The sequence below is a fragment of the Pongo abelii genome, chromosome 5, assembly GCF_028885655.2.
Source record: "Pongo abelii isolate AG06213 chromosome 5, NHGRI_mPonAbe1-v2.0_pri, whole genome shotgun sequence".
NCBI classification, from domain to species: domain Eukaryota; kingdom Metazoa; phylum Chordata; class Mammalia; order Primates; family Hominidae; genus Pongo; species Pongo abelii.
This window is the reverse complement of record NC_071990.2, coordinates 79,869,310-80,157,667: the sequence shown is the minus strand read 5'-3', so window position 1 is coordinate 80,157,667 and position 288,358 is coordinate 79,869,310. Positions and strand designations below refer to the sequence as shown.

At 38.9% G+C, this 288,358-nt stretch overlaps 1 protein-coding gene, 1 long non-coding RNA gene and 3 pseudogenes across 6 annotated transcripts; 4 read left to right on the top strand and 1 right to left on the bottom strand.

Annotated features, from left to right (window-relative positions):
* Positions 1-4,444: 4,444 nt before the first annotated feature.
* On the top strand, positions 4,445-18,594 carry LOC129059982 (uncharacterized). 2 transcript variants are annotated; one of them, XR_008526254.2, is made up of 4 exons: positions 4,445-5,423; positions 5,686-7,391; positions 9,703-12,033; positions 13,019-18,594. It is a non-coding gene; the product is annotated as an uncharacterized LOC129059982 (long non-coding RNA). The 2 variants fall into 2 exon arrangements; XR_010140248.1 differs by having other exon boundaries at positions 5,686-12,033.
* Positions 18,595-21,256: 2,662 nt separating this feature from the next.
* On the top strand, positions 21,257-24,040 carry LOC100438729 (acyl-CoA-binding protein-like; annotated as a pseudogene).
* A 74,757-nt stretch (positions 24,041-98,797) lies between these two features.
* On the bottom strand, positions 98,798-218,456 carry LOC129059981 (ADP/ATP translocase 2-like; annotated as a pseudogene).
* On the top strand, positions 128,274-129,000 carry LOC112133815 (non-histone chromosomal protein HMG-17-like; annotated as a pseudogene).
* Positions 218,457-251,526: 33,070 nt separating the features above from the next.
* HMGN3 (high mobility group nucleosomal binding domain 3) lies at positions 251,527-288,070 on the top strand. 4 transcript variants are annotated; one of them, XM_009242017.3, is made up of 7 exons: positions 251,527-253,790; positions 273,225-273,275; positions 280,729-280,758; positions 285,663-285,713; positions 286,906-287,019; positions 287,140-287,239; positions 287,590-288,070. In XM_009242017.3, exons 1-7 carry the CDS (start codon positions 253,776-253,778, stop codon positions 287,601-287,603), a joined length of 375 nt encoding a protein of 124 aa, XP_009240292.1. In that variant the 5' UTR covers positions 251,527-253,775; the 3' UTR covers positions 287,604-288,070.
* Positions 288,071-288,358: the final 288 nt, after the last annotated feature.

Below are 288,358 nucleotides of genomic sequence, written 5' to 3'. Positions count from 1 at the left end.
AATGTAGGCATAAGCCCAAAGCTGGACCCAGTCTGATGTTTCCAAAGAATAAAAAAAAAAAAAAAATTAAGGCAGGCTACTCTTATAGAAATCTCTAAAGATAATTAAGGAAGACCAAAGACTCAAGGTGGCAAAATCTCCTCGTTTTCTGAGAAGGCTTTCCCTGGCTAAGCATTCACTGAAAGAAACAGGGTGGCAAAGAAAGGAATCTCAAATAAAACAAAAAGACACCTGGGAGAGCTTTAAAAGGACCTATTCCAAGGTTGTGAGGCAGCCTTACCTGAATCACATAGTCAATTTATTTAGGGTAATTTAATATTCTTAAGAATTCTCATTATTTGAGACTATATGACCCAGAGTAAATCTTCAGCATGCTCTACCCCTAGTGGAAAGGGGCAATCCCTATGTTGCCATGGGAATCAGACTTTTAGTACTTGGCTTCTGAGGTGACTTGTATTTGTTTGTGTATTTTTTCAACTTGAGGAGGAAACTGTCTTGCAAATAACATTCTCCAGGGTCCTGGCACCAGGAGATTTTCCCAGCATACTCTACAGCATTTGTCAAACTCAGAATGAAGAGATGCCACGACCCTGTTCTCAGTACATAGAACCCAGTCACTATGACAGTCACTGGACAGCAGCAGAGGAGAGGGTCTTCTGGGCATAGACTGTTTGGGCATAGATTTATACTTGAAAAATTTTGGAAAAGGAGGAAAGGACAGAAATGAGAAGAAGAAAAAGAAAAAGGCGACAAAATGAAGAACAAACTATGTTACCTTAGGATATAGTAATAAATTGCCCATACCCAAAGAGAAGCCTGGCTTTTTCCTTGGGCCCTTGGAGGTACTCTCTAACCCCTTAGAATGTCATGTCTTTGTCTACCTGAGGGACTTGGGCCACACCAACAGTCTAATAATGTGCTTTTGGTGGGGCTGGAGACTGAGGTCGGACACATGGGTGATCAACGAGGTCTGTGTGACTGAGCCCCAATAAAAACTCTGGGCACCAAGACGTGGATGAGCTTCCCTGGTTGGCAGTACTTTGTGCATATTGCCTCACAATGTTACTGGGAAAGCTAGTGCTGTCCACAATATGCTGGAAGAGAACAATCAGTTCTTTGTTGGGGACTTTTCTGGACACTGCCATATGTATCACTTTCCTTGACTGATTTGATTCTGTAACCTTTCGTAGTGATAGATCAAAACCATGAATATAACAGCTTTCAGTGAGTTCTGTGAGTCCTTCTAGTGAACTATGGAAACTGAGGGTGGTCTCCAGGAACCCTGGAATTGCATTTGGTGTCAGAAGTGAGGGTGGTTTTGTGTACTGCTTCCTGCCTTTGCACTCAGGATAGCAACTCAGTTCTCTCCACAGTGGAGAGACCCACCTGTGATCTTTGCCACCTTCTTCTCCTCCACATCTCTTTGGCACCCACCCACCACTCTACAACCGAGCACACCCACTATTCTATAAGATTGTGCCACCAGAAGATTCCTCCTTAACCTCCCACCATCCCCCTCTAGGAGAAATTGTCTGCTGTAGCCTGGCTACTCTCCTTATTACTTCTCTCATACATGAATATATTGCCATTACTCAGGCTGTTCCCTTGATTTAAGTGTCCCCTCCTCCCTCATCCCATCTAAATCCCACCTGTATATACACTTAAGAAAGGGGAAAACGGCAATATCTTGGAAATTTTATTTGAAATAAATCCGAGGTCAATTATAGGTCAATCCAAAAATATGGTTGGATCCAAGGAGAGGCACGATAGTCTACAGTGGGAGGTAATATCATAGAAACAACACTGGGTATCACCAGCCAAAAAGTCTTCTGTCTTTTTCAGAATAAATCTAAAGTGTTATCTTATTCCACTAAGGGTCTCATTACCCAAATGATGAGTTTTGTGATTAGTCCTCTGTGCTCACAACCAGCGTTATCCTCACACATAGACAAGTGGATGACAGTAGAAGAATGTTTGGAACTTCGCCTGTTGTATGTTAATATTTCAGGATTTGAGGTCTCTTTATTACAAAAGTACAAATTGATTGAAACATAATTTGTTCTACTGTTTTCTGAATGTATTCTTTGCTTTTTTCCCCTTTTCATTAAGTACTCATTAAGTAATACAATGAAAATACAGATTTATACAGTTGAAACTCAATAATGCCAAAACACAGAAATATGCAAACTACCTAGAACCATCACAGTTTTGGGGTTGCTGATGGGACCATCATGATACTTCCTTGGCCGCTTGCCATAATATGCACAGCTCTGTCCCTAGGGCTCAAGTGGGGCCAGTAACATCAGAGAGATGGGTCATTTTCAGTCCAGAGGATATACTGTCACTCCCAGCTGCACACTGCTGTAAACCATCCTGTAATGGTTTTGTATTATAATTTGGATATATAGTGTATATTAAAATTATAGTTATAATGGTAGTTACAAAATGGATAATAACTTCAAGGGTATTTTTTTGTAAACAATTCCACGTCTGGAAAGTGTTTCAGTTCCTTAATAAATGATCTGTACTTACTTGTTCACTAGCAAAGGATCTTTATGATGTTTTTGAAAGTCTTTTTTCACCTCTGTGGTGAAATGAAAGTTCTTAAAATGTCCTGTTCTGGCTTTAATAGGATGTTTACGGATTTTCTTGCTGTCCTTTCATCTCAATATAGACAAGGCAGAGAGACACCTAAAAGAAGGTTACTCTGCCTTGGATATACTGGAAGTTCTGATTGGCAGCTATCCCCTTGTACTTAGGCAAGACCCAGTTCCTCAGCCTGGAGAAGAAGCTGTAACACAGCACACAGCTCTTTCACCTCCTTGCACTTCAGAGCTGCTCCTGAGTTCACATGTCCTTAGGCAACTGTCAGGTTTATCAGATAATACATGAACAGCTGTCAGGTTTTTGCTTAGCTCACCATAGCCTCAAACACAGTTCAGTCCTACTCTCTCTCCAGGGGCTCTTTCTATCATATTGCTTTCCCCCACCAGCATCAACTGCCCTCTTCCTTCTCCTGCACCTGACCAGCCTCTTCCACACATTTGACATCATGTTTTTCCCACCCAAAATGATGCCTTTTACTCAACCCTTCTAAAAAACCTAGCAGCCCTTCAAAGCAAGCCCTAATGACCTCCTCCATTAAGAAGACCCCTCTGCTAAAACTCCTTCTAATTTTAGTTTCTTGCCTCCCTGACCTCCTGGTGAACTTACATTCATATGCTCATAAAGTGTTTAGTTGGAAGGACTTTGAAGGACTTTCAATTCAACATCCCTCTGAATGCAGTGCATCATCCCAGCTCATGTCTGAATTGGAAAAGGAAACACATTGCCCTCCTAGACTACCAGTCTGACTTTGGGCAGCTCTCCTATTAGGAGTTCTCCTTTACATTGAGCAACAGTCTGCTACTCTGCAACCCTTGTTTTTTTTTCTCTACAGCAAAATCAAATACAATAAAGTCACTTTTTTTGGCGTTTGTTTTTAAAGTAAGCAGATAAGATGGATTCAAAATTACTCTTGAAAATACCAGTCATGGGCCGGGCGTGGTGGCTCACACCTGTAATCCCAGCACTTCGGGAGGCCAAGGCTGGCAGAATACGAGGTCAGGAGATCGAGACCATCCTGGCTAACATGGTGAAATGCCGTCTCTACTAAAAATACAAAAAATTAGCTAGGCATAGTGGCGGGCACCTGTAATCCCAGTTACTCAGGAGGCTGAGGCAGGAGAATCACTTGAACCCGGGAGGTGGAGGTTGCAGTGAGCTGAGATCTCACCACTGCACTCCAGCCTGGGTGACAGAGCGAGACTCTATCTCAAAAAAGAAAAAGAAAATAAAATACCAGTCATGTCTATGGCCATACCACACTGAACATGCCTGATCTATGGGATGCACAAAATATGTCACTACCCAGAAATTGTAATAAACACTGTTTTTTATATATAGTACCTTCTTTTAGAGTGTCCATCATGGTTAGTTTTTTCTCCATTTTTAGGACAGATTTCTATTTATTTGGCTGCATTATAGATATAGTTATTGACTTGTAATTTAAAGGCTATTTATATATAAAAACTTGTTTTTAAATACTATAATCATATTAACATAGAGATGCTGACAAGATGAAAGGCAGGGAACTAAGGTCGTTGAGGTAATAGCAGGTATATGTTCACTCCAGGAGACATCTACTCCCTCTCATACATTACAGCCTTCAAATAATTAACAGTAGCTCTTAGCAATCCCCAATTATTTTTGTTACTTTTGTCACTTTGATGATCTCCACTGTTTATTACTGCTCCTCCATGTTTTTACTCCTTTACCAGACAACTCTGATGTGGATGTTACAAACGTCTTGATTTCCTGACAAAGGACATAGTTTCAGGTTTAGAGAAGTCAAATTGAGGCGAAGAGTAGGATAATCAAGCAGAGATTGTCCAGGAGGCCAACAGGCAGCTAAAGTTCAAGCAAAAGATCAAAACTGAAAATCTAGAATGTTGGAGTCACTCTCAGGAAGATGACAGTCTTGGCCTCACTATTAAATTATGCAATTTCTTGGGCAGGGACTCCTTCATATATTTCTCAATCCTCACAGTATGAAAGCAGCTCAGCAAGCCCTAAACAAATAGTTGTTGGATGGCATTTCAATCTAAGTTCTAGGGAACCCAGAATATAAAAGCAAGTAATTTAGAAAGAAAGGGGGCGTATACTTGAGCAAGTTACATTTTTATGAACAATACAATCACCTTTTTCTCCATACCATCTGCAAACAGGCATGCATGCCTGAACATGCACACTCTGCCCACACAGCCCTTGGAAACTGGTCTCTGCAGAATTCTTCAGGTGCAAGGAGGGGGGATGTGGTGAGATGCAGATGAAGAAGTCTTCAGGCTCCCCACCCCACCTCCAGCAGAGCGGCTCTGTTTTTAATCTCTAGTTCACATTGAACCTCCTGGTAAGACTTTCTTGGATGAAAAGGTCTGACAAGAAGGAAAGGAAGGGTAAGAGGGAGGAGGAAGAAGTGGAGGAGCTAGAGGAGAAGGAGGAAAAGATTAAAACCAGCGCTCTAGCCTACAGCAGAAGACCAATACAAAAGAGCCATCTGGGCATAAGAGGTCTCTAGGCTGGGATTATCCAAGCCATCCTTTTTAGGGTTAACAGCTAAAGGACTCAACCTGCTTCTTGCTTCCATTCTACTCATCACAATCCTCATTTTTTTTACATTTTATTATTTATATATACATTGTTGAACTGACAGCATTACCATAGGGCACCACTGCATGAGAGAGTGCAAGAAGATAGCTCTGTCAAGCCTATTTTCCCACTTTGGAAAAACTAAATGATTTTTCTCTTTCCAGGGTCTGTGTAATGGCAGAGAAGTCTTCAGAATATACCTAATCTATGGTTGCTGTTTAGTGAAAATTCCAAAGGTACCTTTTCAATATATGCACAGAATACATACACAACAACTGGGATGCGTGGTGAGAAATGAAAATGTACTTATGAGTACAGGCAGAACCTGAGGGCATGGCTGAGTGCAGGCCAGGTGACCTACCCAGCTGGAGTGACAAGTGGCAGATAAAGCTGGAAAGTGAGCAGACATGGGGAGCCCCTGAATGCCCAAACAATTTGAACTTTATTCCTTAGGCAATGAAGGACATCATTTTTTCTTTTTCTTTTTTCTTATTTAAGGAATAATCAGATGGGTGCACTTAGAGGATTAATCTGATGGAGGCAGGTGGGTAAGTAGGCCGACTAAACTCATGAGGTGTTTCTGTTCTTAACCTGCTTGAGCCTTGGTTTCCAAATCTCTAAAATACGGATAATGCTACTTTCACAGGATTGTAGTGAAAATTAAAGAGTAGCTGTTGTTGCCATTACTGATCTAGAGACTATGTGGCAGGAAATTATGCATACAATCTCTGACATTAGACTGCCTGGGTTCAAATCCTAGCTCTGCTTGTAAACTCTATGACTTTGGGCAAGTTACCTAAAATAGAGATGATAAGAAGAGTACCTACATCTTAGGACTATTGTGAAAGTTAAGGTTAATAAATGTGAGGTGTTTGGTAAGTATAATGCCATTGTCCAAGTGAGAGGTATAATTAGGATATTGCCAGTGGGAATGTAAAGGAGCAATTAAATTCAAGCAACATTGTTGAGATAAAATATGATGACAATTGTTCATATGTGAAAGATAAAGGAGGGTTAAAATAACAGTGTGATTATCTTCGTAATGACCGAGCGAGTGGTGTCATTAACAAGAACAGAGTCAGCAGGAGCACAAGCAGGTCTCAGAGGACAATTCATGAGTTTGTTTGGGGGTTAATATTGAGTATACTTACAAGATATCCATGTAGAGCTACTTGGCAAGTGGTCTGTATTACAGGACTAGAACTGAAGGACAAGGCAAAGTCTGGATACCTAGGACCAAGGTGTTTATGTGGTAACATCAGTGGTTGAAATTATGACCTTAACTAAGACCATCAGGAAGAGAATAAAGAAAAAAAAGTTATGGCAGAAGATAGAAGTTTTGGGAAGTTTAGAAAAGTCTCTTTTATATCTTGTTTTTAGTGTATGCAATGTTATTTTTCCAGCTTATTTCAACAACACCTGGGTGGCTGGGAACAATGGCTCATGCCTGTAATCCCTGCCCTTTGGGAGGCTGAGGCCAGAGGATTGCTTGAGGCCAGGAGTTCAAGACCAGCCTGGACAACACAGTGAGATCCCATCTCTACAAAAATGTTTTAAAAAATTAGCCAGGTTTTGTAGTGCACACCTATAGTCCCAGCTGTCTGGGAGACTGAGGAGAGATGATCGCTTGAGCCCAGGAAGTTAGGACTAGAGTAAGCTGTGATATTGCCACTGCACTCCAACCTGGGTGACAGAACAAGAATGGGGAGCTAATTTTTAGGAACTTTTCAAGTTATAAAAGTAACTATCATTTACTGTAAACAGTTCATAAATATAGGATAATGCAAGAGGATGAATAATAATGATTCCAAGCCCCACTATTAACATTTAGATGTATTTCCTTCCAAATAACTGTATTTTTTCTTGCTCAATAGGAATTATACTATTTAAATAGCTTGTATTCTATTTTTTTCCACTTAGAAATAGTATGATTCTCCTATGAGAATTTTCTCCTGTCATTAAAGAGTTTAAAGGAGTGAGGAAGCAGGATATTTCCTTGACCCCATTGTGGGACTCGGGACAGGGGTGCCTTGTTTACTCAGCCCGCTGCTCTCAACTCCTCGCAGGAGGAAGCATGCAAGCAAACAAGGTGGGAACTGGAGTGCACGAGTGCTGGAACCAGCTGACCAATTCAGTGCCAGCAGGATCAAACTTCACTCGCTCTGACCTGCCTCATTGCACCCCTTGCGGAAGGGAGTACACAGGTGAGTGGGTGCAGAAGCCACAGCTAGCCCTTTCGGGCACCGGCACAAGCGAACTCCATGCAGGCCCTGCAGCATCTAGTTGGGGGTGCCTGAGACCCCTGAAGCCCCAGAGGGTGTGTTACTGTGCTCTTTTAGCTCTATCATGTGGATGGCTTAAGTGTTAACAGTTCAGTGGGCCCTCTGCCTTTTCACCTGAGGCAGCTGCCTTCCACCAGTGAGGGCAAAGGACCAGTGTGGTAGCCTTTTGTATCCACACTCATGGCTCCCGAGCTCTTGTCCAGTGTCCAGGAAAAATGAGGTTGCATGAGCAAACTGAAGGATGGTAAATACAGGGAATTTTATTGCTGATGGAAGTGACCCTCAGTGGGAAAGGGAGCTGAAAAGGGGATGGGATGGGTAGGTAATCTTCCCCTCAGGTCCAGAAGTCCAGCCATCTCTGGCTGGACTCTTCTCTGGAATTACACTGTCAAGCTGTCCCTCTGAAGTCGAGCCACTTCTCTCTGATGTCCAGCCATAGTCCCTGACATCCAGCTGCTTCTCCTCTCTGCCGGCTGAGTCTGGGGTCCTTATAGGCACATGATGGGGCAGGGCAGGGCCAGGGGTGGCTTAGGAAAAGGCAATATTCAAGCAGGAAAACAGGGATATAAATTCTCACTTTGGGCTGCAGTCTCAGGCTTTTTGTCTTGAGAGTGGGGCTTCACCAGGGACCTGCCCTTTTCTTCCTAGAATTTCTCTCACCCCTGTCCCTATCGGTATCATGATGAATGGTTGCATAGTGCCCACACACACATTTCTTAAGACTGAGAATCAAACATGTGATCAAAGGTACATAATCATTTTTAGTTGAACTTCAGAGGGCAGAGTAGTAGCTAGGACTTCCTGTGATATTACACCTTCCATTTTGGGGCTAGGCTAAAGCTCCCTCACTCTAAGGAAATATAATCACAATGTAAAACATTTAAACTGCAATTAAAAAGAATGGTTGGGAGGCCAGATGCAATGGCTCATGCCTGTAATCCCAGCCCTTTGGGAGGCTGAGGCTGAGGCCAGAGGATTGCTTGAGGCCAGGAGCTCAAGACGAGCCTAGGCAACATAATGAGGTCCCATCTCTTCAAAAATTTTTTTAAAAATTAGCCAGGCGTGGTAGTGCACACCTGTAGTCCCAGCTATTTGGGAGGCTGAGGAGGAGAGATGCTTACTTGAGCCCAGGAGGTTGAGGCTACAGTGAGCTGTGATCTCACCACTGCACTCCAACCTGGGTGACAGAACAAGACCCTGTCTGAGACCAAAAATAAAATAAAATAACAGCTGTCAACAAAATCAAGTGTATTATTCACACTCAATCTTTGCCGTTTAGAATTGCAACCCAGAAAAAAGTATTAGTGTTTGGAAGCTACCTTATGTGCTTGTAACAAAGGTGCTTTCTTGCTTTTTGGCCAAAAGGACTCTACCATCTACACATTAGTAGTATAGTAAAGACTTGATCTCAAGGTGTTTTCATCCTGGCCAGGCACATGTGATCACTTTTCATGAAATTTACAGCAGTACTATGTGGGAAGAAAGTGTTGATTTTCTTTACTTTATTATCAGAATCTCACAAGCTAAACGGTCTATTCAGGTGGGAGGAATTGATAAATGTATTTCCTTAGGCTTATAAATTTGCATTATCTGCAAAGGTATAATACATCAGCTTCTCCCATTAAGTCTCTTTATCAAAACGTCTTCCTTTGTTTACTCATCAGAAAACAGAAGAAGGTGGAATTAAAACTTTGTTGGTTTCTGATAATAAAACACACAGGCCAAACTATGGGAGGAGATGCAAATTCCCCTTGAATTCTGCTTCACCTGCCTGACAAGATAAATCTCTCAGCTAGCACATGTGATGTGTTTTCCAAATTATTTCTCTTTAGTAGATGCTACAAAATTGCTCTGACAGCACGTAAGACTGGCTTGTCAAAAGAAGAGGAGAGAAAATTATAATCAAAATGAATTCAGAATCCAAAGAAATTATATTTCTCCATCTCTCTTTATCTATGTTGTATGGGATTCATGTAGCTCATTCGGTGCAGAAGGGAAGATGACTGTTTCAAAGAATGGGACACACCAGTGTTTTTGACTGAAGCATGAATTTGCTTCACAACCAAGGAATGTTTAATGGATAGTAATGTTTTCTCTATTGAAATTCCAATAAAAATACAAGAATTTAGAAGAACATACAAAACAAAAGGAAATAAAAAACTTAAGAAGAAAAAGCCTTACTTCAAAAGCGACGTTAACATTTCCTTGTATTCCTGCCTTTTGCCATGAGAAGAATGTTCCTTGATTAACTGCTGGTCCAAGGAAGATGAGTGACTCATGTAGCAGACCTGGTCCCAACCTGCAGCCTGAGGCAAGTCTAACCAATCCACAGGTGCAGAGTGGGAGATAAATGCTTATTGTTGTATAACATTGAGACTTTGTGCTTGTTTGTTATGCAGTGTTATTGTGGCAGTGGCCTGCTAATGCAGCATGTATTTACCAGTATTGTTTTAAACTCTTTTTACACATTAGGTCATTTAATCCTCAGAACAACCCTATGTGGTAAGTACTAGTATCATCTCTACAATGCAGAAAGCTGAGACGCTAAGGGTAATGAACTTGTCTGACGCTCCATAGCAGTAAGTGGTGGAGCATTGGAAGGCAAGCTGCAGGCCCAGGGTCGGGGTGCTTGTGTGCTGCCCCCCCATCACACGCTGCTCATGCTTCCATTCCCTCTCAAAATTCTTACTCACCTGGAGCTCACTTCTCCCAAGTTAACAAGTGCTAAGTTTACCTTCTTTCTCTAATCCTTTTCATAGTGATCTACTTATTTGTTCATATACCTTCTAGAAAATTTGAAGAACAATAGAATCATATGAAATGTCATTTTATAGGTTAAAACAGTCAAATATCACCAGCCTCATTTGATTCAATCTACCCTGCCACACATTTTTTAAGTAATATCTAAATTTTTTCATTCTAGATTAAATTGTTATAAAGATGGTAACTTCAAGAATATTGAAAATTCTGAGTTTTCAAATAAAAATCCATCATACTGTTAAGGTATCCAATGGAACCTAATACCACAGTTTTTTAAATTGAGTTACAATTCACATTACATAAAATTCACCATTTTAAAGTGTATGGTTCAGTGGCTTTTAGTACATTTACAACATTGTGGAACCATCACCTCTATCTAGCTCCAAAACATTTTAATCATCATCCCAAAAGAAACCCCGTATCTATTAAGCAGTCATTCTCCATTCCCTTCATCTCCCATCCCTTGGCAACTACTAATCTGCTTTCCGTCTCTGTGGATTTGCCTATTCTAGACATTTCATATAAATGGAATCATATAACATGTGGGTTTTTGTGACTGGTTTCTTTCACTTAGCATAATGTTTTTGAGGTTCATTCATGCTATAGTACCTATCAATACTTCATTTCCTTTAATGGCTGAATAATATTCATTGTATAGTTATAGCAAATTTTGTTTATCCATTCATCAGTTGAGGGATTGTTTCCACTTTTATTTATTATTAATAATGCTGCTATGAATGTTCATGTACAAATTTTTATGTGAACATATGTTTTCAGTTCTCTTGGGTGTATACCCAGGAGTGGAATTGCTAGGACATATGCTGAGATTTGGCTGCTTTTCTTGATTAAGTGTTCCCCTGGTTGTTGTAAGCTTTTGATTACATTCTAGGTTCTGAAAAAGTTGGTTCTGACAGTTGTGCCACTTTATGCATTGCTTTTGTGGAGGGACAGACTTTTGGAATTCATACTCTGCCATTTTCGCTGATACCTCACCTACCAGAGTAACCTGATGCCTGTCTTCATCCATTTACAAAAATACACTTGTGGAAAAAAACTCAGAAAAGTCAGAAATTTTACATCGTTTCTTTTTTTTGTCTTGAACTTACATATTCATTCTTTATTCTCTGTAGAATTTCATCCTAATAAAATATATCTTTATGCTTAAAAGTCTTTTATTAATTACTGTATAATCTCTCTCTGGATATATATAAATTAAATTTTAAAATTCTTCGACTATATGCCCTTGCTATTGAAAAATTTCCCCTGGATTAAATTGTAATTATATTATTATAACTCACCATTAATTTAAATATATTAAACATTTGATCATTCTTATCATATTTTTTGGAAACATCTGAAATTAATGGAGCATTCCCTTCCTTTCAGTTTATGTACCTTTGGATGAATCACTTATTGCTAAAATGAGGCAGGGCTCAGAGTATGGAAATCTCATTTACATAAATAAGTTAACAAAATAGAAAAAGTCTAATTATAACGATGTCACTCATTTCTGTAAACATCAGCTGTATTGGATCAGCCAAAAACACATTATAATACATAATAATTTTATTTTAATTTTCTATGTGTTGGATATCTTCTATTTATCATTCTAGATCTATACCATCCTCTTCTACCTTACTTCTTCCCTGGAGGCTGACCTATATGGACTATATCAGCATGCTTGCCTTCTTGCATCCAGCTGGATTTTACCAATGAGTACCTCTTGGCAGGAGATTAGAGGAAGAGAAGAGATGGCTATTTATTCTCCCAGCTCCTTCCCTGAAAAATTACATCCCCTTTCAAGGTAACCCAATCTATACTATCTCCTTCTGGGTCCTAGTAAACGCTCCCTTGTATCCCTTTAGGCCCAAAGATATTGACAACCTTCTTGTTACTATTCTCAGGGTATTACACTATCTTTGGTTTCTTTACATCCTGCTCACATTTGTAAATAGTTTATTTATTACACATATCTTGACCTTTTACCTAATGCATGCCATGTGTTTCTTGCCATGTGGCCATGTGTGGTTGCCATGACTAATTCAGTCCGTCAGTGGGCAATACAATTATGTTCCTCTTAAATTCTGTTACAAGAAAAAAAGTATATACCACCTAACTTGTAAAAGGATTTGTTGGACCAACACTTGTCCAATATGGTAGCCACTAGTCACATTTGTCTAAATTTAAATTAACTGAATGAAATAAAATTTGAAATTTAACTCTCAGTCACATAAACCATATTTCAAGTTCTCAATATTCACGTGTGTCTAGTGGCTACAACATGGGACAGGGAAGACATCGGACATTTCCATCATTGCAGAAAGCAATGCTTTAGACAGTTATTTGTATAGTAAGTATGCAATTTAAAATCTACACTGGGACAACATTTATAGTTTGAAAACTATTTATAAAATGAAAATTATTTTTCTTATATTCATTATCCTATAAAATCATTCCATTCAAAAATTATTTTCAAAAATAAATTTTTTCTTAAAAATTATTAATAAATACTATGTATCTGATTTATGTAGACTGAAGCAAAATTTTTGTAAAGCTTATTTATGATGAGTATCTGAACATTAAAAATAGTATAAGCATAATGTATTAGATTGATTTCAAACATACCTGCTATATTAGTTTCCTGTGACCGCCATAACCAAATACCACAAACGTGGTGACTTAAAACAACACAAATTGATTTTCTCACAGTTCAAGGCCAGAAGTCCAAAATCAAGATATCAGTGCTTCCTTCTCAGGCTCTAAGAGAATCTGTTCCTTGTCTCTTTCAGCATCTGACAGATGCCAGCATTCCTTGGCTTGTGACTGCATACGCCTCAATCTTCACATGGTTTTTCTTCCGCCTGTGTGGCTCTCCTTTGTGTGTCCCTTACAGGAACACTTGTCATTGGATGAGTGTCCCCCTAGATAAGACAGGTTGATATCCTCATCTCAAGATCTTTAACTTAGCTACATCTGCAAAGACCCCTTTTCCAAGTAAGGTAACATTCACAGGTTCTGGGAATTAGGACATAAGCATTTATTTGGGGGCCACTATTCAACCCACTGTAAGGACCAAGAGTTTTTTGCATATCATATTTGCTTGTGGCTTCTCTAATCAAGAGATGAGGGTAAACTGTATCTGGTCTGACCTTGGGACTTGTTTTGACCAATAGAATACAGCAGACATGACATTCTAGGACTTTTGGGTCCAGGCCTGCAATGGTCACATAGCCTCTGCTTTTGATCAGAGGGAAAAACAGCTGCTATGTGAGGAAGTTCACTTATTGTCCTTGAGAGAGTGGCCATATGGAGAGAAAAAACCTCTGATGCATGAGACACTATGGAAGGATGTAGAAAGAAGCCCAGCCAGCCCCTGAACTACAGGTAAAAACTGGAAGAACAATGGGACTATTTATGGAAGTTAGAAGACCAGTAAGCAAATTACTATTGGAGGCTGGAGAAGAATGCCCAATATTAAGTAGTGAGGAAACATTTGAAAAAACTATTATGTGCAGAAATATAAAGATAGAAAATATACCTAAGGATTTTGTGGATCTGGCTAAGCAGGTTTCCAGGCAATTTTTTTTTTTTTTTTTTTTTTTTTTGAGACAGAGTCTCGCTGTGTCGCCCAGGCCGGAGTGCAGAGGCGCGATCTCAGCTCACTGCAACCTCCACCTCCCGGGTTCACGTCATTCTCCTGCCTCAGCCTCTCTAGTAGCTGGGACTACAGGTGCCTGCCACCACGCCTGGCTAATTTTTTTGTATTTTTAGTAGAGATGTGGTTTCACCGTGTTAGCCAGGATGGTCTCAATCTCCTGACCTCGTGATCCACCCGCCTCGGCCTCCCAAAGTGCTGGGATTACAGGCATGAGCCACCGCGCCTGGCCTCCAGGCAAAATTTTGCATGTGCAACTGGCTTCTGATGTGGTTTGTCTGTGTCCCCACCCAAGATGTCCCCTCATCTTGAATTGTAACTCCCACAATTCCCACGTGTTGTGGGAGGAACCTGGTGGGAGGTAGTTGAATTATGGGGCAGATCTTTCCTGTGCTGTTCTCGTGACAGTGAATAAGCCTCATGAGATCTGATGGTTTTAAAAACAGGAGTTTTCTTGCACAAGCTCTCTTCTCTTGTCTGCTGCCATGTGAGATGTGCCTTTCACCTTCTACCAGGATTGTGAGGCCACCCCAGCAACGTGGAACTGTAAGTCCATTAAACTTCTTTCTTTCGTTGCAAATTTCCAAGTCTTGGGTATGTCTTTATCAGCAGCATGAAAATGGACTAATTGGTACCAGTAGAGTGGGGTGCTGCTGAAAAGATACCCAAAAATGTGGAAGTGACTTTGGAACTGGGTAACAGGCAGAGGTTGGAACAGTTTGGAGGGCTCAGAAGACAGGAAAATGTGAGAAAGTTTGGAATTTCCTAGAGACTTGTTGAATGGCTTTGCCAAAAATGCTGATAGCAATATGGACAGGCTGAAGTGGTCTCAGATGGAAATGAGGAACTTGTTAGGGATGAGAGCAAAGGTGACTCTTGTTATGTTTTAGCAAAGAGACTGGTGGCACTTTGCCCCTGCCCTAGAGAGTTGTGAAACTTTGAACTTGAGAGAGATGATTTAGGGTATCTGGCAGAAGAAATTTCTAAGCAACAAAGCATTTAAAAGGTGACCTGTGTGCTGTTGAAGGCATTCAGTTTTATAAGGGAAGCAGAGCATAAAAGTTCAGAAAATTTGTAGCCTGACAATTCGATAGAAAAGAAAACCCTATTTTCTGAGGAGAAATTCAAGCTGGCTGCAGAAATTTGCATAACTAACTAGGAGCCAAATGTTAATCCCCAACACAATGAGGAAAATGTCTCCAATGTGTCAGAGGTCTTCATGGCAGCCCCTCCCATCACAGGCCTGGAGGCCTAGGAGGAATAAGTGGTTTCGTGGGCAGGTCCCAAGGTACCTGTGCTGTGTCCAGCCTAGGCTGTGGCTCAGGCTGTGGCTTCAGAGGGTGCAAGCCTCAAGCCCTGGCAGCTTCCATGTGGTGTTGAGCCTGCCAGTGCAAAGAAGTCAAGAATTGGGCTTTGGGAACCTCCGCCTGGATTCCGGAGGGTGTATGGAAACACCTGGATGTCCAGGCAGAAGTTTGCTGCAGGGGCAGGGATCTCTTGGGGAACCTCTTCTAGGGCAGTGCAGGAGGGAAATGTGTGGTTGGAGCTCCCACAGAGAGTTCCTACTGGGGCAACACCTAGTTGGGCTGTGAGAAGAAGGCCACCATCCTCCAGACCCCAGAATGATAGATCCATCGACAGCTTGTACCATGCACCTGGAAAAGCCACAGACACTCAATGCCTGCCACGACAGCAGCCAGGAGAGGGATTATACCCTGCAAAGCCACAGAGGCAGAGCTGACTGAGACCATGGGAACCTACTTCTTTCATCAGCATAACCTGGATGTGAGACTTGGAGTCAAAGAAGATCATTTTGGAGCTTTAAGATTTGACTGACCCACTGGATTTTGGACATGCATGGGGCCTATAGCCCCTTTGTTTTGACCAATTTCTCTCATTTGGAATGACAGTATTTACCCAATGCCTATACCCCCATTGTATCTAGGAAGTAACTAACTTGCTTTTGATTTTACAGGCTCATAGGTGGAAGGGACTTGCTTTATCTTAGATGAAACTTTGGACTGCGGACTTTTGAGTTAATGCTGAAATGAGTTAAGACTTTAGCGGACTGTTGGGAAGGCATGATTGGTTTTGAAATGTGAAGACATGAGATTTGGGAGGGGCCGGGGCAGAATGGTGTGGTTTGGCTGTGTCCCTACCAAAATCTCATCTTGAATTGTAACTCCCATAATTCCTATGTGTCATGGGAGGAACCTGGTGGGAGGTAATTGAGTTATGAGGGCGGGCCTTTCTTGTGCTGTTCTCGTGATAGTGAATAAGTCTTGTGAGATCTTATGGTTTTAAAAATGGGAGTTTCCCTGCACAAGCTCTCTTCTCTTGTCTGCCACCATGTGAGTCATGCCTTTCACCTTCCACCATGATTGTGAGGCCTCCCCAGCCACATGGAAACGTAAGTCCATTAAACCTCTTTTTTTTTTGTTACAAATTGCCCAGTCTTGAGTATGTCTTTATAGCAGCATGAAAATGGACTAATACAGCCTCTTATACCTACATATTATAAGGTATTGCAAAAATGATATTGACTAAACAGGAATGATTCCATTTTCAAGTCAAATGTAGAGAAAATATTTCCAACTGAGGACTTGCTGAGTTGGAAAATAAAACATTTTCTCATTCCTACATTCTTGAGTTAGAAAAATGTTCTAAAAGTGAGAAAGGGCCCAGGAAAAAGGTAGAATTCAAGACATTGTCAATAAAATGTGGCCTTAGTGTAAAGATCAAATCAACAGTGTAGTTACAAGATCCCTAATTTAACTCAGTGCCTCATCAACCTTCTCAGCTAGACAAAACAGCTTGTAAGAATTTTAAGAATATTGTTCCACAATGCTCTGACTCAAAGCCTGCATTAGAGAGGGGCTTGTCTTGAAGAGATTTGTATGTGTGACTTTTTCACTTATAATAACATTTATTTTGGATTTCAAATTTAGAATTTGATACACAGGAAGCACATTAAATTTCTTAAGGTATTATATCAGCTTGTACTAAAGGACATGGAAGGTGAAAAATGAAAAAAGGTCTTTTTTTTTCATTTCATTTTTCTCTGGGCCCTCAACTTGCTTTGTGAAAGGTAGACTGGGACAGCTACATGATGGCAAACATGGAAAATTTCCTATGAACAAAGGAAATATGATTCAGAAGGTAGAGCCCAGAGCCCTGCAAACAAAAGTATAAGCTATTAGAAGCAATGGATTAGGTAATCACTTCCGTATAGCAAAACTGGACCTGAATCAAGAAACATTCCTTGCCTCCAGATTAGGGGACACTGATAAGATGAGCCTGGTTGTATTTCAGAATTTCTATTGACTAGTGACTGCTTTGTGCCTTCATTTCTCCCTTTTATAAATGAATGTCTAATGTGGTTATTCTAGTCTGTCTTAACATTATATTGTTGGGCATGGAGGTACAGATAACTTGCATTTTTGCTTCACAGTTCATATCGAAAGGAGCTGCACTTATGAAATTTCATGCACATCTGTATGATCCCAATGTAGATCAAGAGATACTGGGCATAGGATGTGATATTATAATTTGTTGAGACTTTGGGAGTCTTTGAAACAGTTGACTATAGTTTGCATATGGAAGTAATGTGAGTTTTTGTGGCCAGAGGGCAGACTGTGGGAGACTGTATGTAACTACAGCCAGTAAGAATTATTCATGCACTTGCCAGTTCTCTGACCGAGAGAGCACATCTGTTTACTCATACCTTGAATCTGTACTGAACTTGTAATTTTTTTTGACAAATTTAATGCAGCAGAAGTCATATTCTTGGATTTTTGAGCCCAGACATTCAAATGTCATATAGCTTCTGTTTTCGCTCAGAGAGGAAACAAGCAGCTATATAAAGAATCCATGTAAAGAGAGAGCGTGTGCAGAAAAAGAAGCCCCAGAGTATGAGAGCCTATGAAGGGAGAGATAGAGAGGATCAGCCAGGTCCCAGCCACTTCAGTCAAACATTTGAGAAACGTGACATGTGAGCAAAGCTATCATGGATTCTCCAGTCAATGCATATGTTGCAGAAATGAGCTTTCCCTTTTGAGCCCTGCTTAAATCCCTGAACAGCAGAATTGTGAAAGTTAAATGATTGTTTTAAGCCAATAATGTGACTTAGGTTCACTGTGAACTGGTTACCTCACTGAATCTAGTGAGATAGAACAGTCACATACAAGTTCCATGAAGCAGGCTTATTACTTACAGATAGGGAGCAAGGGACAATAGAAGCCTAGGATTCACTACGAGCCAGTCCCCTCTCTACAGGGGACAGAGGGGTATCATACACCCATACCTAAGTAAATGTTTTATTTTAAAGAGTGCAGTTTACTCTGCTGGGAATTACCAGCAAAGAAAAGAGAAGGTATTGAGTCCCTAGTAATTGTAGAGTTTACAAAAAGTAAATTGATGATTGCTATTAAATAAATTCTGTATCACAAAACAACATCAAATAGTGGAATAAACACAATGACTGAGGAGTGACAGTGGGCAGGAGATTCGTGTTTCTGTTAAATAAAATAAAGATGATTTTTCTTGTAAATGGTCTTTTTGGAAAAACTTGATGCAAGTAAACATGGACATTTTTGTCGCTTCTTCCTTGAAACCATGCACATATGCAACTGAGACCCAGGCCATGATGCAGGTTAATAATGCAAATTATCAAGCTCATTCGCACTACTGAGAATCATAAAGATGCAGAGAGAACACACATCTTAACCGACTGGAACTTCCTAGCATGGTTTCCAGTTAAATATTCTAGTTAAATAGATAAAAACCTTTGATAAAAAATTTCATAAGTTTGTCACTTGTATAAAATAACACACCTATGCCTTCAATATTTCTTACTGATAATCTCTTTTCTTTTCCTCTGCCAATATGTCATATTTCAATTTTGACATTTTAAACCCTTTGGTTTGATGAGGGGTTTTTCCACCCTGGAAAAATGTATGTAGTTGGATTCAAGAAGAGTAAGAGGTTTGTTTTTGAGTACATTGGGAGGAAGGTGATAGTGGTGAGAGATAAGAGGAGAACTACCAGAGGGATATCCTGTAGGCAGGTGTGTTTTAGGAAAGAGAACATATGGAGGGTAAGGACCTGGATTCTTTAAAGAAATTATTTAATAATTTCAACTTTTATTTTAGGTTCAGGGGGTACATTGTATGATGCTGAGGTTTAGGGTATGAATGATCCCATCACTCAAGCAGTGAGCATAGTACCCAATAGGTAGATTACTAGTGGTCTCCAGTGTCTATTGTTCCCATGTTTATGTCCATGAGTATCCAATGCTTAGCTCCCACAATGCTTAGTTCTCACTTATAAGTAAGAACATGCTGTATTTGGTTTTCTGTTCTTGCCTTAATTCACTTAAGAACCTGGATTCTTTAAAGCCACCCCCCACCCCACCCAACATGGTCTCTTAGGGCAAGTCGGCATGTACTCTGATATACCCAGACTCATTTGAAGAGTGCTACTTTACATTATCTTACATTTGGTAATCCAGCTTTTTAATTGTTTATCCACAATGGGTTAATAGCTACTACACTGTCATAGCCTGCAGTGTATTCATTTCTGCCCAGGAAAGCGAGAGTATTTTGTGTGATTCTCATTTTTGTGACTTTAAATTAGATGAGACTTCAAATTTACACATTTTCTTCCATCGCTCTGTGCTTCATTACATGGTTAAGTGCTTTAAGATTTATTAAATCCAAGTGTTTTATTTCTCAGTAATCACCAGAACTCACCTGATTTGATTATGCCAATCTGTTATTTTTAAGAATTGTTTTTTTTTAAATATCCTTTCCCAGTTAATATTGTATATGTGGCTTTCTTGATTTAAAAATATATTAAGAAATGTTGTAATTTTATGAAAGATCATTTGAAAAAGTTTACTGAAGCATTTTTTTTTCCTTATGCTATAACAAAGCTTAATAACAAAGAATGTATTCTAGAGTAATATTTGGGGCAATTTCTAAAACGCATTTCTTGCAGTGATGTCTACACTTTCCTCATGAATACAAAGCAATGTGTTTCTGTTTTTCTGGGCATAGAAGTGGATAGCACAGTGATGTAACTCCTTATTCACAACATCATTGCAGCTCCATATTAAAAACATTTTTGCTTAAATAATGAGCATTTTTGCTTATCCATAAAGAACCCACATGAGACACAAAAAAATGTTTTTCCCAGATGGTCCTTTTTGCATGAAAATTACTAACCCAGACATCAAAAGCAAACAATAAAGTGTTGAAATATGTAATTTGGGCCAAAACAACAGAGTCTTGAACTTCCACGGGCTTTGCGATTTTAAGAGAACAGCTGGGTGTGTGCAGGCAGTCAGCCCAGCTATGACTCTGAAGCTCTGTTGTGTTTCTTTTTCTATACAGTCACTATGGGTACAGTTTCCTTCTTTTGGAAATGGAAGCATGGTTATAATAATTCTTGAACTTGAGAAAGGCATAGGCATTTGCTTACCTTTTATAAAAGGGGGAAATCATTTTTAGTATTTATGGTGTAATCAGTTGTTTTTGTTTGCCTGCTATTCATTTGCATTTTTGCTGGTAAAATAACCAGTGTGTTCCTTGGGGAACTACCCCTTTCTCCACAGACTCAGCCATGGGTGTCCCACAAGACATATAGCCTCGATTTCAAGTTGTCTAGGAATCAGCCATACGTAATCTAATCACAACCTCAGTCATTTCCTCAGGATACACCCACAGCGCTGGAGGTACTGGTCCAAGGAAGTTTTGGTGTCAGCTGTGCACTAAGTCCAGAATGAGTGCTTCCTCCATCTGATTAAGGCCCTGACACTGAATCAGGGTCACCAATGCAGACCTCTTCTCCCTTATCACAAATTCTATCTTTGGACTTAATTACCTTTGCTGGTCATCTTCACCAGGGCTTTGGAGGCCCATCAGGCCATTTTGACAACTCTGAACTTGAGAGTGGGAGTCTGAGTTGGATACTCACTTGAGGAGGGCTATGAGACACCATCTACTCAAAGGGCCAGAGCCCTGGTCTAGATCCCACAAAGATCCAATTATCTCCCCTTATCAGCTCATGGATGGATATTTCCTTTACATTTATATCACACAAGGAACTATTTGGGGATTCTCCCACCCACCCCAAAAAAGAAGCCAGCTCCAAAGGTAAGCTGACATCTCCATTATCAGAGACAGAAAACTATCAACAATTTTTAAAGAACCTGTTACCAGTTTAAAAGAAAATAGTACTATATATACATATATATAGTGCATCTTTAAAAGAATTAGGCAGAGTATACATATTTAATTTTAAAACTATAATGATTGCTTCCTGCTCCTCTCCTCCTCCACGGGCTCCCTGGAGTCCTTGCAAGCTGGCCAGGATGTCTCAGGCTGAGTTTGAGAAAGCTGTGGAAGACGTTAAACACCTTAAGACCAAGCAAGGGGATGATGAGATGTGTTCCTCTATGGCCACTACAAACAAGCAACTGTGGGCGACATCAATACATAATGGCCTGGGATATTGGATTTCAAAGGCAAGACCAAATAGGATGCCTGGAATGAGCTGAAAGGGACTACCAAGGAAGATGCCATGAAAGCTTACATCAACAAAGTAGAAGAGCTAAGGAAAAAACACGGAAAGTAAGAGACTGGATTTGGTTGCCAGCCATGTGTTTATCCTAAACTGAGACAGTGCCTTGTTTTTTCTAATACTGCAGATGATGGAAACTAGGGAAAATAACCAGTTAACCCAGCTCCTCAAGGCTGCTCACCACAGGGCTCTAACAAATTAGGGGCTAACACGATTACTGACCTTCTTTGAGTAGTTTTTATCTGAGATCAATTAAAAGTATATTTGTGTTAAAAAACAAAAACTATAATGAACACAGGTTTTGGATAATTAAGAAGCAACCTCAACAAGTTTCTGAGATCCATTGTTATAGAAACATGGAGTACCAATTAACAGGGCATTCTAGTTAACAGAAGCCTGAACACAAGATCATTTCTTGTATTTATTATGTATTTGCATGCACATTGCAAGATCTTAAGAAATTCACTAAGTAGTCATAACCTTTGCTTTCTAGGAATCTCAAATATGACATTAAAAGAAGGCATTTTCATGATCACCCCAGTGTAAACCTGACACTTCCCATCATTACTAACATTCTTTCAGATAATGTCCGAATTTCCTCCCACTTTCATTGTGGGTACTGGGAGGGCAAAGAGTAGAAAACAACAACTTAGGGAATGCACAAACATGGAATTGGGATTTGCAAACCATATTCAGGAAGAGACAGGTTTGGCTAGAGCAATAGTTTTAATGATTTAATGGTTTTTAATGTTTTTTTTTAAGGGCTCTGTTTAGATGTTTCAGGATTCTTTGAACTTCCCATGGCACATAGGGAGTAGGCATCAAGTGGATGGGGCTGTGATGTTTTTAGACACTACAATAAACTGAATGTTTGTATTTCCCCCCAGACTCATATGTTCAAATCCTAACTCCAAATGTGATGGTATTAGGAGGTGAGGCCTTTGGAAAGTGATTAGATCATGAGGATGGAACCCTTATGAATGGGACTAGTGCCCTAAAGTAATCCCAATTACCTCTCTGGCTTTCTGCCATGTGAGGATACAATGAGAAGTCAGCTGTCTGCAACCTAGAAGAGGCCCCTCACCAGAACCCAACCTTGCTGGTACCCTGTGTTTGTCTATTTTTGCATTTCTACAAAGAAATACCTGAGGCTAGGTGATTTAAAAAGAAAAGAAGTTTAATTGGCTCACAGTTCTGCAGGCTGTACAGGATGCATGGTGCTGGCATCTGCTTCTGGTAAGGAACTCAGGAAGCTTACAATCATGGCAGAAGGCAAAGAGGGAGCCAGTGTTATCACGTGTGAGAATGAGAGCAAGAGAGAGAGAAGGGAGAGGTCCCAGATTCTTTTAAACAACCAGATCTCACATGAACTAAGGGAGAACTCATTTACTACCAAGGGGATGGTGGTAAACCATTCCTGAGGGCTTTGCCTCCATGATCCAATCACCTCCCACCAGGCCCCACTTCCAACATTGGGAATCACAGTTCAGCATAGATTTGGAGGGGACAAACTTTCAAACCATCTCATACCCTTTCCTTGGACTTCCAGCCTCCAGACTATAAGAAATAGATATCTGTTGTTTATAAGCCACCAATCTATGGTGCCCTATTATAGCAGCCTGAACTGGCTAAGACAGATGCTATTTTTTCCATGTTCCAGGTTTCTTGCTCACCATCCTCATAATTTGGCACCTTCTTTTTTAGTTACGGATATATTAACAGCATATACTAGGAGGCTGTCAACTTAGGGCTTATCTTTTTAAAGTGACCTTGAATATGTTTTCCCTTATCTAGAAGGATCTCTATAGTGAGTTGTTTCAGATATGTGGGCTCTAGAACTAGACTGATGGATTCAAATACTGCCCTGCCACTTACTCGCTCTTTTACTTTGAGTAAGTTAAATAACCTTTCTGTGCCTTAGTTTTCTCATCAGCAAAATGAAGTTAATATTAGAATCTCTCTCATAAGCTTGTTATGAGAATTAATGCACTAATACAGGAATTGGCGAATTTTTTCTGTGAAGAACCAGATACTAAATAGTTTAGGCTTTGTGGACTATGTAGTCTCTGTCGCAACTACTCAAGTATGCCCTTGTATTAAATAGAATGGAAGCAGCCATGGATAATACCTGAATGACTTGGTGTGGCTATGTTCCAATAAAATCTTACTTACAAAAACAGGCAGTGGGCTGAATTTGGCCTGCAGGATGTAGTTTGCCAATCCCTGGAATACTTGTGCACCAATACTTAGGCCCATTGTAAGAACTCCAAAAATATTAGTTTTTTTTTTTTAAATCATCGTGGTCATTGTCATCATCAGCAGCAGCATCATCATATACTCATATACTCATTCAACAAAGGATAATAAATCCTATGTGCTAATTTTACTGTGTAGTTCTCAGTGTTGTTCAGACTTTGCTACTTCCATGCATTTCCTACACTCAGGGCTCATGTTCTCAAACCTTCCACTAAACTTCCTCTACCGGCAGAAGGAGTAAAACTTCATCCCATGGTTCTGGGGCTGGCAATAGCCCTAAATGCAGAACATGCCTTTCAAGTGTCAGATTTTATCTTAAAAATCCATGTAGTGTTTGCATTTTACTCCATAGTATATTTATGTTTCCTTTAATACAAAAAAATGACTGAAACCGTTCATCATTGAGTAAAACTGATCATGTTTACCAAGCATCTTCTGGTTTCCTATCACGTGTACATTTATACAAATTTGAGAAATGAGGCCTATGATAACAGGAACTTAAGCTTTGAGGTAGGTAATCTGCTTAGAGTTTAATAGCCTTGGTATTCTATGTGGGTATTAGATCTTTCTTAAACACAAAGTAAGGGAATAAAATTAGACGACATAGACACGAAAAAGTTCACTGAAAAATTTAGGCAACTCCATTCATTGTCTTTCGCTTGGCAGGTGACAAAGTACGTGTCTGGACTCCTGCAGCTCTGATCTTACCCTCATGGCTCACGAGTGTTGATGACATACAGGAAATCAGCATGTGCCCATTAAGTCATATAAAAAATAAAATTATAAAAAAAAGAAAGAGAATGTGTGTGAAAGAGACTATGAGATGAAGCATATAAAATTTTCAATATTTGACCATTTGTGGCAGTTTCTATGGTTCAACCTAATACCTCTCCAAAGCTTGTTAACCAGCAATGGGCATAGCACTGACTTTTAAGTGATATATTACCACTGTAGGTCATAATAAGAATAGCACTTTCGGGCTGGGCACGTTGGCTCACACCTGTAATCCCAGCACTTTGGGAGGCTGAGGCGGATGCATCAGGAGGTCAGGAGGTCAAGAGATCAAGACCATCCTGGCCAACATGGTGAAACCCTGTCTCTACTAAAAACAAAAATTAGCCGGGTGTGGTGGTGCACGGCTGTAATCCTAGCTACTCGGGAGGCTGAATCAGGAGAGTTGCTTGAACCAGAGGCAGAGGTTGCAGTGAGCCGAGATCCTGCCATTGCACTGCAGCCTGGCAACAGAGAGAGACTCCGTCTCCGGAAAAAAAAAAATAGCACTTTCAGACTTTATTTAAAAAGTGCCCCCAGAATACAGAATATGGAAACAGAAAGCAAAAGTTAGTGGGTAATGCTGAAAACAATCAGAGCAGTAGCCTAAGGGTTTGAATTGTGATCAAAGTTCATAGTCAGAATAGATATAGTTTCAGACATTTTTGAGAAATGATCCTTGTGGGTGCTTCTTGATCCAGCAGCTGCTAAGAAATAAAACATCAGGACCAAAAGAATTAGCCTTGAGCATTGTATGAAAACACTTGGAAAGATGAAGTCCCCTGTGTTCTTCATGGCCATAAGCAAAGTGCATTTATTCAACCATTTTATCAGTGTGAGGTGGAGAGAAGCAGATGTTGTTTCACTCTTTCTCTGTTTTAATCAGTTGCCAGACAATACTCTGAAGACATATGACAAATTTGTGTTAGCATTTCCCTTAGTAGCCAGCTTAGCACCCACAGCAGACTTTTCAGACTCTTATATTCTAACCAAGATACATTCTTTCCTAACGGTCATTTAAATTCCAGTTCTTATCTCGAATCTAAAGTTTTATATAGGGGTGAATAAACTGGTGATGAAACCACACAGGTAGAGAAAGTAACCAAACTCAATAGCACCATTGACATATGAAGAGTGTAAGTATGAAATATGCATGAAATTTTGCAAGTTAGGGTAGATCAGCCCTATATGAGTCTTTAGATATTAAATTCCTGAGTCTAGATCTGGAGAAATAGAAGCTCAGGGCGAGAATTTGGGTAATCAAGGAGGAAAGCAGTGCGTTTCTAAGCACACGTGAGTGTTTCTACCTGTGGAATGGCACACTTTATGTAGCTTTGGAGTTTAGATTTGCTGCCTTCATTCTGTCTTAGATTGTATGACTTGAAGCTTCAACTGACAAGGCAGGGGGAGAAAAACAAAACAGTTAAACCAATTTCAGAAGAATATGTGAAAAACTAGTCAACATTTTCTGATGGAAATAACTGTCAAGTTGACAAGAAACTTGGCCTCCCACTATATCAAAAATTTGATCCAAATGGAAGACATTTTCTAATTAAAATTCCTAAACATACACAGAAGTTAAAAAGGATAGTTTTAAAAACCCACCTATATTCAACTTTCAAAATGTTTCCCTTCTTGCTTTATCTACCCCTTTGGTTGTTGAGGTGTTTTAAAGCAAATTGCAGTTGCACATCATTTCACTCCCATCCATACTTGGGTCTGCATTTCTTAAAAATTAAGGATATTTTCTTTTATAACTATATTGCCACTTGGGAAAAATTTAAAATGATAATTTATCCCTAAAAAATGTGTACTGACTGTTTATCTTCCTCCTCATTGCAAAAATGCATATAATAGGAGAAAAAGAAAAATAAGGGTAAGAAGGCAAAGTGAAGCCAGGAATAAAAGTATTGAATATCAGTGTATACAGAAGGTCCCATTCTAATCTTAAACCAGTCGCTTGCTTCACCGGGACCAAGGCAGGAGGGAAACTCTGGCAGTCACAAGATTTAGTGTTTATGAAGGGGAACAGCATCATTTCTCTGGAGAACATAGCTTTTCCTGTCTGTAAGGTGTATGGGGAATTTCTCCCCGATGTCTTCATGAAGAAGGCGGTATGAGATTTATTGGACAATATACTTTACAAAATCCCCACAATAAATACAAAAGAGGTTTTGTGCCACTCCTTGTTAGAGTGTCCTCGTTGCATACCAAGGTCTAACGCTGAATCCAGCTGAGTAAAAGTTGTCTGACAAGGGGCCAGAGCCGTGTGTCATGTCCGCCTGGTGGCTGCCATCCCAAGGTACAACAGAAGGCCCGTTCATTTAAAATAAGCTTTTAAATCTCCCTCTCAGACTCCCAGTGTCCCAATTCCCCCATTAATAATACAGCCTTAATTTTAAAAACTTGAATCCAGCTGTTACTACTTTTAAATGCTGTTATCCATTGCAAGTCAGTGTGACACCAAATGTGTCTTCCATGTTCGTTCATCATTTGTGAGTTTGGCCCAGCCACTGGGTTTTTCCCCCTGTTGTTCAGGAGGGTTGCAAATGCCAAAAGCAATCAATCTATGAAGCAAATCAATGTGAACAGCTATTGCGGGGAGAGCTAACCCTGCAGCTATCTGCTATTTTTTTTTGAAATAGAAGCTGAGCTTGTCTTTGGATCTAATGACTGGAATACCATGGACTAAAGGGACTGTCTCCCTTCAGCTTTTAGAAAATTCTCATACTCTGGGCCAGCTTAGCCGATAGTTTCCAAGCTGCAGGAACAGCTTGAGGCTGAGGGCGGTGGTCCTGCTCCATCAGTCGTGGGAACCAGGTGGCTCCCGGCATCCTTGGCTCTCTCACCTCCACGCTGCTGCTGCCGCATTGATCCTTGACTAGCGCTCTGACTCCTCAACACTCTACCACCTACCAGCGATATCTCTGAGGATGGTGCAAAATGGAATTTATTTGTGCCCTTGGTGTGCACAACACAGCTCATCATGCTTTTAAAGATCTCCTCCTGGTTTCTGCTAACAGCCTTTGCTTGCTTCCTGCAGTTCTGTTCATCACACAGCTAAATAAACCTGCTTGACGTTGCCATCTCTCAGGAGTCCAACCAGAAAACACACTGAAATCATATACTTAGGTGAGATGACATCAAGGAACAATGAGAAAAAAACAACTCAATAACTAGGAAAAAAATTTTGAATGCACAAATATTTTCTTGTCAAACTTTAAAAAGAGAAAGAAAACAAAAATATTTTTAGAAATTTGAACATACCCACAGTGGTAAAATATGTCCTGCTCCCACATTGCATATTTTCCTGGGTATAACATTCCTATTTTAAAATCATAGCAACAGATTCAAGAAACAAATGTCTTTGAAAATTCCATTTCATGGAAGTGTCACTGTACGCATTTAAACTTTTTTCCTACTGAAAATTATTGCAAACAGCATGAAAAATGTCAACATAGGAAACAGAATAAAAGTAATGGATGATCTTAAAAAAACAGGGATAAAAATGTCCATGAAATACTATGCTCAAATGACTAATGTTAATATTTAGGTTAAATTATTCCCTGTAGGCAAGAAAATAAGTAAGATGCCCACAGAGTAATACATAAAATAATAGTAACAGGGGAAATAAAGTTAGAAAAGTCAGTAATACATCTAGATCATTTTAGAAAGCTGACAGAGAGAATATCCAACAATAAAACAAAATTTGTTCATATTGCAAAAGAACAGAAAATTTCAGATTATTGTTGATTTTTCCACTATACCAAAAACATTATTAGATGTTTTATGTTGCTTTTGGCCTATAATATCCAGATTATCTGTTCTATATCCTCTATCACTTTGCAGATGTCTTACTTTTAATTCTGTCACTCTCTCCAATGTATATACTCATTCACTTATTTTTAGATTTCTATGTATAATTAAACAGTATTCATTCATTTTCCTAAATACAGCCTTTTCTTTGGAATCTTTACCATTAAAAAGTCTAGATGTTGAATCCTACTTTCCTGTTTTCCCGTCGACATTTGCTTTCCTGGATTCCAAAATAGCAAGTATCTCAAACGTACCTCACCATTACTCCATTTTAATTGAAGGCTTCTTGTTAGAATTATGTTCAGTACCCTGAGAGTTACAGTACAATGAAGAAAGTCACAATTAAATAAACAAAATAAAAAATAAACTGGAGGGTAATAGGTAGATATTTGTCTGCAGGAGATGAAGTCCAAGCTCCCTGTTAAAGAACAGGAAGGATTTAAGTGTAGAGAAGAGGGGAGGCTGCTCTATGTACCAGGCTATGTCACTGCTTATAGTTGCTTACAGCCAATTCCCATATTAATCTCCTTATATCTTTGTATGTATATCCTAATAGTCCTGTTTCTCTGGAGAACCCTAACTAATACAGAGAGTGAGCTGTTTATCATTATCAGAAGGGCCTTACAGTGACATAGCCTGGCACATAGAAAGAGTGTGATGTATACCACTTAGCCACAGAGGGGAAACCTAGACACTAGAGGGATGCCTGGCAGAGAGAGGGATAGAAACAGTTTTTCTTTGCTTATGATCGATGATCATAAAAGCCATACTGCTGACAAAGTCCAGCGTCAGCTCTAGAAGCTGTTGTATCCAACCTGCCCTCTTTAGTTCCACTGGGAGAAAGCATGGTCATTTACTCACTAAATACACCCCAAACCACACCAGAAGAAATAGGACCCTGAGGTCAGGGCCCATGATGAGCCACTCCAGGGGAGCCCTGAGCATGATTACAGTGTTTGGTAATGAAATGTTCCACACTACTCTAGATGTTACATTGCATATTGACTACCCAACTCTCAACACACAGAGAGCCCTTCTGGAACTCATCAGCATCTCCATCTACCATCGCTGAGTCTTTTTCATTCTAATTAAGGGTTTCCAATTCTTAATTGCCTAAATATCTCTGGGGGAGTCTCAATACACAAATCACAGATTGATTTGTTTGTAGTGGGACAGAATTACTGTTTTTCCCATAGTTTTAAATTCTCCTCCAAAGATATACAAGAATCTGTGATTGGGGTCATTCTTTATATAAAGTAGTAGTGTATTACAGGAGTGAAGATTCTGAACAACCCAATCCATCTGCAGACTCACCATAGCACAGGATACCAAGGTTTACAACCAGGCTCCGAGAGTGGAATAAAGAGAGGAATGAAGATTAGAGAAAAGCCTTTGATTTTCTACTCAATATTCTAAGAAGTGAGGGTGAACATTCACTCTTTCTTTAAAATCAAGCCCAGAATCCTTCATATTTTTGTCAGTGGCCATAGAGTATATTAACATCCTGGAAAGTCAGTTGTTCCAAGGGCACTTTCTAGATCCTCTTGGCCAGAAAACTGTCTTCCTTAAACCCAGAACCACGGCTTCCACTGCTTAATCAACAGTAAATGATTGCCTCCATTCTGGCAGAGCTAGATGTCTGTAGAACTGATTGTCATGAAGAAAAACCTTTATCATTTTTTCTCCAATTTTTCCAGCTATCCAAGGACATTTACATTCTCAGTTACAATGAGTAGCAAGGCATGGGGCTATTATTTTAAATTCTGGGCATCGTTCTAGAAATATAGGAATTAGGCATAATCTTCTGTGGAAGGATGTCTAAGTATTGCAGGGGTTATTTGGACATCAGTGACAGCCTGGTACATACTTCTAGTTGAAACAGTTAAGAAATCATATACTAGCTTCCATTGAGTTGATCTAGCTAGGGCCTCATTTTCATGTCCTACCATTTTGAGAGGCAGCAGTTCTTTAGAAAAAGATTGGTTCTAAGTGTCAGAAATGACAACTCATGTCAATCTGTGTGCTAACTTCCATCAGAATACCTCTTGTTTTAGTATTAGGTATGGTTGAGTTGCACACAATTGTCATATGACTCAGTCATCCTAATGATTTTTCATTCACTTTTTCTTTTCTCTCTTTTAATGGTCAACTGATTAAAATAAGATGAACACAGAGCCTCCCAGCAATGAGTATCTCTGGGTGCACTCAGCTCCCTGGCTTCTGCTTTGGCTTATCATCTAACAATGCGTCTCCCACCAAGGCTGGATTTTGGTTGCCTGTTTCTACTGTGTGATCAAGACATTGGATGTGCCCAGATCCCAAGGGCCTTTCGCTGCCCTAGACACTCCTATCTAATCAGTATGAAAAATGTCCAATGTAGTAAATGCCACTTTAATTATAAGCTTGCTTCAACTGGATTAGAATCAAAATAAGCATGCTTAAGACAAAAATTAGATCTGAGAAAGCAAAATTAGCAAAAGAGCTTCAGGGACAGGAATCCATTTCTATTTCATGATTAAGTGATTTTCTTCTGTAATTCTCATTTTAATATTCTCATTTCCACCATAAACTACACCATCATCCAGTACCATGTATTTTTACTCAAGTAATTGTATTCTTTTTACTTGCCTTTCTGGTATGACTTCAGGTATACTGCCTTTCTCCACGTCAGGGCACCCCTAGTTTTGGATGCAGATGCTAAGCGTTAAACCTGTAACAGTAGAGGTTAGTAAGCAGTGGGAGCAGTGGCTTTAGAGTTAGACTTGGTTTAAAATTCTGGCTCCAACACTTGTTAGCAGTGTAATCTTTCACACCATATTTACCCCTCTAAGCTTCAATTTCCTAGCTATAGAATAGTAAGAAATAATAGTTACTTTGCAGGGTGATTTTAAAGACAAATCAACCTATGTTGATCATGCCTTTGGCAAGAGGCCTGGCAAATGCAGTATACCACCTGACAAATGCTACTTGTTGATATGAGTAGGAAGATGCTCACCAGATCCATGTGTAAATCTGGAATCAGGAAGACTCAAGCTCAGACGCCATCTCTAGCACTAAAGAGTTGTGAGGCTCTGGGCAAGTCGCTTAACCTCTCTTTGTTTTGCTAGCTGTTTTGCAAAATGGAGATAAAAACACCTGTCTCACAGGTGTCATTTCTGGGTGCTGTGTGGATTAATACAAGCTTCCTCCAAAAGTTAAGACTCAGTGGTATTTGTTTATAATGAATAAAGTGACCACCACCCGCCTTTGAAATACCCTGCTAATGAGAAAGAAAACATGATCATCATCTAAAGCTTTCCAGTGGCAGGTATTCTTGTTCTGTCCTCATGGCCATAAATAACACCTTCTATTCAATTTGTCCAAATTGTTCCCTACCAGACTTCCGACTACAGGCCAGGATCTCTGGCACTAAAACAGGCAGAGTAATGAACAAAGTGTTCTCTGCTTTTTATGCATTCTACAGATTCGGAGTACAGTAGGAGGGTAACCAGTGCAGCTGAGCCTAGGTCAAGGATGATAAGAGACTCCAAGAAGCCACAGCGGTCTATTGCTGAAAATGTTGAAGAACCAGATACCTCAGTTGTTCTAAAAATAGGGGTCCTTTTTCTAAGCAGATATAAAAATACCATCTAGAAACCAGCTATATCATAACAAGATATATAGAAGACAGAGTGTGATGGTTAATTTTACGTGTCAATTTGACTGACACATTAAGGGATGCTCAGATAGCTGGTAAAACATTTCTGGGTGTGCCTGTGAGGGTGTTTCTGAAAGAGAATGGCATTTGAATCAGTGGACTGAGGTAAAGAAGAGCTGCCCTCATCAATGTGGGCAGCATCATCTAATCTGTTGAAGACCTAAACAGCACAAAAAGGCAGAGGAAGAGAGAATTCTCTCTCTCCACCCCCGCCCCCCCGGCTCTCTCTCTCTCCATGAGCTGGGACACCCGTCTTCTGCTCTGAAATACTGGAGTTCCTGGCCTTCTGACTCTGGGACTTATGCCAGCAGCTCTTATTGTTTCTCAGGCCTTTGGACCCAACCTGATTTACAGTCTGAATTTGGAGTTCTCCATCTTGCAGATGGCATATGACGGGACTTCTTTGCTTTCATAATCATGTGAGCCAATTCCCATATTAATCTCCTTATATATGTATATCCTACTTGTCCTGTTTCTCTCGAGAACCCTAACTAATACAGAGAGTGAGATGTTTATCATTAGCAAAAGGGCCTTGTGACAGGTATACTATTGTCCCTAATTATTTGCTGCTACTCTCTGTAAGAAGAGTATACTTCTCCACCCCATTGATGGCAGGTTTGGTCACATGACTTGTTTTGGCAAGTGAAATATGAGCAGTACGCCACTTGCAAACAGAATCTTTGAGAGCCACTGGTAATTCTTTGCTCTTAGACATTTCTTCAAAACATCTTCTCTAATGATTTCCTTATGCAGACCAGAAGTCCCTGTTGGACTCAACTGGACTCTTCTTGAAAAGGTTGCAAAGATAAGCTAGTAGTATGTTTAGCATTTCACTTTACAATGTGGGAGCACGTCGTCCTCAACTTTGGTTTTCAGTCAACACAAACTTACACACACACACACACACACACACACACACACACCCCTCACATATATTTATATTTATATATTCTAGACTGTTGAGTAAATTATCTGTCTTTTGTTATTTTCTGTGAGATCATGTAACTTCTTAATGCAGTTGGAAAATGTGGTGCAAATGATACTGTCGTAAATGAAAGAACTTCATCAACCTCTAATTAGAAATTGAATAACTATGTGAACAGCATAATAAAATAGCCCATTTTAGTAATCTACAACAGAAATTAGTTCAGGGAAGACTTTATTGAAAGGATAAGACTAACAAGCCCTAATTAAATGCATTTTAAAAATATTTCCTTAACTTCTGGACCAACACTGTCCAATAGAACTTCCCGCAATGTTGGAAGGATTCCACCTCTGTGCTATCTGATATGGTAGCTACTAGCCATATGTGGAGTACTTGAAATGTGGCTAGTGCAGCTCTGAAGATGAATTTTTAATTAATTTACATTTAAATTTATATAGCCCCACATATGGCTAGTAGCTACTGAATTAGACAGTGCACCCTAGAGCCTGCATTGAAAGAGTATCTTTTCCTAATAATTTAAGTATTCTTTATGTTACTATATTTGGAACTAAGAGGCTTATATGTATGTATATCTATAAGCTTATATCCACATACATATAGGCTTCTTAATTGTATGCACACACATACACATACACACATACACACCCATGCATGCCCATGTCTATGTCTTTCTAGTTATCTATTTATGCAAGTACCAGACAACCTTGCCCTTTTTTGTTTAGGCAACCATTGTATACCATTGCAGAGCCAAGAAAGTATTGCCTGTTTTGTTCCAGACTTCCAGGGAGTATGGGTACTCCCACTGGAGATCTAATCTAGCTTTAGGGAGAAAATCTTACAGAAAAGTATTTCCTTAAGATGAAATTTGCAAAAATATAGTACCACATTTTAGAATCATAAGTCAAAGATGTTCTTATTCAATCCATCCATTGATCTAAAAAGAACTATTCCCATATTATCCTGACAATTTCCAATACTATATTAACAAATCTCTATACTTTAGTTCCTCATCTTTTTACCAGAAATTAGTTATTCAAATGACCAGATTTTAGTTGCCCCTAGTCCTTAAATTGAAAATGAACTATATTTTTATTTCACTATATAATTAAAGGAATTTATGTACCTCATTTTTAAGGAACACCACTGCAAAGGTGTAATGTTCTGAAATCTGCTGTAATTATAAGAACACGGGATTTGGAAAATAATTTGGGTTGTGAAGACCTAATTATTTGGGAAGCCTGGAAAGCTGGAGGTAGGTCTACTATCAGGGACATTTAGACACTGATGGTCTTTACTATCTGTGGATATGACCTTCCTGGCGGACTTTCTCAGGGAGCAGAGACCAGGGAAATCCTTGTTAGTCAGGCCATATTAGTCCTGCCTTGGAGAGGTTTCTTTTTCCTTGGCTAATTAACTAAGACATTTAACCTGTTCTTAATGTGGGTGTGGTGTGTTCTTTTTCACTTCATTATAGAGCATCAGAAAGACCTGATTCTACTTCCTAGTGTCAGTGTGAGAATTAATTCATCTATAGGATTTAGTATAGCAACTAATATCCTGCCATCAATAAATAACTACTAATTTTTAAATTGAGTTTTAAAAGTAAAATGTAATTTTAACTAAAGAACAAAAATGCTTCTAAGAAGCATACGATCTTTTGGAATAAAGTAAAGGGCTATTCATTAGAAAAAGACAAAGCTATACCAAGCATACTGACAACAAAGCCATCCCCAAATGTAAGATTTTAGTTTTCTATTAAAAAATAGAATATAATGGAATGACTCAGTTCAAGATCAAGCTCCCTTCTATGGATAAGGTAGGCACTAACAGCATTGACCTTTATTAATATGAGAAAAGGAAATTAATGAATATAAAGCAGGAAAGCTGAGACACTCTGAGGTTTCCATGAACTGCTTATGATTGCTCACATGCCAGACTCTGGAATATTTCCTAGATTTCATCTCTAGTTTCCCTCGGCCCAGCTGAGTGTAATTGATAAAGCTCTAAGCACCTGCAAGAAGCTCCCAGTATTGTTTTAGGGAATGTTCTCTGCAGGCTAGTGGGAGAGAATGCTAGTTATCAAGTCTTACCTCCATAAAGGAAGTAATGCCATCAGTAGGATTAGTCTCAAATAGTCATTGTGACATCTTTCAGTTGGATTTTTCTCAACTTAGAAATCAGGTTTTGAAAACGTTAATACACTTTCAAAAACAAACCTGAAGAAGATAGTGACATTTTCCAAAGTAGCCGGCCAGCATCATAACCTCACTTAAGTAACGAAGAATTCAGACTTGTAGCAGAAGAATATTAAATGTGGGAGCAGCTATTTTTACAATGTTTAATGTAAAATGTCTATCAATCTTATATTGATTATGTCTAATGTTAAAGACAATACATCAAGATTATTTCTCAAAATGTAAATAGATCAGCAATCAGAAAGAGTGGATTTATCAGGCATATGTTTTATATTTGTTGTGCCTTTATTCCCCAGGAAAAATATAAAACTATGTGCAGCTAAAGTGTCTACTTGACTGCTTGATGATGATTAACATTTAAGAATTTGCTCTGGGGAAAATAAGGTGGAAATTTAAATAGTGTTGCAATTTGCCATTAGTGCTGTTTTTCACTGTCTATTTCCAAATGAGGACACAAGTAAAAGATAGTGGGGAAATTGCATGGACTATATAATATTCAGTCCAACCCTCTTCCTCTCATTGATTCTGTAGGTATATGCTGGTTTAACTGCATAGATGACTTTGTTTTTAAGCTGTTAGTCTTTAAAGAAACTTTAAATATTCCTTATTTAGCAAATATTCCTATAGTCTTTGGAAGCAAAGTGTCTACATGTACATATAGACACAGAGATATATTTTATATTCATCAAACAGAATATCAATTCATTCCAAGTTGCAGAGTCACATCCTCTAAGAAAACATTGACTCTCCTCATTGCTGATAATATACATCCCTCCTCCCTTGACGGATTATACCATCTAGTCCCTTTACTTTTGAACCCCAGCGAAGGGTCTACTATCCTAAGAGATGAATCTAATTAAATTTTAGAGCACACTCAAGTGCTAGAAATAAACAAAAGTAAGACAAGAGCTCACGTATAATAACAATAGTAATCCCCACAGCAGTCATTTAAATTAATGCTTGTAATCAAGCAACGTAAACACCATAATGCAAAAGCAGAACTAAAATCAACATTCCACCCTATAAAACAGAGGGTGAGGGAGAGTGCTGGTAATATTGACAAAGATACTTTTACTTTACCCATGTAAACATCAGACTGTCTTGTTCTCCCTAGGCTTGCTTTTCATTCTTTGGTATGACAGTTCTGATTCTTCAGCCTCCCCATGAAGAAAAGAAAAATTCTCTTGAAGCTGAACTAAATTCATCAGCAAATGAAATTATATTCATTTGATAAAATGCTAAATGGAAAAGGCAGGTTTATTTTAAGCCGTCAACAGGCTGTTTTAGTTAATCATGCACAGTGCAGAAGACAGGAGTTTGGTTGCTAAGAAAATGTTTGGCATGTTTCCATGAGATCCATGTGACGTGAAATGCATCTGTTCATTTCAATAGTGAAATAGAAAAAAATGAAATAAGCAGTGCAGGGTATATTTGGTGAGTCACCGTGGAACACAGGGCCAAAATAACTTCTGTGTTGTCAGTTTATCCTATACAACCTTATTGTTATGACGTTAGCCTTTTCTTATAATTCAAAAATATTTATTTTAATAGTGATGTTTTGTTAGAAAATTAATACAAATTCATTGTAGATAAATCAGAAAATACAAAATAAGAAAATTAAAATCTGCTGTAACACACACACCCACACAAATACCAATATCTATATTGGCATGTGCATAGTGGGGGCTTAATATTTATCTGCTAAATGAATTAATATATATTCTACTTATAAACATAAGATCATACTGTAATACTTTTATAACCTGCTTTTGAAATTAAAAGACGTCATAAACATTTTTACTGTGTTATTAAGTATACTTCTTTAGCATAATTGTAATAGTTTTCATTATTATGGGACAAATAAGTTATCTGGAACTCCTGCAAAATTTCTTCAGTAGCCAGGAACTGAATGCAAGCATCTTCCCAGTAAGACTGATACTGTGGTGCTGATACGATGAAATCTGAACATGTTCAACATTTTTTGCTGGAATGTCATACATATTCTCTGATTACTGAGCTAGTAAATGGAATCTCAGCTGTGCTGATTGTGTGTAATTCCGTCATTTCTACTACCAGATAGAGACCATCACTGCTTACAGAGATAACGTGCCATTCACATCCAGGTGTACTAATGTGAGAGAGAATGGCCAAAGATAGCAATGTGCTTGGCACACACTTGCATGCCATCATGGTCCTCAGAGTGAAGTAAGAATGGCTATTGTCTTCCACAACATCTTCAAGGTTGCTGCTGTGAACAAAGAGGCCAAACAGAAGAGTATTAATTCACAATGTGGAAGAATATATTGATTAATGAAGCTCTTAATTACATAGTCCAAAAGGCTGAGAAGTTCAACACCCACAAAAAAAGGAGAAGCAGAGAAATGTAGTTGGTATCTCCTAAGAACTCACTTAAATCTACAGTATTCACTAAGGACAAGGTGGAAAATAAGAAAATTTAAGGCCAAAACAATGATGGAGGGCAAACACAAGATTCTTAAAGATTCAATAAAATCATTAGCTAGCTGAACAAGAACCAGCCTGCTGAGAAGAAGAATCTCAGTATCAGCAGAAAAGCTGGAGAAGTCTGCAAGATCATCATTACAAGCTGTTACCAAGGAGCTGAAGACATATCAAGAGAAATGGCTTACCAGGGGCAGAGCTCCTCTGTCACAAGGTACCTCATCTGAAGCCACTATTAAAGCAGGTGACCATGCTGACCAGAAACAAAGCACATTTCACAGATCTGCTGCAAAGTTTAAATATGTGACTAAGTCAGTTCAGTGACAGTTTAAAACATATTTAAACATAAATTAAGCTGTAGATAAATAGATCAGAAAATGTGTAATAGCTCAAACAAAACAGAAGTTTATTTCTTGCTCACTTAACAGTTGGAGGCAGGTGTTTCCTGGCTGGTGGACGTTTCTTCTCCACTTAGCAACTCAGGGACACAAACTCATTTTGCCTTCTCTTTGTCAAGGCTTCAAATTCATCATCTGCCTCCAGTCAGTGAAAGAAAAATGAGAGCTTGGGGGTGGAACACCTCCTTCTTTAAAGCTTTGTCCCAGAAATGGTACTCATTACTAGAACTCAGTCATGTGATCTAACTGCAAGAAGGCTGGGATATGTAGTCCAATTGTGTACCCAAGAACAGAAAATGGTTTGGTAGGGAGGGGAGAAACAGCAACCATTATCTGAGGTTGCTTAAATTTGGTCATATTTTGAATACTTTAGTACACGCTGGCAGTGCTGTAAATAAGCAAAAACTAAAATCCGGCACCCAGATTCTGATTGCCACTAACTTCGTGTAATTTTTTTAAGGTATATAAAATTCATGTGTCAATGAATAAAGATCCATTTTAAATTGATACCATAAAAAACAAGTGGAATTTCTGGGTCAAATATTCATACAGAGTTCTGTGACTTTTCATTAAGTCATATCTAATTGACCTTGAGAAATTGTTCAATTTACATTCTTACCTGCAGTAGGTGAGAGTAGCTGCCTTCTGTGCTATCATCCACATCATTGTTAACATTGCATACAGCATTCACATTTTAAAGTTTTTTAAGAGACACATTATGATATGGTAATTGAGAGCCCAGACCCTAAAGCCATACTGCCTGGATCCGAATTCTACCTTGTCTTTTTTCTTGCTGAGACCTTTCTGTGTCTCAGTTTTCTTATCTGCAAAATAGGGTAATAATACTACCTACTTCATTAGGTAATACTCATCTTTGTGAGGATTAAATGCATTAATATGTAAAATGTCTTGAATACCACCTGATGCATAATGTCTTGAATAGCACCCATAATGTCTCATGTCTTATGTTTTGCTGTTATCATTTTTAATGTATCATATATGTTATAAGCATCTGATGCATAATAAGTCTTATGTTTTTGCTATTATCATTTTTAATCTGTCTTATATGTTACAAACATTTTCTTCTGCATATTGCTTTTGTCTTTATTTATAAAGCATTGCTTTCCATACAGACTTTAAAATGCTTTTATGCAGTAAACAATATCTAGACTTTCCTTTATAGCTTTTGTACTTCCAATTGTATCTTATAAAGGTCTCTCTCTTTTTTTTTAAGTCATTCATGTCCCATATATATTTTTTAAATTTTTTCTGACTGTCTTAGTCTGTTGGTATCGCTATAAAGGAATATGGGAGGCTGGGTATTTTATAACAAAAAGAGGTTTATTTGGCTCATGGTTCTGGAGGTTGTACAAGAAGCAGGGCACCAGCATCTGCTTCTGGTGAGGGCCTCAAGGAACTTCTACTCATGGTGAAAGACAGACAGGAGCAGGCATCACATGGCAAGTGAAAGGAACAGCTGGGGGAGAGAAAGGTCCCAGGCTCTTTTTAACAATCAATTCTTGTGTGAACTGGTCGACTGAGAACTCACTCACTACCACTAGGATGGCATCAAACCATTCATGAGGTATCTGCCCCATGACCCAAACACCTCCCACTAGACCTCACATCCAACATTGGGGATCAAATTTCAACATTAGATTTGGAGGAGACAAATATCCACACTATTTCACTTGTTTTCAAGTATAACTGAGAGCACAATTTTTGTTGATTGTTTTGAAAAAGTCCTATCATTTTTTTTCCTTAAAGTTTCTACATTAGGGGTTTGCTTAAAAAACCCCTTGCCACCCACTTACAGTTTAATTAATTTACCAACAATTGATATAAGTAGAGATATAACATTGCTTTCTAAATTGTTTTCTAATTATCCCATCATCATTTATTATTCTATGCTCTGATTAAAGGGGCTCGTTGAAGGTTGGTACCTCCCTCATTAACTTGACTGAAGCCACATTCCTTGTTTTGTTTGAGTCAGTTAAGAGATAGTTCTGTATGTACAGGCAACCCTCAACTACCAGCCCATAGATAACCCACTTTGGAGATCAATGAAATAAAAAACCAGACTGAAAAAATCATCTCAGCCTGGGCTCTTCACACTGCTTTCTACTGGGCTCTGCTCAGAAATGCCAGCTAACTTTAACTTTACATATGTCAGCTCGGAAGAACGATTTTTTAAAGGTATATAAATGTTTTACAGAGCTAATTACAAGTGAGTTTGGAAATTTCTGCCATCTAGCTATCTGTGCATTATGCTCTTCAATGATTACAAGTAATGGAAAGCTGAATGTTGTTTTTGAAAAAATGAAAACCACATGTCATTCCCGGAATCAGACACTGCTATGATTTTATAGAATAGAAATCAGAAGACAGAAGGGACTCAAGGAAATTTAGCAGAAACAAGTCACCCAAAGTAGACATAGATTTTTGACTCTGAAATGTAGAATTAGTCAATCAACAGCTCATAAAACTTTTTCTGTAAGACCCCTCCTTTTCATGGAGGGCTCAAGTATTCATGAGTATTCTATGAAAAAGGAGTTCAAAGAATCTCAGATGTCATCACAGCTTTTCTTTAATCAAAAATATCTTAACAGAGGTATGGACCTTGGACTTTGAAACCTAGTCTTGGCTTGGCACGGGGGCTCACGCCTATAATCCCAGCACTTTGGGAGGCCGAGGCGGGTGGATCACTCGAGGCCAGGAGTTCAAGGCCAGCCTGGCCAACATGGCAAAACCCCATCTCTACTAAAAATACAAAAATTAGCCAGGCATGGTGGCACGCCTGTAATCCCAGCTATTCAGGAAGCTGAGGCATGAGAATTGCTTGAACCCGGAAGGGGGATGTTGCAGTGAGCCAAGACTTTGCCACTGCACTCCAGCCTGGGCGACAGAGCAAGAATGTGTCTCAAAAAAATAAAACAAAACCCAAAAACAAAAAATCTGGTCTTAAAATAATTATCACTCAGTTATGGTCTACATCAACGCTTCTCAAACTATCTAAGGTGAAGAACCAGAGTTTTTTCCCATCCGAAAGAGAATAGTTCTGTGAAATATAATATAAATTGCTAGAAAGGTGAAATGAAAATATAAACAAATATAAATAGAAGCCCATTTGTTTATTATTAGATTTAGCCAACATAAAATTACTATGTCAAATGGCTGTAACAGTTTGTAAATCTAACTTTTAATTTCTGCTTTTATTTCATTGACAACCTAGTAACAGTTAGCAGGCTGATATGGATCCATGTGTCACACTTTGAGCAGCACTGTTCCATGCCATTTCTGGCCCCAAGCCAATGCATTTTTCAAAGCTAAAAGCTCCTATGACATTAGAGAATGGTGAAGAGAGAACCAATTTAACTGTTGTATATGTAACTAGAACAAATGTTACAACTTCCTTATTCCTGCGATCTGGTTATAGAGTTTCCAAAACATGTCTTTTGACCTGATATTTTGTTCTGAATTGAAAAAATTATGATACACTTGGAATCCCTCACTCTGTAAGTAATGTCTAAATCCTAAAGTGCTGCTTGTATAGCATATTCCCTTTTCCAACTGTAATTTATTCAATATTTGTTTTCTATGCCTAATAACTTTTTTAAAAAATATTCAATGCCCATGAATTTAGTGCCATGTGGAATGGTACATAAAAGGAAGCTTTACATTCTGGTTTTACTCCAGGTAAGAATTTTCCAGATTCCCTTTGTTCTATGGTTTCCTAAATGAGGAGCTCTTGGCCTCTTAGGCACTGGCTCAGCCTTTCTCTTAAACACTGAAAGGACTCCTTGGACCCAAATAAGAGCATTCATGGAGATCATTTTACTGACTTCCTTTCCTCTACCCTTACTCCTGCCCTTAAGCTTTCAGCATCTTTTGTTTTGCTTCTGATATATACCGTTCAGTATGATTAGACTGGGGAGGATATTAATAACCAGTTATGTTATCAAACTGTAGGGAACTGCATTTCTTCACTCTCCTTGAAAAATATGGACTTAATCTTCCTGAGTAAAGAAGCATCCATTGTTATGTAGCTTATTTTATGTTATGACAATGGCATTTTACTGTTTGGACTTCAAATAGAAATTTTCTTCAGCAGTATTGCTTAATGTAACAAAATATTGGCCTTTAGAATATCTTTAAACATTTGTAGAGATGGAAAAAAATTAAACCATTTATTCACCTTAGGGTATAGTTCTTTCAACCACCTTTAATTAAAGCATGTTTAGAAAAAGTCAGTTTAAGGTTAATATAGTAGGTAAAAGAATTAAGCAAAATTTTAGTGTTAAGTGTTCAGTAAAATGTCATTGCACACTGTTGATTTTATCACAATCTATCCTAGCTCGTTGACCTTACTGACAGCTCTATCTTAGCATTAACCTAGTAGCTGACCTTGGTTTTCTGTTAATTGCCATCCTCTTTCACTCCTTAAATTTGTTATATTATTATTTTAAAAAAGAAAAAGTCTGCTAATGTAAAGGTTCACATTTACCCAATAGATACCACTCTGAAAGCATTTATATGCTAATCAAAATATATACTATGCATGGTTATACGTATTAATTAACAACAACTATAAACAGATAATTTCTAAGCCCTACCCTAGATAAGTTTTAATTACTCACCAGAAGGACAAATTCCATTAAAAGTCTTAAGAGTTTCTCTGATTGGGTGCGGTAGCTCACCCCTGTAATCCCAGCACTTTGGGTGGCCGAGGCAGGTGGATCACATGAGGTCAGGAGTTCGAGACCAGCCTGGCCAACATGGTAAAACCCTGTCTCTACTAAAAGTACAAGAATAGACAGGTGCAGTGGTGCATGCCTGTAATCCCAGCTACTCGGGAGGCTGAGGCAGGAGAATCACTTGAGCCTGGGAGGCGGAGGTTACAGCGAGCCGAGATTGTGCCATTGCACTCTAGTGTGGGCGACAAGAGTGAAACTCTGTCTAAAAAAAAAAAAAAAAAAAAAAAAGTCTCTATTGGTCTGCTTCAGAGAAAAGGTTGTAACACCTGGAAGAAAGAAAAGCTTTCCCCTGGGATGGGGAGAGAGGATGAGAAGACCATGGTGGAGTAAACCACACATGCCTTGGAGCTATTAATTAGTAAAACTTGGCTCCAATGTCAACAAGGTTATGACCTAAAAGGCTTCAGTGAAATGATAGAGTTTATGTCCAGTCCCAAGGCATCCTCCTGTTGTCCAGGACCTGTTCTACCACCTCCATGAAGTATCCCATCTCTTCCAGCCTCCTTCCTCCTCTGGGACCTTATTCCTTTCAATATCCTGGACACATGGCTGCACAGAAATCAAGCCTAGGGAGCATCACCATATTCTTTTATCTTGTTCATGAAAAAGTGAGAACACCTCTAAAGCATTTCTAACCCATTCACACTCTTCAATACCTGGAATTTCACAAATGAAAACCTACTTCTCACATTCTTTTCACTAATTATCAAAACCTCTTGTGTTCGAGATAAAAACCAAGGCACCTATAGCTGCCTCTGAAATTTAGCGTTTCGATTAAATGCTACCAAAAACCATTGCTGGAGTATATATTTTCAATTCGAATAACTACCTGCCCTAGGGTCTGGATTAAAATGAAATAGAATAAGTATTTACACATAGATTGTTTGTTGAAGTATTTTAAAGTAAATTACAGACCACATGGCACATTCCTTTTAAAAAGTCAAGCCTTGTGAAACAGGATTACATTTAGGATGTTCTCTTGCTCATTTCCTATTCATTTTTAACCCACAGCTTTCCAGCTCCCATCCCTACTATCACCTTGAAGGCTCCTGACAAGGCCCTTTATAACTTAGATGCTAAATCCAGTGTCAAGGTCCCAGCACAGTTCCTGAGATATACTTTTAAAGTATTAATGTTCTTTTCTGTAATTTTAGGCAAAGTCAAACATGTCTCAATACTATTTTTCCCTTGCCACATACTCTCAATGTTTTAATTATAATTTTGAAAAACCTTGATTCTGGTATAAGACAGAAGAGTCTGGAAAAGTAATTAAGTGGAATACACCATGCTCATTATACGGCAAATGAATTTCAACCCCTGTGAAATGACCAAAAAAAAAAATCCATTTATTTCATTAAATCCCCAAGCTCTTCTGAAAGTGCTGAGACTGACAACCCAAACATATAAAAGCACATGAAGATAATGATTAATAAATGCCTCTGGAAAATCACAGCCAGTAAAGATTCTTTTATGGGCAAGTTAGGGTCCACATTTTTCTAGCAAAATTTGTAGAACAGAGTCTACTAATTGTTAACAACAAGATTCTTTCCTGTATTAAATATATAATATTTTCCTGTACATATCAGTTTTAACTTCTCTTCAAATACTCTAGACCGAATGAAAGAATTAGAAGTAGGTGATACGTTCATAGAGGCATTTCTAGGCAGGCAGTGATTATGTTATAATACATACCGTTCTGAAGCTGTCTGAGTTTTAACTGAATACAAACAGGAAATGCACGTTTTTCCACTCAACACGTTTGAGTGCTTTCCCTCCCATAGAATGGAATGTTGGGAGTGCCTTTATTTTCATTCAAATGGGTAGTATATATGTGCATGAGATGTGGGAAATGCCACTAGTAATAACTGAAAATTTAACTTGAGAGAAGCTTCAGTTGCAAGGAAATAAGAACAGATTCAGAGTGGTTTTGGGAAGCTGCCAAATCATGAGTAGAAACATGTTAAAAAATCCTTCTCCTATTTTTTCTGACACTCAGAATTTTGAAATCTCATTTGATAATCTTTGAAGCAGCCCCACCATTCCCAGAAAAAACTGCAAGGAGCAGAAAGGATAGCTGTGTGAGTGAAAGTCATCCTTTAGGAGGCAGAGAGATTCAGGTTCTGATTCAACTAACATTTAGGGTGTTCCTGATAAGTTTCAGACAGCATGTTTGGTGATTTCTCAAATAGTAATATGTTATTGTGTACTATTGTGTACTTGTATTCAAATATCCCAGCTCAGGGAGAGAATAAAGAGAAAGTGAATAAGTGCATATATATTTATCTTTTTCTTTTAGATTATGTGTATATATGATATGAGCAGGAGGCAGAGAAATACTGAGTAGAGGCGGGTAGTTTCCCGGCAAAGGCCCCATTCTCTGGAAACCCGCAGCCCTAAATGAGAACAGGTTTTCCTGTTTTCGTGCCCAAATTTTGCCTTTTGTCCCACCACACACCTCTATTCTATACCCATATAAACCCCAAACTCCAGGCTCCATGAGAAGACAAACAGAACACAAGAGTAGGGAGAAGGAGAGAAGAGAAGGAGCATCTGAACTTCCAGAAGAGTTCGGCTGGGGATGGTTGGAGAGCAGATCGGCCACAGGACAGCCAAATTTCAGGGGAAAATCATCTTCCCCCCCATCCCCTATTTAGCAACCCATCCATCCCATTGAGCCACCTCCAGCACTCAATAAAAGCCCCACATTCACCATCCTTCAAGTCCATGTGGGACCTTGTTCTTCCTGGACACTGGACAAGAACCCGGATACCAAGAGGGTACTGAACTGGTTAACACTTAAGTCCTCTGTGGATGGCAGAGCTAAAGGAGCATTGTAACATGCCCACTGGGGCTTTGGGAGTTGCAGGCACCCATTCCTAGATGCTACCATGGAACCGGAGCCAAAAAGCACTTGCCCCGGCTCCTGCACCTGCCCATCTGAGTGCTCCCCCTCCTGTAAGGGGTTTGAGCACGCACGGTGGCTGAACAGAAAAGCCACACCCCTGTTGCACATCCTGTGAAGGAGGTCAGGGAACTCTCCCATTTCATATGTATATATATACAGATATGTATATATGTATGTATATATTCATTTAACAATTCCGATGATTCACCTATTGTTTTAATAATGAGTAAACACTACTGTGGAGTTTATACCTGGAATAGGTTTAGTAAAATGTGGAGGAGTCCACTCTCCTTTGGCTAATCTCAGTTCCTAATTACTTCTCATATTGTGAGCATCTCTCTGTGTACACAGTGACGTGGGTGTTTAAAGAGAAATATTTTTTCATATAACATGACCCTTAAACATCAGCCAAATTTCCCTCATATTCTCTACTGAAGAATTAGTAACTTATTATAATGCTGGAATTAAAACTGGTTGTGTTCAGTAGCCTGGCCTCTAAGTAGGAGGGTTTTTTTCCCCTAACATTTTGAGTTTAGAGCCTAATTCTGATAAAAAAAAATATTTCTTCACTGAATATCTGTTAGTTGAATTCTCACAAAAACCTCGTGAGGATTAAGAGGTCTGTTAACAGTTAATAAGCATGTCACTCCATCTGTGGCACTGGCCTTCCCCTTTCTTCAGGGAACTGCATCATCCGGACTCCAGCCTCCTGGTTAAGGTAAGGACCGGTCACTATGGGTTCCTGCTCTCTGGCCATAAGGAAGGTCGTGTGACTCCAGATGACCCAGTGAGAGTGACCTTTTAACCTGGTCCCTGTGACTGGTCCAGGGAAACACACGTGCGACTAGGTCCCTCAGTGTCCTCTCCTAGAGATTTTCTGATTGAATTGACAGGAAAGTTTTTCTTACATCTCTGATGAGGTTCTGTGAATATGTTATCTTCAAGCATCTGCATGCCATGTCCCCACCTGATAAAGATATCTGCATATATAAAACCAACACTCAAGAGAGGAACAGAGATGTGAGAGGGTCCTGTCAGCATCCTGTGTGCAGTCAGCCTAGAGACCAGATCCTGCCCTGCTCCTGCCCAAGGCTTATCTTGTTTTGTTTTTCATTCTTTATTTCAGAATCCTAATTATTGCCCCTTTGGCCTTAAGCTAGTTTCCTCCATGGATGATTCAGTATTGCCTGAGCTTCACTGGAGAGAAGAGCTTAGTCCATAGGTAATATAACTTGCTCCATTCCCAAAGCTAGTAAATGACAGAACCAGTCAGCTACTAGAACAAAACCCATGTGAGGTACAACATCAAAGTTTACAAGGCTGAGATTCCCCGGTTATTAGTGGTTTTGTAGATTGGGACAAATTTTATTTATTTATTTTAAGGGAGAGAAACTCCTTTTCCATTTAGGCACTGGCAGAAAGTCGTCTTAGAGGAGATCTTTTTCTGGGAAAAGTCAGTAAAGTGAGGCCCCTTCTGTTATGTAAATGACAACAATAAACACTATTTCTGGGGGAACATATGACAGAAACTTTGGGACTCCATGAAGGCTTGATTTTGTAGACTCTTGTGAACCCATTTACAAAATCCTAATGCTTCTGAAAAGAAAAAAATCGAGACCCAACACTTGCTCCCAGAGATTCAAATTTAGGAAAACTTGTTGGGGTAGATTGGAATGACCCTGACCAAAATCCCAGTCAGGAAAGAACAACAGGGCCTTTATGTTGCTGAACAACAAGCAATTTCAGCTCTTCCAGATGTGACTAATTAGATGTATTCACTCAGCAGTTTTTCACTGAGATGAGGGGACAACTCAGGACCGGCTCTAAGCAGTGCAGATCACCACCTAAGGGGAGGGTCATTTGAATTGACTGACATGCTGACCTCCCTTAGGATCTTAAATGCCACCCACTGAAATCATTTTTCCTGGGATCTTCCATGTTTAGGGGGCTGCCCAAACCCCCGGGTCAGTATAGGGAACCTAATGACAACAATAGACAACAGTTAGTGAGTCCTTCCACGTGTCAGGCCCTATGATAAGAGCTTAATGTTCACTACAACAATATCTATGGTATTATCCCTTTCACCCCCATCATTCTCACTCCCTTAACTGTGCTTTATGTTTTTCATAGCATGTACCCTTGCTAAAATTATATATTTATTTGTTTTATTTTTTGTTACCTGACTCAAACTAAAATGTGAGCTCTATGAAGAAAGAACTCTGTGTTGTTAACCCTCATAGGCAGGTTGCTGGCAGACGGTGGATTTTCAATGAAAATTTATTGAATGAATGATGGTATTATGTGATTTTATTATAAAAACCTTATGGGACAAGTTTTTGATGGGTTAAGTAAATTGTACAAGATAACATTGCTGGCAAGTAACAGAATCAAGACTCAAATTCAAGTGTGTATGACTCCAAAGCCTTTGCTTTGAGCCACCAAGTTATTCCGGCTCCCAATATACAGAAGTGGTGGCTGGAGTACCCAGAGCATTTAGTAAGTAATGGAAGGAAACAATGAGAGAGGAAGATTAACTTTGCTCATGTTGGGGAGATAATATATTTTCTCCTCATTGCTCATAAATTTGTACTTTGGACAGACCCCTGTAACAAAAGACAGATTAACAAGAGAAAAATAAGCAAACTTACTAATTCATGAAGTGCACATCACATGAGAGAAATCCCAGTGAATAGTAACTCAAAGCAGTGGCTTGGAACTCTGGCTTATATAGCATCTTCAACAAAGAATGATAAAATTAGAGAGAAATGCCAGAATGAAGGAAAGCAGTTCCGGGCTTCCGAAGGCCAGAAACTGTGGAAGATAAATATATGAGAAGAAACTAACGAAGTAACATTTGATTTCAGATTCCCCTGGCACTGTATCTAGGCTAAGAGTTGTCTCCTGTAAGGGAGAATATCTATACTGTTTTTAGGCAGAAAAGGGGGAAGATAGAGAGAGCTCTTCATTTGCTGCTTCATAGTTACCTTTCGTTCAAAAATAATTTTTATATCCACGAGGCATATTTGGGGGTGATATATTCTGGTTTCCTTCACCTACTTCACACCTCTGCCCAGGGACTGGTCTTGCCACCAATATTTACTAAAGCATAGGCTTTGAGGTTAAACCCGAGTTCCAGGAGGCCGAGGCAGGTGGATCATAAGGTCAGGAGATCGAGACCATCCTGGCTAACACGGTGAAACCCCGTCTCTATTAAAAATACCAAAAATTAGCCGGGCATGGTGGCGGCGGGCACCTGTAGTCCCAGCTACTCGGGAGGCTGAGGCAGGAGAATGGCATGAACCCGGGAGGCGGAGCTTGCAGTGCGCCGAGATCGCGCCACTGCACTCCAGCCTGGGCAACAGAGCGAAACTCCATCTCAAAAAAAAAAAAAAAAAAATCCGAGTTCCGTGCCTGAGTCTCCCTACCTAGGGGAACTTAAGACCATCTAACGTCTCCGAATCTCTTTCTTCATCTGCTGTCTCCTAAGGGTTGTAACAAGATTCAAACATAATAATGATGGCAATGAATTTAGAACAGTTGCTGACTCAATAAATTCCAAATAAATAGTAGCAGTGATCCCAAGGACAGAGATTGGTTGTCACACAAGGAAATGGCCCAGCTGTCTTCTGCCTCCAGCCTGCACTTCGCTGGGTACTGTTGACGGTCATTTGCTAACTGATCAGCTACACCATCCACTTATATTAGATCCTTTTTAAAAATTCTTCATGTTTCCTGACGATGCCCCTAGATATGCAATAAGATCCCAAATATGAATACTTGAAAGGGCCTTGCTTACAATGAATATAATTCTGTCACAACTGCCCAGTGGAAGAACTATTCCTTCTATGAAGGCGTGTCAGCCCTCTGCTCTGCAAACTGAAAAAAGTTTTAATATGTACTTTCAAGTGTCTATGGAAAACATCTGGGGCTTGAACTATTTGGAGTTATTTACTCAGGACTATCACAAGGAGCCAGGAGAAGTACATGGTCTTCTGACAATTAGTTGAGGAGGCGTTTACTGCTGTTCTTACATACTGTAACAGAAGAGGTCACCATTCATGTGTGTATTTCCCTTGCTATGTATCTTCTCTAATTTTCAGTCATGAGGACCTCTTCTTGATGTCAAGAAATATTACGTAATACAATCCCTCCCCAAAAGCAGTGGTCCATTGACGGAGGAAATACATTATGAAAATCTGCTACAGTGAATTAACGAAGAATGGAAATTTTATGAATCACATTAACATCTATGTATATTTGGAAAATGGCAGTGCATTTCTGCATGTAACATTTTAGTTATCCAGTAAACAGCCATCCAGGAAGCTAAGAATCCCTTGCATTAACATCCTGGCGCCACAGAGACCTACATCCTGCAGGCTGGGAACCAATGTCTAAAGGTATTTAACTGAGAGTTTGGAGAAGAAAGTACCACAAAGTTAAGTTGAACATTATCTTTCTGAGTGGTCTATAATTCTACTAATGACTGCTGAATTTAAAAATTAAAATAATGATAGGCTGACTGTAAATAGATTTTTGTTTTTGAAACAGGAAAAACATGAATTTCTAGTTGCTTTGGAGTCTAATATTTGACTACGGTAGACTGATCCAAGTCTTGGCAGGATACGAGACATAATTTGAAACCATGAAGGTATAAGCCCAAGGGAACAATGTGTATAATGCTTGAATTATGTTCAAACTGATCGGGGGGATGGCCAGGGGGATTTCTTTATTAAAATTATTGAACAGGAAAGTGCCTTCAACCACAATATAAAAGGCAATTTGCAATTACTGTTCTACTTTTCCTCGACTTTCCATTTTATTTTAGTACACAAGCAGTTTGTGGTAAAATCAGCTTTTGCTTCTCTTGGACTTATATTTTTACAGAAAAAGATTTACTTTAGTTTTCATTTTAATGCTACCATGTAACAAATTGCTCTAAACTTTAAAAAAATCTGCTTTCTGGTCTGTTTACTTCCTTTTTGTCATTAAATGATTAGGAAGATAACATTGTTGAGATCCTAAAGATTCTGAGGATGAAACATATATTTATGCTACATTAGGGAAGTGAAGCATTTCTTGAATCAGTATTTTAAAAGTGGAGTCAAATAAAATTTATTTATTTTAATCTCTGAGTTGATTTAGCTCTGGGCTATCCAAAAATGAATTTCTCAATATGAGAAATAGTCAGCTGTTTAAAATAAAATTATGACTTTGAAAATTACATACTACAAATCCTAGAATATAGTGGCACTCAAAAAATGATTATTTTTCATGGGCTTGGGGATAAAAATGCTACTATTTGTTCATTTAGTATTTTTTTCTTTACTTCAAGACTTTTGTTTCAGAATTAAAAGTTAAGTTCTAGAAAAAATGTTTCACGAATGAACAAGAAGCAAAACAGTGTATGAAAGTACTTTGTAAATTGAAAGGTAATATTGAGCCCATACCCATCAATATTTTAATGAAAGCCTATATCACAAATAGGTGCTGACATTCATTTATTCCTTCATTCATCCATTCAACAAGCATTTGTTGAATAATAGGAATTCTGCTGTGTGCTTAGGATTCAGTTCTACACAAGGTAATAGAGAAGCCATGCATTTTAGGCTCTGGAGCCTGCATTTGAATCCTAGCTTTGTCCTTTACTTATTGTGTGACTTTGGGCAAATTATGTGACCTTTCCATGCCTTGATTTTGCCTTCAGTTAAATGAAGATATTAATGACATTTAACTCGTAGAGATGTCCTAGAATGGTGGTTTATAACCTACCTTGGCTGTGTGTTAGAATTACCCAGAGAGCTTTTTGAAAATACCAATACATTCCTCAGCCACTACAGTTCTGGTGAAGTGATAACAGAGACTTGAACTCTGACAGCCAAACTATAGTGTCACCTTGAGGACACCTAGTTATGGTTTTTCCTGACTCCCTCAAGAGGAGCCCACTATAGGCTTGCAGGTGGAGTTTTGACCAATCATAACTTTCTCCATATTATCCTAAAAGAATATGAAAGGGCCGTAATCTTTAGATCAGGCCACATCATATAATGAGGAGCCAAAGAATCTGGTTTGTTTGTTATCCTGCCATGAATGATAGCTTGATCCAAGTAGACATGAGAATTATTTCATTAGATATTCCACCAGAGGAGAAACTTACCAAGGATTCAGTGACAATTCGTGTGGAAGATTTATGTCATCAAATTCAGAATGCCACCATGGCAAATATCACCAATGCTGATTCAAAACCCATATTTTGGAACCAAGAACTTTCTCAGGTCCGCTCTGACTCAGAAATTGCATACAACATGTCAGGTTCTCTAGACAATGGTACTGATGTCTGAAGGATAGAAGTAGAGAGTGAGGAAATTAGGTATGCAAACTCACCTGTGCAACCCCCTTGACTCACAGGTTCAGAAGCAAAAGCATCCCATGAAGTCTAAGCCAAGCTCATTGCAGCTGGGGGAGAAAATGGCTCCATCCTGAGCTCTGAATGAAGCCTCAGTGGTGAGTAACTGATTCCCTAACACCCTTAAATCTGGAATGACCAGGCTCAAAATGACCAGAGTTGCTGAGAATTCTGTGAATGTCTTCCTCTGCTCATGGATATATGGTGAGGCATTGAATTTGTTTCCTATGGTTGCTGAAACAAATTACCGCAAACCTAGTGGCTTAAAACAAAACAAATCTATTATTTTATATTTCTAGAAGTCAGAATTTAGGAAATGGGTCTTATGAGGCTAAAATCAAAGTATTGGCATGGCCACATTCCTTTCAGAAGCTCTAGGGGAAAACCCACTTCTTTGCCTTTTATAGCTTTACGGGCTGCCCATATTCCTTGGCTTGTGGCTCCTTTACATCTTCCAAGAAGCAATCACATCGTAACCTGTGCTTCCATGGTGATGTATCTTTTGATGACTCTCCTGCCTCCCTCTATCCCTTATAAGAGCTCCTGTAATTGCATTGGGACCACCTGAGTAATCCAGAATAATCTCCCCATTACAAATTCTAAATCGTATCTGCAAAGTCTCTTTTGCCATGTAAGGTAACACATTTACAAGCTCTAGGGATTAGGATGTGGACACAGGCATCATGGGACAAAACATGGAATTACAGAGGTCAAGGCAGAGTTAACCTTCAACGCTCAGGGAAGAGTAGGGCAGGGTGCCTTGAACTTCTCCCTCCCCCTCCTTTGCTAGATGTTGAGTTTTGTATATTTAGAATGCATAGCAGATAAAAGAATTGTTAGTCTGTAAATGCCAAGAGACATACAGCTGGATGATTTATAGAAAAAAATCTCTTAGCTTTTATAATATTTAATAGTTCTTCATTTTTATCGTTGAGAAGCAGGTTAAATTCCTCTTTCTTCTGGCTCCTATAGAGGCACACTTTGCCCTAGAAACAAAGTGCAGTGTGTAGGTTATAACCAACACAGGCCTTCTCTTATCACTCTGCTTACTCCTGCAGAAACTTATTGAAGAAAGTGTTCCCCAAACCTGTTTGGTCTGAAAAACAGTTGAACCCAAACTGTATTTGAAAATAATCCTTACCTGAGGAGGCATGTCCTTGCCTGTGCCTGCCAGTGATGCAGGGTATTTTCTCAACCCCTTCATAGGACTTGCGGCAAGGGTGCCTCATTTACTCAGCCTGCCCTGCTCAACCCCTCTCGGGAGGGAGTGTGCAAGCAAATGAGTGTGGAATCAGAGTGAGCAAGTGCAGGAGCTGTCAGCGGCCCAGCGGGAGCAAACTCCATTCACTTGGGTTCACCAGGCTCCACCTGTTGTGAGAGGGAGCGTGCGAGCAAACAAGTGCAGGAACCAGCTGGCTGCTTCAGTGCTGACAGGAGCAAACTCCACTGGCAGGAGCAAACTCTGTGCAGGCGCTTGTGACCCCAAGGCCCCAGAGGGTGTGTCACAATGCTTTCTTAGCTCCGCCGCCTGCAGACAGCAGTGTGTTATCAGCTCAGTGGGCCTTTTGCTTTGTCACATGACGTGGCTGCCCTCTGCCAGCAAGGGCAAAGGGCCAGTGTGACAGCCTTTTTGGGTACTCATATGTGGTGCATCCCAAATTCTTGTCCAGTGCCCAAGAGGAATGAGGACAAACTGAAGAATGGTGAATGTGGAGAATTTTATTGAGTGATGAAAGTGGCTCTCAGCAGAGAGGGAAGCTGGGAAGGGGGTGGGAAGGGCAGGTCCCTCTCCCCTGAAGCCAAGCTTCCTCTCTGCCTCTCTCTTCCAAAGTCAAGTTGCCTCAACCCGCCACTGTCTCTGAAGTTAAGTCGCCTCACCTGGATGTCCAGCCACTTCTTCCCTCTGCTGGCTGAGTCTGGGATCTTTATAGGCACAGGATGGGGGGCAGGGCAGGCCATAGGTAGTTTTAGAAAAGGCAACATTTGATTGATAAAAAGACATTATTCAGAAAGAACCAATCAGGAGAGAGCAGGCACACACAGGGGTGGAAATTCTTCCTTTGGGCCATGGTGGCTTCAGCTTTTCAACGTGAAGGTGGAGTTTTGCCAGGGACCTGCCCCGTCTGCCCAGAGTTCTCTGCCTCGGTCACAATTACCAGCACCAGGGAAGTAGGCAAAACAAATGGCAAAGCTTTTCCAACTGTTCCATGACTTTTAAATCTGCTGTTTTAGATATTCTTAATACAAAAGTACTGATTTGTTTTAATTGTTTCGAGCCTTCCTTATGAGAATTATACTGTGGATTGTCTTTTGAACCAGGTAAATACTGCCCCAAAATAGCCTAGTTTCAAATATCAGGCTTTAGATCGTTTTGTTTTGCTTTTTAAATGAATCTTTCTCTGCTGAGCCATAGAGGTCAGGAGAAAATAGCTATTTGAACCAGCTATTCTGAATAGCTATTTGAATAGCTTCAGAACTAATGTGCTTTTTCTAACATCTTTAGGGAAGCAGTGTATTTTACTCCCTGCATGTGGTATGCTATTGTGCACTGTGAAGGCCTGGATTACAATTCCTGGTTCTCACAGTGCACAATAATATTTGCATACCAGAATTCATCACATGTGGGGCACAAAACAGCCAAAGAACTTGGCAGATACCATCCAACTTGTGAAATAAAAAGAAAAATCAATGTAAAACACTCCAGACTGTTTGTTTTCTCCCATCCCCCAACATGTGATTGATCCTGATCCTGATTGATTCTTACTCTATAACATTGGGCAGCACCTTCCAGATCTCAACAGCCTGTGAATCCGTGTACATGACCCTCCTCCTCCTGGGTCTAGGAAACCAACCTTGACATTCATATTATTTCTTCTTTGAGATTCTGAGTTGACCTTGAAAAGCCCAGAACTTGGGCAGTCCTCTCCCAGAGCCACCCTGGGCATCTGTTCTTTGCTAGACAAGCCTTGTCAGTCCAATCTGCAGAGAAGGCTTTCAATCCATCCCTGAGTTTGAACCACACTCTGGCTTCCCACACCCAGGATCTTGGCCAAGATTATCTGAAGACATCTAGAGTTTTGTTTTGTTTTTACTTGGAACTCAAGTTGCATGTTTTTCTTATTGAAGTTTAATGTTTGGTTTTATCTGCATTCTCAGAAACAACGTCATCCTCTTCTGGTTGAAAATCCCTGATTTGACTTAAAATAATGTGTGCATTAAAACATAATAATAATGGAAGCCAATGGAACAAAAAATGTGTTTGTCCTATCCAACCATTTTTCTTACAAACCTAGCTGGGACTATGATTTTCTTAGCAAATTCCTAAGCTCGGAGAAGTTAAGCATGTGCATGACAGCACAAAGCCAAGGGCCTAGCCCAGCAAGATAGAGGGGGTGTTTTATGGGATAGTATTTCAATGAATGACTGAAGCCTGGATATCTGGCTCCATGGGGTGCAGTTACCACACAAGACAACGTGTCTGAGTGGAAGAAGGAAGGCTGGATCCAGGCCTCTGTGTGATGCTCAATGTGGTGTTATTCAGCCGCTATTAAGGTTTACCCACCTGCCTCCTGGGTGACAGACCTCCAGGGCTTTGCCAAATCACAGCTGCAGAAAGGGCAGTGCTTGGAGAGTTGACAGCATTTTAAAAAATTTTAATAGATGCCTATATCTAATACCAAGCATTAAATAAGACAGAAATATCACCCAATGTGTTTATAAACCTTTGTTTTTTGAAAGATTTACAAAGTATATTTTTTAGTCATAACTTTTAAAAAGGTTTTGAAGATGAGACCTGCTTAGTTAAAAATCCCAGGGCAAAAGTGCATTGCTGGCCAGCTGGTAATGGTTGAAGAAAGACCAGAGTATAAGTAGGTGTAGCAAATTTACAGCCCAGGTGATGTAATAAAACTTAAAGGACTGCTATTAAAGCTACTCAACTTCAACTTGAACTTGTCTTTAATTCTTGACATAACTTTATGAAATACTTACATTTTTGGTCTAATTATTCCTTCTTTCCCTTTCTTCCTCTTCTCCCAATGAAGTAATCAGTTCGATTGTTTGACCAAAATTTATATTTTGAAGTATTGTATGTAAATAATGAATTAAAGGTTACCCATAAATCCAGACAATGCAGTGACCTACCCTTTAAAGAAATCACTGCATATGATTTTGAAACAAAATGCAGGTTCTTCAGGGCAACTGACACCATCATTAAACGATATCATTGTAACAAGTAAATAAAATGCTATCTCGTTAAAGAAAATTCATCTGTGTTGATATAATTTTCCCAATTATAAAGGCTCAAGTTGATATTAGGGCAGAAAATTGGAGCAAAAGAAAAACATTTCTGTAATGTTTGCATTCTGACCACCTGGAAGAAAACTAGATTCAAAACAATGATTTCCAGGGAAATAAAATTAATTGAAAGTTCTCAGGAAAAACTATTTAATAGTTGTTCTGTGAGAAAGCCATTATTAAATCTTTAAATAAAATGATATTTTTATTTGAAGGTCATTATAACAAACTAAAAAAAAAAAAAGGATTTTACCAAAGAGAAAGGTAAAAACATTGATAAGGTTTGGGCATGGTGGCTCACGCCGGTAATGCCAACACTTTTGGAGGCTGAGGTGGGCAAATCACTTGAGGTCAGGAGTTCGAGACCAGCCTGGCCAACATGGCAAAACCCAGTCTCTACTAAAAATACAGAAAGAATTAGCCAGGTGTCATGGTGCGCACCTGTAATCCCAGCTACTCTGGAGGCTGAGGCACAAAAATCACTTGAACCCAGGAAGTGGAGGTTGCGGTGAGCTGATATTGCACCACTGCACTCCAGCCTGGGCGACAGTCTCAAGAAAATTTGTTAAGATAGTAATAAGAAATAATCACATATCAGATGATGGAATTCTTTTTCTGGTTTTAAGTTGGGCTTCACATTCATTAACTTCTCTGTTCAGCTGCTGTTTTATGCCACTCTCTTCTCAACTTGATTATTTTTTCATTTAGAATGAATGGCACTGTCTGATTATTTAGCACCAAAAGGCATTTTTATCTATTCATCTGTAGATAAAAAGTATTCTAAGTGCAGACCACTAAAAGTTTGTGTGCATACATATATTGGGATTATGCATTCAGGTAATTTTGTTAAAATTGTTTTTCTGGATTCAGAGTTGTGTCGGGAAAGGCGAAGAAAAATCACATAAGCATTTAAATAATTCTCAAGGATTTCAAAAGAGAAATCATGAGGTTCCCTAACTGCTATGATGGAATTCTGTGGGCATGAAAGATGTCACGAAAATACTGGGTAGATGTGGTACCATACAAAGAGTACTACACTAAATAGTGTAAATATAGTTTACACTATTATACAGTTCTTCAAAAAACAATCATGCTCCAATTTCCTTATTTTCTTCAAAGAGTTTTTTCTCTATTATTATCAATGTATAAAAATTCACATTTCCATTTTATAAGGTTTGATAAGTTGCCTTGTGTCAAACATATTTTTCTGGCTTCCAGATAACCAGTGCAAGGCCAGCATTCCTTTTACATGGCCTCAGCCACAGGTGATCACACTTTATGAGGTCAGACCTTGGGCCTCACACTGCACAGTGCCAAGTGGTTATAATAGGTCCTCAATCCAAATTGTGCTCCCTGTCCCATACTACAACTTCCTTCAAAATTCTTCCATCACCCTTTCACCTTCTCACAAAGTCAGGGATTTTATTGGAAACCCATACTTCAAGCAAACCATGCAAAGGCCGAATCATCGGTGGTTCTGAAAGTAGTGGTAGAGAAAACAGCTGGGACTCTTTAATGGCATAAAAAGCCGTCCCTCTCAGGTGCTGGAGCCTCTTCTTCAAGCTAGGTCATTGTGAATGGAGAGCTCACTGCCTATCTGGGTCTTGTTGCCTGGAATTAAGATGTAATTACTATCCTGGCAGACTACCCTTTACCAAGGATAAACAGGTGGGTGCAGTTGGCAGTAATTATCCCTTTTTCTGACTCACAAATAACCTGGCACCTTCCCCACCATGGTTAGCAAATCCCAGAAGCCCTAATCATCAAGTATTGTTTGATTGGGACTGGATTAGACCTCAGAGCTAGAAGTGCCTGATAAGAAAAGGGATATACAACTCGGAACTAATTATTTTCCTGTTATAGTTGGCATTTCAGCAGAAAGAAACCCAGGGTTTCATTAGAATGTTAATGATGAGACTTTTTCACCTGAGTCTTAATGAGACTAACAGGTTCTACTCTCCCACTATGCCTTTCTTTTGCCACACAGGTCTTACCTAGAAATTGGTGGGTATTCACTGTATGGTGAGGGCAATACAGGTTCCAAAAAGAAAGCCTGAGAGTTAAACCTGCTAGACTAGGAAAACAAGCAATTATCTGAAAAATTCTGACCCTTAATCTTTTGTTTCCTCAAATAACTCAGGTAAAAAATGGGGCTTCTCCTAAATTGTCTAAAAATTGCCTCAATTTCCTTCTTTGCTAGTGGAAATTTCCTTTCATTTTGCTTTTTCAGCTGAAAGGCGTTTCAAACAGCAACGAGGCTAGACATTGTCCTTGCATCAATAGGGTGGGCGTGGGTTTTCTGAGAGATTAGTGTGATTGCATGTGTTTCTCTTCTCACTGATCCTTGCTCTCAAACAGCCCCAGAATGCTGATACTGGTACTGTGGCCTTATCTCAGCTTGGCCCTAGACAAAACTGTTATGGAAGAAGAGAGCCTGGTGAGAAGAAACAGAATTTGTGGTCAGATAGACCCAGGTTCCTATCCTGGCTCTTGTACCAGTTTCCTGAGTGGTCTATAAATTCATTCATCCCTAATTCAGTTGCTGGTCTGAGAGGACAAGCTAGATAGGTTATGGTGACTGTCTGATAAAATAGCATAGACGTAAGCAGCCAAGAGTATCTAGGAAATGCAAGCAATTAATACCTGATTTCCCTTCTTTACCACTGGGGAAGGATGGCCAAACGTCCTTGTTCTCCTGTTGTGTTGGAGTAATTATTAACAGCACCCCAATTGTCCCAGTTAGGATGATAAATTCCGTGGTTACGCTACACCCAGGTAAAGTTGGGTTTTGATCATGTTCTTTGTTTGTTTGTTTGTTTGTTTGTTTGTTTTTATTATTATTATACTTAAAGTTTTAGGGTACATGTGCACAATGTGCAGGTTTGTTACATATGTATACACGTGCCATGTTGGTGTGCTGCACCCATTTACTCGTCATTTAGCATTAGTTATATCTCCTAATGCTATTGCTCCCCCCTCCCCCAACCCCACAACAGTCCCCGGAGTGTGATGTTCCCTTTCCTGTGTCCATGTGTTCTCATTGTTCAATTCCCACCTATGACTGAGAACATGCAGTGTGTGGTTTTTTGTCCTTGCGATAGTTTGCTGAGAATGATGGTTTCCAGTTTCATCCATGTCCCTACAAAGGACATGAACTCATCCTTTTTTATGGCTGCATAGTATTCCATGGTGTATATGTGCCACATTTTCTTATGTTCTAACCCTCTTTGTGATAACACCCTCTACCTTTGTCAGAGAACTTTAGTGGGAAGGAATGAAACTCCTCCATGCAGCTTAAGCAACCAATGGAATTCACTGGAAAGGTGCAGAAGTGTTCAGAAAACAGTCAGGCTTCATGAGAGGCCAGAACTCAGAAACTAAAGTTATGTTTTTATCTCCCCAGAACTGCACGTTCTCCTGATTGCTTCTCTCTGCACATCTGGTTTTGTCTTTTCAAAAACTACTGACTTTCACTGCTTTAGCATGCATGTGGCCACCATGATCTCCAGCTTTATACCATTCACAAGTCCATCAGACACTGACTAACGTCACTTTATAACTCCAACTTTCATACTCCTAAATTAAAGAATGCCTGGGTTTTTCATGTACACAAATGCATTCCAAACACACTGCCTTGAGTGTGGTATCCGCCTATGGTTAAGTCAGCTGTGACTGGAGAGGAGATGAGGTCTCACGTGGTTTGCTACCCCTTTCGTAGATCTCTGAGCATTTTCTCTGAAAAGGGAGCATGAGAGAGTTCTTGAAGGTTTGCAGGGTGAGTACATGGATAATGAAGAAAAAGATGGCCTTTTAGTAACCCTACCCCACACATACAATATTCTGATGTCCCACTGAAGCACTTTCCCACTGTTGCTCAACAAGTATGATTTGTACATACCCAGAATTCAAACTTCTGCTTCTGGGGTCTCATAACTTCAAGTATTTTCTCTCTGCTGGGTGATGTCTAAGCTGTTATCTATCCTCAACAGCTCACATTTTGCAGTGATTGTAAATGTTCCCTCACCACTAATAGTCAACATGTGTTCATTTTACCAGAGGCTTCCAGAGGACAGGGTGCTGGAAACTAGCACTTCTCAAATTTTTCTAACAAAGTGGCCCTTATAGTAGAAAGAATTCCTTTGCTTAGGGTTCTGAGATTGCAGTGCAAGGTAAATGTGAAATTTCTCACATTTTAGCTTTTAACCTTAGGTCAATTTGCATCTTATAAAACATTTGCATTTCTTTTGATATAACTTCTCTCAAATTTTGGAGTGAAGCCACTGTTCTCAAACAATGTACCATGATTCTCCTGTAGTATCCCAGGCATACTGCCACGTACCTACTGGTCTGTGCAGGCCCTGGTTTGAGACACATGGATCTAACCCAATGAAAGGGAAATAACAACACTGGAAATTTAGGCATCAGAATAAGTCAGTCAGTTGGGGATCCATTCTGGAGTTGATTATTATTATTATTATTATTTTTTGGCATCTCAGGTCACCTAACATTTGAACATCTGGATATAGGGTTGGGTCTGAATGGCACTCATATTTTCTTCCACTTTCCAGAAATAGATGTGAATTCTAATCCTAGTTCTACCTGTGTTCTCCCAGTCCTCCAATTAACTAGCCGTGAGATATTGAGCAAGTTGCTGGAGTTCTCTTTACCTCAATTTTCTTATTTCTATATTAGAGAGGTTAGTAAAGGACTCCTGTGAGAATTGACTAAGGTACCGTATGGTGTCTAGCACATGTTTTTTCTCCTTTTATCTTGCATTCCTTTCTTCCATATGCACATAGATTGCTTTCTTCCCTCCTTTCCCAGTAACTTACACCCTTCTTTAGTCATGTAAGTGCACTCTTGTCTCTTCAGTTAAAGTCTCTACTCTGGGCCTCAGGAAAAAAGAGGGACAGGCAGGGCCTAAAGTCAGCCTGGATTCCTACAGTTCTGAGAGTTGCTACTTGCTCCCTCTTTCCAAATGTAAATGAGACATTTCTTGTATAGTCATTGACACCTTCCTTTCTTCCCTCTTCTCCTTACACACACAGTATGAAACCCAGATATGAAAGGGATACCAAAAAGAGCCAGCATGAACAATTTCAGAATTTAAGGCTTTAAAGGAGAAGTATCTGAAAGACCCATCCAATCATGGAGAAGCCATAGATAACTTAGAGAAGGTACCAGTGACTTCCTTCAGGAATCTCCTGGCTCATCCTTCCTGTCTTGTGCCTAGCTTCTGCCTTTCCAGCCAGCCCATGGTTCAGTTCCTTTCCTCCTTATCTTCATACCCAGCTCTGGCTCTCACAAGCCCACTATGGTAATTCAGGCTGGTTTCTGCTTGTACAGAAGGCAAACAAAGACAGAGGTGGATTTTGCATTTGTGTTAAAATGCTGATGCTGGTACTATGGTACTGGTATTTTGAAAGAGTTTCTCACGGCAAACAATATAACATGGACTCAAATATGGGACACTAAGGTCTGCAGGCCCTAAAAGAAAGAAGCTCTTTCCATACTCTGATAGGCTTACCCAAATATTATTACCTAAGTAAGGGCAGAGCAAGAATGACATAAGACAACCTGCACAAAGAGAACCTTGAGACTACAGCACAGTCTCAAGTACATGTGAGAACCTTGAGACTATAGCACAGTGCCTCCTTCTGAAAATTGTTTTAAAGACATATCAAACAAAACCCAGTAGTTTCTTGAAGATCCTTAGATTCAAGGCAGTGTAAAGAGGGCCAGTGTATCAGCCAACAGCCACTCACTCATCTCCTTCCTCTGCCCCCACATACTCACATAAGGTGGAATCCCAAGGCAGAGGGGTAGCAAGGAGAATAATGACTTTTAAAAGGGCCAATATCACAGCATATATAGCAAGTGTCTCTGTTTATGGTGAATCAGGCATTTGTTAATCAGCTTTTGTCACAATAATACAGCATAATAAGCCACCCCACTGTTCAGTGGCTTACAATAAGAAGCATTTCTTCTCACACTCATGGGTCTGGAGATCAAGTCAGGCTCTGCTGATCTAAGCTTGGGCCAGCTAGGCTTGGCTTCAGGCTGCAGGTTGGGTTGAAGACTGCTCCACATTGTTGGTTCTGAGTCCTAGGATGAAGAGGCAGTGGCTACAGGGAGCACCTTATGGTGGATCACGGGGGCTCAAGAGCTGAGCCAAGTTGAGCAAGCACATTTGAAGACTCTACATGAACCACATCCATTAACATTTCATTGGCCAAAGCTAGTCCCACGGCCAAGCCTGAAGTCAATGAGGCTAAGGAATTATACTCTATCTCAAGAAGGAGAGTAAGTTGAGTGACTATTTTCTGAACAATAACTCATTGTGCCACACCAGGTTTAGGCATGTTTGGTTCCCACCACCACCAATTCGTTCAACACTAAAAGCTGAGAGTTGGAGGGAAAGTTAATGGTCAGCTAGAACAAACTTCCCTCCACAACACAGGGACACTCTCCACAACATTTCTGAGAGGTAGTGATGGAGCTTCAGTTTTAGCATGTCCACTTGACTTAGAATTTTCACTATCTTGAGAAAGAATTTTGTGAAGTTCCCATGTAGAAAAATGTTCCTTAAATAGTACGTAAATCTGCTTCCTTCTTTCATTCATGGAGTTTGTATCTGCATCTGGAGCCGCACACAAATATTTGGTCCCTTGTTCAGAGGGTGGCCTTAATAAGGGTCTGCCTAAGCAAGCCATGGGCTCTGTAGTAGGCCTCACTAGAAATGGGCTCTAGAATCCAGTTCAAATCCCAGCTTCACCACTTAGAGCTGTGCGTGTTTACCATGTGTCTCCCTTTTATTCATCCATAAAATAGAGATAATAATATCTGTACTATACAGATAGTGCTAGGCTTCAACAAGGTAATGCCTGGAACACACTATAGTAAGGCCTTGATAAACATTGGCTACTATACCACAGGGCTGAAAAAAACAATTATTACCTCAGTCTTCTTCAGACAAAATAGCCTGTGTTCTTTCTACTGTGTTGTGTACATGTTTCCTTTTCCCCATCCTCTAATTTAACACTACTTGTCAGCCGTGACTGACAAATAGGCACGAGGGACACCATCCATGTTTTCCCTCACTTTCAGGACAGCCAACTTCTCAGTACATGCAGCCCAAAATAGTGTCAGACATTCTGCTGCCCGCACATTATTAACTCACCCAAGCACTCCCTCTTCCCACTCCTGCCTGGCTACTTCCAAATGGATTGTTAGCAAGTAGTCTCCCTTATAATGTCTTTCTACAGGAAACTTTTTTAAAAAATTAAAGGAATGTCTTTAAATGTATTTTGACTAAATTTTGCCTTTTACTTTGCCTACTTTTTATTCTTTTAACATCCTTTTGAATCCTGGGTCTGTTGTATTTTTCTGGGTTTTTTTAACCCCTGTAATTTTGATGAGTGTATCTTTATGATTTTATTCAAATCACTAATAAACATGTTGAACAGGGCAAAGAATCCTGCAGGATTCCACTGAAGTCTGTCCTCTGGGTTCTCTCATTCAATAATCAAAAATGCATTAAACATATCCTAAATACCAGACTCCTTACAAGCCAAGCTCATTGCAAGGCACAGGGTAAACAATGCTGAGAAAAACAGCCATGGCCCCTACTGTCATGGAGCTTCCAGTTTAGTAGGGGAAATGGACATTCATTACACTCCTAAGTGCATAATTATAACAGGCAATAAATATTTTGGAGGAAAAATAAATGATGCTGAGGGGAGAATCTGGCCTGATCTGAGGATTCAGGGGAGTTCCCTGAGCAGGTGCTGTTTGAGTTGGGAGTCAACAAAGTAAAGAGGGGACAGACACTGCAGGCAGGGGACACAGCACAGGGAGAGGCTTAGCTATGAAGCCTTGCGTGGTCACGGTGTAAGTGAAGGCCAGTATGGCTGGCCCACAGATACTCAGGGGAATGATGCCAGACGAGAGTCTTTATTAGAAGTTGGAGCTTTATGGAAAGAGCAGTGGAAAGCTTTGTAAGGCTCTAAGCAGTGGGGTAGCATAGTCAGATCTTCATTCTTAAAAGTTCATTCAGTGTGGAGAGTGATTAGAGAGAGGCAAGAATGTTTATGGGGAGACCATTATGGAGGATATTGTAGTAATTTAGGCAAGTGATGAAAGCGGTTTGGACTAGGGTGCCAGCAGTGGAGATGGAGAGAAATTGATGCATTCAATAGGCACTTAGGAATATAATAGACAGAACTTATTGATAGCTTCGGTATGAGGAGTGAGGAGAAGAGGTATAAAGGATAGCCCTTAGTTTCTCATTTTTATAACTGCATGAATGGTGGTGTCCTTGATTGTGGCAATGAATACTGGAAGCAAAGCAGGTTTGCAGGAAGGAATGGGATAGATTTGATTTCAGACATGTAGTGTTTAAGTACCATTGAAACATCTAAATAAAGATTTTGAGAATTAATAGTAAGAGCAAACCCCTATGTGTCAGATGCTGTTCAAAGCACTTTGTATATATGAATTCATTTACTCTTTAACCCTATGTGGTAGGTATTATTATTAATCCCATTTTATAGAGGAGGAAACAAAGGCACAGAGAAGTGAAATGATCTCCCCACAGTTGCATTGCTGGTCAGTAGGTGTATTAGTCTGTTCTCACATGGCTATAAAGACATATATGAAACTAGGTAAATTATAAAGAAAACAGGTCTAATTAGTTCACAGTTCTGTGGGTTGTACAAGCTTCTACTTCTGGGGAAGCCTCAGGAAACTTACAATCATGGCGGAAGGCAAAGGAAAAGCAGGCACATCTTCACATGGCTGGCAGGAGAGAGAGAGAGAAAGAGAGAGAGAGAGAAGTGGGAGGTGCTACACACTTTGAAACAACCTGATCTCACGAGAACTCTATCACAAGAACAGCAAGGAGGAAGTCTGCCCCCATGATTCAATCACCTCCCACCAGGCTCCTCCTCCAACACTGGGAATTACAACTTGACATGAGATTTTGGCAAAAACACAGAGCTAAACTACATCTTTAGGGGATGTAATATGCAAGTTTAGAGCTGAGAAGAAAGGTCTGGACTGAAGTTATAAATTTGAGGATCATTGCCAAGCATTAGGTTTGGAGAAAATTGGTCCAGTGAGAAAGCATAAAGAAAAAGAGCCGAAAATTGGGAAAGAAAAACTATCCACAATCTGTAAATAAGGCGAAGAGAATGACTACATGTCCTTTCAATATCATCATGAATAATTGTCAGGCCTACTCATGAATTATTTAATTTTCTAGGAAAATATACCATTGTTTAACTTTGCTTTTTACTATTAATTAAGGGCTTTGATTCTGTGACATTCCCTTCACTTGTACATTTGTGTTTGGTAGAGATGCAAATGATTTCTATCCTGTAGAAAAGAAAATCCCAAAGGTTAAAGCTAATGAGAACATTAACCAGTTTTGTACCCAAATTGCAATCTTAAGCTAACTTTCTTTTATTAAAAGGACTACATAAACCCCAGTGCCTTAAATATTCTTAGAATCAGCTGTAGCATTTTGCTGGTTCCATCATTAGTGACTGAGTTGAATAAAACCCTTGACACATGTTTATTCTCTATTTATAAGATAATTTATGTTTTGACTTCTGAGAATTGCTCAGTGAAAGAGTGAGCAGTGAAAGAACTGTGCCTTGAACATCTTCAGCAGTCTTTGAGATGATCATTTTCCTGGCCATAAATCCACCCACTATTACCATGCCTGCATTTCTCTTTCTTTGCATTTATCTATTCTTTAAAAAGTGTTATGGGAAAACTATTTAGTACAAGGCATTGTGTAAAGCTCAGGGCATGGGAGAGAGAAGTTGAAATGTGAAAACAATACCATTGAGATACTAATGGGCTATGGCGGGAAACAGACAAATTGAAAGGAAACCATAATATGAAAAATGCCACCCAGGAAGAATGTTAGGAAGTATATAAGAAGGCTTGGCACTAGGCCCTGAAAGATGACAGGGACTGTGGGAAGTGGAAATGAAAAGGAAAGATGAAAGGAATAAAACGAACAAAGGTGAGATGAGAAAAAGAAGACATCATGAGAGATTTTCTTAATGTTTTGGTGACATTCAACTATTCTTTGCTTTGGTAGTCTCCATTCTGTCAGTTTAGATTCTGTGGGAATGAATCCTTAGCTCATTCCTTAGCTCAGGAGCCCAAGCAGCTCACAGTGCTTCCTGCTGTTCTTCCTGAAGGCATAGAAATGATTTATGGTCACAGAATCTCTGATTTGTTACCACCCTCCCCATTCTAGAACACGGAGGCATATTACATTCAGCCCAATCCCTGCATCTGTCCCTTCACATTGTTGTGGTCATGCCATCTGCTATGGTCTGAATGTTTGTGTCCCACCAAAATTCTTACATTGAAATCCTAATCCCTAGTGTGATGGTATTAAGAGACGGGCCATGACAAGGTGATTAGGTCATGAGGGTGGAGCCCTCATGAATGGGATTAGCACCCATATAAAAGAGGCCCCAGAGAGCTGCCTTGCCCCTTCCATCATGTGAGGACACAGCTAGAAGGCACCATCTATGAATCAGAAAGTGGGCCCTCAATGGACACTAAACCTGCCAACACCTTGCTCTTATACTTCCAGTTTCAGAACTATGAGAAATAAATTTATGTTTTTTATAAGCTACCCAGTTTATGGTATTTTGTTTCAGTAGCCAGAATAGACTAAGACAATATTCATATGAGATTTATGTGTTAGGAACTGAAGCTCATGTTAACTGTTGAAAAAGAAAATTAATAACTATAAAAACAGAAGTAAAAAAATAATTACATCTGAGTTTCTTGATATGTTTTTCTGAGAAGGTGCCTTTGAAACTCACACATAAAATGGACAAGCCAACCAGCACAAGTAGGCTCTAAAGATGATGTTCCTAAGTGAGTCTGTGCTAAATCAGCTGAGGCAGTCCTTTTTTATGCCCTGCTCAGTGCTAAAAGGCTCTTACTTTGTACCAGACATTGTGCTAGCTCCTTTCACCTGCTCATTCTTAATTCTCACAATAGCCCAGTAGGATTGTTCTTTCCATTTTACAAAAGAGCAAAGCAACTTTCATAAAAAGTATGTAGAGTGCTAAAGGTCATGGAACTGGGGTTCTAACCCAGACCTTCCAACTTAAAGTGCACAAAAGTTGTACTTTGAAGCAATTAGGTGCCAGTGCTATTTCCTGTTCGGGCTTTTGGGCTCCATTGGTAGGTTCCTGTGCCTCCACATTCCTCGTATGCATTGGGGATTACTGGCCACATTCTTACGGTGCCAAGAGGAGACCCTGAAGCTCCAGGCCTTTTAATATGATTTATTCCTTAGCCCCAGTCCAGGGCCTTTACTCTTAGAACTTCCTACTAACTCCTCAAAGTATCTTATTGCAAATCTTCATTGTAAGATGGCATCTTACTAGATTGTGCCATTAATATAACTATGTACTTAGTCAGGTTCTAGAAATAGGATTCCAATCTACAGGGGCCAGATCAGAGATCTTCCACAAAACCAAATGACCCTTTCTTTGCCTCCAGAAGGAACCTGGTGTTTTACATCTACACAGCTCATTTTGTTTCCACAAACACTTATCGAACATGTTTGTTATGTGCCAAGCACTGCTCTATGCTAGAAATCACCAGGGATGCTAACATATAAAAGACGTAGTTCCTGCCTCAAGATTATGTTTCCTAGCATCTATTAGGGAAGGTCAAACATTTGCAAAGTGCCACTATTTGAGGGTCTGAGGACTCTGTGGGAGTCTAAACAGGAATAGCCTGTTTGGAGGACAATTTGGCAATATCTACCAACATTTAAAGTATGTATATTCATTGATTTAGAAATTTTACATCTATAAATTTATCCATAGAAATGGTCACAAACAGCTGGACATGGTGGCTCATGCCTGTAATCCCAGCACTTTGGGAGGCCGAGGTGGGCGGATCACGAGGTCAGGAGATCAAGACCATCCTGGCTAACACGGTGAAACCCCATCTCTACTAAAAATACAAAAAATTAGCCAGGCGTGGTGGTGAGCGCCTGTAGTCCCAGCTACTCGGGAGACTGAGGCAGGAGAATAGCATGAACCTGGGAGGCGGAGCTTGCAGTGAGCTGAGATCGCACCATTGCACTCCACTCCAGCCTGGGCGACAGAGCCAGACTCAGTCTCCAAAAAAAAAAAAGAAAAAAGAAAAGAAAAACAAATGGTCACATACATACATGAGGATATATTTAAATGTGCATAGCAGGGTTTTTTTAAACAATAGAATGTCAGAAAACAAATGTCCATCTAAGTATTACATTGAAAACAACAAATTACATATTTATGTACTGACATGAATGTTTGTCCAAGTATAATCTTCATAGATAATTCCAAAACAATGTAGAGTATGATTTCACTCATTTAAAAAAAAAACTTCTATTATATGTGTGTGTACACATGCATGCATTTGTGCAAATGCCCAAAGAAAGCTCTGGGTGAACACGCACAAAATTGTTGACAGGACTTGCTTCTGGAGACAGAAATAGGAGTAGAGTTGGGGTAAAGATGGTCTTTCACTCTTCATTATACATACATCTATATAATTTAAATTATTTTTCATTACCTTAAATATTCATTTAAAATAACTGAAAAGTTGCCCCATGAGAAAAGCACAATGTGCTGTAGGGCTTTGGAAAGGTGAGAGCAGGAATCCTGGAAATCTCACAGCAGGTGAAGAGGTATAATTAGGTTAGGCCACAAAAAATGGGGAGAAGGGGTTTACATAAGAAAGTATTCCAGGTGAGGAAATGGAGTGAGCAGAAGGTATGCCATGCATTCTGCCAAGGGCATTTTGATGGCAGCTAGCAGAGGGCTTGGGTGCTCAGGGAGTCCTTAATGACCCGGCCAATTGTTGAAGCAATAGCATCTCTGAGAAACTTGCTGTGATTCTCCTTTTTGATTTGATCTTTTATGTGTTTGCCCATTGCTTGCATTACTGCAGGTGCCTGATAAGTTTTGTAATAGAACAAGAGCAAACATGGAGTTCTGCTTAAAACAAGAAAATAAACCTTAAAACAATTTTTTTTAAATGCAATTGACTTTAGTGGTAGCTGAATTTATGCCCAATTGCCTCAAGAAGTCAAGGTATAAAACAGAAAAGTTTTGTCTTTTTATAACCTACAAAGACCAAGGGAATTGAATTATCTGCTAATTCTTCAGTGCACAATATTGTGGGCACATCTCATCATAGAACCTACCAAACTTACTAAACTCCACTCTAATTGTCTCCCTAACTTGACTATAAATCTTTTGGTGACAAGAAAGATGTCTTTTTTCTTTCTTTCTTTTTTATTTTTTAATCTACTGGGTTTGGTAAACAAAATAGATGATTCGAGAAATGTTGAATAAATGAATATGCCAGTAAATGAACCAATCAAGGTTGAGATGAGAATTAAATAAAGAAACAAACAAATAAAACATTGATATGGTTTGGCTATGTCCCCACCCAAATCTCAACTTGAACTGTATCTCCCAGAACTCCCACGTGTTGTGGGAGGGACCCAGTGGGAGGTAATTGCATCATGCGGGCTGATCTTTCCTGTGCTATTCTCATGATATTGAATAAGCCTCATGAGATCTGATGGGTTTATCAGGGGTTTCCACTTTTGCTTCTTCCTCATTTTTCTCTTACTGCCACCATGTAAGAAGTGCCTTTCACCTCCCTCCATGATTCTGAGGCCTCCCCAGCCATGTGGAACTGTAAGTCCAATTAAATCTCTTTTGTTCCTACTTTTCGGTATGTCTTTATCAGCAGCATGAAAATGAACTAATACAAACATAAATAAGTGAAATGAGGCATGGCACTCAACTGTTCACAGCTGGGAATGCCAGACTAAGGTGCTTGGGCCTATTCTGAGGGCAGTGGGAAGCCAGTAAATAATAATATTGTGTAGGTAACAATATTATTAGAACTGGCTTGGAGGATAGAAAGAAAGAACAGTTAAGGAGCTCTTCAAATAGTCAAGAGATGGAGTAAACATTAAATTACTCAAATCAGGTCAGAGTTGATTCAGTTGGCAGAAAAAAGTATCAAGGTGAGAACAAAAGGCAGTACACAACATGTTTTGATCAGCATCCAGATGGGGGAATGGTTCAGCTTTTCTCTTTAGGAGAAAGGGTGGGAGAGAAAAGGAGGACAGTGCCATCAAAATGTATGAAGGGCGAATAAACAGGTAATGGTGTGCTCAGTGACAAAGATCACCTGGTTCTCTACTTCCCAGGGCAGCTTCTTTCTTTCAGATCTGCACAAACTATTGCTGATCTGTATGACTGCCTGCTTACATTTGCTACTTCTCAAGGATACTGGTTTAAGAAAACTATGAAATAATGAAAGACTCTTGCTCATTTATTTTAAGATAATATAAGAAAGCAAGACTTAGGGGAGCCTTTGTTATTTTAACAAACAATGTTGTTGATGGAAAGAGAAGTGGAGAATTAGAAACATAAATGCAAGCCTGAGCTACTGAAGCACAGAAGGTTCCTGAGGTCTCTTACACCAAATGAGCCCATTCCTGCAATTGCTGCTGTCTTCACTATATATTTCAGAAAGGAAATAAAATAAAATTGGTGCCAAGTGAAATATTTACTGTTTTGACTAAAGAGGACATGGATAATTGGAAGCTCTTTATACTAATAAATTCTAGGGACCACTTCCTGCTGTCAAATTCCAGTGGTAGCATTTGGAACAGTCATGCATGAAGCTCTGGTGGCATACTACGGGGTCACCCAAAGAGAAATCCTGGAATACCCAAGGGAATAAAGGGAAGGAAGAGTTACTTGGTGGGCCTGCTTCAGTCAAAGGCCTTTGACAGAGCAACAGGAAACATTCCCTTTCAAACAAGGAAATGAACTTTAAAAACAAAAATAAAAAATTTTTTTTAATGCAAATGACTTTAGGGTTAACTGAATTCATACTCACTTTTTCTCAAAGAATCCAGGTATTAAAACAGGAAAATATTTTCTTTTTATCACATAAAAAGACACATTGTTCACGTCCTACTTAGCTCAAGGTGGAAAATGGGATAAGTATAATGGTCAAGTAATGGGATAGACTTTTCAGGCAAGCATTAGAATCTGAGCAGCCAGAGTTTAATGGAGTAGCCAGATGAGGGCTCCTCTTTTGGGCCACTCAATCCTCTTCTCCTGGCCTAATACCAGGAATTGGGCCATTGCTGAGACCAGGATGGAAGGTTCTCTGTAGGAAATGACTCGAGAGTCAACTCCCCAGACATGCCAGAAAAGCAGCCCTGTAGCTTTACAATCCCACTATACGTTTTCTTTGGTTGATACACTATTAATTTTTTGTGAGGGCCACTGTGATTTTCTTGGGAAAGCTCTGGTACTGTTTCTGTAGGGCAAAGGGGCAGGGGAAGAAAGGAGAGCAGCATTTAGTTATTGATTCAACAAAATAGATCATAGATAAAATGCTAAATATTGGGACAATATGGCAAGCAAACGACATGTTCTAAAGGAGCCAGCTGAGGTCCCTTACATGTGATTTCTCTGTAGTGTGGTAAATTCAGAGGAGGAACAGCAGTGAGTCAGCCAGCCAGTCAGCCTCCAGGAAGCAGACCCTCTGCTTTTGTATCTGTGCAGTTAACACAGCAGGCCCAAGACTGCTATCCTTAGAAAGGCCTACTTGCAAGGTTGGCCCTTGGCTGGCAGCTGGGGACTTATATTTTGAGAGTGTTTCCATAACTCCCTAACAGATAAGGGTGTTTTAATGAGGCTCAATTGCTTGTACAAACAATGTCATTTATGCAGAACACCTGCTGCTTTCTGGGAGTCTGGAATTTTGGTATGTGTGAGGCAGAGGGTGCCTAAATGACCAGTGTCCAATACAAACATTGGGCATTAAGTCTCTAATGAGCTTCTCTGATAGACAACATTTCCCATGTGTTGTTTTATCTTGTTGCTGGAAGAATTAAGCATGTCCTGTGCATCTCCACTGGGAAAGGACTTTTGGAAGCTTGTGCCTGGCTTCCTCCAGATTTCACTCATATGCCGTTTTCCCTTTGCTGATTTTGCTTCATATCATTTTTGGTAATAAGTTATAGCCATGAATACAACTGTATGCTGAGTCCCTTGAATTCTTCCAGCCAATCACCAAACCTGGAAGTGGTCTTTGGGGATTCACTACTCCATCTTTACTGTACCCTATACTTATGGTCAAGTTGCCAAATAAGTGCTATTTTCAGAAGCTCATTCAATGGGACTTTCTGAAGGCAAAGAGTATCAGGGTGAATTTTGAAACAGAGAAAAGAAAATGAAGTTTATCCAGACCTCACTAACACTTGGAGTCTAGTATATAAAGCTTTTATTGCTTTTGTGTTGTCTTTAGTATTATTTATTATGACTGTAGTTAAAGTTTGGTGTGTGCTTTTTGTAGTGTCGTCTCCTATGTTTCTAATATTCAGAAGATGACAACTAAAGTTCATGCATCTCAATAATTACTATCAAAATTGTGTTGGTCCAAGTGTTGAGTTCTCCAATATCCAGTTGGAGCACTATTCAACGGCACTTCAGTTTGCTGAGTTTATCACTAAAGCTCCTTTCAGAGTTATTTTCCCTCATTTTAAATGAAATTTCATTTGTGAATCTCTGCATCTTTATTTTTAACAATAGAGACATCTACAATGCATTTATGTGCTTCTTCTAGAAATTAAGTATATATGTGTGTGTACTTGTGTGCGCATACACCTATGGGTACATGAGTACATGAAGAGAGGGGAACTATTCATGTTGTTTTAGTTGGGTATTTTTGCTTTATTCCTTTTCTTTAACCTACAGACATGTCTTTCTTTTCTACATCTTATTGGTTCAACTATGCCTTCAGATGCAAATATGAGCCCTTTCAAGAGGCCCTGAAAGTTTTTGAGCAGGAGGCAGGAAAATAGGGGTCATTATTTGCATTACCTTCAGAGCGCTAAGCACTTTTGATGGCTCTTTTTGGCAATAAACATGGCAGATACCAGTGGTTAGTACACCCTATAGCCAAACACTTTCTTCTTCCTCCTTTGCTAATAGAATTTGATTTGAGGTAAATGGCAACGTACTAAGCTCTAGGAAGGTAATCATGATTGGTCCAAGGTGCTCCCCTTCTCCAGTGGTTGTTCAGGGATGGTCATACGACCCAGTTTTGGTGAATATATCATAAGGGAAGTCTGCTGGGGGCTTCTAGGAAAGACTTTCCTTTCCCTCTTTTACTTCCCTCCCTCAATTTCTGTTTTAAACAAAATTAGGCAAGGACTTGATTTATGGAGGTGAAGCAGCTACCTTGTGACCATGAAGTTACAAATCTGAGAATGAAAGCTAACATCTCATAACAATATAATGAAAAAATGGAAAGAGCCTGGGCCTTTAATGACTTCGTTGACCCACCACACTAATCCTGGGGCTAACCTCCTGCACATTTTTTTTTTCACTTTCATAAATGTCCTCATCATTTAAGCCTGTAGATCAGATTTTCTCTTTCTTGTCTCTGAATACATCTTAATACAATCATAAATGCTGTTTGACTCGAAATAATATAACATTGATAGGATACTGTGGATCTCTGTCTAGCTCTGCTCTTTATGTCCTAGGCACCCATCCCCCAGCTGCTGGGAATATGGGCTGTTGATGGCTCAAGCTGTGATATGGAATTGCTTCTCCCAAGGATACAGCCCCAAGCAGGGGGTGGCTGATGTGGAGAGATAAAGCCCTAACCCTCTACCCTCAATTTGAGACAACCCTGAAGGGCTATCTATAGGAGAATGGCTGTGCCATGGCATCCTGATTACTTTTTATGTATCCATATAGTGAAGGCTTGAACCATAGCTCGTCTGAGTCTTGGAGAAATGCCTTGTGATCCTCCCAGAACAAGAGAGGATGGGAGGCCTGTAAAGAGCTACTATGAGGCCATCTCCCACTTGCCTCCCTAGATCTCTCGGGAGACTGTTTTGAGTTGGTTGCTTATTGCCTCCTAGGTTCTGATGGAGTGTGGGGCTTTCTACCCCATTCCCCGCCCCCAAAGCAGGGCTGCAGGTGATAAAGCCACTTTGCTGCAATCTAGAATTGGTTTCTCAGCAACTGGGCATCCCACAATCCATGTGTCAGTCATCCAGCCCCTTTCATTTCAGTGCCATCCTTTGTGATGTGTGGGACAAGGGCCGTGGGGACTGGAACCTTGGGCTTATTCTTTTTGTTATCTATGTAGGTAATAAAGCGTCTAAATCTAAGTGGCTCATTGAGTCTTTACCAGCATCATCATCAGCTTTTGGCCTTTGGCCCGTCTTATATGTTTCAACTTGACACCCATCATAGTTCCCAAGGTTTCTGAAGGATTGACTGAGACCTCAGGAACAACTGCATTGCAGGCCAGCTTTTCTCTATGCCCAATGTACCTTCCTCTCTTCCCTACACATGTTTCTCCCAAGAACATTTCCCAATAAGCCTGCACACAACTCTCTTAGTGTCTGTTTCCAAACCTAAGGTAATTGGTCCTAGCAGTGGCCCTAGAAAGTAGACTGTAAAATAGGAATTTAAAGATGGATTATTCACCCACCAGCTGGCAAGCAGGACCTCATCACTTGTGGTAGACAGACCTCTGACATGCTGTAAAGGTACAGTTGTTAGAATTTTCACCAATGGTGAACTGAGATGGGTGCTCACAGAAAATATGTACTGGATGAAGCAACACTGCTGGTGCTTGAGAGATAAGGATGAAATTGTAACTAAAAGACTGGCATTGGGTGGCTGTTGCTAACTGCTATTGATTTGTCAAAGATGGTTCATGACAGGATCAGTGTGATTAATCATCAATTCAAAGCAAATTATGAAAGCCAGAGGGCCTCCTTAATAAACCCTAATCTTCTATATCTAGAGAGCAAATCTAGAGGAAGACTAAAGCCAGGAATGAATTAGATTAGCAAAGCTTCAGAGCAAGTTGAAATCGTAGCCTCAGCAAATCTCCCATGCCAAAGCCAAGGCCCTAATGAGGCAAGACTGCCACCCTGAAATCTGGGGCTATCTGGGTAAATGCACTTGAGATCTTGAAATGCCAGACTACCCTGGACCCACTGGGCTTGCAGAAGTGGTTCCTTTTTGGAAGACAGTGATACTCCTTCCCATGCCTTGGGAAATAAACCTTACAAAGTTTCAGGAGCCTGTCAGGGAAGTTTTAGGAGTGTAGTGATCTGGGCCATGCCGGAATATCTACTCCAAAGTAAAGAAAAAGTTATTGCATCTTTTCCTTCCGATGATCAAGAAAGATACACAGCCTTGGCAGTCTTCATCAGTTCTGGGGGCAACATATTTAGAACTTAAGAATACTGTCTTGACCTAATTACCAAGTGACATGAAAGGCTACTGGCTCCAAATGGAGCCCAAAGCAAGCCAACCCAAGACACAGCCCTGCTGCTTCAGCCATGTAATTTGGCAGACCTTTAGGTACTATAAGTATCTGCAGTGGGAGAAGATGCCAGATGAAGTTTACGGTAATCCCTGTTCAGAGATCTGGTAGGCTCAGTGGCATCACTGTTGGATGAAAGTGGTACATCTGTAAGTGGGCACTAGCGGGGCCACAGGACATTAGTAAGCTGCACACACGGAGACTATGACATTCACCATGGTGGTCCTGACACCTCTACAGCAGCCCACACCTATGCCTGCAAGAGGGATCTTGAAAAATTCTTATAACTGAGTGTGTTACGGGCTGAGTTGTGCCCCAATCCTCCATTCATATGTTGAAATCCTAACCCTTAGTACCTCAGAATGTGACTGTATTTGTAGATAGGGTCTTTAAAGATGTAATTAGGTTTAAACGAGGTCATTGAGGTGGACCCTAATTCAGTAAGACCTGTGTCCTTATAAGAAGAGGGGGTTAGGACACAGACATAGACAGAGGGACGATCGTGTGAAGACACAGCAAGAATGCAGACATCTGCAAAGCAGACATCTACATATTTATTTGTTAACACATATGTAAACATACGAGGAGAGAGGCCTCAGAGGAAGCCAAACCTGCCAACACCTTGAGCTTGGACTTCTAGCCTCCAGAATTATGAGAAAATAAATTACTGTTTTCTTAGCCACACAGTCTGCAGTATTTTGTTACAGCAGCCCTGGCAACTAGTACAGAGTGAAAAGGAGAATAATATGGCAGTAGCTGGAACAGAATACAAGAGTCAGGAAATTTTTCTCAAATTTTATGGACAAGTTTTAAGCATATTTCTTTGCTGAAAGAAGTGTAGAGCAGGCCTAGACTCCAAGGCCAGGGTGGTGTTTTAAATAGTTATCTCGGGCTTCATCTCATTTGTGTCTGTTTCTTGATTTGGCAAGAAATTGATCATATTAATTTGACTATGGCAATGCAGTTGTAACTGCCTGATGGGTTCTTCCTGTCCGCTGTACATAAAATCAACCCACTGAGACCATGGCATTAAGTAAAGAACGAGTTTAATTGATGTGAGGTGGGAGACTGAGTTATTACTCAAATCAATTTCCTCAAAGGCTTGGAGGTTAGGGGTTTTCCAAAGATAATTTGGTGGGCAGGGGGATAGGGTAGGGGGCATGCTGACTGGTCGGGTCAGAGGTGAAATCATAGGGAATCGAAATTGTCCACTTGTGCTGAGTCAGTTCTTGGGTGGGGGCCACAGTACCGGGTGGCAGGTCCTGGTGGAGCCATCGGTTGTCAGAAATGCAAAAACCTGAAAAGGTGTCTCAAAGACCAATCTTAGGTTCTGTGATAGTAATGTTATCTCCAAGAGTAACTGGGAAAGTTGCAAATCTTATGACCTCCAGAATAATGGCTGGTAATTATTTAGAATTCAAGCCCCTCTCATCTTCCTAACTTGGCGGCCTTTCATTAGTTTTACAAGAACAGCTTAGTTTTGGGGAAGTGTTATGATTATTTAAACTATAAACTAAATTTCTCCCAAAGTTAGCTTGGCCCACGCCCAGGAACAAGCAGACAGCCAACCTGTGAGGCTGGAGGCGAGATAGAGTCAGCCATGTCAGATTTCTCTTACTGTCATAATTTTGCAAAGGCTGTTTCACAGTAAGCATTTGTTCATCGAGAGAAAGTGGCTCTTTTAATCTTGAAAAATTAGTCCAATCAATGGGCGGATTCACCCTTGAATTGGTAGATAGGACCTAATGGCCTAAGGTAAAGAAAAATTTTCATAACCAAACTCATTTAATGAGAGTGTGTTAGCCAGGCGTGGTGGCTCACGCCTGTAATCCCAGCACTTTGAGAGGCCGAGGCGGGCGGATCACATGGTGAAACCCTGTCTCTACTAAAAACACAAAAATCAGCTGGACGTGGTGGCACGCGCCTGTAGTTCCAGTTAATCAGGAGGCTGAGGCAGGAGAATCACTTGAACCCGGGAGGCGGAGGTTGCAGTGAGTTGAGATCGCACCACTGCACTCCAGCCTGAGAGACAGAGTAAGACTCTGTCTCAAAAAAAAAAAAAAAGAGTAAATGTGTTAATTAAACATTTTCATCATATTTACGATCCACTGAAATTTTTCAGGTTCCCAATTCATTTTGTGTTGAGTAAGCAAAATCATTTTTACTTTAATATTTAATCAACATTATTTTAACTTTAATTTTCTTTGAGTTTTTAAGTAGATTCTATCCATGCAGCAGCATATGGCTTATTTTCATAAATGGGCCACATTAGAATCCACTCTCAATCTAGCTCAGTTCAGATCTACAGTCAAAAAAATTGCTTTCAAAATAAGCATTAAAATATGTTTTGATATTAGGATTTCCCAGAAGTTCAGAGATTTTCACTGTGGCTTCTATACATTCTAAGCTTCAAATTATATTATACTACCTTGTTTCATTTTGGTTTTGTTTTCTGTTTGTTTTGCTTTTAAATTATGCAAAGCGTGACACATACATTTTGAATACATTCAGCACAAGAACCCACACTTCTAGTGCCCTATATATATTCTATTCACATGAAGAATTTTGAGTATTTTTAATTTTTATTTTAATACATATGTAAAGAGGAAAATAATTTATATTCATTTAATGCAAAACAAAATACCCTACACTATGGTGTTATGTACTATGGTCACTTTCAAAACCAAGCAAAAACAAATTTACTCAGCATAAACTTAGTTATACAACATAAATGTCAGTTCAACTCTGTACATCAGTGAGGCCTGAGAAATAATATAAATTAGAAAATTTTTAAGCTGTCATGTTTATTACATTCTCCATTGTGGAATGGGTAGAGAGAAAGGAAAGTAAGCTGAAAACGCTAAACATTTTAATTAATGTTTATTGTTCACATATATTTTATGTCACAAAGTATTTTAAAGTTTATTAAACGAGCTGTAGGAGTGGAGGATAAATGTTTTCTGCTTTACAGGGAAGGTTTTCTGATACAGGAACCCACAAATAACCGATGGGCAGTTGAGCATACTCAAGATCCGTTTTTACAGCCTCTGTCAGGAGTTTCAGATTCATATCTTCAATAGTTTTCTCGTATTCTGATTTGAATTGGGTTTGACTAGAGGTCAGGAAGTAGGAAAGATACCTTACAGAAAGGTCTCTCTTCACAACCATAAATATTGTCCAAGGGAAGCTGGGACAAAACTGTATTTCTCTGCTATTGCTACAATTTACAATTTTATTCCCTAACCCTTTCCCCTCCCCCAAAACACACACACTTGAATCATTTACTCTAGTATGCAGGAGACTGTGTCAGCCTCCAGGCCACCCCTGACCTCTTACCCTAATGTTCTCACTCTTTTCCTCCACTACAATCAAGGAAACCACTTCCTCAGAGTTTTTGCTTAATTCTTTAATTCCAAGTCCTTTTTTGTTTTTTCTTTTCATTGTTGATATTCCCTCTATGAATTGTCTGGCACTTTGTGTCTCAAAACTCTCTCAAATCTGAGCTCACCTCCAAAGTTTCCTGAAGCACAAAGAGAACAGCCCTCACACTTGTTCAATGTGGAGCAACAAAGTAAACACCATCCTACAAGAGAAAGGCTCAAGATACAGTCTCAGCTGTCTCTCTTTTAGTTAGTTAGGCAAGTCACTCAACCTCTGGGGAACTTGGTCAGCCAACAGTAATTTTACAAAAACGTTTACAATTTGCAGTTTATAGCTTTTATATTTTTATAATTATTGTAATAAACTTACAATAATTTTACAATCACTGCTATTTCTAATAGTTGTTAATGCATAACAGATTTTTGACACTTTTCTCAAAAATTCTAATTTCCCTTGGCTTTGATATTTCCCCCAATGGATTTTTGTGTTCTTTGAGTTGCAAGAACTATGACTAATTTTCTTTGAATGATTAATACCTCCTGTCTGGCAATTGTTTTATATTCCAATAATATTTGCTGAATGAGAAAATGAACAAATTAAATAAAAGTAAATAATGTGTGTGGCAACAATGTTCCAACATTAAACATGCTATACAAATGTGAGCTGTTATTTTTTCAGTCATTAAACTAACAATTCTGGAGTGCTTGCCCTGTGTCAGGCACTGTGCTCGGCAGACAGGAGAAGTCTCTTGTCCGTAGCAGCAGTTCTTAACATGGCAGAGTTCATTACTGAGTACTCACAGAAGAGCTACTGTAACTGGATAGTGAAGCACGACTGGAGAGTAAAACATCTGAATAGTAAGAAAGAATAACACTTTGACTTTATGAAAGTGCTGCTGATTAGTAATGCAAACAACATTCTAAATCTAATATGTAATTAATAAGAACATTTTACCCAAATGTGTCGCTCTCCTTTTCCTGTCTTTGTTTTTTTTTTTTTTTTTTTTTTACTTTGCAGTGGATAAGTTCACATTTTAATATTTTATTTTCTTTAAGGAATCAGATCAAATCAAAATACATACCAAATATGTATTGAGCCCTTAATTTGTGCATCTCATCACTTTTTTAAAATAAGAGAAGAATTTAGCCTTTTGAAACTTCTTCAGTGATAGTCAGTGGGCACATAGTTCTTTCTATGAAAAACATTGACACTAAAAAATACTGAAAAGGGCTAGTTACACAATTTAATTCCTCAAAATGTATTAAAATTGTACCAAATACTGGGCCCGTTTCTGAAGGACGTACCAAACTGATTTACATATCACTGCTGCCTTCAGGGAGCTTAACTTCAGTAAAAGAGGTAAGACATGCATTCAAATATCCAGACATAATTGTGGAAAACATATATCATAAGGAAGGAGTTAATTTATGCACTGTCAAATATTCAGAGAGAAATTGCTGTTATTGTAAATGGATCATAATGACAGCCTCACAAGGTGTTAAAATTGCCTATAGAGCCTTGAAATAATTAACAAAGTGTCTCCAGTGGAAAATCAGTCATTTCCTAGTTATTACCCAAGCCTTTACTACTCTGATTGCATGCATAACCTCAGAGGCTTTTGTGTAGTAACAGTAATTCATCTTGTACTTTATGTAGTCTTTTCAGGAACCATTGTTTGTATCTCTAAATACAGTCCACACAGACTCAGCTTTTCAATGCAATATTAATGTGGCATGTGCATAGAAATGTTCTCATTTACCTGTCTTTGCTGCTGTTATTCTAGTACTTTAAAAGCAGTTTGCAGCCGAGACATTTGTTCCTCTTATCGTGTGAGATGGTCTTATAGCTCACATACAGTGGAGGCATAATAGCTAAATAGTTATTATTTTAGCCTGGAGGATCATAGATCTGCCCCCTGGGATTTATGCAGTAGTTTCAAAGCCCAAGCTAAGTGAAATGTGTATTGTCAGACTTGCTTTGCTATTCTTTCAAATGAAAGTTTAATCAACTTGACATTTACAGTAAGGAGTGTCTTGGTGACAGCACTTATGCAGCATACAGCAATCTCTATCCAAAAGTAAATATGAAAATATGGAATGAAGAAGGGAGGTTTGAGTGTCTAATTAAGACTCCAAGTCTAAAAACAGTTTCAAGGGCTGAGATATAGCTGAAGCCATATCATGATTTAGAGGCCATTCTTTTTCCTCCACAGAGTTTTCAGGTTTTATGAGGGGGAAAAAAAAGGATAAAGAGGTCAAATAAGTTTGGGAAACACTTCTGTCAAACATAGACAAAAATTATTAAGAACTTCTGAGAATATTTAGTAGGCTAATGCATACTTTTAATTTCCTTAAAAGAGATATGTTGTGCACTTTCCAGAACTTTTATGATCACAGAAACTTTTTTTTTTCAGGAAACAGCTTTTGAGACAAATGTTCCCTGGAAGGTGTTTTAGTGCCAAAGAATTTTGCGTCTTCCCTGGGGGTTGTTTTACCTTGTCATTTTCACAATGAAGACTATTTTTCTTTATCTTCTCTATTTTCCTTCTTAGAGCTTCTTGAAGTTTCTTTAAAACTTTATTTTAAAAAGCTTCTATTTCAGAAGTTAACAGGTAAAATTCAAGTAAATTCCTATTTTATAGAATTTTGATATGCCAACATAGATCTGTTAAAGAGGTTTATATGATTTTGGTTATACGTGGTTATGAGACTTGACTTATCATTCAATACACTGTTTATAGTTCATGAAAGTGCAATTATTTGAACTAATGATTTCACTTACATGAAGTACCTAGAGTACTCATAAAACTCAGAGACAGAAAGTAGAATGGCAGTTGCCAGGGGCTGTCGGTGGGGCATGAGGAATAGGGAGGGGTTGTTTAATGACTATAGAGTTTCAGTTTTGCAAGATGAGAAGTTTCTGGAGATAATTAGTTGCTCAACAATGTAACTATGCTTAACACTAACGAGCCATATACTTAAAATTGGTTGAGATGGTAAATTTTATGTTATGTGTATACTATCACAATTTAAAAATTATGTGATTGTCAATATAGTACTTTATTAAACCTCATTAAATGTAAAGACAAAAATTGAATCATTTGACTATTTGAGATTATTTATCTCTTTATGAAAAAAGAAAACTGGACTGGTAGAGAAAAAAATCTCTACCAGAGATTTTTGACTAGAACGGAAATCTAAAACTTTTGAAACAGTCTCCTCAATTAAGACAGCAACTAACAATGCAAATATTTGGTATTCTGGTAAAACTTCAAAATTTTATGGATTTTAAAATAAAAGATACTTTAAAATTTCAGGTTATTTCCTCAAATATGCATATAGAGATTCTTATTGATCATATTTGAATCCATATTAATTGTATATTTCTAAATTAACTTCTGTTACCATGCATTTAGATATTTATCCCTAAATTTTAACTTTTGGTGCTCCAAACTGCTATACCATTATTATATGATTTCCTATCTAACTGATTTTTGGCTAGATTTCTGGAAACATTTGCCATCATTTAGGAAAACTATGTACCCTACAAGGAGGAAAATACGTTTCTATACTCCTTTCTTCTCTAGCTCTGTTCCAGAGAACCATTTGGCTTCTTTGTTCCGTATAGGTGGTGTTTAGTAAAATTATAATTCCCTCAAGAATTTAAGGGCACTTGGGAAGTAAATACAAACCCCACACAGTACTTAATAATCACATGTAGCAGTGTTAGAAAAACCCAATACATACAGCAGCAAAAACCCCTCTCATACCAAGAGTTTTTGCTGCCTGCTCCCCTTTTATGCAGCACCGGGCAGGTGCTCCAAGGAAATAGATATAGGGTTTTCAATTAATGAATGACAATGGAAACATTAATATTCCTGCCACACAGCCAAATCTTTGCTATATGAAATAAGACTGTATTTATTGTGTACAAGTAGAGTGGTAAATGCACACAGTGAGGTGATAATTGAAGAGGGAGTTGGAAGAACTCTAGGTGAAGAGAATTGCAGGTGTACTTGCCATTTATCTTTCTTCAAGTCCCAGAATAGAGTTTTAGAACCATTTGTATTATTAAGGAAGGAAGCCTGCGGAACTATTATAGGGTCAACATTTCAGGAGCAAGATAAGACTTGGAGGCAGGGTTGGTAAAGAAAATGAGACTAGAACAACAGAAAGGCATAATTTAAGGGAAGTGAAATTATCCCTGGAGAGAAAAGTGTCATCTCTTCGTGATCAGAATGAAAATGTCTCTCATGAGCCCAAAGGTACTAGAAATTTCCATAGTACCCAAAAGTATGAGTGATCAATGTTAAGATGTGACCAAATTCACACTTTGTTACATAGGCCTGGAGGATATGAGACTTAAGGTTGGTGAGGAGGCTGCAGGAGAGAAATAGGGAAACAGTATGCCCTATGAGTTCCCACCTATTGTACCATCCCTAAATCTTCAGAATATCTACCTGGAAAGAGAGTCCCATGGGGATGAGAATTGTACCTGTGAAGAAGGGGAGAAAGAGCCTTGTTTTTAGCCTTATGTCCAACGGTGTTAAAAATGCAGAAAATAATCACACAGAGACTTCATCAGAATAATGCAAAGATGCAGTCCATGAAGAAGTCAGGAAAAGGAGAGCATCCCTGCATACAGCATAGGATATGACAAGGTAATCATTGTGAGAGGTTTTGGAGAGGTCTTAAAGCTGTCAGTGATATGGGAGAGGGGTAGGGAAGTGCTTGGTAGAGAAGGGTGGGGTCCCTGACGAGGGCTCCACCCTCGGGCCTGTGCCCACAGACCCAAATGAGGACAGGGATTTCTGTTTTCACACCCAAAAAGTTGCCTTTTGGTCTGCCACACCCCCCCATCCTGTGCCCATAAAAACCCAGGACCATAGCAGGCACACACACAAGCAGCTGGATGTTGAGAGGAGCAGAAGAGCACACCAACAGACACCAGCAGACACTGGAAGGCAGGCCATTGACAGCAGGATGACGTGAAATTCAGTCAGGGGTTATCAGAGGAGAGTCTGGCCGCTGGGTGGCCCAACTCCAGGGGAAGACCACCTTCCCACTCCATCCCCCTTCTGGCTCCCCATCCACCTCACTGAGAGCTACCTCCACCACTCAATAAAACCTTGCACCTATCCTCCAAGCCCACGTGTGACCCAATTTTTCCAGTACACTAGGGCAAGAACCTGGGATACAGAAAGCCCTCTGTCCTCAGGATAAGGCAGAGTGTCTAATTGAGCTGATTAACACAAGCCACCTGCAGATGGCAAAGCTGAAAGAGCACACTGTAACACACGCCCACTGGGGCTTCGGGAGCTGTAAATACTCAACCCTAGATGCTGCCGTGGGGTCGTAGCCCAAAAACACTCTCCACAACAAGCCTGTCTTCATGATCCCCCTAGGGGTTTGAGCAGTGGGGCACGGAAGAAGCGAGCCACACCCCTGTCACATGCCCTGTGAGGGGTATAAGGGAATTCCTCCCATTTCATCAGCATCTCATCACTCATTGTTTTTATCCCCCACACCCTACTCCATATAGTATTTAGTGCAAAATTCTAAAATAAACAGGGTACATGATTCTTCAATTCTGGGTCAAAGAAAAACCAGAAAGCTAAGGAGTTTGTATCCTAATTACATGTACAGTCTTTAGAGTGAGAGCAGCTGGAGAGAAGGGAGGGAATCCGCCACATCCCTGAAACCTGGAGGGCATAGGAAAGCCTACTTGGGATGGAGCAGTGAGCCAGGGGTTTTACCCAAAAGAGATCCCACATAGACCCTCACTATCAAAGCGACTGATTCAAACTTATATATTTATTATTTTTCAGATGAACTGCTACAATGAGACTATAACAGAATCATTTCCACTAGATGCCCCGATGTATTAATACAATTTATTAAGCAAAGATGTAAGAGGAAAGAGGAAATAATTTTTTTAAATCTCCCTTGTAAAGCAAAAAGAACGGGAAATCCTAAGTCTAGTTACTAAATCATTTGGCCTTTTTTCTCTAACAGAAAATCATTTGAACTAAGAGTTGTGCCTGAAGAAGTTTTTAAAAATACCCTATTTAAGTCTAAGAAACACCACTGATTGTGTCATCTGAACTCATAATTTCAGAGAACCCAGCCTGGATTTTTTTATCTTGTACACACTTGATTTCATATCAGTAGTGACCCAAGGTTAAATGGCATGATTATTTTCTTCAGTTCATAGAGTTAAAGTTTGTTCTGCCTCGTAGCTTCCTGCTGAGGCATCTTTTTACATTAGTTCCCACACTGTGTGATTTGAAGGCTCTGCCTCCATGGACAGTTCCAGAACACATCGTGCTGCTTCCTGCAGCAGTTCATGCACAAACTCCCAACCGCTTGAAAGTGGCTCTCAAACCTTTCCAGGCACAAAAATCACCTGGATCTTGTTAAAAATGCTGACTCCTGGTTTTACATGTTGAAACCAATTTTCCCAATGGTTCAATTGCAGATGATTCTCAGATCCTGCTTTGACAAACACTGTTTTATTTTTCCTTGTCCTGTCTCTTTAATGAAGCTTTTCCAAATCCTGTGCATATGGATTTCTTCCTCTGTCTATCTAGAGTGATATATCGACCTCTGATTTAGCCCTGGATAGTTTATCTTCTTGCATTGTTGCTTATTTCATGTGTTATATCTCAGTTCTGAAATATACTGAACACTACGGAGAGGAATCCCATGTCTTAAGTGACTGTATAGTAATATATAATAAGCTTTAAGTAATATTGGCATGGAGTGCCCATGGAACAGAGAACCTTTAATAGTGAAAGAATGGAGTTATTTATATCCTTGGAGATAAATGGACAACGAGGACCTGGGAGCAAGCAGAGGCATTAGATGAAGAATGTACTAACACATGGGCAGTGTTGCAGCCTAATCCTCTGGTGCCAGTATAGACATAAAAACATGAGGCAATCCACACACAGGGTGGGGAACCACAGAGCCAGGGAGACCCATGCATAGGCTCTGTCTTTCCTTGCTATGTTTCTTGGGTGTGTCTTTTTTCTAAACTTTAGCATACCCAACTAGAAAATAAAATTGTATTACGTGTTATCGAAGATCCCTTCTGATGCTACAGAGTTTAGAAATTTTTTTGTGTCTGGGGAAGATACCAACTATAGCAGAAACATTGGTGATACACAAATGAAGAATTTTCTGGTTGTGAAGTTGTCACTACCTTTGTTCTCAGTTTTCTTTTTTTAATTGCAAATTATTTTCTCATTTAAAAAATCTTTACACATATTTTCTCCACTGTTTTACATCCCTTATAAATTAGAGGCAATGCTATTTGATATTATATGTAACTATTCTGATTCTATAGGTAATTATACTGAGGCTTTTTAGCACGCTGATATTCATTTCTGCCACTTCTATGGGAAATGTCTTCTTGGAAGATTTTTGCATCTGAGAACCTCCCTGAGATGTTCTATTTTATTATCCTGTCTTCCTTTTGCCAATAACATCTGTAAAACCTTTTTCCACTTCATCTCACAATTTATTTTTCCTTTCCATTGCTCTGTAAAATGTGCATTTCATAATATAACTACATTATACAAGTCCCAGGCTCCTTCTAGACCTAAAAGAATGTGTGTGGCTTTATAAGTAAGGTTTTTGTAAGTTGATTTCTATTATTTATAGCTGATGTATAGGTATCATTTAAATACCTTTACTTTTACAATAGAAATGATAATAGGCAATTAGATTATTTTCAAATATCCCATATAATTTCTACTAGAAGTATTTAAGATTATATCACTTTTCTATCTTATGTAGCATAATACATTTCAAATATTTAGTTTCTTTAAATTTTGTTTAATGCTAAACATTATCACTTTTTATTATTTAGGTAAAATGACAAAAGTTAAGAAAAAATTAAAAGGAAAATATTAGTAATAATTCTCTTAATTTACCATAAAACTTTTCATTCATGAATGTTGAATTAATCATAGCATAATGCCATTTTGTAATTCTTTTTACTTGCTGATATATCATAAAAATTATCACATAATCATTATAATTTTTAATGGTTGCATAACATTTCCTTGAGTTAGTGTGACAAATTTCCCATCATTTTGCACATTTAGGCTTGTTTTCTATTTCTTTATTATTTTTTGATACTGCTATGATTCATGCAAATAGCCTTTTTCTACTTTCAGATTATTTCCTTACAAATAGGATAGCTAAGTTAAAAGGTAGGAACATTTTGTGGGTTCTGAGGAAAACTATTATTGCTTTCTGAAATGTATTGTTTCACTTTTCATTGCCACTCTCAGTATATATGCATTAGTGAAACACAGCTTTATCCTAAGCAGCAAGTATAGCAAGTGTCACTCGCTTTTTAAAACATGGTGGTATAACATATACAACATAAAATTTACCCTTTTAACAATTTTTAAATGTGCAATTCATGGCATTGAGTACATTCATAATATTGTGCAACCATCACTACTATCCATTTCCATAGTTTTTCATCATCCCAAACAGAAACACTGTTATCTATTAAATAATGTCTCCCCATTTTCCCCTTCTCCTCAACCCCTGGTAACCTCTATTCTATTTTCTGTCTCTATGAAACCTATTGTAGGTACTTCATATAAGTGGAATCCTACCACGTTTGTCTTTCTGCGACTGGTTTATTTCACCTAGCAAAATGGTTTTAAGATTCATCCATGTTGTAGCACGTATCAGAATTTCATTCCTTTTTAAGGCTGAATAAAACTCCATTGTATGTATTTACATTCTGTTTATCCATCATTGATCCATGATTATTTGGGTTCTTTTCCACCTTTTGGTTATCATGAATAATGCAGCTATGAACATTAGTATATGAGTATTTGAGTCTCTACTTTTCAATCTTTGGGGTATATGTGCAGAAGTGGAGTCATTGGATCATATGGCAATTCTGCCTAACTTTTGAAGAGTGTTATTTTTTCATGGTCAATAAAAAGTTCTTTGATTTTTTGCTTATTTGTTTTCTACTTTTCATGTTTGCTTTGCTTTGGCATAACTTTTATTTTTTTAAGTCTCAATATTTTCCTTATCTATATTAATTTATGTTGCATCTTCTATAATTATCAGTTCATGTCCTCTGTCCATTTATTGATTACCTTTTTTTCTGAATGTTTTTCTAAAAATCTGAATGAGACCTATCATGGACATCTCCTTCTTTTGCCTACTCAGAGTCCTTTCTCTTTTATACATGGATTTTTCCTTTGGGAATTATCTCTCTTCTGCTGCAGACTGCACAGCATCAGACACGTGCCCACTCCCTGGCCAATTAAACACTCCCTGGTACTTGAATCCTGAAAAGAATGAAACAAAAATAGAAAATGATGAAAGCCACATCAAGATGCCTATATCTTTCTGAAAGTCTGCCCAGCCATTAGAGTTTCTCATATTTACATGAAATTTCCCTTGGTTCTCATTCATACCAAGAACTGATTTTTTGTCTTTAGTTTTACAAGGTGCATCACATACTTTAATTCAAAAAAATTCTTCTTTTTAAAAAATAAATTATCTAGAGTTATTTCTATTGTTTATAATTAGACTTGATAGAATAGTTACCCATATTATATAATCAATCCTTAGTCAAATTTATATATTTTTCCCAGTTTGTTGACTCCTTTTTAATTTTGTTTTTTCTCTTTTTAGAAATGTTTAACTTGCAGAATTAAATCTCTAACTTTTTATGTGACTTTTTTACTCAATTCCTTCAAAGCTAAAAATTAGCTTCCCTCCACCAGTTTAATAATTAATCTCTTCACTTTTTATTTTGACTACATCTAAATTATTCCAATTTATGCCCAATTTTTCATTATTCCTAAATATATATATTTTTAATGCTTGCTAGTAGCAAGTGACTTTAGGTTGATTAATATGTTTTTATGTAGCTCCAACTCTCCAGGTCTCTTAACCTGTTTGATGTTATATATATAACAGATACTTCTCGCTTGTTGAGGAATCCATTCCAAAGCTCCTAAGGGTAATGATGTTCTATATATACTATATTTTAGGAAAGAAGGAAGTAGTGGAAGCATATGCATAGCTATTCTTTCTTTCTCTTCCTAGTCTCAGTTCTTCTTTTTTTTCTTATCAGTGGAGCAAGGATGACAATTCTATATGCAGCAGGAGAGGCTCTGGATTATAATCTAGTGGGGAAGCAAAAGCATGTGCTGGGAAGAATACCTATCAGAAGCCAGGGTGAAATGGGGAAATATAGAACATGGGAGAGCTAACTAAGTTAAAATGACATAAAAGTATTGGAGGCTCACTCTTCGCCTCATGCAAAAGGGACTAACCTGAGCACTTAAAACAGAGATGCAAAAATAATAACAAGAATGTGAGACTTATTACATAAAAATCTTAACACAGAAGCTTACTATCTACAGTAGGTACTGATGGTGGTGGTGGCCCATCTGGAGCAGCTGCTGTGGAGACACCTGCCGCAGCAGGGAGGGCATAGCAATGGCTGTGTGCTTTGCGGAGCTGGCGGGAGCAGGATCAGGTGGGAGCCCTGCCCCCTACCAAGTTGGCAGGGCAGGAGCCCCATACTCCTGGGTGCAGCTTTAGCTGTCCAGCCATGGCTCCAGGTCCCCGCATTCCTGGGGCTCTTAGGGCCCAGGAGGCCCCATGCCCCTGCAAGCTTGAAAGTGCCCTGCTCCCTGGCCTCTCCCAATTCCTGGTGACTGCTTGGGATGGAGCAAAGTTGTGGACAACCCTGGGCACTGTCACAACCTGGCCAGGTGTGCCTGCACTTAGGGTGGTGCTGACATACCAGCCCCCTGCCATCTTGGCCCCCTCTGGACTTTGGGTGCCAAGGAGTGTTGGATGGGAGTAAGGAATAGGGAGGGTGGTTGAGGGCACCTCTTGGCATGGACATCCTGCATGCTGGAGATGGCATGTTAAAGGACATCCTGCATGCTGGAGATGGCATGTTAAAGGCCCAGCATGGGGGCTGGGCTGCCAGTACTGGGCAAAGTCCGTAACCAGGAGTGAAATCTTCATTGGTGACCACTCAGCCAATTGGATGATGCTTTTTCCAGGCCTCCCTGTGGCTGCCCATGGATCAATAAGCGCACACTGCCTCCATTCTGAGCACATAAAAACTCCAGACTCAGCCAGACTCACACTCGTTGGGATGACCTGCCTGCAAAAAGGAACTACCCACTGTGGGTCTACTCTCTGCTGAAAGCTGGACACTCATCAGGATGATCTGCCTGCAGAAAACAGCTATCCACTCCAGGTGGATAGCTCTCCATCAAGAGCTGAATACTCACTGGGATGATCTGCCTGCGGAAAAGAGCTACCCTCTATGGGCCTCTTCTCCGCTGAGAGCTGCACACCCGTCAGGATGATCAGCTTGCAGAAAGGAGCTACCAACTTTTGAGTCTCCTGAGAGCTATTCCATCACTCAGTGAAGCTCCTCTCTGCTGTGCTCACCCTCCAGTTGTCCAGGTATGGCATTTTTCCTGGAGGCAGGACAAGAACTCCAGACCTACTGAATGGGACTGAAAAAGCTGTAACACAAACAGGGCTGAAACACACTCCCCATTCACCGTGTTGCAGGCAATCAGAAGGAGAGAAGGAGAGAAGAGCTACAGTCCTTAGGGGAGCCCACACCTAGGGGCTCCCCAAGCCAGGGCTGTGACACCCTCTTTGGGGGTCTGCAGTTCCTGGTGTCTCCAAGCTTCTGGGCACCAACTCATTTCCCTTGCCCAGACATGGGTACCCACATCAGAAGCTGCTTGCAGTACATCAGATCCAGCCACAGTCTTGCACAGAGCTGGCCCCTGAGCTGGTGCCTGTGGTGGCACCTGGAGCTGCCTGCACTGTCACAGTGTGTCTGGAATTGGTGGGTTCTTGGTCTCACTGACTTCAAGAATGAAGCCGTGGACCCTCACGGTGAGTGTTACAGTTCTTAAAGGCGGCGTGTCCGGAGTTTGTTCCTTCTGATGTTCGGATGTGTTCAGTTTCTTCCTTCTGGTGGGTTCATGGTCTCGCTGGCTCAGGAGTGAAGCTGCAGACCTTCGCAGTGAGTGTTACAGCTCTTAAGGTGGTGCATCTGGAGTTGTTCTTTCCTCCCGGTGGGTTTGTGGTCTCACTGGCTTCAGGAGTGAAGCTGCAGACCTTCGCGGTCAGTGTTACAGCTCATAAAGGCAGTGTGGACCCAAACAGTGAGCAGCAGCAAGATTTATTGCAAAGAGCGAAAGTACAAAGCTTCCACACTGTGGAAGGGGACCCCAGCAGGTTGCAAGTGCTGGCTCAGGCAGCCTGCTTTTATTCTCTTATCTGGCCCCACCCACATCCTGCTGATGGGTCCATTTTACAGAGAGCCGATTGATCTGTTTTACAGAGAGCTGATTGGTGCGTTTACAATCCTTGAGCTAGACACAAAAGTTCTGCATCCCCACCAGATTAACTAGATACAGAGTGCCGATTGGTGCCTCCACAAACCCTGAGCTAGACACAGGGTGCTGATTGGTGTGTTTACAAGCCCTTAGCTAGATACAGAGTGCTGATTGGTGTATTTACAATCCCTTAGCTAGACATAAATGTTCTCCAAGTCACCACTAGACTCAGGAGCCCAGCTGGCTTCATTCAGTGGATCTTGCACAGGAGTTGCAGGTGGAGCTGCCTGCCAGTCCTGCGCCTTGCACCCGCACTCCTCAGCCCTTGGTCGGTGGATGGGATGAGGCGCCATGGAGCATGGGGCCATGCTCGTTGGGGAGGCTCAGGCTGCCCAGGAGCCCACGGCAGCGGAGGGCTGGGGGAGGGCAGGCAGCTAAGGCCCTGGGAGAAATGGAGCGCGGCCTCTGTGGGCCAGCACTGCTGGCAGACCCACTGCACCCTCCACAGCTGCTGGCTCGGGTGCTAAGCCCCTCACTGCCCTGACCTGTGGGCCTGCCAAGCCCATGCCCATCCGGAACTCTAGGTGGCCTGCAAGTGTCTTGCGCAGCCCCAGTTTCCACCAGAGCCTCTCCCTCCACACTTCCCAGCAAGCTGAGGGAGCCGACTCCGGCCTCAACCAGCCCAGAGAGGGGCTGGCACAGCGCAGTGGCGGGCTGAAGGGCTCCCCGAGCATGGCCAAAGTGGACGCCAAGGCCAAGGAGGCACCAAGAGTGAGCGAGGGCTGCCAGCACGCTGTCACCTCTCAACAGCAGCCAGCATGCCTGGCTGTGAGCAGTGGCCCATGCTCACTCACTCCCAAACCCTTTGCTGCTCCATGCCTGGCTCGGCCTTGGCAGGTGTAGGATTCAGGCCAGTAGCACAAACTGAGCTCAGCCTGTCAGGCCAGGTGGGTGGAATGAGCCCAGTAGGTCCAAACTCAGGCAAAGGTGCCACTGGCCACAGAGGTTTCTGGCTGGAAAAGCTACACTTCAGGATCCTGTGACAGTACCAGCAGAGTTGCTCTGATTGTAACCTAGCCCATCTGATTCTTCTTAATCTGCTATGATTCCTATGATACTCTGGGAACTCTAGGGTTCTACAGGACAAGATTTGAAAACCACTGGTTTAAAGAATAAGAGATGTCATACATCATCATAATTTGTGCCCTGGAGAAATGGCTGACAGTAGGTTAAATAACACCTCTCTTTGAGGGAGTTTTAGTTGAAATAGGGATCAAAGTAACTGAACCCCAGTAGAAAAATTTCATAAATCAGAGGGAGTGGGAGAATTGGTAGTGAGGGAGGTGGCAGGCAGAGAACCAATTCAATTGCTCTAAAATCATGTTATTCATCCTGTTACCTACTCCCTGGATGAAGTGATGGTCACAGACAATTTATTGTGAGTCATTGTCATTAGAAGACACTCGATAATTTTTGAGAAGCACACTGTTCACACAAATTAATCCTAATCCTACCAAATAGGCCACTTTATAAATATACCTAATAATAAATAGGCATTTGAAATGACTCCCAAGAAAGACTTGTAGAGAAGACTAAAATTCAAATACAATGATGGCAAATTAGAAAAAAGAATTTAAGATTTTTCTCCCAGTCAATCAAACCAGGCTAACATATTTAAAGGGAAAATGGCAAGTGGTGATTATTTAGTGCCTGAGAGCCTGAGGGAGGGTTTTCTTTGTAATCTCAACCAAAGAACTGAATGTTCCAAAATGTCACTGAAGAACAAAATGTCATCTGGTGGAATTGATGGCTGACAAAATTAGAGCAATTTGAAGAAACTATTACTTTGTGCCACATATAGCCAACTTGTGAAACCCACTGCCACAGGAAGTTATGGAGTTGAGCACCACAGTTGGATTTAAAATGGAATCCAACTATGGATTGAATAATCCATAGTTCCAAAATGGAATGAATAACTTTATGACTAATAAATGTCAGTGCCAGCTCTTCATGCTAAGATAAAAGGGGTAGTCAAAGTACGTGTTTCAGAGCACAGGCCAAGTGCTGCAGGGGTTAGAAGTAGGGACCTTTCCCTTGTAAACACTGATATATAATTAGCCATTCAGAACACAAGAAACATTTTTACCTCTCTGCCAGAACTAGATACTGCCCCTGCAGAAGTAGGGGTCCAGGACAGGGGCTGCTGTGGAGTTAAGTGTGGAAGGATCCTCAGTAAAGGGCCTGTGCTGAGCTTGCACAGCCATGAGCTACCAACAAGCAAGCAAACAAAAAAAGTTGAGACTGTTCTCCTGCCACCCTCAGTTACCTCCTCCACCACCTCAAACATTTTCATGCTGAGCTTGCGTCCTACTGACTAAAATCAACATTGGGCCACCACCTTCTTCATCAGCTGAGTATCCTGGTGGCCCCATTCTGCTCTCTCTTCAGCAAAAGATGTCTCTATTTCTGAGTGTCTGCTCGTAGTTTCCATGCATTCTCCCATCTTGATAATCTGGACTGGATCCTGAAGAAACATGAAGATCTGAACACTTTTCTTGGTGCAGGTGTTCACAATTCAACAGATTTGAGGGTCAAAGTAGGTAATGTAATTGTGTGCAGAAGCCCAAGTATAAGAACATTTAACTTCCAGAAATAGAATCAGTCTTTATTTTTACTAAATTAGAACTAAATTAGAAGTGCATGGCATAATGTAAGCAGATATGATATTTTGGATTATATATTAAATTCAAAATAAAAAGATTAACTGAAATTTTTCAAACTCCAATTCTTCTGATTTATAATTAGAAAACTAACATCTTTTTTCTATATAACGTGTATTGGACTTTGTATTTCTCTTTAAAATAGACGTACAGAATTTGGCCTTGAATCCCTTAAATGAGAACAATATTTTGTATTATTTTAGCTCATAACAGAGAACACGTGTTTTCAATATAGGTACTTCCAAACATAGTTTGCTTTTATGTTTACAGTAACTACTTTCAAGACATTGAAGACATCTAATTTTCTAACACCATAATATTTTGCTATCAGTATCATATTATAATGCTACTTGGTTTATTTGATAACTCTTCATTCATTCTATCAGTATTAATTGTGAAAAACAAAGTGAAAAGCATTTGTTTATTTTTAAAAAGTTTGAAGTTAGAGAACTTTGTGTGGAATTAGGTCTTTAACTCTGCAATTGGGGAATTCCTGTAATTTCCAATTCTGAAAACTGAGTCTGGTTTAAAAGTGTGGTAGATTATTTCTTGCCAAAGAAACAATTCTTTCGAAAAATAAGATAATCAAAACATAAATTTAAAAAAATTTTATAAGCTCCCTTGCATTAAAAAAACTAGTAATTACTTTTCATGGTAGTATTACTTATTTGATTTGCTTTTAAAATAGAACACCATTGAAATTTCTGTTGTTTCTCTCAGCTCGTTAAATTCTCATCATGCATTATCTTTCTGTAGTTTGTTCATAATGATGACTTCAGTTGCATTCTTTTGACAAAGACATACTTTGTGTATTAAACATGTAAGAGTTGTCTCCAATTGTTTTCCTTGTAGAGATCTTTTATTTAACAATAAATAAGTTAAATTTATTCTTAGGTATTTTTTAAGTTATTGTAAATGAAGAGTGCCTTCTTGATTTCTCTGTCAGCTATTACATTATTGATAAACAGAAACACCACAGATTTTTGTATATTTTTTGTTTCTTTGTATATTTATTTAGTTTCTTTGAAAACAACTTTGTTCTCTCCTACTTTTCTTGAATTATATTGTTTTTGCAGTCTCTATGTCATTTTCCACTTTTGCTACAGACATGGAGTCACAAAATATTGCCTAACTACAGAAAAATAACAGCACAACTATAATAAAAATGGAAACTGATATGATGATTGTCACACTCAAAAGATGTGACTCTAGTAAATTGGAGAGAACATGCCATTCTAAAGAGAATGGCAATTACACAGTTCCAGCCAATTGCCACCTTGTAAGACTGAGACTTAGTGTTGTGAGAACATCTGGATGATTCCAGAGAGTTCAAATACCCAGAAAACTTTCTATGAAGTTTTAAATGTAACCAACTTATTGAAATATTTTTTATTGATGGGTGATATTTGTGTATTTTTATGGGGCTCATGTGACATTTTCTTACATGCACAGAATGTATAACAATCAAGTCAGGGCATTTACAGTATCCATCACCTCAAGTAGTTATCATTTCTATATGTTGGGAACATTTCAAATTCTCTTTTCTAGCTATTTTGAAACATATGATACATTATTAACTATAATCATCCTACTCTGATAATAAATATTCATTCTGTCTAACTGTTTCTACCCTTAACCAGCCTCTCCTCCTGCACTTCCCACACACTCTTCTCAGCCTCTGGTAGCTATCATTCTGCTCTTTACCTCTACAAGATCAACTTTTTTAGCTCCAATATATGAATGAGAATATGCTATATTTGTCTTACTGTGCCTGGCTTATTTCACTTAACATAGTGATCCCTAGTTCTGTCCAAGTTGCTGCAAATTATAGGATTTCATTCTTTTTTTAGTCAAATAGTACTCCATTGTGGGTATATACTACATTTTCTTTATTCATTTATCTGATGTTAGACACTTAGGTTGATTCCATATCTTTGCTATTGTGAATTATACTGCAGTAAACATGAGGGTACAGATATCTCTTTGATATACTGATTTCCTTTCCTTTAGATAAATACCTAGTAATGGCATTGCTGAATTGTATGGTAGTTCTATTTTTAGTTTTCAAAGAAATTCCTATACTATATTCCATAGTGGCTGTACTAATTTACATTCCAACAAACAGTGTATAAAAGTTCTTTTTTCCTGGTACATCTTCATCAGCATCTGTTATTTTTTGTCTTTTTAATAATAATAGCCATTCAAACTAGGGTAAGATTAGATTAGTAATATTGAACTTTTTTAATATACCTGTTGACATATATGTATGTCTTCTTTTGAGAAATATTTTTTCATGTACTTTGTCAACTTTTCAAATGGGATTACATGTTCTCTTGCTGTTGAGTTGTTTCGGTTTGTTGTCTTTTTTGGATATTAGTCCCTTATCAGATGAATAGTTTGCAAATATTTGCTCCCATTCAATAGATTGTCTTGTCACTCTGGTTATGATTTCTTTTGTTGTGTAGAAGCATTTTAGTGTATTATAGTCCCGTCTGTCTACTTTTGATTTTGTTTCCTGTGCTTTTGAGATCTTAGTCGTAAAATCTTTGCATAGACCAATGTCCTGAAGTATTGTTTTCTCCTAGTAGTTTTTTATTTTCAGGTCTTACGTTTAGGTCTTTACTACATTTTGAGTTGATTTGTGTATATGGTGAGAGATAGAGGTCTAGTTCATTCTTTTGCATATGGGTATCCAGTTTTCCCAGCACTATTTATTGAAGAGGATGTCCTTTTTCCAGGGTATGTTCTTGGCGCCTTTGTTGAAAATAGTTATCTGTAAATATCTGGATTTGTTTCTGGGTTCTGTATGCTGTTCCATTGGTCTATGTGTCTGTTTTTAATACCAATACCATGCTTGTTTGGTTACTATAGCCTTGTAACATATTTTGAAGTCAGTTAGTGTGACACCTCCAGCTTTGTTCTTTTTGTTCATAATTGCATTTGCTATTCGGGGTCTTTTTTGGTTCCATACAAATTCGAGGATTTTTTTCTTTCTGTGAAAAACGACATTGGTATTTTGATAGGAATTTTGTTGAATATGTAGATTGCCTTCAGTGGTATGGTCATTTTAACAATATTAGTTCTTCCAATTCAAGAGCATGGGATGTCTTTCCATTTGTTTGTGTCATCTTCAATTTCTTTTATCTTCTTTTCTTTAGAGACAGGGTCTCACTGTGTCACTCAGGCTGGAGTGCAGTGGTGTGATCATAGCTCATTGTAACCTCAAACTCCTGGGCTCAAGAAATTCTCCTGCCTTAGCCTCCCAAGTGGCTAGGTCTCTACAGACATGTGTCACCATACCCAGCATTTTTTGTTTGTTTGAGAGAGAGGCTCTTGCTATGTTTTCTAGGCTGGTCTTGAACTCCTGGACTCAAGAGATCCTCCCACCTCAGCCCCCCAAAGTGTTGGGATTACATGCATGAGCAATCACACTCAGTCCTCTTCAATTTCTTTCATCAGTGTTTTGTTGTTTTCCTTGCAGAGATCTTTCACCCTCTTGGTTAAATTTATTTTTAGGTATTTTTAAGCTATTGCAAATGAGATTGCCATCTTGATTTCTTTTCAGCTATTTCATTATTGATAAATAAAAATGCTACTGATTTTTGTATATTTATTTTGTTTCCTGCAAATTTGTTTGATTTATTATCAAGTCTAAGAGTTTTTTGGTAGAGTCTTCAGATTTTTCTAAATAAAAGATCATGTCATCTGCAAAAAGAAACAGTTTGACTTCCTCTTTTCCAATTTGGATACCTTTTATTTATTTCTCTTGCCTAATTGCTCTGGTGAGGACTTCCAGTATATAAATGTAAAACTCACTGGTAAAGCAAACACACAAATAAGGAAGAGAAAGGACTCATGTTACCACTACAGAAAACCACCAAACTATGATGACAAACAATACAAGAGAAAGAAAGAAACTAAGGACACACAAAACAACCAGAAAACAATTAACAAAGCTACAGGAATAAGCCTTCACTTACCAATAATAACCTTGAATGTAAACAGATTAAATTATCCACTTATAAAATATAGACTGGCTGAATGGGTCCAAAAACATATGACCCAATTGTATGCTATCTACAAGAAACTCACCCCACCTGTAAAGACACATATAGACTGATAGCAAAGGAATTAAAAAAAAAAATTCCATGCAAATGGAAATCAAAAGTGAGCAGGAGTTGCTATACTTATATAACATAAAAGAGACTTTACGTCAAAACAGTTACAAAAGAGACAAGGACAGTAGTTAGATAATGATAAAGGGGTAGATTCAGCAAGAGAATATAACGATTCTAAATACATATGCACCCAACACTGAAGCACCCGGATGTATAAAACAAACAGTATCCAAAGGGAGGGATAGACTTCAATGCAATAATAGTTGGGGACTTCAACCCCCGTCAACACTAGACAGATATTCTGACAGAAAATTAACAAAGAAACATTGAATCTAAAGTGAACTTAAATTTCACTTTAGATCAAATAGACCTAACAGACACCTACAGAACATTTTATTCAACAGCTACAGAATATACATTCTTCTTCTTGACACATGAAACATTCTCCAGGTCATATGTTTGGCCACAAAATGAGTCCACAATTTTAAAAAAATCAAATTTATACCAATTATCTTCTCATTCTATAGTGAATTAAAACTAGAAATTAATAAAAAGAGGAACTTTGGAAATTATGCAAATACACTGAAATTAGACAACATTCTCCTGAACAACCATTGGTCAAGAAAAAAAATTAAGAATAATTTTTTTAAATTTTAGATTTTTTAAATTTCTTCAAATTTGTTATGTATCAGGAGTGACTGAAACAAAAAAATATAATTAAGTCCCATCATCATCAGTATCATCATCATGGAAATAACTTTAAGAGAAAACTGGTCAGATGAATATTACTGCTTCTCATTTTCAACCAGTAAATGGTTGCCACTGATAAATTGATAGCCAGTAGTCTGTCAAGAATGCTCAAGATATGTTATATAATACAACATACCTGTTCACAGGGGGAAAAATCCTAGGAAACACCTTATGTGTAGTTCTTGATTTAATCATACAAGACAAGCACAAAAGCACCACCTATGCCTCTGAGAACACTGGACCATGCACCCTTGAGAAAAGCTTTGCCCCCTTCATCAGCAGCAATCTTCCTCCAGCAGTCAAGCTTGCCTGTGTACATGAGGTCAGTTCCTTTGCACCCTGACTGCATCATCATGCGGGGGCGAACGGTGTCAAATGGATAGGAAGCCAACCCAGCAACAGCAGTGACAGTCTGCGATCATCCAGCTGATGACAATGTGAGTATTCTTGGGATCCGGAAGCATTCCGTTTCTAGTGTCATAGATACCGAAGTAGGCAGCTCGGTAGATGATAATAACCTGCACAGACACGTTAAAGCCTTGGTACGGGTCCTTAATCCCATTAGATTTACATATCTTAACCAGGCAGTCACCGAGGCCTCGGAATTCCCTTTCGCTTCAGCTTTACCCACATCGGTTGCCAGATGGGTACGGGTAAAATCAAGAGGGTACACAAAACACAAGGATGTGGCCCCAGCGGCACCGCCTGATGCCAGATTCCCTGCAAAGTAGAGCCAAAACTGGGTCCTCTTGTCCACCCCACCCAGGAAGATCTGCTTGTATTTATCTTTGAAGGCGAAGTTGAGAGCCTGGGTGGGGAAGTATCTGAAGACACTGGTCAGGTTACTGCGCCAGAAGGACAGGACTCCCCTGCTCCTTGAGAATACAGACCACGCAGTCTATAATGCCCTTGTATTGCTTATCTGCGGTGATCTGTTTGCTGGCATGCTGCACCTGCATCAGCAGCTTGACCTGGTCGATGGGTGCTACCACCATCTTGAAGATGGCTGCGGCCACTCCACCTGCCAGGAAGTCTTTGGCGAAGGACACAGCGACATTTGTCATGTTGAAAGGAAAGAGGAGGCAGGCTACTGCGGGACGGGATTGGGTCGGCAACCGGCTTTGACTCCGGGGCTGCAGGAGAAGAAAATTTTAAAAAATTCAAACGAATAAAAATGGAAACACAACAAGCCCAAACCTGTGGACTACAACAAAAAACAATGTTAAAAGGGAAGTTTATAGCAATAAACACCCATATCAAAAAAATAGAAAAATTTCAAACTATCTAATGAAGCACTTTAGGAACTAGGAAATCAAGAACAAGCCAACCCCCAAATTAGTATAATAAAAGAAATAATAAAGATCAGAGGAGAATTAAACAAAATATAGATGAAATAAACAACATAAAGGATCAATGAAACAAAAAGTTGGTTGTTTGAAAAGATAAATAAAACTGATAAACCACTAGCTAGACTAATAAGAAAACAGAAGACCCAAATTTTAAAAATCAGAATGAAAAGGAAATATTACAACTGATACCACAGAAATACAAAAGATAACAGAGATCTTTGACATGAACATATCATATGAACAACTATATGCTAACAAACTGGAAAATCTAGAGGAAATGAATAAATTCCTGGATATATACAACCTACCAAGATGGAATCTGGAAGAAATAGAAAACCTGAACATACTAATAACAAGTAATAGATTAAATCAGTAGTAAAAAGTCTTCCACGACAACAAAAATGTGTCAGGACCAAATGACTTCACTGCTGAATTCTATCAAATGTATAAAGAAAAATTAACACCAATTTGCTCCAAAGTATTCCAAAAATTTGAAGAGGATGGAATTCTCCCTAACTCATGCTATGAGGCTAGCATTACCTTGATATCAAAACCGGACAAAGACACAACAAGAAAACTAAACCAATATCCCTGATGAACATAGATGCAAATATCACCAAAAGAATACTAGCAAACTGAATTCAACACCATATCAAAAAGATAATACACCACAATCAAGTGAAATTTATCCCAAGGATATAAGGATGGTTCAACACATGCAAATCAGTAAACATGAAACATCACATAGACAAACTAAAGGATAAAAACCAATATGATCATCTCAATAGACACAGAAAGAGTATTTGTTAGAATTCAATGTCCCTTCATGATAAAAAGAAAAAACCTCTCAACAAACTAGGCACAGAAGGAATATACCTCAGCATAATAAAGGTCGTATGTGATAAACCCACAGCCAACACCTTACTGAATGGGGAAAAGTTGAAAGCCTTTCCTCTAAGAACTGGCACAAGACAAAGATGCCCTTTTTCACCATTCCTATCCAGCTGATCCTGGCCAAGCTGGGTGCCTTCAAAATTTTAAAAATACAATCATATCACTACACACCCGCTATAATGGCTATAATTCAAAAGACAAATAAGTTTTGGTAAGGATGTGGAGAAACTAGAACCCTGATAACATTGCTTGTAGGAATAGAAAATAGTACAGTCACTTTGGAAAACAACTTGGCAGTTTCTCAAAAAGTGAAACTTAACATACAATTCAACAATTCTACTCTTAGGAATTTACCCAAGAGAAAGACAACATATGTCCCCACAAAGACATTTATACAAAAGTTCATGATAGTATTATTCATAATAGCACCAAACTGAAAAAAACTCAACTGTCTATCAATTGGTGAATTAATAAACAAAATGTAGAATATTCATGTAATGAAACATTACTCAGCCATAAAAAGAATTACCTTCTAATATATGTCATAGAATGATGATCTGCGAATCCTTGTGCTTAGTGAAAGAAGCCAAATTCAAAAGAGTATATATTGTATGTCTCCATTTATATGAAATGTCCAGAATGGACAAACCTATTAAAACAGAAAATTAGATAAGTTGTTGCTTATTACCTCAGAGGGTGGGGAAACTGAAGGAAAACGGGGAATAACTGCTAATGCATACGCAATTTCTTTTGGGGATTATAAATATGCTCTAAAATGTATTTTGGAGATTGCTGCATAACTCTCTGAACATAATGAAAGACATTAAACAATATACTTCAAATAGATCAATACTATGGTATGTGAATCATAGCTCAGTAAAGCTGTTGTTATTTAAAAATGAAAAATGCAGTAGAAATGGGAAGCTAAGCTTCAGGAGAGCTAACAAGAAGAAACAGAACAGAATGAGAAGAGGGTCAGGAGTGAGACAAGGAAGCTGCACATTATATATTGGAGTCTGGTGAGCAGAGGGAAGGTCTGGAGTTGCTGGGGTGAATGACTGAGGGATTCATTCCTGAGTATACCCAGAGCTGAGTGCTTAATGAATATTGGAAGATAATGCTCGATAGCATCATTAGGGGGCAGAAGAACAGAGTCAATACTGGCGACCAGCTGTGACTAACGAGTACCTACCGGGTTTTCTGGATTTACATGATCGCATAGAGAGAGGGAGGGATCCCTAATGATCAGGGACATTAAATGTCCCATTATTGATGAGAGTGGGATCTCAGTGTGGATTAAATTTGATTCAGATAAATACTGCAAGAAAACTTGCTGAAGTGGGCATGATGATTGTCTCATTGATATTCATTCCCTTTCTTCCCCTTTGTGTAGTGACCATGAAGTCTGGGGAGACTGATCTTCAAGGACATGGGCTGAATGGTATCAGTTACTCAAAGTAAACCCATCTCCTTTGCCACAGTACAGATCTATATCCCATAAAATGTTCTGCTTTTTGCTATAATGGTTCTTAAAAAGTCATATCATTTTCAGACAATTCATTTTTTTCTATGGGGCTTTTCCTTTTTACCCCAAAACACACTAAATGAAAAACAGAAGTAGTAGGAATAATAAATAATTAAAATAATAAATATTATTTTTGACATTGACACATTCAATTTACTCAAAGACATGTTCAATTTACTCAACACATCTTCTAGTCAGACAATTTCATATGAATCTAATTTGAATTTTTAGCAATGTCTAGAAAAACACAAAACAATTGACTTTGCTTATGTATGCCAAATAAGAGGGATAGAAGATTTGCAGCTTCCACAGTATGTTGTGAACCTACACTATTTCCACGTTTCAAAGCTTTCATTTTCTTAGCTTTGATTTTATCCTGAAAGTATTTTTGTATGCTATAATTTTTCAGTGTAGTTTAAGAGCAAGATCACCAGAGTCCCAAAAGGTTTAACAAGTGATGAAGAAAATGGTACAAAAATAAGACAAAAAAATAAGACAAAGAAATAAGACAAACCCTTAGTATATTCTATTTTATGCCTAAACTTGAATTTTTGTTTTCAAATTATTGGATTTTTAAAAATTGTGTAAAGTTATTTGAATTGTTATATAAAATTATCAAGTACCTTGAGTTGGGACTAAATGCATCACAATTTTTCTTTTAAAATGAAAAAGTATTTTTTGCACTTAGCAACAGAGTTTTCAGGAAGGAATTAGATATTAAACAAGGAATATGTTTTAAGTAATTCAGGATTAAGTTAATCAAAGCATGACATTTATCTTATAGGATTTGGTTCAGTGGTTGCCCATTGGTAACCATATGAGTCAGAAAACTCATATGATGGTTAGGGAAGGGTTCCCTCTCTTCTTGACTGTGGACATAACGTCTGCAGCTCTGTGCTGCATTTTGTGACCATGTCAGAGAGATAGATAGCTTTGGATTGAAGCCTATATGACAGGCAGAATGAAGAGGCAGAAAGAATCTACAGCTTTGAGGATATGATTTAGCTGCCAAATTAAACTAAACAGAAAAATCATATTTCTTGGGTTTCTAGTTATGTCTCTGCTGTTTACAGTTTGTTACAGCAAACTGATCTGGGTTTTTTTTATACATTTCAACCAAAAGTGTCATAAAATGGGTTTTTAGTTTCCAAAAGTATGGCAGAATACATGTGCAGAGAAATCCTTCCAGGAGTAAGAAAAATAATATTAAGTAAATACTTAAAATTTTTTTTCAGAACACTGCTGAACTGGAAGTAAAGAAATGGAACTAGAGGAAACAAACAATGAGAAAGTATGATTCCATGAGGATTAGCTGAGCCCTAGAGCTTGCATTATCCTTGAGAATATCTGCCAATTATTATAGCTTGAAGTCTGGGTTTTAATTGGCAAATGTTTGAAGAACAGAAGCCAAAACAGGTGCCAGAGTAGAGTAGAGAAAGTAGGATCAGAGATACTTGCATGAAACCAGGACCACTCAAGCGTGTCACTCACAGTGGGTAAACAAGAGACAAATGTGACCCACAGCAGGAAAGATGTTCCTTCTCTTTGCATGGAGCAGAAATAAAGAAAATAAGTCCCCCCGAGATGTCTTAACCACAAGCCATATTCCCATCATTTTGCCACTGAAATTGATATTGCCTAAAAAAATTTAAACTAGATGTTGAGTTTGAAAGTTGGTAATGCCCCAGGTATTATTGTTATGAAGAAACGTATTTTATTTGCAGGCCTCAAATAAAATATTATGAACTCACAATAAAAATGATTAATACACATGCAAAGAAGCAATGATGAATCAAAAATTTAGCATAAATAACAATTGTAGAAGCAGCTGTACATTAATAAAAATAAAACATTTAAAAACTTTTGGAACATAGCCAGTAGTCTTTATAGGGAAACTTAAAGCCTAAAATGCTTGTATTAGGAAAAAATCAAAACATGATTACCTAAGCAGTTATCTTAAGACATTAGAAAAAGAAGAGCAAAAGTCAGTCATTCTCCACTTCACTCGATGATGATACATGCTGAGAAATGCATTGCTAGGCAATTTTGTCATTGTGCGACCATCAAAAGGTATACTTACATAAGCTTGGATAGGATAGCATACTCACACCTAGGCTATATGGGATAGCCTAGTGCTCGGAGGCTACAACCTGTACAGCATGTTACTGTACTCAATATTGTAGGCAATCATAACACAATGGTATCTGTATATCTATACATATCTAAATATAGAAAAGGTACAGTAAAAATACTGTATAAAAAATTTTAAAATGCTACACCTGTTTAGGGCACTTACCATGAATAGAGCTTGCAGGACTGGAAGTTTCTCTGGGCGAGTCAATGAGTGAGTGGGGAGTGAATGTGAAGGCCTAGGACATTACTGTATACCACTTTATAAACACCGTACACTCAGGCTACACTAAATTTATTTTAAAATATTTTTCTTCAATAATAAATGAATTTTAGCTTACTGCAACTTTTTTACTTTATAAATTTTTAAATTATTTTTAACCTTTTTACTCTTTTTTGTAGTAACAATTAGCTTAAAACACAAACACATTGTACAGTTATACAAACATATTTTTCTTCATGTTTTTATTCTATAAGCTTTTTTCTATTCAAAAATTTTTTGGTTTACTTTTGTAACTTTTTTGTTAACTAAGACACAAACATTCACATTAGCCTAGCCTATACAGGGTCAGAATGAACAATATCACTGTCTTCCACCTCCATATCTTGTCCCATTGGAAGGTCTTCAGGGCAATAACATGCATAGAACTGTCATTTCCTGTGATAACAATGCCTTCTGGAACACCTCCTGAAGGACCTACCTGAGGCTGTTTTACAGTTAACATTTTTTTCATAAGTAGAAGGAATACACTCTAAAATAGTAATAAAAAGTATAGTATAGTAAATACATAAACTAGTAACATAGTCCTTTATCACCAAGTATTATGTACTATACATAATTGCATATGCTATACTCGTACATGACTGGCAGCAAAGTGGGTTTATTTACACCAGCATCACCACAAATGTGTGAGTAATGTGTTATGTTAGAATGCTAAGAAGTCACTGTGTGAAAGGAATTTTTCAGCTTCATTATAGTATTATGGAGGGCATCATATATGCACTCTGTTGTTGACTGAAATTGTCATTATGTATCGCACAATTGTAAACCCAGAAAATGTAGGAGTAAGAAGAAATAAAATAATAAAGACAAGAGCAGAAAAACATAAAGTAAAAAACTTCATAATTTTGAATCAACAAAACCAAAAATGATTTTCTGAAAAACTAATGATTTTGACAAACGTCAGGCAAGATCTATTAAGGAAACAAAAGAGACAGCACAAAAGATTATGAATGAATAAGGAGGTGTAATTAAAGAGGCTGCTGAGATCAAAATGACAAGAAAATATAAGTAACTTTAATGTTAACACATTTGAAAAATTAAGTGAAATGAACAAAATACTTTTAAAAGTTACCAAAATTGACTCAAAATTAGTCAAGAAATAAAAATCATAAGGTTATCTGTAGTACATAATTCTCCCTTAAGGAAAACAGCAGATCCATACTGTTTTACAGGAGCGTTGAAAGAAACATTCAAAGAAAGGTAACTCCAAACCTGAACTTCCAGTTAATAGAATAAAAGAGAAGGTTTTCCAATTCAGCTTACATATTTAATTTATTTTGTTATCAAAAGTAAAGAGAGTAAAAGAAAGGGGAAAAACAGGCCAATCTTATTAATGCAAGGACAAAAAAAATTCTTTTTTTCTTTTTTTGAGATGGAGTTTTGCTCTTTTCTCCCAGACTGGAGTGCAATGGTGCAATCTCAGCTCACTGCAAACTCTGCCTCCTGGGTTCAAGTGATTCTCCTGCCTCAGCCTCCTGAGTAGCTGGGATTACAGGCGCCCGCCACTATGCCCGGCTAATTTTTGTACTTTTAGTAGAGACGGGGTTTCACCATGTTGGCCAGGCTGGTCTTGAACTCCTGACCTCGGGTGATCCACCTGCCTCGGCCTCCCAAAGTGCTGAGATTACAGGCATGAGCCACGGTGCCCTGCCAAAAAAATTCTAAAAAAGGAAAAGTACAAATTGAATTCAGCAATGTATAAAAAGATGACATATAATTACCAAGTATGATATACTCTAGGAATGCAATTTTAACATTATAAACATTAGATTTAACATTATAAAATCTATTAAGTAATGTATCACATTAATATATTAAAGGAGAAAATATTATTTTAACAGGTATAGAATATACAGTTGATAACATTTAATAATCATTTTTGATACAAAACCCCAGTGGACAAGTTATAAAAATGAATTTCTTTAACCTGAAAAAGTTATGCATGGAAATTTTATAGCAAACATTATAATCAATGGTGAATCATTATAATCATTCACAATATAACTATTGCTATTCAATATTGGATTAAATATCATAGTGCAATAAGAAAAAAAAGAAATGCTATAAGGATTGGAAAGTAAATTATTATTATTCAGAAATAACATGGTTTTCTACAAAATAGGAAACTGAAGGAATTCTGCCCAAATTATTGTAATTCATTATTTGGGGAAATAATGCAATAAATTTGTTAAGTTTCTGGCAAAGTTACCAGTTATAAGATTAATAACTAAAAGTCAGCGGCATTTTTATATAGCAGCAACAGCTAGAGAAAAATTTAAAAGCATACTATTTACAATAGTTAAAAAAAAAAGTACCCAGTACGATTCTAACAGAAAGTATGTAAAAACATGTTTTTCTTTAGTTGGTTGTTTTTGTTTGGGTCATTTTGAGTGTGTTCCTTAAGGCAAATCAAACAGAAACCTAAGCTGTCATTTTAGTGGGGTTTCTAAAGGGAGTAGAGGTAAAATGGATATTTTTAAAACAGACTTGCATCCAATCCTATTTTTTTAAGTTCTGCCTGTATCCTACTTCCAGAATAAGAGGGGTCAAGAACCCTGAAGCTTTGCAGATTCTGCAATGGCAATTATTGTGCTTCTAAATTTTTCCTGCTAATGGCTTTATTCAGATTTCATGGATCTGCTAAATCAGTTACCACACAACCATCCACCATTCAGATTCCACTACCTTCTCCCCTCTCATCCCTTTGCCCTGTAGCATTTCCACTTCCCCCACCACTTTCTCTTCCCTTCAATCCCTTGACAGTTGTTTGAGAGTTTCTGGGAGAACGTAGAGTTGAGTATGTGTGTTTAATTCTCCATTTTTACCACCGGCCCACTCTAACTTTCTACAAGCATATCTCTGAGAGAAATCAGGTATTCACTTGGAAATCAGGTTAATCAAGTATTTATTTGGTAATGGAAGAAAAACCATGCTCTTTTTTCCCAGCAGGACTGATTGCTCCTGGAAACTCTAACCAGTGGACAGCAACACACTAATTGGTTTAGCCTATATGCCAAGTTTATTTAACCTGGGTTGAGGGTATTACCAGTGACTGAGTCAGGGTCAAGTATAATAAATGGTTCCAGGGGGATACCAAAATTTTGCTGTTTGGGGCCTGTTTAAACGTAGCTTTCCTCTCAGGAGTAGGGTGAGAAGAATCTAAGACACCCTACCAGCTCCCCCAAAAAGCAGAACTTTGATGCTTTTGTGAGGCCAAAATAAACAAGGCATGACAGCAGTGCTTTATGCCTTTCCCTCTTTTCGTGACTGAGAAGAAAAGATATACAGTAATGTAATGATATGCCTTTTGGACTTGCCCTTTTGCAACTGATGTTTAATATGCACTGGTTGCTACTGCTGCGCTTTCTCAGATTTTTCATATTATGCTTGTACCTCAAGGTGATTGTTCACAACTGACATAGTTTTAGACATACTTTTTAATTATGATGTAAAAGATAATAGTTATAAGAACTTTACTAATTTAGGCTGTGGATTCTTATCTATAGCTGAACAAAATTACACTCTAATTTCCTTCAAAACTTGTAATTTAGCACAGAATCAAATCTTTCCTTTCATCTTCAGATCTTCTGCCTAGTTTCTAAATCCCTAGAGATCCATCTAATCCTCTAAGATTCTCTTCCTTTTAACTCTTTCCTTTTCGGGATCTCAGATCATGAACCCTCTTTTCAAAACCTATTGTCGAGGGACTGGCATCAAATCTAGGACAACATTTAAAATGTTGAACAATTGATCTAATGACCACTGACCTAGGAGATTTTGTTTCTATATTCATCACAGGTGCCCCTGTATCCTTGGAAAATACCTTAACTCCAGCTTTTCTTTGTAAATGAAAATTATAGTATTTGTAATCAGTGTCTTTATGCAGAGGAAGCATGTATAGAAAGAAAATATTTATAAAGGTATCAGTGTGTACTATTGTTCCCAGTTTTCTATGGTTAGTACTGAAATAGTATGAAAAAGAGAATAAAATAAAAGTGAAAGGAGAAACAAGAAAAAAGAGAATAATGAGAATTATATACAACAATATAAAGTGATTCTTTTAGAGGGAAACGTAGACATAGATTTCTTCAAGAGGCTTCTGCCCAAAGAAGTGATGTAGGAAAAATCATCGTGAAGTATATATAACGAGCTTAATAGAAAAACTAACAAAGCAGTGAATAAAAATAAAAGGAAGACTTTGTTATCTCAGTTGGAGAAAATGGGAAGTGAGACGTTTATTTTGTAGAAATATTATTTTAAACAAGCCTTAAAAAGATATTTTTTAATGTTCAGAAAAGAAATGTCATGCTGCTGTATTTATACCTTAAAAAAATCATCTGCTTGGCTTTTTAAAAATTGAACCTGCACTTGTTTCAACATTATATCCCCCTTGAAGCCTTTCCCAATTTCCAAAACAAGATTAATTACTCTCCCCTTAAGGTCTCATAGGACTTTGAAGTTACTTGTCTTGTAGCATTGTAGTTAACATTTTCTGTGTTATTCCTCCCCCTTAGGACGTGAGCTACTCTAGGAAAAAAATAATATGACTTATTCTTTTAACCCCAGGGCTGAGATCTATAATATGAATGAAAGAGAATTTTCTTTTTCATTCTCTTCCACTATGTATTGCCTTTTTAAGGTGGACATTCAACTGGACATTCAAACTTGTTTATGATAATGTTTCTTCACACTCATTTACAAGATATTATCTTTTCTTTTACTTAAGATATAAGCTCTTTCTAAAATTCTAATTCTATTACACCAAATATATATTTTATGTAAAATAAAATGGCAATAATACCTATCTGCATTTGGTGATGATGTTTATCTTTCATATAAACAGACAGAATTTCTTTATCAGTATATTGCTATAACACAGTCAAATGCCTTAGTAGAATTTTTAAAAAGTCACCTGTACCTGACTGCAAGTTGTTTCCATGCAGGACTTTGCCAATGACAATACCCTGTTTCATTGAGTGGTTTTCTAAATTTGAGGTATATCTTGTCAGAAACCAGCGGAGAAAAAAAATATAATTATTCCAAGCTTTCAAGACACAGTTGACTCTTTTACAACCTCCCCTTACCCCCCAAATAATTGTTTAAATGAAAGGAATAAAAACAGTAGGGTGGTTTTGTTTTGTTTTGTTTTGCTTTGAGATGCTTGAGTTAATCACTCAAGGGAGAAAAGAAAGTAAACGATATAGTATAACTCCATTGACAAAGGGACAAAGTATGGGTTAGGCTATAGATCTGAAGATTTCCTGTTTGATTCCCATTTCAACACTTCTGTCATTAACTGTATACTTTGCCCATAACATTTTAATCTCTCTTAGGCTAAAAAATATACAGGACAATATGATAGCCAATCCTCTTTCCAATACTTCTGCAGTGTTCCCACCTTATAACAAAGCCTTTTTCTATTTCTGCAAACAAAGTACGTTGGTTGGGATTAAATCCTGACCCACCCCATATAGAATTCCAGTCTACACCAAGTAGTATTGCAGGGAAGCTCTAGCATGCATGCATACATAATCACACTCCATGCCCTCAGGGTTGGAAATGTGGTTATATCTGATGATATAAAGCAGCTTTGAGCTGGTGATAGGTTAACATTAAAAGGATTAAGGCTTGCTTTGACATGGGCTGACATACAAAAATTAGATTTAATGCTAACAGCTGGAATGCTCAAGAAAATAAAGAGTAAGTAAGGGAAAGACAAATGGAGTTAAATTAGAGCAAGTGGGTGTTAAAGGCGTGCCCAGGATTATTTTCAACTCAGTTTTAAAACGTTTCAGTCAATGTCTAAAAAAGGTAGAGTTGGCATTAATTCTCATCAATGATTATAAAATATAGAAAAAAAAGTCTCAAGTGGAAATTTTCATCTTGCAAGGTAAGTATTGTACCACTGCGAACTTTTTTTAAAGAGAAGTGACTAATCCTGGAGCTTTTTAAGTACTTTCAGCTTCACCACACTTGAAAAACATGCTAATATTTTAAAATCTGGAAGACCTATTAAGTCTCAGGAGGCAGATTTATTTTTCTCTCAGAATATTAACCAGAAAATTAACTTACAGGTCTGAGCCACACAGGTTAACCTTGATTACAAAGCTTTTGCTGGCTGACGTGGAGTGCACCTCAAGGTATATTTGCTGAGCTGCAGGTGGTTGAGAAGAACCAGGACATAAGTATGCACAAATTCCTTTTCCCCTATATACGTCTGTGCTCCGTGGACTACCTGTGTCAGAGACATGGGGCTAAGGGTAGGGCTTATTAAAAATGCAATTTTTTTTGCCTCCACTCCAGACCTACTGCAGCAGAAACTCTGAGAGTGGTGCTTAGGAACAAGCATCCCGAGTGATTCTCATGCTTACCAAAGTTTGAGAACCATTGACCTATTTTCTGACTATTCTCAATATTCTCTACAGCCGATCTCTCATCTTATTTTTACTGGAAAAAAAATGAAACAAACAAACAAAAAACATACTTGCTAAACATTGTCTTTCTCTGGCTTGGGTGGTGGGCATTACTAAAGTTTGAGGCCTTCACTCTAGAAAGTCTGGTAGATGAGACAAACATGAAAACAAAATGTGCCCATGCTGTTGACTTTGCCTGAAGTGCCACCATCATCCCTTCCCCATATAACCCTGCTAAATTCCTTCCTTTTCATTCTCAAGACTCAGTTGCTATAGCTCCTCCTATTGACTCTGAAAGCAGAGATCATTATCTCCTCCTTTGGGCCATTATTTCATATTACTGTGAAATTGACAAACCATAGAAGTGCCATTACAGTGTGACTGAAACTGTCTCCTCTGTAAAACTGCTCACTTGAGGGCAAAGAGAAAATTTCTTATTATTTTATCCCCAATTCCTAGGTGAGTGTCTGGCACAGAATTAATTTTCCGTCATTCTTGGTGAATGCATAAGTGATAAAGAGAGTCCACAGGATATGGGGAGGTGATTAAATTTTGAAAGCAGCATGAATTGTGGTGAGATACTAAAATTAAAACATAACACAGTAATCTTCAAAAGTTATAGAGACCCACATTGCCTATAGCCAACACTTTACTGGACATTGATAAATTTGCCCGTTCTATGATAAATTAAAGGGTGAATCTGGGAAGTTCAAGAACAGAAGACAGAAGCTTGATTTCCTTCCCTTTGGTGGTTCTGGGGGTTTGGTAAGGACAATTAATTAGCTGTTGCTTAACTCAGTTCCATTAAGAATGCTTATTTTTACTTTCAGCTATTACCATCTTAAAGTCTCTGACAAGTATAAGGATAAAGATTTGTGGGTCTCTTTAATAATTATTTGATGCACATGTTTATGTGCATAAAACATGAAATGTTTTTTATGCTTTTAGAATTGAAAGTCTCTAATATCTTTAATTCCAGATGCTAATCCATCTAGTTTTACAAATTCCTCTATCTCTGGGCTTTACAGACTATAGATTATATTTTGTACTAGTAAGTATCATTAAAATGCTGATAAATTATCATGTCACTGATTCTAAGATTTACTTTTTAAAATATTTCACATGGCAGAATTCAGAATTGTCTTAAAACTGATGATGTCTTATTTTAAATGAAATATTGTAGCTTTATTCCTATCAATAGTAACACAAACAACTACAAGGGATATCAAATGCTATAGCTAAAACTTGTAAAATATATAATTAAATATATACTTAGCACATAAAGAATTTTCTTGTAAGAGAATTTAAAAACAAAATTTAACGAATTTCTGTATTTAAATCCTTCAGGAGTAATAAAGAAGACACAGCACTTTATTTCTTAAGCTATGAAACAGACCTCAAAGTTTAATGTATATCTTTATCTTTTTCTTTCACACCTGAAGGTATGACTTTGTGAATTGTATGTCTTCAGAAATTAAAGACTGACTGAAAGTTTATTCCAAATCGTGCACATAGGGAAGTACTCTTTGGGCTAAGGAATGTAACTTATGTCAGAAATACAAGCATACCTTGGAGATACTGCAGGTTTGGTTCTAGACTACCCCAATAAATTGCAATAAAGGGAGTTACACAATTTTTTTGGTTCCCTAGTGCATATAAAATTTATGTTTATACTATACTGTAGTCTATTAACTGTGCAATAGCACTATGTCTAAAAATAATTTGCATACAGTAATTTAAAAATACTTTGTTGCTAAAAAATTCTAACCATCATCTGAGCCTTCAACAAACTGTAATTTTTTTTGCTGGTGGAGATTCTAGCCTTGATGCTCATAACTGCTGACTGTTCAGGGAGGAGGTTGCTGAAGGCTGGGGTGGCTGTGGCAATTTCTTAAAATGAGACATCAGTGAAATTGGCTGCATTGATTGATTTTTTTTTCACAAAAAATTTATCTGTAGCATGTAGCTGTTTGATAGCATTTTATTCACAATAGAACTTTCAAAACTGAAGTCAATCCTCTCAAACCCTACCACTGTTTGATTATAAGTTTGTGTAATATTCTAAATTCTGTTGCCATTTCAATAATGGTCACAGCATCTTCATTAGGAGTAGATTCCATCTCAAGAAACCACTTGCTCATCCATAAGAAGCAACTCCTTATCCATTCATGATTTCTTATGAGATTGCAGCAATTAAGTCACATCTTTAGGCTCCACTTCTAATTCTAATGATCTTGCTATTTCCATCAAATCTTCAGTTACTTGTTCCACTGAAGTGTTGAACCCCTCAAAGTCATCAATGAGGATTGGAATCAACTTCTTCCAAACTCCTGCAAATGTTGATATTTTTACCTCCTCCCATGAGTCACAAGTGTTCTTAATGGCATCTAGAATGGTGAACCTCTTCCAAGAGGTTTTCAATGTACTTTGTCCAAATCCAATAGGTATGGCAGTTATAGTCTTATGAAATGTGTTTCTTAAATAATAAGACTTGAAAGTCAAAACTACTACTTGATTCATGGGCTACAGAATGGATGTTGTGTTAGCAGGCATGAAAACAACATTCATCTCTTTGTATATCTTCATCAGAGCTCTTTGGTGACCAGGTAAGCAATAATATTTTGAAAGGAGTCTTGTTTTCTGAGCAGTAGGTCTCAACAGTGGGCTTAAAGTATTCAGTAAACCTTGCTGTAAACAGAAGTGCTGTCATCCAGGCTTTGTTGTTCCATTGATAGAACCCAGGCAGAATTGATTTAACATAATCCTTAAGGGCTTTAGCATTTTTGGAATGGCAAATGAGCATTGGCCTCCACTTAAAGTCACCAGTTGCATTAACTCCCAACAAGAGAATTAGCCTATCCTTTGAAGCTTTTAAGTCAGCCACTGACTTCTCCTTTCTAACAATGACAGTCCTAGATGGTATCTTCTTCCAATAGAAGGCTGTTTCAACTCCATTGAAAGCTAGGTGGGCTTTTTGTTAGTTGGCTTTAAAGAAGAAGTAGCTAATTTGTCCAGACCCTCACTCTTAACCTCTGTGATCTACAGTCCTCTACAGCCATTTCCTGTGAACCAAGGTAGGGAGTAAATTTGATCTGCCTCCAACAATGAGGAGGAGGAGGTTGTGACTGGTGAGTTTTTCTCTTTAATGAAGGCAACAGAGCACAAGTGCAGAACAGGAAAATGAATGTAGGGCCAAAAGGTGTTTCTTGTCAACCTTTCTTTTTACTTTTAAGCCCATGGAAAGAAACATGATTGTGGTCTTTCTACAAGTAGAGGTGTACCCACTGGTTCAAAATATCTTCAGAATGAACACAAATACACATGCTTAAAACTCTTCTGGCTTCAGTTTGTGGGAAGGAGCATTATGAAGGTAAACAACTTGGCAGTTTTATAAAAAGTACTAGAAAAATAATTGTTTGTGTCTCAATTGGGTACATTATAAAACTGATGTTGATGAAATATGAAAACAAGTAAATGAGTAAAATTTTGAGACAATCAGCATACCTTTTATTTTCTATAAAATAAATACGGTTGACTTGAACAACATAGTATTGAAGTGCATGGGTCCACTTATATACAGATTTTTTTCAATAAATCTATTGGAAAATTTTTTGCAGATATGTGACAATTTGAAAAAAATAGATGAGTCTTACAGCCAAAAATATTGAAAAAATTAAGAAAAAGTTAGATATGTCATGAATGCAAAAAATGTTAGTAAATATTATTCTACTAGTCACTTACTACCATAAAACATACACAGATCTTATATAAAAAGTCAAGATTTATTAAAACTTATGGACATACACCCTCACAGGGTGCCATTTGCAGTTGAGAGAAATGTAAGCAAACATAAAGATGCAGTATTAAATCATAATTACATAAATTAACTGTAGTATATACTGTACTACTGTCATAACTTCATAGCCATCTACTCTTGCCATTGTGGTGAGCTCAAGGGTTGTATCTGCTTAAGACACCATGTGATGCTAATCATTTCCACATGAGCAGTTCATCTTTCCGGTAAACTACACATCCCAATAAAAAGTGATCCCTCACAGTTTTTGCATATTTTTAAATCACGGTTAGTGCAGTACCATAAACCTTGAATAATACCATGGGACTAACATGAAGTGCCACTAGTGGTGTTGGAAGTGCTCCCAAGAAGCAGAGAAAAAGTGGCATTATAAGAAAAAGTTAAGGGGGTGATTCCAACATGGCCGAATAGGAACAGCTCCAGTCTACAGCTCCCAGTGTGAGCATTGCAGAAGATGGGTGATATCTGCATTTACAACTGAGGTACCGGGTTCATCTCACTGGGGCTTATCGGACAGTGGGTGCAGGACAGTGGGTGCAACCCACCAAGCATGAACTGAAGCAGGGTGCATCGCCTCACCCAGGAAGTGCAAGGGGTCAGGGAATTCCCTTTCCTAGCCAAGGGAAGCTGTGACAGACAGCACCTGGAAAATTGGGTCACTCCCACCCTAATACTGCACTTTTCCAATGGTCTTAGCAAATGGCGCACCAGGAGATTATATCCCGCACCTGGCTCAGAGGGTCCCACACCCACGGAGCCTTGCTCATTGCTAGCACAGCAGTCAGAGATCGAACTGCAAGGCAGCAGCAAGGCTGGGTGAAGGGTGCCTGCCATTGCTGAGGCTTGAGTAGGTAAACAAAGCAGCCAGGAAATTCGAACTGAGTGGAGCCCACCACAGCTCAAGGAGGCCTGCCTGCCTCTGTAGACTCCACCACTGGGGGCAGAGCATAGCTGAACAAAGGCAGCAGAAACCTCTGCAGACTTAAATGTCCCTGTCTGACAGCTTTGAAGAGAGTAGTGGTACTCCCAGCACGGAGTTTGAGATCTGAGAACAGACAGACTGCCTCCCCAAGTTGTCCCTGAGCCCTGAGTAGCCTAACTGGGAGGCACCCCCCAGTAGGGGCAGACTGACACCTCACATGGCTGGGTACCCCTCTGAGATGAAGCTACCACAGGAACAATCAGGCAGCAACATTTGCTGTTCAGCAATATTCGCTGTTCTGCAGCCTCTGCAGCTGATACCCAGGCAAACAGGGTCTGGAGTGGACCTCCAGCAAACTCCAACAGACCTGCAGCTGAGGGTCCTGACTGTTAGAAGGAAAACTAACAAACAGAAGGGACATCCACACCAAAATCCCACCTGCACATCACCATCATCAAAGACCAAAGGTAGATAAAACCACAAAGATGGGGAAAAAACAGAGCAGAAAAGCTGAAAATTCTAAAAATCAGAGAACCTCTCCCCCTCCAAAGGAATGCAGCTCCTCACCAGCAATGGAACAAAGCTGGATGGAGAATGACTTTGACAAGTTGAGAGAAGAATGCTTCAGATGATCAAACATCTCCGAGCTAAAGGAGGAAGTTCAAACCTATCACAAAGAAGCTAAAAACCTTGAAAAAAGATTAGATGAATGGCAAAGTAGAGTAACCAGTGTAGAGAAGCCCTTAAATGACCTGATGGAGCTGAAAACCATGGCACGAGAACTATGGGATGAATGCACCAGCTTCAGTAGCCAACTCGATCAATTGGAAGAAAGGGTATCAGTGATTGAAGATCCAATGAATGAAATGAAGCCAGAAGAGAAGTTTAGAGAAAAAAGAGTAAAAAGAAATGAATAAAGCCTCCAAGAAATATGGGACTATGTGAAAAGACCAAATCTACATCTGATTGGTGTACCTGAAAGTGACGGGGAGAATGGAACCCACTTGGAAAACACTCTGCAGGATATTATCCAGGAGAACTTCCACAACCTAGAAAGGCAGGCCAACATTCAAATTCAGGAAATACAGAGAACACCACAAAGATACTCCTCGAGAAGAGCAACTCCAAGACACATAATTGTCAGATTCACCAAAGTTGAAATGAAGCAAAAAATTTTAAGGGCAGCCAGAGAGAAAGGTCGGGTTACCCACAAAGGGAAGCCCGTCAGACTAACAGCAGATCTCTTGGCAGAAACTCTACAAGCCAAAAGAGAGTGGAGGCCAATATTCAACATTCTTAAACAAAAGAACTTTCAACCCAGAAGTTCATATCCAGCCAAACTAAGCTTCATAAGTGAAGGAGAAATAAAACCCTTCACAGACAAGCAAATGATGAGAGATTTTGTCACCACCAGGCCTGCCCTACAAGAACTCCTGAAGGAAGCACTAAACACAGAAAGGAACAAACAGTACCAGCCACTGCAAAAACATGCCAAATTGTAAAGACCATCAAAGCTAGGAAGAAAATGCATCAACTAATGAGCAAAATAAGCAACTAACATCATAATGACAGGAACAAATTCACACATAACAAAATTAACCTTAAATGTAAAAGGGCGAAATGTTCCAATTAAAAGAGACAGACTGGCAAATTGGATAGAGTCAAGACCCATCAGTGTGCTGTATTCAGGAGACTCATCTCATGTGCAGAAACACACATAGGCTCAAAATAAAGGGATGGAGGAAGATCTACGAAGCAAATGAAAAACAAAAAAAGGCAGGGGTTGCAATCCTAGTCTCTGATAAAACAGACTTTAAACCAACAAAGATCAAAAGAGACAAAGAAGGCCATCACATAATGGTAAAGGGATCAATTCAACAAGAAGAGCTAACTATCCTAAATATATATGCACCCAATACAGGAGGACCCAGGTTCATAAAGCAAGTCCTTAGAGACCTACAAAGACACTTAGACTCCCACACAATAATAATGGGAGACTTTTACACCCCACTGTCAACATTAGACAGATCAATGAGACACAAAGTTATCAAGGATATCCAGGAATTGAACTCAGCTCTGCACCAAGTGGACCTAATAGACATCTACAGAACTCTCCAACCGAGATCTACAGAACTCTCCAACCCAAATCTACAGAATATGCATTTTTCTCAGCATCATATCACACTTATTCCAAAATTGACCACATAGTTGGAAGTAAAGCACTCCTCAGGAAATGTAAAAGAACAGAAATTAGAACAAACTGTCTCTCAGACCACAGTGCAATCAAACTAGAACTCAGCATTAAGAAACTCACTCAAAACCGCTCAACTACATGGAAACTGAACAACATGCTCCTGAATGACTACCGGGTACATAACAAAATGAAGGCAGAAATAAAGATGTTCTTTGAAACCAATGAGAACAAAGACACATCATACCAGAATCTCTGAGACACATTGAAAGCACTGTGTAGAGGGAAATTTGTAGCACTAAATGCCCACAAGAGAAAGCAGGAAACATCTAAAATTGACAGCCTAACATCACAATTGAAAGAACTAGAGAAGCAAGAGCAAACACATTGAAAAGATAGCAGAAGGCAAGAAATAACTAAGATCAGAGCAGAACTGAAGGAGATAGAGGCACAAAAACCCCTTCAAAAAATCAATGACTCCAGCAGCTGGTTGTTTGAGAAGATCAACAAAATTGATAGACGACTAGCAAGCCTAATAAAGAAGAAAAGAGAGAAGAATCAAATAGACGCAATAAAAATGATAAAGGGGATATCATCATTGATCCCACAAAAACAGGAACTACCATCAGAGAATAATATAAACACCTCTATGCAAATAAACTAGAAAATCTAGAAGAAATGGATAAATTCCTTGACACATACACCCTCAGAAGACTAAACCAGGAAGAAGTTGAATCTCTGAATAGAATAACAGGCTCTGAAATTGAGGCAATAATTAATAGCTTACCAACCAAAAAAAGTCCAGGACCAGATGGATTCACAGCTGAATTCTACCAGAGGTACAAGGAGGAGCTGGTACCATTCCTTCTGAAACTATTCCAATCAATAGAAAAAGAGGGAATCCTCCCTAACTCATTTTATGAGGCCAGCATCATCCTGATACCAAAGCCTGACAGAGACACAACAAAAAAAGAGAATTTTAGAACAATGGACCAATATCCCTGATGAACATCAATGCAAAACTCCTCAATAAAATGAAACTGAATCCAGCAGCACATCAAAAAGCTTATCCACCATGATCAAGTGGGCTTCATCCCTGGTTGATGCAAGGCTGGTTCAACATATGCAAATCAATAAACGTAATCCAGCATATAAACAGAACCAAAGATAAAAACCACATGATTATCTCAAAAGATGCAAAAAAGGCCTTTGACAAAATTCAACAGCCCTTCATGCTAAAAACTCTCAAGAAATTAGGTATTGATGGGATATATCTCAAAATAATAAGCGCTATTTATGACAAACCCACAGCCAATATTATACTGAATGGGCAAAAACTGGAAGCATTCCCTTTGAAAACTGGCACAAGACACAGATGCCCTCTCTCATCACTCCTATTCGACATAGTGTTGGAAGTTCTGGCCAGGGCAATCAGGCAGGAGAAAGAAATAAAGGGTATTCAATTAGGGAAAGAGGAAGTCAAATTGTCCCTGTTTACAGATGACGTGATTGTATATATAGAAAACCCCATCACCTCAACCCAAAATCTCCTTAAGTTGATAAGTAACTTCAGCAGTCTCAGGATACAAAATCAATGTGCAAAAATCACAAGCATTCTTAGACACCAATAACAGACAAACAGAGAGCCAAATCATGAGTGAACTCCCATTCACAATGGCTTCAAAGAGAATAAAATACCTAGGAATCCAACTTACAAGGGATGGGAAGGACTTCTTCAAGGAGAACTACAAACCACTGCTCAACGAAATAAAAGAGTACACAAACAAATGGAAGAACATTCCATGCTCATGGATAGGAAGAATCAATATCTTGAAAATGCCCATACTGCCCAAGGTAATTTATAGATTCAATGCCACCCTCATCAAGCTACCAATGACTTTCTTCACAGAACTGAAAAAAAACTACTTTAAATTTCATATGGAACCAAAAAGAGCCTGCATTGCCAAGTCAATCCTAAGCCAAAAGAACAAAGCTGGAGGCATCACGCTACCTGACTTCAAACTATACTACAAGGCTACAGTAACCAAAACAGCATGGTACTGGTACCAAAACAGAGATAGAGACCAATGGTACAGAACAGAGCCCTCAGAAATAATACCACACATCTACAAACATCTGATCTTTGACAAACCTGACAAAGACAAGCAATGGGGAAAGGATTCCCTATTTAATAAATGGTGCTGGGAAAACTGGCTAGCCATATGTAGAAAGCTGAAACTGGATCCCTTCCTTACCCCTTGTACAAAAATTAATTCAAGATGGGTTAAAGACTTAAATGTTAGATCTAAAACCATAAAAACCCTAGAAGAAAACTTAGGCAATGCCATTCAGGACATAGGCATGAGCAAAGACTTCATGTCTAAAACACCAAAAGCAATGGCAACAAAAGCTAAAATTGACAAATGGGATCTAATTCAACTAAAGAGCTTCTGCACAGCAAAAGAATCTACCATCAGAGTGAACAGGAAACCTACAAAATGGGAGAAAATTTTGCAGTCTACTCATCTGACAAAGGGCTAATATCCAGAATCTACAATGAACTCAAACAAATTCACAAGAAAGAAACAAAAAACCCCATCAACAAGTGGGCAAAGGATATGAGCAGACACTTCTCAAAAGAAGACATTTATGCAGCCAAAAGACACATGAAAAAATGCTCATCATCACTGGCCATCAGAGAAATGCAAATCAAAACCACAATGAGATACCATCTCACACCAGTTAGAATGGCGATCATTAAAAAGTCAGGAAACAACAGGTGCTGGAGAGGATGTGGAGAAATAGGGACACTTTTACACTGTTGGTGGGACTGTAAACTAGTTCAACCATTGTGGAAGTCAGTGTGGTGATTCCTCAGGGATCTAGAACTAGAAATACCATTTGACCCAGCCATCCCATTACTGGGTATACACCCAAAGGATTATAAGTCATGCTGCTATAAGGACACATGTACACGTATGTTTATTGCAGCACTATTCACAATAGCAAAGACTTGGAACCAACCCAAGTGTCCATCAATCATAGACTGGATTAAGAAAATGTGGCACATATACACCGTGGAATACTATGCAGCCATAAAAAATGATGAGTTCATGTCCTTTGTACGGACATGGATGAAGCTGGAAACCATCATTCTCAGCCAACTATCACAAGGACAAAAAACCAAACACCGCATGTTCTCACTCATAGGTGGGAATTGAACAATGAGAACACTTGGACACAGGAAAGGGAACATCACACACGGGGGCCTGTTGTGGGGTGAGAGGAGGGGGAAGGGATAGCATTAGGAGATATACCTAATGTAAATGACGAGTTAATGGGTGCAGCACAGCAACCTGGCACATGTATACATATGTAACAAACCTGCACATTTTGCACATGTACCCTAGAACTTAAAGTATAATAAAAAAAAAAAAAGAAAAAGAAAAAGTTGAATTGCTTGACATAGATACCATAGATTAAGGTCTGCCTTTGTGTTTGGCAGTCAATTCAAGATAAGTCTAGCAAAAGAGCCACTGTAAGAAAAAAAAGAAGAAAAAAAACTTATGAAACTGTCACTGCAGCTATGCCAACAGGATAAAAACTTTGCACTTTTTGTGAAGTATTTTTTATCTCGTATTGAAAATGCAGCTTTTATGTGAGTGCAGCATTGTTATAAGAAAGGCATACCTATTGGCTCAAATATGATTCGAGACAAAGTGAGGTCATTATATGAGAAAAAGGGAAAATAAAGTGAAGGATCTAAATCTAGAGACTTTAGTGTCAGCAAGGGATGGTTTGATAATTTAAAAAAGAGGTTTGGTTTTAAAAATGTGAAGATAACAGGAGAAGCAACTTCTGCTGAACAAGAGGCTGCAGATGAGTCCCCAGACACCATTAAGAAAATCATTACAGAGAAAAGGTATTTGCTTGAACCCATTTTTAATGCAGACCAAAGTGCCCTATTTTGAAAAAATGCCATCAATGACATTAATTAGTAAGGAAGAGAAGTGAGCACCAGGATTGAAGGCAGGAATTGATAGGCTATCTCTACTGTTTTGTAAAAATGCAGTCAAGTTTATGATAAGGACTGCCTTTACCTATAAAGCCAGTAACCCCCAAGATTTGAAGGGAAAAGATAAACATCAGCTGCTAGTCTTTTGTTTGTACAATAAAGCCTGCACACTGAGAATCTTTTTCTGGACTGGTTCCACTGATGTTTTTTCCTGAAGTAAAGAAGCACCTTGCCAGTAGGAGACTGCCTTTCAACATTTTTTTGATAGTGGACAAATTGAACAATGCCCCTGGTAACCCAGAACCCCATGAGTTCAATGCCAAAGGCCTCAAAGTGGTCTACTCACCCCCCAAACACAACATCTCTAAATCCAGGGTGTCATAAGGACTTTTAAGGCTCATTACACACAGTACTCTATGGGGAAAGGATTATCAACACTGTGGAAGAGAACCCTGACATGGAGAACATCATGAAAGTTTGGAAAGATTACACCATTGAGGATGGCATTGTTATTATAGAAAAAACATGAAAACCATCAAGCCTGAAACAATAAATTCCTGGTGAAGAAAACTGCGTCCAGGTGTTGTACATGACTTCACAGGATTTATCACAGAGCCAATCAAGGAAATCATGAAAGTGATTGTGGATATGACAAAAAAAGATTGGGGGAAAGGGTTTCAAGATATAGATCTTGGAGAAAATCAAGAGCTAATAGATATCACACCAGAATTAAAAGATGATTTGATGGAGATGAGTGTTTCCAAACCTGTGACAGATTATGAGGAAGAAGATATAGAAGGAGCAATGCCAGGAAATAAATTGACATTAGACAATCTGGCAGAAGGGTTCTGATTATTCAAGACTGCTTTTGACTTCTTTTACAGCCTACACCCTTCTATGATAGAGGCACTGAGACTAAAATAAATGGTTGAAGAAGGATTGGTACCAGATAGAGACATTTTTAGAGAAATTAGAAAGCAAAAAGTTAGACAGAAATTACAAAGGATTTCTCTAGTTACACTGAGTGTAACCTGCCTCTCCTGCCTCCTGTTTCACCTCCTTCGTGTCTTCTACCTCCACCACTACTGAGACAGTGTGATCAACCTCTCCTTCTCTTCCTCCTTTTCAGCCTAGTCAACACGATGACAAGGATGAAGGCCTTTATGATGATCCATATCCACTAAATAAATGTAAATATATTTTTCTTTTCCTTTTGATTTTCTTAATAACATTCTCTTTTCTCTAGCTTACTTTATTGTAAGAATATAGTATATAATACATATAGCAAAAAAATATGTCTCAATCAACTATTTATGTTATTGGTAAGGCTTGTAGTCAACAGTAGGCTATTAAAGTTTTTGGGAAGTCAAAAGTTGTACGTGAATTTTTGACTACACAGGGGGTTGGCACTCCTAACCCTGCATTGTTCCAGGCTCGACTGTAGTCTGTACACTCTCTCATCTAAGAAGACCTTCCAGATTTTTCCAAATAGAATTAACTTTGTTCTCGTTTCTGATTCTCATAAAATTTGGTTGTATGCTCATTTCAGCCTTCCCAGTACTAATTACTTGGATATCTATATCCCCCAAAAGATTGTGAGTTCCAGGAGATAGGATGTCTGTTTAATAATAACGATAATAATTATGACAACTGACATTTAAATATTATATAGTTTACAAACAATGCCTACATACATTTTCTTATTTTTTCTTTTTTCCTCACAAGAGCCTTGTAATAGCTTTGCATTCTTTTCAGCACTGCATATAATACTTTGCATATAGTAGGCTTTTGAAAATATTTTGGGGCTTAATTAAAATTAAAACTGGATTGTGTGGGTTGAATTAAAATGCTGCCAATTCTCTGAATTTTTATGTCCTGTAAAGCAATTAAGAGAGGGAAAGAAGATTTTGAGTAATTTCACTTTTTCATTTGTATACAACCAATATATCCCTAAAACAAAAATTAAGAAAGTATTCATTAGACCATTAAAATTAATTATGACAACATCTAAACAAGGCAGGTTTTCAAATATTTATTTATTTATCTATTAGGTCAGAACATCTCTTCTTTTTCCTGCCCCCTTTGCTTGTTCACTTGAATCTTGGTCAGTATTCTGTAAGCTCCACATACAGCATGTACATTGGGGAAATGAAAAGTCACACCAGGCTTCAAGAAAGTGATTCTGTTGGTAACTAGGACCAAGCCAGTTATGCCCATTCAAGCCATTTTCTTTTAGAAGACACAGCTTCTTATAGCCCTTTGGGGCCTGCTTAAATTCTGACATTGCTCTGTTGGAAAATGAACTGAAGTTATCAACCTACATTTCACTACACAGATCACTAGTAACTACAGCTGAATTATAATCTCATATGATAACCATCCCATGAGACAAAAGCTTTCTCACCATTATGCACTCGAAGTAATCGGGTTTCTCTGCCAAGACTCTTCTATTTTCATGAGCAATTTAAAAATCACTTACAACTCAGAAAATAGGTCACCGCTTATTTCATTTTTTAAGATAGTTACAAGCAGTGTCTACCCCATGTCCAAAACCACCTCTTATTTTCATGGGACTCACATTGCCAATGGCTCTCTGAAACAGAAAGGTCATTCAAAAAGAAATGGAATGAGAGGGTGGCTAATATAAAGAACTAGGCTTTCTTTAAAAATGAAAAACAAAACCTGAGAAGAGCACTTAGAAGCTAAATAGTATTAGAATGAGAGATAAGACTCCTGGAAAAAGAATAAAAACAGAATAGAGCTGAGAACCAGAAAGGAAAGCAATGAATTAAGAAAAATTAATGGTATTTGCATGTAGAGTACATGCAAGAAGAGAAAGAAATAAAATAAATGGACTTGGAATTCCACCTACAACCCAGACATTTTTCCTGTAGGCATTCAGAATGTATTAAACAAAAGTAAAACTCTGCCAACAATAATGGCTGTGTTTCCATAGTCCTTTGATGGACCAGAGCTTGTTTTAGGGAATAAGGAACCAACTAAGGTTTTTGTGCACATGGTGACGTGGTCTATTTGTGCTTTAGAAGGGCCCCTTCTGGCAGCATTATAGAAAAATTATTGGAAGGGAAAGATCAGAATAAAGAGTTGGAAGGTACTGCAATAGTCTAGAAATGAGAGAAGAGTCTAGAATCCAAAAGTGACATTGAATTACAAGGAGATAACGAATAGAAAAGACATCAGGAGATAAATTCAATTGAACTCAGTAACTCCTGGGCTAAGGAAAGTAAAAAGGAATAAGGTGAAGCTAGGAAGAGAGTTCATTATTTTACAGTGCCTTGGATAGATGGTGGGATGGGTGTTGACTACATTAACCAGAAAATGGAAGAAAAGAGAAGGAGATAATGCCTTGAGAAGATGAGCACACTCGATGGAGCTGACCTGCACTCAGCTGCAAATCACATCATCCACATGAAGGCAACAGTTGAAATAAAAGGAGTGTCCATAATATATTAGAAAGAGTAACACTTTAAAAAAATTGTGGAAACACATTTATACTAATTGACGGATTGCTGTTACAATAATTCAATTGATTTCCATTATTCATTAAGTATATAATTAACTTCAGAGGCATTAAGATATAATGGATAGGTGTGTCCTGTTTTACCAGCTTAGAGCACAGGAAACTTCTAACATTCAGAATGTTATGACTGAGCACCTTCCCATCCTCCTTATGACAAGAATGTCTATTTTCCCTCCTCACTACTGAGTTCTAGGGATCTGTCCTTCTTGCTAACCTTCACTGAGAGAAAAATGAAACCACCTCATTAATCTACCCGAGGCCCCCTTCTCTGCCACACCACACTACTCTAGAAGGCATTAACAGTTATGCACCCTGGGCAGGCCTCCACTATGGAGAGAGAAGGCCCTCAGAGGCCTGCCTATCTGAAACGAACTAAGTTGAAGCTTCAGGGCCCCTCAACTGCAAGGGCCCCTTCATGTCCCTGGAATGGGCCCTAGCAACTTTATATTCTGAATTTTGTATTCTTTTATTTTTAAAGAAGGAACCTAATATGTTCTAAATTCAGGTCCAACAACCCCTGAATTGGCCCTTTCCCACACTCTCACTGCTGCTCTGAGAGCAGCTCCTCCACCCTGGGGAAGGAAGAAGCAGTCTCCTGCCTCTCTGTCCAGTTTATGATTGTGCCATAAGATGGTAGACCTGGGCTTCTCAGGTACAACTCTTCAGTGACAGTGGTGGAGTTTAATCATGGACAAATGCAGGAAGCATGCACGGCCCTCACCTAAGATGCTTAGATTACTGCACATGAGCTGTGATCTGATGCAGTGTTTCCCACATCACCCCAGGCTCTGGTATGAGTACCAGGCACCAGTTCCAGCTTTTTCTCTTCCAGAAGGGTTCCCCTAAGTGTCTTCTGTGGTTCTTACTGCCAACTGGTCTTAAACTAGGACACCTCAGCAACCAGACATTGTAGTGACATTGAAACTCAAAGCTTCAGGGTCTCCTTCCCATTTCTCCCCAAAGTCTCCTTGGCCTTTATGCAAATTTGAACAACTTATTCATCAACAGAAACCTTCAAGAGTAATATTTTTAAGGCAGAAAGCCAGGCACCACCTGCCTTCAGAGCTAAAGTTCCATGCCTTATAAGCCTAAGAGGGAAAATGATACTTTAACACCTTTCCTTCACAAAAAAATGATGCCCATTTCATTCATATAATTGAAATGAGCCATTAAATTTTTTTCCAGAACAAAAAAAGGCAGCTTCCATAATATATTTTTCTAGATAGAGGTACATATGTTTTGCAACCTTTAAATAGCTCATCTCATTCTCTCCATTTTCTCTCTCTCTCTCTCTCACCACACCGTGCACCATTAAAATTCTGCTTCATTGTATTTCCCTCAAAATAAGTACATGGGAATAAAACATTTATTTAGAAACGTACCTGATACAAACTGGGGTTATCCACTACCCAGGGCAAGCCTTTATGGTTCTGGGACTTATAAGATCCCTTTGAGCTCCTAAAATATTGCTTGATTTTATCAAATACACAGTGGAAATCTCTAGTTGTGAATATACTGAACGTAGCCCTTTCAATGCTTCCGTAAACCTAATGGAACCTAAACTGAAAGCTACCACCTTGATTTAAACCTTTGGAGGAATGTCAATAATTAAGGAGGCATATTCAGGATTTAACTTTATTTCAGAAGGATAAATGTCTCACATGTTAACTTGTCTTCTAATTCAATTAACTTAAATGATGTAAGAGTTCATGTTTCACTGAAATACAATTTTTTCTACTATTTTGATTTTTCTGGAAAAAATTCAAAATATTACAATATTCTGCTTTTTAGAAAATGAATCCAGCAGCAATTTTATCTTTTATTTTTCTACCTTTAAAAAGCCAAGTTGGAGTTTATTTTATGCATTATTTTTAAAACTTGGGGATAAGTAAACTTTTAAATAAGATATCAAAAAGACAAAAGACAGCAAAAATCTCTAAGAATGTTTTAAAAATGAGAAGTGAGGGGGAGACTAACTCTACAAACTATTAAAACGTGTTGTAACGTTAAATCAGGAGCAGTGTGAAGAGGCGAGAACGACCCCAGGACCGACCAAAGCCCGCGCTGGGCAACTACGTTCTGCCGCCATCACCGCCACCATGCCCAAGAGAAAGGCTGAAGGGGATGCTAAACGAGATAAAACCAAGGTAAGGGACGAACTACAGAGAAGATCCGCGAGGTTGTCTGCTAAACCTCCTCCTCCAAAGCCACAGCCCAAGACTAAAAAGGCCCCTGCAAAGAGGGGAGAGAAGGTACCAAAAGGGAAAAAGGGGAAAGCTGATGCTGGCAAGGAGGGGAATAACCCTACGGAAAATGGAGATGCCAAACAGACCAGGCACAGAAAGCTGAAGGTGCTGGAGATGCCAGGGGAAGTGTGTGCATTTTTGATAACTGGGTACGTCTGGTGACTGTACAGTTTGAAATACTATTTTCATCAAGTTTTATAAAAATGCAGAATTTTGTTTTACTTTTTTTTTAAGCTATGTTGTTAGCAGACAGAACACTTCATTGTTGTTTTAGGGGGAAGGGGCGTATGTCACTAATAGTGTCTCCGAAGCTGAATTGATATGGGGAAAACCTTTCTCTTCTAGTTTTAAGAGACTTCCTCTTGGCTACCAGGAGAAGGGATTCCCTGACTTTGACACACATGGCCGCCTTGGAACAAAAACCTTGTGGTGTGGAAAAACAAATTCGTTTTTACGTCCTCTTCTCCTTTTCCACCTTTCAGCATAGACTTAACTCCCTTAAACCCAGACATCTGTTGGGACCTGACCCCCAGTAGTTGGTTACCAGTGTGTCAGGCAATCTGGACTGTCCAGTGATGCCACTGAAATGGCACCCCTCAAAAGATCAGTTGTTCTGTTTCTAGATTGTGGATCTTCAGATAAATTCTGCCATTTTCATTTCACTTCCTGAAAGTCAGGGTTGGCTTGTGAAAAGTTATTAAACAACATGCTAAATGTGAAATGTCAACCCTCACTCTAAACTTTCCCTGTTAGAGCATCAGATGAAGGCTTCTTTGGATTTTATGGTGGCTTTCTGATTTTTGGTAGTCCATTGAAGAAGGGAGTTTGAAAGTTGTTGTATACTGTTAGAGATTGCCTACCCATGTTCTGCCTGAAATACCATGATTGTTCATGGAAAGTATCTTTAATAAAGCTGGATACAATTTGGCTTGAAAAAAAAAGTTAAATCAGTTTGACAGTAACAAAAGCATATCATTAATTAAATACACATTGGCTATTATTTTCAGTGATAATGTTATTAAAAAGACTTCTTATATTCATCCCCATTGCCCAAAGCAGCAGTCAGTCACCTAAGGTATCTATCTGAGTCGCCCTTGTCAGAATTCTCAGTTTACCAGATTGCATGTTTGCTTTCACCCAGGAATAAATGCTTGAGTGGCCTCGTCTGACTCAGCTCTGGTGATGTGTCTACAGGAGGCTCCCTTGCTGGGATCCCCTTGAACTCCTAAAATATTGTTTGATTTTATCAAATACACAGTGGAAATCTCTAGTTGTGAATATATTGAACATAGCCTTTTTGATGCTTCTGTGAACCCAATGGAACCTCAAGTGAAAGCTACCACCTTGATTTAAGCCTCTGTTGTAAAATTCTTTTGCAATTCTCCTGAGGAAATTCACTTTTGGAGGAACTGCTTTTGCTTCTGTATGAGTCCCTCAGCACTGTCATCTCATCGGTGATCTGTATGCCTCTGCTTTCTGTTTTCCAGAAACACTCACTGTCCTGGACTGCAGGTGGGGTCCTCCTTGATTTCCAGAGTTGCTATGTGTTTTATTTTTAAAGTTTATACTGTCATTTCATGGGATCTGGGAAGAAGGAGAGCGCTCTAAAATGTGGATATAGTCCACTATGTTGAAGAACTCTTTTTTTTTTTTATACTTTAAGTTCTAGGGTACATGTGCACAACGTGCAGGTTTGTTACATAGGTATACATGTGCCATGTTGGTTTGCTGCACCCATCAACTTGTCATTTACATTAGGTATTTCTCCTAATGCTATCCCTCCCCCAGCTCCCTGCACCCTGACAGGCCCCGGTGTGTGACATTCCCTGCCCTATGTTCAAGTGTTCTCAGTGTTCAATTCCCACCTATGAGTGAGAACATGCGGTGTTTGGTTTTCTCTCCCTGTGATAGTTTGCTGAGAATGATGCTTTACAGCTTCATCTATGTCCCTGCAAATGACATGAACTCATCCTTTTTTATGGCTTCATAGGTTTCCATGTTGTATATGTGCCTCATTTTCTTAATGCAGTCTATCATTAATGGACATTTGGGTTGGTTCCAAGTCTTTGCTATTGTGAATAGTATCACAATAAATATACGTGTGCATGTGTCTTTATAGTAGCATGATTTATAATCCTTTGGATAAATACCCAGTAATGGGATCGCTGGGTCAAATGGTATTTCTAGTTCTAGATCCTTGAGGAATTGCCACACTGTTTTCCACAATGGTTGAACTAATTTACACTCCCACCAACAGTGTAACAGCATTTCTATTTCTCCACATTCTCTCCAGCATCTGTCATTTCCTGACATTTTATTGATCACCATCCTAACTGGCGTGAGATGGTATCTCATTGTGGTTTTGATTTGCACTTCTCTGATGACCAGTGATGAGGAGCATTTTTTCATGTGCCTGTTGGCTGCATAAATGTCTTCTTTTGAGAAGTGTCTGTTCATATCCTTCGCCCGCTTTTTGATGGGGTTTTTTTTTTCATGTAAATTTGTTAAAGTTCTTTGTAGATTCTGGATATTAGCCCTTTGTCAGATGAGTAGATTGCAAAAATTTTCTCCCATTCCATAGGTTGCCTGTTCACTCTGATGGTAGTTTCTTTTGCTGTGCAGAAGCTCTTTCGTTTAATTAGATCCCATTTGTCAATTTTGGCTTGTGTTGCCATTGCTTTTGGTGTTTTAGTCATGAAGTCTTTGGCCATGCCTATGTCCTGAATGGTATTACCTAGGTTTTCTTCTAGGGTTTTTATGGTTTTAGGTCTAACATTTAAGTTTTTAATCCATCTTGAATTAATTTTTGTATAAGGTGTAAGGAAGGGATCCAGTTTCAGCTTTCTACATATGGCTAGCCAGTTTTCCCAGCAGCATTTATTAAATAGGGACTCCTTTCCCCATTTCTTGTTTTTGTCAGGTTTGTCAAATATCAGATGGTTATAGATGTGTGGTGTTATTTCTGAGGCCTCTGTTCTGTTTCACTGGTCTATATATCTGTTTTGGTACCAGTACCATGCTGTTTTGGTTACTGTAGCCTTGTAGTATAATTTGAAGTCAGGTAGCGTGATGCCTCCAGCTTTGTTCTTTTTGCTTAGGATTGTCTTGGCTATGGGGGGTATTTTTTGTTAATGGAACTTCATAAAGCTCCATATGAACTTAAAATAGTTTTTTCCAATTCTGTGAAGAAAGTCATTGGTAGCTTGATGGGGATGGCATTGAATCTATAAATTACCTTGGGCAGTATGGCCATTTTTATGATATTGATTCTTCCTATCCATGAGCATGGAATGTTCTTCCATTTGTTTGTATACTCCTTTATTTCATTGAGCAGTGGTTTGTAGTTCTCCTTAAAGAGCTCCTTCACATCCCTTGTAAGTTGGATTCCTAGGTATTTTATTCTCTTTGTAGCAATTGCAAATGGGAGTTCACTCATGATCTGGCTCTCTGTTTGTCTGTTATTGCTGTATAAGAATGCTTGTGATTTTTGCACATTGATTTCATATCCTGAGACTTTGCTGAAGTTGCTTATCAGCTTAAGGAGATTTTGGCTGAGATGATGTGGTTTTCTAAATACACAATGATGTCATCTGCAAACAGAGACAATATGACTTCCTTTTTTCCTAATTGAATACTCTTTATTTCTTTCTCTTGCCCAATTGCCCTGGCCAGAACTTCCAACACTATGTTGAATAGGAGTAGTGAGAGAGGGCATCCCTGTCTTGTGCCAGTTTGCAAAGGGAATGCTTCCAGTTTTTGCCCATTCAGTATGATATTGGCTGTGGGTTTGTCATAAATAGCTCTTATTATTTTGAGATAAGTTCCGTTAATACCTAGTTTACTGAGACGTTTTAACATGAAGCGCTGTTGAATTTTGTCAAAGGCCTTTTCTGCATCTATTGAGATAATCATGTGGTTTTTGTCATTCGTTCTGTTTATGTAATGGATTATGTTTACTGACTTGTGTATGTTGAACCAGCCTTGCATCCCAGGGATGAAGCTGACTTGATCATGATGGATAAGCTTTTTGATGTGCTGCTGGATTCAGTTTGCCAGTATTTTATTGAGGATTTTCACATCAATGTTCATCAGGGATATTGGTCTAAAATTCTCTTTTTTTGTTGTGTCTCTGCCAGGCTTTGGTATCAGGATGATGCTAGCCTTATAAAATGAGTTAGGGAGGATTCCCTCTTTTTCTATTGATTGAAATAGTTTTGGAAGGAATGGTACCAGCTCCTCTTTGTACCTCTGGTAGAATACGGCTATGAATCCATCTGGTCCTGGATTTTTTTTTGGTTGGTAGGATATTAATTATTGCCTCAATTTCAGAACCTGTTATTGGTCTATTCAGAGATTCAGCTTCTTCCTGGTTTAGTCTTGGGAGGGTGTAAGTGTCGAGGAATTTATCCATTTCTTCTAGATTTTCTAGTTTATTTGCATAGAGGTGTTTATAGTATTCTCTCATGGTAGTTTGTATTTTGTGGGATCAGTGGTGATACCCCCTTTATCATTTTTTATTGCATCTATTTGATTCTTCTCTCTTTTCTTCTTTATTAGTCTTGCTAGCGGTCTATCAATTTTGTTGATCTTTCCAAAAAACCAGCTCCTGGATTCATTGATTTTTTGAAGGGTTTTTTGTGTCTCTCTCTCTTTTGGTTCTGCTCTGATCTTAGTTATTTCTTGCCTTCTGTTAGCTTTTGAATTTGTTTGCTCTTGTTTCTCTAGTTCTTTTAATTGTGATGTTAGGGTGTTGATTTTAGATCTTTCCTGCTTTCTCTTGTGGGCATTTAGTGCCATAAATTTCCCTCTACACACTGCTTTAAATGTGTCCCAAAGATTCTGGTATGTTGTGTCTTTGTTCTCATTGGTTTCAAAGAACATCTTTATTTCTGCCTTCATTTCGTTATGTACCCAGTAGTCATTCAGGAGAAGGTTGTTCAGTTTCCGCATAGTTGAGCAGTTTTGAGCAAGTTTCTTAATCCTGAGTTCTAATTTGATTGTACTGTGGTCTGAGAGACAGTTTGTTGTGATTTCTGTTCTTTTACATTTGCTGAGGAGTGTTTTACTTCCAATTATGTGGTCAATTTTAGAATAAGTGTGTGTGATGTGGTGCTGAGAAGAATGTATATTCTGTTGAGTTGGGGTGGAAAGTTCTGTAGATGTCTATTAGGTCCACTTGGTGCAGAGTGGAGTTCAAGTCCTGGATATCCATGTTAACCTTCTGTCTTGTTGATCTGTCTAATATTTACAGTGGGGAATTAAAGTCTCCCATTATTATTGTGTGGGAGTCTAAGTCTCTTTGTAGGTCTCTAAGGACTTGCTTTATGAACTTGAGTGCTCCTGTATTGGGTGCATATATATTTAGGATAGGTAGCTCTTCTTGTTGAATTGATCCCTTTACCATTATATAATGGCCTTCTTTGTCCCTTTTGATCTTTGTTGGTTTAAAGTCTGTTTTATCAGAGACTAGAATTGCAACCCCTGCTTTTTTTTTGTTTTCCGTTTGCTTGGTAGATCTTCCTCCATCCCTTTGTCTTGAGCCTATGTGTGTCTCTTCACATGAGATGGGCCTCCTGAATACAGCACACTGATGGGTCTTGACTCTTTATCCAATTTGCCAGTCTGTGTCTTTTAATTGGGGTATTTAGCCCATTTACATTTAAGGTTCATATTGTTATGTGTGAATTTGATCCTGTCATTATAATGTTAGCTGGTTATTTTGCCCGTTAATTGATACGGTTTCTTCCTAGCATCGATGGTCTTTATAATTTGGCATGTTTTTGCAGTGGCTAGTAACAGTTGTTCTTTTCCATGTTTAGTGCTTCCCTCAGGAGCTCTTGTAAGGCAGGTGCAGTGGTGACAAACTCCCTCAGCATTTGCTTGTCTGTAAAGGATTTTATTTCTCCTTCACTTATGAAGCTTAATTTGGCTGGATATGAAATTCTAGATTGAAAATTATTTTGTTTAAGAATGTTGAATATTGGCCCCCACTGTCTTCTGGCTTGTAGAGTTTCTGCCGAGAGATCCACTGTTAGTCTGATGGGCTTCCCTTTGTGGGTAACCCGACCTTTCTCTCTGGCTGCCCTTAACATTTTTTCCTTCATTTCAACTTTGGTGAATCTGATAATTATGTGTCTTAGGGTTGCTCTTCTCAAGGAGTACCTTTGTGGTGTTCTCTGTATTTCCTGAATTTGAATGTTGGCCTGCCTTGCTAGATTGGGGAAGTTCTCCTGGATAATATCCTGCAGAGTGTTTTCCAAGTTGGTTCCATTCTCCCCGTCACTTTCAGGTACACCAATCAAACATAGATTTGGTCTTTTCACATAGTACCATATTTCTTGGAGGCTTTGTTTGTTTCTTTTTACTCTTTTTTCTCTAATCTTGTCTTCTCACTTTATTTCATTAATTTGATCCTCAATCACTGATATCCTTTCTTCCATTTGATCAAATCAGCTATTGAAGCTTGTGCATGCAGCACAAAGTTCTCTTGCCATGGTTTTCAGCTCCATCAGGTAATTTAAGGTCTTCTCTACACTGTTTATTCCAGTTAGCCATTTGTCTAACCTTTTTTCAAGGTTTTTAGCTTCCTTGCAATGGGTTAGAACATGGTCCTGTAGCTTGGAGTAGTTTGTTATTACTGATCTTCTGAAGCCTACTTCTGTCAGCTCATCAAAGTCATTTTCCATCCAGCTTTGTTCTGTTGCTGGCAAGGAGCTGCGATCCTTTGGAGGAGAAGAGGCACTCTGGTTTTTAGAATTTTCAGCTTTTCTGCTCTGGTTTCTCCCCATCTTTGTGGTTTTTATCTACCTTTGGTCTTTGATGTTGGTGATCTACAGATGGTGTTTTGGTGTGGATGTCCTTTTTGTTGATGTTGATGCTACTCCTTTCTGTTTGTTAGTTTTCCCTCTAACAGTCAGGACCCTTAGTTGCAGGTCTGTTGGAATTTGCTGGAGGTCTACTCCAGACCCTGTTTGCCTGGGTATCACCAGAGGAGGCTGCAGAACAGCAAATATTGCAGTACAGCAAATATTGCTACCTGATCCTTCCTTTGGAAGCTTCATCCCAGAGGGGCACCCACCTGTATGAGGTGTCTGTCGGCCCCTACCGGGAGGTGTCTCCCAGTTAGGCTACACAGGGGTCAGGGACCCATGTGAGGTAGTCTGTCCATTCTCAGAGCTCAAACATCATACTGGGAGAACCACTGCTCTCTTCAGAGCTGTCGGACAGGGATGTTTAAGTCTGCAGAGGTTTCTGCTGCCTTTTGCTCAGCTATACCCTGCCCACAGAGGTGGAGTCTATAGAGGCAGTAGGCCTTGCTGAGCTGCAGTGGGCTCCGCCCAGTTCGAGCTTCCTGGCAGCTTTGTTTACCTACTCAAGCCTCAGCAATGGTGGATGCCCCTCCCCCTGAAGAACTCTTTTATGTTATATAATCAAATCAATTATCTCCCAAAATGAGTTTTTTCTTTGATACTTACTTCTATGTTTCTTTGGATAATATTTGGCATTTTATAACTAATTCTTTAATTAGCTTGATTTTTTCTCCAAAAATGTAACCTATTATCCTAGTAACATTTATAAAATTATTAATTATTTTCTCTTTTTCCCTTTAAGAAAACTCATATGTCCATATTTATATAAAAACATGTCTAAAATATAATGATTGAAAAAAAGAAGTTGCAGATAAATTAGTTTATGTTTGAAAAAAGGAGAAAATTTTATATATAGTTCACTATATATTATGCATTATATATACTTGTGTATAAATAGAAACATTATGGTAGACTGGGAATCAAAATGTTAATTTCTTTTGGAGAGTAGAAATGGGAGAAAGTCAGAGGTGAGGGAATCGTAATTTCAAGAGCAGAGATAGTGTGGACTAAGAGAAACAGCAGCCAACAGCTGGTTGGCAGAAAAAAGGCTAGGACCAGCTGACTCTAGCATTTGCTGAAAAATAAAATCACTAGTGCACATGTTCACAAATTGAACATTTAAAAAAATAGCTAACATGTATTGAAATCTTACTATATGCCAGGTACTCTTCTCATAGCTTTAGATGTACTGATTCATTTACTCCTCATAACAAACTTATGCAGGTAAGTACTACTCATCACAATTGTAAAGACAGGGAAACTGGAGCACAAAGTGGTTAGGTAAATTTTCCTGTATATGCTGTGTATGGCACAGACAAGACTTGACTCCAGTTGATGTGGTATTAGAGCCCCCCTTAATTGCTATGTTCCATTGCACAGCTTTAATCATCACCTCCTGAGACTGAAGCTTTTCTCACACCCTGCTTACAGTCACCGGTGCTCCTAAAAGCAGAACCTATATTCCAACCATACAAATGAAAGGCTTCACTTTGAAGAAATGAAATATACTCTAAAGGTAAATACTATGTTATTTAAACATTCATCTGAAAGCATAGTCTGGAAATGAAAGAGTTAACAAATATTTGAGAAAAACCTAGAGCAAAGAAAACATAAATTCCAAGAAAGAGATTTAACTCCCAAGAAAACAGAGTTAACATAGAAAATAGAATAAAATAGCCAAGCAAATATCTCTGAAAATCCTATTTTCAGAGATACAAGGGGTTGTGTTCACACATACTACACACAGATTGGAGTTCTTGATTAAAACATGATTACCGAAATTAAAAACAGATTATCTAACAGAATGAACATAAAAGATCAAGTTAGTGAATTGAAAGACTAAGCAATTCTCTCAAGATATTACGTGAAAGCAAGAGCATAAAAGTATAAGAAAAAATGTTGAAATAGAATCAGAGGTTCTGTGATAGGCAGAATAATGATCCTTCAACGATGTACCACATCCTGCATCCTAATCCCTAGAACCTGTGAATATGTTACCTTACATAACAAAAGTGACTTTGCAACTGTGAGTAAATTAGGGCTCTTGATATGGGGAGATTATCCTGGATTACTTACATAGGCCCAATGTAAGGACTTACATAAGTAGGATCCCTTATGTAGGGTCCTTATACATGAAAGAGCAAGGAGGATCAGAGGCTTAAAACAACACAGATTTATTACCTTAAAGTGCTGTAGTTCAGAAATCTGAAATGGGTTTCACTGGGATAAAATCAAGGAGTTGGTGGGGGCTGCATTCCTTTCTGGAGGATTCTCTGGGGGAGGATCCATTTCCTTGCCCCTTCCAGCTTCTAGAGGCTGCCTCCTTGGCCCTTGGCATCCATCTTCAAAGCTAGCAACAGTGCATAGAGTTCTCACTTCACATTGTTGACCTCCTCTTTTGACTCCTTCTTCCACATTTATGAACCCTTGGGTCCATCCCTAGAGTCCAAACCAATCTCGCTATTTTAAGGTCAGCTGATTAGCAACCTTAGTTTCATCTACTGTCTTAAATACCCCTTTGCCACATAATGTAACATATTCATAGGTTCTGGGAATTCACACATGGACATGTTTAGGGGACCAATATTCTGCCTACTAATCCTGCCCCCTATTCCTAACTTTAAATGCCTCCCAACTTTACAATGTAGATCATTTCAGGCATGCCCAAATCTACCTTTAAACTTTCCCATTCCAATATACTCTTGGAAGGTGGGGTTTGGTGGGGGACAGAGGGTTGTTTTTTAGTGTACGCAGACAAAAATATATTGGGTGTCCTGCCCAGTGTACTCTTCAGGGATTTGCAGCCTTTTGTGGGCTTTGGGCTACCTTGCAAGTCTGTAAATTGTAGAAAACTAGAAAACTGATAATAATGCAAATGACTTTGTTTATAGAAATGCAAATATTGCCTGGGGGAATACAACTGATTATTGCCCTATAGATATTGACCTAATTTGCCAGTTTGTATTCATTTTTCAAGTCTTAGCATGTCTATATATTTGTTTTCTCTTTGAATACTCCTTTGAAATGAGTTGTAACATTTTATTGATTCCCTCATTAATTAATGAGTTAAATAAAATTTTGCCACCTATTCACAATTACACTCCTTTTAAAATTTTTCCTTTAACAGTAAAAATTTTATTATAAATATATAGTCACTGGAAAATTTTCTTCAACTCAGATGTCCATAGAAACGTAGTTAATTATTTGTTAAAATTTCTCTGATGTCCTTTACAAGAGATCCCACCTACTCACTGGAGATGGAGTGGTGAGCAATCTAATGTTAACCCAATCCAGATTAAAATTTAGTCTTATCCAATAATATAAACTCAGGTTTAACCCGGTCTTTTCCACTCAATCTCTCAGTTTCCCTCTTACTTCTTTTCACTTCTTTTATGTTTATAGAGAGCAGGGTGGGATTATAATGACCTAATTACTTCCTCACTGGATTCTCAGTGGCTCTGCAGACCACTCTAAGTCTTTATTCCATCTTGCACATGGCCTCCAACCTAGAGGTCCATGCTAAAACCTCATTTCTCCCCAGCAGTCTCCATGAGGGGCCTAGTGCTTCTCAACTCAGTGTGGACACCATACTGACACCCAGAGAGGGTTGGGAGAGCCAGCTAGACCCTCTTTTGCCGTATAACACAATTTGTCTGAGAGGAGAAATGTGGGATTTAAAATGCATAAAATATACTTCAGTATTTTTTTTAATTTTATGACAACTAGAGATGTTTTAAAGTTGCAATTGAAAGAGGAAAAAAATCTGGAGTTTACACCCAAAAGCATAAGTAACGGTTCCTCTGGACACTGGAATTATGATGGCTTTCAAAGTTCCTTTTCCTTTTCTATATTTTCTGATTTTTAGTAAAGAATATATAAAACTTTTTGTTTAGGATTGCCCTGGCTATTGGGGCATTTTTTTATTTTTGGTTCCATATGAATTTTACAGTAGTATTTTTCTATTTCTGTAAAAAAAAAAGATGTTAGTAATTTGATTGAAAGAGTGTTGAATCTATAGATAGCTTTGGGCATTCTGGCCATTTTTAATGGTATTGATTCTTCCAATCCATGAGCAGGAAATGTTTTTCTATTTGTTTGTGTCATCTATTATTTTTTTCAGCAGTGTTTTGTAATTCTCTTTGTAGAGATCTTCCACCTCCTTGGTTAGATGTATTCCTAAGTATTTTATATATTTCTTGGTTATTATAAAGAGGACTGAGTTCTTGATTTGACTCTCAGCTTGAACGTTAGATTGGAAACAAGAAAATGTGGTAACATACACCATGGGATACTATGCAGCCATTAAAAAGAATGAAATGATGTCTTTTGCAGCAACATGGCTGCAGCTGGAGGCCATTATCCTAAGTGAATTAGCACAGGAACAGAAAACCAGATACCACATGTTCTCACTTATAGGTGGGAGCTAAACATTGGTTACTCATGGACATACAGATGGCAACAATAGACACTGGGGACAGGTAGAGGGAGGAGGTTGGGAGGGAAAGGGTTGAAAACCTACCTATTGAATACCATGCTCATTACCTGGGTGATGGGATCATTTGTACCCTAAACCTCAGCATCATGCAATATATTCATGTAACAAACCTGCACATGTACCCTCTGAATTGAAAAGTTAAAATTATTTACAAAAAAGGAATATATAAATGTAACAAATTATTTATAAAAAAGAATATATAAAAGTAATAAAAGTCATTTTAAAGAAAGTTACAAAATCGTATGACTAATGTGCCCTCAACATGTTAAAAAAGTGTATACAAAAAAGATATAAATAAATTACACTGAGACGTTAACAGTGATTGTTTAAGATTGTGCGCAATGTTTTTGTGTGTATGTATCTATTAAAATGTAGGGCTACAACAAAACAGTTTCTGATATTGATTGGACTCAGCTGTTTCGAGCCTGGTGCTAATCAGCCTAGACTTCAGTTGGGTAATAGTCCCTTCAGAAATATTGTGTTCCACAGATATCGACTAAATTTCAATGTATTTAATATGGTCAGGCTTTGTGTCCCCACCCAAATCTCATCTTGAATTTTAATTCCCATAATCCTCATAATCCCCACCTGTCAAGGAAGAGACCAGGTGGAGGTAATTCAATCATGGGGATGGTTTTCCCCATGCTGTTCTTGCGATCGGGAGTGAGTTCTCACGAGATCTGGTGGTTTTATAAGGGAGTCTTCCTACTTCACTCGACACTTCTCCTTCTAGCTGCCTTGTGAAAAAGGTGCCTTGCTTTCTCCTTCACCTTCCGCCATGATTTTAAGTTTCCTGAAGCCTCCCCAGCCATGCTGAACTGTGAGTCAATTAAGCTTGTTTCCTTTGTAAATTATCCAGTCTTGGGCAGTTCTCTACAGCAGTATGAAAATGGACTAACACAGTATTTATCAAGGTTCTACAAAGGAACAGAATCTATAGCAATGTGTGTGTGTCTGTGTCTGTTTATATATAGAGAGCATCCAAGTCTTGTTTCTTATTTAAGCAAGAATGATCACAGTGTTTCATATTAAATATGGTGTGTATATATATGTAGTCTCTGATGCATATACTTAAGTTGAAGAGTGGTCTTTCTAGCCATAGCTTAGTAATAATGTTTTAGTTTTGTTGCCACTGCTGTTGTTTCAGATCAGGAATGGATGTAATAGGGATTTTTCTTCCAAAATGCATTAACAGATTTTTTTATTGCAAGCCATCCTTCAATTACTGAGCTAGGTCTGACTTAGCCATGATATATCCCTCCTTTTAACATGTGTCAGAATTTTGTTATTTAGGTTTTTTGTATCTGTGTTCATAACTGAGGTTGGCTTGTGGTTTTCCTTTTTTCTACTACCTTGTCCAATTAAGGTATGAAGATCATGCTTACATAATAAGGTGAGAAACTTGTCATCATTTTATTATATATATATATATACATATATATATATATAGAGAGAGAGAGAGAGAGAGAGAAATTTATTTTTTAAAATTGGCTCACACAATTGTAGGGCCAGAAAGTCCAAATTTTGCAAGGCAGGCCAGCAGGCCAGAGACCCAGGGGAAGAGTTGACATTGCAGCATCAAGTCCAAAGTCAGTCTGGAGGCAGAATTCCTTTTTTCTCAGGGGATCTTAGTCTTTGCTCTTAAGGCCTTCAACCAACTGGATGAGGCCTACCCACTTTATGGAGGGTAATCTGCTTTACTTAGTGTGTACTGATACAAATGTTAATCACATCTTTAAAAAGGCATCCACAGTAAAATCTAGACTGGCGTTCCACTAAACAACTGGACACCATATTCTGGCCAAATTAGCACATAAAATTAACTGTCACAATCCCTATCTTCATAATTCTTTCTTACCTCATTGTAATCTCTCAAAAGATATTCCGCTTCCTTGTTAATGCTAACCCCTCCACATGAGCTCTTGATCTCCCCTGCTTCTGTCTCCTCCAAAAATTTTTCAAAATGATTTATTTTTTTCTGTTGTGTTATGAATCGCTTCATTCTCACTCATCTCTCCCTCCAGGTAAACTTGTTCAAGTCTGCCCTCATTTTAAATAACATTTCCTCATTGTATTAAACTTTCTAGCTACTACACTTTGGTCTGCTTAACTTCATTAGCAAATATCTTTTTAAAAATTTATTTATTATTTTAATTGTCTTTTTCTATGATCTGAAGCAATTCATAATCATAGGGATTGTCTGAACCTTACAGGTTTCCTAGAATTCTTCACATGGGACATGAGACTTTTAAAACTAGATCTTTGACTGCCTATTTAATTTATTCTATTATGGCTTATTGATTTAGGCTTCTGTTTTGTTTTGCTTGTGTATGAGAGTAAATTTATGTTTTACAAATATATCTGAAATTCTGTTAACTCTAGGGTAATATACAAAGTAATCAAGCTCATTTACACATTCAGATGGTTACAGCTTTAATGAAGCTCTTATTTAACAATCAATTTTGACACCAAAATATAATAAAGACATATGGAATCTGCTATTCTTCTAGCTTCTGCTATTCTTCTAGCTTGTCGTAGATATTAACCAAAACCTGGCTTGTGTTGAGACAGGAAAACATTTTTGTCAATTAAAAAAAAAAAACTTGTTCACTTCCATTTTAATCTTTTAAATGGTTATTTCTTTCTGTAGTGTTTCTATTCTTACTGCATCCTTTATTTCCAAGTAGTTTTTATTTCTTTTTATTTTCATTTCCTCTATTTCATGCTGAGAGCTTATTTCTTGTCTTTTACCCACATCAATACATAAGCTTTTGCTATTTTGTTTCTTGCATTCTTTTTTTCTACCTTAAAGTTATCTGTTTATACTTGTGTTTTCTTTTTCATTTCTCAGAGTTGATTTTTTTAACTCTTCTCTATTCAACTTTGGCAATATATATTTTTCTAAAAATTAGACGTGTAAAATTTATTGACTGATTTTTAAAAATCATCAATTTTATCTGTTTTATTAAGTTATTGGCATAATGACAAACAGAGCAGTATCATTTTTAACAGTTCCTTTTGCTCTATAATTTCGGTTATTTTTCAGTCTTAATGTGGTTGATATCTTCTCTTTTTTAAATTTTACAGCCTTGCTTACTTTTGTAGTTTTTTTTCACGATCTTTTCAAAACACTAGTTTATGGGGGTGGGGGTCGGGGGGGGCGAGGGTTATCGATAAAGTTAACTAGAGTCATTTTCTTGGTGCATGCACAGAGAGAGATCTTGCGTCTCCTCCTCTTTTTACAACAGCATTAATGCCATCATGATGCTCCACCCTCAGGATTTCATCTAACCCTAATCACCTCTCAAAAGTACCTCCAAATACCATCACACTGGGGATTAGGGTTTCAACATATGAATTTGGAGGGGACACAAACATTCAACCCATAACACGACTACTGTTTCCTACCCTTGCTCTAGTGTTTTGTGTTGTAAGAACTATTTTAAAGCCGTCTAGTGGAGGGCCTCCCTTCAATTTTCTTTATTGCGTCTTTCTGGAAATTCTATTAGGTCATATCTCTTAATCCATTTCTCACATTTACATCTCCTTATTATGCTTACTCCTGAAGCTTTTTTCTTTTTGTTAATGGCAGTAGTACATGGACACAATAACAAATCAAATAGTAAAGGAAAAGTGACCCCCTCCCATCTTATCACTCAGTCCCTACCTACAGGCCCTAACTGCTCTTTGTGCCTTTTTAAAAAAATTTTTTCTGGTCATAATGCCAAGTAATATGTTTATACCTCTATTCCTTATCTCCCTGATATGAAAGATAGTGATATAGTTCAATTATGTTACCTTCCTCTATGTTACTATGTTCTTTCCTCTCTCCCCCAAATTTGATATCTGTAACATAGCTTTAGCTCTACTAATAGTTATCTTAATCCAATCAACTTTGGCAGGTTTTTTAAAAATATATTTTACTTTTTGGAGCAGTTTTAGGTTCTCAGCAAAAGCAAAACTGAGCATAAGGTACAGAGATTTCTTACATCTCCACTTCAATAGAGTATTTTTTTTATTCCACAGTTTGTAAGAAGGAATATTAATAATCAATTATAATAGTGATCCTAAAACCAAAGACAAAGGGATTATTGTCTTATATTACACTAATTGTTTAAGATTGTGCCTTATTTTCTTTTTAATATTGAGATCATAGCTTTCTTATTCACCTTTCTTTCTTCTCTCTTTTTGCTTCTGTTTTAGTCTGTTTCGGCTACTATAATAAAATATGAAGTGGGTGGCTTATAAACAACAGAAAATGATTTCTCACAGTTCTGGAGGCTAGAAAGTCCAAGATCAAGTTATCAGCAAATTCAGTATCTGGCAAGGCCTCTTGGTTCACAGACAGCTATAGTCTTGCTGTGTCCATAGCCTGCTCTCATGAGCTAGCCCCTCCCACGAATACCTTACACTGGGAGTTAGAATTTAGCAAACATTCAGTCTACAACACATCATATCTCCTTATTACATGATGCTCTTTTTTTTATACTTTTTTCTTCATACCACCTATTCTTGAGTTCCCTATCATTTTCCTGAAGATGTCTCTCCGGGGAATCTATCTACCCATCCTCTGTTCCTCTCTGCACTGGTTACTCTTCAGGCCTGTTCTGCAGTTGTTTTCCAAATATCTCTCTTCACTGCCCTCCCGGGCCGAGGCTTCTGTTTGCTGAATTGCATGCTGTCTTCTTCTTGGTCGGTTTGCCCCTAATTTTATTGGTTACATCCTCAAGGGCAATTACATTTTTAACTTCTAAAAGTCTTTCATGCTCTCTAATTGTTCTTTTTCCTAACAACCTTTTATTGACTTTTCTTTGCAATATCCCCATGAGAATATTTTTTAAGTTCTCAGTCCTTCCATTTTCTCTACTGCTTCTGTAGTTTGTGTACTTGTTCCTATTGGTCCTCCTTTTCATTTAGTTGCTTTTCTTCAAATATTTGATGATGTTTTGTTGTTCATTCTTATTTATGAATGAGAAGCTTAATTGATTACCTAGTAATCAATTGGTATGGGTTTTCTCTCCCATGAATGGCAGAGTAGACTGCAGGGCTTATGTAACTGGGTGCAGCCTATTTATTAGAAGGCTTCACTTTAGGGCACCTGGGCATGGAGCAGGCAGGCTAGCTGGAGTTCCCAGTTGCTAAAATAAGAAGGGATTTTCTGGCCTGGCACAGTGGCTCACGCCTGTAATCCCAGCACTTTGGGAGGTGAAGGTGGGAGGATCACTGAGGTCAGGAGTTCAAGACCAGCCTGGCCAACATGGCAAAACCCCATCTCTACTAGAAATACAAAAATTAGCTGGGTGTGGTGGCGTGCACCTGTAATCCCACCTACTCAGGAGGCTGAGGTAGGAGAATCGCTTGAACCTGGGGGGCAGAGGTTGCAGTAAGCCAAGGTCGCACCACTGCACTCAAGCCTGGGAGATAGAGTGAGACTCCATCTCAAAAAAAAAAAAAAAAAGAAAAAAAAAACAAAAACAAAAAAAAAGGAATTTTCTGTGACAGTGGCTATCCTCCCTCCTGGACAGGGCTTTTTTATTCCTTTAGTTTGACTGCATTTCTCTCTCAGACAGCTGTATCCTCCTTAGAATTCTATCCTAGCTGGTGTATAAGTTTTCTTTGGCCTGTATCTTGAGGATTTTAGCTTTAGGTTAGTGATGCTTTTGCAATTCAGTTGTTGGGGCTCCTATCCTAATTAAATTATTAATTATATTTTTATTGCCCAGTGCTCTGCTCAGTTCCTGGTATTTCTTCAGTCTATTTTTAGAATTTCAGTGGATTTTGTCTTATCGTCTCAGTGGTTTCCTCATGTACATAATGTATTTTGGGTTTCCTCAACTCTTGTCAATCCAAGCCCATTGATTTTTTTTTCTTTGGGTGCACCTCACAATTTCTGGTTTGCTGATAGTGACTTTTCCTGCTTGCTAGTGCTGATATGGCTATACATGACACACAGTCTATAAATGTAAGGGATTTGGGTCTGTATTTACATAGACATCAAATTCATTCCCCTGGTTTATGTATTCTTATAGAGGTCGTTTAAGCTAGTCATTTGGTGGGATAGTTTTAATTTCTTGCTTCAAGCCACAGTGTTATTACCCTGCCCTGAAAATGTTACATTGACCTTTTTCTATGTGAGCAAGTGGTTCGTACTTACTGGGCAATCATACTTTCCAGAAATTTGAAGTGTCTGAAACTTTATATTGGCACATGGCTATTGCTCTATGTATAGTTGTATTTTTTTGTGTGTAATTAATAAGCCACCAGCCCATGATGCTAAATTCTAAGAGCAAAGATGTCTTTAAAATGAAACTGAATGCTTTAGCTTTCCTTTATAGCACTTTGTATCATCATAGACTCCTGAATTGTTTCTTCAGCATGATAGCCTTCAACCAAATAAACATATGACACCTACTGACTACATTTATTTTTCCACTTTGGAAAGACCCATCGTGGTAGAAGGGGATGTTAATAGACTTGCCCAGTGGAGCTTAATAAGTTAGTTCTTAAAAGAGGAACTGAAGGGAATGGTAATAACACAGATTCTCAATAGCTCAATGGCCCTCCCCAGCAGAGAAAAGGCTGACCTCATTTCTGGATTACTCTCTGACATAAATTTCTCAGTCACAGCATATTTCAGAGAATTTTACATGAAACGCAGGAAAACCACATTCCACCCACATTTGGTCTTGACAGAGACTCATGTTGTGACATATATACTTTTCTATTATGTATACTAGAAAAGAAAAATCTCAGAATGGAAATTAGGGAACTTGCTGGGCTTACCAAAACTGAAAATATAACTGTGGCTGGGTTCTTGTAGAACTGGGTGACAAAGAAATTGTCTTCTATAAGTTTCAGAAGAGACGGTATTTTTATGTGGGTAACCTTTGAGAACCAGCAAATCACTAACATGGAAGATACCCAAATTCCCCATCTTAAGAATATAGTAGAAGTGTAATTTTAAGATTAAAATGCAAGTCCACACATATGTAGCTAAGAACACAAGCCCTCTAAGATGAGCCAAGAAAAAAAATTACTGATGTTTGACTCAGTTAGCTATTCTTTCTGACAGGAGATTAAAGCCGCCTGTGAGATTTCTTTGACTCGTGACTCATTTAATTCGTTTAGACATTGCCAGCAGAGCAAGCTACGACAAAGCAGATCCATCTTAACATGCTTACTCCTGGCTGTTCTAATAAAGAAAAATAATTGAATTGCTGATTTTGATTTTTCAAAATGCACTCAGCATTTGAGTATTTGGCTTCTCACTCCAAATAAACATAGAAATATTTATTACATCATCTTCTTCCCCAGAGTGAATGGGAAAAAAAGCACACACACAGAATTAGCTCCAGGTAGCCTTTAAACTAGTGTAGCACTGAAGTATGTTTGCTATATTTAGTTTATTATAATTGAAGTTTTAACTTAAAATCTTACTGTCTTATTTAGAAGAAGCACTAGTTCAAAGCACATAGGTCTAAGTGGATAAATGAATAACGCTGATGTTAAGCACATTTATTATGAATGTTATTTCTCAAGATGAATCTGCTGCAGCGGAGAAGAATCAGTCCTGGTTAAAGTGAGCAGTAGGTAGAGCTGAAACAACAAGCTGGTCGTCAGACATATTTATTCAGCCTGAACAGTGTTTTAAAAAAAATGCATAAACATTTGAAAATCAGGAGACTCCACATAAAAATTCAGACGTGGTTCCCTTGCAAATGTATAGGAATTAGCAACGGGAAAGCTCATTTCCAATCCTCAGGTGCTAAGTAGCAGTAGATTCCTCCATTGCTTGCAGTGTGGGCACACGCACTTCACCAAGCTGGCCTCATTCGTATTTCCTGCCTGATCCGTAACACAGGTTTGGGACCACTGATAAAGACGGTAAAGCTTAAAACTTAGAATTAAAAGACCTCTATACTCATTCCACTATTAGCACCAAGGCAATGCTCATTTGGATGTAGCTAGCATCTAAACAGCTAGATCTTATCCAAATATACTGATGATGGGCTGTGTATCATCATTAAGAGGCAGCTTTACCACAGCTATGTCCAATGCATGGCAAACTTGCTCAATTAATTACTTTACAACAAAGTGGATGGTCTCTGTATCTTGACTAGGATGGGAGGGGAGAGGGTTATAATTAAAGTCGTATCTAGAACCTGGAACTTTAGATATTATCTAATTTAAACTTCACAATAAAGTCAGGAGGCTGGTGTTTTATAGATGGAAAAGCAAAGTTAAGGAAAATAAGCTGACTTGATGTTAAACGATTACTAAGTGGTAGGGAAGCTATTCAAAGCCAAGTCTGTGTGACTAAAAAAAAAAAACAAACCAAAAAAACTACATTTTATCAATTTTACAACATCTCTTTGGAGACATATCCCCTCTCAATAAAATGAGGAGAATGTTAATCCTTTGACTCTCAGAGGTATGCACTATATTAATGATATCATTTTTATGTTTGTGATTCTATGGGGGGATATTAGCTCATATTACCAATATTTCAAGCTTTAAAATATAGAAAACTTTAAACAGAACCCTTTTATACAACCTCCCAGTGAGCAGTTATCCTCCCTTATATGAGTTTGGCAGCAGCTATAATAGAAAGTCAAATTAGCAGTGGCTCAAACACATTAGAAATGTATTTCTTGGAGTTTCATACTTTCTGTGACTCCCACGTGCTTGCACATTAATAAATTTGTATGCCTTTGTCCTGTTAAAAAAATGTATTTCTCCTCACATAATAGTCTGAGATTAAGCATTTCACAGCCAGTATTATGAGTTCCAAGTGGTTAGGACTCAAGTTCTTTTTAATCTTCTTCTACTGCCCTAGAGTGATGTTCTCATCCCATGGTACAAGATGGCTTGCTACCACGTTGCACACATTATTTTCACTCATATCTCATTAACAAGAATGTAATGAAATAACCACACCTACATATGAAAGAGTCTGGGGAATGCAGTTATTGTCTAAGGCACTCTGTGCCTCGCTAAAATTTTATTATCATGGAAGGAGGAGGAAACCAGTACTGTGAGACAATGATCCATCTCAGGCAGACCCTTTAAAACTTACACATAAAGTACAACCATACCACACTTCTCCCTTCTGATGTAGATGCCTGTCTCTACTACTAACCACTTGACTTTTTCTTCTTTCTATTTTTGTGTCACTGTCAAAGTCCTGAGCCTTTAAAAAGTCCTTCTGTTTTGTGTGATTAAAATTAGGAGATGATGAAAGTATGATTTCATGAATCACATGATTTATTGCCACACCAAGATAATTTTTTTCTTAGGTTGGCAATGCTTAAAGAGGGAGAGAATAGCAAGAACAAATCTCAGAGGAAATATGCTTGATAAACATGGTACATTAACCACATAGTGAGTGAATTCCAAAATTGTTAAAGTTTAGTTGATCAATTATGATGGAGGCAGACCTCTGTGGAAAGTAAAGTCTAATGAAAGTTTGAGGTGTACCTTTATGCAAGTGGTTCTTGAGAGAGGCTGGCTTCACCAACAAGACGGAGGAAGACCACCAAGGTTGATGAAGACACATAAGTTCCCTCCATGCTAGAGGACAGTGCTGGTGTTGGATGGTGAGGTTTCAGAGATTAGCTCAAAGGCTAACAGGTGTGGCCCTGTCATAGACTGAGCTCTCGGTCTTCAGACAAGTGGCTAACAAGAGTATAGCCCTGTAGTAGACTGAACTCTTCAAGTGTCTGTCAAACTCTTGGGCTTATATGTATTTTGAAGTCCAATCCTTGAGGTCAATAGCTCCTATATGGGATCTCATAAGGTGTGAGGAGAGGGAGAATTCACTCCAAGTTCTTGTCATAGCAAAATATATGTCACCCAAGTTGCAAACTATGAATCATTTCACAGCTACCTAATACCTCCCTAGGTTAGGTCTTATGTCCACACTTGATCACATCAGATTTCTTCCTGTTCCATTTGTCAGTGTTTCCCTCTCCCAACTCTGTATATTTTGTGGTGGTGTTCTCATTTGGAAATTACTAGCCCTCTACATGTCAACAAGTGTCAATCTTCCTCCAGGTTAACTTTAAAATACAAATTTGTAATACATCTTTGTGGAGGTAGGATGATTTTCCTAGGTGGGGATTTCTTTTCATATTCAATGGTGTACTATTTTGACTGGAGAGGGCAAAACAGTATATGATTACATTTCTTTGGTAGTATCAGGTATATAGATATGCACTTAACAAGTAGCAATCAGCTATAGTCGTGATTCTCATGTTTTGTAGAGCCATTGGGTATCTATTAGACAGAAACAACTGCAATAGTCATCAACAATTAATAATCCATAAGTTGATCTATAGATTTAATGCAATCCTAATTAACACCTTATCAAGCTTTTTATTGATGTTGACAAGCTGATTATGAAATGCAAATGAAAATGCCAAGGACCCGTAATAGCCAAGACAAACTAAAAAATATTGGAGGACAACTAATACCTAATTTCAAGTCTTATTAAGATACAGTGATTCAGACAATATAGTATTAGCATTAAATAGATCACTGAAACATAACAGGGAATCCAGAAATAGACTCATACATTTATAGACAACTGTTTTTCAACAAAGGTGTAAAGGAATTGAGTGGAGAAAGGATAGTCTTTTCAGTAAATGGTAATGAAAGAATTGAAATACATGTGCAAAAAATAAACGCTGATCTACACCTCACATCATATACAAAAATTGACTTGAAATATAGACTTAAATGATCAAAAGCATGATCCATAAAGCCACAAACTGATAAACTGGACTTCATGAAAATTTAAAACTTCTGCTCTTCAAAAAACACTGTTAAGAGAATAAAGAAACAAGGCACAGACTGAGAGAAAAATATTTGCAAATGATATATCTAGTTAAAGCACTTATATCCAGAAAGTATAAAGAAATCTTGAAACTCAATAATGAGAAAATAACCCAAGTCAAAAGGCTGGTGTGTTGAGGGTTGGGGGGAATGCCGGGAGAAAGGCAAACAAAAGATTGAACATATTCTTCACCAAAGAAGGTGGTAAATAGGCTCATGAAAAAATGCCCAACACCATTAGTCATTAGGGAAATGCAAATTAAAACCACAATATGATATCATTATGAACCTATCAGAATGGTTAGTATTTAAAAGTCTGACAATACCAGATATTAGTGAGGATGTGGAACAACTGCTGGCAGGAATATAAAATAGCATACTTTGGAAATTGCTGTGTAGTTTCATTAAAAGTTAAGCATACGCTTGCCATATGATCCAGTCATTCTATACCTGGATATCTTTTCCAAAAGAAATGAAATCATATATCACTTGTACATTAAGGTTCATAGCAGCTTTATTTGTAAGAGCCCCAAACTGCAAACAACTCAAATGTCCATCAAGAGATGAGTGAATAAACAAATTGTGTATATCCATACAATGGAAAACTATCTGCAACAAAATGAGATGAGCTATTTGTTGATATATGCAACAACTGATGAATTTCAAAATAATTATGCTGAGTGAAAGAAGTCAGACAAAGAGTACATACTATATAAGTCTATTTATATAAAACTCCAGAAAATGCAAACTAGTGCAGAGTGACAAAAATTAGGTCAGTTCTTGCCTGGGGTGGAATTAAAGAGAGGGGCTCATCACAAAGGGGCTGCAGGAAGAAATATTTTAGAGTGGTAGAACTCTTCTGTATCTTGATTTTTGTGGGGGTGGTTACATATTCTGCTTGTCAAAGCTCACAAAACTATATTGTCTCTAGGATAGTATAGCTTAAGATTACCTTTCAATAAATGAATTGATAGGCTCTTGGTATATACCAGAAATAAAACTGATTTTTAATAAAGAAAATGGAATCTAAAATATCCATTAATTTTCCTCATTGTTTTCCTCCATGCTGGGCTATAAGATAACACAAAGTGTAACTGTAGTTAAAAAAAATTATTCATTGTTTATTTAAAATTCAAATTTAACTGAATGCCCTAGTTGTTGTTTTTGCTAAATCTGGCAACCCCAATATATCTATATCCTATCTATCTATCTGTCGTTCTGACTGGTAAAAGTGCCATGTCTATTTTTAAGCAATTTAACTTTGTGAAGAATCTTCCAAGATAAACTGTGTGCAAACTATTTTCCCAGGTAATAAAACACAATGATCAGTGATTTAAAGTTATCTGATATAAATCAATCAAGTGCTGGAGGCCAACTACCAAAAATGATTATTTTCATTTAAAGTAATTAAAGCGTTACCATTGGCAATAATAGGCTGTCAGACCAGTTTTCTCTGAGGCCACTGATAGTTCAAGAAAATAAAACATCATTAGCATATATTGCAAAGCAGTTTATACAAAAGTGGGCTAAAATCACTAAGCCACAGGGTAAAAAAAGAAGACATTAGAACAAAAACATTTCCCTGTTTTACTCTGCTAAAATTAATGTCTTGTAAACTAAGATAAGATTCTAGGAAATGATTGCTGCTACCCACCTTTCTAAGAACAACTCCAGGATACATGTCTATTTTGAGCCAAACAGCAGTTTAAACCAATGCAGGGCTAGGTGTTAACAAGACCTTGGGTTCTGGGGGGTACCCAGGGGAGAAACTGAGGTCAGGGCTTCCCCTGGGACTGGGCAAGAGCCTGAGACCTACATCAGATTACCCAGGAAGAGGATCAGAAAACAAGATCTGGAAAAAGCTTGCACCTCAGGGATGCACTTACCATGGAAAGAAGGTAGTATAAGACCCATATTAAAGTCACTGGCTCCCTACCCCCTAAAAAAGCCAAGAAATTGTTGGGTAGTTATGCTAAGTCCTCTGATTCCTGAGGCTAGAGGAAAAGTTTGGGAACCTGGAGGCTTCTTCTGGTAGCTAGAGGCTAGAGACTAGCAACTTGCCTTCCATTGCATTGCCAGCCTGTGTGGTGGAGTGCCACCATCCATCACTCACCACACTTCCAGGAGCTCAGGTGCTTCATTAGCTAGCCTAGAACATGTTAATGCTGTAAAAACCTGCTAAGGGCTGGGCACAGTGGCTCACACCTGTAATCCCAGCACTCTGGGAGGTCGAGATGGGTGGATTGCTTGAGGCCAGGAGTTCGAGACCAGTCTAGACATAGCGAAATCCTGTCTGTACTAAAAATACAAAAATTAGCCAGGCATGTTAGTGCACACCTGTAATCCCAGCTACTTAGGAGGCTGAGGCAGGAGAATCACTTGGACCTGGGAGGCGGAGGTTGCAGTGAGCTGAGATTGTGCCACTGCACTCCAGCCTGGGTGACAGAGCAAGACTCTGTCTCAAACAACAACAAACAACAACACCTACAAAAACCCTGCTAAGGGCCCACAACCCAGAGAGACAAAGATCACTCTGAACAAGTACAACATTCCTGGTGAAAGAGAACAGCTAGAAGAGAAACATAAGGGAAAAGTGTTCAAGAAGATGCAGGTGATATACACATGCACACACACACATATTTTCTGGTGCTAAAACAAGCCATAATTTCCCTATGAAACAACTTAGCACATGAATTGAAGGAGAGGATGGTCATCACAGAGGTTAAAAAAAAAATGGCCTGAAAGACTATGGAAGAAATAGCTCAAAGGACAGTCATGTGAAATCATGATAGAAATCATGAGAGGACAGAGAAGAAGATTTGGGGATAGATTTAGTAGACATAACATGTAGTAGAAATAGAAAGAAATAAATTATAAAACTGATAATATAAGAAAATTTCTGGGAGCTAAAGACCCAAGTCTACAGACTAAAAGAAATTGCAGAGAAATAGGCAGGGTTAATGAGGAAAGAATACACACTTAGGCATATCCAGGGAAATTTTTGAAGCCCCGGAATAAAATAAAGTTGTACAAATTTCCGGCCAGTAATAGCAAATTATCTACATGAAAAATGACAGTACAGGAAAAGAAAATAATAATTCATGGAATTAATTAAACAAATGTGATGGAAAAGTAGAGTTGAATATTTACATTAAGAAGGGAAGACATGGCCGAGTGCAGTGGCTAATGCCTGTAATCCTAACACTTTGGGAGCCCGAGGAAGGTGGATCACCTGAGGTCAGGAGTTCGAGACCAGCCTGGCCAACATGGTGAAACCCCGTCTCTACTAAAAACACAAAATTAGCCGGGTGTGGGGGTGCATGTGTAATCCCAGCTACTTGGGAGGCTGAGGCAGGAGAATCTCTTGAACCTGGGAAGGTGGAGATTGCAGTGAGCTGAGATCGCGCCATTGCACTCCAGCCTGGGCAACAAGAGCGAAACTCTGTCTCAAAAAAAAAAAAAAAAGAAGGGAGGACATGGCACAAATTGTAAGTTGATCAGCAGAAATGAGAAAAATGAAACAGAAGAAACATTGTAAAAAAAAAAGACATAAAGTAAAATAGAAAACATAAAAGTAAGTATATCAATCATAACATTAAAGAAAAATGGGCTAGTTTCTTCCATTAAATGTCAGAGATTGTCAAATTTGTTAAAATATAAAACCTAACTGCAAACAACTTAGAACAAAGTGGTTTAAAAAAAAAAGATTAAAGCTCAAGAGATAGGAGGTCATACTTCCTGTTTGTTGGAGAAAGGAGAGGAAGGAAAGCATGAGGAGCCACTGTGGCCACCAGCGCAGCTCTGTGGAGCCCTACAGAGCCCTGCGGAGCCCAGAGGAGCCCGAGGCCCACATCACCCACCTGTCCTGCTACTCACCACCACTGCATCCTCAGACCTGTTCTCACCATGTGTTAAAGCATGGGGGTTACTGTGAGGTTCTAGGCATGCAGACCTGTCTACCCCAGGATATTAAAAAGGCATATCAGGAAACTGGCACTGAATTGCCACCCAGATAATCCTGAAAATAAGGAAGCAGCACAGAGTAGTGAGGTGTATGAGGTGTTACCAGATGCTAGAAAAAAAGAGACATCTATGACAAATATGGCAAAGAAGGATTAAATGGTAGTGGAGAAGATGGAAGTCATTTTGACAGTCTGTTTGAGTTTGGCTTAACATTCCGTCTTCAGGGAAGTTTTTGGTGGAAGGGGCCCATTTCCATCTGACTCCTTAAAGGCCCATTTGGGGGCATTTTTGCGGGGGTGGGGTGGAATTGAAGAGATTCCTAAAAAAGCAGAAGCTGAGGGATGGGGCCATTTTTCTCTGCCTTTAGTGTGCTTTCATCTTTTGGAATGGGCCTTTGTTCTTTTGAAACAGGGTTTACTTCATTTGGATGACTAGGTCATGAAGGCATTATTTCCAAGTCATTTGATAGTAATGAGATGGGCAACTTCAAATCTATATCAACTCCTATTAAAATAGTTAATGGCAGAAAAATTACTAGGAAGAGGTTAAGAGAGAGTAGAAGTTGAAGAAAATGGCCAGTTAAAGTCCTTAATAATAAATGGTAAAGAGCAGCATCCACACTTGGATAACACATACTTCAATGCGTGTATATAACAGAAATGTTAAACTCTAATAAGCACCATTTGAGGATTAACAGTAACATATTTTGAAGATGTTGAATGAACTTGATTTTCAGTATATTGTACCTAATCTGAAGTATTTATAAATAACTCATCAGAGCTCCTATTTGTCATAGACTTTTGAGTTTATTGTTGGGACCACATAATAGGACCAATTTGCTTATATCTTTAAAAATGTTGTAAATCTCTGTATGCACTTTGCTTTTATTTTAAACCTACTCCAAGGTGAACAGTGACTCTCTAGAAATTGCTGAACAAGATTGTAAACTAACACCAGCATGGATCTGTTTGTCCATTGTGTCTGAAATATAAGCCAAGTACTTTCAGCCTGCTATGAAGTTAACATTGCCAGGATGAGCCTTTTATAGAAATAATTTCAATTTTTTCAGTATCTCACAGTGATAGATATGAATGCATTAATGATAATACAATCCTAGCTTAGTATAAATTAAGGGTGTTTTCTAGTAGTGCATAAATGCTGACAACGTAGCAAGTTTTGACAATTGTTTAAATATGTAATGTTAAGCTTGGATTTAAAAAGTAAAGCTGGTAAATTGGGTCTTTGTGATTTTATTAAAAAATATATAAATGCACATGTGTTTGGTGAAAAAAGACATAAAAATAAGCAAATGCAAGGGAAATGAAAGCAAGAGTGATGGTATACTGTCAGACAAGGTTGATTTATGGTTAAAGGCACTTACAAATAAAGAAGGACATTATGCAATTATTAAAGTTTCAGAGAGGTGGAGCCAAGATGACCGAATAGGAACAGCTCCAGTCTACAGCTCCCAGCATAAGCGATGCAGAAGATGGGTGATTTCTGCATTTCCAACTGAGGTACCGGGTTCATCTCACTGGGGAGTGCCGGACAGTGGGTGCAGGACAGTGGGTACAGCGCACCATGCTTGAGCTGAAGCAGGGTGAGGCATTGCCTCACCCAGGGAGCACAAGAGGTCAGGGAATTCCCTTTCCTAGTCAAAGAAAGTGGTGACACACGGCACCTGGAAAATCGGGTCACTCCCACCCTAATACTGTGCTTCTCCAACTGGCTTAGCAAACGGCACACAAGGAGATTATATCCCGCACCTGGCTCAGAGGGTCCTACGCCCATGGAGCCTTGCTCATTGCTAGCACAGCACTCTGAGATCAAACTGCAAGGTGGCAGGGAGGCTGGGGGAGGGGCGCCTGCCATTGCAGAGGCTTGAGTAGGTAAACAAAGCAGCCGGGAAGCTCGAACTGGGTGGAGGCCACCACAGCTCAAGGAGGCCTGCCTGCCTCTGTAGACTCCACCTCTGGGGGCAGGGCACAGACAAACAAAAGGCAGCAGTAACCTCTGCAGAGTTAAATGTCCCTGTCTGACAGCTTTGAGGAGAGTAGTGGTTCTCCCAGCATGCAGCTTGAGATCTGAGAAAGGGCAGACTGCCTCCTCAAGTGGGTCCCTGACTCCTGAGTACCCTAACTGGGAGGCACTCCCCAAGTAGGGGCAGACTGACACCTCACACAGCTGGGTACTCCTCTGAGACGAAACTTCCAAAGGAATGATCAGGCAGCAGCATTTGTGGTTCACCAATATCTGCTGTTCTGCAGCCAGCACTGCTGATACCCAGGCAAACAGGGTCTGCAGTGGACCTCCAGCAAACTCCAACAGACCTGCAGCTGAGGGTCCTGACTGTTAGAAGGAAAACGAACAAACAGAAAGGACATCTACACCAAAAACCCATCTGTACGTCACCACCATCAAAGACCAAAGGTAGATAAACCCACAAAGATGGGGAAAAAACAGAGCAGAAAAACCGGAAATTCTAAAAATCAGAGCACCTCTCCTCCTCCAAAGGAACACAGCTCCTCACCAGCAATGGAACAAAGCTTGACAGAGAATGACTTTGACGAGTTGAGAGAAGAAGGCTCCAGAAGATCAAACTATTCTGAGCTAAAGGAGGAAGTTCGAACCAATGGCAAAGAAGTTAAAAACCTTGAAAAAAAATTAGACAAATGGTGAACTAGAATAACCAATGCAGAGAAGTCCTTAAAGGACCTGATGGAGCTGAAAACCAAGGCAGGAGAAGCACGTGACAAATGCACAATCCTCAGTAGCCAATGTGATCAACTGGAAGAAAGGGTATCAGCGATGGAAGATGAAATGAATGAAATGAAGTGAGAAGAGAAGTTTAGAGAAAAAAGAATAAAAAGAAACGAACAAAGCCTCCAAGAAATATGTGACTATGTGAAAAGACCAAATCTACATCTGACTGGTGTACCTGAAAGTGATGGGGAGAATGGAACCAACTTGGAAAACACTCTGCAGGATATTATCCAGGACAACTTCCCCAATCTAGCAGGGCAGGTGAACATTCAAATTCAGGAAATACAGAGAACGCCACAAAGATACTCCTCAAGAAGAGCAACTCCAAGACACATAATTGTCAGATTCACCAAAGTTGAAATGAAGGAAAAAATGTTAAGGGCGGCCAGAGAGAAAGGTCGGTTTACCCACAAAGGGAAGCCCATCAGACTAACAGCTGATCTCTCGGCAGAAACTGTACAAGCCAGAAGAGAGTGGGGGCCAATATTCAACATTCTTAAAGAAAAGAATTTTCAACCCAGAATTTCATATCCAGCCAAACTAAACTTCTTAAGTGAAGGAGAAATAAAATCCTTTACAGACAAGCAAACGCTGAGAGATTTTGTCACCAGCAGGCCTGCCCTAAAAGAGCTCCTGAAGGAAGCACTAAACACAGAAAGGAACAACTGGTACCAGCCACTGCAAAAACAAGCCAAATTGTAAAGACATCAAGGCTAGGAAGAAACTGCATCAACTAATGAGCAAAATAACCAGCTAACATCATAATGACAGGATCCAATTCACACATAACAATACTAACCTTAAATGTAAATGGGCTAAATGCTCCAATTAAAAGACACAGACTGGCAAATTGGATAAAGAGTCAAGGCCCATCAGTGTGCTGTATTCAGGAAACCCATCTCACGTGCAGAGACACACATAGGCTCAAAATAAAGGGATGGAGGAAGATCTACCAAGCAAATGGAAAACAAAAAAGGCAGGGGTTGCAATCCTAGTCTCTGATAAAACAGACTTTAAACCAACAAAGATCAAAAGAGACAAAGAAGGCCATCACATAATGGTAAAGGGATCAATTCAACAAGAAGAGCTAAATATCCTAAATATATATGCACCCAATACAGGAGCACCCAGATTCATAAAGCAAGTCCTTAGTGACTTACAAAGAGACTTAGACTCCCACACAATAATAATGGGAGACTTTAACACCACACTGTCAACATTAGACAGATCAACGAAACAGAAAGTTAACAAGGATACCCAGGAACCGAACTCAGCTCTACACCAAGTGGACCTAATAGACATCTACAGAATTCTCCACCCCAAATCAACAGAATATACATTCTTTCCAGCATCACACCACACCTATTCCAAAGTTGACCACATAGTTGGAAGTAAAACATTCCTCACCAAATGTAAAAGAACAGAAATTATAACAAACTGTCTCTAAGACCACAGTGCAATCGGACTAGAACTCAGCATTAAGAAACTCACTCAAAACTGCTCAACTACATAGAAACAGAACAACCTGCTCCAGAATGACTACTGGGTACGTAACAAAATGAAGGCAGAAATAAAGATGTTCTTTGAAACCAACGAGAACCAAGACAGAACATACCAGAATCTCTGAGACACATTCAAAGCAGTGTGTAGAGGGAAATTTATAGCACTAGATGCCCACAAGAGAAAGCAGGAAAGATCTAAAATTGACACCCTAACATCACAATTAAAAGAACTAGAGAAGCAAGGGCAAACACATTCAAAAGATAGGAGAAGACAAGAAATAACTAAGATCAGAGCAGAACTGAAGGATATAGGGACACAAAAAGCCCTTCAAAAAATCAATAAATCCCGGAGCTGGTTTTTTGAAAGGGTCAACAAAATTGATAGACTGCTAGCAAGACTAATAAAGAAGAAAAGAGAGAAGAATCAAACAGACACAATAAAAAATGACAAAGGGGATATCACCACCGATCCCACAGAAATACAAACTACCATCAGAGAATACTATAAACACCTCTATGCAAATAAACTAGAAAATCTAGAAGAAATGGATAAGTTCCCCGACACATACACCCTCCCAAGACTAAACCAAGAAGAAGTTGAATCTCTGAATAGACCAATAACAGGCTCTGAAATTGAGGCAATAATTAATAGCTAACCAACCAAAAAAAGTCCACGACCAGATGGATTCACAGCCGAATTCTACCAGAGGTACAAGGAGGAGCTGGTACCATTCCTTCTGAAACTATTCCAATCAATAGAAAAAGAGGGAATCCTCCCTAACTCATTTTATAAGGCCAGCATCATCCTTATACCAAAGCCTGGCAGAGACACAATCAAAAAACAGAATTTTAGACCAGTATCCTTGATGAACATTGATGCAAAAATCCTCAATAAAATCCTGGCAAACCAAATCCAGCAGCACATAAAAAAGCTTATCCACCATGATCAAGTGGGCTTCATCCCTGGGATGCAAGGCTGGTTCAACATACACAAATCAATAAACGTAATCCAGCATATAAACAGAACAAAAGACAAAAACCACATGATTATCTCAATAGATGCAGAAAAGGCCTTTGACAAAATTCAACAACCTTCATGCTAAAAACTCTCAATAAATTAGGTATTGATGGGACATATCTCAAAATAATAAGAGCTATTTATGACAAACCCACAGCCAATATCATACTGAATGGACAAAAACTGGAAGATTCCCTTTGAAAACTAGCACAAGACAGGGATGCCCTCTCTCACCACTCCTATTCAACATAGTGTTGGAAGTTCTGGCCAGGGCAATTAGGCAGGAGAAGGAAATAAAGGGCATTCAATTAGGAAAAGAGGAAGTCAAATTGCCCCTGTTTGCTGATGACATGATTGTATATCTAGAAAACCCCATTGTCTCAGCCCAAAATCTCCTTAAGCTGATGAGCAACTACAGCAAAGTCTCAAGATACAAAATCAATGTACAAAAATCACAAGCATTCTTATACACCAATAACAGACAAACAGAGAGCCAAATCATGAGTAAACTCCCATTCACAATTGCTTCAAAGAGAATAAAATACCTAGGAATCCAACTTACAAGGGATGTGAAGGACCTCTTCAAGGAGAACTACAAACCACTGCTCGATGAAATAAAAGAGGATACAAATAAATGGAAGAACACTCCATGCTCATGGATAGGAAGAATCAATATCGTGAAAATGGCCATACTGCCCAAGGTAATTTATAGATTCAATGCCAGCCCCATCAAGGTACCAATGACTTTCTTCACAGAATTGGAAAAAACTACTTTAAAGTTCATATGGAACCAAAAAAGAGCCCGCGTTGCCAAGTCAATCCTAAGCCAAAAGAACAAAGCTGGAGGCATCATGCTACATGACTTCAAACTATACTACAAGGCTACAGTAACCAAAACAGCATGGTACTGGTACCAAAACAGAGATAGAGACCAATGGAACAGAACAGAGCCCTCAGAAATAATGCCATATATCTACAACTATCTGATCTTTGACAAACCTGACAAAAACAAGCAATGTGGAAAGGATTGCCTATTTAATAAATGGTGCTGGGAAAACTGGCTAGCCATATGTAGAAAGCTGAAACTGGATCCCTTCCTTACACCTTATACAAAAATTAATTCAAGATGGATTAAAGACTTACATGTTAGACCTAAAACCATAAAAACCCTAGAAGAAAACCTAGGCAATACCATTCAGGACATAGGCATGGGCAAGGACTTCATGTCTAAACACCAAAAGCAATGGCAACAAAAGCCAAAATTCACAAATGGGATCTAATTAAACTAAAGAGCTTCTGCACAGCAAAAGAAACTACCATCAGAGTGAACAGGCAACCTACAGAATGGGAGAAAATTTTTGCAATCTACTCATCTGACAAAGGGCTAATATCCAGAATCTACAATGAACTCCAACAAATTTACAAGAAAGAAACAAACAACCCCAACAAAAAGTGGGCGAAGGACATGAACAGACACTTCTCAAAAGAAGACATTTATGCAGCCAAAAAACACATGAAAAAATGCTCACCATCACTGGCCATCAGAGAAAAGCAAATCAAAACCACAATGAGATACCATCTCACACCAGTTAGAATGGCAATCATTAAAAAGTCAGGAAACAACAGGTGCTGGAGAGGATGTGGAGAAATAGGAACACTTACACTGTTGATGGGACTGTAAACTAGTTCAACCATTGTGGAAGTCAGTGTGGAGATTCCTCAGCAATCTAGAACTAGAAATACCATTTGACCCAGCCATCCCATTACTGGGTATATACCCAAAGGATTATAAATCATGCTGCTATAAAGACACACGCACACGTATGTTTATTGCGGCACTATTCACAATAGCAAAGACTTGGAACCAACCCAAATGTCCAACAACGATAGAGTGGATTAAGAAAATGTGGCACATATACACCATGGAATACTACGCAGCTATAAAAATGAAGAGTTCATGTCCTTTGTAGGGACATGGATGAAGCTGGAAACCATCATTCTCAGCAAACTATCGCAAGGACAAAAAACCAAAAACCGCATGTTCTCACTCATAGGTGGGAATTGAACAATGAGAACACATGGACACAGGAAGGGGAACATCACACACCGGGGACTGTTGTGCAGTGTGGGGAGCGGGGAGGGATAGCATTAGGAGATATACCTGATGCTAAATGATGAGTTAATGGGTGTAGCACACCAACATGACACATGTATACATATGTAACAAACCTGCATGTTGTGCACACGTTCCCTAAAACTTAAAGTATAATAATAATAAAATTAAAAAAAAAAGTTTCAGTATGATGGTGACATTAGGTTTTCGTCTGCAGAAAAATTACCTGGGCAGAAGACAAAATGAGAAAAATGAAGATGTCCCAAGCATGGCTGGGAAGGAGCAAATGAAGCAAAAGTTATTAACCAGTCAAAAAGAACAAGATTTTGAGGGTGCAGGCCAACACTGCACAAGAAGAGGTAAAGAAAGTGCAGACAATAAAAGAAGGGCCAGAACAGCCTAACAGAAGCTTCAGAGAATGTACAGTGAGAAATTTTCAAGTGTGGAGTGACAAATGTGACAAGTGGTTTATAGGAACAAGAATGTTTAATATTTAAGCATTTTTCACAATCAGTCCCAAAACTTCAGTGGAAATCTGCCTCACATAACATGGCAGCAAAAATATACAGGCATTATCTGTTTTATTGTACTTCACTTTAAGGTTTGTGGTAACCCTGAAGCAAGCTAGTCTGTCCACACCATTCTTCCAACAGCATGTGCTCATTTCGTGTCTGTGTCACATTTGGTAATTCTCACAGTCTTGCTAACTTTATATTTATATCTGTTGTGATCTGTGATCAGAGATCTTTGGGGTTATTGTAATTGTTTTGGGGAACCACGAACCACACCCATGTGACGCTGAACAGCACTTTCCCTGTCTCTTTCCCTCTCCTCAGGCCCTCCTATTCCCTGAAATAAACAATAATTTGAAAATAGCCTAATCAATAACCCTACAATAGCCTCTAAGTGTTTATGTAAAAGGAAGCATCTCACTTCTCTCACCTTAAATCAAAAGTTAGAAATGATTAAGCTTAGTGAGGAGGGCATGTTGAAAGCCCAGATAGCCCAAAAGCTAGGCCTCTTGTAACAGTCAGCCAAGTTGTGAATGCAAAGGAAAAGTTAGTGAAGGAAATTAAAAGTGCTATTCCAGTGAATACATGAGTGACAAAGTGAAACCACTTTATTGCCATAATAGAGACAATTCAAGTGGTCTGGACAGAAGATCAAACCAGCTACAACATTCCTTTAAACCAAAACCTAATCCAGAACAAGTCTCTAACTTTCTTCAATTCTGTGATGGTTAAGAGAGGTGAAAAGGCTGCAGAAGAAAAGTTGTAAGCTAGCGCAGGTTGGTTCATGAGGTTCAAGGAAAGAAGATATTTCCATAACATAAAAGCGCAAGGTGAAGCAGCGAGTGCTGATGGAGAAGCTGCAGCAAGTTATCCAGAAGATCTGGCTAAGATCATTGATGAAGGTGGCTCCACTAAACAACAACTTTCAATGTAGATAAAACAGCCTCTTCTTGGAAGAAGACATCATCTAGGACTTTCATAGCTAGAGGAGAAAAGTCAATGCCTGGGTTCAAAGCTTCGAAGGATAGGCTGACTCTTGTTAAGAGCTAATATAGCTGGTGACTATAAGTGGGAGCCAATGCTTATTTACTATTCCAAAAATCCTATAGCCCTTAACAATTATGATAAATCTACTCGGCCTGGGTTGTATCAATGGAACAACAGAGCCTGGATGACAGCACATCTGTTTACAGCAAGGTTTACTGAATATTTTAAGCTCACTGTTGAGACCTATTGCTCAGAAAATAAGATTCTTTTCAAAATATTACTGCTCATTGACAAGACACTTGATTACCCAAAAGTTCTGATGGAGATATACATGGAGATTAATGTTGTTTTCATGCCCACTAACACAACATTCATTCTGTAGCCCACAGATCAAAGGGTAGTTCTAATTCTCAAGTCTTATTCTTTAAGAAATACATTTTATAAGGCTATAGCTGCCATACATAGTGATTCCTCTGATGAATATGGGCAAAGCACATTGAAAACCTCCTGGAAAGGATTCACCATTCTAAATGCCATTGAGAACATTCGTGGCTGGGTGCAGTGGCTCATGCTTGTAATTCCACTTTGGAAGGCTGAGGTGGGCAGATTGCTTGAGCTCAGGAGTTCAAGACCAGCCTGGGCAACACGGCAAAACCCCATCTCTATTAAAAATTAGGCAGATGTGGTTGTGCATACCTGTAATCCCAGATACTCAAGGGGCTAAGGTCGTGGGATCGCTTGAGCCTGGGAGGCAAAGTTTGCGGTGAGCTGAGATCACATCACTGGACTCTAGCCTGAGGGACAGAGTGAGACCATGTCTCAAAAAAAAAAAAAAAAAAAAAGAATATTCATGATTCATAGGTAGAAGTCAAAATATCAGATTAACAGGAGTTTGGAAGAAGTTGATTCCGACACCCCTCATGGATGATTTTGAGGGGTTCCAGACTTCAGTGGAGGTAGTAGCTAGAGATGTGATGGAAATAGCAAGAGAACTAGAATTAGAAGTGAGGCCTGAAGATTTGACTGAATTGCTGTAATCTTGTGATAAAACTTGAATGAATGAGGTGTTGCTTTTTATAGATAACCAAAGAAAGTAGTTTCTTGAGACAAGATCTCCTGGTGAAGATGCTGTGAATATTGTTGAAATAACAACAAAGGACTTAGAATATTACATGAACTTAGTTGATAAAGCAATGGCAGGGTTTGAGAGGACTGATTCCAATTTTGAAAGAAGTGCTATTGTGGGTAAATTGCTATCAAACAGCATTACATGCTAAAGAAATCTTTCATGAAAAGAAGAGTCAAATGATGTGGCAAACTTCACTGTTGTCCTATTTCAAGAAATTGCCACAGCCACCCCAGCCTTTAGCAACCACCATCCTGATCAGTCAGCAGCCGTCAACATGGAGGCAAGACCTTCCACCAGCAAAAAGATTACAACTCACTGAAGGAACAGATGATGGTTAGAATTTTTTAGCAATAAAGTATTTTTAAATTAAGGTACATACATTGCTGTTTTTAGACATAATGCTTATTTCCAAAGTAGGCATGTAAAGCAAAAATATGAGAAATGCAAGGAGAACTTGATAAAATACAATTAGAGAATTAAATATATGTCTCCCAGAGTTAAATACATCTAGTATACAAATCAGTAAATTCAATTTGCTATATTTCTCCCATTGATTCAAGAAAAATTTACAAAATTAATCCTGTATTTGGCCAAAAAGGAAACCTTGACAAATTAAAGTTGCCAAAAATAAAATAAGGAAAAATGCATGTTTTTAGGGTTATTTTCCTAATCACACTTCAATAAAATGAGGTATAAATTATAAAAGTTTTAACTTTTGGAAAGTTAATCGATTAATCAAAAAAATAAAAAATAAAAAGTGAAATTACCAACTACTGAGAAAGCAATGAAGTGGAACAGCAAAAGCTACACTCAAAATGAACTTATTGCTTTAAATGTCTTTGTTATTAAAGGTAAAAGAGAAAAAATTAATCACCAGAAATTGGGAAACGAATGATGAAAGAAACTATAAAGGATTGGCTTAATATAAATAGAAGCTGAAATTAATAAAATAGAAAACCAAAACAAGCCAAAATAAAGCAGAAGGGATAAATAAATCCGAAAGCTGTTTTTATTTTTATTTTGAGACCAATAGAGTAGATAAACTCTCTGTGAACCTGATTAAAGAGAGAATGCACATGGCAAACACAAGAGGTCACTTGCAAAAATATGCAAGATTAAAAACGAGAAGGAAACAAAAACATAGATACAGACATGATTCAAAGAATTATAAGAGATTACTGCTTGCAATTCCATGGCTACAAATTTGAAAACACAGAGGAAGTGAATGATTTCCTAACAAAATATAAATTACCTTAAATTGCCAATCACTGTAGAAGATGTTGGGCTGGTGATTAAGAATCTATCATGAAAAAAGGCACAAAGACCAGATGGGTTTAATTTTTAAAGAACAGATGATTCCAATGTTATTTAAACATTTCCAGGCCATTGGGAGAAAAAGGGAAAAATCCCCTCAATTCAGAAGCCAGATTAATTTTGTTTCCAAAGCCTGATAGGCTATGCTAGACCCATCTCACTTAAAAATGCACATACAAAAAATTTAAATGTTATCAAATGTACCTATGCTTCCGTCTCAGCTTAGGTTCTCTAGATAGACTGCAAGGTAGAGATATTATGCATGGCCAAGGTTTATTGGGGAGTGCTCTCAGGAACAACACCTGTAAGAAAGTAAGAGGTAGAGGACTAGTGTGGGGAGAGCTAAACTGTAGTACTGCTATAACAGTGGCTAGTATCTATCCTATTCCATGGAGAGCTGTGAACCAGTCATAGGCTGTTCCCTGAGAAGAAACTCAGCCGTGCCATCAGCAATCCTCAACACTTGGGACAGCTGTGATACTAACAGTCTCCTGCTGAAGGTGGTATCTGGGCAGCACACCATAGCATCCATCAGACTTGAGTGACAAGAGTTTCAATTTATACCTGATTACCAGTGTGGTTACCAGTGTGATTTGCTATCAAGAAATTGAGCATTATAAGAATTTTTCGTGCCAAACTTTTAAAAATGTATTAAGACCACATAATAATTAGATGCTGAAAAGGTATCGATGCATTTGTTAATTCATCAGACACTTCTGATACCTCTATAGTTTTATATAGTGCAGTTTATATGAATATATCATACATTCTGACATGGGCATGTGCAGTCTTCTTTTCCTTTCTCTTTCTTTCTTGGCTTTCCTTCTCCCTCTTTACTGATGTCAACCCCAGTACAGTAAGCAGAATAAATAACTATAATATACTGGCCCTAAGCAGAAACAGATTTAAATTGTCCCAAATTTGTTTCAGCAAGAAGCAGTCTGCATTACCAGGTCCCCTTTTACACAGGCATGTGTTAGCGAATTTTTAATTTAATTAAACACATCTTTCTCCAGAGCCATTCTCTAGCTCTCCATTGAACACACCACCAATATTCCCTGGAGATAGTTAACTCTGACAGGATATAAATGAAAATAAATAAGTGAAAGCCAAAAAAATCATCAAAGTGTGACCATATGTTTAAACAGAAAGCATGCATCTTGGTAGGAGGACTGTAAGTGTAGAAGTAAATCAACACCTGTTTGTCAGGGAATTGAAACAGATCCATTCAGAAGTTCCAAGCTAATCCACCTTTATTAATGGCAAATACTCTCACAAAAAACAACCCCCCTCCCCTGCCCATAATAAGATATTTAAAATTAAAAATCTAATTTTAAAAGTATAAAATTTTAAATTAAAAAAGTTTAAAATTTTAAAATTAATAAAGGTATAAAGACCAGGCACACTGGCTCACACCTGTAATCCTAGCACTTTGGGAAGCCAAGGTGGCTGGATCACCCGAGGTCAGGAGTTCAAGACCAGCCTGGTCAACATGGTGAAACCCCATCTCTACTAAAAATACAAAAACTAGCTCGGTGTGGTGGTGGGCGCCTGTAATCCCAGCTACTCAGGAGGCTGAGGCAGGAGAATTGCTTGAACCCAGGAGGCAGAGGTTGAAGTGAGCCAAGATCATGCCATTGCACTCCAGCCTGGGCATCAAGAGCGAAACTCTGTCTCAAAAAACAAAAATAAATAAAAAATTTAAAAAAAGGTATAAAATCTTAAGGATGAAAAAAATAGATTCTAGGTCTCTTTCAGACATACCATCACACGTATCTGAAATTAATATGGACCCCTTTCTTTGCAGATCCTGTCTGGTGGCTTTATAGGTAGAGAATCTCAATCATTGGGAGGACTCAATCCTTCGAAGACTGAGAGGCACATCTGTTCTCAATAATTGCTGGAACTGTGGTTCCTCGTCTGTAGGATTCACCAACTCTGGGCACTCACCCACTCTAGGGTCACCTCAAAGATGTACTCCCTGAAAGAGAGTAATGGCTGAAAGAGACTTAATGGCTGAGTAGTTTAGTGTTTGGTTCCCTGAGGCACATTTGCACATGCCCCCATCCAGGTGGGGAGCTTTGGAACCATCAGTTACAGTTAGGGAGTGGGACTGGTATCAGCTGTTTCCCATGCACCACCCAGAGCCAAAAGAATTTCTGGAGGTTGCTCTCCCCTACATTTAAGTTCTAGATAAGACTCCAATTTAGAATTTTATTCTTTGTTTGGAGTAATGTTTATTTTCTTGTTGCAGGCAGCACTGCACGGAAATTCAAATATTAATAATAGAAGTTATCTTGATACATATTCATAAGGGGAATGGCTGTGCTTTAGTCAAGAGTAGGCCGAAGTGGACTTCCAGCACAGCATGACCTAGCACATTTGGAGCGCAGGTGCACAACCCCACACATTATGTAACCATGTCATGTGAGGTGCATTAGGTAACTACTCACATGAGTTCATGCTTGGCTCGGAGCCACTATTGTCTGTAAAAGGTATAACTACCCTGCTGATGCTGTACATATGGCTCACTCATGCCCAGAGAGAGAATAAAGCCATGTCGAAACTATCTATGATTCCTTGAGTGTTTTTCCAGCTACCTGCCACTTGCCCACCCACTCCCCTCAGATCTCAGTTAGAACATGACAATTGGGCTCATGAACAGGATCCTGAGGTGAGTGACGCTTTGGTCCCCACTGATTCCGGGTTGGCCATGAGGCCACAGCGTGGGTTGTGGTACCTGGTAGCAGCTGTGCTGTTTGGATGGGCTTTGGTGGAAACCTGAGTGGTGATAGATGGGTCCCCCGCAAGCATGGAGAAGGCGCTGAAGCTGCTGGAAGCACACAACACTGAGAAGGAGTGAGCTTTTGCTGGTAGAGTTGGATGGGCATTTTGACTGTGCTATGAGAAGTACACACCCAGTCCCTGAGGGATGCAGTGCAGGTAAGGGCCCTTCAGGCACAGGTGGGGCACCTGGAAGCCCAGCTACAAAGCTTGGAAAAGGAATTAGAGGCTGCTGTGAATGTAGGCATGGGTCCATTGCCTCAGCCAGAGATCCCCACTCGGTCTGATACAGAGAAAGAAGAATTCCTGTTGTGGGCTTGCCCAGTGGTCCATCAGAAGGTAGATCATGAACAGCTGTTGGGGCCCCAAGAGAAGGTTCAGGGACCCCCTCCCCCACCATAACGCAACATACTTCATATGCTGCCTATACCCCAACTGAGTTGTAGGAATTAGGCAAGCAGTGCCGCCAGCATCCAGGGGAACCTCTACCTGCCTGGATGCTTCATTTGTGAGACGAGAGAGCAAATAGTATCTCCTGTTCTGCCTCTGAGATGGAAAAGCTGGCCTCTATCATGACTCACCCCTCCCCTGTCAGTGGTTGCAGGTGAGCAGGCAGTTGGCACAAGGGCAAAGTGACCACATGCTGACTGAATGGCTACGGGCAGCCATACAGACTGTGTGGAACAACGCTGGTGAAATACCCAAACCGTGAGTAAATACCAGTCTATGCTGATTTGGTGCAAGTCATTCAGGAGATGAGTATGCGGCAGGCTATGTTCGACCTGAATACCCAGGGGCCAGGTGATGAATGCTTCACCTACCACATGGGAGAATCTTGTGTTGGGTTCTGCACCCCGAGTGCCTTTGACTCCCTAGCTACTGTCCTCAACCTGTACATAGGGCAACACATACATGAAGTGACCACTGCTATGGTGACTCTCAGGGAAGCAGAAAGCCATTGGCAGGACTGAGGGGTCCATGCTGTAAAGAAGGGGAAGATGCCCCACCCACAGGGGGTCCCCCCCCATGGTAGAAAAGGGGGCGCCAACGAGTGACACACTCACAGACATGTATAGATTTTATTTTGACCGGGTTGACTGAGAGAAAATTGATAAGCAACCCAATGAAGTACTTTTAACTTTGTGGAGACAGTTGTCTCTGGAGGAGCAATTCCAGAAAATGCCCAATGGGGAGAAGGACATTGCTGTGTAACCTGGTCCCACCCAGGCACTTCAGTTCAAAGATGACTTGCTGCAGCCAAGTGGAAATGTAGAGCCTTTTTTGCTTGATTAGGGAACTGGCCAAGGTGCCCGGCTTGCGGGGACACTAAATGACTGGAGGCCACATGTGGAATTAGCGATCCACCAGTCCCCCACCAATGTACAGCGAGTGCTGGTGGATACTGGCACAGATTGCAGCCTTGTTTATGGGAACCCGGATAAGTTTCTGGGCAAACCTGCTTACATTGACAGTTATGGCAGCTGGTCAGTGAAAGTGAAACCTGTATCTCTACACCTTGGCATCACCATTTGGCTCCCTGCTTATGCGCTGTGTATGTCTCTCTTGAATACATTCTGGGGGTGAGTGTTTAACAAGGTTTGGCAGCTGTCTCATCTATCATGGATTTGATAGACTGCTCCATGATGGAATTGGAACAATACCACTATGTGGTAGACTGGGCTAATGCATTCTTTTCCAGAGAGTCAGGAACAGTTTACCTTTATGGGACGGCGACAATGGATTTTCACAGTGTTGCCGCAGGGCTATATGCACCGCTGCACCATATGTCATAATCTCATTGATGATATTATGTTAACCTATTATGTTAACCTCTGATTCTCTTGCAGATTTAGAAGCAGCAATGCCTCTCTTGCCTGGGATTGGGATGGTGTGGCTGAGACCGCCTTACTGGCAGCCAGGTGAGCTATTCAGCAGCCACAAGCCCTGCAAGTAATTAACCAGGGGCACCCGTTTGAGCTGGATGTGCATGTGGCCACAGATGGTTTTGGTTGAGGCTTGTGGCAATGCACAGAGCGCCTAAGAATGCCAGTAGGCTTTTGGTCCCAACCATGGAAAGGAGCTGAGCTCTGGTATTCCTTGATAGAGAAACAGCTAGCAGCTGTATGTGCTGCCCTTCGGGCTCATGAGAGCATGACAGGACAGGCTGCAGTCATCATATGGACAACTTACCCGATAACAGGATGGATGTGTCTGTGGGTAATGACCACCTGGACTGGGATAGCACAGACGTCCACTTTGGCAAAGTGGGGTGCCTCCTTGCAGCAGTAGAGTAAGCTGAGTACAAATCCCATAGCAGCAGAGTTGCAACAGGTCTTGGGACATGTAGTCCTAATGCAAGATAAGGCCATGCGGCCTGAGGCACCCCTAGATCCTGAGTCTTCACCATTTAAGGAAGGGCATCCCAGTATTCCTGATGGGGCATGGTACACAGTAGCTGAGGTGCTACTGCTGCCTGGACTACTGTTGCAGTCCAGCCTAGTACTGACACCATATGATTTGAAACTGGGTGTGGACAAAGTAGCCAATGGGCTGAACTTAGAGTAGTGTGGATGGTGATCACCAAGATGGTGACACCTGTGGTAATCTGTGGTAATCTGTACTGATAGCTGGGCAGTCTATTGAGGCATAACCTTGTGGTTAACTACTTGGAAAATACAGAATTGGCTAGTCAGCCACTGACCCATTTGAGGCCAAGCCATATGGCAAGACCTTTGGGAAACAGGTCATCAGAAAGAGGTAACTATTTATCACGTATCAGGCCATATGCCTTTGGCCACCCCTAGTAATGATGAGGCAGATGCCTTGGCCAAGGTCAGATGGTCAGAGTCAGCACCAACATGAGATATGACCTTGTGGCTACACCAGAAACTGGGACACGCAAGGGGTAAACTGATGCAATAATTCAATCAGTGTTGGGGTCTGTCCCTGCCCAAGCAAGACATTTGTGAGGCTTGTCAGAAATGCCTGGCATGTGCTCAGGCATATCCTAAAAAGAGGCAGCTGCCCGGTGTTATACAACAAGTAACAATAGGGTGAGTGCCCTTGACCAGGTGGAAAGTAGACTACATCGGGCTGCTGCCAAAGTCGCGAGGGTATACGCATGCACTAATGGCTGTAGACACGGCCACAGGCCTGTTGTTCACCTACCCTTGCAGGGTGGCCAACCAACAGAACACCATCCAGGCCCTGCAACACTTATGTTCCCTGTATGGTTGTCCTCTGGCCATTGAGAGTGATAGGGGAACACATTTCACTGGACAACAGCTACAATGATGGGCACAGCAAATGGACATAAAGTGGGGATTCCGTGTGCCATACAGCCCACAAGCTGAGGTATGATTGAGTGATATAACGGGATCTTGAAGAATGGATTACGCTTGCATGTCAAACCCTTGTCTTTGTGGAGCTGGAGTTCCAGGCTGGACCTGGTGCTCCAAACCTTAAATGAATGGCCACAGAAAGGTGGCCCGGCCCCAGTGGAGGCTTTGTTTCACTGGGCCACCACCCCCATTCAACTGGAGATACATACCAAGGATGACCTCCTCCGACCAGGTATGGGGACAAATGGTAACCTGTTGTTGCCTGCCCCAACACCCCTGAAGGCAGGGGAACAGAAAACCTGGCTGTGGCCATGGACCCTCCAAGCTCTCCACTGCCGGTGGTTGGCCATCATAGCTCCCTGTGGGGAGGGCCTACAGTATGACTTCCATGTCACTTTTCGAGTGTTCAATACATGGCTTCCAGCGTTGACTGTTTGTAGAGGAACAGCCAGGGAAGGAACCCTCCTCTGAGGGACATATGTACTATCTGATGGGCCTATTATGAGCTACGCTGTGACTTTGGCATGGATACGGGACTCAAAGGAACCATGGAGATTTGAGAAGGTGTGGTACCATAGCCCATGGCAAAAGCCCTCGGTGGCTGCATTGTTATCCAGGGATGGAAAGTTAGCCTATATTTTGCCTGAGGGATGTGGTTTACCTCTGTTAGTACCTGTGCCTGCTCTGTCATTTCAACCGTAGGTTAACATGCTCCAATTGCATTGTGGACTGACCCCACACCTATGCTGAGGTGACCAATGTTTCCAACTGTTGGATCTGCACTGCCTTTCCAGCAGCAGCTGCAGACAGCTTGCCCTGGCACATACATCCTATGTCTGCAGAGAACTGCACATGGCTGGAGACTTGGGATCCCGTGGCTGATGCCTGGAATACAACGTGGCAAGCTTTGGACAAAGGACACAGCAAGACCCATGGCTGGACCGTAGCATTCGTGATGAGTGGGGCTGGTTAGTAGGGGAACATGTAGCAGCCCAAGCCCAGGCATTGCAGTGCACAGAGCAACATTGGGGTAACAGGATGGGTACCTGTCATGGCCTGTGCAAACATAACACGTGTCACCACACCAAAGGTATGGTGGAACAAGTGGCCCCACCAAGGTCGGACTGACCCCACTGGACTTTTTGCCCCTTGGGAGCTTATGGGTCTATGGGGAGACAGGGTAGCCTTTCCTATCAGCAAACTGGACTGGACGTTGTATCTGGGGGTGGCCTTATGTACCTGCCTCTGTTCTCCCCACATTGCCCAGATGCCTGTATAACTGGGAGGCACTGTGCTCTCAGTTTTTGTGAGTGTGACGAGCCCCCTGGTGTTTCTGCCCTTTGGCAATGACTATCCCTGGAGCAGGTGTCATAACTGTAGAAGCACAATTTGCTGCTCTTGAAGAGCACACTGCTCAGGCTCTGAATTACACCTGAGTGTCCCTCCTCCTGTTAATGAATGAGGTTGATCAGATCAAAAATGTGGTACTGCAAAACCGAGTGGCCTTAGACATAACTGCTGCCCAAGGAGCCACCTGTGCCCTTTTAGGAAAACAATGTTGTATCTTTATCCCTGACAATCAGCAGAACATAACAGCAGCCGTGCAAAGGGGTCTTACAGGAGATTAAGGTGACTGAGAGCCTCACTGTCAACCCCCTGCAGAGATGGTGAGCATCCCTAGGTTCTGGCGTACATTGGGCCCTAATAGTCATAAGTAGCACAGCTGAGATCCTAGTAGTGAGCCGTTGCTCTCTGTATTGTTGTTGTGGGTTACGGATTCAGGGCTCCGCCATATAGGCACGTGTCCCTGCCTGGAGGACGCTCTCAGCCTAGGGGGTGTAGTGTAAGGGAAATGGCTGTGCTTTAGTCAGGAGTAGGCTGAGGCAGCCTTCTGGTGCAGCATGACTCAGTGGGTTTGGAGTGCAAGCACACAACCTTGCTCGTTATGTAACCACACCACATGAGGCACATTAGGTAACACTCACATGAGCTTGTGTTTGGCTCAGAGCCACTATTGTTTATAAAAGGTATATATTATTGTCTGTAAAAGGTATACCTTGCTGATGCTGCACATAAGGCTCGCTTGTGCCCAGAGAGAGAGTAAAGCCGTGTTGAAACTGTCTACAATTCTTTGAGTGTTTTTTCAGCTACCAACCACTTGCCCACCGACTCCCCTCGGACCTCAGTTGGAACCTGAGTGATGAATCAGAACAAGGGACCAATTGAATTTCAAGTTTAATGAATACAAGCTAAGTCATCCTGATATACTGTTCTCAAAACAGACATAAAATGCTCAGTGTGATCTGAGTAGTTCAGGCCTGGCAACTAAGATTCCTTTTCCTCTGGATGGCAACTGAATGAGCACCACTCAGATTTTCTTCTGTAATTTTCCTTTTTCAGTGCTTTCTATTCTGACTAATCCTCCTTTAATTAATCCATATATATATATCAAGCTAAATTAATGTCTGGGCTGAATGTGGTGGCTCACACTTGTAATCCCAGCACTTTGGAAGGCCAAGGCAGGTGGATTGTTTGAGGCCAGGAGTTTGAGACCAGCCTGGCCAACATGGTGAAACCCCATCTCTACTAAAAATGCAAAAATTAGCCAGGCATGGTGACACATGCCTATAGTCCTGCCTACTCAGGATGCTGAGGCATGAGAATCACTTGAACCTAGGAGATGGAGGTTGCAGTGAGCTGAGATTGTGCCACTGTACTCCAGCCTGGGTGACAGAGCAAGACTCTGTCTCAAAAAAAATTAATTATTTAATTGATTGGTTAATGTCTCTTGGGAAAATTTTAGTAAAATGCTGCTGGCCCAATCATTATCTTAGTATCGATATTATGTGGAATAGAACAAAACAGACCTAAAACTGTGTCTGAAATACGTAATTTCTGAAACAAAGTTTTCTTTAAAGAAATCTTAGGAATTAAAGAGAAAAACAGATCTTGACCTTTTGTTTTGTTGTTTGCTTATTTTTAGAAGAAAAAAGGAAAAGAAAAAACATCTCGCAAAGTAGACAAGAACCACTTTATTTCAAGCAGTTGAGGTAGTCATCTGATTAGACAAAGACGACCAGGCAGCATGAGCTCTTTGGACTCTTCTAACTCTATGTTAGATGGCTCGTGTGCCCAAAGATATCTCTTCGTATAATGTTCTTCCACTGACAGCGAGAACTTTTCTCAAATGTAAATAATTCTGAAGTGCAACAGATCTCTAATTCTTTATGAGAAACAGATTTTTTAGATAGAGATAATTAATTTCATATTTTCCATTCATTTGTTGCTATTTTCCCCAAGCCTTTATTTCTTTTCATTTTAATTCTCCACAAATTCTTTGCTGGAAAACTGCAATTACATTTAACTACAGAGAGGTAGTTAGATGATGTATGCATATATTTTATGTTTTAATGATTCTTTTATCCTCTTGTGAAATCAGAGTTATATATCTCTATTCAACTGGTCTAATAACCAAGGTCAGTTCAGTTAGGTTGTAATGTTAAAACAACCAAAACCACATTATATTGAATACTTCTCATTGACAACATGATTGCCTTTTGTCTGTATTTTATTCCTTTTGACACAAAACACACACATACACAAATAATATCTAACATTCTCAATTAGAAGAATAATTTTGAGTGGCATTGAATTAAAAAAGAATAATCTAGGTGGATATTTAGCAGTAGCAACCTGCAAACTTCCCTAATGCAATTTGGCACTAATGAGGATATATATTTACTATGTGTTCTGGCCTCCAAGAGCAATACCATCCTAGGAGTAATTCCATGGCTTTATCTCCACAGCCATAATGAACTAGAGAGTGAGATAATTTTATGAGTCCTGATTACTCAAAACTCATCAGTGGTTGGGTTTTATTTCTCTATTTAAATTGACCACTTTTCTTTTCACTTGTGCAGATGCTTTGCCCTGTTCTTTTTATTCAACACCCATTCCTTTTACCCGCACTACAAATATAGCAGATTTCTTCTCTTTGGCAGTGGCAGAATTTTTTTATCAGAGAAACTTATGAAAAGCAGTCTGCTTGGAACTGGGAATGGCAAGGACAAAACACTCTGTTTTAGTTAGTTGTATGTTAATTGAAGGTAGGTTTATTGGGGTGATGTTGGAGGATGCTGAAGTAAGAGAGACCTCACAAGCTAGAAATCAAGATTCCTGAAAAGAAATCATATCATAATTTGAGCTGAGACTACCAGGGTAGACGATTACTAAAGCTAGGGTTATAGACAAAGGAGAAGAGCATGGAGTATGGTTGGGTGGGAAGCACAGGATTCCAGTAAACACCTCTGAGTAAGGCGCACCCTTTTGGCAGATATTGATGCCCATTAATACTACAACTGGGTACCAGACAAGGGAGATATCACAAATAGGGAATTCTAAGCTTCAGTACTGAGAAACATATCTACTTGAGTTTCTTTCTAACATTATCCTAAGGATCTGCCATGAAACTGATGTGGTACAGGGTCCTCTACCCATTTCTAGTAATGACATGCAAATCTTTATATGGTTTCCAAGGTGCTTCCCAAATCATGTTGCATAACTGACAGTAAAATAGAAGCTTCCAGTGTTAGAGGGAAATGAAGAGAAGAGGTGCCCCTTCTATATCCCTTTTTCATATGGTTTCCTTCAGTATGATAGCTTCACTATTAAGATGCTGAAAATGTGCTGCTTTCCTCTCACTTTGCTTGAATATTTCTCTTGCAATGTGTTCAGAGCTGTGGCCTAGAAGATATGTCATGGGTCCAACCTGCCTTTCTGTACCTTTTAAGAGGCAATATGATATAAGAGATATATGTCCTTGGACTGAAAATCAGCAGTACTAATTACCAGTCCTACTTCTACTATTTTTTAAATGTGTAACTTCAAACAAGGCACTTTACCACTCTAAGCTCCATTTATAAAACGGAAGAGTTAACTAATTCTCTGGTTTGCCAAGGTTTTTTTCTTTTTTCTTTTTGGATTAGAATCCTTATTTGCAAGTGGAATTTTATTTTTAAAAACCCTAACATAAAAAACAGAGCAAAGTGGAATTCCTTAATTTGAAGAGGGTGGGTGGCATGTGGAGCCCTGTCCGTTTGATCCCGTGCTCTCTTCTCCCCTTCCACTGTGTTAGCCTCTGAGTCTCTTCTGTGGAACCCAGGAGATGCGAACCCATTTTTAAAAGCACAACTCTAGATGAGCCTTTTGAGTCCTAAATTCTGTGATTCAACAATAAGTTACCTCACTCTTCTCTGCTTGGATGCAGAGCATCTGGCTCAATTTCAGTTAGTGTTTGTAATGTCAGAGAAAGGGAAAGTCAGGAAGCACAAACTTTGTAAAAAAGAAAAACACAGCCAGCAGAAAATAGACTTCAAATTTATATAGGGATGTTTGTTAAATTGGTTTGAATTCCACTGTTACATCTGCTGGCATCACTTCCTGGGTTTGGATCTATAAACCTAGCTTTTTGGAATTGAGGCTCTCTCTCAATGTGAATACAAGGACAACCTCTCCCTACAGACTCAGACTTGCTCCAGTTCCCTAGCCCTCCTCAATGGAGGAGGAACTCATATTGATAAACTTGCATCGCCCCTACCTGACATTTCATCTTGCAGCCTCGAGAACTGTCATCCAGAATCCAGTGACATAACCAATGCCCATGTATCTCCACAGGTCTTCTCTATGGCCAGCCAAATAAAGGGCCTAAAGCAATATGAGGTGGGCAGGTCACTTGAGGTCAGGGGTTTGAAACCAGCCTGGCCAACATGGCGAAACCCCATCTCTACTAAAAATACAAAAAAATTAGTTGGGCATGGTGGAGGTGCCTATAACTCCAGCTACTTAGGAGGCTGAGGCGGGAGAATTGCTTGAGCCTGAGAGGTGGAGGTTGCAGTTAGCCAAGATTGCACCACTGAATGCCAGCCTGGGTGACAGAGCGGGACTCTGTCTCAAAAAAAAAAAAAAAAAAGCGGTGATGCAAAGAAATCTTGAGCACTAATTATATGCCAGGTATTATGCTAAGAGCTTTATTACTATGCATATTGTATGAACAATGTGGTACGGTGATTTTATTATCCCCCTTCTCACTAATGAAGAAACTGAGACTTGGAGGTTTTTTTAGAAATGAAGACAATATCTAGTACACCAACAATGAGACCCAAGCACCTTCACTGTCTTCTTTGCGGCCCCCGCGTTGTTACTTAGGATTGGGACACCAACCTGCTCAGCTGAGACCCAGAAATCCCAACAGACCCTTGCAACTCTGGTTGACTGCTCCAGTGCAGCTGACAATTGATTACGGGGAGTCCATTAACCAACATAGGCCACTTACTCATAAAATAATCTAATGTTTAAAATGCCACTACATGTTTAGAAAATATTTTAGATCACTGACTACGGTGGAAGGTAATTTACATTATGGAAGCAATCATTTAATCATTGCAATTTGCCAAGGTATTACCTGTTCAACTAATTATCTTTTAATTATGTAGTTTCAAAAATTAAATACTATATTAGCCAATGCCAAAATCTTATTTCATAATTTCCTAATGAAAAGTATAATTTACTATACAGTACAATGTAATTTCCCACAGAAATTGTTTCATTATATTCTTAATTACAGGACAAATATTCCTATAATTGCCATAACCTGTGCATAACCAATGAGGAATCTTAGCCTTTTAGGAAAATGCAACTGTAGAATTGTAGAAGGTAAAACAAAAGCAGTCACTTAGGTTTTTCCAGACATGTTAAGCAAGCACTGACTTTCCATACAAAAACCACTGATCAGCAACCTAACAGTAGTTCGCAACTGGCTTCACCTTAGACTACTCTGGGGAGCTTTAAACAAACAAACTGATGCTCAGGGGTCACCCTTAGGAATTCTCATTTAATTGTTCCGAATATGTGGAGGAGGGGGCAAGGGGTAGGTTTTTTGTAAATCTCTGCAAATGATCCTCCTGTGTGGCCAAGTTTGAGAACCATCGAAAAAGTAATTTTAGCCTGTGCTGCCTTTAGTTTAGTTTTATTTGTTTTGAAAGAAGTTGCTGGTAGACAGTCAAGAAGCATATGTTGGGCATGTAGGGAGCAGTAAAGCAGGAGTTTAAGGATGGAAGTAAGAAGATCCAGAAAACTATCCTGACTATAGGTTTATAAACTAGAGAGTTAGGAGTTTGCAGTGTAGAAAGGTGAGACGTAAGGTGCCGGCCAAGATTCTAGGTAATCACGCTCAGCTGCCAAAACATTCCAGTATCATTTGTCAGGGACTTGCAAAAGGTCAAGAACTTGAGCAGATAGTTTACCTGAGATGGGACCATGCACCTTGGATCTGAAAGCAAAAGTAACCTGAGTTACAGGCTCCTTATAAAATTCTGGGCCACGCTTCCTTTGAATTTAAAGTAAGAATTTAACAATTCTTGCTTTTAAGAATTTAGTATATGAAGCTTTCTTTGATTTTTTTCAGTTATCATAGAGAAAAAAAATTATTTGAATAAAGTGAATGTCTTTGTGGCTTTGTTTGCTGGGACAAGGCCCACAACCTATGCTTCTCCTCTTGACCCCTACTTTGCATTAAAAGAGTATATTTAAAGATTTAATACATGAGGGTTTCCTTGATTTCACCTCAGTTCTCACAGAGATCAAAAATATTATTTGAATAAAAAAATTCTGGGCCAAAGTAAATCTGTTAGTAAATACAATAGCCATAGTTTAGAAGATTGTGGGCTGGAGTGAAGGTAGTGAGTTATCTCAATTGATTGTTCACGGTCAGTTACAGATTGAACTCCTTTTTCTACTCTTTCCCCTACTGAACTTGACTAGTCCAAACAGGAAAAAAAAAGAAAATTGTGATTCCACTCAATTCATTTCAGCATACAAATATATACTTGACACACCTGGTCATGGGTAAGACACTTCCAGGATCACAAAGGTAAATGATGGCTATTTTCTGCTCCATGGGACTCATGATCTTATGATTTCTTGTACTTTCTGAAATTGCCAAATTGGGGTGGCATCACAGAGTAACAAAAATGGAACCTCAGTGGCAAAAATGGGAGAAAGGATCGAGGAGCCTTGACTACAGGTGAGTTCAGTCCCGAGTGAGAGGGTGGGCATGTTTGGAAGGCTGTCTTCAGCCACCAAAGATGTTTCTATGATGAAAGCTCAAAGATCATGGCATTTCATACACTAAACAGTTAACTGAGGACTGAACTCTGACCCTTTCTTTTTCTTGCTCGAATTCCTTTCTAACAGGCCTGGGGAGTCATGCCTTACAAACTATAAATGTTGTTAAACAGGTTTTTTTGACTCATTATATTCTGGCTTACTTTCCAACTTGATTGTGTATAGCATCACATAACAGATAACAGACCTTTTTTATCTTAATTTAAGCATTCCTTTCTACTGACTCCAAGTTTTTAGACAAAGCTTAAGTCTTTCAAACAATTGCCAAATAAAGAATCCCTAAACCCACCTATGACTTGTAAGCCCCTGCTTTGAGATGTTCTGCCTTTTTGGGCCAAACCAGTGTATATTTCCCATGTATTGATTTATGATTTTACCTGCAATTCCTATCTCCCTGAAATGTATAAAGCTAAACTGTAACCTCATCACATCAGGCAGACTTTCTCAGAACTTCTTAAAACTGTTTCCCCTAGGCCACAATCATTCATCTTGGCTCAGACTAAACTTCTTTAAGTATTTTGGCAGTATTTGGTTTTTCCATCATCATAACCAACCTGACAGCCTCAAAGGTAGCCATATGTAAAACCTGAGCCCAGACTCAAAAGGGGGCATCATGAGTTTGTTCTTTGCTAAAAACCAACCTTATTGAGGCTGTTGATCTAAATAAGAAAACTGAGGCAAAATTAATATAGAGGGTTTATTTGGGCCAAGGTTGAGGACTGCAGCCAGTCCTCAACCTTGGGACTGGGTTGCGCACTGGGAAGTGCTCCAGAAAACAAAGGAGAGGCTTGAGTTTTTAAAGTAAAAAGGGCGAATCAGGAAGGGGGGTGATTACAAAAGTTGTTTTTCAGGAATTCTCAATGGTTTACAGAAGTAACATTGATTAGTGATTGGCTATACACGGTTGAACTATAGAATATGAGTTATAGAGTCCAGCATGTGGCATTGTTAGGTTAACTTACAGCTACTTGGCGTCAGTCATTCTACAGCCCACATAGCAAGTGGCTTCAAGTAGATCAAGAAGGAGTGAGATGTGACTGCTGTCACATTTCAATGTCTCTCAGGGTCTGATCATTTAAAGGAGGCTTCTATTCCTCAGATAAAAAGTTTCTTTTCCTTCTCGACACAATTGACACACAATCAACTGCAGATATTTGAAGTGTACAATTTGATAAGCTTGATGCTCCTATGAAATCATCACCGCACTCAAGATGACGAATATAGCCAACACCCCCAAAAATTTCCTATCACCTCTGAAGGCGTTCAGAACACACCCCTCCAAAATATGCTACTTGAACATATTGACTAGTTTAGCTGAATGCCCTTGAGAAACAACAGACACAGGAAGGGCTTTCTGACCATCCCTTTTCTACCTAAAAGTAGGTTACAAAATTTCCCATGAAAAAGGTACCCTCCCTGTACCAGGAAAAGAACATTCTTATCACCAGAGATTGGGAGAGTTGAAATGGACCTATACAAACAAACCTACAAAATAACCCTTATCTTCCATTAGTTTCCTCCATGTATTTCCTAGTCACTGTTCTACAATTCACTGTTCCTAATCCAAACCCCTCTGTCTTTTCACATACCTACAATTTATTGTTCTTTTTGTAAAAAGGTACATAAACTTTTGGGTCTAATGGCTTCTTTGGGTCCTCATTTTCCTTCTGAAGATTCTGCGTACATGTAAAAATATTAAATAAAATTTGTATGCTTTTTCTCCTCTCAATTTGTCTTATGTCAGTTTAATTCTTAGGCCCTGCCACAAAATATAAGAGTAGAAGGAAGTTGCCTTACAGGTCTTTGTCATCCCCCTCTTCATTCTGAAGCAACTGCTTATCTGCTTTCTGACACTATAGATTAGTTTGCATTTTTAAATAGTTTTTTGTAAATTGAATCACGCAGTATGTACTATTCTTCAACTGGGTTTTTCAATTAACTAATTATTTTGGTATTTGCCAGTGTTGATGGTGTTGATGCGTGGGTCAATGGTTTACTCCCTTTTATTGCTGAGTAGTAGTTCATTGTATGCATAGACCACAATTTGTTTATCCATTCCCCAGTTGATAGATATTTTGAATATTTCAAGTTAAGTTGCCATGAACATTCATGTACACATCTTTTATAAACATATGCTTTCTTTTACCTTGGGTAATAAGGGGAAAATGACTATGAGCCTGTGGTAGGTGTAGGTTTAACATTTTAAGAAGCTATCTAACTATTTTCCAAAATGGTTGTACCATTTTACATTCCCATTTATAAGACTTCCAGTTCCTCTACATCCTCACAACCACTCAATATGGTCAGTCTTTTTAATTTTAGCCATATTAATAGGTATGTAGTTGTATCTCATTGTAGTTTAAACAAGCGTTCTCCTAATGACTCATGGTGTTGAGCATCTTTTCATGTGCTTATTAGCCATTCAGTTATTTCCTTTGATAAAGTATCTATTCAGATCTTTCACCTTTTTAAAAATGTCATTGTTGTTTTATTGTTGAGTGTTGAGATTGTCTCATGTATATTCTGGATACAAGTCCTCTATCAGGTATATGATTTACAGATATTTTCTCTCAGCCTATGAATTATTTTTTTATTTTCTTATTGTTATTGTTGAAAATGTCTTACTTCCAAGGTTTTTCACTGAAAATTGGGGTTGCTAAGAGTTAAAATTATAAATAGACTTAAAATTACTAGATATAGGAAACAATGTATACTGAGTGTTAAAGGAAAGTAAGATTTTATAAAGCATGAGGATGTGTTTTATTGAGAAAGAGAATGATTTTTGAATAATTTAGAGATTATTTAAAGGTTTTTTTCAGAATAAATGAATGAAGGAAAAATGGTATATATAAAACTAAGTGGACTTAAACAGTGGGGAAAGGAAGATAATTAAAAAATTGTAAGAGATTATGAAAGTTTATGGAAATTTCATTTTGTGTGGTCAGTGCTGATGGAGATTAGATGGATGGGCTTATAAGGCTTTATTAAAACTAGCTTTAGTATTAAAAGTACACTAATACAAAACTAGAATTTGGTTTTCTCTTTTAAACAAAATTTCATGTAGCATTGATTTAAAAAAAAAAGAGATTTTTATTCCCCTTTGGAGTAAACTGCAAAAAAAGGGGGGAGGGTGAGAAAGAAAGAGAGAGACAAACAGATCTGTGAGCCTCATGCTGTCTTTACTAAGTTCTTTGCTTATTTGGAAAACTGAGTAATCTTCTCTATCAAAGAGAAAAGAATTTTGCTTTTTGAAACCTTTTAATTATCACTTTGGTTAAATGAATGCCTATTACTTCACAGTGATCCATGTTCCTATATCAATCAAGAGTTTTAAACCTTTCCTATTTTGATCAAGTGTGCTAAACCTTTGAAATATTTGACATGCTCACCAAAACTCAAACTGCAAAATCAAAATTAAGTCTTTTTGACTTCAAACTAACTTTGGGATGCTACAGAGGGCTCCTGAAGCATCCAAGAGAGATGATAAATAGGCTTATTAGATATGGTAAATTATATCAAATCATTGTATTAAGAAATGATTTTTTTTCTTTGAGACGGAGTCTTGCTCTGTCGCCCAGGCTGGAGTGCAGTGGCGAGATCTGGGCTTACTGCGAGCTCCGCCTCCTGGGTTCACGCCATTCTCCTGCCTCAGCCTCCCGATTAGCTGGGACTACAGGCGCCCGCCACCACGCCCGGCTAATTTTTTTGTATTTTTAGTAGAGACGGGATTTCACCATGTTAGCCAGGATGGTCTCCATCTCCTGACCTGGTGCTCGCCCGCTTTGGCCTCCCAAAGTGCTGGGATTACAGGCGTGAGCCACTGCACCCAGCCAAGAAATGATTTTTAACATTTTAGGAAAGTTATATGGAAATGTTATTGACATATGTGTTCCAAAATTGTATGAGCTTCCTAAAAATCTGATGTGTTTTGATATATGTTATGTCACAATTATGGCTATTATATTAAATTGTAGGCCCCTGAAAATAACCAAATTTCCTTGCCAATTGCATCATTAACTATTGCCATTTTACAGTTAATTTCTTTATTCTGATGCCTTTTTTTTTTCCTGAAAACCATTTGCAAATCCTAAAGTGTTGTATCTTCAGGGAGGTTCATGGGAAGAATGAAAATAACTCTGATAAATACAGGTTTCTGACAACTCTGAGATGTATCATTGGACTGGGACAAAATTTCCAGAACTTATCTGGGGAAAAAAAAAAAGACTCATAAAATTGCTAAAGACTCATAAATTGCTAAAGACTCATAAAATTATTTTTAATAACTTTTTTGTTTGAAACATTGCTGATTGTTTTTTACGTTATGCTTTCCAGAATTAAGAAACTTTTTTTTCTCTTAACCTTTACAACAATTGGGTATACTTTTGCAAACAATATTTGATATGGTTTGGCTGTGTCCCCACCCAAATCTCATCTTGAATTGTAGTTCCCATAATCCCCGTGTGTCAGGAAAGGGATGCAATGGGAGGTAATTGAATCATGGGGACAGTTACCCTCATGCTGCTTTTCTAATGATAGTGAGTGAGTTATCACAAGATCTGATGGTTTTATAAGGGGCTTTTCCTCCTTTGCTCATCATCTCTCCTTTCTGCCACCATGTGAAGGAGGACATGTTTGCTTCCCCTTCTGCCATGACTGTAAATTCCCTGAGGCCTCCCCAGCCCTGCAGAACTGTGTCAATTAAAGAGTCCCAGCACTTTGGGAGGCCAAGGGGGGCAGACTACCTGAGCTCAGGAGTTCAAGACCAGCCTAGGCAACACGGTGAAACCCCGTCTCTACTAACATACAAAAAATTAGCTGGGCATGGTGGCACATGCCTGTAGTCCCAGCTACTCAGGAGGCTGAGGCAAGAGAATTGTTTGAATCCAGAGGTGGAGGTTGCAGTGAGCCAAGATCGCAGCACTGCACTCCAGCCTGGATGACAGAATGAGACTCTGTCTCCAAAGAAAAAAAAAATAGTCAAGTCAATTAAACCTCTTTTCTTTATAAATTACCCAGTCTTGGGTATTTCTTCATAGCAGTGTAAGAATGGAGTATACAATATTTAAATATTTACCTTTTCTCTACCTAATCTCACTAGAATTCAGAAACTATTGGTGCATATTCTTATTTTATGGCGTGATAGTTTTTTGTGTAAGTTCAATGAAAACCTGTTCTTTTTGTAAACACAATTGGAACACAACTGGAAATACTGGTTATTTTACCGTGGTTATGACTGAAACGTCATATTTTCAGATATGACCAGCCAGCTTTAAGAAACTGGGGTTGCCATTATGAAGCCAATAGAAACCCTTGGAAAAACCAGACAGATAACTTAAATATATGGTTCACATGGTCATCTTAGAGTAAGTAAAAAATGTCACTTTCTGACAGGCCCAGGAACCTCAAGATATTTCGAGGACCTCAAGAAGAGAGGGATTCACCCAATTCCTGAGGGTGACAAAGTCTGAGGGTGAATCAAATCCTTGGTTTGGCTTTCCTTGTTCTGAAAGACGTTTAAAAGTCTAATCTGAAATACAAAAGATCCTCAGAGACTACTATGAGCATATTTATGCACACAAGCTAGAAAATCTAGAAGAAATGAATCAATTCCTGGAAACATACAACCTCCCAAGATTGAAACAAGAAGAAACAGAAATCCTGAACAGATCAATAATGAGTAATAAAATCAAATCAGTAATAAAACACCAACCAACCAGAAAAAGCCCTGCACCAGATGGATTCACAGCTGAATTCTACCAGACATACAAAGAAGTGCTGCTACCAATCCTGCTGAAACTATTCCAAAAAATTGAGGAAAGACTCTTTCCTAACACATTTTACAAAACCAATGTAATCCTGATACCAAAATCTGGCAAAGATACAACAAAGAAAAGAACACTACAGGCCAATATCCCTGATGAACATAGACGCAAAAATCTTTAACAAACTATTAGCAAACAGAATCCAGCAGCACATCAAAAAATTAATTCACCACAATCAACTGGGCTTTATTCCTGGGATGCAAGGATAGTTCGACGTATGCAAATCAATAAATGTGATTCACCACATAAACGAAATTAAAAACAAAAACCATATGATCACTTCAACAGATGCAGAAAAAGTATTTTATAGAATCCAATATATCTTCATATAAAAACCCTTAACAAACTAAGCATCGAAGAAACATACCCCAAAATAATAAGACACGTCTGTGACAAAGCCACAGCCAACATCATACTGAACAGGCAAAAGCTGGAAGTATTTCCCCTAAGAACTGGAGCAAGGCACGGATGTCTACTCTCACCACTCCACAACATAGTACTAGAGGTCCTAGCCAGAGCAATCAAGAAAGTGAAAGAAGTAAAAAGCATCCAAATAGGGAAAAAAGAAGTCACATTATCTCTCCTTGCTGATGATATGCTTCTATACCAAGAAAGCCCTAGAGTGTGCCAAAAGTCTCCTAGGCCTGATAAATGACTTCAGCAAAGTCTCAAAATACAAAAATCAATGTACAAAAATCGCTAGCATTTCTGTGCACCTATAATATTCAAGCTGAGAACCACATCAAGAATGTAATCCCATTTATAATCACTGCACAACAAATAAAATTACTAGGAATGCATCTAACCAAGAAGGTGAAAGATTTCTATATTAAGAACTGTAAAACACTGCTGAAAGAAATCATAGATGACACAAACAAATGGAAAAGTATTTCATGCTCATGGATTGGAAGAACCAATATCTTTAAAATGGCCATACTGCCCAAAGCAATCTATAGATTCAGCTCTGTTCCTATCAAATTACCAATGTCATTTTTCACAAAATTGGGAAAAAATACAATTCTAAAATTCATATAGAACAAAAAAAGAGCCTGAGTAGCCAAAGCAATCCTAAACAAAAAGAACAAAGCCAGAGGCATCACATTACTCAACTTCAAACAATACTACAAGTCTATAGTAACTGAAACAGAATGGTACTTGTACAAAAATAGACACAAGGCCAATGGAACAGAATGAAGACCCCTGAAATAAAGCTTCACACCTACAACCAACTGAATTTTGACAAAGTTGACAAAAATAAACAGTGTCACTGGGAAAACTGGCCAATCACACACAGAAGAATAAAAGTGGACCCCTATGTCTCACCATATAAAAAAGTTAACTCAAGACTGAATTTTTAACTAAAGACTTAAATGTAAGACCTCAAACTATAAAAACCCTGGAAGAAAACCTAGGAAATATTCTTCTAGACATTGGCTTAGGCAAATAATTTATGACTAAGTCCTCAAAAGAAAATGAAACAAAACCAAAAATTGATAATTGGGACCTAATTAAACTAAAGAGCTTCTGCACAGCAAAATAAACTATCAAGAGGAAAGAAACAATCTACAGAATGGGAGAAAATATTTGCAACTATGTATCTGACAAAGGACTAATACTCATAATCTACAAGAAACTTAAAACAACAAGGAAAAAACAACCTCATTAAAAAGTGGGCAAAGGACAAGAGCAGAAACTTCTCAAAAAGAAGACATACAAGTGGCCAAAAAACATGAAAAAATGCCTAATATCACTAATCATCAGAGAGATGCGAATCAAAACCTCAATGTGATACCCTCTCACATCCCTCAGAATGACTATTATTATAAAGTCAAAAAATAACAGATGTTGGTGAAGTTGCAGAGAAACAGGAATGCTTACACACTGTTGTGAATGCAAATTAGTTCGGCCACTGTGGAAAGTAGTCTGGCTATTTCTCAAAGAACTAAAAATAGAGTTACCATTCAACCCAGCAATCCCATTACTGTGTATATACCCAAAGGAAAAGGAATCATTCTACCAAAAAAAAAAAAACACTTGCACTTGTATATTTATCACAGCACTACATGCAAAGACATGTAATCAACTCGGGTGCCCATCAACAGTGGATTGGATATTGAAAATCCACTGTTGTTGGTACTTATACACCATGAAATACTATGCAGCCATAAAAAAATAATGAAATCATGTCCTTTGCAGCAATGTGGGTGGATCTGGAGACCATTATCCTAAGCACATTAATGCAGGAACAGAAAACCAAATACTGCATGTTATCACTTGTAAGTGGAAACTAAACGTTGAGTACACACACATACAAAGATGGAAGCAGTAAACACTAGTGATTCCAAAAGGAGGAGGGAGGGAGGGAGGAAGTGTTGAAAAACTACTTACTACATACTGTGTTCACCTCAGCCTCACACAATATACCCATGTAACAAACCTACACATGTACCCCCGAATCTAAATTTTTTTTAAAGTCTGATCTGAGATTACTTATGAAAAGTTCCAGCGAAGCCAACTTTAAAAGGGCCTATATGAACAAATCACTATTTTTACTGCACTTTATACAAATTATCAGGCCAAGTTAATGAAACTAAAGGAATTACAAATTAGTTTTGTCATAAATATCTTTGGTAGAAATAGGAAATCAGAGAGAAAAATTATATTTCAGAAGAAAACTATAGTGCATCTGTCATTAGATTCTAGCCTTATTCATTGTTTTTGAGTTTTTATTATTTGCCTATGATTTGGACTGAATTTTCATTTTTTTTTCCTGGCTACAAGTTTCCAAATTAACAGGTCTAAATTTTCCTCCCATTTTTCTGACTTGGACTCACTGAAATTAAAACTACCTTTTTTCCTGAAGCTTTACAAGCTGAAGCTAGTCAACTTGGCTTTAAAAATAATCATTGTAACAGCTTATATTTGGACAAACTTTACACACAAACTATGATCCAATAAAATCTGTCAGTTTGCCTTTAGCCTTCTTAGCTGACTGCCCTCCAGATCCTAGGACTGGTTTGTAGACTGCTCCAGACACTGACCTTAGTTTTTCTTCTGTTTACATAGAAATGCCTCATATTAAAGATCTGTTTGCCTGCATCATATATAGAGACATAGCTTTGAGAGCCCATCTGCAATGCCATCTTCTAAAATGAGACACAACTGTTCAATTGGACTGGCCTATTCCCAGAAATAAGAGACTTGTTCAATGGGATCCTTTGCTATTCAGTTACTAACTGAATTTTCTTTCCATAGCTACCAACCCGGCTTTTAGTGTGTGAAACTTCCAGGGAAGCTTCAGACAGGGAAATGTTGGAGCTTATAAACTGCTACCCCAAAATATGGCATTTTGAAATGCCAGACTTAAAAAAGCAGCCTCAGGGTCTCTCTGACCTCCCCTCCACCCCATCCCTAGTCTCTAAATCCTCCCTCTCTCCCAAAGCACAGGATGAAGTTGATCTCTGAAGTTCTCTTACCTACCTAGAACCCAGACCTGCCAAAAACCAACAATATTGGCTTCCCTGAGTTTTCTTTAACTGAACTCCTACTGCAGAAAGAAAGACTGAAGTCTATCAACACAACAGACTTTTGTCACACTGCTCTGCAGGCCCAACAGACTTTGTCCCAGGCCATTGCATATTCTCCAATCCCATTGAATTCCCTTAAAAATCATTTACTATCCCCCTTAAAATCACCCACATTCCCTTTCTCTTTCTTCCCCTATGAAGAAGAGTATATAAGCATCTGTAACTCATTGGGTTATTGGGTAACTCTTCTGCTGAGATTTCCCTGTGCTATGCACGTTAAAATGAATTCTGTATGCTTTTTCTCCTATTCTGCCGTTTGTCAGTTGATTTTCAGCAAACCTTCAGGGAGAATAGGGGACGTTTTCCCTTGGCCCCTACAGTGTCTTTCAAAGAGCAAAAGTTATTAATTTTGATGGACCCTAATTTATTCATTTTGTATTCTATGGATAACAATGTTGGTGTCATCCCACAGTGTTGATTAACTGTAGCTTTATAAGTCTTGAAATTAGGTAGTGTTAGTTCTCTACCTTCGTTCTTTCTAAAAATGGTTTTAGCAATTCTACATCCTTTACATTAATTCGAGGCCTTCCTTCTTTTCTAACATAGATGTTTAGTGGTATAAATTTTCCCCATAACTATTGCTTTAAAAGCATCTAACAAATTTTCATATGTTGTGTTTTCATCTTCAATAAGTTAAAAATACTTTCTTATATCTGTTTTGATTTCTGTAACCTATGAATTATTGAGAAGTGTGTTGATGCCAGCAAAATATTTACAGATATTTTGCCTATCTTTCTGTTACTGATATCTAATTTAATTCCATTGTGGTCAGAGAATATACTTTGTGCAACCTGAATACTTTTAAATGTATTGAGACATTTTAATGGCCCAATCTATAGTCTGCCTTGGTAAATATCTTGTATACAACTTGAAAAGAATATATACTCTGCTTTTGTTGGATGCAGTGATCTATAAATTTTCCTGCATCAGTTTTAATTGTCTGTTTCTGACTAGGTTTTGAGACTAGTTATAAAAACTACTAAAGATTTTTGTAGGCCGGGCACGGTGGCTCACTCCTGTAATCCCAGCACTTTGGGAGGCTGAGGCAGGTGGCTTGCTTGAGGTCAGGAGTTCAAGACAAGCCTGACCAACATGGTGAAACCCCATCTCTAATAAAAATACAAAAATTAGCCAGGTGTGGTGGTGGGTGCTTGTAATCCCAGCTACTCTGGAGGCTGAGGCAGGAGAATCACTTGAACCTGGGAGGCAGAGGTTGCCAAATTTGAGCCAAAATTGCGCTCCAGCCTGGGCAACAAGAACAAAACTCTGTCTCAAAAAGAAAAAAAAAAAAGAATTTTGTTGCATCTCTTTTGGAAAGATAATTTTGGAAAAATAATTTCTTCTTAGCAGTTTAAAAATGCTTAGCATTTAAAAAATGCTTGTTTTGTTAATGTCTCCTGCTGGCAACGTACAAAGCATTATTCTTAGTTTTTATTATTATTATTATTATTATTATATTTTATTGTACTCTAAATTCTAGGGTACATGTGCACAACATGCAGGTTTGTTGCATATGTATACATGTGCCATGTTGGTGTGCTGCACCCATTAACTTGTCATTTACATTAGGTATATCTGCTAATGCTATCCCTCCCCCTTCCCCCCACCACATGACAGGCCCTGGTGTGTGATGTTCCCCTTCCTGTGTCCAAGTGTTCTCATTGTTCAATTCCCACCTGTGAATGAGAACACACAGTGTTTGGTTTTTTGTCCCTGCAATAGTTTGCTGAGAATGATGGTTTCCAGCTTCATCCATGTCCCTGCAAAGGACATGAACTAATCATTTTTTATGGCTGCATAGTATTCCATGGTGTATATTAATTTTCTTAATCCAGTCTATCATTGATGAACATTTGGGTTGGTTCCAAGTCTTTGCTATTGTGAATAGTGCCGCAATAAACATACGTGTGCATGTGTCTTTATAGCAGCATGATTTATAATCCTTTGGGTATATAGCCAGTAATAAGATGGCTGTGTCAAATGGTATTTCTAGTTCTAGATAACTTGAGGAATCGTCACACTGTCTTCCACAGTAGTTGAACCAGTTTACAGTCCCACCAACAGTGTAAAAGTGTTCCTATTTCTCCACATCCTCTCCAGCACATGTTGTTTCCTGACTTTTTAATGATCACCATTCTAACTGGTGCAAGATGGTATCTCATTGTGGTTTTGATTTGCATTTCTCTGATAACCAGTGATGATGAGCATTTTTTCATGTGTCTTTTGGCTGCATAAATATCTTCTTTTGAGAAATGTCTGTTCATATCTTCACCCCTTTGTGATGGGGTTGTTTTTTTCTCATAACGTTGTTTGAGTTCTTTGTAGATTCTGGATATTAGCCCTTTGTCAGATGAGTAGATTGCAAAAATTTTCTTCCATTCTGTAGGTTGCCTGTTCACTCTGATGGTAGTTTCCTTTGCTGGGCAGAAGCTCTTTAGTTTAATGAGATCCCATTTGTCAATTTTGGCTTTTGTTCCTATTGCTTTTAGTGTTTTAGACTGAAGTCCTTGCACATGCCTATGTCCTGAATGGTATTGCCTAGGTTTTCTTCTAGGGTTTTTATGGTTTTAGGTCTAACATGTAAGTCTTGAATCCATCTTGAATTAATTTTTGTATAAGGTGTAAGGAAGTAGTTTCCTTTGCTGGGCAGAAGCTCTTTAGTTTAATTAGATCCCATTTGTCAATTTTGGCTTTTGTTCCTATTGCTTTTAGTGTTTTAGACTGAAGTCCTTGCACATGCCTATGTCCTGAATGGTATTGCCTAGGTTTTCTTCTAGGGTTTTTATGGTTTTAGGTCTAACATGTAAGTCTTTAATCCATCTTGAATTAATTTTTGTATAAGGTGTAAGGAAGGGATCCACTTTCAGCTTTCTACATATGGCTAGCCAGTTTTCCCAGCACCATTTATTAAATAGGCAATCCTTTCCCCATTGCTTGTTTTTCTCAGGTTTGTCAAAGATCAGATAGTTGTAGATACGCAGCGTTATTTCTGAGGGCTCTGTTCTGTTCCATTGGTCTATATCTCTGTTTTGGTACCAGTACCATGCTGTTTTGGTTACTGTAGCCTTGTAGTATAGTTTGAAGTCAGGTAGCGTGATGCCTCCAGCTTTGTTCTTTTGGCTTAGGATTGACTTGGTGATGCGGGCTCTTTTTTGGTTCCATATGAACTTTAAAGTAGTTTTTTCCAATTCTGTGAGAAAGTCATTGGTAGCTTGATGGGGATGGCATTGAATCTATAAATTAACTTGGGCAGTATGGCCATTTTCACGATATTGATTCTTCCTACCCATGAGCATGGAATGTTCTTCCATTTGTTTGTATACTCTTTTATTTCATTGAGCAGTGGTTTGTAGTTCTCCTTGAAGAGGTCCTTCATGTCCCTTGTAAGTTGGATTCCTGGGTATTTTATTCTCTTTGAAGCAATTGTGAATGGGAGTTTACTCATGATTTGGCTCTCTGTCTGTTATTGGTGTATAAGAAAGCTTGTGATTTTTGTACATTGATTTTGCCTCCTGAGACTTTGCTGAAGTTGCTTATCAGCTTAAGGAGAGTTTGGGCTGAGACAATGGGGTTTTCTAAATATACAATCATGTCATCTGCAAAGAGGGACAATTTGACTTCCTCCTTTCCTAACTGAATACCCTTTATTTCCTTCTCCTGCCTGATTGCCCTGGCCAGAACTTCCAACCCTATGTTGAATAGGAGTGGTGAGAGAGGGCATCCCTGTCTTGTGCTAGTTTTCAAAGAGAATGCTTCCAGTTTTTGCCCATTCCATATGATATTGGCTGTGGGTTTGTCATAAATAGCTCTTATTATTTTGAGATACATCCCATCAATACCTAATTTATTGAGAGGTTTTAGCATGAAGGGCTGTTGAATTTGGTCAAAGGCCTTTTCTGCACCTATTAAGATAACCATGTGGTTTTGTCTTTGGTTTGGTTTATATGCTGGATTACATTTATTGATTTGCATATGTTGAACCAGCCTTGCATCCCAGGGATGAAGCCCACTTGATCATGGTGGATAAGCTTTTTGATGTGCTGCTGGATTCTGTTTGCCAGTATTTTATTGAGGATTTTTGCATCAATGTTCATCAAGGATGTTGGTCTAAAATTCTCTTTTTTGGTTGTGTCTCTGTCAGGCTTTGATATCAGGATGACGCTGGCCTCATAAAATGAGTTTGGGAGGATTCCCTCTTTTTCTATTGATTGGAATAGTTTCAGAAGGAATGGTACTAGCTTCTCCTTATACCTCTGGTAGAATTTGGCTGTGAATCCATCTGGTCGTGGACTTTTTTTGGTTGGTAAGCTATTAATTATTGCCTCAATTTCAGAGCCTGTTATTGGTCTATTCAGAGATTCAACTTCCTCCTGGTTTAGTCTTGGGAAGGTGTATGTGTTCAGGAATTTATCTATTTCTTCTAGATTTTCTAGTTTATTTGCATAGAGGTGTTTATAGTATTCTCTGATGGTAGTTTCTATTTCTCTGGGATCAGTGGTGATATCTCCTTTATCGTTTTTTATTGCATCTATTTGATTCTTCTCTCTTTTCTTCTTTAGTAGTCTTGCTAGCAGTCTACCAACTTTGTTGATCTTTTCAAAAAACCAGCTCCTGGATTCATTGATTTTTTGAAGGGTTTTTTGTGTCTCTATCTCCTTCAGTTCTGCTCTGATCTTAGTTATTTCTTGCCTTCTACTAGCTTTTGAATGTGTTTGCTCTAGTTCCTTTAATTGTGATGTTAGGGTGTCAATTTTAGATCTTTCCTGCTTTCTCTTGTGGGCATTTATTGCTATAAATTTCCCTCTACACACTGCTTTAAATGTGTCCCAGAGATTCTGGTATGTTGTGTCTTTGTTCTTTATTTCTGCCTTCATTTCTTTATGTACCCAGTAGTCATTCAGGAGCAGTTTGTTCAGTTTCCATGTAGTTGAGCGGTTTTGAGTGAGTTTCTTAATCCTGAGTTCTAGTTTGATTGCACTGTGGTCTGAGAGAGAGTTTGTTCTAATTTCTGTTCTTTTACATTTGCTGAGGAGTGCTCTACTTCCAACTATGTGGTCAATTTTGGAATAAGTGTGATATGATGCTGAGAAAAATGCATATTCTGTAGATTTGGGTTGGAGAGTTCTGTAGATCTCTATTAGGTCCACTTGGTGCAGAGCTGAGTTCAATTCCTGGATATCCTTGATAACTTTGTGTCTCATTGATCTGTCTAATGTTGACAGTGGGGTGTAAAAGTCTCCCATTATTATTGTGTGGGAGTCTAGGTGTCTTTGTAGGTCTCTAAGGACTTGCTTTATGAATCTGGGTGCTCCTGTGTTGGGTGCATATATATTTAGGATAGTTAGCTCTTCTTGTTGAATTGATCCCTTTACCATTATGTAATGGCCTTCTTTGTCTCTTTTGATCTTTGTTGGTTTAAAGTCTGTTTTATCAGAGACTAGAATTGCAACCACTGCCTTTTTTTGTTTTCCATTTGCTTGGTAGATCTTCCTCCATCCCTTTATTTTGAGCCTATGTGTGTCTCTGCATGTGAGATGGGTTTCCTGAATACAGCACACTGATTGGACTCTTTATCCAATTTTCCAGTCTGTGTCTTTTAATTGGAGCATTTTGCCCATTTACATTTAATGTTAATATTGTTATGTGTGAATTTGTTCCTGTCATTATTATGTTAGCTGGTTATTTTGCTCGATAGTTGATGCAGTTTCTTCCTAGCATCAATGGTCTTTACAATTTGGCTTGTTTTTGCAGTGCCTGGTACCGGTTGTTCCTTTCCATGTTTAGTGCTTCCCTCAGGATTTCTTGTAGGGCAGGCCTGGTGGTGACAAAATCTCTCAGCATTTGCTTGTCTGTAAAGGTTTTTATTTCTCCTTTACTTATGAAGCTTACTTTGGCTGGATATGAAATTCTGGGTTGAAAATTCTTTTCTTTAAGAATGTTGAACATTGGCCCCCACTCTTTTCTGGCTTGTAGAGTTTCTGCCGAGAAATCTGCTGTTAGTGTGATGGGCTTCCCTTCCTGGGTAACCAGACCTTTCTTTCTGGCTGCCCTTAACATTTTTTCCTTCATTTCAACTTTGATGAATCTGACAATTATGTGTCTTGGAGTTGCTCTTCTCGAGGGGTATCTTTGTGGCATTCTCTGTATTTCCTGAATTTGAATGTTGGCCTGCCTTTCTAGGTTGGGGAAGTTCTCCTGGATAATATCCTGCAGAGTGTTTTCCAAGTTGGTTCCATTCTCCCCGTCACTTTCAGGTACACCAATCAGATGTAGATTTGGTCTTTTCAAATAGTCCCATATTTCTTGGAGGCTTTGTTCATTTCTTTTTACTCTTTTTTCTTTAAACTTCTCTTCTCACTTAATTTCATTCATTTTATCTTTAATCACTGATACCCTTTCTTCCAGTTGATCGAATTGGCTACTGACGCTTGTGCATTTGTCACATAGTTCTCGTCCCAGAGTTTTCAGCTCCATCAGGTCATTTAAGGACTTCTCTATGCTAGTTACTCTTGTTAGCCATTTGTCTAGTCTTTTTTCAGGTTTTTAGCTTCTTTGCAATGGTTTTGAACTTCCTCCTTTAGCTCGGAGAAGTTTGATCATCTGAAGCCTTCTTCTCTCAACTCGTCAAAGTCATTCTCCATCCAGCTTTGTTCCATTGCTGGCGAGGAGCTGTGCTCCTTTGGAGGGGGAGAGGCGCTCTGAATTTTAGAATTTTCAGCTTTTCTGCTCTGTTTTTTCCCCAACTTTATGGTTTTATCTACCTTTGGTCTTTGATGATGGTGATGTACAGATGGGGTTTTGGTGTGGATGTCCTTTCTGTTTGTTAGTTTTCCTTCTAACAGTCAGGACCCTCAGCTGCAGGTCTGTTGGAGTTTGCTGGAAGTGCACTCCAGACCTGTTTGCCTGGATATCAGCAGTGGAGGCTGCAGAACAGCGAATATTGCTGAACAGCAAATGTTGCTGCCTGGTCGTTCCTCTGGAAACTTCATCTCAGAGGGGTACCCCGCCATGTGAGGTGCCAGTCTGCCCCTACCGGGAGGTGCCTCCCAGTTAGGCTACTCAGGGCTCAGGGACCCATTTGAGGAGGCAGTCTGTCCATCCTCAGATCTCAAACTCCATGCTGGGAGAACCACTACTCTCTTCAAAGCTGTCAGACAGGGACATTTAGGTCTGCAGAGGTTTCTGCTGCCTTTTGTTTGGCTATGCCTTGCCCCCAGAGGTGGAATCTACAGAGGCAGGCAGGCCTCCTTGAGCTGCGGTGGGCTCTACCGAGTTCGAGCTTCCTGGCTGCTCTGTTTAACTACTCAAGCGTCAGCAATGGTGGGCACCCCTTCCCCAGCCTCGCTGCTGCCTTGCAGTTCGATCTCAGACTGCTGTGCTAGCAATGAGCGAGGCTCCGTGGGCGTGGGACCCTCCAAGCCAGGCACAGGATATAATCTCCTCGTGTGCCATTTGCTAAGACCATTAGAAAAGCGCAGTATTAGGGTGGGAGTGACCCGAGTTTCTAGATGGTGTCTGTCACAGCTTCCCTTGGCTAGGAAAGGGAATTCCCTGACCCCTTGCACTTCCCGGGTGAGGCGATGCCTCGCCTTGCTTCGGATCACACTCGGTGGGCTGCACCCACTGTCCTACACCCACTGTCTGACAAGCCCCAGTGAGATGAACCCGGTACCTCAGTTGGAAATGCAGAAATCATCCATCTTCTGCATTGCTCATGCTGGGAGCTGTAGACTGGAGCTGTTCCTATTCGGCCATCTTGGAACTGCCTTCCTTTTTTTTTTTTTTTTTTTTTTTTTTTTGAGATGGAGTCTGGCTCTGTCACCCAGGCTGGAGTGCAGTGGTGAGATCCGCATTATTCTTAGTTTCTAAATGATGTGCTAGACCAGTGAGCTGGCATCCGAGAGCTAGATCACTAGCCATACAGAGGAAGGGAGTTCTGGATTACCTGGTCCCTTTAATCTGGAAAAGTATTACTAATTTTATGTTTTTATAAATGTTAATTAATGTGACTTTTAAGCATTTTTGTCAGTATATTAAAAAAATCTTGCAATAACAACTAGGATTGGGATCAACCTAAATGCCATATAATAAAATTGTTTCAGTATATTATAATGTATTTATGTAATTGCATATTATGCAGTCATTAATATTGTTTCAAACACTTTTCTAAGAATTTTACATGGGTTATGTCACTTGATCCTCACAATTCTACCTTATGATGCAGCATTCATTCCCTCAACTTACAAATAAACAAACTAAAGCACAGACAGACTAAATAGTGGATTCAAAGCTCAGGAAGTCCATCTCCAGAACAACACATACCCTTGTCTACCATTTTATGCACATATTTTCATATAATGCTTGGGTATCCCCCACATTCCACCTCAGGGCCAGCTGGTTCTTTAGCATTCCTGGCCCAATTGTGCCTAGGATGGAAAGACTTGAGTTAGTTTTACCAACACCACCTCATGCCTTCTATTTTAGTCTTCTAAGCTCAAGAATGCTCCAGATCACCCTCTCACCACCATCTCCTCCAAACAGCTCTCCCTACCCCCGTCCCATTTAACTCTGCCTGGCAATTTTTGGATTGGTGATTTGAACTCAAAATGACCTTTTAGTTATGATCCAACACTTTATTAAAAGCAGTTTCAGCCAGGTGCAATGGTTCACGCCTGTAATCCTAGCACTTTGGGAGGCTAAGGTGGGAAGATCACTTGAATTCAGGAGTTCAAGACCATCCTGGACAACATAGCAAAATTGTCTCTACAAGAAAATACAAAAATTAGCCCGGTGTGGTGGCCCATGCTGGTAGTCCCAGCTATTTGGGAGGCCAGGGTAGGAGGATCACTTGAGCCCAGGGGTTAGAGGTTGCAGTAAGCCTAGATGGTGCCACTGCTTTCTAGCCTGGGTGACAGAGCTAGACCCTGTCTCAAAAAAAAAAAAAAAAGCAGATTCAGTAACTGCCCCTTGGTTCCAGACACCAGGGCCCCTGGTCAAATGGCATCATGTTCTAGACCCACAGGCCAGCTGCAATTGCCATCCCCATGCCTGTCCCAAACCTGCATTGTCTCTGCAGAGGTGTCAGGAATTTAGCCTGACACATCTCCATAACTGAGAATTTACTATCTCTAAACGCACCGCCTTCCTCTTTAGACAGTTCTGCTTATTTGAAAAGTAGCTGGGATATGGAACCCAGATCTGTCTGTCCGTAGTTTCTACCCCGTGGTGCTAGTTCTTTATTTTGGCCCAAAGAAGACCAATTCCTCTGCTATGTGACAGTGCTCCAGGAATGCAAACAACCCACCTGAGTTTTCTCTTCTATCCAATATCGCAACTACTTGATGTCACTTCTTAAATGACATGATTTTAAGGTTTTCCATCTTCCTGCTTGCTTTCCTAGAGCCTGATCCTTTGGTCTATATGGCAGGGATAGCCAACTCAATCATTTATGGGAGCTTGGCTGGAAATATAAATAAGTGAACTAAGGGCTGGAGAGTACAGGGCCTTCTCTAAAGAGGACAGCAGCTATTCAGCACCAAATGATTATTTCAGCAGCAAAGTAGGCTCAGATTTGCCAGATCTTACCAGTTTTCAAGAGAATCTGAAAATCAAAACCATGTGAAATTTTAAAATTTTACTGTTGACAATATTTTACTTTTTGGCTCCTCCTCCACCCTCCAACCCCAGGACCAAACAAAGATCAAGCACGTGGCCACAAAATTGAAATTTTTAAACTACAGCTTTTTAAAACAGAGGCAGTCAAACTCAAAGATATTAGGTATGGTCTGAACAGTGCCGAATAGAGCAATTCTTGACCAGTCATTCTCATCCTCTGTGGAATAGGATGGTGCATCAGAACTCCAGTCCAAAAGGCTTATCAGAACCTTGGAAAGCAGGGACTCTGCCATGTGTGTTTTAAGAAACACTACCCCCAGATGATTCTAATGTACCCTCCTCTCAGCTAAAAATTGTTGGGGCTCAGGATACACCACCTCAAAATATGACTGTAGGAGACCAGAATATGCTACCCAAAATATACTTCTCTGGCATATTTTGAGCTCGTTTATTCTAAGAAACTGCAGACATAGGAGTAGCTCTGAAAAGCTGTCCTGTTGTAAAAGAAATTTACATGTATAAAGGAAATCTACATTAGTAAAACTATCTGTATCAGGAAGAGGGCTGCTTCCTGAGAGACTTTTTTTATCCTTATAACAAGACAACCTTTATTCACCATGCATTTCCTCCGCTCACCCTCCCATAACTGGTGTCACCACCAGCCCCCAGAAGCCTGACCCCATTCCTTTCTGTAGCTCACAAAGCTATGCAATTCTCAACCATCTGACTCTTTTTTGAATCTCATATTCTGTGGGATTCCTGTGCATACTTACATAAGTAAATATGGTTTTTCTCCTATTAATCTGTCTTATGTCAATTTAATTTTTAGTCCAGCCAAAGAATCTAGAAGGGTGGAGGGAAGTCATTTTTTGCTTTCCTAAAAAAAAAAAAAAAAAATGATTATTCTATTTCTTGTTTTTGACAAACACTCTCCTTTCACCAAAACTTTACTCTGCTTGGGTAAGCCTGAATTTGGGCTTCCTTCTTTGTCTTTAAAGAATTCAGTTTGAGGCTCAGGCCTATAATCTTAGCACTTCAAGAGGCCAAGACAGGTGGATTGCTTGAGCCCAGGAGTTCAAGACCAGCCTGAACAACATAGTGCAACCCCATATCTGCCAAAAAGTTAAAATTTATCTCAGTGTGGTGGCATATGACTGTGGTCTCAGCTACTTTCGAGGCTGAGAATAGGAACTGCTTGAGCCCAGAGGTTGAGGCTGCAGTGAGCTGTGATTGTACCACTGTACTCCAGCCTGGGTGACAGAGCGAGACCTTGTCTCTAAATAAATACATAAGAATAAAGAATTTAGTTTTAGAAATAATCCTAAGTCTGTTTAGGGGAGATTCCACACCTTTCATATCTGACTACCCTTGATATTGTATCACCCTGGTCTGCTTTCAGCAATAATCCCATAAAGTTAGTTTGGCCAGAACCCTCTGGCCATCTATCCTTGATGTTTCCTCTTAGTAATTTTTTACCCACTGATCCCACTGTGTTCTTTGGCTATAAATCCCCACTTCTACTTGTTGGAGTTAAAGTTGAGCCCAATCTCTCTCCCCTACTGCAAGAGCCTGTTGCAGTGGTCCCTAAACCTATCGCCATGCCCCTTCTCACCTGAATCTAGTCTGCCTTACTGTCTTTAACACGTGTTTTGAATTTTTTTATTTAACAGTCTAGATTCTATTTACTTGTTCTCAAAATTGGATGCACATTGGAATCACCTGTAGAGTTTTTAAACCATAACTAATGCCTAGGTCCCACCCCTACAGAGATTCTGATTTAATTGGTACAGAGAATGACTAGAGCAGGAGTTACAAAAATTACCCAGGTGATTATACTGTGTAGTTAAGTTCAAGAACCACTGTTCCGGATACTATGCTTCAATTAAATCATTACAAACTCATCTCTTTTTGGCAGCCAATTCATGCTGTTGACTCATATTAAGTTAATTATCAACTAATTCCTATAAGTTTTTTCTTTCTACAGTTAATGACTAAGTCACATTAACTCCAACCTGTACTTGTGCCACTGAAAATTTCATCTTTTAAAAATCATAACATCATAATGACAGGATCAGATTCACACATAACAATATTAACTTTAAATGTAAATGGACTAAATGCTCCAATTAAAAGACACAGACTGGCAAATTGGATAAAGACTCAAGACCCATCAGTGTGCTGTATTCAGGAAACCCATCTCACGTGCAGAGACACACATAGGCTCAAAATAAAAGGATGGAGGAAGATCTACCAAGCAAATGGAAAACAAAAAAAGGCAGGGGTTGCAATCCTAGTCTCTGATAAAACAGACTTTAAACCAACAAAGATCAAAAGAGACAAAGAAGGCCATTACATAATGGTAAAGGGATTAATTCAACAAGAAGAGCTAACTATCCTAAATATATATGCACCCAATACAGGAGCACCCAGATTCATAAAGCAAGTCCTGACTGACCTACAAAGAGACTTAGACTCCCACACATTCATAATGGGAGACTTTAACACCCCACTGTCAACATTAGACAGATCAACGAGACAGAAAGTCAACAAGGATACCCAGGAATTGAACTCAGCTCTGCACCAAGCAGACCTAATAGACATCTACAGAACTCTCCACCCCAAATCAACAGAATATACATTTTTTTCAGCACCACACCACACCTATTCCAAAATTGACCACATACTTGGAAGTAAAGCTCTCCTCAATAAATGTAAAAGAACAGAAATTGTAACAAACTGTCTCTCAGATCACAGTGCAATCAAACTAGAACTCAGGATTAAGAATCTCACTCAAAACCGCTCAACTACGTGGAAACTGAACAACCTGCTCCTGAATGACTACTGGGTACATAACGAAATGAAGGCAGAAATAAAGACGTTCTTTGAAACCAACGAGAACCAAGACACAACATACCAGAATCTCTGGGATGCATTCAAAGCAGTGTGTAGAGGGAAATTTATAGCACTAAATGCCCACAAGAGAAAGCAGGAAAGATCGAAAATTGACACCCTAACATCACAATTAAAAGAACTAGAAAAGCAAGAGCAAACACATTCAAAAGCTAGCAGAAGGCAAGAAATAACTAAAATCAGAGCAGAACTGAAGGAAATAGAGACACAAAAAACCCTTCAAAAAATAAATGAATCCAGGAGCTGGTTTTTTGAAAGGATCAACAAAATTGATAGACCGCTAGCAAGATTAATAAAGAAAAAAAGAGAGAAGAATCAAATAGATGCAATAAAAAATGATAAAGGGGATATCACCACCAATCCCACAGAAATACAAACTACCATCAGAGAATATTACAAACACCTCTATGCAAATAAACTAGAAAATCTAGAAGAAATGGATAAATTCCTCAACACATACCCCCTTCCAAGACTAAACCAGGAAGAAGTTGAATCTCTGAATAGACCAATAACAGGAGCTGAAATTGTGGCAATAATCAATAGCTTACCAACCAAAAAAAGTCCAGGACCAGATGGGTTCACAGCCGAATTCTACCAGAGGTACAAGGAGGAGCTGGTACCATTCCTTCTGAAACTATTCCAATCAATAGAAAAAGAGGGAATCCTCCCTAACTCATTTTATGAGGCCAGCATCATCCTGATACCAAAGCCTGGCAGAGACACAACAAAAAAAGAGAATTTTAGACCAATATCCTTGATGAACATTGATGCAAAAATCCTCAATAAGATACTGGCAAACAGAATCCAGCAGCACATCAAAAAGCTTATCCACCATGATCAAGTGGGCTTCATCCCTGGGATGAAAGGCTGGTTCAATATACGCAAATCAATAAATGTAATCCAGCATATAAACAGAACCAAAGACAAAAACCACATGATTATCTCAATAGATGCAGAAAAGGCCTTTGACAAAATTCAACAACCCTTCATGCTAAAAACTCTCAATAAATTAGGAATTGATGGGACGTATCTCAAAATAATAAGAGCTATTTATGACAAACCCACAGCCAATATCGTACTGAATGGGCAAAAACTGGAAGCATTCCCTTTGAAAACTGGCACAAGACAGGGATGCCCTCTCTCGCCACTTCTATTCAACATAGTGTTGGAAGTTCTGGCCAGGGCAATTAGGCAGGAGAAGGAAATCAAGGGTATTCAATTAGGAAAAGAGGAAGTCAAATTGTCCTTGTTTGCAGATGACATGATAGTATATCTAGAAAACCCCATTGTCTCAGCCCAAAATCTCCTTAAGCTGATAAGCAACTTCAGCAAAGTCTCAGGATACAAAATCAATGTGCAAAAATCACAAGCATTCTTATACATCAATAACAGACAAACAGAGAGCCAAATCATGAGTGAACTCCCATTCACAATTGCTTCAAAGAGAATAAAATACCTAGGAATCCAACTTACAAGGGATGTGAAAGACCTCTTCAAGGAGAACTACAAACCACTGCTCAAGGAAATAAAAGAGGATACAAACAAATGGAAGAACATTCCATGCTCATGGGTAGGAAGAATCAATATCATGAAAATGGCCATCCTTCCCAAGGTAATTTACAGATTCAATGCCATCCCCATCAAGCTACCAATGACTTTCTTCACAGAATTGGAAAAAACTACTTTAAAGTTCATATGGAACCAAAAAAGAGCCCACATCGCCAAGTCAATCCTAAGCCAAAAGAACAAAGCTGGAGGCATCACACTACCTGACTTCAAACTATACTACAAGGCTACAGTAACCAAAACAGCATGGTACTGGTACCAAAACAGAGATATAGATCAATGGAACAGAACAGAGCCGTCAGAAATAATGCCACATATCTACAAGTATCTGATCTTTGACAAACCTGACAAAAACAAGAAATGGGGAAAGGATTCCCTATTTAATAAATGGTGCTGGGAAAACTGGCTAGCCATATGTAGAAAGCTGAAACTGGATCCCTTCCTTACACCTTATACAAAAATCAATTCAAGATGGATTAAAGACTTAAATGTTAGACCTAAAACCATAAAAACCCTAGAAGAAAACCTAGGCATTACCATTCAGGACATAGGCATGGGCAAGGACTTCATGTCTAAAACACCAAAAGCAATGGCAACAAAAGCCAAAATTGACAAATGGGATCTAATTAAACTAAAGAGCTTCTGCACAGCAAAGGAGACTACCATCAGAGTGAACAGGCAACCTACAAAATGGGAGAAAATTTTCACAACCTACTCATCTGACAAAGGGCTAATATCCAGAATCTACAATGAACTCCAACAAATTTACAAGAAAAAAACAAACAACCCCATCAAAAAGTGGGCGAAGGACATGAACAGACACTTCTCAAAAGAAGACATTTATGCAGCCAAAAAACACATGAAAAAATGCTCACCATCACTGGCCATCAGAGAAATGCAAATCAAAACCACAATGAGATACCATCTCACACCAGTTAGAATGGCAATCATTAAAAAGTCAGGAAACAACAGGTGCTGGAGAGGATGTGGAGAAATAGGAACACTTTTACACTGTTGGTGGGACTGTAAACTAGTTCAACCCTTGTGGAAGTCAGTGTGGCGATTCCTCAGGGATCTAGAACTAGAAATTCCATTCGACCCAGCCATCCCATTACTGGGTATATACCCAAAGGACTATAAATCATGCTGCTATAAAGACACATGCACACATATGTTTATTGCCGCATTATTCACAATAGCAAAGACTTGGAACCAACCCAAATGTCCAACAATGATAGACTGGATTAAGAAAATGTGGCACATATACACCATAGAATACTATGCAGCCATAAAAAATGATGAGTTCATGTCCTTTGTAGGGACATGGATGAAACTGGAAATCATCATTCTCAGTAAACTATCGCAAGAACAAAAAACCAAACACCGCATATTCTCACTCATAGGTGGGAATTGAACAATGAGAACACATGGACACAGGAAGGGGAACATCACACTTCGGGGACTGTTGTGGGGTGGGGGAAGGGGGGAGGGATAGCATTGGGAGATATACCTAATGCTAGATGACAAGTTGGTGGGTGCAGCGCACCAGCATGGCACATGTATACATATATAACTTACCTGCACATTGCGCACATGTACCATAAAACCTAAAGTATAATAATGATAATAATAATAATAATAATAAAAGAAAAAAAAATTTATTTTATTAGATAGAGTCTATGGCTCTAGCCAGTCAAGATCTAGCAAGTCAAGACCTCATCATATCTAATTCTTTTATCTAGTGTATTTTCTATTCCTCTCAGCTTCACTTCATCCAAACTTTTAAAGAGCCTGTCTTTTACCTATGGCATTGATTGAAATGGCAGATACAATAAAGGGTCTTGCTTCTCTCCTACAGGGTCCTCCCTGCAGGATGACACTAGGCATTTAGATATGCTAATTCAACTAGCTCCAATTTATCTAATTGCCCTTTAATCCAGACCATATTTATTCATTTTTTTCATAAGTAATTTATGGGAAATGAGTCCTCTTCCTGACAGTTCCTTCTTGGTCTCCTTTGTAATTTACTCCTCTTCTTCTCATTGCTGGAAAATTTTGGTCTCTTGATGGTTCCACTTGGATCCATGCTTTTTAATCCATATGCTTTTCTACTTATTTTTAACCACTACTTGTACACTGATATACAAGTGCCTGGTCCCATTTTTCCCCTAAGTTTCAGGATCATATATAACTTCTTGCTGGAAATCTCCAAATAGATTACCTACAGGTTCTTCACTTCAACATGTTCAGAACTGAATTCTTCATCTTTACCATGCCCAAACCTGGTTCTCCTTCTGCCTTTCCCATATCAGCAATTGATGACATCACTTGTCTAGGCCAGAAATCTATGGGTTACTCTAGATTTATCATATTCTTGCATCACTAAGTCTAATCAGTTGCTAAATTATGCCTATCTTACATCCTATATTTCTCAAATGTGCTCCTCTTCTCAACCCATACTAACACTGCCCCAGTCCAGGCACTAACCTCTTTTTGATTGGTTTCTATTAGTAACACCTGAGCCAGGCTCTCTGTTTCCTCTTTTGTCTCACATCATTGCCAAATGGGCTCATTTAAGTTGCAAATCTAAGAGTTTTATTCCAGCAGTTAAAATACTTCAGTATATTAAAATACTTTGCTTCTATAATAAAGTTCAAATTCATCAGCATGGCAAAAACATTCCTTTTTTGAACCCAGCCTCAACCTGCAGCTCCTGCCATTTCCCACTTTGCACTTTATAATAATATCACACTGAATTTTATTCTCCCACTAAACATGCTATGTTGTGCCGTGAGCAACTGCTTAAGTGGATCTCTCTGCTTGGAATCTTGCTTCATCTCAGACCTAATTCTTGCTTGTTCTTTAGTCTTTATACTCATCTTGCACCTTGTCTTCTTCATGTCTAACCCCATCAAGTCAGTTTGGCCAGAAACTCTCTGGCCGTCTATCCTTGATGTTTTCTCTTAGTAATTTTCTACCCACTGATCCCACTGTATTCTTTTGCTATAAATCCCAGATTTAGTAAACGTCCCCCTCAGAGCTCTTGCACCATTCTGGACACACTCCTCTCATAGCAAGTACTACTTTATTTGGAATTATCCCCTTATGTATGTGGCTCCTGTTCCACACAATTTTTCATCTTTATATTCCGAGTGCTTGTTATATAGTAAATACTCAAGAAATGGTGGTTGAATTTTTAGTGAAGACCAGATGCTCAGTGTGAATAACATATCCCTGTTCTGTCTGGAAAATCTGACCAAAAAGAAATCATTGTTTCATTGGACGTAACTGTTCCTGGCAAACTCAAGTCCTAGTGCCCAGTGCTTTTTCTACCTAGAATCAAAGTTTTCTATAAAGCAATACATAAGAAGTAAATACTTAGAATTTTGTAGGCCATATGATAATCTTCTCAACTTTGCTATTGTAGCATGAAAGCAGACATAGACAATGCATAAATAAATTGGCATGGCTTCTTGGAATATAACTTTATTTACAAGAATAAGCAATGGGTTGCATTTGGCCTGTGGGCCATAGTTTGCCCAATCCTAATCTAGAAGCTTCCAAACAAACTTTTAAAAAATCCACTATTTCTCTCCCACAGGAGGTCTACATGCTACTACCATATCTCTCATAATCCCTGATATACTTCAGCAATTTTTGCAAGTGCAGTCAGTACTCTCTGACTGTGGATAGTATCCATGGGCTCGACATCTGAGGATTCAACCAACCTAGAATTTAAAAATACTTGGAAAAAATGGATGGTTGTGTTTTCTGAACATGCACAGACATTTTTTCTTGTCATTATTCCCTAAATAATACAGTGTAACAATTATTTGCATAGCATTTATGTTATAGTAGATATTACAAGTAATCAGATGATTTAAAGTATATGAGAATATGTGCATAGGTTATATACAAATACTACACCATTTTATATAAGGGACTTGAGCATCCAAGGATTTTGGTATCCTTTGGGAGTTCTGAAACCAATACACTGTGCATCCCAAGGGATGACTGCACTCAACACCAACATCAATGGATGGCAGAAATTTACCATCAGTACCATTAAGAGTGTGAGATGAAAACATGCTCATGTGGTGTTGGGGAAAATAGAGATTGACCTCATAAAGAGGTTAGAGGACTCACTGAGCATGAAGTGATATGTGTGATCATCATCATGCCAAACCCAGGCCAGTACAAGATCCCAGATTGGTTCTTAAACAGACAGAAGGATGTGAAGGATGGAAATTACAGCTGAGTCCTGGCTAAAGGTCTGGACAACAAGCTCTGTGAAGATCTGCAGCAAATAAGATCCTTGCCCACCAGAGACCATGCCACTTTTTCTTTCTTTCTTTTCTTCTATCTTTTTTTTCTTCTTTCTCTATCTCTTTCTCTTTCTCTCTTTCTCTCCTTCTCTCCTTTCCTTCCTTCCTTCCTTTCTCTCTCTCTCTTTTCTTTTCTTTCTTTCTTTCTCCTTCCTTCCTTCCTTCCTTCCTTCCTTTCCTTTCTTTCTTTCCTTCCTTCCTTCCTTCCTTCCTTCTTCAAGACATAGGATCTCACTATTGTCCAGGCTGTATTGCAGTGGTGTGATCATAGCTTGCTAAAGGCTACAACTCCTAGGACTCAGACAAACCTCCCTCCTCACCCTCCTGAGTAGCTGGGACTACAAGCGTGTGTCACTATGCCTGGCTAATTTTTGTATTGTTTTGTAGAAACAGGGTTTTACCATGTTGCCTAGACTGGTCTTGAACTCCTGGGTTCAAGCGATCCTCTCACCTTGGCCCCACAAAGTGCTGGGATTACAGGCATGAGTGACTGCATCTGGCCAAGACATGATACTTCAGCTTTCATGTCCAAGACTAAGCATACTGAGGACACTGGCATCCATGGCCACATCATGTTTGTGTCCCAGAAGAAATAAATCTATAAGCCTTGTCTATCAATAAATAGTTTATATACCCTTAAATATCCAACATCTAGTCACTGATGTTTATTATGCAAAATCTCCCACTTCTTCAAAATGAGAACAGTATTTACCCATGCCCAGTTTCCTGGCACTTCTACCACCCTTTACAGTTCTACATTCTTTCCAGATTAGATCAGCAATGCAATTTGAACATCTTCCACAAAACATTGGGATGCAAGTTATCAGAGTTGGGAAACTATTTAGAATATAATTATGTTCTCCCACTTTGGGCTTCTCTTTCTCTTGCTAAGGAGTCTCTCCTTCCCTCCTACTCCTCTCCCTACTCTCCTCTGCAAAAAGACAGAAGTAAAACTGAGGTTGAGGAGCTTGGTTTTCCTAAGTAATCTTTCAATAATAGATCACTACTGACTAAACTACACCCAGTAGCCTGCTGCATCCTTGTTTCTCTTTGTTAAATACACTTCAAAAGTTGTATTCATTGTTCCTCGAATTTTTGCAAACCTGAACATATTTCTATCTCTAAGTTTATGCCACCCCTATTTACTTGCTCTTGGTCCTGTTTCCTTTCTTCATATAACACTCTTTATCCTGTAAGAGAAGAGTTTCCTTCACTGCAGTGGGACCACAGACTATAGAGAACTAGGACCTGGAAACAGAATGTGCAGTTATAGGGGAAAGTATCCAGCTGTGGCTGACGAGGAAGCAAGCCAGCTCATCAGACTTCACTATCTATTAGAATGTGAAGCTTCATGAAGGCAAGGGGTTTTTGTTGTTATTGTTGTTGGTTTTGTCTATTTTATTCACTGTTATATTTCCAGGTCCCAGAACAATGCCTGGCATGCAATAAATATTTGTTGAATGAATGAAAAATGGTTATCATTAGGCAGGGCAACATCCAGGTGAAAGGTAAGCCAAAAAAGAGTATTCACCACTACATGACCAAGTAGGCAGAGCCCAATTATGGGGGATCCAGGACAGGCTACAAGTGGACAGCACTAGAAAAGTCTGCCAGCAGTTAGCAAGGCTTCAGCACTGCTGACATGTTAGGAAAAAAGAGAAAGACTGAGGTTAAGAAGGGTTCAGGCCCAGAGGCCCTGGCCAAACCCAATTTTTAGAAGTAGGCCTTATTCCTGAGGCTAGCAGAAAGTCTGTCTTGATGCTGATTTCCAAGTACGCAAAAGCCCCCTAAATTCCTCCTGTCTAACCTGTCTTCTGATTCTAACCTAAAGATTTGAAACACCATTTCCCAAAAATCTATTAGTCATAGTTTTTCTTTAGAATCAAAAGACGAACTAAAGGCTTTTTGAGAAATTTCTCTGTAATCCTTCCTTTGTGTCCAAGCAGAGCCCCCACACAGTAAGGCACAAAACTGGATTCAAAGATTTAGCTAGCAGCCATGGTAACTAGGGTCCCTGTAGAGTGACCCATGGGTAGTGATGTTTCAGAGCCCTGGGGAGCAGACCAAGTAGGACCTGATTATTTTTTAGAGTGAAACTCTAATTGGCCTATATTTCATAAGTTTTGCATTTGCTAAGTCAATTTTTAGAGGGTGAGGGTATGTAGAATATAAATATTAAAAACAAAGAATAAAAGAGTTTTTACAGGGAAAGTAACTAGTCAGGTGTCACATTTTCTTGCAATTGACAAACATCACTTCTTGCTTGGAAGGCTGCATCTTTAGTTCCTAACTCAATGCCTGGTAGGAGACAATAAAATGTATTGAGTGGGTGAATAAATGAATGAAATAGCTAGTCAACTAAGTTCATTTCACCATGTTTTGTCTATTACAATTTTTTGTGTCAGAATTGATGATTTGAATGTAACTCAAAGTCTTGAGAGGTGCCTTATTGCTTATTTGACTCAAGGGATCAGTCGGTGGTAGGGTCCCCTGCTTAAGGAACAACAGAATGCTGCTAAGAGGTCAGGTACAAATAAGATGTTTCATTGACTTACAAAGTCATTTTTCTCTACCATATTTTTTAAAGGCCTTGAGTAAAAACCCTTGAAAGAGCTCTTTAAAAAGACTGTGTCATGTACCAGTCATATGACAGTTGAGGTACTTTCAGTGTAGAAAAATAGTGAAAATAAACAAAGATTTAAAACTCTACTATAAATTATATAATACTTTTCATCTATAACTTTTAAATCAAAACACAAAAACATTTGTAAAAAAGTAATACACATATGTAAGAGACATACTTATGTTATGATTAAGATTGTAGACTTTGAGATTAAATGACCTGGATTTGAAGACCAGTTTATTCATTTCTTGGTCTCATGATCTTCAGCAATTTGCTTAACCTTTCTGAGACTGAGTTGCCTCACCTGTAAAATGGGGGTCATAATTCCACCTACCTCACAGCATTTTTATGAGGATTAAATGAGATAATGTGTGCAAAGGGCTTAGTACAGTACAGAGTATAAGTACAGTAACTATTAATATTTATTCAGCTTATTAACATACATACTTTATGTAAATATTAATTCACTTGTTCTTGCAGTAATTTAGTGACTTCTCAGGCATCTGAAACACATAGATTGAAAAACACTGCTGGATTCAGTAGGAACTGGGACATAGGTTATCTTTAGAAAGAATAATGGAGAGCTGTGTTGTTATTGAAGGAGATGGAGCTTGGGACTTGCAAGACTGGCAGAGCTGCTTCTCCTTAGGAGCTCTGGCTGCTACTGGAGCAGCCCCAGGAAGGCTCTGTCACTAGGAACAAGAGCTACCACTAACTGAATTAGTCCCTGGGAGCTGGACACTGCTGCTGACAAGTACTGCCAAGATGGTCAGTGGTGGTCTGCCTCTGGGACCCTGCTGACTACACACAACAATGGAGGCTTACAAAAGAGAAACTAAGAAAATCCAAAGATTTGGAAGTATGTGACCCTTTCTTCCCTTTACGGCTTCTCACTTGCAAAGAAGAATTTCAGCCCAACTCTCCATGCAACATCTAGTAGGGGACAAAAAACTATGCTCTATCATTACACCCTCATTGAGGAGGATCAATAATCATTTCTCACCAAGAAAGTAGGAGGTCAGAAAGTGGACAAGGAATCAACCTAGTTTAGAGGATTGATCTAGAATCTCATCCTCAGGCTTCTAGGGAATTATCTGAGTCTTTTATCTAAGACAAATGCAACAGTTTTCTTTCCAAATGCTCAGTAAAAATAGTGATGATGATGATGATGATGATGTTCATTTGTATACATTTACATGCAACCACAGCATTGTTTTTATTATAATACCTTAGCAATAACTAATGAGAACATGTTAGGTGATGGTAAATAAAATAATTTTTTCCCAAAGACTGAGAACAGAGTTTCTTGGTTCGAATCCCAGGTCTACCACCAAGTAGCTTTTCTCGAGGCTCAATTTTGTCATCTAAAAATGAAGTGGTAGAAGTAGAGGTTCTCAAGGTCACTTTCAGCTCTAGCATTATCTGACTTGACCACCCTACAATAAGGTGACGGATAAGAAAGCCAAGATTTGCCCTCCCTGTTACTCCTTTTATGCCTTTGAAATCTTTCCTTATTTCACCTGGTTGTGTTTCCTCCTTGACAAGCTTCAACTAACAGTACCCAACACCAAGGCTTCTCTCTCTCTCTCAATTTTGGCAATTTACTAAGGTTTTTAAATTCTGGCACAAAATTCCATTCCCAAACTATTACAGAGGCCATATTCTCAGATAGGTTGCAACCCATCAGAGAATTGGGCTTCACTTAGCCCAATTACTTTCTAGACTAAAACTATATATGTACACTTTCGCAGTTCTGTCCTTATAATAATCGTCAGTTTTCCTACAAAACTATTAACCCATATGCAACCATTTCCTTCTTCTGATGGAGAAAGTTTGTCTTATTTCCAAAAAATGACCATTTGCACAGCCAATTATACATCTTTTTCCAGTTCATTTTTATCTGACTTTCTTTATTAAAAAAAATTCTTTAAAACCTCTACTTTGGAATTTTTTGCAGACATTTCAGTCCTTTCATTTCTTTCTTTCAAGATTCAATACCAATGTCTAGAAAAATGGGAATGGCAAGATATTGCTTGTTCCCCGTCTCACCCCAAAATAGCCATGCACATCAAAATCATACAACAAAGCTAACCTTAGGAGGGATATATAAGTTTACCTTAAAAAATAAAAAGAATTGTCAATTAGAAGTGAATTAAATATGTTTATAATGGAGCCAGAGGTTATGGTTAAGACAAATGCATTGAAGGTAAAGACAAATTTTTTTAAGTATAAGGAATATTTACATTAATCATTATCCTTTATGCCTGAAGAGCTGTTTTATAGGCTCTTTAAGCATAAAGAGATTGGATTTGAATTCAATGACCTTCCAAATTGAGGGTTTTTTTATGCTACTCCAGAATCATTTAAAAGTGGTGTTAGCTTTCTGTTCATGTTTGGTGAACTTTCTAAATCCAATAGCTTGATTTTAGAGTGTAATGTAAAAAAGGCTTTCTGATTTAAGAGTCTAAGCCTCTAGGAAATAAGATAGTATTTAAATGAACTTTTAAACCAAATAAAAAGTAGGCATTTAGGCTATGTGATTTAATCTTAATATTATATGTCAACATGAACACAGAGCTTGTGATATTTAAAGTAAATATGGTTTTGTTCACACGTTGCTTGAGAAATTGAAATCAGTTGAGGTTTAGCCCCAGATGTGATTTTGTATAAGGTACATTGTTCAGCAACACAGAGACCTGATTAAACTGCCTGGAGCTGTCCACATGTGGGCTAAGAGGACAAGTTCTTGAGAGTTTCTTATTTCAAAAACAATGCTATAAAAAAATCAGATTCTCAGAGATGTACCCTTAAAATGACAGATTGCTTTAAAAAGGTTCTTCAATTAATCTATACCATTTTGGGGTCCTGTTTATAAAAGTTAATACATCTCCTAGACATTAAAATAGTAGACTGACCTCACTAATATGTAAATCATATAAATTTTAAAATACACAAATGCTACATAAACATTAAATTAAAGAAAAGCATCAAGAGTCCATATTCCCATCACTTCCTCCAAGAAGCTGGTGTTAGTCAGGCTGCTATAAAAAAGCATCATAGAATAGATGGCTTATAAATAACAGAAACTTATTTCTCACACTTCTGGAGGCTGGAGGTCTGAGATCAGGATGTCAGCATGGTCCGGCTTTGGTGCAGGTCCTCTTCCAAGTTGCAGACTGCCAAGTTTCTTGTTTTATCCTCACCTATTGAAGAGCAGAGAGGGGAGGCAAGCTCTTTCAGGACCCTGATAAGGGCAGTAACCTCATTCATGGGTCCCTACCCTTATAACCTCATCTAATCCTAATTACCTCCCAAAGGCCCCAACTCCTAACATCGTCATATTTGGGAAGCAGGGTGTTAACATATGAATTTTTGGGGAACACAAACATTCAGTGCATAATAAAGCTCAAGTGATCACCCAAAGCCTTCATGGAATTGATAACACTCAATTTTTCTGAAATTCATAAATAGCAGTTTATATGAAATGGAAATATGACTGGCAGGTGAATGATTTAAATTAGTTGCTCAGAGTACATTTTTCCAGTTGGAAGAAAATCATCATAGGATTGGATATAGGTTTTAGGTAGATGCGGTGTGATCTTTTAGGTTTATAACCAAAGAAAACAAAAAAGTATAGACGTTGAAGTCTGAAGATCCCCTAAGAGTTGCAGAAGGGGGATCAGCTAAGTGATGAGCCAGGAGCACCGACACAGGTAGCTCTGATGCAGGTGATGCTCCTGTAATGCAACTTGCAAGAGAAGGTGGGAGTGACCCTAAAAGAAGTATTCCGGTAGGTCACAGATAGCCAATGGCCCAAGACTTTTCAAAACCTGGAAGACTCATAAGCATAAGATAAAGATAACATAAGATAAATGTTAAGTCTTCCTGAGGCTATAAAATCAAAACAAAGTGGTAACAGTTGAGGTTAGTAAGCAATGCTACTAACTTACACCTCACTTTTATCATTCCTTTGAATCTTAAACTAAAAAATGATAAATTCTTTAAATGGTTTTGTGGGTATTAAATGAAATAATGTATGTAAAAGACCAGGACCTTATAACTACTCAAGTGTCAGTTCACCTCATACTCTCTTTCCTGGCTTCTCAGGGCTTGAAAGTAGATCTCATTTAAATGATGAAAAAGAGTTTAAAGAGTTGAACTAGAGCCTACTAGACTACCTGCTTGAAGCTTGTGTCAAAGTGTGCTATTCAAGTGGAAAAGTTGCTGGATTTTCCTTTACAATACCACGAACATATTTACATTTGCTCTCTCTCCTTCCTTAATTTTCATGACTTCCTCCTAGCACTGCTCTAAGCTGGCTAATGAATGTCACCAGTGATCTCCTCCTTTCCAAATTCAACATATACTTTGGAGTGCTGTGCAGCATTGGACACTTCTTGGTGCTCACTCTTGCTTCCATTTCTGTTGCTTTCCTGGTTTACTTCTACCTCCTTCCATCTTCCTCTTCTTGTTTTCTCCATTAAATGTCAATACTCCCCAGAGCTCTTCAGTCATTTTAATTGTACCCTCATGACTCTCTCCAAACTCCTTAACTTCAACTACAACCTATAGACACCTTTTTTTTGGGGGGGGGATGGAGTCTCACTCTGTCACCCAGGCTGGAGTGCAGTGGCGTGATCTTGGCTCGTGACAACCTCTGCCTCCAGGGATCAAGCGATTCTCCTGCCTCAGCCTCCCGAGTAGCTGGGACTACAGGCATGCACCACCACACCCAGCTAATTTTTCTGTATTTTTGGTACAGATGGGGTTTCACCATGCTGGTCAGGCTGATCTTGAACTCCTGACCTCAAATGACCCACCTGCCTCAGCCTTCCAAAGTGTTGGGATTACTGGCATGAGCCACCGCACTTGGCCTACAACCTATAGATACTCTTATCATATGTCACCATTCATACTATCTGCTTCAAGCTATAGCCTATAAATCCAACTGCCAAATGAAGTCTGAGATCAGTTCAGTTCCAACTGAATGTCCCAAACACACCTCAAATTAAACATATCCCCAGACACCCCAAATCTCCTTTTCTCCCATAGTACTTTGCAGATGCCTCATCCTAGCATTTGTCACACTGTACTGCTGGGGTTATTTCATTGAAGACATGGACTATTTCTTACTCAATTTAAAATTCCTAGCCCCTGGCAAAGCACTGCCACACAGTAGGCATCTGCTAAATATGAGTGAGGAAGTATAAGTCTTGTGACACTATTGAATTGAACCTGACACAGAGCATCTCTGCTCTGCCTAGAGTGTTTCCTGCTTTCCTTGGCTGTATAGTTTGGGTTATGTTTTGGTTACTGGGTTGCTTTGTTTTTAACTTTCTGATTGTTGCTGGGTAATTTTCTTGGGACTCTCTTGGTTGCTATGCTTCACTTGCTGTGAGATTTCCATTTGTAACTAAATGGTCACATTTTTTTTATCAGCCTCTGTCATGGAACAGGGCCTCAAAGAAGCTCAACTGCAACCACACACATATTTGTGGACAGTAACAAGCAGGAAAGGAGTTTGGCAGGAGTTCCCTTATCTCTGCCCAGAGCCATCCCTCGTGTCTCATTTCACCGTCTGCTTCCTCAAAAAAGAGCTCACTTTCTCACTACTCAACACACTCATGTGAATGTTTATTCCACTAGTAATGGATCTATAAATTTATAAAATGAAGTTTATTAACCTCAAAATAAAAATGAGAGGGTTCAAGCTTTTTTTCTCTAGCTTTTGTGGGATAAGGTCTTTTGGTAATTTTTTTAATTTTAAAACAGATATTGTATAGCTGACCATTTTTAAAAAATGGAAGATTTCTATTGAAATCCTATTTGAAAGGAGATGTCTAGTTTATTTGCCTTTTATAAACATGTTACAGTAAACTTCCTTTATCTAGAAATGTTGGGAACTGAAGTATTCAGATTAATTGAATACCCTAATTAATCCAAAAATATTTTTTCTAAATATTTCTCAACACTATCCTAGACATTGAGGTGAAATTCGAAGAAGAATTTTACAATATTGTTGGGAGTGAGGAGAAATCTAAGACATGTGTAGTAATTTGTGAACAACTTAAGAGGATAGTAGCAAATCAAATAAATCCTTAAATGAGCCCTTGAGGCTGACAAAAATATGACGATGTTTTTCTGGGTAACTTAATCTCCTGTTCTCCAAAATGATTATTCAAGTCTTCTTCACTCTTCTCAAACTGCTGATTCTCTGCTGCGGTGCCACTGTCACAGCCACTGACTTCGCCTACATTTTTACCACCTCCCCCATGTTCAGAGGGCGACCTTGACTCCTACTTCGTATGAGAGAATAAAATACAGAAGCCCTCAGAAATTTCCTCAACTTCTTAAAACCAAATATATCAGCTTACACCCATCCCTTTCACTCCATTCAGATATAATAAAGGAACTGTCCCTTTCCTATCTAAGGCCAATCCTTCCAGTGTCGTATATCCCCCTCCTCTTTTCTTCTCAGAATTCTTAAACAGGAATAACTGTTCCTTCTCACTTTTACAGACTCACCCCCCTCCGTCAGAATTTCTGAACAGTTTTTAAAACATCGTCAAGACTTTCATCGAAAAACTACCCTTCTCAACTCCCATTCTCCTGCTGATATGATGCTATCTCTCTTTCCCTCTTCACAGACATATTTTCCAGAAAACTTGTCTACACTTGCATCTCCACTTTCTGAACCCTCATTCACTCATCAACCCAATCTGGCCTCCGCCTCACACTCCACCAAAAGAGCTCTTGCAAATGTGACTGATGTGTTCCATGTTAACTAATAGGTGTTTCTCAGATAGCTTCAATTATAACCTACATGATAATTCACAAATCTATTTGTTTGTGAGAAGTGACCCAACTCTGAAGCCAGACTCCCCACATTTGAGTCATAGCTCTACCACTTAATACTTGCATGCCTCAAGGAAGTTATTGAACCTCTCCATGCCTTGATATTAAAAATGTAAATAATAGATAATAATTAACCTCAAATATCTGCAGATATTCAGTGGATTAATTCTCTCATACATATATATAAATGTATTGAAATAGCACCTAGAAATTGCTATTATATGTCTAGCCCAAATCTCTCCTCTGAACCCTAGACTTACATATGAAATTTCATACTGGACATTTCCACTTACACATGTCAAAGGTACTGTATTAGTTTTCTACTGCTGCTATAACAAATTACCACAAACATGAGTATAGTTCTGTAGGTTAAAAGTTTGACAAAGGTCTCAATGGACTAAAGTCAAGGTCCAAGGTGCTAGTAGGGCTGTTTTCCTTTCTGGAGGCTCAAGGGGAAAATCTGTTTTCTTGCCTTTGCCAGCTTCTAGAGGCCACCTGCATGCCTTGAGTTGTGATCCCTTTTCTCTATCTTCTATGGCATCTCTTTTTCTTACTCGCTTCCTCTGTCTACCTCTTCGCTCTTTAAAAATTGAGATATAATTCACATACCATAAAATTCATCATTTTAAAGTTTAAAATTCAGTGGTTGATGGTATATTTGCAAAGTTGTACAAGCACCACCGCTGTCTAATTCCAGAACATTTTTATCATCCCCAAAGGGCATCCCATGCTCCTTAGCAGTAACTTTCCATTCTTGCCTCATCCAGCCCCTGGCAACTAGGAATCTATGTTCTGTCACTATGGATTTTCCCATTTGGGACCTTTTATAGACATGAAATAATAAGTGGTCTTTTGTGACTGGTTTCTTTTACTTAGGATAATGTTTTCAAGGTTCATCCATGTAGTAGTATGTATCAATACTCCATTCTTTTTTATGGCTGAATAATATTTTATTGTATGGATACACTATATTTGTTTTATCTACTCAACAGTTGATAAACATAGGGATTGTTTCCACTTTTTGGTTATTATGAATAATGCTACTATAAACATTCAGGTACAAGTTTTTGCGTGAACATATTTTTTTTCAGTGGGTGTGGACCTAGGGGTAGAATCATTTTACATTCCCACCAGCAGTGTATGAGGATTCTAATTTATCCACATCCTCACCAACACTGTTATTTTCTTTCTTTCTTCCTTTAAAAAATTTATGTAACCATCCTAGTGGCTATGAAGTGTTATCTCATCATCATTTTGATTTGCATTTTCCTAACGACTGATGGTATTGAACATATTTTCAGTTGCTTATTAGTCATTTATGTATCCTTTTTGAAGAAATGAATATTCAAACCCTTTGCTAATTTTTTAATTTCTTGTTTTTTTCTTTTTTTTAAATGTTGAGTTGTAAAAGTTCTTCTTATATTCTGGACAGTTAACTCTTTTCAGATATATGATGGGCAAATATTATCTCCCATACTGTGGGTAGTCTATTCACTGTTTTTGATAGTGTCTTTTAATACACAAACTTTTTTTAATTTTGGTGAAGTTCAATTTATTTGTTTTTTCTTTGGTTGCTTGTGCTTATGGTGTCATATCTAAGAAGCCATTGTCTTGGTCAAAGGTCATAAAGATGCATGCCTACGTTTTCTTCTAAAAATGTTATAATTCTGCCTCTTATATTTAAGTATTTGATCCATTTTGAGTTAATTTTGCATATGGCATGAGGAAGGCAGTCCAAATTCATTACTTTGCATGTGGATATCAAGTTGTCCCAGCACGCTTTGTTGAAAAGGCCATTTCTTCCTCATTGAATGGTCTTATCACCCTCGTCAAAAATCAGCTGACCATACATGTATGGGTTTGTTTGTCTAAATTTATATCGGTATTATACTGTTTGAAGTAGTATTTCTTTGAAGTAGGGTTTGAAATCAGAAAGTGTACCTCTTTCAATTTTGTTCTTATTTTTCAAGAATAAGTTTATTTTTATTATTCTGGGTTCCTTGTAATTCCACATAAATTTTAGGATCAGCTCATCTATTTCTGAAAAAAAGGAAGTCAGAATTTTTTTGGAGATTGCATTATATCTATAATTCATTTGGGAGATATTGCCATCTTGACAATATTAAGCTTCCAATGCAAGAATACCAGATGTCTTTCCATTTATTTAGCAATATCCAGTAGCTTTCAGTGTAAATGTCTTATGCCTCTTTGGTTAAATTTACTCTTAAGTATTTTTTTATGCTATTGTTAAGTGTAATTGTTTTCCTGATTTTATTTTTAGATTACTCATTGCTGGTATATGTGATTGCTCATTACTGGTATGTATAATTACCCCTCACTTTTGTACATTGAGCTTGTATCCTGCAAACTTGCTGAGCTTGTTTTTTAGCTCTACTAGCTCATTTGTGGATTCTTTATGGTTTTCCACATATAAGATCATGCCATCTGCAAATAGATACATTTACTTCTTCCTTTCCAATCTGGATGCCTTTTTATTCTGTTGAATATAAGTGGTAAGAGCAGGTATCCTTGGCTTTCCTGATCTTAAGGGGAAGGCTCTCTGTCACTCACCGTAAGCATGATGTTTGTTGTGGGATTTTTCAAAGATGCATTTTACTAGTTTGAGGAATTTCCTTCTATCCCTAGTTTGTTGAGTATTTTTGTTATGAAAGGGTGTTGTATATGGGTCAAATGCTTTTTCTGCATCTAGTGAAATTATTATGTGGAGTTTTTTCCTTTATTCTATAATACGCTGTATTACATTGATTCAGTTTTGTGTGTTGAACCACTCTTGAATTCCTGGAATAAATTCCATTTGGTCATGATATATAATCCTTTCTATATGTTGTTGAAGATTCATAAGGGATATTGGTCTATAGTTTTCTTTTCCTATGATGCTTTTGTCTGGCTTTTGTATCAGGGTAATAGTGGTCTTACAGAATGAGTTAGGAAATGTTCCCTTCTCTTCTATTTATTAGAAGAGTTGGTGAAGGATTAGTGCTAATTCTTCTTTGGGTGTTTGGTAGAACTCACCAGTAAAATCATCTGGTCCTGGGCTTTTCTTTAATAAAAAATTTTTGATAACTGATTCAATCTCCTTACTTGTCATAGGTGAATTCAGATTTTATATTTCTTCCTGAGTCAGTGTTGGTAGTTTGTGTTTTCTAAGAATTTGTCATTTTATCTAGGTAATCTAACTTGTCAGCATACCATTATTTACCATATTTCATTAAAATCCTTTTTACTAAGGAGTAACATTGCTACCAGTGTCCCCCCTTTCTATCCAGATTTTTGTAATTTGAGTCTTCTCTCTCCCTCTTTCTCTCCCTTCAAGTAGTTATCAGTCTAGTTAAACGTTAATCAATTTTGTTGATACCCTTAAAGAAACAACTTTTGGTTTCATTGAGGTTCTATATGATTTTTCTATTCTCTATTGTGTTTACTTTAGCTCTAATATTTATTACTTCCTTCTTTCTGCTTGCTTTTGGTTCAGTTTGCTCTTCTTTTTCTTTTTTCTTAATGTGAAAATGTAGGTTATTTCTTCTTTTTAAAATGTAGGTGTCTACAGTTATAAATCCTCTCTTCACTGCTTTCATTGTATCCCATTAGTTTTGGTATGCTGTGTTTTCACTTACATTCATCTAGAAGTATTTTCCAATTTCCCTTGTGGTTTCTCCTTTGAAAATCATTGGTCCTTTAGATGTATGTTGTTGAATCTCCACATATATTTGAATTTTTCAAATTTTCTTCAGTTTTTGATTTTCAATTTCATTTCATTGTACCCATGAAATATTAATACCATGAGTATATTGTACAGCTGTGATTTATACATAAAAAGAATAAGCTTGGCTCCTCTGCCTATGGAGTAGCCATTCTTTTCTTCCTTTATTTTCTTAATAAACTTGCTTTCACTTTACTATATGGACTTGCTCTGAATTCTCTTTTGTGTGAGATCCAAGAACCCTTTCTTGGCATCTGGATTGGGAACACTTTCCAGTAACATCTTGCTGGCAAAGCACGAAGGGAAAATATTAAGGAGTCCCCTGACCCAAAGGAGATAGACTACAGCACCAGTTGGCTGACTTTGGGTAAGTGGTGGGGTACTAAGGTAAAGGATGGGATTGGGTTGGAGGTCTAACTTTGGAGGGTTAGCGTCCCTCCTAAGACAGAGTGGGTTAAAGGCCCCTCTTAATAAAAGACAAGGATATTTGACTGAACTTGTGTTCCAGGCCCAACTTAGGAAGGCTTACAGTCCTTCCTAAGATTTAGGGGGTTAGAGGTCCCCCACCTCAGTAAAGTCCTTCTTGGTTAAAATGGATTTGGTACTATGGGATGTTAGTCACTATTCTTTTTGGATTAATCTGCCTTGCGCTCTTTGCTGATGGCTATGGGTGACAGGATTAGGCATATGTAGTATCATGGGACATGGGGAACTTTCTTCTCCCCAAAGGGGGACACTTGAGAGCTGATGGGACTGCTGGAAAAGATCCCTTCACTGCCGAGAAGCCTGAACTTTTGATTCAGTGTCGCTGTAATGGATGGGTCTTTCTCTGGTCTCCCTGAGCTCTTTACCTTCTCCACTGCACTGCAGGCAATGATTTTCTCTCTTTCTCTCCTTTCCCTTTTCTATCTTTTCTGTTACTCAGAGCGACCATCTTGCCCAGAGATCACATGTTGAGACTCCTTTAATCCACTTTGAATGGATTAAAGATGACAGGGCCCATCCATGGGCAACTTTGAGCCTTGCCATTTCAATTTTGGGTGCTAAGCAGAGTGGCTAATATGTATGTTTTGTCACATGTGTTTTGCACCACCCAGAACGGAAAATGTTAATTCGGGTCCCCCATGCAGTTGGTTTGGTGGCATCTTACAAAATTGAGGGGCTTTGCCTGTGATTCCATGAAACAGAAAAAAAAAAAAAAAAAAGATTTTCTTTTGTGTTTCAGCTTGGCCCCCAGGGTTATGGTGTGGCAAGGAGGGTTGCTAGGGCCCCTGAGGGAAAGGGAACCCAGAAGCCTGGTATGCCAGCAAAGAGTTAGGAATTTCTTACTAGTCAGGCTTTTGGCTTCTCTTACTTTGTGCAAACTGGTTGAATGAATGGTGAAAATCACTGTTTATCTCTACTGTAAACTTTTGATTAATGGAGAAAAGATTTGTGAGGCTAGTCTGAAGCTGTAGTGAATATGCTGTACTTTGTGCTATGAATTTGTCTGTCTGTGTCACTCTGTCATAAAGAGAAGTACCTTAGGATAGAACATGGGCTTAGGACCACATAAGCCTGCTGTTCAAGCCAGTCCAGCAAACTCGTTAGTTATGTCCTCGGGAGCTTGACCTTGTAATCACATGGCAGTACTTTCTCTTAATCTCTGCCTTCCAAGAATTTTGAAATTCATGTCATAGTTAGCTCTAAAAATTATCTTGAGCAGTTAAAAGCCTTTGCAAGCTCAAAATTGACTGCTGTAGGCTCCTTCTGGGAAGGGCAATAGAAACCACCAAATGCTGTAGCTAAGCAGCTAAGGTTTCACCATTTTACAATGGTGGCTTGGGTTTAGGTTCAATTCCTGGCTTAGAGAATGCATCCTTTCTGATTTGATATCTGTGTGATCTTTACTGTTTGTTGATTGTCTTCCCCTCCAGGAGCCATCTTGAATTTTCCTTTCTCTGAGCACCTAGGAGGTTACCTTTGGTAAAGTTTAAAAGCCAGAAATATTGGCCATTTGATGTGGCTAAAGTCAGGTAATAAGAGATGTAAAAGGATTTTTTTTAAGAGTGCTATGGTTAAAAGTCAGCTTAATTAACAGCTGATATTCAAGCTCTAATAACCTGGGACTCCTTGGACAAAACACGTGCCACAGACCCTGTTTTGGGAAAAAACCTCTGTTTTCCTCATGAAACCTCAGGAATTGAAAGTGGATACACCCCTCTCAAAATCTAAGCTCTGTTCTGTTTTGCATTGCATTATCTGACATTTTTTACTTTTGGGGTATAAGAAATTACTTCATGTTATGCGAGAGTTTTGTGTATAATAACTAGGTAGGACACATACTTTTGGGGATGGCTGATGGCAGTTATGGGGAGATACTGGGTTCCTTGCACGTTTGAATTAGAAAAGCAAGCTCTTGGTCACCTGGAAGGTATGGCAACATCTCCACCCTTCTGTTGAGAAATAAGACTCCCATGGGAGATGGACTGATTCCCTCATTTTGGGATCCAGAATCTGGTATAAAAATAGGACTTGCAGGGCCAAGATGGCCGACTAGAAGCAGCAGTGTTCAGAGGCTCCCAGTGGAATGAAACCATAATAAGCATGTGAATCCTTCACCAGAAACCAAAGTATCCAGGTTCTCTGATCAAAATTGACTAGAAGGCTGGCGTGACTCATGGAGAGAAGGAAGAAGAGTGTGGTGCAGCAGCCCACCTAAGAGCCACAGGGGCAGGGGAACCCCCTCCCCCCAGCCAAGGGAGGCGGTGAGTGAGCAGGCTATCTAGCTGGGGAAACTGTGCTATTTCTATGGAACTGTGTAACCCCCCAGTTGGAAAATCCCACTCAGGAACCCACGCCACCGGGGCCTAGCGTCCAAACCCCAGAACATGCAGATTCTTACAGCCTCTCAGCTGGAATCTGTTTAAGCCTACTAAACTCCTGGGGGGAAGGGCAACCAGCACCTGCTGGGGCTGCCTGCTGTCTAAGCCATTTGAGCTTCTTGGGGGAGGGGCAGAAACTAGCAGTGGGACTCACAACAGCCTAACACACTAAGCTCCCTGGGCAGGGGAAAGGCGACACTCATTTCTATAGCTCCAAGCTGTGATTTTCTCCTGCTGGAGGGAGGGAGGCTGGATGGTTTGGTCGCAAGACTTGTCCCCACAGCCCAACACACTGGCTGTGGCAGTCTGCAGCCAGAGTGCCTCTTCAGGTCTAACACTGACCCATCCTTCCTCATTGGTTGGGGCTTCCCTGCCAGAACCCCAATAACTCTGGCCACAGGCTCAGAGACAGAATTCAGATCTCCCTGGGCCTGAGCCCCTAGGGGGAGGGGTGGCCACAGTCTCTATGGACCAGCAGACTTAGCCTCTCCTCCTGGTAGTTCTGAGGAATCCAGACAGCCGAGATGAACGGGTTTTCACCCAGTGAGGCACACCCCCTCCACCAAGGGAAAAAGTGCTTCATTAAATGGGTCCTGCTCCCCGTGCCATCCAACTGAGTGAGACCCTCCAACAGGGGTTGTCAGACACCCTATACAGGAGCAGTCCTACTGGCATCAGGTTGGTGCCACTTGAGGTTAGAGGTCCCAGAAGAAGGAGCAGGCACCATCTTTGCTGTTCTACAGCCTCCTTGAGTGACATCTCCAGGGAGCAAATCAGATGAATATGGCCAGAGGTGAACCTCCAGCAAATTGCAGCAGTCCTACAGAAAAGGAACCTGACTATTGAAAGAAAAACAAACAAGCAGAAAGCAACTACAAAACAGCATCATCAACAACAACAAAAAGACCCCCATGAAAACCCATCCAAGGGTCAGTAGCCTGAAAGACAGAAACTAGACAAACGCAAGAGGATGAGAAAGAATCAACGAAAAAATGCTGAAAACCCAAAAGGCCACAGTGCCTCTTCTCCTCCAAATGATTGCAACGTCTCACCATCAAGGGTGCAGAACTGGACAGAGGATCAGATGGATGAACTGACAGAAGTAGGCTTCAGAGAATGGGTAACAAACTATGCTGAGCTAAAGGAGCATTTCTAACCCAATGCAAAGAAGCTAAGAACCTTGATAAACAGTTAGAGGAATTGCTAACTAGAATAACCAGTTTAGAGAGGAAGAAAAACGACCTAATGGAGCTGAAAAACACAGCACGGGAACTTCGTGAAGCATACACAAGTATCAACAGTGGAATCGACCAAACAGAAGAAAGACTATCAGAGTTTGCAGACCACCTTACTGAAATAAGACATGCAGACAACAGTAGAGAAAAAAGAATAAAAAGGAATAAACAAAGCCTCCAAGAAATATGGGACTTCATAAAAAGACTGAACCTACAATATTCAGGATATTATCAAGGAGAACTTCCCCAACCTAGCAAGACAGGCCAACTTTGAAATTCAGGAAATACAGAGAACACCATTAAGATACTCCACAAGAAGATTGACCCCAAGACACACAATCATCAGATTCTCCAAGGTCAAAATGAAGGAAAACTATTAAGGGCAGCCAGAGAGAAAGGCCAGGTTGCCTACAAAGGGAAGTCCATCAGACTAACAGTGGACCTCTCCAGAAACTCTACAAGCCAGAAGAGATTGGGGCCAATATTCAACATTCTTAAAGAAAAGAATTTTCAACCCAGAATTTCATATCCAGCCAAACTAAGCTTCATAAACAAAGGAGAAATAACATCTTTTCCAGACAAGCAAATGCTGAGGGATTTTGTTACTACCAGGCCTGCCATGCAAGAGGTCCTGAAAGAAGCACTAAATACGAAAAGGAAAAACCGGTACCAGCCACTGCAAAAACAAACCAATATATAAAGACCAATGACACTGTAAAGAAACTACATCAACTAGTGTGCAAAATTACCAAATAGCATCATGATAACAGGATCAAATTCACACATAACGAAACTAACCTTAAATGTAAATGGACTAAATGCCCCAATTAAAAGACACAGACTGGCAAATTGGATAAGGAGTCAAGACTCATTGGTGTGCTGTATTCAGGAGACCCATCTTACATGCAAAGACACACACAGGCTCAAAATAAAGGGATGGAGGAAAATTTACCAAGCAAATGGGAAGCAAATAAAAGCAGGGGTTCCAATCCTAGTCTCTGACAAAACAGACTTTAACAAAGGTCAAAAAAACAAAGTGGGCAAAGGATATGAACAGGCACTTCTCAAAGGAAGAAATTTATGTGGCCAAGAAACATACGAAAAAAAGCTCAACATTGCTGATCATTAGAAAAATGCAATAAAAACCACAATGAGATGCCATCTTATGCCAGTCAGAATGGCAATCATTAAAAAGTCAAGAAACAACAGATACTGGCAAGGCTGTGGAGAAATAGGAACGCTTTTTTTTACACTGTTGGTGGGAGTGTAAATTAGTTCAACCATTGTGGAAGAAAGTGTGGCGATTCCTCAAGGATCTAGAACCAGAAATACCACTTGACCTAGCAATCCCATTACTGGGTATATATCCAACAGAATATAAATCATTCTATTATAAAGATAAATGCACATGTATGTTTATTGCAACATTATTCACAATAGCAAAGACATGGAATCAAACTAAATGCCCATCAATGATAGACTGGATAAAGAAAATGTGGTACATATAAACCATGGAATACTACACAGCCATAAAAAGGAATAAGAACATGTCCTTTGCAGGGACATGGATGCAGCTAGAAGCCATCATCCTCAGCAAGCTAAAACAGGAACAGAAAACCAAACAACACATGTTCTTACTCATAAGTGAGAGCTGAACAATGAGAACACATGGACACAGGGAAGGAAACAACACACACCAGGGACCGTCAGGGGAGAGAGGTGAGGGAGAGCATCAGGACAAACCGCTAATGCATGTGGGGCTTAATACCTAGGTGATGGGTTGACAGGTGCAGTAAAACACCATGTCACACCTATGTATCAATTATATATGTTTACCTATGTATCAAACCTTCATGTTATGCACATGTATCCTGGAACTTAAAGTAAAATAAAATTTAAAAAAAAACTTTACTAGAAAAAGGAATTCTTTTGTAACAAGACACAATTGGAGAAATTGGTTATTTTACCAAAGCTTTGACTGGAGTGGCTTGCTTTCTTTTAAGGAATCAAACTTGACTTATAGAGCCAATAAAAGCCTCTTGGGAAAACTGGCCTCATACCTTGTCTACACAGTCCCTGTACAGGGTTCCTGACCTGTGGTAAGTAAAGAATATCACTTTCTAACAGGCTCAGGAGCCCCAAGTTATCTTGGTACTTCAAGAAGAGAGGAATTTACCCAGTTCATAGGTATTTGATGATAAAAACTCATGGCTAGGCTCAGGTTTAAAAACAGTCTTATCTGAGATTCCTTTTATGGAACAAAGTTCCATCAAAGCCAATGTAAAAAGCTTATATGAAAAATAAGTATTCTTGCTGCACTTTATACCAATAATCAGGCCAAGTATAATAAAGCAAATTGGTCTTCCTATGATATGTCTTTAGTAAAAATGGGAAACCGGAAAGAGGAAAATTATGTTTCAAGAACTAAGGTATACCTGTTATTTGATTCTAGTCTCATCAGTTGTTTTTGAGGTTTTTTTTTTCCAGCAATTTAGACTAACCCTGCTTATTCCTGTGAACCAACCAGTGATCTCTGGCCAGTGCTCAAAAGAAACAGGAGGGACCAGTAATGTAAAAATCTGGATTAGTATTCTAATTCTGGGTATGTATTGGTATCAGCTAGCAACCCCACATCAGCTTGTTTCCAACAGTTGCCCAGTTCATGGAGAGTCTTGTTATTTAGTTTACTTGGGATAATTTTACTTACTTTGCTTTACTGTTGTGCAATATATTCCTGTTGTACTCGTTGTGTAGGAATGCAGGATAAGCTTACCAAACATTTTCTTAAATCGAACACGTATTAATCTTCCAGATATCACCTTTTGTTGGAACTTGGAGTTATAAATGGCCATACTGATGCTTTCTGACTGAGCTCCTCTACACCCCAAATACAAGAGACCCTACTAGTTAAGCAAGAATATCATCACCCCTATTCAGCCTGAAGAAGTTACAGAATATGGATCTTTGCCACTCACAGCCCTTAGGATTAAGGGTTCTCTTATAAAAAGGAAGGGAGAAATATGTCAGAGGCATTCGAACGAGAGCTACTCCATCTTGAATAGGGGCTGGGTAAAAATAAGGCTGAGACTTACTGGGCTGAATTCCCAGGAGGTTAAGTCATTCTTAGTCACAGGATGAGAGAGGAGGTCAAATCATATTTTCAAGCAAAAGTAAAACTATTAATAACATTACATCAGAGTGAACAGGCAACCTACAGAAAGGTCACAAAGACCTTACTGATAAAACAGCATATGGTAAAGAAGCCGGCCAAGGGGGTGGAGCCAAGATGGCCGAATAGGAACCACTCCAGTCTACAGCTCCCAGCATGAGTGATGCAGAAGACGGGTGATTTCTGCATTTCCAACTGAGGTACTGGGTTCATCTCACTGGGGAGTGCTGGACAGTGGGTGCAGGACAGTGGGAGCAGCACATTGTGCGTGAGCCTAACCAGGGCGAGGCATCGCCTCACCTGGGAAGCACAAGGGGTCAGGGAATTCCCTTTCCTAGTCAAAGAAAGGGGTGACAGACGGCACCTGGAAAATCAGGTCACTCCCACCCTACTACTGCGCTTTTCCAACGGGCTTAACAAACGGCACACCAGGAGATTATATTCCACACCTGGCTCAGAGGGTCCTATGCCCATGGAGCCTTACTCATTGCTAGCACAGCACTCTGAGATCAAACTGCAAGGTGGCAGCGAGGCTGGGGGAGGGGTGTAGGCCATTGCCAAGGCTTGAGTAGGTAAACAAAGCAGCCAGGAAGATCGAACTGGGTGGAGCCCACCACAGCTCAAGGAGGCCTGCCTGCCTCTGTAGGCTCCACCTCTGGGGGCAGGGCACAGACAAACAAAAGGCAGTGCAGAAACCTCTGCAGACTTAAATGTCCCTGTCTGACAGCTTTGAAGAGAGTAGTGGTTCTCCCAGCACACAGCTTGAGATCTGAGAACGGGCAGACTGCCTCCTCAAGTGGGTCCCTGACCCCCGAGTAGCCTAACTGGGAGGCACCCCCCAGTAGGGGCAGACTGACACCTCACACAGCCGGGTACTGCTCTGAGACAAAATTTCCAGAGGAACAATCAGGCAGCAGCATTTGCGGTTCACCAATATCCGCTGTTTTGCATCCACTGCTGCTGATACCCAGGCAAACAGGGTCTGCAGTGGACATCTAGCAAACTCCAACAGACCTGCAGCTGAGGGTCCTGACTGTTAGAAGGAAAACGAACAAACAAAGTACATACACACCAAAAACCCATCTGTATGTCGCCATCATCAAAGACCAAAGGTAGATAAAACCACAAAGATGGGGAAAAAACAGAGCAGAAAAACTGAAAACTCTAAAAACCAGAGCACCTCTCCTCCTCCAAAGGAACGTAGCTCCTCACCAGCAATGGAACAAAGCTGGACAGGGAATGACTTTGACAAGTTGAGAGGAGAAGGCTTCAGAAGATCAAACTACTCCAAGCTAAAGGAGGAAGTTTGAACCAATGGCAAAGAAGTTAAAAACCTTGAAAAAAAATTAGACGAATGGCTAACTAGAATAACCAATGCAGAGAAGTCCTTAAAGGACTTGATTGAGCTGAAAACCACAGCACGAGAACTACATGACGAATGCACAAGCCTCAGTAGCCAATGCGATCAACTGGAAGAAAGGGTATCAGTGATGGAAGACAAAATGAATGAGATGAAGTGAGAACAGAAGTTTAGAGAAAAAAGAATGAAAAGAAATGAACAAAGCCTCCAAGAAATATGGGACTATATGAAAAGACCAAATCTACATCTGATTGGTGTACCTGAAAGTGATGGGGAGAATGGAACCAAGTTGGAAAACACTCTGCAGGATATTATCCAGGACAACTTCCCCAACCTAGCAAGGCAAGCCAACATTCACATTCAGGAAATACAGAGAATGCCACAAAGATACTCCTCGAGAAGAGCAACTCCAAGACACATAATTGTCAGATTCACCAAAGTTGAAATGAAGGAAAAAATGTAAAGGGCAGCCAGAGAGAAAGATCGGGTTACCCACAAAGGGAAGCCCATCAGACTAACAGCTGATCTCTCGGCAGAAACTGTACAAGCCAGAAGAGAGTGGGGGCCAATATTCAACATTCTTAAAGAAAAGAATTTTCAACCCACAATTTCATATCCAGCCAAAGTAAGCTTCATAAGTGAAGGAGAAATAAAATCCTTTACAGACAAGCAAATGCTGAGAGATTTTGTCACCAGCAGGCCTGCCCTACAAGAAATCCTGAAGGAAGCACTAAACATGGAAAGGAACAACTGGTACCAGGCACTGCAAAAACATGCCAAATTGTAAAGACCATCAAGGCAAGGAAGAAACTGCATCAACTAATGAGCAAAATAACCAGCTAACATCATAATGACAGGATCAAATTCACACATAACAATATTAACCTTAAATGTAAATGGCCTAAATGCCCCAATTAAAAGACACAGACTGGCAAATTGGATAAAGAGTCAAGACCTATCAGTGTGCTGTATTCAGGAAATCCTTCTCATGTGCAGAGACACACATAGGCTCAAAATAAAGGGATGGAGGAAGATCTACCAAGCAAATGGAAAACAAAAAAAGACAGTGGTTGCAATGAAAGTCACGGATAAAACAGACTTTAAACCAACAAAGATCAAAAGAGACAAAGAAGGCCATCACATAATGGTAAAGGGATCAATTTAACAAGAACAGCAAACTATCCTAAATATATATGCACCCAATACAGGAGCACCCAGATTCATAAAGCAAGTCCTTAGTGACCTACAAAGAGACTTAGACTCCCACACAATAATAATGGGAGACTTTAACACCCCACTGTCAACATTAGACAGATCAATGAGACAGAAAGTTAACAAGGATATCCAGGAATTGAACTCAGCTCTGCACCAAGTGGACCCTAACAGACATCTACAGAACTCTCCACCCCAAATCAACAGAATATACATTCTTTTCAGCAGCAAACCACACCTATTCCAAAATTGCCACATAGTTGGAAGTAAACCACTCCTCAGCAAATGTAAAAGAACAGAAATTATAACAAACTGTCTCTCAGACCACAGTGCAATCAAACTAGAACTCAGAATTAAGAAACTCACTCAAAACCGCTCAACTACATGGAAACTGAACAACCTGCTCCTGAATGACTACTGGGTACATAATGAAATGAAGGCAGAAATAAAGATGTTCTTTGAAACCAACGAGAACAAAGACACAACATACCAGAATCTCTGGGACACATTCAAAGCAGTGTGTAGAGGGAAATTTATAGCACTAAATGCCCACAAGAGAAAGCAGGAAAGATCTAAAATTGACATCTTAACATTACAATTAAAAGAACTAGAGAAGCAAGAGCAAACACATTCAAAAGATAGCAGAAGGCAAGAAATAACTAAGATCAGAGCAGAACTGATCAAATAGAGACCAAATAGAGATCAAATAGAGACCAAAAAAACCCTTCAAAAAATCAATGAATCCAGGAGCTGGTTTTTTGAGAAGATCAACAAAATTGATAGACCGCTAGCAAGACTAATAAAGAAGAAAAGAGAGAAGAATCTAATAAATGCAATAAAAAATTATAAAGGGGCTATCACCACCGATCCCACAGAAATACAAACTACCATCAGAGAATACTATAAACACCTCTATGCAAACAAACTAGAGAATCTAGAAGAAATGGATAAATTCCTTGACACTTACACCCTTCCAAGACTAAACCAGGAAGAAGTTGAATCTCTGAATAGACCAATAACAAGCTCTGAAATTGAGGCAATAATTAATAGCTTACCAAACAAAAAAAGTCCAGGACCAGACGGATCCACAACCGAATTCTACCAGAGGTACAAGGAGGAGCTGGTACCATTCCTTCTGAAACTATTCCAATCAGTAGAAAAAGAGGAATCCTCCCTAACTCATTTTATGAGGTCAGCATCATCCTGATACCAAAGCCTGGCAGAGACACAACAAAAAAAGAGAATTTTAGACCAATATCCTTGATGAACATTGATGCAAAAATCCTCAATAAAATACTGGCAAACCGAATCCAGCAGCACATAAAAAAGCTTATCCACCATGATCAAGTGGGCTTCATCCCTGGGATGCAAGGCTGGTTCAACATATGCATATCAGTAAACATAATCCAGCATATAAACAGAACCAAAGACAAAAACCACATGATTATCTCAATAGATGCAGAAAAGGCCTTTGACAAAATTCAACAACCCTTCATGCTAAAAACTCTCAATAAATTAGATATTGATGGGATGTATCTCAAAATAATAAGAGCTATCTATGACAAACCCACAGCCAATATCATAATGAATGGACAAAAACTGGAAGCATTCCCTTTGAAAACTGGCACAAGACAGGGATGCCCTCTCTCACCACTCCTATTCAACATAGTGTTGGAAGTTCTGGCCAGGGCAATCAGGCAGGAGAAGGAAATAAAAGGCATTCAATTAGGAAAAGAGGAAGTCAAATTGTCCCTGTTTGCAGATGACATGATTGTATATCTAGAAAACCCCATCGTCTCAGCCCAAAACCTCCTTAAGCTGATAAGCAACTTCAGCAAAGTCTCAGGATACAAAATCAATGTACAAAAATCACAAGCATTCTTATACACCAATAACAGACAAACAGAGAGCCAAATCATGAGTGAACTCCCATTCACAATTGCTTCAAAGAGAATAAAATACCTAGGAATCCAACTTACAAGGGATGGGAAGGACCTCTTCAAGGAGAACTACAAACCACTGCTCAATGAAATAAAAGAGGATACAAAGAAATGGAAGAACATTCCATGCTCATAGGTAGGAAGAATCAATATCGTGAAAATGGCCATACTGCCAAAGGTTATTTATAGATTCAATGCCATCCCCATCAAGCTACCAATGACTTTCTTCACAGAATTGGAAAAAACTACTTTAAAGTTCATATGGAACCAAAAAAGAGCCCGCATTGCCAAGACAATCCTAAGCAAAAGGAACAAAGCTGGAAGCATCACGCTACCTGACTTCAAATTATACTACAAGGCTACAGTAACCAAAACAGCATGGTAATGGCACCAAAACAGAGATATAGACCAATGGAACAGAACAGAACCTTCAGAAATAATGCCACATATCTACAACTATCTGATCTTTGACAAACCTGACAAAAACAAGTAATGGGGAAAGGATTCCCTATTTAATAAATGGTGCTGGGAAAACTGGCTAGCCATATGTAGAAAGCTCAAACTGGATCCCTTCCTTACACCTTATACAAAAATTAATTCAAGATGGATTAAAGACACATGTTAGACCTAAAACCATAAAAACCCTAGAAGAAAACCTAGGCATTACCATTCAGGACATAGGCATGGGCAAGGACTTCATGTCTAAAACACCAAAAGCAATGGCAACGAAAGCCAAAATTGACAAATGGGATCTAATTAAACTAAAGAGCTTCTGCACAGCAAAAGAAACTACCATCAGAGTGAACAGGCAACCTACAGAATGGGAGAAAATTTTTGCAACCTACTCATCTGACAAAGGGCTAATATCCAGAATCTACAATGAACTCAAACAAATTTACAAGGAAAAAACAAAAAACCCCATCAAAAAGTTGGCGAAGGATATGAACAGACACTTCTCAAAAGAAGACATTTATGCAGCCAAAAAACACATGAAAAAATACTCATCTTCACTGGCCATCAGAGAAATGCAAATCAAAACCACAATGAGATGCCATCTCACATCAGTTAGAATGGCGATCATTAAAAAGTCAGAAAACAACAGGTGCTGGAGAGGATCTGGAGAAATAGGAACACTTTTACACTGTTGATGGGACTGTAAACTAGTTCAACCATTGTGGAAGTCAGTGTGGCGATTCCTCAGGGATCTAGAACTAGAAAAACCATTTGACCCAGCCATCCCACTACTGGGTATATACCCAAAGGATTAGAAATCATGCTGCTATAAAGGCACATGCACACGTATGTTTATTGCGGAACTATTCACAATAGCAAAGACTTGGAACCAACCCAAATGTCCCACAATGATAGACTGGATTAAGAAAATATGGCACATATACACCATGGAATACTATGCAGCCATAAAAAAGGATGAGTTCATGTCCTTTGTAGGGACATGGGTGAATCTGGAAACCATCATTCTCAGCAAACTATCACAAGGACAAAAAACCAAACACCACATGTTCTCACTCATAGGTGGGAATTGAACAATGAGAACACATGGACACAGGAAGGGGAACATCACACACCGGGGACTGTTGTGGGGTGGGGGGAGGGGGGAGGGATTGTATTAGGAGATATACCTGATGCTAAATGACGAGTTAATGGGTGCAGCACACCAACATGGCACATGTATACATATGTAACAAACCCGCATGTTGTGCACACGTACCCTAAAACTTAAAGTATAATAATAATAAAATTAAAAAATAATAATAAAATAAAAAATAAACTAGGTAGCCAAAAAAAAAAAGAAGCCAGCCAAATCCCACCAAAGCCAAGATGGCAACAAAAGTGACCTCTGGTCATCCTTACTGCTCATTACATGCTAATTATAATGCATTAGCATGCTAAAAGACATGCCCACCACTGCCATGACAGTTTACAAATGCCATGGCAATGTCAGGAAGTTAAACTATATAGTCTAAAAAGGGGAGGAACCCTTAGTTCTGGGAACTGCCCATCCCTTTCCTGGAAAACTCATAAATAATTTGCCCCTTGTTTATGATATAATCAAGAAATAACCATATAAATGGCAGCTGAGCAGCCCATACTGTTGCTTTGCCTATGGAGTAGTGATTCTGTTATTCCCTTAATTTCTTAATAAACATGCTTTCGCTTTAAAAAAAAAATAGTCAGAGAGCCAAATCATGAGTGAACTCACATTCACAATTGCTACTAAGAGAATAAAATAACTTGGAATACAACTTACAAGGGATTTGAAGGACCTCTTCAAGGAGAACTACAAACTGCTGCGCAACAAAATAAGAGAGGACACAAACAAATGGAAAAACATTCCATGCTCATGGATAGGAAGAATCAATATTGTGAAAATGGCCATATTGCCCAAAGTAATTTATAGATTCAATGCTATCCTCATCAAGCTACCATTTACTTTCTTTGCAGAATTAGAAAAAACTACTTTAAATTTCATATGGAACCAAAAAAGAGCCTGAATAGCCAAAAAAAATCCTAAGCAAAAAGAATAAAGCTGGAGGCATCACGCTACCTGACTTCAAACTATGCTACAAGGCTACAGTAACCAAAACAGCACGGTACTGGTACCAAAACAGATATATAGACCAGTGGAACAGAATAGAGGACTCAGAAATAACACCACACATCTACAACCATCTGATCTTTGACAAACCAGACAAAAACAAGCAATAGGGAAAGGATTCCCTATTTAATAAATGGTGCTGGGGAAAACTGGCTAGCCATATGCAGAAAACTGAAACTGGACCCCTTCCTTACACCTTATAAAAAAATTAACTCAAGATGGATTAAAGACTTAAATGTAAGACCTAAAACCATAAAAACCCTAGAAGAAAACCTAGGCAATACCATTCAGGACATAGGCATGGGCAAGGACTTCACGTCTAAAACACCAAAAGCAATGGCAACAAAAGCCAAAATTGACAAATGAGTTCTAATTAAACTAAAGACCTTCTGCACACCAAAAGAAACTATCCGCAGAGTGAACAGGCAACCTACAGAATGGGAGAAAATTTTTGCAATCTACTCATCTGACAAAGGGCTAATATCCAGAATCTACAAGGAATTCAAACAAATTTACAAGAAAAAAAACGACCCCATCAAAAAGTGGGTGAATGATATGAACAGACACTTCTCAAAAGAAGACATTTGTGTGGCCAACAAACATATGAAAAAAAGCTCATCATCACTGGTCATTAGAGAAATGCAAATCAAAACCACAATGAGATACCATCTCACACCAGTTAGAATGGCAATCATGAAAAAGTCAAGAAACAACAGGTACTGGCAAGGCTGTGGAGAAATTTACACTGTTGGTGGGAGTGTAAATTAGTTCAACCACTGTGGAAGAAAGACAGTGTGACAATTCCTCAAGGATCTAGAACTAGAAATAGCATTTGACAGAGCAATCCTATTACTGGGTGTGTAACCAAAGGATTATAAATCATTCTACTATAAAGACACATGCATACGTATGCTTATTGTGGCACTATTCACAATAGCAAAGACTTGGAACCAACTCAAATGCCCATCAATTATAGACTGGATAAAGAAAATGTGGTACATATACATCATGGGATACTATGCAGCCATAAAAAAGGATTAGGTCACGTCCTTTGCAGGGACATAGATGAAACTGGAAACCATCATTCTTAGCAAACTAACACAGGAACAGGAAATCAAACACCACATGTTCTCACTCATAAGTGGGAGTTGAACAATGAGAACACATGGACACAGGGAGGGGAACATCACACACCAGGGCCTGTCGGGGGGTGGGGGGATAGGGGAGGGATAGCAATAGGAGAAATACCTAATGTAGATGATGGGTTGATGGGTCCAGCAAACCACCATGGCACGTGTATACCTACATAACAAACCTGTATGTTCTGCACATGTATCCCAGAACTTTAATAAAAAAAAAAAGAGTAACCTTTTTATATATAATGCAGAATGAAGAATAAGTAAAGTTTTCAAGTTAAAGTAAATTAAAAATTAAAAAGGTATCAATATTTTACTCAACTTTGAATATGCTGAGTAGCTTCAAATATAATTTACATGCTTAAATAAATTATAATATATCAAATTACAGATGCAAATGGTTAATACATAGAATTACACAATAATGATAGCAATAGGATCAATTTTAAAAAACATTCAAATCATATTTTCCAGCAAAAGTAAAACTATTAATAACATTAATTTCTTAAAAATTATTTTTAGTAAACTTTTGACCTTTACTCAGTATGAGAACATCTTTTAGCTTATTTAGCTGCTAGATATCCTTTCAGATATTGTTGGCATTTTTTCCTTTTTAACATTTGACAAAATGAATGATGAATTGATTAATTTTGTCAAATTAAATAATGCAATATAAAATATTTTAGTTTAATTCTGAAAGCCCAATGCACACACAAAAGCATGAGGATCAAATATAAACAACATCCACAAGGTGGCCAATAGCAGCCCATAGCCATGCTTGGGCCACATCCTGCAATATGACTTTAAGACGGAATAATCATGCATTAGAAAGTTCTTTAATCACAGCCATCTGTTCCACATAGTTTTGTTAACACTGATCTTCCATACATTTTGCATATTTTCCAATTATTCAATTTCTATACTGCTAATGTGATGTCCCAAAACAACAGCAAAACCCAGTAATAGAAATTAAATACTAAGGAATAAGGTTTTATTATTTAGGGTTGAGCTTTGTAGGGCTACAAATCATTGTAACAGCTAAGATTTTTTTTTTTTTTGCCCTCCATGAACCAATTTTAGCCCTGTTGGGGGTGGTAACACGCCTGTTGAGAGGTCATGGTCTAAATAAGTATCATTTGTCACTCCTGTTTCTAAAATAGTCTCCTGGTAGACCTCAATACCTCCTTTCTTCCCCTCTGCTCTGTTCTGCACAATGCTATCACATGATTTCTCAAAACATAAATCTGATCACCCCACCTCCTTCAATGATTTCAGTGCTTTCAGAATGAAGCCACAATGCCCAACGCTACCTACAAATCACACATAACTTGCTCCTAACTCTGGTTTCACCTTATACAACATTCTCCAACCCTCTCTGCACTTCACCAGCACTAGGCTTCATTTCATTGAACCAATTCATGCCACAGGGACTTCATACATGCTGCTCTTCGGCCTGGAAGCCCCTTCTCTGCCTTTTTTGTTTAGTTAAAGGCTACTTCTTCAGACTGTTGCTTAATCATTCCTTCCTCAAGGAATCCTTTACTATTATCTTCAATTTCAACAAATCTGTAAAACTGTGATACAGGCATACCTTCCCTTCAATAGCACTCATCACAGTTGTAATTTTATATTTATTGTGCTATAAGTGTTATAGTTGCTATACTTTATAGTTTTTTTCCCATCAGTATCTCCCCAGTATCTAGCACAAGTCTGGTACATGGTAGATGCACAATGAATTTATTAAATGAATGCATAATTGATGAATTAATTGTGTTTTAATGAACTTGAGTAATTCAAAGAGGTAAAAAGTGAATGACATCCATACCATAATAGTCAGCAAAGGCTTGATGAGGCAAAAGTAAAACTATTACAAGTATAAACTATAATAACAAGTAATATGACTCTATACCTTGATTCTTCTACTAAATTATATTCCAGGAATCTTAGTTTAAAGTCCAGTTAAATAAATTGTGTGGGTTACCATATTGTCACCTTAGAATGCCATCATATGTAGTGAATGCTAAGACTTCTTAATATAACTACTTTTCGATACTTCAGATCACATCCTAAAAACTTGTAGTGCCTTAGGGACATCATTGTGAACCACAATTATCATAGCACAACTCAGCAGTCACAGACAACAAAGGCTTGCTTTCAGGATCTGTCAAAAATGCTGCACCAGCATTTTGCACTTCAGCCTTCTGCTGTGCTCTGGGCTGAAGACAGTACCCTGGCATACACCAAGCAGGCAAAATTAGCTCTCACAAGCCTTATCCATAGGAAATGGGTAAGGCAACCACTAACCTCTATCCACAGAAAATGGCCTTCATGCCATTTATGGTACAAGTGTTTAGCGTTGTTCCTGCTGAGGACAGCAATAATGTAGTGAAACATATAACAGGTTTTTAGTCAGAAATTTGGGACTTAATCCTGCCTCCATTATTAACCAGTTGGATGATCTTGGAAAATGCATTTGACCTCTTTATACCTCAGTAGAAAGTTAGAATAAATCAGTAGTTGAAACATTTTCATTACTAAGCTCTCCTGTTAATAACTTTTAACCATAAATCTTGTGCTTCAAAATATTATATTTAGAAAAATTCACTTACTGAGCAGTAAATTTTGTTTTGTGAAAAATTCTGACAAATATCTAAGGGGGTTAGGAATGGTGGCAAACAAAAAAGGGGAGCTGTGGGAGGCAGAAGGCAGGGTACATGAATGGGCTGGAAGGAGATGTCAGGGAATTAGCGTCCTGTTTTTATAGAACAAAGACCTATATGACTGAGCACGTTAGGGAAACAAATCCAGCAAGAGTAGGATTTTCTCTAGGTATTTTGAAATATTAAAAATAGCTTACAACACCCATTACTACCTTTGTAATTATCCAAAGATCTGGGGCTGGACACTATAGCACAAGATGATCCCTGAAGTGCCTAGGAAAAGTGTGCTCCAAAGTGAATTTCTATTAAAAGAGTTTTGAGTCACCGACTTCTGTAATCAAATTAGGGAAATCTGTGGGGGGCAGGCAAAGGGGAGTTATCTCTTGTAAATATAAGTTACATGTTAAAAAAAAAGTCATACAATTCAAAGGAAAATATTTCTGTCCTGCAAATACACATTCAAAATATTAATTGTATAAGTATGTCCTATCATTGGTTTAAATTCATTTACATTATGCATTCCCAGTGAGTACACTATTACACTCAATTGGGCAAAAATTATTTCTTGGGGGATGCTCAAAAAAATCTTAATATTGCAATGGTATATGGGCCGCCAAAGCTCAACCCTACCTGGTAAAATCTCATTTCTTAATTCTAGTTAATTCCTCTCTTTGGGTTTTGGATTTGAGAGAGGTATCACATGAGCAGCATGGACACTGAATTCACCGAAGGCACACAAGATACATGCCAGATCAATGCTACAAAACTATACACATAGACAGCTGTGAATCAAGGACTTTCTCTTGCTTGATGGCTGAATCTCAGACTCCTATTTCAAGAAGTGGCCTGCTCATGGCTATGGGTTGCTGTTGGCCTGTGGATGTTGTTTATATTTGTTCCTCATGCTTTTGTGAGTTGGGCTTTGAGAATTAAACAAGAATAGTTTACATTTTATTATTTATGCTGAAAAAAATCATGTGATCCATTATTAGTTATGTCAAGTGCTAAAAAAAATCTGAATAAAATCTAGCAATTACATTAAATTATATTCTCATATCAAGCATAAGCCTAAAGTTAACTGATTAAGAATAGTTTTTAAGAAATCAATTTAATATTTTTATTTTGGCTGGAAAAATAATACTTTGGAGTGATTTTTCAAAACTTTGATTACATTTCTATCATTCTTATATATTTATATAAATTTCTAGGATTTGACCCCTCTTTTGAATTTAGTTCCTTTAGAATTTTTTATATTTAACAGCTGTCATTTTAAAAATTATTTTCTTAGTTTATCCAATTTTTTTCCAGTTAAAAGTGAGAGTGACTGTCATAACTTTCTACATTCTAACTAGAGCAGAATGCTACTTATTTTAATTTTGCCATATTGATAGAGGAGAAAAATTAACAGGATACAGGGATTCTATATATTTGAGAAAGAAGAAGGGGTATATCAGTATCCGAGGTGAACATTAATTCTCCAGGCTAAAGACACTGACACACTAGGCACTTTATTCTGAAGGGGGTCTCTATATAGGGGAAAGCAGCAAATTGATTTCTTACAAATGGGCCTAAACACTGAGGATGATGCTGATTCTCAAATTGTGGGGCTTAAGCTCCTTAAACTCTTCTTATGTAAAGTCAGTTGATCCATGCCTTTGAACTAAAATTTCTTATAGTTTCCTTTTAGGGTCAAAAGCAGATGTGAAACCTCATTCAATACTTTTCTCTTTGGTCCAGAAACAGATGTTAGCCAGAATGCTAGATGAGATCAAAGATCTAGGGAGAAGCTCTAGTTTCTAACGTCCATGTATAGTCACCCTTTGTGGGGCACAGTTTGTAGAGGTCTGAAACTAGGCAGAGTATGTATCTTTCTGAAGCTGCATATTCTGATAAGTAGTGGTTTTCCATAGCTAATCATCCCAGAGAGGAAAACCTGTCATCAAGGCTGCTAAATGAGCAAATCAAGGAACTTTGTGCTAGAGAATGAGTTTTTGGCTGGGCACAGTGGCTCATGCCTCTAATTCCAACATTTTGGGAGACCCAAGTGGAAGGATCACTTGAGCCTGGAAGTTCAAGAACAGCCTGGACAACATAGCAAGACCCTGTCTCTATCTTAAAAAAAAGTTACCGAAAAGAGAATGAATCTTTCTACTTCATTGCAATATATTAGGTATTTGGTGAGCAGATAACTTAGCTCCATCCAGACCTGATGGAAAGGACTAAATATTTCCTGGAGGTGTGTTAGACTTTGAGCTGAACACTGTAACTGGAAGATGTGGATGGGTTTCTCCTTTGGACAGAAGGTGAGTATGTTCTATGTGTCAAAAAAACAGTGTGAATATTTGGGTGGCCAAAGTGGAGGGCATTGTGGCTGAAGCTGCTAATGTATTATTTTTTGATTGCTGTCATAACAAGTTGCCATAAACTTAGTGACTTAAACCAGTGGTCCCCAACTGTTTAGGCATCAAGGATTGGTTTTGTGGAAGACAATTTTTTCACGGACTCAAGGGTGGGATGAGAGATGGTTTCAAGATGAAACTGTTCCACCTCAGATCATCAGGCATTAGATTCTCATAAGGAGCATGCAACCTAGATCCCTCACATATGCAGTTCACAATAGGGCTTATGCTCCTATGAGAATCTAATGTCATCACTCATCTGACAGAAGGTGGAGCTCAGGCAGTAATGCTTACCTGCCACTCAGCTCCTGCTGTGCAGCCCAGTTCCTAACAGATAACAGATGAATGAACAGATAACAGGCCATGGACCCATGGCCCGAGGATTGGGGACTTCTGGCTTAAACAACAAAAATTTATTATCTTTCAGTTTTATAGACTAGAAGTTTGACATGGACCTCACTGGGCTAAGATTAGGTGCTAGCTTGGCTGAGTTACTTTCTGGAGATCCTAGGAGAAAATCTATATCCTTGCATTTTCCAGTTTCTAAAGGGCAACTACATTCCATGGCTAATGGTTCCCTTTCTTCATCTTCAAAGCCAGCAATGGTGGGTTGAGTCCTTTTCACATGGAATCTCTGACCCTCATCTTAGCTCCCTTCTTACCATAGCTTGGAAAAATTATCTGCTTTTAAGAATCTATGTGATTAGATTGGGCCTACCGGGATAATCCTGGATAATCTGCCTGTCTAAAGGTCCTTGCCTTAATCACATATGCAAAATCCTTTTTCCTATGAAAGGTAATATATTTACAGAAACATTCTAGTATTAGGATGTAGACATCTTTGGGGGAAAATTATTCTACCTACCATAGCTAATTACACTTCAATATTAATGTTCTTCTTTGTCACAAGTATTTACTAAAAACTGGGAATATCACTATAAATACCCATGTCATTTACTAAAAACTGGGAATATCATTGCCCAGAATAAAGACCATGTTTCTCCACTTCCTTTGATGTGACTAAATTCTACGATGGGATGTAAATGGAAGTGATATGTGCAGCTTCTGAAAGTTGCCTTAAAGAGGGAGGGCATTTATCATTTATCCTTCCTGCTGGCCAAAATGAACATATGAGGAATGAAGGTGGATTAGACATCTTCAGCCAAGATATAGAAGGTGCGTAATGAAGGTGAAAGAGTAATGAGACAGAAAAGTGTGTCTCAGTTAGTTGTGGAACCACTGTATCAACCCTGCGTTTTTAATGTGAGGGAAAATATTAACTCTATTTTCCTACCCACTATTACTTGGGAGTTTTCATACTCACAGCCAAAGCTAATCCTGTCAAATACAGCGTGCAATAAAGTTGCCAATCCAGTGTACAGAAAATGAGATAAATGGATGAGGAACGAGAAAACAGGATGTGAGATTTCTCCAGACTTTGGCCAGTTAAAGAAGGAGAAGCTATGGGTATGGCCATCTTCCCTACCCTCCCACTCCCACAAACTCAATAAGAAGGTGTAACTGCAGGACACAAGAGAACTATAGGGCTCAAACACATCAGCCTTCTCCATTATGGGAGTCTGTCATCAAAGTTCTCTGCAAACTTTGGAAGAGTCAAGTTTTAATTTTAAACCTTATCAGTTTTCACTAGGAAAAGAAAAAGGATCCCCAAATCTCTGTGGCTTCAAAACAGCAAAGGCTTATTTCTCATTCACTCTACATGTCCATCTTGGGTCAGTTGGGAGCTCTGCTCATTTTAATAATTCAAAAGCCCAGGTGGAGAGAAGCCCATCTTTGCATGTGCTTCCTTGCTCAGGGCAGCAAAAAAAAGGGGGCAGTATGGTGAATCATGCACTGGCTCTTAATGATGGTGCTCAGCATAGCAACACTATTCACAATAGCCAAGAGGTAGAAGCAATCAAAATGTCCACTGATGGATGAACAGATAAATAAAATACGGTATATTCATACAATGGAATATTACCCAGCCTCAATAAACAGAGGAAATTCTGTCACATACTATCACATGAATGGACTTTAAGGACGTTATGCTAAGTGAAAGAAGTTAGTCAATAAAAAGACAAATACTGCATGATTTAACTTATGTGAGAGACATAGAGTAGTAAAATGCATAGACACAGAAAGTAGAATGGTGGTTACCAGGGGCTGGAGGAAGTGGAAAAGGGAAGTTGTTTGATGGGTATAGAGTTTTAAGTTTTGCAAGATGAAAACGTTTTGGAGATTGGCCTCACAACAATGGGAATTTACTTAACACTACTGAACTATATACTAAAAATGGCTAAGATGGTCAATTTTATGTTATGTGTTTTTTTGCTGCAATAAAATAAAATGATACTCAGAAAAGACACACATCACTTCTGTTCACATTTAATTAGCCAAAGCAAGTTACATAGTTATGCCTACCTTTAAAAGATGGGGAGGAGAAGTGCAATCCTGTCATGAGGGAGTAAAGCAGAAATATTTGGTGAATAGTACTAATGATAATTGCAGTCTTCACTTCAGGGCATGAAATATTTCCTTCCTCTTTCTTCCCATATACAAAATGCATTCATTCACTTTCCTCTGAGGGAAGAAAACTCAAAAGTCTCAGTGATGGCATCAACTTCAAAACCCAGGATCCCTGGATGATGCCTGGTAGTATTTACATCAGGGGATAATGTGAAGGAGCCTGTAAAATAGGTCTGTGTATATCTCCTTTTGATCCAGAGACCTGGCCCTCCCACCTCCCACTCACACATTATCCAGTGGTAGAACAGAGTCAAGATACCTTCAACAAATACTCACATTAAAAAGCAGAATAATGGGAAACATATGGCAGTCATTGGCCTGTCATTAGCAGTCATTGGCCTTTCAATATTAGACTGGGCAGATGTTTTAAACCTCCTACCCAGAGGATTGGAAATGTTCCTTGAATAGGCTGGATTTCCTGAAAGGAGCTCCCCTGTCCACTGATCACTGTGATTCTTGGATTCTCCCTTTGGGAAAGTCCTCTTTCAGCCTTCTCTGAATAGGCACCCTGCTTCCTGCCTATAAATGGTGGAGAGTCCAAGAGCCATGTTAAGTCTCAAATTGCAACAATCACATTTAATCCAGGTTAGAGCCTTTGTTTAGCAGTAAAACTGTCTTACAAAATTAAACTTGGTTGTCTTCTGACTTACTCCCATGTTTCTTTCTAGACATATTTCTTTGGCATATTTCTGTGTTTTCTTGCCCCAGCAGTTCTGTTTTCCCTCCCTCTCCCTTTTCTCCCTCTGTCCCCTCTCCCCTAATTATAGGTTCCTTGAGCCTAAAAGTGACAGCTATGCCTTTTCCCATGAGCCAATTTAAGTCATTCTGGGCCATTTGGTCTAATTGAAGGAATTACTGGGCACCATACCCTAATTCATGATCAGTGATCTGATCCTTGCCACAAAGCTGAGTTTTAATGTGCTTTTATTGCTCAAAGGATAGGTTTTACCTTTCACTTTTTAGACTGAGAAGCAGTTGCCTTTTCCAACCTTATAAGTTCTTGACTTTGTATACTCTCTAAATCTCTTTCATCTGTCCTTACAAACTGACCAAGTCTTCTCTGAACATATGTTTTTCTTATAATGTCTTATTAAATACAATTAATAATAGGCAATAAACAATAATGATAATCTGTTTTCAACCTCTTCCCCAAAGTTAGATATGCCTTTTGCCTTCAAATTACTGTAGGCAATAGTCTTACCAAACTTTTCCCCACTAGAAAAATAATTTCCATTCTTCCAGGCTTCAGTAATAGTTTGCTTGATTCCCTCTGACCAGCTGTTAGGCCAATGCCACTTATTTTAGGGTTGTTTTATTATCAAAGCAGCACTTTTCTCTTAGGATCTAAGTTCCATATCATTTCAGGATAAGATAGATCATCCTGTGGAAACAAATTTCCCTCAAATCTCAGCAGCTTAAATAAAAGGTTCATTTTTAGCTTTGACAGCTCTATGTCCATTGGAGGAGGGGATCTTCAAAGGGTTCTGTTCACTGTGATCACTGAAAGAAACACATGGGCAATCTCCGTATCAATATCTGTTTCCATAATCAGCTCCAGTGAGAGCGTGTCTCTTTTTTGTTTTTGTTGTTGTTGTTCTTTGTTTTTTGTTTTGTTTTGTTTTGTTTTTTGAGACAGGGTCAGGCTCTGTCACCCAAGCTGGAGTGCAATGGCATAATCTCATCTCACTGCAACCTCCACAACCTCTCTGGCTCAAGCAATTCTCCCACCTCAGCCTCTTGAGTAGCTGGGACTATAGGCACATGCCACCATGCCAGGCTAATATTTGTGGGTTTTTTATTTTTGGTAGAGATAGGGTTTCACCATGTTGCCCAGGTTGGTCTTGAATTCCCGGGATCAAGCAATCCACCCGCCTTGGCCTCCCAAAATGCTGGGATTACAAGCATGAGCCATTGAGCCCAGCCAAGTATGTCTCTGAAAGCTGGAAATATTTGGTAAGCAACACTAAAGGAAGCTCCGTAGTTCTGGATTCAGTCATAGAGAACAGAACCCACTCTACCTAATTTAAGGAGAAAGGTTTCAAAGATTCAATAGCCTATGGGATAGCTCAGAAGACTAAAGAGATAGACTGTAGGTTGAACTTTCAGAAAAGTCTCCCAAAGTCACACTCAGAACAAGGTCGTCAAAGGAGCTGTGTCTCTTTTGCAAGCAGGAATCCACTAGTATCAGGACTCTATAAGAATAAAAATACTTTCTCAATCATAAAGTTTCAGACCTGTCTCTGCCAGTTTCAGACCACAACTCACCTGCTACAGTCTATGCCTACAGAGTGAATGCAGGGAGACGTGCCTCTCCGAATCCACAATGCTGGTGCCTGGGATCTTTGCTGATGTTGTTTTAGGAAAACAAGAAGCAGCACACACAGCAGATGTAGCAAAAGTGTGGCCTCTTCCTAACCTCCACTGTCTATACCTCATGCTAGTGCATCTAATTAGGCAAATGCAAATTACATCCAGAACCCCAGCTGTAGTGCAGACTCCAGCATCTAGAGTGTAGGGAGTCACACTAAAACTGAGATGGAGTTGAGCAACAATCCAGCATTTGCATTGGTAAAACATAGCAATAGGCCATATTATGGAGCACCCCGTTCTATAGCAACAATAAAATACTTCTTTTAATCATGTTTATCCCTGCCTACTTCAAAGTAATTTTAAGAGGTTTATGCTAACTGTTCATAATCAGGACCTTAGGGATTCAGGAAAAGTTAAAATTATTTTCTGTGTTTTCTTTTATCATTTTAGGGGGAGTATAATACACTTGCTTCAAATGAACTATGTTAAGCATCATCCTTCAGGGATATGCACATTCCCATAGTTTGGTGGTTTATCGTCTTCAATTTTCACACCAATTCCATGAAGCAGTGTATCAGTTAAGGATAGTATTCAGCTGCACATCACAGACATCCACCTAAAGTGCCCTGATCAAACACGGTGTTTATTTTCCAAACATTAAAGATAGACTAAACCTGGACAGTCTGGGGCCACTGCAGAGACCTCAAGTCCTGCCTTTCTGCTCTTTCATCCTGAACTGTGGCCCTTCTCTCTTTGGACACAGATGACTGTTCTACTTTCAGACACTGTTAGCAACTTCCAGGATGGAAGGAGAGGAAGAACAAAGGCACAAGGCAGCTAGCTACCGGGCTAGGTTTGCCCTGTTATTTGGTGTTGCTTACACAATCACCTTGTGACTTCTGCATATATTTCATTAGCCCCAGAGGTATCACATAGCAACCTCTATCTGCCAGGGAGCTGGAGGAACTAAAGATTGCTTTGTTACGTTTTGTTTTGTTTTGACCAGGCCTATTGCCAAAATCAGAATTCTGTTAGTAGGAAGAAAGCTAGTGTGAATATTGGGCAGGTAACTAGTGGTATCTGCCTTGAATAGACATTCTTTTTCTCATTTTACAATAAGGAAACCAGGGTTCAAAGAGGTTAAGTAATGTGATGGTAGCTCAATAGCTTGAGATTTGAATTCATGGCTATGACTGCAAATTCCAAACTTTTTGATAAACATTTATTTTTAAAATGGTTAAAACTTATTTTTTTTTGACATGTTAAGAGGTAAATTGGATTATTTAGGAGGAAAAAAAAAAAGAAAAAAACAACCCATTTGCTTAAGATTCCAGACAGCAGAAGCGGGAGTGGGAATGAGAAGGTAGAAAAGGATGAGAGATTTTTTTGTGGGAGTAGCACAATTCTGTGTTTTAAAAACAACAAAAACCCTATGCAGATAAGCAGCCTTGAAGATTATGGCACATTTGCAGGCTAGTTTTCCACTGCTGGGCAAAAATTTATTGCCTTGTGGCTAGAATTCATTCTGACCTGGTGGCTAGAATTCATTCTGACCTGGCCAAACTCATTTTATTGGCTAACTCTTTCTTGGTGCTTGAGAATTACAGGAGTTATTAACCAGGCTAACCTGAAAATCATCTCCAGTTGCTTTATGGTATTTTTCGGAATGATTCATTCGACTCTCATTTCCCCAAACCAGCATTTTCTTGCTTTCATTGAGAAAAGGAAAATGGTATGATCTCTGAAAGGAAGGACCACTGGGAGAAGCAACAGGGATGGGGTTACTGGATGTTCCTTACAAGCTCCCAGGGATTCTGAGATTTGAAGGAAATGCAGAAGACACCAAAAATAGGTAGTCAAAATCACTAGCTTAAAGAAAAGGGTGTGGTCCCATTTGAGAGTGTATTGGCACTGACAGTGGTTTACAAGAATGTGCAATTCAGTCGGAGAGCTCTGCAACAACCACTAATTGGTCTTTGGCACCATGCAGCTTGTGGCTTTTTACCTAAGGGGATGGGATGGAGTCCTTATTTTGCTGTGTCCTCACCATGAACTTTGGGGATTTCCTTCCCTTAACTTTCTCACCTCCTTGAGCCTGGATGGCTCTTGGCACCAGCCATGCTAACAATCTGACAAAAAGGAATGGCTAAACCACTGTAGCCCAATCCCTGGTTCTAGCTACTGAGCATATCTAATTCATTCCCAAATAGTCATTTGGGTGCTACAAAGAGCAAATTAATCACACTCCTGTGAGTTTAAGCAGCAGGAGCAAGAAGGAGAGGTAAATATCACAGAGATTGAACCTGAAAAGTACCGGGGGTGGGAAAACTGTGTAAAACATACCTGGGGTAAAGAACCTGCACAAATATTAAATTTGATTGAAGGTTGGGAAAACAAAGAGTGGGTTCCTTGGAAGGTCACAGAATGCCCTGGTTCCTCTTGCTGTTAATGCAGTTGTGAAGTATGCTTATGCAATCATTGACATTTAGCCTTGAAAGGGTGTGGCTTATGGGGCTTTGGCCGAGGTAAGTTGCCTTTGAGGATTTGGGGTCAGGGATTTTCATCTCCCAGGGGCCCAAGGAGCTGCCCAGAGGGCTGCCTGGGAAGAAGAAGACACTTTTCTAGGTATCTGGATGTGTGCAGTTTTTAATCACTTTCAGGTTCCTTGCAACTAGAGAAGAGAAAGGATGTGAAATAAACACGTTGTGCCCAGGAAAACTGAGATGGAGCAAAAGCACGAGGTGAGGACTGTGGGGCGAGTTTCACCCACAGAATTATGCTCCTGCTCTGGAAGCATGTTGAGAACTCCACAGGCTTTTATAGATATCTGTCATCAGAATCCAAGTACTGGCATTCAGCAAATATTTGTTGAGAGCAAGGGCCTAGTCTATTAAATACTCTAGTCCCCAGATTACAGTGTAAGCATAAGCAACACATGAAAGTCTTGTTTGAAAATGCAGATTTCCAAGCCTAGCCATTCAATACCTTGGGGTTGGGACCTGGGGATCTACACTATTATCAGGCAGCTCATTTGATTTAGGACTGTTAGTTCTTGGACTCTTATTGTTGCTTTGTAAAAACTAACCTTGGTCTCTTCAAAAGTTAGCACCCAATCAAAGTAGAGACTTGACTGGAAAATACAAACAAAATATTCTTTTGCCACCTCTTATTTGTTGTTTTTGATGTTGTTTTGTTACACACCTGAATTCTTCACTGTGTATTTTTTTGGCCTATTTATGGAAGATTAGTAACTTAATCTGGAATTACAAACTATCAGAAGCAACACACTATCATTTTCACTTTTCCCCTTTCTTCGTTTCTCCCTCTGTCTGTCTGTCTGTCTCTCTCTCTCTCTCTCTGTGTGTGTGTGTGTCTGTCTGTCAATGTCTCTGTCTCTTTCTTTGCCTTAATGATAGTCATGACTATCATTTGTTTTGCCCTGCTGTCTGAAAAATGCAAAGTAGGTGTACAGTTACAACTATCAGAAGCAACAATATGTACATTCTGGATCTGACTTCTCCAGTAATTTGTCATTACTTACAGCAAAAGCCTAAGGGACTCTGCCTGTGTCTGTCTGAAAGAGGAAAAGAGGGACAGTTCAAGGGGGAGGTGATCTGCAAGTCATTCTTTCCTTTGAAAACTTCCTCTCAAGCCTGGTGTGGTGGCTTGCACCTATATAACTACTCAGGAGGCTGAGGTAAGAGGATCTCTTTAGCCCAGCAGTCTGAGGTGCAGTGAGCTGATTGTGCCACTGCATGCCAGCCTGGGCAACAGAATGAGATCCTACCCCTAAAAAAAAAATTTTAATATTAAGCATTTTTTTTGGAACGTCAAAGATCCACAACATTCATTAGCAGTGGCAATCAATTTTTTGACCAAGACCATACTAAAAATATATTTCATGTCACAATGCAACATACACACATACATATGTGTGTTGTGTATGTGTTTATATGAGTACATATGGAAAATAGAAACAATTATCTTATGAAACATTACTTACCTTTACCACGTATGCTCTGCTATTTTCTATGCTTGGCCCTTTCTTTGCTTTTCTTATCCTTCCCTTCTCCCCTCTCTCTCTCTCTCTCTCTCTCTGTGTGTGTGTGTGTGTGTGTGTGTCTGTCAATGTCTCTGTCTCTTTCTTTTCCTTAATGATAGTCATGACACTATAAATGGTTTTGCCCTGCTGTTTGAAAAATGTGAAGTAGGTGTACAGTTCCAACAGTTTTGAGGAGGAAAAAAGAGAAAAGGAGCTGGAATTGGAAAACAAGTTTGTTCACTATTTTTTTTTTCTTCCTTTCTCAGTCAGTAACTCTGTTAATTTATCCAGGTCTACTTTAGCTAAGATAGTATATACATCCTACTTTTACTGTCTTAGAGGCTGATACTCCAAAGTACTATAAATGCTCAGTGGAATATATTGATAAACAAATGAGTCTGTACTTTTTAGCAGCTTGACCTCCTCACTGTCTTGTATGTGACACACTCATTTCTGCCCAGATGTCTTTATCTCTTAACCTAGAATTCTAGCTACCTGCCAAATCATTCTCTTTGCCTACTCCTCTTACCTCCAGGGCCACCAGTAGAGGTTTGCGCTGACTTTCCCAGATCTTGAAGGCTACTAAACGTACAAGGGAGAACACTTCATTTCCTAGAGTAGTGCTCAGTCAGGTGCAATCTACATCAAAGGAAAGATAAGCAATGCTGTTGTTTTTCAACCAAAGCTGTTATTTTCATAACTTGTAAATGAACTAAAGATTCCAAGAACTCAAGGTCCTCACAATCAGCTTTCTTCATCCAACAAGCAAGCTTCAATTTCATTGTAGCATTTTTATTGTGTGCAGTAAAAACATTCACAATTTTGTTTGCTGTTGATGATCTGAGTGTTTGGTTTTGAAAAAAAATTAACCAAGAAGCCAATTTTGTGAGTTATTTTTCATCACAGAGCAGAAATATTCACCTTAGCACTACCTTTGTTGTGGCACCTTTCCATCTCCATGAAGAAAAATAGCCATCCAGTCCAGATTGCAAGTGCTACTCAGCATCCTTCTCACACATATCTTACTAAAAATGTTTTCACTGACTTTTTCTTTATTTAAGTATCAAGTATTTGGCAAATTAATCTCTTGCAAGACATCTTCATTATAAATATTATTTTAATGATAAAATTATTAACCTGTAAATTTTTATCTAGCTCTAAGCAATTGGTTTTTATCTTAATTCGTTTCAGTATACTATTGTCATTCACTGAATGCCCAAGAACAGGGAATCTATCAAAAATGATTAAGATCATGTCAAAAGGACACAAGCACTAATTTGAAAGGGCATGCATTGGCTAAAGATGTGGTAATAGGACATTAAAAAGGTAATAATAATGATAGCAATACACTGATGCACACCAAATATGTAAAAATCCATGAGTTTATAAAGATGTTCCAAAAAAGAAAGTAATCAACCACCTCTGGAGTGTGCCAGATCAATTAATGTATTCTGAAAATTACTAAAGTGAAATATGAAACTTCATTGCTTTTTTAAATACATATTTAATAAATGATATTTTTAATACATATTTGCAGCCTCTGTGTTACCAAAGTGGATTTGGCCATATTTGTAATGTAAGGCTTCAACACATTTTCCTATGATGTGAGCTTTGCCTGCTAAGATGATTCTGAAACTAACTTTGCCCAATTTTGCTTTTTCTATAATTTCATATGAATGAAATCATTCAGTGTGGTCTTTTGTATTTGACTTCTTTCATACAGCACTTTGTTTTTGATATTCATCCATGTAGGAAAATTTTTTATTGTTTTTTATTGCTGAATAGTATTCCACTGCATGTGCTCATCACAATTTGCTTACCCATTCACTAGCGCTTTTCCTGCGTCTGCTGAAAGGATTGTTTTTCCCCCTTTATTCTATTAATTCTGCCAATTACATTGATTGATTCTCAGATATTAAAAAAGCAGCTTTGCATTCCCAAGGTAAGCCCCACAGGTCATGATGTATTGTCCCTTTAAATGTTGTTGAGTTTCATTTACTAAAATTTTGTTCACGACTTTTGTGTCTATGTTTATGAGTGATATTGGTCTGTAACTCTTTTCTTTTGAAGTCTTTCACTGGTTTTGGTATCAGAGTAAATCTGGTCTCATAAAATGAATTCAGAAATATTTTTGCAATTCTCATTTTATGCCTTGCAGAACTTTGAGAAACATTATGCATAAAGTGTAACATGACAGGTGTCATTCAAATATATGTCTCAAATATAAAATAATCAGTTTTTGCCTTGTTCTTTCTTTTCCTAATTTCCATAACAAACATGTCCTATTCGTCTTCACATCTAGTTTGAAGTTGGCCGAATTAGTGAGTGATTTATAATCACAGATTTTAGAAAATTAGAGCTAACTGATTTTAGGGACTGTTGTCACTATATATCTAGAGGGGGAAACTGAGGCCTTTAGAAGTTGCCACACTCTTCCAGTACAGAGTACCTTCCCACGCTTTACAGGTTCCCATCATGTAACGTTCATTAAAAGCCTTTATGGGTAGGAAATGTATAAAGTACCTGCTGTGTATATATTTACATTATAAACTTTACGTATTCATTCTTACTCTTTTTCCTTCCTATGAAGGCACACACTGTTCTTATTCTTACAATCTCAAAGAGAGAGCAGCGAAACAATAAAACTTCAGGATTGTGTGGCCTGGAGGCTACTAGTTGAACTGGGCATGCTCAGTCGCCAGGCAGATTTTTTTCGGTGAAGTGGAAACTACAACAGCGCGTACCGCGCGCGGAGGTGGGCGTGCCCTCGTGGAATTTAGAACGTTGCCTCAGCCAATGGGGCCTCGCGGCCGGCTGGCGGGGCTCCTCATTGGAGCAGCAGGGAGGCGAGCAGAGGGCCCCCGGAGGGAGCTGCGGAGGTGCAGGTCGAAGAGGCCGGGCTACGTCGTGCCCTGCGCGTGAGCAGCTGCAGCGGCAGAGGCAGCATCCAGCGGCGGCGCCAGCAGTTCCAGCCCGTTGCTTTACTTTTTGCTTCACCGACATAGTCATTATGCCGAAGAGAAAGGTAAGTCTTACCAAAAAAAGATTTCAAAAGCCTTCAAATTGTGCTTACAGTAAATCCTGGCATTGCAATGGCTCGCGCAGAACGCGCGCGGTAGTAACCCGGGGATTGGGAATCTTTGCTCCTCCACGCTTGTTTTTAGATGCCTGTTGCAGACGTTCCTCTCTCGCTCTCCCCCCACCCACTCCGTCCTCATCGATCTCTTAATGTTACTTTCTCTCCAGTGACGCGGTTTCCCCTCTTTTTGAACTCATTCTCGCTGGAATGTTTTCCACCCCCCAACAACAAGAAGCAAAAGCGGCTTTCCATTCCGAAAGGGAGTTTCCTCTTTGCAAACTGCTAGGTTGCGAATTAGTGTGAAGGGAAAACAGCGAGAGGAGAAAAACAAGTACAAACGTAAGGAGAGGGAAGAAAATAAATCAGGCAAATGTTGGGATTATTCCCATGCGGCTGTACCCGCGGGCTGGGTGCGCTGCGGTGGCTCCGAGGCTAAGGGAGAGAGAAAGCCATGTTTAAAATAGCGCTCACCCTCCTGCTCGCCTCCGCTGCAGACCCGTATGTACCAACTCCAGTGTCAATCAGGGCTGGGGCCGGCGAGGCGGGGCCTGGCGGCCTGGACCTACCCGCAGTTCGGGGCGGGAGCGGCGGAGTTGGCAGCGTGGAAGACGGGACGGCGCCGGGGCGTCCAATATGGCTCGTCCAAGGTCAGGGGGCCACCAGGTCCTCCCCAGCGACTGGAACCCACACTCGGTTGGGGAAGGCGGGGTCCGCGCGCTATCCGCCCCTCTGCGCGTGTAGCGAACTGGAGTCATTTTTGTCTTGTCTTCCGCCCCTTGCGGACTGTCCCCTTCTGCGCAGGCCCCGGACACCGACTACCACATTCAGGGACACAAATCTCCCTCGGGGTGGGGCTTCGACTTGTCCCGGGGAGGGGAGGTAAAGCTTTCCTCCTCCCTGAGAAACCAGTGTGTGATGGCTGGTTTCTAAGCAAGTGCTTTGCACCCTCCCACCGCCAGCCTCAGTGTTTCCAACAGTGTCAACGAGTGTGGGTATTAAATTTGAAGCAAAATTACACCTAATATCCTGCTTTATCAAAGACCATGGACTAATTTGTGTGTGAGAGTGACTGCATTATTTTAAAATATTGAAGTTTTAAAAATTCAAAAGCTTTCCCCTCCTTATATGTTATTACTAAGAATTGGGTGGAAACTTGTCTCCTACCCCACTTTTTAAAAATAATAATAATTGAAAGTGTTTAAAAGTCTTAAGAGTTTGTTGTGCACATACTGTGTCCCTCACGCTGTGCAGAATTTGACTTGCATTATCTCATTTAATCCTGAAAACAGCTTGAGCGGTGTTACCCCCATTCAGCTGGGACTTAAAGACATAAATTGCCCTGCATCTCACCAACCAATAACTACTAGTAAAGATTTAATCGGATGCTATAGATGCCAGAGTCTTATTCTCACTCATTTCGTACTCATTTACGAAAGGGTGGGTCAAGAAGAATTAAGGAAATCCAAAGGTACTCCCAGTTTAAGAAGACAGATGGCGTATTAAGAGCACTAATACTTGAGATTTATTATTTAAACTTAATTTTATGAAGGTATTTTCTAGCCCTGTTTTACTAGAATTAGGATATTAAGTGATGTCACCATTTTCAGCATTTTGACTGAGGGTTAATGATGGATTGGAAATTCTAGTAGAGACAAAGGAACTAATCATCAAGATACGGGTTACAGAGTAAGTGAGCTGGAGGCCATCTTTTTTTCCTGGGAATTATAACAATTGTTTACATAAAGAGTAGGTTAGGTGTGCACACTTTATGTATAATGGACCCTGACGATGGAACCCTTCCTTGCTGTTTATTCAAGGGCCAGAGTTGCTGAAACCATTATTCTTACTTCCCCTGTCTACCTCTCTCAAGGAGACAGAGGGAAGGAAAAAAAAACCCAAAAAAAACAGTAAAATTACAGCTACGGTTTTATTTCTCTGGAAGGCAGGGAACCCCCATGCATAAGCTAGCCAATGGTCTTGAGACTAGGGGCAAAACTGTGTACAAGCACCTGTGTGTCATTCCTGAGGACATCAGAGTGTTCTCCGGTGATGGAAAACCTCTCCTTGATTAATAGGAAGGCTTTCCATTTATACCTGAAGCCTAACGACCTCAGCTGGTATCTGGGCAGGAACAACCTCAGATTAAACACGGCGATCATGGCCATCCATCTATCAGTCAAGTCTTAGAGCAGCCTCATGGAATCCTGAAGTTCACTGGAACTTATGTGAGGAACCACTGTCATTAGGTAAAGCCTGCTTAGATACAAAAAAGAACTGGAGACAATCCATGCATAGCTCTTCAAGATCTTCAAAGCTGGGGTAACTGCCAAAGCATTTACATACTACACCATATTTTTCTTGACTAAAGAACTGTCTGCTCTACAATATAATAAGCTTTTAAAATGTCCCCGTAGTACTTTTTTGCCTTCTTAGCCCCCTGAATCAACCTTTCCTAGAAATCAAGAAACGTTATTTAATGAACATCTGAGTCAGTTGTTCTGCAGAGCAAGAAGTGGTACAGATAAAGTCAATGAAAACATCTGTAATCCTAGCCCTGTTGTAATGCTGTAGGGACATACAGTTTTTGCCCTCTTGGAACTTGTGTTTAATTCAATGAGGTGATAAGACTAGCAGCACAAAACAGTTGAATAACATTAAAACTGTGTATATGTTCCAGAATGTGTAGTTATAGATCCCACAAGCAGTAGGACAGATAAGGAAAGTTAACTTTAGGCTGGTTTTAAAAGTGTGGGTAGGACTCAAATATACAAAGAAGTCAGAGTCATTTTTTGTTACCAGGTATTCAAATGTGTCTTCCTGATGTATCTTAACATGACCAGGCCTCAGTTTTGCAACTTCAGGGCTGTAATATCATCTGAATTAATATTAAAATGTTCTGATGACATTTCTTTGTAAGTTTTATGTGTATCTTTGTGTATGATAGTCATAACTACATTAAGCCAAGTGATTTTTTATAAATGCCATAGTATTTTGTGAAGTAATACAGCACTTAGTGAAGAGTTCTTCAGTTCTCTAAGTTTGTGAGATGTAAATAAAAGTGAGTTTCCTGTATTTATTAGATAATGGATGATGGGTGAGTGGAATTACAGGGGAAATGATAACATTCATGGACTCAGTGGTGAGACAATGAGTGATTGAGTTCTAGACTGTTCTGGCCAGACATCCACAAATGCCCGCAGTGGTCATGTTGTTATGTGATGATTTGATGTTCTACAAAGAGACATGAGCCAGCGAGGCCTAGAATCACAGTCCTGGCATGATTAGCAACAGGAAACACATTTTTACATCTTTCTTTTTATTAATATTTTCCAGTTCCTTATCACTAGAACTATTTTAAATGTCTAGTGTATCACATCAGAAATTCTCTAATGAGGCAATTTTCCATGAATGTGGCATGTAAGCAGTCATGTCTCTTGACACTTAAAGGTTTAAGGAAGGAAAGCCCATCTGCCTCTAGCTTTGAAACTCAAAATTAGGTTTTTATCTGTTTCCTTAAAATGGAAGGCCCAGTAGCAGTAGTAGCATTGGGCTTATTAGCACAGGGGATGCTTAACTAACCATGATCAAGGTTTGTGATAGTTAATTTTGAAAAGAATGTTACTTGTCATAACACCAAAAACAGAAACTGTAAATGAAAACACAGATAAATTTGGCTACATGAAAATGAATATTTCAATATGGAAAAAAACTGTTAACAAAATTTTTTAATTTATGAAAAACTGGGAAAAAATATTTGTACCACATATCACTGAAAAAGGTTTGCTATTTTAAAAAGATAGCATCTCACATTTCCTTATGGAAAAGATGTATATCTTTATAGGAAAATAATGAAGACTCAAGTAGACACAAATGTTTGGTTTTACTAGAAATCAAAGAAATGTACAATATTAAGAATAATGAGATGTAATTTTTAAAATAACCAATCTGGTTTAAAAAAAGATTAAAAACCTACTGGCTAGTGCTGAGGGATATAGACACTCAGCACTCTCAGTTATGAGAGTATAATTTCCTTTAAAACATTTATTGAGTATAATCTACTTACTATAAAGTCCATTCATCCATTCGAAGTATACAATTCAGTGATTTTTAGTAAAGTATAGAGTTGTGCAACCATTATTATAATCCAGTTTTGTAGCATTTCCATCATTCCACAAAGGTCCCTCATGGAGTTTATAGCCAATCCCCACTCCCAGCCTAGCCCTAGGCACTAATCTACTTTTGCTGTGTCTAGATTTGCCTTTTCTGGAAATTTTATTTAAAAGAAATGATACAATATGTAGTCTTTTGTGACTGATTTTTTCACTCAGCATGATGTTTTTGAGATCAGTTTGTGTTGTAGCATGTATCAGTACATCATTCTTTTTTATTGTCCAATAGTGTTCCATTGTATGGATATACTTGTTTTTGTTTATCCTTTCACAAGTTGATGGACATTTGGATTGTTCCAGGTTTGGATTATTATCAATAATGCTGCTGTGAATATTTGTAAATAAGTTATTGCATGGACATATATTTTCATTTCTCTTGGGAAGATTTCTAAGAGTAGAACTGGCAGGTGGTATGAAAGTCTATGTTTATCATTTTTTTTATTTTGGAGGCGGAGTCTGGCTCAGTCGCCCAGGCTGGAGGGCAGTGGCACGATCTCAGCTCACTGCAAGCTCCGCCTCCCGTGTTCACACCATTCTCCTGCCTCAGCCTCCCGAGTAGCTGGGACTACAGACGCCCGCCACTACGCCCGGCTAATTTTTTTGTATTTTTAGTATACACGGGGTTTCACCGTGTTAGCCAGGATGGTCTCGATCTCCTGACCTCTTGATCCGCCCATCTCGGCCTCCCAAAGTGCTGGGATTACAGATGTGAGCCACCGCGCCCGGCCGTCTATGTTTAACATTTTAAGGAACCTCCAAACTGTTTTCCAAAGTGCATGAGTTCTAGTTTCAACATACTTGTTCATACTTGGTACTGTTGATTTTTTGCTTATAGAGATTCTAATGAATTTTAATTTATATTTCTGTAATAACTACTGATAATAAGCATCTTTTCACGTGTTTACTAGCATAATGTGTATCATATGTGAAATGTCTACTCAGATATTTTGCCCATTTTTAATTGGGCTATCTTATTATTGAAAGAGTTCTTTATAAGTCTGAGATACAAGTCTCTTATCAGATATATGATTCGTAGATATATTCTCCCAGTTTGTGACTTAAAAATATTTTTTTTTCTTAATGGTGTCTTTTGAAGAACAAAAGTTTTTAATTTTGATGAAATCCATTTAGTGTTATATCTAGTAAATCTTTGCCTAATTCAAGGTTATGGATATTTTCTCGTAGAGGTTTTATACTTTTAACTCTTATATTTAGGTATGTTATCCATTTTGAATTAATTTTGTGTGTGGTATGAGGTAAGGGTTTAAATTCATTTTTTTACTTGTAGAAATCCAATTATCTCAGCACCATTTGTTGAAAAGACCATCCTTTCTCCACTGGATTGCCTACGCACCTTTGTTGAAGCTTCTTCATAAATGTAAAACTTTATTTCTGGACACTCAGTTATGTTCTATCGTCTGTATGTCTGTTCTTATACCAGTGCTACACTATCTTGGCTAGGTGAGCAGTGGCTCACACCTGTAATCCCCACAGTTTGAGAGGCTGAGGCAGGAGGATCACTTGAGGTCAGGAGTTTGAGACCAGCTTGGGCAACATAGCGAGACGTCATCTCTACAAAAAGTTTAAAAACTACACTATCTTGGTATCTTGATTATTATGGTTTTATAGCAAGACTTTAAATCTGGTAATGTCAGTCCTTCACTTTTCGTTATTTTTTCCCAAAATTGTTTCTGGCTATTCAGTCTTTTATGTTTTCATGTAAATTTTAGAATCACCTTATACATTTCTACAAAAAAAAAGCCTGCCATTATTTTGAAAGAGATTGAATTGAATCTGTAAATCAGTTAGGAAAGAATTGCTTTCTTAGCAATATTGAGTTTCCCAGTCTGAATATGAAAGGGCCTGACATCCATAAATGCTTGCTCCATTTGATTGAGTTAAATATTGATATGGAATCTATATTTGAGTAAAGGCTCCAAAATGGTAGGGCTGTACATTTAATTATTCATTTGCTCCATGTTAAACATTCACTGGGCATCACCTTTATGCAAGATACCATCGCCTTGGGAAATTAAATGAAAAATTACTGTTTTTTTCAACCTGAATGAGTAAATGCCCTTGTTTTTAAGGATTTTTCTGTCTGATGGGATAGGTAGAACACATAAACAAGTATTTATAATTCATGCCAGAAAGTGATAATGAGCCACAAGAGAAGCTATGAGCAGTGAGCATTCAAAGGTTTCGCCAGGCTGAATGTCCAAAGAAGAAACACTGCGAAAGAGTGTTGTTCGGTTAAAAGGGTTGGGGGTTATAGCTTTTAACCACCCTGTTGTGTTTCAGAAGTTGTCTGGCGCCATGTTTCTAAATCAGCACAAGTTATCTGATTGATTACCTATTTTTGAATTAATTTTGTTTTGTAATCCTAATTTTATTTTACCGTGAAGTCATTCATGGCTCTGATCTTCCTTTCATCCCCCATAGCACCTACCACAGGTAGTGTAAATATTTGTAGAACAAATGGATGAATAAATTGTTTTCAAAGGAAGGGAGTAATAAGTTTAATCATTTCATACTAAGTAGGTTTAATTGTTTCATACAGTGGGAAAAACTCCACTATGGTTCTGGCATTTGCTGTTTATTAGCTATATGATCTAAGGTAGGTTCCTTAACCTCTCCCTAAGCTGCTAAGTTCCTAATTCTCTAAGACTCAGTTTCCTCTTCTATAAAATGGGAATAATGATATGCTCTATTTCGTTGCGTTATTATGAGAATTAACTGAGATGGTGAATGCAAAGAACTTAGCCCAGTGCCTGATATGTGTAAAACAGTCAATGGATGTTTGTTGTGATTATGAGATTTTTAATTATTAAGAGAATCACAGTGAAATAACAGGCTTCTAACAAGCACTAGGCCTCCACTTTGTGGGATGATAAATGGTGCACACAGTGAGTAGTAGGGAGCAAGCAGATCCCACCCTGATGTCAAATTCACTGCAATTATAGAAATACATGTTGAATCACCAAATAACAAATGGAGTGTTTTTGAAAGAACAGAAGCTTTAATCTTGTGCACTTTTATATGGTTGATTTTTCTAATGGAAAAAAAAAATGTTTAAAAATATCTTCATATAACGTTAAAATTCCCTTGGAAGATCAGGTACCAAGTGATCCTCTTTTCCTATCTTTTTCTCCTAAAACATTGCTTTTGTTTACACCAGAGTTAAATATATTCCACTTTCCTGCAGAGTACAATTTGGAAATGGTGACTGAAATAAACACCATTTAAGCTGTCTGCTTTCACAGTACCTAGAGTGTTGAAATATGATGTTAGTCTCCTGAGTAATTTAAAAATCACTGTCGAAGTTAACAAACCAAATCAAAATGTTGAATTCCTTTTCACTGGTTACTTACTTATTGTACATTTCACTGTCTTCTTAGAAGAATTCAGTCAAATCACGTAGGGGTTCTTGGTCAAGCTATTTATTGAATCCAGTATTCTTCTACCCTGTGGGCATATCCAGAAACAGGGCTATTGAGATATGCCCAAGGCAAATACGTATTCAGTCACACATAAAGTAAATGATATGCACATTCAGAACTAGGAAGATAGAAAAATGGTTTTAAACTTCGAAATTGGCTCCAAAATTTAATATTTTAAGAGAAATGTATGTCAGTAATTAACACAAATATACTTACTACTATTAAAATTGAATTAATATCAAAATCGAGCTATTTCCTGAATGCCTGGGTGCACCAGACCTGAGATACGTGTTTTGTATTCATGATGCACCTTAGTTTAAATAAAAATGCGAAATTATTAGAAATAAATGCAAGAGAAGTATATACTATAATTTCATTTTTCATTTTATTCTCACAACAGTTTAATGAAGCAATTTCATCTCACAGCTAAGAAAGAGGTCTCTATGAGTCAGACTGTTTTTAGCACTTTGCATTAATAATGTTAATTCTTCCAACCACCCAGTAAGGTGTGTCCTTTTCCCGTTCTCATTTTACATATGAGAAAATTGAAGCACCAAGAGGTTTACAGACTTCCCCACAGCACCTGTGATAAGGAATGGCTGAGTTGGGATTTCACTCCTGAAGTCTGGCTCCAGAGCCTGTGATCTTAACCTGTGAGCCCTGCAGCCTTTCTCAAACACAAAGGAAAATGTTGGGATTTAGTGAGATTAACAAATTTCCTCTGGGTCACACAGCTAGGAAGTGATAGAACCAGCATTCTAACCAAGCCCTCTTTTACTCAGGAATTTTGCTGTTAACTATTACACCATAATACTTTCTGTGTATGTTTATTTCTAATAACCACATGTATTTTTATTTTAACTACAGTGCCTAATGAATGAAACATGGAGGAATCAAGAGTTATGTAAACATGAGTGTTCATTTTTAAAAATATCTTTATTACAATATAGGCTGGTGCCATGGTTTCTAAATGCCAATTGTAGAAAGTTACCCAACAAGTCATTTTTATTTGTGATCCTGCCCTAAGGCTGGCCTCAGGGTCCAGTTCTGTTCTTGGTAAGAGAGGAGCATTACCATGAAGTCTTCTAGGTATTTCAGTAACTAGTGGACTGTAGGGTTATAGACAAGATACACATATGCAGTTTCCTGACCTAAATATTGATTGTTTTGAGTATTAAAAGTCTGACTCTTCATAATTTTCTCAGATTCCACTGTGAACTGCTGGATTTGCTATTTCCATGATACATTGTCTTCATCAATTTGCTATATATAGAATAATGGGAATACTCCCTTGTGAACAGGAACATGTAAATACTAAGCTGTCATTACTTAGGGACTGGGTTTAAAAAATAAGTAGATGCTTTTGTTTTTGGAACTCGTGAAGAATAAAAGCTTAATAGCTAGGAAAATCCACTGGACCTAGGACTGGATGGATTTTTATTTAGGTGTGATAGATTACCAGTTGACTAATGTTTTATTTCAGGTGTTATTTTTTAAATGTACAAGTGATATTTTAAAATTATATTTTGATTATTTCGACCCCATACAATGAAATACAAAATCTACCCTGAGAGGTATTGGTTTTCTTATTTCTTTTACTTTTTGCTCGCTCTTTGTCTCTTTCTTAGGTGGAAACTGTGGGATGTCTTTATAATATTGGACAGAATTAGTTAAGTTCTACATTGTAGAAATTCATAGTATGAAAAGTAAGGCATGATGTATATGGGAGATAAACATACCAAAGACGAAGTTATCAAAATGTGAAGCTTTAAAGGCTCCTGAAGTTCCATATGTATTTTATTTAATACAGTTTTTAACAAACTACATTCTGACTACTTCTCATTGTTTTACTTTACCCCTTAATTACAATTTTTAATCTTATTTGTCCTTAAGCAACCATATGTAGATCACATTACAGCCAGCTGATTAGTTTTGCAAAAATACAAGGAACATCATAACTGTGTTTACCATTTGCCAGAAGTTAATGTATGTCCGAGCAAACAGGAAAATAATAAAGTAACCATCTGGTAACATCTCTTTTAAGAGCCCTGGTATAACAATACAGAGACTTTGGTCTAGTGTGAATTCTGCCACTTTTTACCTCGGGAAGGTCACTTGACCTCTTGGAAGCTCTACTCTTCATCTGTACAATGGAAATATTAAGACTGTGCCCCTGTTTATATCAGAAATATTGAAAGCATCAAATGCAACAACCATATGGAAGCACACTGAACATGTAAAATACTACAAAAAATTATAGATGATTTGGTGTATGTTTTTGGTTTCAATACTGAGATAAAAACAACCAGATCTGTGCTTATGACTTTTTAAAAACCCAGAATAATACTAAAATTTTGTTCAACTCAACATAAACTATTTTTAATAGGTTATTATTCGTTGTTATTTCAAGAGGCTCATGAATGATGGAGAATAGGAAACACTCCTTTACATATCATTTGTTCTTTGGCTAGGGCTACAGGTTAAAGCATTTCCCAAGCTGGAAGGCTTTTGCTCTTCTAGAATCCCAGATGTGCACCCAGTTTTAAAATTAAGAACACTTAACACAAACCACTTTAAATGGTGTAGTGGATAAGAATATGAACTCTGAGCCAGCCTAGAAGAGATGAATTCCAGCTCTTCTGTTAATACTTACCAGCAAGATTACCAGCTGACTAATCTTGGGCAAGTTATTCAACCTCTCTGGCCACAATTCCTAGTTTATAAAATGGATATAATCATGTTTTACCAACCTCATAAGATTGCGGTAAAGATTAAATCATTTCAATCATTGCCTTGCACATAATTGCAATACCCGTATTTATTATTCTGCTGCGCCCCTTTTCCCTTGCTTTCCTGATACCCCAGTGCTTGGCATTCCCATGATGTACATACACGTGGCACTTCTATAGTGTGATAAATAAGTACACAAGTAGCTAAGTTAGTCAGGTGAGTGAGATCTTAAGGTCCATCTCAACTAGTTTTACTGGTGAAGAAATCAAGTCTAGAGAAGTCAGGTGTGAGCCAGACTGGAATTCAGGCTTCTGATTGAGCCACGTGCTTTCTGCATGGCCATGTTTGTACAAAACCAGAGCACATTAAAAAAAAAAGGTAACTCTAGTAAAAGGGACAGCTCAGACCAAAGAGGTTTAAAATATTTAAACTTCTTTCTTTTTTTGAGACAAGACAGGCTAGAGTGCAGTGCAGCCTCCACCTCCCAGGCTCAAGCGATTCCCACACTTCAGCCTCCCAAGTATCTGGGATTACAGGCATGTGCCACCGTGCCCAGCTAATTGTTTTTTGTGGATGTTTGTTTGTTTGTTGAGATAGAGTCTCGCTCTGTCACCCAGGCTGGAGTGCAATGGCACGATCTCGGCTCACTGCAACCTCTGCCTCCCGGGTTCAAATGATTCTCCTGCCTCAGTGTCCTGAGTAGCTAGGACTACAGGCATATGCCACCAGGCCCAGCTAATTTTTTGTATATTTAGTAGAGATGGGGTTTCACCATGTTAGCCAGGATGATCTCCATCTCCCGACCTCGTGATCCGCCTGCCTCAGCCTCCCAAAGTGCTAAGATTATAGGCCTGAGCCACTGTACCTAGCCTTGTGTGTATTTTTAGTAGAGACGGATTTTGCCATGTTGGCCAGGCTGGTCTCGAACTCCCGGCCTCAAGTGATCTGCCCGCCTCAGCCTCCCAGACTGCTGTGATTACAGATGTGACCCACTGTGCCTGGCTTATATTTCCTTAATATTAAATATAAACCCTCATTATTGAATTGTGTGTATTTACACTAATAAAGTTTCACTGAACATACTGGCACACAATTTTCTTTATTTTTAGTTATCTTTTATATCTGATTGCAAGATAAATATTTTCCCTACAAAGTGGTCCTCAGAAAAGAGAGAGTTGCTATTTATTTCAGTTCATGCAAAGTCTTCTAAAGAAGCGTTCTTAATTACTACTTTTATCTTGAACAATAAAATACCATTTACAAAAGACATAGTAGCCTGCAGTGACCTTAATCAATGTAATCTGAGTTTATAGAAGTCACCTGTTGGAATTGATAAGCCAAGTAGGGGAGGATATGGAAAATAAATTTAACATAAGTTTGAATATTAATCCCATGAAGGGACCTCTCAATTCCAAGTATTGGATATTTAAAGATTACTTTAAAAGCAATGTAGTAATAGAGGATCCCAGACATACACCTACAGGATCAATGAAAAACAACCAAGCCATTGTTAAACATGGCTTGGGGGCTTTGAGTAAAACTTCCAGTGTCTGTTTAATGTGTCACAGAAGTATTTGAATTTAAGGAGACTACCTTTTAACTCAAGAAACCTTATAAGAATTTCATGGACAGTGCCCTCATTTGTGGAGAGAATTAACCTTGTGTTAAGTAGTTATGTGTTCATTTTAGCTGAAGAGCGACAGAGTTAGGTATAGGCACATTTCAGACCTTTCTCATGGTGTGTTATTTGAATTTTTTGGTGCCATAATGGTTTTCTTGTTAACCAATTTAATACTGGACTCCTTTTTTCTCCAGCCTTGAGTTTGTAACAGAAAAAAAAAAACAATAAAAGTAATAATTTTAAAACATTGGCCAGCAAATTAGAAAAAGATTATCTCAATGTAATACACTCCCTAGGTTAAAAGAAATGATTGTTGGTCTCTTTGCACTGTTATATATACCATCAGCTTTTCCTCGTTAGCATGGATAACCTAGGAGTTGAGATTGGATTTATTCTGGGGCTGCCGGCAAATGGTTATTTGAGTTTCATAATTACTCTAGGCCTTCAGCTAATTCGCTGAAGTCGTAAAACAATAGCCTTTGTCACTTAAACTCTTAGAAGTAAAACTCTAAGTAAGTAACTAAGAGCCTACATGTACCAATGAATTGGTCCTACATGTACCAATGAACGTTTTTTGGAACTTTAACATAAGAAAGGTCCAACACTGTGCTGAAAATCCTGAGCCCTCCTCTTTCTTGTCTTCCATGGGCTGAAGATCACTCCTAGCGCACTAGCGTTAAACTTCTCCGCCTCCAGCCTCTCCCTCAGTGTCCTTCTCCACACCAACAAAGCCACAGACTGCTGCCATCTAAAGCCATTCCTAAGCAGCTGTTGAAAGGGTGTAAGGATTTTCTTACACTCTTCTGATACCTTCCTGAGTTTGGAGGGAGAAAATTGGGCTCATCACCCCACAGTGCCTGTTTATGTTGTGGTAACCATTGTTTACATGAAAGAAGGTCAGCAAACGTTGTTGCTTCTTCATGGATGGCCTATAGAATAAAAATTCCAAGTTTCTTCCCTTGGTTTCTGATAGAGACTGCTGGAAAGGCTTAAGGAAAATACAGTTCTGATCCCTTCAGTACATTTGAGTATTCTGCACATGCAGGACCCAGGCATCTTTGTGTAAAGAAAGAATGGGGATGGCACAATTGGTCAGCTGTTGAAGGAATCCACACTCCCTCTGCCCATCTCGACTCCCATACTCCTTCAAGAGTTCTGAGTCCAGTGCCTTCATTATCAGTACAAATGAAGAGTTATATTACATGTCTTGTACAGAAGAGGAGGCAATATAAACCAGATGGATACGATATTGAAGAAATAGAAAAAGATGCTGTGAGTAAACCTAGTTATGTAATTTGTATTAGGGAATAGATATGGTACTGTTTTTAATAGAGTAGGTTTGCTTTTAGTCTTTTTCTTCCCCCCAGTATGGATAATATTTTTATTTGGAAAAAACATAAATACAGAGAAATCCAGGAAATAATATAATATACCTATTTACCCACCACTGAGAATTCACAAATTGGAATCTTTTAAAAATCATTGTTCATTTCAGGCCTTTTTAGAAAATAAATTATTAAAGTTCAGTTTCCTTTGAAACATCCCCTTGGTTCCTTTTTCCTTGTCACCCCCCGCAAAGATAACCATCATCACAAATTTGTTGTGTATTCTTCCAGTTCTTGTTTTTATACCTTTATGACACATCCATCCATCCATCCATAATATTGATTTGTGCATGTTCTAAAATTTGTGTAAGTGGTAGGGCGTGGTGGCTCACACCTGTAATCTCAACACTTTGGGAGGCCGAAGTGGGTGGATCACCTGAGGTCAGGAGTTCAAGACCAGCCTGACCAACATGATGAAACCCCATCTCTACTAAAAATACAAAAATTAGCCAGGTGTGGTGGCACGCACCTGTAATCCCAGCTACTCTGGAGGCTGAGGCAGGAGAATCGCTTGAACCCAGGAGGTGGAGGTTGCAGTGAGCCGAGATCGCGCCATTGCACTCCAGCCTGGGTGACAGAGTGAGACTTCGTCTCAAAAAAACAAAAAAGGAAATTTGTAGAAATGTAGTGCTATACATGTATTACTCTGTTTCTTCCCTCTGTCACTTGACATTATAATGGAAGGGTATACTATGTCTAGGTATATTGTGATTGCTGATATATTTGGACTTTTTATGTTTTCTATTCTTTGTTTTCCTTTGTTCTTTACTTTCCTGCTTTTTGTTGGTAAATAGGTTTTATTCCACCCCTCCTGATTTGGAAGTTTATAGATCCTATTTCTGTTCTTACATTTTTTAATGGTAACTTTAAATTTTATTTTAACAAAGTCTAAAATTAATCTGTATCTGTATCATCCTCCAGAACAAAACTAGGACCATAGTATCCTTTAACTTCTTATCTACCGACCCCACTTCTATCTTTCATGATTGTTATTGTCTAAAGCTGTGCTATATGGTAGCCATTATCTGCATGAGTTTATTAAACACTTAAGAATGAGGAGCTGAATTTGTTATTTAATTTTAATCAACTTAAGTTTAAAAACTGATATTAGAATCAGCGATTGGTGAATTATAAATGTTTGGAACAACCTGGGTGAAACTACTATAAATTTTATGAATTCTAAATACAGATTAGATGTTCCGATAAAAATTTAACATTTGAATAAAGATGTGCTCTAAGTATAAAATGAACACCAGATTTTAAAGATTTAGTACAAAAAAGTCTGTGAAATATCTCATTAATCTTTTTTTGCATTAATTACAGAGTGAAATAATAGTTTTAGATATATTCAGTTAAATAAAATATTAAAATTAATTTTACCTGTTTTTGTGCTTTTTTAATGTGGCAGTTAGAAAATCTAAAATTATATGTTGTATTTCTGTAGGAAAGAACTGCTCTAGAATTTCTGTTGAAACTTAAAAACATAATAGGTAATGTTGTTTACAATTAGTGGTTAATTAAATTTATTAGTTTTTTTTTACATTTTTTTCTTACATAGTTTTCCTTCCTTCTAGATTTGTTTTTCTTACTACTAAATTTGATCCTTTAGTAATAGATTCTTGTTGAAAGAAATACTTTGTTGGAAGTGAACTCTCTTTATGTTTGTATTCTGAAATGGCTTTATTTTGCCATCACTCTTGAATGATAGCTAGGTATAGAATTCTAGGTTGACAGTTTTCCTCAACTCCTTGAATAGTACTCTATATTTTCATACATTTGTATTTGTTGTTGGAGAAGTAATTCTTTATAGGTAATCTGTCTTAACTCTGATAACTTTACGGATTTTTATCATTTTCCTTGATGCTTTGTAGTTTTATTACAATATGTCCTGTTGTATTATTTTGTTTGTTTTGTTTTGTTTTGTTTTCAGTTTGTTCCTTGGTGTGAGTGTTCAATCTGGGGAGTCAAGACTTTACTTTGGGAAAATAGTCATTATATCTTTGCCTTCCTACTGATACCTCTTTCTCTGCTTCTGAAATGCCTATTAGATAGTTGTGGAGCTTCTCAATTAACCACATCACCTAACCTCTCTTTTGTTCATCCTTTTGTTGTTCTTTGTTGCATTCTTAATTCCTCAGCAGTCTATGGCAGTTCCTACTGTGTCTGGTCTAGAGTTTATCCATGTTTTGAGTTTTTTATTTCAATGAGCCTGCTTTTATTAGCCTCAAAATTTCTATTTTGTATGACTCAAAAACATTTTAATGTAAAATATACATACATACGTAGTATCTAAATAAATATTATTTACATAATAATAAACCACCATCTAGCTTAAGAAATATAACTCTTACCAATGACTTTGTCTTTCCCAGTCAAATTACCCTCCCTTTCCCCAGCAAAAGGTAACCTCAGTCATGATTTTGCAGTTATCATTTGTTATGCTTTTCTTTATAGACTTTTCTTGTATTTGTATTTTCAAACTTTATTTAAAATCGTGCCATGACTTCCCTTTTTTGCCCAACATTACATTTGTGAGATTCATCTCTGTTGATGTGCATACCGGTAGTTCATTTGTGTTCACTGTTACATATTATTTTATTATATACCACATGGTATATAGCCTTCTGAAGACATATATTTAGGTTGTTTCTACTTTTTAATTAATTTTAGCTAAGTATGTATTTTTTCAACATCCTTTTATTTTCATGCTTTCTGTATCCTTGAGTTTTTGGCGTCTCTTTTAAGTATCATATTGTTGTGTAAGTGTTAGTTACCTATATTGTTTATTATTTTTAAGTCTTAAAATCTGATTGAGCAAGCATTCCTTCCCTCCCCACTCCCCATTGTTTTCCTTCTTGGGGTGTGCCAGAAGGGATAAGAAACAAAGCCTAGGGCTGGTACAGGGTGAGAGCATACAGGAGTATCCTCAAATAAGCAGCTTCCTTAAAAGGCACGAGAAACTAACAAGAAAAAGTTAAAACATCTCTTGCAGAGATGGATATGTGCATGAGACCTTTTTATTTGACCATGATTTGGGCCCTCTTGACCATTCTTGGTTCAAACTGGATTAGTGTAAGCCTGTTGTGTCCTGGAGAGTGGGGCAAGAGCCCCCTTTGCCTTGGCAGTCCCTGCATCCCATCTAACTCTCCTCATCTTTCACATCCACCTGCCAGAAGGTTGAAGTACATCTGAGATCCCCTATATCCACCCCCAGCCTTTTGTTTCTCTCCTTTCTATGTTTTTATTCCTCGCAATCCCTTGGCGCAAAAAGCTTTGGGTTTCTGTTTTAATCCCTTAAAACCATGCTCTCTTCCTTCCTGTCTCCGGCCTGTGGCTTAGTGTTAATTGATGGAGAGGGTTATGTGATAAGACAGCTTATAATGGTAGGTCTTTCCAAAATAGTCTACCTGTTACTCTGTGCAACAAAAACAGATAACCAGTTTGCAGGGAATCTGGATGTAAGGAAATGTGCTCAACTTTAAGGCTCTGTTGAATATAGTTTCATACTGTATAATTTAGAAGACTAAAGATCTTTTTTATTGCATAACCTCTGTATAACAATGTACAGTTTATGAAATGCTTTCTCCAGTATCTCACTTGATCATAAGCAGTACCCTTTGAGTTAGCTGTCATTATCATCTATCATTCATGGATGAAGGAGACTGAGCCACTGTGATCAAGTCACTGTCCCAGATCATACAGCCTCTAGGTATAGAGCCAAGATTCAAACCAAGTGTCTTGAGCTCACATCCTGCATTCATACCGTTGTATCACACTGATCCCCGGTAAAGATTGATTGTTCCTGACTGCAGATGTATTAAATGCTTGCTAATAGAAAGCCATTGTGGGAGATTGCCAGAGAAACGAGCTTTGCTAGCTCTTTACATCCAGAGCCTTATGTTCATTCATCTTGAAGGCATTCACATTTTCAGTGTACCTGCTTTTTTCATGCAGTGCCTTTCCAAGTTTCTCTTTTTTGAATAATTTGCATCCCATACAAACATTATTAGGTCGGTGTTTAGAGATTGAACTCCATCATATTGCCTGTCACTAATCCACTGCATAGAAAAATATGAAAATGTCATTAACATCAGTTTTTCTTATAATAGCTATGTACTGCTGCTTTAACTGCCTATCAATTATAGGTAGAGAGTACCCTAGACTGAAATCTACTGAGTGACCTGGCAGGTCTGAATAAAAGCCCAGCACTCCTAGACAACCAAGGGTCTGTTGTGTGGCCAGAAGGGTTGAGTTTGTAGCCATGGAAGTGAGCAAAAACCAGTGGTCCACCTAGGAATTATCTTCATATGCTCAGACTAAGATTTTGCCATCTCTACCACAACTGACTGATTAACACAAGATCTATAAATGAAATATTCCTGTGCAAGAGAGTGGGGTACAAAAAAGAGAAAACTGTTTCTTCATAATTGAGAAGGTTCCACGGAGGAGGGGAGATGGTTAATTTGGAAACAAGAGAGAAATCCATGACATGGGAGGTTCTGGAGAGAGGACATATGATAGGCTGTGGGTAACGGGCAGCTCTAGGGAATAGAGAAAGGTCACTGGGTCCTTTGCCTTGAAGAAAAGCTTTTATCTTTCCTAAAGACTTTTATGTATACTTAGGACCTTTGTTTTGCATACATTTTTATGACCTAAGTTTTTGAATTTAGCATTATTTTATGTGGACTTTTCATGTATTTACATCGCCTAACTTTTTAATTCCATTCACTGTTACATAAATATGTAAATAAGTAATAGTTTACTTAATCATTTCTCTATTATTTACTGAAACGTGAGTTGCTTCCACTTATTCCATATTGGAAATAGTACAAATAAAACCATATTTTTACAAAGAGTTTCTTTTTTGAGTCCAGGTTCCAAAATTGAAATTACTAGGTCATCATATTAGTCCTCTGTGTCTTTTTCATATTGCCAAGTTGTTCTTTGAAACAATTATATTAATTTACAGTGTCACTAGCCTCAAACAGTGGGTTTTATGATCTCTTGAATTTTGTTCTCATTTTATCAGATGAGGCATTACCACATAGCTGTTTTATTTTGCTGAGCCAAACATTGTGTCAAATGTCAGTTTGCTATTTGTATTTTTTTCTAACAGGAGCTCTATTCAGATCAGCAGCCTATTTGTGCAGTAGAGACTGAGTATTCACTTTCTAACTTTATGTAGTTTTAAAATGTTACATAGTCTAGTTTTCTAAGTAGTTTAATTGTTTTAATATTATTTAATAACTCTTTGCCAATAAAAAATATTGGGACATGTGCAGTGTCCAATAAATCCAAAGTATATTTTACTTTAAAATATAAAGAAAATATAAGATATGTTTTTCCCATAGTATACACATCCTGTAAAGGAGTCAGTTTTGAGCTGTCACAAGAGGAGGCAGGTGCTGCCCCAGGGGATGGATCAAAACCTGGAAATAAATCAGCTGGGGGTGGCACGTAGCCTCGCTGTCATGCCAAGGCTGGGAGTTTAGTAGAGATGCTGGAGTTGATAATGGAAAAATAGTAATCTATGATAAATTTGTCAGTTCATATCAAGAAATGGGCTAGAAATCAAGGCTAGGCAAGGATGGGATGAAAATGTGCTTTTGTGGTTGGCCTGGGCTTTACCAGCATCCTGCCCTTATCTTAAAGGAATGGAGTGACTGGAACAAGCAAATGGAACAAGAGGGTGGCTCCCAGGCATTCCTGCCACTGATCTCTGGCCCCTGTTCTTTAACTGGAATCATCAAAGATAAATGGAAGTCGCTTAGGGTGAATGCACATTGAGAACAGGGAATCACATCGTTCTTTCACCATTTCTGCTTTAAAAGTCGAGCAGTTATGCAGCTATCTATCGTGTGTGTGCGTGCATGCACGTAGGTGTGTAAAAGACATACCCTGTTGTAATTTACTTTTTCTCTGCAAAAAAATCTGTTGGCTTGTCTTGTCCTGGGAATGAGATAACTTTTTAAAAACATTTTTCTAATGTGTGTTTTCCAATTTAAATACAATTCACTGAAATATTTTCTTTCTAGTCTCCAGAGAATACAGAGGACAAAGATGGATCCAAAGTAACTAAACAGGAGGTAAGTATATCTTTGACATCCTATATTTAATTATTTACATTGAACTGTTTAATATTGTTAGGATTGTCTGCATCTGAATGAAATGTGGACAATTGTATGAACAAAGTTTAATATGAATGAACAAGGTTGTTAAGACTACATAAAACAGTGATAAGTGTCTATATGTAGTCTCGCTTGGCCTAGGTGTATTTCAGTTGGGTATATTGATGAGGCATTTTCCACTTACTGTGTTGTTTATGTTTCTACCCGTCAGCCCTGCTTTCCGTTAAAGCAGATACTGAGAATTTCTTCTGGGCAAAGAGTAAGATAATAGGTAAATTCATCAAGGAGAACAAAGTCTGCCTTTCACAGCAAGGAAATGAAAGACTGTTGATCTCATAAATTCTATGCTCCAATGAGTAGATTATAAATCACTTTTTAGGTTCTGAATATTTTGCCTGAGAAGGATCATCTCTAAAATCAAAAACTATAGGCTGGGCGCAGTGGCTCACGCCTGTAATCCCAGCATTTTGGGAGGCCGAGGCGGGCGGATCACAAGGTCAGGAGATAGAGACCATCCTGGCTAACACGGTGAAACCCCATCTCTACTAAAAATATAAAAAGTTAGCCAGGCGTGGTGGTGGGCTAGTCCCAGCTACTCGGGAGGCTGAAGGCAGGAGAATGGCGTGAACCCGGGAGGTGGAGGTTGCAGTGAGCCGAGATCACGCCACTGCACTCCAGCCTGGGCGAAAGAACAAGAGAGACTCTTAAAAAAAAAAAAAAAGAACTATAGAGGGATACACAATATGTCAAAATATTAAAACTTTTTTTAAAATTGGGAACACTGAGGATATTGGGATAATTAATTAGGCAATGATTCAAAGATGTTTTGTATTAAAATTCAGAAACCCCCAAAAGTCTAGAAACTTGGAAGAGATTCTTGGATTTGACCATCCACAGTTATTATTATGAACCTCTAAAAAAAGATGGGCTGAACAGTAGGAAAAGAGATATAACTTTGATGACAGCCATTCCCTTTGCACAGGGCTTTAGAATAGGTGGAAAACTGCAGCTGTTACCCTTGAACTTATCAACTAAAAGGGGTCATGAGTGAGATAAAAACAGTGTCTAGTTACAGGTTCTTTGATTGGGTGATTCATAATGTGGTTAATAATTCAGAGGAGTTTATCGTGATACCAAAACCCCTGCACAAGATTTGTACAAGGAAATTCATTCTGCCAAGTGGAAGATCTTAAACAAACCTATAAAGAAATAATTTAAAAGCAAAACAAAACAGTCTGTCCCCATCATCCATGTACCTAGCATTCACTGTTTGACAGAGTTTGGAATAATCATGAAGTTTGTTATCCAAAGCAGAGTCATCACACACATGCGAGAACCAACCAAAAAATGATAAATGCTTGAATTTTCTTGGGAAATGGCAAAAATGTGATTTTTAGAACAGTTGGCTAAGTATAACTAACCTTAATGTTTTTAAGATTTGGACACCAAAACAAAAGCATTTGGGTTTTTCCTTAGGGACTGGCATTTAAATTGATTTGTCAGTCAAAAAACCTAGAAACACCATGGCACCCAGTAATCTTTGATTGTCTTCCCAATTCCACTACACCAAAAGCAAATCAAGTTTGTGAGAATGTATATATAAAGGATATATGTGTGGTTTTGCTTGTACAGCTGTCTTATACATATTATTTTATTTTATTTTATTTTTTGAGATAGCATCTCACTCTGTCATCCAGGCTGGAGTGGGTGAGGTGGCAAGATCATAGCTCACTGCAGTCTCTATCTCCCTGGCTCAAGTGATTCTCCCATCTCAGCCTCCAAGTAGCTGGGACTGTAGGTGCATGCTACCACACCTGGCTAATTTTTTTATTATGTTTTTATTTTTAATTGTTATATTTTATTTTATATTATTTCTATATATTTTATGTATTTTTTGTTGTTAATAGAAATGGTTTCTAGACAAGGCTCTACCTGTCATTTAAGCCAAGACCAGATTAAAACTCATGATAATGTCTTCAGGACATCAACACAGTTATTTAAAAAGTGAAAAGGTCAGTTAGTTTGCTGATGGTTTTGGGTGAAAACTGTCAGTGTATTGATTGATTTATTTTTTTTTTTTCCCCACTGGATTGACTGAATTTTCCAGTTATGTCATTGAATATGCACCATCTTGACTTCAGTGAATAGATAACAGTTACTAAGGCGGATTGTCTTTTGGAAATCCTCTTCCACTGCCATATTAGAAGGCATTGTGCAGAAGATAGTACTTCAGGGGACTTGGACGGTAAATAACCAAAATAATACATTATAATCATTACAATCAACAGTTACAAACCCTTTTACATCCATTATTTTGTCTGGTCCATATAGTAAATCTAAAATGAGAGGAAGGCAGATTATTCCTCAACAAAAATGTATAAGCACCTATAATGTGCCAAGCACTGTTCTAAGCTCTCCAGATCCCACAGTGAACAAAAGAAGCAAAAATCCCTGCTTTCATGGAGCTTCCTTTTAGTGGGAGAGAGAGTAAAATAAAATGATTGAATATTAGCTATGAAGAAAAACAAAGGAAGGAGAATAGTGAATGTCAGAGAAGTGCTATTTTTGAGGACAGATTGACAGATGTTATCCCTATTTTAACTAGAGCAAAGTTCTCAGAGAAACATGATTTTCCCTGGGTGTTAGAACTTGTAAATAGCAGAACCAGGAACGATATCTGCATCTCCTGCTCCAAAATCCGCTATCCCTATGGCCCTTTTATGGCAGTCCTAAAAATCTGGTAATCCAGTATCCATTTTTCTGTCTTGTCTATTCCCAGCCAAGGCTCTGAGGTACAAACTTTTCTACTTCCCAGTTTTGAAAAAAAGGCAATTTCTTTTTAGGCTTTTTTTTTTTTTTAGAATTAAAAGCAACTTGACTTTTGGGTTTTGCTTGGAGGTACATGGTCAGCCTCAGGAGCAAAAACATCTCAAAAATAAAAATACTCCCACATTCCAAAGGAATAGTCCATGCGTTTCAAGCAGTATCCAGCAAAGTGCAGTGATTCTGTTGAATCTAGCTATCCCTGTGTACTTTGTCATTGGGAGATTAGACTTCTATGTTGCTTTTGCAACCAGGATATTAAAGTAGAAGATTTCATGTCTTTCAGAACAGGCTTCACCAGAATTTTCTCCAACCTAAAGGATGATCATGCCTATGGGATGATGCCTATGGGACAATTCCATTGTGACCAGCACCTATATACCATAGTGACAAACCCTCACATTTGTCATATCTGTTTGTCATATTTATCAATGATGACTTTTCATTCTAAAAGCCCTCCTTCCCTCCCTGAGAGCTAGTAAAATAATTGGGTATTGGCAATTAAGGAAAACAAAGCAAGGAAGGGAAATAGCAAATGTCAGAGAAGTGCTGAGGAGCAGTCTCTGGACCAGTTTTCCTGAGGATTCACAATTTAAAAAAAAAAAAAAACAAGAGAAATTCTTAATAGCTTTTTGTTCCCCTAGTAGTCCTACCCAACAATCTGAGTCTCAAATGAGTACTTCACATGTTAGTGTTTTAAAAAGGAAAAAATAGCAGTCTAATCTATTTCATATCCAATAAATATAGTCCAATAGTTTACAGATTTTAAGGCTGTGAAAGCTGATGGAACTTTCCAGGAAGGTGTCCATACCTTTATGCATAATCAGTACTGCTGACTGTGAGTGAAAGGTTCATTTCAGCCTCCACTGTTTGCAGTAAAAACGAAAATCTCTTATGATGGCTACTGGTAAAGAAAATGTAAGAAAAGTCTTTTTTAATGGCATAGAAAGAAGAGCTGGGAAATTGTACGTAGCAAGTCATAAAATGATTTTATAATAGAAGATAGGATTTTTAGGGACTGGCTGGTTTAGACAGCTTAGGCTTTTTTTTTTTTTTTTGCATTAATTTCCTAGGCTTTTTATTTTGGAACTCCTGTACTGGACCTGAATTTTTAAAAGGTATTAAGTCCTTTGGATCAGAACAGCTGTTAGTCCCTGTAGAGCAGTGCTTAGATTGGAATGTCTCTGGAAATCCCAAAGAGCTGTCTGGCATCACTTAGTCTATTCGGCATGTTCAGGTGTTCACGTGGAGAGGAACAACAGTGTCGCAGCTGGGGAACTTTTCACATGATTTTGCCTCACTTCATGGAGATTTTATTCAAGACAACTAGATGGCAGGTAGGGAGGCAGTTTTGAGTAATGGCTAACATGTTTGGCCCCTTTTCAGGCCCCAAACTAAAGAGTAACTGAGTAGTGGCTCTAGGACTTCTTCCCCTCCCTACAGGTTCACAGTTGCTGTATGTTTCTGGTGCTTACCCCTTCTGTTCATCTCAACACTTATTGAGGGCCCCTGCTACATATTGGAGCCATAGAAATATAAGAGAAGGTGGTCCTGTGCAAGGGGGTATGGAGACATGTGTCAGATGAGGTGAATGTGAGGCAAGACCAACATGGTGCACATAAGTTGACATCAAGTGGAGAGGGAGTCAAATAAGGCTCTTTCACCTCTCTTTAGCATGGAGACTGCCACTTTCATCTTGGAAGGTATTGTTCTGCCTGCTGTAGTTTGTGAGACATGGGTAGTCCTTGAGGCCACACTGAAGCTTCAAAGCTGAGCTCTGTTGGGTAATTGGAAGGTGCTCTTTGCTCCTCTATGCTCAGAAAGTACTTTAAAAAAATACAAGATACTCTCTTATTGCCCAGTTTACTTGAAAATGTTGCCTTCAGTATACTCAATACAGTTAACCATGCTGGAAAAAGTATTGCAGGATTTGGATTCTGGTTCCCAGGGACTTGTGGGTGCACTGTCAGGAATGCACCCTTGATAACCATAGCAGGCACTATGGTTCTTATGGAGAATCTGACACACACTCCTCCTGTACTAATTCACAGGGCTGTGTGCTGAGTAGTACACGCTTTTACTCTGTGCAGTGAGTGTATCCCACCCAATCACTTAACCTGCATAGCCTTTCATTCTCAGCACATTCTCCTAGCTGGACTTAAGTCCAGCTCTGATCTTTTTTCGAGACCCCAGGGTTAAAAGTATTCATGGAGGCTCTGGCCCTTCATTTCCTTCTGTAGTTTAAAGAAAGATGAGTTTAGCTTCTCTGGCTATTTTCAGCAAGAAAGTTCTTAGATGTGGAGATGGCAAGAAATATTTCTTCCAGTTTGGCCTGACTGGCTGACCTAGACTGACCTTAGCCCAACTTCAAGAATTCCATGATTCCTCATAATTATGGCATGGGTTCCTACTGACCATTTTTGCTGTCCCCCTTAGGAAAAATTATTTGAAACATTTAAGCTGTTGTAATGAGGCAAAGTCTGCATAAGGCAGTGAGAATTAGGGAAAGGCTTGGATTAATTTATTCAGCAAATACTGAGTTTGTACTATATGTTGGCCAGTACTGTACTGGAGATGGAACAGTGAATAAAATAGACAAAAAGTATGGAGTACTTATTTCTGGAGCACTTTTTTTAAAAAGGCAGTTATGCTTTTAGAATGTGAAATCCCTTGGGGAGCCACCGTAGGTTGGATGGTAAGTAGAATATCAATTTTGTGTGTTATTGCTGAAATGCCTAGGACAGTTCTGTTAATTTAGATTTTCTTTTCAGGGTCATTTGCTGTTAACTTGTAATATCCTTGAAGAAAAAAAGATTTCCCCAAAAGATCAATCTCTATACAATTTCTCTGTAAATTTTCTAAACTTTGAAATTAAAGAAAAAATTAATGCACTTTTAATTCTAGTTAAATCCTTGGAACATATACTACTAGATAAATGTGTTTGTTTTGTTATAGGTAAAAAGAAGTCTTTCTTGTTAACTGCCAAGATTTGTAGTCATTTTCATTTCTAACATAGCAGCAAGATGGGGAACTCCTGCTATTTTGGTTTCTACACAATTGCATAAGTCTCTTCTTGTATTAACTTAAAAGCTTTAGTTCCATTTTTAAGGAGCTGGAGTCAGACTGAAGACTAGCTCTTAAATAGCACCTCAATGTTCTTGCTGTTGATTTTGTCATAAAAGTAGAGGTTTTAATTCGGGATAAAGCCTAAGTTGATCTTCATTTCCCTTACTTATTCACCACACCCTTAGTTGGGAGAAGCCGTTTATTTGAACAGTATACCTACCCCTTTTTAGAAACACTTCCTCTTGAGTGTCATCGTGCCCAGGGGACTTGGGATATGTTTCACTGTGCTTACGTGGAGAAGGTGATGGGAATCATACGTTATAGTCATTCAACAAAGTAAGGTATATTAAGAATAGATTTTTATTTTTTTTTATTTTTTTTTTTTTCTATGACATTACTTTTATTAGTTCAGTGTTTTAAAAAATAAAGACAAATATTTTTCCAAATAAACAATTTGTTGGCATTTTTAAACATGAACATATTGACATATAGACACACACACGTGTGTTTGCATACAAATTTACATCATCATCATACAAAGCAACTATTTTATAAATGTAAAACATATTTTTTTCTGTGAGTACTGCAGTGCTTGTCTAACCTTTATCTGTAGATTTTATTGTACATTCTTGAGAACCCAAACCTGTTAAACAACTTTACAGCTAAGTCTTGGCAGCAGGCAAGTAGTGACCAACATTATCCTCTGCATCCTTCCCCTGGATCCTCTGTTTTCACTCTGAAAACAGAGTGAAAATGTAAGATATATTTTATTACTAAATATATATACATATAAATACATATATATATATATATTTGGAAGCATGCATATGTATGCTTCCAAAACTAGACCAAAATAATAACTGGTCTCATTAAAATATATAAAAGCCTTCAACTAAATGAAAGATCAAAAATTAAATATGTGTAAATGAGACAAATAATTATGTAAACAGTTAATCTCATGTTTAAAATTCAAATATCAAGTATTATCAACTTACAATCCTGTAGTGCCATTTTTCTAAGTAGCACTGGTCATTGTACTATGAGGCCAAAAAATCAATTCTCTCAACATTCAGGCATAAAAAAGAGGGAAGGCATTAAGATAAATTAACTCTCTGAGTATAGAAATTAGGCAGTGTGTTAGCTTTCTCATGTGGTTCAATCTCAATTTCCACCACAGCACCTCAAACGATATTCTAACATGAATAACTAAGTGATTAGTATGTTTCCCATGCAATGTGGTATCAACGTAGATATTTTTGCCTGACCTCAATAGCCCATCAAAGCTCAGCATGTTACTCCAGTAAACAGAGTTGGTCTCAGCTATTCTGTATAGCATAAACGTCTTAGGAAACGAGGCTTCATATACATGCCTAGAAGGCACTGTGATTATTTTATGTATAATAAAATAGTCAAATTTTCTGCAATGCCAAGATATTCTTTGATGAGAAATTAGTTCCTAAGGAAGCTTCTTCGTTTTGTATAATCACCAAAAAATATGTATATTTTTCCATTCCCTTTGTAGCCCACAAGACGGTCTGCCAGATTGTCAGCGGTAAGTACCTTAGAACCACTTCAGTGTTAGTTCTTATGAGTACATGTTCCCTTTGTCTAAAGTGAAGCAGCAAAAGGAAGATTAACATGGTTTCCCATGAGCTTATTTTCTTTTTGAAAATTACCTGGGGTCCTCATATCTAGCAAATTTGACCAGTGTTGCCAAGCAATTCACTTGATCAAATGTGTAAGAAAAACAGTGGCCAGCCCCATTACGAAGAATATAAAGCAGGATGTTGTTTGACATTGCTAGATCTCTGAAACAAAAGTAGTATATTAGGCAAAGTTCCAGTCTTCAGATTCTACCTATGATGTGCTGAAGTGGACAGAATTCTGATTCTCTGTCCACAACTCATACTTTAGAATATATGTATGAGAATGTTCTGAAAGTTGTCTGAGTCCATATACTGTAGCCTCATTTCTGACCTGAAGAATCTTTGTCACAGTAATCATTCTACTTTGCTGTTTGGAGTCTCCTTCTGTGGGCCAGGAGATTCTTGCGGGGTTAGGATGCAAGCTGAGATGGGCAGACGTGGCTGAGCCTCCTAGGTGGACATCCTTCAGCTCTTCCTCACCAGCCTGTGCTCCTTACTGGCTCTTATGCTCTTCTCTTTTGCTGCTCTCCTGAGAGATTAGCTGGACTCTAGTGGAGGATTTTGGTTAAAATTCCTGCAGCCCAGACTTCCCACTGAGAAGGTAGAGGGAAAGGCATTGGCATTTTGGCTGACACTATATTAGTATATCCCCATACTAGCTATTACAGAAGCTTCATGCTGCTTTGGTCTTCAGGAAAGCATGGATTTCATTCTCAACCCAAATCTGTGCCTGGTAAAATATAGGGAATCAAAGCAAAAATGGGTATTAGGACCACTCACAAGTTCAGAAATACAGCTGTTTGGATCGGGTGAGCCAGTGTTTCACATGAGTCTCATAAGGAAGTATATTAGTCTGTTTTCACACTGCTGATAAAGACATACTCAAGACTGGGCATTTTACAAAAGAAAGAGGTTTAATTGGACTTACAGTTCCATGTGGCTGGGGAAGCCTCACAATCATAGTGGAAGATGAGGAGCAAGTCACATCTTATGTGGATGGCAGCAGGCAGAGAGAGCGCTTGTGCAGGGAAACTCCCATTTTTAAAACCATCAGATCTCATGAGACTCATTCACTTTCACAAGAACAGCACAGGAAAGACCTGCCCCATAATTCAGTACCTCCCACCAGGTTCCTCCCATGACACACGGGAGCTGTGGGAGTTATAATTCAAGATGACATTTAGGTGGGGACATAGCCAAACCATATCATTCTGCCCCCAGCCCCGCCCAAATCTCATGTCCTCACATTTCAAAACCAATCATGCCTTCCCAACAGTCCCCAAATCTTAACTCATTTCAGCATTAACTCAAAAGTTCAAAGTCTCATCCGAGACAAGGCAAGTCCCTTCCACCTGTGAGCCTGTAAAATCAAAAGCAAGTTAGTTACTTCTTGGGTAAAATGGGGATACAGGTATTGGGTAAATACATCCGTTCCAAATGGGAGAAATTGGCTAAAACACAGGGGCTACAGGCCTCATGCAAGTCTGAAATCCAGCAGGGCAGTCAAATCTTAAAGCTCCAAAATGATCTTTGACTCCTTACATCCAGGTCACGCTGATGCAGGACATGGGTTTCCGTGGTCTTGGGTAACTCCGCCCCTGTGGCTTTTCAGGATACAGCTTCCCTCCTGGCTGCTTTCACAGGCTGGCACTGAGTGGCTGTGGCTTTTCCAGGCACACGATGCAAACTGCCAGTGAATCTACCATTCTGGGGTCTGGAGGGCAGTGGCCCTCTTCTCACAGCTCCACTAGGCAGTTCCCCAGTAGGGACTCTGTGTGAGGGCTTCAACCCCACTTTGCCCTTCTGTACTGTCCTAGCAGAAGTTATCCATGAGAACCCTGCCCCTGCAACAACATCTGCCTGGGCATCCAGGTGTTTCCATACATCTTCTGAAATCTACGCAGAGGTTCCCAAACCTCAATTCTTAACTTCTGCACACTCGCAGGCTCAACGCCACATGGAAGCTGCCAAAGCTTGGGGCTTCCACACGCTGAAGCAATAGCCCCTGTACCTTAGTCCCTTTTAGTTACAGCTGGAGCGGCTGGGAGACAGGGCACCAAGTCCCTAGACTGCACACAACAGAGGGACCCTGGGGCAGGCCCACGAAGCCATTTTTTCCTCCTAAACCTCTGGACCTGTAATGGGAGAGGTTGCTGCAAAGGTCTCTCACGTGCCCCAGAGACATTTTTCCCATTGTCTTGTGCGTAACATTTGGCTCCTCATTACTTATGCAAATTTCTGCAGCCGGCTTGAATTTCTCCTCAGCTCAGAAAATGGGATTTTCTTTTCTATCGCATTGCCAGGCTGCACATTTTCCAAACTTTTCTGCTCTGTTTCCCTTTTAAAACTGAATGCCTTTAACAGCACCCAAGTCACCTCTTGAATGCTTTTCTGCTTTGAAATTTTTTCCACCAGATACCCGAAATCATCTCTCTCAAGTTCAAAGTTCCACAAATCTCTAGAGCAGGGGCAAAATGTTGCCAGTCTCTTTGCTAAAACATAACAAGAGTCACCTTTGCTCCAGTTCTCAACAAGTTCCTCATCTCCATCTGAGACCACTTCTGCCTGGATTTCATTGTCAATATCATTATAAGCATTTTGGTTAAAGCCATTCAACAAGTCTTTAGGAAGGGTCAAAGCCATTCAGCAAGTCTCTAGGAAGTTCCAAACTTTCTCACATTTTCTTGTCTTCTTCTGAGCCCTCCAAACTGTTCCAACCGCTGTCTGTTATCCAGTTCTAAAGTCACTTCCACATTTTCAGTTATCTTTCAGCAGCGCCCCACTCTTCTGGTACCAATTTACTGTATTAGTCCATTTTCACGCTGCTGATAAAGACATACCCAAGACTGGACAATTTACAAAAGAAAAAGGTTTAATTGGACTTACACAGTTCCATGTGGCTGGGGAAGGCTCACAATCATGGAGAAAGGCAAAAGGAGCAAATTATGTCTTACATGGATGGTGGCAGGCAAAGAGAGAGAGAGCTTGTGTGGAGAAACTCCTGTTATTAAAACCGTCAGATCTCATGAGACTCATTCACTAATCATGAGAACAGCGCAGGAAAGACCCACCCCCATAATTCAATTACCTCCCACTGGGTTCCTCGCATGACACATGGGAATTGTAGGAGTTACAATTCAAGATGAGATTTGAGTGGGGACACAGCTAAACCATATCAGGAAGAGGTATCAGTCACTAGGAGGACTTAAGAGCTGGGGTTGCTGTTGTGACTCTCCAGGCAGTTAAGGGAACAGACCTTGTAAGTCAAATGAAAACCAAAATTTAAAACAAAGCTTTTCCTGAGCACCAGAAACCAGCAATACAAGCACCTTCCACTGAGATCCTTCCCTGTGCTACTGAAACAGAGCCTCCTCAGAGGCCAGCAGGATTACACACTACCAAACCTCATTTCCTGGTCCTATCAAAACACTTGAATGCTGGGTCAGAGGGAAAGGTCTGTCCTACGGAAAATAATATAAAAGGAAATTGTTTACTGTAAATGGAGAAGACATGTATATTAATACAGTATATCAAAGCTTAGGATAACAAAATGTTTTAAATTCTGAAAATGTAAGAGCCATGAAAGCTGCTGTATTTGGCCTGCAGATTTAGGGTGATAAGAAGATTAATAAAAACATTTCTTAACTTTTCAAGCTCGATTTTCTTTTTTTATTTGAAAGGTCATTTCTAACAGCCAATCTTCTGAAATCGAACTGTCTACAATTTCACTTTATGCCCTTGATGAAAAGGGGCAGATTCGGTGTGAACCTGAATTACCTAGAGGCACTAGGGAGAAACATGTATTTTTCTCCATAGGGGGAGACCCTGGCCAGTGTTTTCTATTTTAAAACCATTCTTCTAGTGCCAGGAGAGCTGTACACTTTTTTCTAGTTCTATGAGAGAAATATTTGCCCTAAAATATCTACAGAAAACTCCTGGTGTAAAATGGTTATCTTTCCCCAGTTATCCGCATGTGCCACCTGGTCTCAGGCCCCTGGGAAGCTGGCCAGGGCTGAAGCATTGTGTGGCAGAGAGTCCATGGTCACACGGTGTGCAAGTGCTGCTCATGGGAACTGGAGGAGGACCACATGAGGCAGGAGAAAAATAGTTTCCTAGGGGACTGTTTGGCTAATAATATCTGTGAAAAATTTTAAACTTTGGGAGCTAACAGTAGACATTTTATCATTATAATTATGTTCTCAATAAAAACCTTTAGAGACAAATGAGCCCAGCGTATCTGGTTAGACAAGAGATTCTCACCTTGAGCTGGCATTGGGGAGAATAAAATTGGGAAGAAGCTTGGCAACAGAACTCGAAATCTACATCAGAAGTGGAAGGATTTGGAAGTGATTTTGAAGTACTTCACAGGCAGCAGTCTTCATTACCAGTTGGGCTTTGCTAGTGATTGTGCTGTGATTTCTAGACTGTTAGGAAGGCCAGTGCAACTGAATTCATTGAGTCCTTTGGCCATGGGTCTGAGTCATTCCTCTTGCTGCTGTTCTGTGATAAAAGGAAGAACAGACATTGGGGATAGAAGCTTAGACCTGTTCCCGGAGAGCTATTCTGGACCAGGGAATAAGGAGTCGGCTTTTCGATTTCACCTGCAGTTCCCTTGTGAACCCAAGGTGAAAATAGTTATGAAATGCAGAGATCTTTATGCTGTTACCTGGTGCTGAAAATAGGATGAAATACTTTTTAATGACCAAAGCCATGTCAAAATGGATAGTTGTCTTTGTTAGTCCTTTTGTGTTTCTTTTGGTGCTGATAGTTGTCTTTTTCAGTATTTGTGTAATTTAAATTATCTTTGCAGAAACCTGCTCCACCAAAACCTGAACCCAAACCAAGAAAAACATCTGCTAAGGTAAGAAGTGCTGTTTCCCACTTTTGGCTTTTTAATCAATGAATAAATTATAATTCCCTACCTCAGAATCATTCAAGGAAAGGCCATATTTAATGATCCAAATTAAAACCATTACCACTGTTACAGGCCTGCTTAAAGGCATAAAGCACAGTTTTCTGCGTTAATAGGAGTGTGTTTTCCATTTGGTCAGTGAGGCACAGGAAGTCAGAGATGTTGCTCTGAGAAGCCTTATGTCCGAAGGGGGTTTGGCAGCAGCCTCGTGAACATGCGGTTCATGCGGCACGCAGCGGGGATGAGTTTGGGCCCTGGCAGCACTGCCCCACTATGGGAGGAATTTGGGAAGGGGCTTCTGACTTCATCTAACTGGATTTCGCAGGCCAGTCTGAGGTCTAATAATAATAATATAATAATGCCAGCAGGTAATACTAGCATTTATAAGGCCCTTATAGTATGGCAGATAAGGTTGATTGCTTTACTCATATGACCCTCACATCAACTCTGTTGAAGTAGATACAAATATCCTATTTTGCAGATGAGAAAACTGAAGTACAGAATTCTTAGGGAACTTATCCAAAATGGCTTTTCTGCACTCCACCCTTTGGTATTGTCCCATGTGAATTGTTTAAAACTTACGTGTATAGTGGCGTGAGTAGGTGATTTCAGAAACAGAACTCACTTTTGTTGTTTGGTCTTAAAATTAGGAACTTTTCTTCATCTGGGCTTCATTTCCTGGCACCTTCCCAGCTTTCTAGTCATGCAAGCCACATGTCTCCACTTGAGGGGTTTCATTGGAAAGCAGCCGCAGAGCCACCCCCTGGCTGGGTTCTTCCCCAGCTGTGCCTCCTCCTTCCCCAAGTCCTGCTGCTGCTTCTCTCCATGGCAGAACCACTTCTCCCCTTACTGGAGGGGAGGTCCACTGAACAAATCCAGGAGAGGAATCATTGTGTTTTCCGCAGAAGAGAAAGTACACTGGACTTTCTGTGCAACCTGTTACTACATTTTCACAGAGACTCATATTTGTGCAGTGTAACTCAGTTGAAACCCAGCAAAATTAGGCTCCCGTGTCTCCATAAAGGCCACCATGATGGTGATGGTTGTACTTCACCTTGTGTTTGGACAGAGGCTGATTGATTTTAGCCATCATCACACCGTGTCTAACATTCTCTTTCCCTGTGCTTTGATCCTCTGTTAGAAAGAACCTGGAGCAAAGATTAGCAGAGGTGCTAAAGGGAAGAAGGAGGAAAAGCAGGAAGCTGGAAAGGAAGGTACTGCACCATCTGAAAATGGTGAAACTAAAGCTGAAGAGGTACTTTCCATAAATACCTCCCACTGATTGAATCAGTGTCTTTAAAGAAATTTCTCAATCCTTCAGCCGGTGATAGCACGTTCTTAATGTCTCTTTTTATTGCCTGTAATGTTATTGCAGATCCACATCTCTCGCTCAACTGTTAATGTCTCAACCTCCAGAGGCACCCCACCCAGCACACTGTCAGTAAAGGGGCAGATTGAAACAGTGAGAGTTAAGGGTACAGTAGAAAATTCTGCATGTTTGCAGTGACTAGAATCACTTAGGAGTGTAGTGGTTTGTTTTTTGTTTTTTTTTTTTTTTTTAATTATCATTATGAAGAGTGGGAGCTTGCAGGTAAGGCTTCTGTGGTTGTTTGAAAAGCAGGAAGCAATAAATGCAACAAAGTGTTTGTGTAATATATTCCTGCCTTGTCTTCTTCACTCAGAGTTGAAATAGGTTTTGCAGTAAAGCTAGGAAAAAAAAAAAGAAAACAAATGTTCAAAACTGTGTGTGTTGGTGGGTGGAATTTCCTTTGCTTATAGTAGTTTCAGTAGTAACTGTATGTTTTTTTTCCTTTCTTTTTCACAGGCACAGAAAACTGAATCTGTAGATAACGAGGGAGAATGAATTGTCATGAAAAATTGGGGTTGATTTTATGTATCTCTTGGGACAACTTTTAAAAGCTATTTTTACCAAGTATTTTGTAAATGCTAATTTTTTAGGACTCTACTAGTTGGCATACAAAAATATATAAGGATGGACATTTTATCGTCTCATAGTCATGCTTTTTGGAAATTTACATCATCCTCAAGTAAAATAAATATCAGTTAAATATTGGAAGCTGTGTGTAAGATTGATTCAGCATTCCATGCACTTGCTTTAAAATTTAGTCCTGTGCATACTGTGGTGTTTTTACTGTGCATATTTGAATTTTTCGTGCAGTTTTTCTAGAGCAATAATCTGGTGCTTTTGTACCTAGGTTTTACGTGATTTTAATGAAACATGGATAGTTGTGGCCACCTGCTGACTATTTTGTGGTTTAAAATAAAAGGTTTACTTGTCTGCAGAATACCTGACTCTTAGTATCTTTACTGCATTTTGGGAGTGTTTCATTTTATTGTTGCAGAAGAGATAAAGAATTTTGATAGACCTTGCCATAGCGGTATCTCCAATAAGTCAAATAAGATTGTTTCTTAATTTTCTGGCCTTTAACATTGTTACTATTTTAATAAAATCATCTATGAATGCTAATGTAGAAGAATTACATCTAATTCACTTTATACCAGAAGTGGCCAGCAATGATTACTGTATAATAAAACTTCATAAAGCACTAATTTTTTAAAATCCTTATAAATAG

Bases quoted from the DNA above. Each gene is read 5' to 3' on its own strand.
- HMGN3 (XM_009242017.3), top strand. The intron at 280,759-285,662 runs GTAAGTACCTTA...TTATCTTTGCAG, and splicing joins GGTCTGCCAGATTGTCAGCG to AAACCTGCTCCACCAAAACC. The intron at 285,714-286,905 runs GTAAGAAGTGCT...ATCCTCTGTTAG, and splicing joins CAAGAAAAACATCTGCTAAG to AAAGAACCTGGAGCAAAGAT.